At 39.4% G+C, this 264101-nt stretch overlaps 28 protein-coding genes and 1 long non-coding RNA gene across 46 annotated transcripts; 11 read left to right on the forward strand and 18 right to left on the reverse strand.

Annotated features, from left to right (window-relative positions):
* Nucleotides 1–5892: 5892 nt before the first annotated feature.
* LOC145898571 (fucose-1-phosphate guanylyltransferase-like) lies at nucleotides 5893–9257 on the reverse strand. The gene is made up of 6 exons (XM_082987076.1): nucleotides 9170–9257; nucleotides 8664–8828; nucleotides 8358–8494; nucleotides 8126–8297; nucleotides 7609–7910; nucleotides 5893–7402 (listed from the first exon to the last, which is right to left on the reverse strand). The coding sequence occupies exons 1-6, from the start codon at nucleotides 9228–9230 to the stop codon at nucleotides 6443–6445; spliced, it is 1797 nt and encodes a 598-aa protein (XP_082843202.1). The 5' UTR covers nucleotides 9231–9257; the 3' UTR covers nucleotides 5893–6442.
* A 408-nt stretch (nucleotides 9258–9665) lies between these two features.
* LOC145898171 (soluble guanylate cyclase 88E-like) lies at nucleotides 9666–13717 on the forward strand. Its single transcript, XM_082986603.1, has 15 exons — nucleotides 9666–9785; nucleotides 9860–9943; nucleotides 10099–10247; nucleotides 10411–10602; nucleotides 10675–10813; nucleotides 10875–10997; nucleotides 11078–11165; nucleotides 11236–11362; nucleotides 11463–11592; nucleotides 11849–11995; nucleotides 12143–12273; nucleotides 12558–12730; nucleotides 12815–13017; nucleotides 13263–13479; nucleotides 13638–13717. The coding sequence occupies exons 1-15, from the start codon at nucleotides 9666–9668 to the stop codon at nucleotides 13715–13717; spliced, it is 2103 nt and encodes a 700-aa protein (XP_082842729.1).
* Nucleotides 13718–14270: 553 nt separating this feature from the next.
* LOC145899207 (adipocyte plasma membrane-associated protein-like) lies at nucleotides 14271–17188 on the forward strand. Its single transcript, XM_082987942.1, has 6 exons — nucleotides 14271–14571; nucleotides 14738–14940; nucleotides 15239–15466; nucleotides 15584–15781; nucleotides 16274–16421; nucleotides 16673–17188. The coding sequence occupies exons 1-6, from the start codon at nucleotides 14303–14305 to the stop codon at nucleotides 16878–16880; spliced, it is 1254 nt and encodes a 417-aa protein (XP_082844068.1). The 5' UTR covers nucleotides 14271–14302; the 3' UTR covers nucleotides 16881–17188.
* Nucleotides 17189–19592: 2404 nt separating this feature from the next.
* Nucleotides 19593–34749, reverse strand: LOC145899790 (AMP deaminase 2-like). Of its 4 annotated transcripts, none has more exons than XM_082988699.1 (23): nucleotides 34612–34749; nucleotides 30296–30389; nucleotides 30118–30175; nucleotides 29915–30048; nucleotides 28956–29159; nucleotides 28780–28806; nucleotides 27817–27922; nucleotides 27146–27268; nucleotides 26873–26930; nucleotides 26017–26158; nucleotides 25611–25700; nucleotides 25279–25408; nucleotides 24680–24811; nucleotides 24246–24328; nucleotides 24060–24171; nucleotides 23572–23735; nucleotides 23059–23182; nucleotides 22472–22635; nucleotides 21960–22080; nucleotides 21638–21811; nucleotides 21150–21260; nucleotides 20779–20970; nucleotides 19593–20560 (listed from the first exon to the last, which is right to left on the reverse strand). In XM_082988699.1, exons 1-22 carry the CDS (start codon nucleotides 34637–34639, stop codon nucleotides 20782–20784), a joined length of 2568 nt encoding a protein of 855 aa, XP_082844825.1. In that variant the 5' UTR covers nucleotides 34640–34749; the 3' UTR covers nucleotides 19593–20560; nucleotides 20779–20781. The 4 variants fall into 4 exon arrangements, with proteins under 4 accessions (XP_082844825.1, XP_082844824.1, XP_082844826.1 ...); XM_082988698.1 differs by having other exon boundaries at nucleotides 28956–29180; XM_082988700.1 differs by lacking the exon at nucleotides 28780–28806 and having other exon boundaries at nucleotides 28956–29180.
* Nucleotides 34750–36441: 1692 nt separating this feature from the next.
* Nucleotides 36442–81645, reverse strand: LOC145898844 (otoferlin-like). Of its 5 annotated transcripts, XM_082987477.1 has the most exons (48): nucleotides 81475–81645; nucleotides 81289–81347; nucleotides 81112–81200; nucleotides 80943–81042; nucleotides 80523–80665; nucleotides 78353–78438; nucleotides 77887–77995; nucleotides 77548–77602; nucleotides 76503–76697; nucleotides 75574–75735; nucleotides 75139–75218; nucleotides 74766–74952; nucleotides 74308–74494; nucleotides 72736–72765; nucleotides 72159–72276; nucleotides 71758–71863; nucleotides 71569–71677; nucleotides 71261–71450; nucleotides 71063–71183; nucleotides 70393–70587; nucleotides 69832–69948; nucleotides 69471–69623; nucleotides 68806–68986; nucleotides 68068–68192; nucleotides 67447–67581; nucleotides 66752–66913; nucleotides 66220–66306; nucleotides 65137–65259; nucleotides 50422–50580; nucleotides 47864–48023; nucleotides 45790–45834; nucleotides 45027–45133; nucleotides 44753–44854; nucleotides 44557–44677; nucleotides 44155–44202; nucleotides 43199–43326; nucleotides 42676–42891; nucleotides 41258–41439; nucleotides 40625–40795; nucleotides 40068–40225; nucleotides 39774–39916; nucleotides 39568–39656; nucleotides 39331–39429; nucleotides 38633–38768; nucleotides 38461–38560; nucleotides 37979–38166; nucleotides 37587–37687; nucleotides 36442–37391 (listed from the first exon to the last, which is right to left on the reverse strand). In XM_082987477.1, the coding sequence occupies exons 1-48, from the start codon at nucleotides 81551–81553 to the stop codon at nucleotides 37211–37213; spliced, it is 6117 nt and encodes a 2038-aa protein (XP_082843603.1). In that variant the 5' UTR covers nucleotides 81554–81645; the 3' UTR covers nucleotides 36442–37210. The 5 variants fall into 5 exon arrangements, with proteins under 5 accessions (XP_082843603.1, XP_082843605.1, XP_082843606.1 ...); XM_082987479.1 differs by lacking the exon at nucleotides 72736–72765; XM_082987480.1 differs by lacking the exons at nucleotides 45790–45834; nucleotides 72736–72765 and adding an exon at nucleotides 46530–46562.
* Nucleotides 52905–55565, forward strand: LOC145899787 (uncharacterized). Its single transcript, XM_082988694.1, has 3 exons — nucleotides 52905–53009; nucleotides 55180–55263; nucleotides 55335–55565. The coding sequence occupies exons 1-3, from the start codon at nucleotides 52905–52907 to the stop codon at nucleotides 55563–55565; spliced, it is 420 nt and encodes a 139-aa protein (XP_082844820.1).
* Nucleotides 60661–63474, forward strand: LOC145898845 (uncharacterized). The gene is made up of 3 exons (XM_082987483.1): nucleotides 60661–61019; nucleotides 61680–61853; nucleotides 62310–63474. The coding sequence occupies exons 1-3, from the start codon at nucleotides 60678–60680 to the stop codon at nucleotides 62616–62618; spliced, it is 825 nt and encodes a 274-aa protein (XP_082843609.1). The 5' UTR covers nucleotides 60661–60677; the 3' UTR covers nucleotides 62619–63474.
* Nucleotides 81646–84546: 2901 nt separating the features above from the next.
* LOC145897338 (two pore channel protein 1-like) lies at nucleotides 84547–89456 on the forward strand. Its single transcript, XM_082985587.1, has 16 exons — nucleotides 84547–84578; nucleotides 84664–84867; nucleotides 85018–85146; nucleotides 85215–85331; nucleotides 85698–85918; nucleotides 85983–86109; nucleotides 86216–86374; nucleotides 86953–87179; nucleotides 87255–87425; nucleotides 87598–87662; nucleotides 87916–88070; nucleotides 88133–88349; nucleotides 88582–88672; nucleotides 88740–88853; nucleotides 89088–89218; nucleotides 89281–89456. Exons 2-16 carry the CDS (start codon nucleotides 84799–84801, stop codon nucleotides 89403–89405), a joined length of 2118 nt encoding a protein of 705 aa, XP_082841713.1. The 5' UTR covers nucleotides 84547–84578; nucleotides 84664–84798; the 3' UTR covers nucleotides 89406–89456.
* A 118-nt stretch (nucleotides 89457–89574) lies between these two features.
* Nucleotides 89575–91973, reverse strand: LOC145897339 (protein YIPF4-like). The gene is made up of 6 exons (XM_082985588.1): nucleotides 91758–91973; nucleotides 91263–91424; nucleotides 90564–90672; nucleotides 90220–90346; nucleotides 89966–90157; nucleotides 89575–89827 (listed from the first exon to the last, which is right to left on the reverse strand). The coding sequence occupies exons 1-6, from the start codon at nucleotides 91840–91842 to the stop codon at nucleotides 89690–89692; spliced, it is 813 nt and encodes a 270-aa protein (XP_082841714.1). The 5' UTR covers nucleotides 91843–91973; the 3' UTR covers nucleotides 89575–89689.
* A 190-nt stretch (nucleotides 91974–92163) lies between these two features.
* LOC145898864 (receptor-interacting serine/threonine-protein kinase 1-like) lies at nucleotides 92164–96200 on the reverse strand. The gene is made up of 13 exons (XM_082987507.1): nucleotides 96006–96200; nucleotides 95708–95933; nucleotides 95373–95477; nucleotides 95240–95315; nucleotides 95069–95177; nucleotides 94815–94864; nucleotides 94593–94748; nucleotides 94436–94509; nucleotides 93911–94247; nucleotides 93590–93781; nucleotides 93318–93427; nucleotides 92817–92987; nucleotides 92164–92568 (listed from the first exon to the last, which is right to left on the reverse strand). Exons 1-13 carry the CDS (start codon nucleotides 96167–96169, stop codon nucleotides 92341–92343), a joined length of 1998 nt encoding a protein of 665 aa, XP_082843633.1. The 5' UTR covers nucleotides 96170–96200; the 3' UTR covers nucleotides 92164–92340.
* Nucleotides 96201–103498: 7298 nt separating this feature from the next.
* Nucleotides 103499–106910, forward strand: LOC145899650 (uncharacterized). Of its 2 annotated transcripts, XM_082988538.1 has the most exons (8): nucleotides 103499–103746; nucleotides 104696–104921; nucleotides 105257–105361; nucleotides 105425–105503; nucleotides 105567–105943; nucleotides 106022–106177; nucleotides 106352–106434; nucleotides 106609–106910. In XM_082988538.1, the coding sequence occupies exons 1-5, from the start codon at nucleotides 103574–103576 to the stop codon at nucleotides 105770–105772; spliced, it is 789 nt and encodes a 262-aa protein (XP_082844664.1). In that variant the 5' UTR covers nucleotides 103499–103573; the 3' UTR covers nucleotides 105773–105943; nucleotides 106022–106177; nucleotides 106352–106434; nucleotides 106609–106910. The 2 variants fall into 2 exon arrangements, with proteins under 2 accessions (XP_082844664.1, XP_082844665.1); XM_082988539.1 differs by lacking the exon at nucleotides 106352–106434.
* LOC145898172 (uncharacterized) lies at nucleotides 105931–108656 on the forward strand. The gene is made up of 10 exons (XM_082986604.1): nucleotides 105931–105943; nucleotides 106022–106177; nucleotides 106352–106434; nucleotides 106609–106756; nucleotides 106869–106910; nucleotides 106984–107115; nucleotides 107201–107389; nucleotides 107457–107566; nucleotides 107709–107873; nucleotides 107933–108656. The coding sequence occupies exons 1-10, from the start codon at nucleotides 105931–105933 to the stop codon at nucleotides 108236–108238; spliced, it is 1344 nt and encodes a 447-aa protein (XP_082842730.1). The 3' UTR covers nucleotides 108239–108656.
* Nucleotides 108657–120219: 11563 nt separating this feature from the next.
* On the reverse strand, nucleotides 120220–120822 carry LOC145899651 (uncharacterized). Its single transcript, XR_014402498.1, has 3 exons — nucleotides 120722–120822; nucleotides 120504–120641; nucleotides 120220–120435 (listed from the first exon to the last, which is right to left on the reverse strand). It is a non-coding gene; the product is annotated as an uncharacterized LOC145899651 (long non-coding RNA).
* Nucleotides 120823–130210: 9388 nt separating this feature from the next.
* On the reverse strand, nucleotides 130211–135345 carry LOC145899646 (uncharacterized). Of its 2 annotated transcripts, XM_082988535.1 has the most exons (16): nucleotides 135091–135345; nucleotides 134357–134582; nucleotides 134063–134167; nucleotides 133876–133951; nucleotides 133568–133658; nucleotides 133428–133477; nucleotides 133212–133367; nucleotides 133061–133143; nucleotides 132450–132981; nucleotides 132249–132389; nucleotides 131989–132192; nucleotides 131713–131901; nucleotides 131463–131654; nucleotides 131292–131401; nucleotides 130827–130991; nucleotides 130211–130759 (listed from the first exon to the last, which is right to left on the reverse strand). In XM_082988535.1, exons 1-16 carry the CDS (start codon nucleotides 135258–135260, stop codon nucleotides 130529–130531), a joined length of 2721 nt encoding a protein of 906 aa, XP_082844661.1. In that variant the 5' UTR covers nucleotides 135261–135345; the 3' UTR covers nucleotides 130211–130528. The 2 variants fall into 2 exon arrangements, with proteins under 2 accessions (XP_082844661.1, XP_082844662.1); XM_082988536.1 differs by lacking the exon at nucleotides 131713–131901.
* Nucleotides 135346–149837: 14492 nt separating this feature from the next.
* Nucleotides 149838–152486, reverse strand: LOC145899649 (uncharacterized). Its single transcript, XM_082988537.1, has 9 exons — nucleotides 152422–152486; nucleotides 152206–152361; nucleotides 152059–152141; nucleotides 151454–151991; nucleotides 151246–151386; nucleotides 150755–150946; nucleotides 150590–150699; nucleotides 150321–150485; nucleotides 149838–150259 (listed from the first exon to the last, which is right to left on the reverse strand). Exons 2-9 carry the CDS (start codon nucleotides 152327–152329, stop codon nucleotides 150029–150031), a joined length of 1584 nt encoding a protein of 527 aa, XP_082844663.1. The 5' UTR covers nucleotides 152330–152361; nucleotides 152422–152486; the 3' UTR covers nucleotides 149838–150028.
* Nucleotides 152487–155258: 2772 nt separating this feature from the next.
* Nucleotides 155259–161089, reverse strand: LOC145899645 (uncharacterized). Its single transcript, XM_082988534.1, has 16 exons — nucleotides 160858–161089; nucleotides 160236–160461; nucleotides 159921–160025; nucleotides 159728–159803; nucleotides 159537–159627; nucleotides 159283–159332; nucleotides 159007–159162; nucleotides 158863–158945; nucleotides 158259–158805; nucleotides 158039–158176; nucleotides 157752–157970; nucleotides 157477–157668; nucleotides 156972–157163; nucleotides 156810–156919; nucleotides 156411–156575; nucleotides 155259–156135 (listed from the first exon to the last, which is right to left on the reverse strand). Exons 1-16 carry the CDS (start codon nucleotides 161025–161027, stop codon nucleotides 155905–155907), a joined length of 2751 nt encoding a protein of 916 aa, XP_082844660.1. The 5' UTR covers nucleotides 161028–161089; the 3' UTR covers nucleotides 155259–155904.
* Nucleotides 161090–161734: 645 nt separating this feature from the next.
* On the reverse strand, nucleotides 161735–167242 carry LOC145897029 (sorting nexin-6-like). The gene is made up of 12 exons (XM_082985186.1): nucleotides 167134–167242; nucleotides 166671–166826; nucleotides 166482–166592; nucleotides 166247–166368; nucleotides 166009–166132; nucleotides 165592–165690; nucleotides 165293–165398; nucleotides 164985–165081; nucleotides 164382–164421; nucleotides 163859–164041; nucleotides 162814–162963; nucleotides 161735–162508 (listed from the first exon to the last, which is right to left on the reverse strand). The coding sequence occupies exons 1-12, from the start codon at nucleotides 167137–167139 to the stop codon at nucleotides 162458–162460; spliced, it is 1245 nt and encodes a 414-aa protein (XP_082841312.1). The 5' UTR covers nucleotides 167140–167242; the 3' UTR covers nucleotides 161735–162457.
* A 1137-nt stretch (nucleotides 167243–168379) lies between these two features.
* Nucleotides 168380–182361, reverse strand: LOC145899607 (fatty acid synthase-like). The gene is made up of 36 exons (XM_082988466.1): nucleotides 182206–182361; nucleotides 181423–181575; nucleotides 181143–181316; nucleotides 180751–180958; nucleotides 180399–180532; nucleotides 180245–180342; nucleotides 179652–179859; nucleotides 179358–179564; nucleotides 179127–179291; nucleotides 178740–178927; nucleotides 178248–178437; nucleotides 177523–177752; nucleotides 177077–177280; nucleotides 176526–176808; nucleotides 176221–176406; nucleotides 175528–175767; nucleotides 175205–175385; nucleotides 174662–175014; nucleotides 174348–174521; nucleotides 174080–174274; nucleotides 173848–174020; nucleotides 173606–173773; nucleotides 173439–173551; nucleotides 173125–173269; nucleotides 172731–173062; nucleotides 172001–172299; nucleotides 171721–171843; nucleotides 171490–171646; nucleotides 171322–171429; nucleotides 170869–170990; nucleotides 170534–170774; nucleotides 170110–170371; nucleotides 169895–170035; nucleotides 169040–169633; nucleotides 168795–168982; nucleotides 168380–168666 (listed from the first exon to the last, which is right to left on the reverse strand). The coding sequence occupies exons 1-36, from the start codon at nucleotides 182330–182332 to the stop codon at nucleotides 168408–168410; spliced, it is 7323 nt and encodes a 2440-aa protein (XP_082844592.1). The 5' UTR covers nucleotides 182333–182361; the 3' UTR covers nucleotides 168380–168407.
* A 614-nt stretch (nucleotides 182362–182975) lies between these two features.
* Nucleotides 182976–186519, forward strand: LOC145898929 (tRNA methyltransferase 10 homolog A-like). Of its 2 annotated transcripts, none has more exons than XM_082987602.1 (6): nucleotides 182976–183121; nucleotides 183179–183290; nucleotides 183416–183644; nucleotides 183874–184083; nucleotides 185652–185757; nucleotides 186128–186519. In XM_082987602.1, exons 1-6 carry the CDS (start codon nucleotides 183028–183030, stop codon nucleotides 186277–186279), a joined length of 903 nt encoding a protein of 300 aa, XP_082843728.1. In that variant the 5' UTR covers nucleotides 182976–183027; the 3' UTR covers nucleotides 186280–186519. The 2 variants fall into 2 exon arrangements, with proteins under 2 accessions (XP_082843728.1, XP_082843729.1); XM_082987603.1 differs by having other exon boundaries at nucleotides 182985–183121; nucleotides 183179–183294.
* A 474-nt stretch (nucleotides 186520–186993) lies between these two features.
* On the reverse strand, nucleotides 186994–187944 carry LOC145898173 (testis-specific serine/threonine-protein kinase 3-like). Its single transcript, XM_082986605.1, has one exon. It carries the CDS (start codon nucleotides 187942–187944, stop codon nucleotides 186994–186996), a length of 951 nt encoding a protein of 316 aa, XP_082842731.1.
* A 2446-nt stretch (nucleotides 187945–190390) lies between these two features.
* Nucleotides 190391–202393, forward strand: LOC145898764 (serine/threonine-protein kinase D1-like). Its single transcript, XM_082987362.1, has 20 exons — nucleotides 190391–190670; nucleotides 190735–190876; nucleotides 190951–191082; nucleotides 191247–191383; nucleotides 191529–191621; nucleotides 191810–191894; nucleotides 191960–192034; nucleotides 192368–192470; nucleotides 193129–193249; nucleotides 193432–193509; nucleotides 194706–194827; nucleotides 195539–195636; nucleotides 196033–196097; nucleotides 197417–197584; nucleotides 197998–198159; nucleotides 198526–198624; nucleotides 199091–199198; nucleotides 201037–201196; nucleotides 201600–201685; nucleotides 201847–202393. The coding sequence occupies exons 1-20, from the start codon at nucleotides 190440–190442 to the stop codon at nucleotides 201982–201984; spliced, it is 2403 nt and encodes an 800-aa protein (XP_082843488.1). The 5' UTR covers nucleotides 190391–190439; the 3' UTR covers nucleotides 201985–202393.
* A 2189-nt stretch (nucleotides 202394–204582) lies between these two features.
* On the forward strand, nucleotides 204583–206681 carry LOC145897239 (DNA replication complex GINS protein PSF1-like). Its single transcript, XM_082985434.1, has 6 exons — nucleotides 204583–204738; nucleotides 204909–204973; nucleotides 205095–205196; nucleotides 205655–205745; nucleotides 205805–205885; nucleotides 206287–206681. Exons 1-6 carry the CDS (start codon nucleotides 204664–204666, stop codon nucleotides 206458–206460), a joined length of 588 nt encoding a protein of 195 aa, XP_082841560.1. The 5' UTR covers nucleotides 204583–204663; the 3' UTR covers nucleotides 206461–206681.
* Nucleotides 206682–206804: 123 nt separating this feature from the next.
* On the reverse strand, nucleotides 206805–213184 carry LOC145897238 (HHIP-like protein 2). 3 transcript variants are annotated; one of them, XM_082985431.1, is made up of 14 exons: nucleotides 213038–213184; nucleotides 212809–212965; nucleotides 212487–212724; nucleotides 212205–212292; nucleotides 211801–211908; nucleotides 211285–211411; nucleotides 210854–211026; nucleotides 210341–210519; nucleotides 209829–209972; nucleotides 209225–209354; nucleotides 208901–209040; nucleotides 208555–208728; nucleotides 208116–208175; nucleotides 206805–207344 (listed from the first exon to the last, which is right to left on the reverse strand). In XM_082985431.1, the coding sequence occupies exons 1-14, from the start codon at nucleotides 213121–213123 to the stop codon at nucleotides 207022–207024; spliced, it is 2127 nt and encodes a 708-aa protein (XP_082841557.1). In that variant the 5' UTR covers nucleotides 213124–213184; the 3' UTR covers nucleotides 206805–207021. The 3 variants fall into 3 exon arrangements, with proteins under 3 accessions (XP_082841557.1, XP_082841558.1, XP_082841559.1); XM_082985433.1 differs by having other exon boundaries at nucleotides 207205–207344; nucleotides 208033–208175; XM_082985432.1 differs by lacking the exon at nucleotides 208116–208175 and having other exon boundaries at nucleotides 206807–207344.
* A 159-nt stretch (nucleotides 213185–213343) lies between these two features.
* On the reverse strand, nucleotides 213344–215575 carry LOC145897237 (uncharacterized). Its single transcript, XM_082985430.1, has one exon. It carries the CDS (start codon nucleotides 215511–215513, stop codon nucleotides 213360–213362), a length of 2154 nt encoding a protein of 717 aa, XP_082841556.1. The 5' UTR covers nucleotides 215514–215575; the 3' UTR covers nucleotides 213344–213359.
* Nucleotides 215576–216076: 501 nt separating this feature from the next.
* Nucleotides 216077–223572, reverse strand: LOC145897839 (uncharacterized). Of its 2 annotated transcripts, XM_082986289.1 has the most exons (11): nucleotides 223439–223572; nucleotides 221888–221953; nucleotides 221419–221510; nucleotides 220658–220726; nucleotides 220394–220523; nucleotides 219950–220015; nucleotides 219477–219568; nucleotides 218717–218785; nucleotides 218451–218580; nucleotides 218284–218396; nucleotides 216077–218062 (listed from the first exon to the last, which is right to left on the reverse strand). In XM_082986289.1, exons 1-11 carry the CDS (start codon nucleotides 223545–223547, stop codon nucleotides 216785–216787), a joined length of 2214 nt encoding a protein of 737 aa, XP_082842415.1. In that variant the 5' UTR covers nucleotides 223548–223572; the 3' UTR covers nucleotides 216077–216784. The 2 variants fall into 2 exon arrangements, with proteins under 2 accessions (XP_082842415.1, XP_082842416.1); XM_082986290.1 differs by lacking the exons at nucleotides 218451–218580; nucleotides 218717–218785; nucleotides 219477–219568; nucleotides 219950–220015.
* A 1172-nt stretch (nucleotides 223573–224744) lies between these two features.
* On the reverse strand, nucleotides 224745–227040 carry LOC145898174 (uncharacterized). Its single transcript, XM_082986606.1, has 10 exons — nucleotides 226934–227040; nucleotides 226832–226875; nucleotides 226656–226767; nucleotides 226363–226485; nucleotides 226219–226292; nucleotides 225985–226150; nucleotides 225775–225856; nucleotides 225496–225670; nucleotides 225055–225220; nucleotides 224745–224865 (listed from the first exon to the last, which is right to left on the reverse strand). Exons 1-10 carry the CDS (start codon nucleotides 227038–227040, stop codon nucleotides 224745–224747), a joined length of 1170 nt encoding a protein of 389 aa, XP_082842732.1.
* Nucleotides 227041–229096: 2056 nt separating this feature from the next.
* On the reverse strand, nucleotides 229097–234701 carry LOC145897840 (uncharacterized). The gene is made up of 7 exons (XM_082986292.1): nucleotides 234509–234701; nucleotides 232954–233019; nucleotides 232521–232612; nucleotides 231741–231809; nucleotides 231477–231606; nucleotides 231310–231422; nucleotides 229097–231088 (listed from the first exon to the last, which is right to left on the reverse strand). Exons 1-7 carry the CDS (start codon nucleotides 234666–234668, stop codon nucleotides 229811–229813), a joined length of 1908 nt encoding a protein of 635 aa, XP_082842418.1. The 5' UTR covers nucleotides 234669–234701; the 3' UTR covers nucleotides 229097–229810.
* A 321-nt stretch (nucleotides 234702–235022) lies between these two features.
* Nucleotides 235023–255858, reverse strand: LOC145898763 (uncharacterized). 5 transcript variants are annotated; one of them, XM_082987359.1, is made up of 63 exons: nucleotides 255720–255858; nucleotides 254427–254509; nucleotides 253809–253860; nucleotides 252496–252593; nucleotides 251192–252326; nucleotides 251006–251095; nucleotides 250870–250928; nucleotides 250611–250768; nucleotides 250437–250549; nucleotides 250125–250265; nucleotides 249812–249947; nucleotides 249595–249728; nucleotides 249359–249527; nucleotides 249157–249265; nucleotides 248883–248980; nucleotides 248666–248778; nucleotides 248354–248494; nucleotides 247566–247701; nucleotides 247373–247506; nucleotides 247033–247201; nucleotides 246678–246799; nucleotides 246536–246606; nucleotides 246191–246288; nucleotides 246005–246117; nucleotides 245721–245861; nucleotides 245361–245496; nucleotides 245165–245298; nucleotides 244920–245088; nucleotides 244754–244835; nucleotides 244478–244673; nucleotides 244072–244234; nucleotides 243882–244010; nucleotides 243627–243818; nucleotides 243416–243554; nucleotides 243291–243345; nucleotides 242910–243113; nucleotides 241888–242023; nucleotides 241643–241762; nucleotides 241514–241573; nucleotides 241205–241349; nucleotides 240996–241155; nucleotides 240653–240805; nucleotides 239848–239929; nucleotides 239627–239746; nucleotides 239478–239554; nucleotides 239330–239354; nucleotides 238914–239033; nucleotides 238723–238818; nucleotides 238512–238649; nucleotides 238251–238361; nucleotides 238046–238165; nucleotides 237944–237987; nucleotides 237749–237860; nucleotides 237478–237600; nucleotides 237328–237407; nucleotides 237101–237266; nucleotides 236891–236972; nucleotides 236612–236786; nucleotides 236171–236336; nucleotides 235865–235981; nucleotides 235659–235782; nucleotides 235409–235469; nucleotides 235023–235340 (listed from the first exon to the last, which is right to left on the reverse strand). In XM_082987359.1, the coding sequence occupies exons 1-63, from the start codon at nucleotides 255817–255819 to the stop codon at nucleotides 235255–235257; spliced, it is 8511 nt and encodes a 2836-aa protein (XP_082843485.1). In that variant the 5' UTR covers nucleotides 255820–255858; the 3' UTR covers nucleotides 235023–235254. The 5 variants fall into 5 exon arrangements, with proteins under 5 accessions (XP_082843485.1, XP_082843487.1, XP_082843484.1 ...); XM_082987361.1 differs by having other exon boundaries at nucleotides 241262–241349; nucleotides 242910–243116; XM_082987358.1 differs by having other exon boundaries at nucleotides 239478–239551; nucleotides 242910–243116.
* A 5344-nt stretch (nucleotides 255859–261202) lies between these two features.
* On the forward strand, nucleotides 261203–263818 carry LOC145898778 (gap junction gamma-2 protein-like). The gene is made up of 6 exons (XM_082987386.1): nucleotides 261203–261516; nucleotides 261811–262012; nucleotides 262260–262303; nucleotides 262504–262623; nucleotides 262959–263133; nucleotides 263544–263818. Exons 1-6 carry the CDS (start codon nucleotides 261277–261279, stop codon nucleotides 263816–263818), a joined length of 1056 nt encoding a protein of 351 aa, XP_082843512.1. The 5' UTR covers nucleotides 261203–261276.
* Nucleotides 263819–264101: the final 283 nt, after the last annotated feature.

Genomic DNA, 264101 nt, shown 5'->3' on the forward strand with positions numbered 1-264101 from the left:
CAGACGGTTTCCCCTCGCCTGTGAGACGAAACCTCCTGTGCACTTGGCTGTATCGTCATATAATGAACGACACACTCCCTGTAATTGCGCAGCCAGTAGTTTGTACAAGAATATGCGCAGTAACCGCAGTCAGCTGTTGCGCTGACAGAGAGCGCCAAGTTGTGCTTGGCATTTCATTCGCAGTCGCATTGCTGCATGCAACGTTAATACCCTTGTCTATCATCGCCGCTACGCTTATTAATAATATAAATGAGTTTCGTAGAGCATTACTTGGTAATCACAAGGGGCACAAGTAGCGCACGTAGAAATCAGAAATAGATATTGCGAAACAGAATATGCCGCAGCGGAAATAAGCGATATCCGTAAGGAAACCGCTGAAACCTGTACAACAGAAATTCCTCGTAACATTTCAACCTAACCTGTCTTTTGAGCTAATTAATCCCGCGCCGTCTGGGACGGTAATCGCATTAGGTCGACTTACATTCTTTGTTTTAAGTAAACGACATTCCATCAAGTTGCGAGTAAAGCTTTGCGAACTACAGAACTAAAATTATGTTGCTTAGCAAAAAATTAATGCCACAAATAAGAATATCGTTTATACTGCGATATGGCAACAAAAACACATCGGGAATCTTACAACTTTTAGCAGATGCGCAGCAAAACAAAACCTCGTTCAAAGTCTCCATTCAAACAGCAATACGCACAAAAGACGCTGTGGATGAACCAAACTCTCTTTTCTGGTCACAAAATCAACAAAACCAAACCGTTTTGAATGCTTCAAGTATCACTGCATCAAAGGTAGGATACTGAGATTTAGCTTCTCGCCGTTTCAGATATACCTCCCGGGCTGTGGTTTTGCACTTGCCGAAAAAAGGTTTCCAGCGCGCAGATTTTTTCGGTTCCCGATCCGAGCAGGCGTTCTTCGCAAACAATTCCGGCAATTTTGGAAAATTGCGATACGTTTGTTCTGCGTACAATATAGAAATATCACTCTAAATACAGACAATATTATATTTTTTTCCTAAAACATTTTTCCTTTAAATAGAAGGATAATTTAGGCAAGTTACTGATTGACAAAACATTGCTAGGTCGAGGAGTTTACACACGCACAATAGACCAAGCAACGAAAATGCATATTTAAAAAAATGCCTACCGTGCCCTGGATACAAAAGTTATGCAACTTTGCACCTGGCTACTGCTGTAGCAAACAATCAAAACTTTTATTTCCCAGTATCGATCATAATTATCACGAAGTAAGTTGCGTGATTAGCTTTCTTGTCTGACAAAAAGCGGTTCTGATTTACGCATGAAAATTGTGCCTGCTTTAACCGAAATCTCCTACAATCTCCTCAGGTGATTTGATCTATATCTCATGGCCTCTACGAAGGTAGAAGCGCGGCCGCAGCAACAATCGCGGTTACGCTCGAGGGATGACGTGCGCAAACCGAGCCTGCGGAGAAACAGCGATCTCCTTCAGGCAAAAGCCAAAAATATCCCCTGATGCAATAGTTTGGGGTACTTTGTCCAACGTCACAAGGGCTTTATAATCCGCTGTTGCAAGATGACCTTTAGCTACGATATCAATTGTTGAAGATAATTGTGCTGTGAAAAAGCGGCATTTTTTGACAATACTTGATGTATAAAGGGCAAAATGTATTGGGTAATGCTTTAATGCTGAAAATAAAAGTGCATTACTTTGTTTTTCCACTCTCGTGAGAAGCATGGTCATGGCTTGGTTATCCATATCCTCATCACGATTGTCGTAGAAGCATCACGTGGAGTTTTTTGACCACCATGTTTTTGCTCTTCTGTATGAATAAATCCAATGTTGCATGTAAATATTATTAGGTCGACATTAAAACATCAACATTAAACTCAAGGGTCGACACTATCATGTCCCCAAAATACATAACGTCATATTTGTTTTGTGGACGTCTTTGCCGCAGGTTTTAAGCAGGCGCTTTATTGTTTAGAGAAAAACATCCGTTTTACGCAAACAAGCCCGCAGTAGACGTTGTCAATATTGTGTCACTGACATTTTCAGCTCGCGAAGGCTTTGAAGTGATAGATGAGCTTGTTTTGCTGTAACGAAGCAATGGTTATTGCTGTGGATACTGCAGTCAGTTTTATCAAACGCCCTTAAAGCCGTAAATAGTTAATGATGCGTCAAGAAGGATTCACATTTCTATATAACCTATACGTTGTGTAAGGATTGTTTATAACAACCAATGCTGCATTCAAAATACACATTGAACCCTTTGATATGTGAATATATATGAAGCCTGATACATTTAACATTTACAATACGCAACAAGGCGTTTTGACCTATTTCGTTGCTGCGTTGCAACCCTCTTCCACTTAGGCTCTGTCTTTCACTTCAATTAGCTTTGTACCCAATCAACTGCAAATCAACTGAGCCCAGTGGGGCGTAGAGGATCTGTTTAAGACAAATAGACCAAGATCGGTCATTTGCGCTATAATTAGTTTTTGTAGCAACAGACGTTTGTCATGGTGACGTTACTGTGGTAACTCTCCTCTGTTTAAACTATCAATTATTACTTTGTGCTTCGTGCACTTTCTTGAGAGTGATTCTCTCCAGTTCGGACAAAGTTTTGTCAAAGAATTGTCTTTTATATAGCATTACCTAAAATTGATTTTTTTTGCAAAGAGAAACACGTTATATAAACAATCGAAAGAGTTGAATTTAAAAATAAAAGCTGGCGTAATAATAAGAGGCTTTTCTCAATTTGGTGTTGGCAGTAATACTTTGTTTATCAAAAGCTGAAGTGCCCAACAATGCAGACTAGTGGCGGAATTCACAGATTACAAACCATTACAACATGTGGCATTTTGAGATGTAGTAATCTTTACATCACTTTGACCACGTGTTTAAAATAAGAAGAAACGCACGCAAATGTTACATGAAATCCTGTCAGTAGCAAACCAACTAATTCAATAAATTGTCTTGTCACAGGGCGGACTTCCAACAGACAGCCATGTCAGTTTGTGATCGCATGACAAAACACGCAATGGGTGTCGACCGCGTAAGTTTAGGCGCTAGAATTTCCCAAGAATACGCAATGTCCTAAAAACTGCGATGTCGACGCACTATCAGTGACCTGGATCTTCACGAAATTGCTCTTTCCGCTGCTGCGTCTAGAGCAGACCGCGGTAGGTAATTTAACAGACGCAGTTGTGCGCGCCGAACCGAGCACGACCACAAATACACGTGAAACTACTTTAACCGTGACCGGACAGATCATCCGGAGAGCCGACTTTGATTTTCGAACGTAAACATGTTCATTGTTTATTGTCGCTGTTGCACGAAGCTCGATCATCGGCAGTTCAATCTCAACAAGTGCTGAATCTAAAACGTTTCCGACAGCTCATATGGGTTCAAAGGCTCCGGTTGATAAGAAACTGATCTGATGACGTAGCGATAAACGGCGGAGGAGACAATTTCGAGTTTAACACTTTACCAAAAACGGTTTGCTTGCATTTAGGCCATGACTTTCACACAGATGGTATAGAATAACCGCGTATCGACTGGATTTTTCGGACCAAAAAGAAATGGTTGCTCCCACACACACAAAAAAAAACAATATTTCACTTACAGTTGATGTATATAAACACGCAACCACTTGCAGGATCTTAGCTCCGTGGTTCTTTTACACCCATGTAATGTGATGGAACCTATTACCTTATTATTTCCTTAGGTAATCTTTCTAATACATTATATCTATTAAAGTATTCCATGTTGTTATTGATCTTTAAAGTTGTTTATAATTAAACATGTGGTGTGTTAAATATCAAATAACCTGGTTAGATGTTTTTCATCTGTACTGTTCATTGAGGTATGTTCTCAAACCTGTTATAAATATCTGTCCCACGTTCTCCAACCTTGTACTTTTAATTTTTTGTGTGCAATACATCTCTAAACATTTTCGAAGCAAGCACGCCCTAACTTTGTATTTACATACTGTCCCAATGTATCTTTGCTGACGTCCAATCCACATAAGCCGGTTTGCGATACTCAGAAAACACGCCACTTGTACATTTTAATAATGAGTTTTACAGGAGCGTGTTTCATTCGAATTACATGTATATTGTGCAGACGTGATACAAAGCACGTCACGTTCGCATTTCAGTGGTTTCGCTTCATCAACAACACTTTCGCCAGTAAAAAATGATTTACCGATTTCTCTAATTTACCACAATTGCTGGCGCGGCACCGGGCGCTTCATCACTAAGGAATGCTAATCAGCATTTTTGAAGGTATGTTATCGCACAATCAGGGCACCCGACCGTAGGCGATGAGGATGTTTAACCCCTTATTGTATGAAGGTAATCTTTCCACGCGACGCCTCGGAATTAAACACGAACAAACGTACTGTTTACGAAGTTCAATTTATTTTTGGCGCCAATTAGCGAATTTGAAAGGACTAATTACCGAAATCCGTTAACAGTTTGAGGTATATCACGTTATTTCGGTTTTAAAGATGTGATGTATAAGAGTAGGCAAAGGATGAGAATTGAACGATAAAATACCTGTAATATATGTTGTTACTGTTGTGTTTTTATAACGGATTTCGTTAGACAAAGCAGGCTTGTTTGACATTTAAAGTTGTGTTGTTGTGGCTTGACGGCTGAGATACACGCGGTCACAGATACGAAATTGGGCGTTTTAACATCTTTTACGTTTCTGCATAAAACTGATCGCTTTTTCTAACTTGATCGATGCGTTCCAGAGCTCCCTGTCAGGAAACTTCCTTAACTTGGGTCAATAAAAATCACATTAACTTTTACATTAAACTTGGATCAATACTGCTATACCTTAAGTGCGCGTATGCGACTGCCATTTATAACCTCATATTATGAGTCAAGTTCGCAAATCCGTTAAAAGCCCTTCTCTCAGCAGTTTCGGGTGGTCTTGAGCGACACTGCGGAGCCAAATAACCAAGAAATCGCTTTCTGAAGCAATGGTTATTAGGATGGGCGTCAAACTAAACGATTTGGACGGACATCACTGGGTTTGCTAAGTAGCCACTCAGGCGGTTGGCGATAACAAGGTTCTTTAAAAGCAATTCATTCGGGTTTTGTGATAACACCGAATGACGTGTGGCAAACGGTCTGCGACGACATGTTGGTGTGACGCGACTGTCCCACGATTTCGGGTACTTGAGAAACCGCACTTTTCCGCTGCTTGTCGGTGGTTTTTCAGCATGAATAAGATTGAACGAGTGATAACCGCAGGGTTCACGCCTGGTGCGTAACCCCGTACATAAAGAAATTACAAAAGATTAGATATATTTTTGAAAATCGTTGATGTCCACCATCTGAGCGGTCTACAGAACGCTTTGCTAATTTTAACATGTAAGCATATCCGTGCGCGATCGACACCCTGCCAGGGGGCCTTTGGTTTAAATTGATCCATTTTTTTTCATTCTGCAATCACATTAGTTGATAGTCAAGGCGAAAAATGATAAAAAATCCACAAAGTGTCGTTCATAAGATTCGTCTCAAGGAGTCAAACTGCAATCACTTAATTTCCTAATTGGTCGTGTCTAAGAGCTGGTTATAGGTGGCTTTCAAACCAATATTCCATGGGGCGGCGAGCGGAGCCAGTTTTATACAAAAGTTACTTAACCCTCATCTGATATTAGTAAGTATTGGCTTTAGGGTTAAATCACTTGACTTCCCACCCATTAATTTAAAAATTCTTGAGCGAGTTTACTTTAAATGAAGTTTTCGTCAACACAATAACGGCAACAACGATATTAGGAAATGTCTGGAACCAATTTCTCCTATCCATTCATAACTGTTAAAACGTTTCGGCAACATGTTACCGTGCAGAAGCGAAAGGTATTGTTTGAGAAACGAGTCACTGGCATATTGGTTTTGTGGCGCGAGGTCAACCACCAGACCTCAAAGACATCGAACAAAAATGTCCTGATTGAACAAATATTTGAACGTCGAAGCAAAGCGAAGAAAAATGTGAAATTGATTTTCCCAGTTTCCGGGCATTGTCGCTTCGAGAAACGTTCCCGGTGTTATAGAAACCTTTTCAAGTTTTGAGCAAATAGCTTACATATGTGGGCTGCTTGCGAGCGCCCTCTCACGGAATAAAAATTACAGGACGTAAACATTTTATATTCCTTATGTTCGGAAAAAGTAACAAGAAAACTACGCTTTCACGATTTATCCCGTACATGGAATACACATTTAGGTGAACGAAAAATTCACTGCATATTAAGAAAAGATATAACAAGATTACCCTCACTCGAGCTTAGATTTGTTATTCCATTGAAGAACACGTGGCTTTGCATAGGCGTTCAACATAACAAAAGGGGAACATCTTGAAGAGCAAAATGTCTTGAAGAGTCCATCATTAAGAATGACGAAGTATATTGAAGGCGGCAGAAAAGAATTTCACAACAAAATGTCACTTAGTGTACAGGGTCGACAGAGCGCTTTGATGTCGCGTAGCCTCGATTTCCTTCCTCAGGTTGCTTCGGAAATTTAGCATTTCGTCGACGTTTTTTAATCGCAACAAGTCGGCCATTGAATACAACGATCTACCCTTTCTTTGAAGTTGGCATTTTTTGCCGGATTCGCGACCTTCCATGAGAAGATTCAACCGCTTGCAGGCGCACGAACACGATTCCTCCATCGTGGAAAAAGCGGAAAATAACTTGGCGTGCCAAAGAGTAACGTTGCTGTCCTCACCGTAACCTGGAAAGATAAGGTCAACGTCGCTGAAGCATTCTTGCAATGGCGCGCCGAAGTACTTGATTTTGGCCGGAGCATCGACGCGCGAAGCGCTGGCCTTCATGTTGTCGTCTTTTCCAAAAGCAATGGTGATAAACTGTAGTTTTCCACTGTCCGGACAGTTAATAGCGGCAGTGTGGAGGATTGTACCACTCGGGACGCAGGAGTTTGGCTTCAAGGAACAACTGCTTACAATGCAATCAGGACCAATCTTGGAGAATTCACGTACTCGGCAATACTCTAAAATGGTGCCTTCGCCCACACTCACACACGATAAGATAAGCGAAGACATAAGCCGTGGTGGGTTTGCCATTGGATCAGAATCGCTTCCACTGCGCGTGGTGTACTTGTACGGCAAGCCGGCGCAAAAAGACACCGTTTCGCAGCCAGTAATACAAGGAAGAACCTCTTCGGCGGTCATAGCGTGCAGATATTCTTGGGTTGTACCGAAATGGTAGAAGTGCGATGACACGTCACGATTTACCCCAGCCCGCGGCACCAGCGCCACCACGTGGAGATCGGTGCCGCGCAGAAGTTCGTACACCTTTCTACGCATTTGGACTAGTGAAGAGGTCTGGTTGACCACGTTTGCGGTGTTGGTAATGTAAGAGTGGTCAGAATCTGTGCCCAACGCCTATAAATAAAAAGTAACGGGTGAAAATAGACGAGGAAAAAATAAAATAATTTTTGTCATAAACAACACCTCATACCGTTAATCCACGCATCTTAACCGTATACTTGCTTGAACAGCCCAAAACAATAACATCGCATATTGTAATATTAGCACAAACTTTATATCCCAAATACAGCATATATGGGAAATAACAAATTTATTTTTACCTGTAGAAAGTCACCATATGCATCAATTTCACATGTTAAAGGTTTGTTTTTTTGGTAGAAACTCAGAAGTTTTTTGCACACATCAGGAGCCATGAAGTATGCACTGTCAGTGATTACCACCTCCTCTCTGTGTGCAGTCAACTGTACGCAACCTTGCATGTCCCGCATCAATTTTGCCGATGGTTTATGCAGAAACCGCTTGCATTTGGTAGTGATTGAGTTATCATTCATGTCGTTAAGCATGTAAACTCCATGAGTTGTGCCAATTTCAATGGAGGAAGGATGTCCCAAACCAGTCATACCTGATAAACAGTAAGATTTGAAACAAAAACTTTAATATAGTCACGCATAAAATACAAGAACCACACAATCGGTATTGTAATATCCAAATTGACAAATGGTAAATACTTGCAATAAAACATTGAAAAAGATGAATAAAAATTAATCAAACAAAACACACATTCATACCAAAAAGTTATACACTATGTACACAAGGGTCATATATAGACTGATTTACCATTTGGATGGAATTTCCAGGATTTTTCCATGTCATTGTAAACTTCTATAGTATCAGAGCAACACACAAAAATTCCACCACCTTTAATTTTTGCAGGAAAGTCAATATACGATGCCAGTTTCATTTCAAGCATTTGCAAAATTGGTTCTCTCGTTGGAAATGCAGTGAACACCTGTTGCAATATAATGTTTAGTGTGCATAGAGTTTATGTACTTTTTAGACACGTACACACCTTTCCCAAAACACTAGCAGTTGGTAGCCTTTGACTGTATCCACCTGCATGTATGATGATACATTTCTTTTCATAAACAGAGTCACCAAACTTTGCATGCAGTTCCTCCAAAACAACCATAGTAGCCCCACCATTGCCTAAAACAAAAAATGTGGATTATGGTTAAGATTAAGAACATTTTGAGGTGTCTTACTATATGTAACTAACTTCACCTCTTTATGTATTGTAATATGACCAAACAAATACCACAAAAATGGATAAACTTGACATTTGTAACATACGGAAAATACTATTTACATAGTTTACCTATTTTGTAGCCTGGTGGATCACAGATAACAAAATAAGATGGCGAATTTGGAAGTTCGTTGTTTGACAATTTTAACAGGATTTGTTTATCAAAAGCACTCTTCTGCTGCTCATCTGCTGCTGTGACGATAACTACATCCCAAAACTGAAAGTTCGGTGTGCCTCCTGCAAAACATATTGTACGTTAATGCACACAGAAAAACTATATTATTTGTTATGGTTCTTGGATATCAGTTTAAAGGGATCATACTTGACAAAAACAATTGCCATTAATAAACATTTCAAACCTGCAACTTTTCTTAAAACTTGCAAACCAATTAGGCCTAACATGCCTTTTGACAAATGCAACTTAACAATTATGGGGAAAAAATGAACAACAATGGGTGATGGGAATCATGCTTTTGCTTTACAAAAAGATTGATGTTTTGTACAACAGGAATCCCCTTGTCTTCATAATGATATTGCACATAATGATATTAATATAACCAAAACGAATACAAACGTGCCTCTTATGGTGTCAAACTTTTCCATTCGCCGTTCTGTTTCGCCATTAGTTTTAAAAGACATTATTTTTTCTGAAAACTTGAGCAAGCAAGCAAGTGTGGGGACTTTTTACGTAAATTTACGTCACTTGTGTCGCGTGTCGCGTGTCGCACTCGTATATTATGTAGATACTGTTTACATTGACGTTTTTGTTACATGTTTACTTTACAACATAGACTTTTAACTGACTTGAAGCTTTGCATTGTTTTATCACCCTTAAACATAACCCAAGTTATGTATGATACCTGCTCATTATCCAAAATCAATAAAGTAAAGACATTTTTAAAGCCGAACATGATGCGTCACCTAATCTGACAAGTGATGTCACTGACAGCGTAGCTTTTACGTGAATGCCAAAACCAGACGGAACAACAAACATCTGTAAATAAATACAGATTTTCTACATAACTAATAGAAGAATTGAGACAAACGTCAGTTTGATTATATACACGTTGAAAGATGTACGGCCTTCTGCTAGAAAGTATTGTCCATTGCATACATGAAGAATGGGGTGAATCGCTTTGGCTGCATGTGGCGAGAAAGATTGGAATCGATGGAGTTGGATTTTCCATTCACAAGGTAAACCTTGTCTTTGAACGAAAGTAATTTACGTTTGTTTTTAATATAATTTAAGTTTACCCTGGTTATTGTAGATGTATGATGAAATCATGATGCAAACTATTTCCGAAACCGTGTCAAGTGTTCTCAACATGCCGGAGAGCGAAGTGATGTTTAAGGTTGCCTGATTTTGTAGAATTTTACTTTTTTTTGTTTTTAAATACATTTGCAAATTAAATAAAACGACCTTGTTGTTCTATGTATTCTCAGCAACAATGCACTATTCCCACCAAGCAGAATACCAATGTACATTTGTCAAAGTGATTTTTTGCAGTTTGGAGCACACTTCATGACTTTCGTTACCAGCTACGGGTACGACCAAATCACAACAATTCTGGGAAGAAAGTTATGTGACTTTATAAACGGTCTCGATAACTTACACGATTACATCAGCAACCTGTACAAGGACATCAAACCACCCAGGTAAATTTTACATGTTCTAAATCTGGATGAGATACACTCATATCAAACAATCCTGCTAGTTCATTAAGCAAACAATACTTTATATATTTGTGACTTTTTTTAAATAAACCTCTGCCACATGGCATATAATTTTCATTTTGTTTGTGTTTGCGAAATCCAACAGTTTCTACGTGGAGAATGAGGACGAGGAGGGATTGACTTTTCATTACAACACACCGCGCAATTACGTTGGTTACATTCACTACGTTCGCGGCCTGGTTTACACCGCAGCTGTGCTTTACTACGATTTGCACGATGCCCATGTACAAGTGATCAGCCACGAAGTTGTGGGAGAAGTCATGCATGGAATAATGAAGTAAGTTGGAGAAACGAAAAGTAACAACTTCTGAGATACGCCTTTCCTAATGTGGCTTGACTTTTTGTGCAGAATCACGTACAAAAATTACTCGATAGGAAAACAGGATCCTTGGATTCCGGCGCTTTCCAAGCTTCGCTCTATCACGCCAGTTAGCGTTGATAGCGACATTGTGTTCAACTCCTTTCCGTTTTCAATCATTTTTAATGAGGTATCAGATTGCTTTATACACGTTTTCTCAAATAGAGGCAACAACAAATGCGCTTTTTTAGACGATGCAAGTGTTAACATGCGGTGCTGGAGTGGTAAAGACTTTTCCCACTTTGGTTGGCAAAATGATAACTGATTTCTTCGTGTTGACGAAACCAATTGGGATGTGTCTTTCTTGGAACTTTGTAAGTCAAAATTAAAATCAATTACAGTATTTTGTCCGATCACAAAATCGGATTTTCGCAACCTAAAACATAACTTACAGATGAAAAATCGCCCAGTCAACGTTCTGGTGGAGATGACGTCAACCGTTGCATTATGGGTAGAATATGAGGAATATCTTCGTTCACAAGGTGATTGTGAAGAGATCGTAGTCTAGGCCTTGCGCATCGCGCCTTCTTTACATAATTTTGTTTCACATAGAAATTCTCGACCCCGAGCACCCTCCTCTACCTCCGAAGCAACGTGATGATTCGGTTTCCCTCAAGCTACGCGGAACAACGGCATTCCTAGAGAGCTGGAACGCTATCATTTTCATGTGCACCCCGATGTAGGTGTATGGGTGTTTTCCGCCACAATGAATATTTTTGTTTTGGTTTCAAACACCAACACTATATCCAAATATATCGGTGTGCTTGACAACATTTTAGATTCGACAACATGGACGTCATGAAGGAGGTTGGCCTTTATATCAGCGACCTGAGTTTCCAGGACTCACTTCAGATGTTGTTGATGGCGGGACCTCAACAATCAGCCGAACTTAAGATAGCACTAGACATGGTGAACGCAATTTGTTATAAAAACATAAAGCGTGGATTGCCTTGCATGTTATAACATTAAAATACAACTGGTTAAAATGCTTCGATGTTTTTATCGGAAGTTTCAGTCATTTGTTGCACTACGAATGATTGGAGAATCAACTGAAGTGTCTGAATTGGACATTTATCAAAACTGCACAGATTGTTATATTTTATCAAAACAAATGCTGATTATTACCAGTAAAAATCTTATAATTATTGTTCGTGTAACTTTCCAGGAGCAAGCTAAAACATCGAAACTTGGGGATACTTTAGTGGATTTGGAAAAGGAAAACAACAAAGCAGATTCATTGCTTTTCTCGATGATCCCGCAGGAAATCGCAGTTAGACTTAAAAAAGGGGAAACTGCTGTTAATATCGCCGAGGTTTGACAACATGATCGCTGTGAATTTTTTCTTCCAAACACGGAACACACGGAATTAAAACCACTAATCCCTTCATGTGTCAAATGTCTTCGTCCTGTGTTATTGGCAGCAAAGACATAATATTAATACGGTTTATGTCGATTCCAGATGTTCTCTGAGGTCACGGTGCTATTCAGTGACGTGGTCGGTTTCACGAACATCTGTACAAGAATCACGCCGATGGAGGTCATCGCGATACTGAATACGATTTACACTGTGTACGACACCCTCTGCGAAAGGTGCCTCTATTCGCGTTAATCGTTGTTATTGCGCATAAATCTTAGCCGTTCGGAAAGACGAATCTTTATTCAAACATGAAGTGCAATAAAAGGGCTTTGATACCCTAATCGAAACACAAATTTGCCTCCATTGTTTTACAGTTTTACATACACGTTGCAGTAATTACCTTCATTATTTTGTACATGAATAATAATGCTAATCTCATGTGTAAGATCTGTGATATGTTTCTAATTGTTTATTGTTTTTATCACAACATAAATCAATTTTGCGACCGTTTTTGAAGGTATTCAGTCTTCAAAGTCGAGACCATTGGCGATGGTTACCTAGCTGTATCTGGCGCTCCCGTGCGGACGCACTTGCACGCTCAACGCATCTGCGACATGGCGTTGGAGATGCAAGTAGGAATTAGTCATGTAAAAAATCCAGTGGGAGGCGGTTGCATTCCAATCCGAATTGGTCAGCACATTTCTATCATTTTACTTAACTTTTATGTTCAGGAAACACACAACCAATTTTATTTTAACTTTACTGTCAATGTAGGTATTCATTCCGGTGGCGTTGTGGCCGGGGTAGTTGGCAGAAAGATGATCAGATATTGCTTGTTCGGGGATACGGTCAACACCGCTTCTCGCATGGAAAGCACTGGCAGGGCTCGTGAGATACATGTGAGCAAAACAGTTCACGACCTACTGGCGGAGAACGACAATTACGTGTTTGAAAGCAGAGGTGTCGTCTATGTGAAGGTAGATTTTGTTAGCCTGTAACCATTAAAAGCTGGAACGTTATTTTTTGGAGTTTTTTTAGCAATACTTATGCTACAAGTGATGCCCATACATTTTTTCGGTATAATAACTGCAATGGATAATCTAACATTTAAGTTGTATTGTTTGATATTGGTCTAATGGTGACTACGCTTTGGACATTGATTCATATCTATTTGAGATATTGTTAAATCCCGCATGTCTAAGTAACAAACTTCTGCATACAGGGCAAAGGACAAATGCGAACATACTGGTTGAAAGCAAAGAAAAGGGGAAAACATATGAGTATTTCCAACCAAAGGTCGGTGCAAAAACAAACTTTACTTTCAGCTTTACTGCGAGTTTCAATCATGTGTCATGTTTTACTCGATAGTAGCAAGCAACTCATCGACCTGGACGGGGAAAACAGAACCAAGCAGGAGGGGAAAGACCAACTGATTTTGGGTGAGTACATTTCCAGGGCCCAGCTTTACTCTCATAAGCAAGTGTTTATGTTATTAGATACCAAAACCAAAACACAAAACTTTCAGATGATTGTGATTATTTGAGCTATAGGCAAACGGAGTCTATTTATTTAACGGTCTGAATGCATTTAATTTTAGACAGAAAGAGTTCTCTCGGAGGAAATCTAACAACCATCCAAAAGGAAAGTGCTATTGTTGGCAACAGCGAACCGCAATAACAATCAGAGGACCGATTACATAGGTCGAATGGCTCCTCGCTAAACTGTTGTGTTGTGCGATGTTTGTGTGACACTTATGTGTTGTTCTGTGTTGGGATAGATGTCACTGTCTAATAAATGTTACGCGTGCTTGTGACTTGTGATTGTCACATTGATATGAAATAAATTTAATGCTCAGGGTTGAGCTGACTTGCAAAAACTATGATGAACTAATGAGTTAATAAATAAGTGTTTTCCGTATTCTTGCACTAGTCGGCCCTGTATTCGGATATATGATTGTATTTATGTTGGAAATCTTACAAGGAACCACAAAATGCAATAAAAAAGCTCAAGGTAACTTGATAAAGGCAGTAATGTAGCACTGAAGGTTTATATGCACACTGTATAATGACATTGTCCCACATTCGACCAATCTCAAATATTTACCGAGCACGCGCGACCGGCAACGGGACGTAGCACTGCAAAAAAACTTCGTTCCACTCCAGTGATCTACAATGTACAGTTCTAGGTATCCTACACTGATGTGCTTTTGAGTACGAAACTACAGGTTAACGATCAATTAGGCACCGTCACTACACAAAAGAAATGACAAAACCACGGCAGCGGGTTAAAAGACCTCAAGAAAGGCATCAGGCCAAGTCAGCAAAGCCGAAAAAGACGTTCAACAGTGAAAAAGAAGACAAGCCCCAGTATTCAACCAACATTTGTGGCGTGTTGTTCGTATTTCTGATAGCATTTCTTGTCGGGTTGTTGGCACTTGGTTACTTCCGTTCACCCATAACAGCAATGGAAATAGACGACATTTCGCCAGTAGCCGAGTATGAACGAAACAGCAAGCTAACCAAGGGGGAAATGTAAGTTTGTGTACATTTGAGGCTACATGATATTTGTCTTTTACTGATGTCCAGATTTTAAGCAAAATAACAACATTGCAAATATAATTAAGACCAAATTAGTGATTGCAAGTCAAACCACAGATCAGTACTCACTTACGCTTATTGGGTTTCCCATTTTTCGCAGAAACAAAGAAGTTCTAGCCGGGGAGTCAATTGAGGAAGACGCGGCCGGTAACCTGTACACAGGCCAACTCGACGGCAAAGTTATTCGCATTGAACCCTCAGCTGATGGTAAAGTGGGATTTGGCAAGATCACCACGATTGCCGAAATTAAAATTGAGGATGCAGAAGCGAAGGAAATGGAACGCAACAATGGGCGACCTTTAGGTATATCGTGTAATGCCAGTTTGGCTACAGTTTATAATTGCATTTTGGACCAGTGTTAACTGAAGGCGTAAATTCAACATTGTTTTTTTTACTATTTAATCTACAAACGACCTTCGGACCAATACCGGTCCGAGACCCGGTTAGGGCGCCCCTGTCCTAAGTATATGGGGTTCAAAATTTTGCACCACCACAATTGATGTAAAAAATGTATATGGCGACAACATATATAACTTATGTGCGTTGTTCTTTTCTTTTTTTCATATAATACGGTTCATCAACATTCCAAATCAATTGTTAGGTTTAAGATTGATGGGAAACACCCTGTATGGCGCAGATGCGCACTTTGGTATCTTTAAAATCAATGTCGAAACATCGCAACTCACCAAACTTGTTGCAATGGATGACCCTCATCCTCCAATAATGTTCCCCGACGACTTGAGTGTGACAGCGGATGAGCGAAAGGTTTATTTCACCGATGCTTCGACGACGTATCCAATAGAAAAATTAATATACATGAGCTTGCAGGGTAATAAAGTTTTTATCAGTTTTTATCAAAATGAATTAGGGAACATACAAGTTGAGACATTTAAATTAAAAAACGTTACTACTGTGAATAAAATGGCTGCCCCGTTTCTTATTTCAGGTCTTTGTGATGGGCGAGTTTTTGAATACGACACACAGACAAAAAAGTTAACTGCTGTACTGTCTGGGTTATGTTTTCCAAACGGTGTCCAATTCACCAAAGACGAGAAACACCTCATAGTGGCTGAAACATTCGGAAGTCGGCTTTCTGTGTACAACATAGAAACATGGGAAAGGACCAGAGTGATTCGATTACCAGGTTTGCATTGGATTCAAATCTACCCCAAGCAGTATTTGCTGTTCATTTATGTAACAATATAACCGCCGCGTTGTCCATATGGCTATAGTTGGTTTATTTTTAAATTAAGAAAAATGTCTGTTTGGTTGTGGCTACCCTATATTTGTGTTTGGCCGAATTCTTCTTTTCAAAACTTCGATTTATAAAAGTTAGTGGAGAAATGCTCATCGTCACAATGCAATTTACATAAACGACAACAAAAATCATCGTTGGTTTTATTTTAACTTCTCAGTTTTTTTAAAAATAATTCGTAAAAATATTATGTTGCTATAGCTGCCAGACGTTTTGTAATTTAATTAATCTCTCCTTCTTGGACAATTAAACTTGTCCTTTTATTACCGACGTTTTGCTTGCTAGGCTTGCTCAGGGTTCGTAAAAAGTGTGCTTACAAGTCAAACCGGTGGTGGTGCAAATTTCCATGCATACATACAGTAATACACTTAATATTTTCAGTTATGCCAGACAACATTCGTGCCTCCAGCAAAGGAACGTACTGGGTTGCAGGAACCAACCCCAGAACACAAATGAACGTTTGGTTTGACAAATATCCAGTTGTAAGGCAGATTATCGCTGGGTTGTTCAGCGTAAATCAATTAATGAAGTAAGTTGGACATTTCCCAAGCTTTTCGTTGAACTTATAGATAAAAGAATGTTTGACAATTATCACAAGAAAATTACAAGGTAGATAATTTTGAAACGGTTTCATCTAAAACGTACATATTTCCACGACATATAGTACATTTTGCGATAAACTTATGTTCGTAGACCCATGTGTAAATCAATCGTTACGTCCATTGGTAAGATAGTCGAATAATTAAGTGTTTTGAAATTGTGAAAATGCATTTGGTTTAGGTCTATTCCGAAATTCTGCATGGCGATAGAAGTAAGCGAAACTGGGGAAATACTGCAAACTCTGCAAGACCCCGCCGGAAAACTGGTATCAGGATTGGCCCAAGTCACAGAACTGAAAGATGGTCGTCTAGCACTTGGATCTTATTTTGCACCTTGGATGGCATTTCTCAATCCAACTGACAGCAAACCAGTTGGCGTAAACCTATAGTTTAAATATTACAACCCAAAAATCTGTATACATAATAATTAAGCAATATTGCGAGCTCCGACACGGTAATCCCCTTTAGCAGATGCATTTGAATTTTTGGGGGTGGTTTGCAATTTTCACTTTACAAACTTAAGGTTATTCATTGAGTTGTGAACAGCATTAAATGGCCATGTGTTTTCTTTTTAAAATTAATTAGCGAAACACGTTTTGTTTGTGTTTTCGCATTTTTGCGATACTTTATTTGAGCATTTGCTAAGTCGACAAGGTCCAGAGTTATTTAATTGTGTGAAATAAATCTATGCACAACAGTCGGTTTACGGCGTCGCGTCGCTTAAATGTTTCACAGTGTACTTGTATTAAGTCAGTAGTTAGGGTTATATGCCGGTTGAGGTTCGTATGATTGAGGCACATTTTGCTGATAAATTTGTGGTGTCTGATCGAACTTCGGGTACATATGTTGTGGTAGCGGCTGCACGGGCATACCTGCAATGTAATGTTTTTAGCCTGTGGTAAAGTACGTCATTTCGTAAAATTTATGTTTTAGAGCGAGATGTATTTTACGCCGAACCATATATTCAGCAAACGCTTACTCAATATAAACAGAACTATTTAGGTCAAGAAAGCTATATAACTTTTTAACCATACAACACATACATATTTTGCATTCGTATTGTGTCTATAGTAGAAACGTGTGCAGAAAATAGCAGTCAATGCATAGCCTTGCTTTACTTACCCTGCATTGGAAGGTGTTGCACTTGTACTGACTGTTGTTGAAGAAACAATCCCTGCAAAATCGACAAATTGCGGTCTATATCAACAACAAAACTAGAATGATTTCGAACAGGTTTTACTGATATTTAATACAGCCTTTTTACATAGTAGTAACTAAAGTAGTACGTTGTATCACAATGCAGTTTAAAAACAAAGCCGAGATGGTAAGATCATCACATATCAAACAATTTCAAACCGGAAGATAGTGGTTTTTGTTAACAACCTGGGGGTGCTGTACAGATCCGCCGCAACATCCATTGTTTTGGCACATCACGTGACCCGCGGCAATGGAGCTTATAGTGCAAAAAATGGATGAGCCAATGTTTAGGAAGACCAACGACAATTCCACCGCCATTCCAAAATCAAACTGTGAACAACCGAAAAAAGTCTTTTTTAGCACTTGACAAGAATATCTGCAATAACACTTACTGATTGCATCCCGTAGACGAAAAAATATATAAACGACACTGCGATGCCAATGCTTGAAAAGGCCGAACCCACAATTGAAAAAGCAAGATGAGTGCTGATCTGCAGAAAAATAAGATATGAAACCAAGGAACGCAAACCAACCTTACTTGCTACAACATACCACCGCTTTGGAGACGTTGTTTTTTGTTCCGTAAGCCACACCGAGGGCCCCGGCGACGACTACCTAAATTTTTTTACAGAAAATTACATGAGAATATAACTATTGTAAATAGTAAAATGTTTAATCATAAAACAATTTTTTCTTGGGTTTGTGAAAATTTATAAGACCTAAAAACGGGGATAAAGGAATGAAAGCAGAGTTTAACACGAAAACCTTCGTTAGCCTTACCCAAACATCGCACCATAATCCTTCACCAATACATGTTACGTAAAAATGACGGGCGTAGTCTGGGTAACTGTTGTAGTTGGGATAGTCGTCGTACAAAGGACAGCAAAACGTAGAGTTTTCTGAAGAACTTTGAACAGTGGCAGCACTCTGTACATTAGGTAGTTAGGAGTTTTTTTTAGATACAAGTTACAATTGACCTACCATTGGGCCTATGGTGGTTGTATCCGGGTTGTAGAGGCGCATGTTTTCACGATATGTATACTGTTGCATTTGTAGCCTCTGGTATTCGGCATTCGAAGCGGATACGTATATAAGCAAAGCCATAGACAAAACCATGCACACACCACCGAAAAAAATCTCCATTACCTAAAGAAATTAGAAATAGAAATCAAATCATGTATACTTTGCGCGTTAAACAACCATGCAAATGAACAATTCACAAAACAAATAAAATGGCATGAGCACCGATAAAACAAACTTGTTGCGTTAATAGTTCATTTTGGAAAAAAATGCAGGCCTATTTGAGGATAGAACTCTTTGAATAAGTAGGCCTATTTGCCCATTTGAAGAAAACAATATACCAACAATAAAAATAATGTTTTCCTATGCAGTAAACAGACAACTCTATCGAAAAAGGTTTACTTAAACTTTTATCACTGAAAAAGCATTGTTTTACCGAATTATTCTTGGTATTGTTGCACATTATTTATACGAAATATCGCTTTATACTTACCCCAATAACAAGCAGGGTAATTTTGCAGTGCTGTTGGTTGCCGGGATGTGCAAGAATAACATTTGCCTGTGCTGTCACCATCCTCAAGGTTCTTGGCTGTCAAAGTCAAAAAAAGGACACTTCTTAACATCACGTTGGGAAAAAATCAAATCCACACCGTGTTCCAAAAGGGAACAATTATTGTATGTGACGCAACAAAGTGCGGTGATTACCTGAACTTAACTACGTAAACTTCGACTAATTTTCTCGAAAACTAATAAGTGGATGTATTAAACCTTAAATTCACCACCACTTTTATCCAAAATTGTTGGGAACTATTCAATGTTTTTGGATTAGTTAGCTTTATTGTGAACTTTTCCAACAAACTACTGTGTTACACACCCTGCTTGGATTTGCTATAGACGGCTGGGTACAAATGTATTTAAATAACAGCACACAAAGCAAAAAGCAACCTCAGCATTGCACGAGTGAATTGTTGCACCCAAGTAAAAGAAGAAGGGCATTTGAACAAGGGTGAAATGTACAAGAAAAATATTGTAACCATTCCGCACTTAATGGTAGTTGATTTTGAGTTGTACAAATCATTTTTGAGTTATAACTTTACAAATTACGGCTACATTCGTTTTTTTTTATGAGCTTTGTTAAAAGTTAAAATCATACCAGCAAAGCGAAACGATATGGCGTAAGATGGGACGTATTTTGAAAGCACAAGGTTTTTTTTATCACTAACAACGGCGCATGTACCTTTATACGTGTTTATATGTACATGTACGCATATAAAACATAAATGCAACAACAAAAAATCGCCTTTAGCAGTGTTATGGTCGAACAAGCCGTGATGGTATGTAACCTGCAAGTTTGCACTGAAAGTCACAGTAGCGCAAATAACCACTTTGCAATCAAAACAAGTTCATTTAAAAGATTTGCTCACAAACAGTGGGAAGAGCTTTTTTCGCATAAGGCCTACAGCAACTTAAAAATTTGTCAGAACAGTTTCATTGAGATTTTAGAGAATGCATTCGAATGCAAAGCATTTGATTTGTGATTACAACTTAAACCTTCCTTAAACACGAGGGTTTCTTAAAATTTTATGATTAAAGGTAGCTTGGAAAATAAAAATCACGGAACCTTGTCATTAAGGTGGTAAAAAGTTTGTTTGCAATGAAAATCAATAAAAGCATTTAATTGGTGAGCAATTTGTACATGGGAACAAAACCAATGGTCTGCGAGGGTTACTGTGGTGGAGCAGCGCAGTGGAGCGTACACAGGTGTCAATACTGTCGAAATGAGCAGTGTGCTATGCGCGGGAAGGTAGAAAAGATCGTTGCGACGAATAGCTGAACACAAGGTGTAACGTACCTGGTAGACAAAGAAAAAATATATTGTGATGTACGTAAATAGAAGTATATTACAGGAAACGACATATTTGCTGTGTTCAACGTTAAATAAGTGGAATGTAAGGTACACCTTCTCATCCAAGACTGACGATGACCGTAGGGCGAAACATATATTCCTTTTTCGCAATCCAGACTGAATTATTTAAAGCCAGTACTTTTTGTGTTAATTTTCATATTTACCCTTTACAAGCTGCCAACTTCGCTGGACGACTTTGTGTTATTGATCATCAGCGAATCCATCAACATCCGGAGTTCGGCTTGAAGTGTTTCGTGGCGGTAAGAGACCCGGATGTCAGGTACGTTGGTTCGCCTGATGTCATTACCGTCTGAGCCTTCGTCTTGGTAGCGCGGACCAAGCCAGTATTGTTTGAACTAAGAGAAAAAGGATGGGCTTGATATATGTAAAGCAGAAAAATAGCATATATAGACTTAAACTTGCTACTGACTATGCAAAAAATCTTAAAAATCTGCCCAGTTGCATTCATTCAAAGTAGGGCATGATCATTGGTAAAATGAATCAATCAATGCATAAACACTTTCCTCAAGCCCACCTGATGAGGGAAGCCACTCATGGCAATACTGTTTCTTGCTAGTTCACACATATCGCACGAACTAAGCTTCCACACTTGAGCCGCAATGCTGTATTCCTCCATCAGCGGCTCCTATAAATGTTTGAAAAACAAAACACAGATATTGATAGTTGCAGACAGCTGAACACACTGTTTCGGCCTGTGAGGTCTCATCGGTACAGATGTTGACTGTGGTACTGAGGTAGCTTTTACACTAAGAGGCACACAGATTTCCACTTTGTGGTACCTTTCGGTGCACAAAACAAAAATAACTAACAAATAATACATTGTCCCAACAACCATGATGACATTACAAGCCAACAGGAAAAATAACCTAATAGATAGCGATCATCAAGCAGGTCACATATATTAAATTAAATTCCATTCACACGAGTCAAGGGAAGGATTTTGCTTTTATTTTTGAACTGTAGTTTAGTACAGTTCTAACATAATTTAAAGTTTGAGTTTACCTTGGTGAAGTGGAACTGGAGTGGGTCGTCAGTGGATAGAGATACGCAAAGTCCTCTGGCGAGGTAGTCGGGGAGTGGGTTTCTATGGTAACTGAGGAAAAGGCCGTTGTTGCTGAGTGGTGACATGGCAATACCGATTTGTGCGAGGTAATACAGGTACTGCATCACTGGAACCTGGGAAAAAAGTTTAGAGATATTAAAAACATCACAATCGTCATTTCAACAGCATTGCTGGACTATAACTCAGTTTAGTTGTTGTAAAACGTATAAGGCACTTTGGACAAAAAAATTTTGAAAAAAACAACAACAACGTAATCCATACCTTGCGCAGCAGCAATCCGTGGCTAATGTTGTCGGCAAGCAGAAAAGCGGTCACTAGATGGTGCGCTGGGCCCGCCTCGCCGCAGTGAGGCCTCAGATGGAACAGGGTCATACCTCTCTCTCTGAAACGTAAAGCAATTATATTGAAATTATTTTGTTGTTTTTAAAAGCATACATTCAACGGTATTAAGTGTATGACAGCAGTTAGTAAGGGGTTGCCCTCTATATGTGAATTACGTTGTTTTAGTCAGAGATATGTTTTGGATTGTAGTTGGGCAATTTTATCGGTCTTTTATTGATTCAGCATTATAATAAGCTTTCTTTTACGTCCACTTGCATTGTACCCTTGCTACTTTATTGTTTCTTGTATTTATTTGTCAAGTCCTACAAGCCCGTTTTCCGACCACTAAAAAACCGGTAATGCCCACAAAGTCGGCAACTATTTCTCCACACATTTGCCCTGGTGTTGAACCTGCTACGGAAAGTTAGGTAAACAAATAAAATCAGACTTACTTTCGCAGTTGGTTGAGTGTTACGATGTTGGCGTACATATAGTACACATAATATGAGTAGGGTGGATTATCGGGGGCCGTCCAGTTTTCAGGGAGTGGGGATTGCATTGTAAAGACGTGATGCTCGGATTTGGACTCGTCATCCACCGAATCAAAACCGGTTACCTGAAGTTCGATATAAGTTGTGAACATGGAAAACCACACATTGCATACATGGGAATTTTTGCTATCCTGAAATACAACCTATTTCAAGCTAATAATAAAGTTTGTGTGGACTTTGAGTGAGAAGAACAATATGTGTTCGAAACTTTCAGGGTCGGGTTCCTTTATTCTTGATGTATAGCGGAATGCCCCGGGGCCACAACTTCGTTGTATGCAAAGTATATGAAAACATAAAAGAGCTCGGCATTAAAACAAGTCTCCGTTCCTATAACAGTTCAAAACCTAGGACAAAGGCACTGTTTACAGGGAAGGAGAAATCTTTGTTTTATTGCAACCCACATACAAGGTATTCACAACCCCAACTTTTTCCACTAGTTGCTGTAATGAGAATACAGAGTCAAAATTTATTCGTTCGGTCAAACTTACATGTTGAAGAAACAGGTGAATGTCTGGGTGTTTCTGGGGGTAGAGAGTGGCTTCAAACAGGGGACCGAAGACGTTGTCGATGAAATCGGCGAAGCGGAGCGATTGCTTCGACGCGTAAATATCACTGCGACAGAAAGCAAACACTGACGCAAGCGTTGAGCCAAAGGTTAAAGAACAAAGTTTAACTGAGTTGAAAAGTCAATATTTTTTACATATAGGATAATGGAAAGGTAAAACGTAACGGTGTTAAATCTTATAGTAGTAAAGTCCACGAAGATTTCTTTTTATGATCGGAAACCAGATTGGGCGCTTTAGATTTCCAATACTATCTCCTTTGTACATGCGACTTGTCGCACAGATATCAAGCAATCCTGCAATGTTTATTCTTACACGCATCACGTTGTCCTAGCTGCGAAATTGGTATTTCGCCGGGAACCATTTACGAAATAGTCAAATCCTATGTAAAAGCGGCAAAAATTCGCTACAAATTAAGAAACGAAATTGGCTACTTACAAGAGCCTGGGTATTTGTATGAGCCATCTGACGTTGTCGCTGTACACCTCGTGGTTGACTGCCCACTGTGCCAGTTTCGTCCACTCGTCCCGCGAACGTCCATAGATTGAAAGTCTGAGTTCTGATTGTTGGTACTTGCTGTCTTCGAGATCGTCCATAACCTCCTATAGAAGAATTCGGGGAAAATGTTATGGACAGTGTTGTGCACATATAACTAAATGCTGTACTTGCGAGAATAAGTTCATGAGATTTCATCAAAAAGTATATGACAATTTCAATGAAGGAGAACTTTTATCCACAATACCAGTTATATTCTAGTTTTAATACAATAGTAAAGTGTAACCTGCATATTTCCAAAAAGAACTAATTTTAGCCGAATATATAAATATATATGAAATAATACAAGCACAAAATATATAAAGTTCAACACTTGGGCAGAATGTATCGCGGCATTAGACCAAACTTGCTGCGACGTGACAAGCCCTCACCTTGATCACGTGACCGAAGTACTTGCCGCCGATCTTGTTGTCAGTTTTAATGTAAATCTCCCGCAGGATGCTCTGTCCTATCGGGTTGTACTTGGTGTTGAACTTATCGAATCTGTCAACATCATACAGGATATGTCATTGTGATGTCATAAAAGACACCACAAAAAGTGCAGGGTGCGCACTAACCTGTGGAAAAGGTTGCGGTCGGAATGAACGTCCAAGCTGTCCACGTTCAAGTCGTATGCTGACAAGTTCAACGAATCGAAGACCTGAACATGACGAAAACATTGGGACTTCGAATGTTAACAAAACCAATTACTTCTACCCTGCCTCCATGTTTAACATGTGGAATTTAGTGAAACGAAGATCGGCAATAGGAAATTCCCAAAGTGATTCTAACGATTTGTTTTCTTGTTTTTGTTTTTGGCTTCAGCAAAACAGCCAACATAAATGGCCTGGTATCGCGCGATAACACGAGAAAAAATGCCCCCGGCAAACAGACGTGACAGCCACGACTATACAATGTATGCTGTGCATATACATTGTGAACTCTAAACGTGGATATTGAAATACAGGTGGGTGGAAACGTTAACACTGTGTGCCATGCAACACACTCAAACCTCCTGCAGAGTGTATTCCTTTCCATCCTTGCTGAACACTACGTCAGTCGCGTTCTTTTTCATGGTCTTCTTCATGAAGCGCAACAGATGCTTCTGATTCATACAGGACGAGGCGTGGATGTGTGTGTCGACCTGTCAAAACATGGGCGGGTTGGTGTCGTAAACAACTGTAAATGCTGAGGTGGATATGGAAAGTGATGACAGATATGAACTTGTCTGCAGGGTTCACGCTTGTTGACGGGGTCAACATCGAACTCTTATAACATTAGACCCATGTGACTGACTCTGTGGGCGCCTTTGTAAAACAAACCGCCTTCATTAAGGTGTGGGAACAGTTGCGTGATTCGGGGCTAAATCCGTCGGGGGTTCCATATACATATCTCGTGCTGCTAACTTGTTCGGCTTAGAATACTTATTATGTGTAGGAATGATGTAAAATCACAAAATATTCCGCAATATTTTGCGTTGTTTTGTGTGTGAACGCATGCAAGATGTTTACTTTTAATCGCTTATCACAAAAAAATAATACACACATATATGACTTTTGCAAAACAATCAAGTTGATTTGGGGAAATATTCTAACAAAAAATGCGTCTCACCTTTCTACAGTTGTAGAAATCACGATGTGGGACTTCCTTCTGTGAGGCGAGTTCCTTCGTTTCATTAAGCAGGACGTGAAGTTGAAATTTCGATGAAAGATAGGAAAGGCGGCGGTAACAGAACGACTTACTGCAGTAAAACACACGAAATTGGAGCAACAACATGTAAACTACATTGTAGTCTACAAACAGCGGAAAGTTTGCGACGTGGAAGCACTTTTTTCCCGCACCGGGATTCGAACCCAAGACTTCCTGGCCACGAATCCCGATTTGGTGTTCTGGTTGGTTTATAGGTCGAGTTGTTTAACCGACGTTGCTAATCGCCAACTTACAGTGGGCCGTCGACGGTCATCGCCATCACACGGTTCAAGTCGTGAATAAATGTCTGTAGGTCGGGGTAGGGAAGATCAAGCGGTTCCTCTCTAAAAAGCCAAACATTTTAATATTTTTGTTGATAAACCTTCTCGTAAAGAATACAAACAACATAATACCTATTATGAGTGGGTTTTTCTAAGAATCCCAGCCATTTTACGGTCGTGTGTTGTTCATAAATGACAAGCGTCATAACAACATTGAAATTTATGATCATGTGACAAACAATATGTCAACAGTGACGCAAAGCAAAACACGCGACAAAATTTACGCACATTATTTCGCCCTAAACATCAACCCGTTTGAAAGTTTCAGCTACAAGCAAATGTAGCTGGCCAGGGGTTGCCAGGTTTTAACGATTTGTACCTGGTCAGGTGTTCCTCGTCTTCGTAAACACGGAAGACGCCCTCTACCATTTTCACCTTCATATCGGAGTCTGGTGGCATTTTGCTCGGATCCACATCTCGGTATGGACATCCTGACTGAGCGGGAGGATGGTACGGAGCGTCTGCAAGCACGTAGTTGTGAAAAATGTGAGAACAATTACGTCACTGGCTTGATATACGAAATTATTCAGGCAAAAGCACGCTTCGGAAAGTTCGAAAATCAACAAAATAGATATTTCCATTTCTGTTGTTCTTTTGTTTTCCTTACTTAACTGTTTGATATATAGCTGATAAATGAGAAGGGTGATCAGGTGTTATGCTACGCAAAAAAATCAACACTTTTTCACATATTCTTTAGTCATCAAACAACCTAAACTCAGGGTCATGGCTCGCTCGGTTGATCAACAGGTGAATACAAGAGGTACAACCCGCGGCTCCTTAGCCAATTTGCTACATGGATCCATTGAGGCGGTAAGCTCAAACAGTAGTGTGATTAAATAATCAACATTTAACAATTTCGATGGGCTTCGCATCTGAACGTTTGAAAGTGTTTTAATAAGGTAATGAAAACGTACAGTGAGGCTCATTTTGCTTCGTGTTAATTATAGGGTCAAAATAATCCCAGTCAGCGATTCGATTGAACTGATAAGAATTTAAAGGTATGGATCGGAGTCTAGGTTACGACTCCCGTAACTACGCATACAAGAGGGTTGCACAACCATGGTGAAATTTTTCTCTCTTGGGATCTCACGAGTGGCGAGTGATTCATAGGCATGGTTGTTATCAGCAACATGCTTACAAACAGACGTGACACAGGAAGTGATAGTTGCTTTTACCTCGGCTAATCATATTCTCACTGAAGTTGGATTCCACTTCTTCCTCTTTGCCTTTGACCTGTCACAAAATAACCGTGTTAGTAATGCTGTTAATATATGTTCTAAAAATCCATGTGGAAAAATTTATATGGTTGATATGTTTTTCGAAACAAATGCAACGATTTTTGTTCGTTCAAGTGTGGCACAGATTTGTTATTCTTCATGTTAACGCCTGGGCTAAAACCCACTTGACCGCTGGTGGATGACGTCAAAATGGTCATTAACATTGCTTACCATTCTGAGATAGCGAGATGTCGTGGAGAATATACGTTGGTCGGCTAGTTCCATGTACTTCTCACGGATACACAGGGCGTCGGTTAAATGCTCCGAGGCCTCTTCAAGATCACGAATAGGAACCTTCAAAAGCGTGTGTTTGGTCAACAACAGGTGGTTTAGTCGAGTCAAGCTCACGAGGTTTCTTAAGGATGCGGTATAAGTGAATGGGCCACTAATATTTCGCCCCTTACAACAGCGCTAAGGTTTCGTAAGGTTTAATTTAAATTTGGGTGAAAAATATCTGGAGTTAATAACTTTGAAAAGGGAAGCCAAATCTAGGATGCTGTTAATCATATTCTAAGTAAACGTTTCGAACTCATATACCAAGTTCATCATCAGTACTACATTGAACTGACGCTTTTCTGCAACCAGTTCAATGTAGTACTGATGATGAACTTGGTATGAGTTCGAAACGTTTACTTAGAATATGATTAACAGCATCCTTGCTTTGGCTTTCCTTTTCAAAGTTAATTCAAATTGTTAATTAACTTTTAACCAGTTCACACATCACAGTTCAAAATTTCAAGTTCTCAAAACTTTCGGCTTAGAATGAGCGGTTCTTCTAAGTCAGTCCGCATTTTTTGACAGAAAGGCTTATCGCATCCACTGGTGTGCGTTCATACTCTTACCCCCGCGATCTCGTCTCCTGTGATTTGGATTCGATGAAAATCGAGCAACGAAAAGTCGCCCATTCCAACCAAGTCCGATTCCACGCTTTGCTCGCCCAGACGTTTCCTGCAAACGCAAACAAACGTTAGCACGACTCAATAACTGCCTATTGGGTTTTCGCTCGAACGGATAAAACAGGTACATGGGTGGGATGCGACCGCTGTGGGTTGAGGCGCCAAGACTGATGCTAATCTGCAGCAGGCTTGCTGGGTGCTGTGAAGCGATGTGACATACAACTGCAGTTGGTGACTTCTATGGGTTGTGGTGTTATATGATGGGAAAGTGATTACTGAAGTACTGCAGTAAACGATAATCACAAAACTATAAAGTAATGCGTTATTCTGGTATTCTTCGGTTGCTACAGTTTTAGCGGACGATTCAGACGGCCTGAAATGAGCTACTACCAATTGTGGGTGTACGTTACTAAACATCACGCCGGTGTGTTACTTGAGTTAATGTATGCAAGGGTTAACAAGGTCGAATTCACTCGGCACACAGCACTTGGAAACCAACACGGCAACCAATCAAAATTTGCAAAATCGGTCGCGCCTAGCTCTGCAACGCGATGTGAGCATGCCACGCATATAGATTTGACATCAGTTCGGGGACAACAGATTCAGCTATATGCGTTGCCGATCACATGACCGCGTTGCAGCACTTAGCGCGGTTTTAATTGGATATGGTCAATTGTATGTTTGTTGTCTACAAGCAGTATACAAGGCACTACATGCAGTAAAATATCCACGCGCTAATGCTAATTGTGATTTGTGTAGGATGGTAAAAGAATGGACCAAAATGAGATGTTGCCACGTGATTGGACCGGGATTCGCGGCAAAATGCAAAAAAGCGGAGCATTTTAAGCGAACCGGAGCAAAAGAGGCGTGATCTTATGATGGCCCATGCAATCATATCACTACAACTACCTCGCGTAACCGGGTAGCTGTATCAATCTGCAAAATAAAGACTGGTTAGCAACTTTTACCTACTACACACGGTACTTGCTTTCACATTTTTTAGATTTTTATTCCTTCAACTGACAACTATTTTTACATTTGCGTTGAAACTAAGAGTGTACAGAAGGCGAAAGCCGAGCACTTACTGTTTCAGGGCAGGTAGTGGCAGCATATGCTGGCTGGTTAGTGACGCTTTGTGGGGGTACAATCGGCACGTGTCGCCCACGATGTTGGTTGCAGTTTCGTCTTCACCATCCCCAACCCCGTTCTTATCGGTCTCGTCATCCTCACGAATCGCTCGCTTCATGAGGTTACTTGCGGCTATGGCGCCCTGAAGCGCCTTCCAGTGCCTTTGGTTATTATTAGTGCTTCTGTAAGTGCGATCGTGGCACATGACCGGGACAAACACAGTCGGCGGTTGGGCGATGAGGTGTTGAATTCACACACACGCGAGCACAGCAATTCCAGGCAACAGAGCAAGCAGAAAGCCGAAATTCCGTCACGCAGCAGTGATCAGGGTGTGTTAGGAATGAGTGACAAAGGCAGGGGAAACAAAAAACAAAAACAGCGGTATGTAAGTTTTTAATCACATTTTAGTCACACCGGCTAATCACACTTAAGGCTACTAGCAAAAATTAGGAAAAGGTCATTGGTAATTGGTTGCACTTTGTGGAAGTAGCTATGTGATTTATGAGAAAATCTTAAAACTTTGTTTGCAACTATGCTTTCGTCAAACCATGTTAAGCACAATGTATTAGTTTTAGTGTGCATGAACCACAAAAACACTCACATGAAACTACTTTAAACTACAAACAAAAATCAGAGTGAAATTCTACCAAACCACACAGATTAACTATAAAAGAAATAATTCACCCAAAAATTGATGGTTCTAAAATTGGGACAAATTCTACATGTTTGGCTACTGGATAGCAAACAAGGATGACAACAGTGAATCCCAACATCAAGTTTACCTCTCCAGGCACATATCACAGTGGTGACTATGCTTTCAATGGTATTAAAGATAACAGAGAGCAGAAAATATGATAAAACTATTAGGATTGCAAAAAAATTTTTGTTTCTTTTTACAGCATTACTGAGTACTTACGACACTAAATCTTGACTTAATTGACGGTCGACAAGCTGCCTTTTTTCCTCCTGGCGGACGATTGGTATCTCATCTGTCAGTTCACAAGTTGCAGTCAGATCACCACATCCTGTATTGTCTTCCGAGAACAGATGCTGCACAAAAGCATTAAACCATTTATAAAATGATAGAGTGAGATCAATTGTATTTTTATATATATTTACCTCAGCAATTTTGTCGTAATCTTCCATTTTTTGCAACTTCTTTTTGTATAGCGGAGCCCTGTAACATTCATTGGGCAAATTGCTAAAGGCATTTTAATTGAGATAATAAGATGGAAAGCACTGATATCAATCATTACACATGACCCAAGGTTGCTTTTTGTTGGTAAAAAATATTTACCTGAGATAGGAACTTGGTTGACCTTTAGCACCTTCACCAGGAATTGAATTTTCAACTTTAGCAATATCAGTATCTCTAGCAGCAGCACCTGGACCTTTAAAGTTTACAACATAAACACAAGTGTAATAAAAATAATGTGACATGTCTGATTAGAATTAAAATACTTGATATACAGTAGTAACAAAACTATTGCTACACCATAGGTGTAATGAAACCTAGCAATATGGTAATCATGAAATCATTTGTTGTTTATACATGTTGTATATATTCATAAGCGCAAAACAAACTAAAAATGACACGAGAAGGGCAGAAATTAAAGACAAAAATAGTTTTAATGACTACATTTTTTTGTGTACATGATCAGATTTTTATAATATAACAGCTAACATGTAGTTGTCATCAATAGTATAAAGTTTTAGTCAAGTCACAGAATTTGCCCACACTGTTCTAGTGTGCAGTGTATGAATCAATTAAACAACAGCTGTAACAATGCATTATTGATTGCCTACACACTATGTCATAAATTTTATAGTTATGAAACCAGCAAATATATAGGTTTAAAATGCAGGTTAAAATCGAAAAGGCATCTTAAACAACAGTGAGAGCTGCGCAGTCCATTGTTACATATTTCCCCTGAGCAGTGCTTTCCCCAGAGGTTGGGTATTGATTCAACTTGCATGTAAATTACAAATAATGACTGCTGGTTAAGTTCTGACGTGGAGCCATGATCAAGTAGTTACTTAGAATTTGTAATTTCAATTAAAAATCTACAACATGATTTGTTCCACTTCAAGGTTTTAGGAACTATAAAAGCCACATTGCAGATGTAAAAGTACATCATAACAATGAGGGTTATAATTTGTCTAACCTCAAACTTTTGTCTACATATCTCTGTGACAGTTTATCCTTAATGAACTTCAAAAACATAACCAGGCTATAACAAAGACAGTGCAGTTACTTTATTCAAAACAAGCTGTGTCCAATTGGAATCCAAATTAGTCCAACTGCGCACCTTCACAACACTGTGTGTGTCTGACGGATACACCCTCGCTGGTGAAATGATGCCTCACGCCCAGACACAGCGGACGTAGCGTCCTAGACAACACGCCACGCGCCTCTGGCGACCTTTCTAAGGTGGCCCTCAGTTTATAAGTGACACCGAACGCCCACGCAATCGTTATACCCTCGTCATATCCGACAAACAAGTGCTAGGCATAACTTAAACGTTTGACATTTCAATTTGCAAACACTCCTTGGCCTAAAGCAAAGAGTAAACAGCTATCTGGTTTGCACAGAGTTTTCGTAACGTCGCGATTTGTGTGCAAGGACGTTCCATTGCGTCAATAAAAGCAACGCTGCAAACTGGGCAGGATTTACTCAACCCATTCCGCAATAGCGCAATAAAAGTTGGCGGTTGACTCCGTCAAGGATTTACCGAACGTAACGTTGTGCAAACAAACGAAAAATAGCAATACGACGTAATTTAAGCATTTATGAACTAACTTGTCAAAGAAACATCATAAAGCGTACTAAAACAAAAGGTTGTCTTTGTTTTTCGGACAGTGCCGTCGGCGGAGTCGAATAAGCACCAGTCACTTCGCACAAACAGGCGCTTGAAACAAGGGTTCCAAAGCCTGCGAACAAAGGCGCGTTTCGTCATATGACGTCCAGAGACCTTGAGAGCGACGAATCACTGGGGAGTTCCCCTTTTCCAAAAAGGGAGAATGGCGCTTCAATAACAAGCTCTAGAGAAGGATCTTGCTGGAAAGCGATTTGTGCAAGGCGCGTAAGTATGTTTTAAATTATCGCATTGTCATGGCACAAATTTGGCTACGTCATTAATACCATCGGTAGAAAAAAATTGAACAACAGCTTTGCAATAATGACAAGGCAAGTAAGACTCTGCTGCAGTAGACAAATCTTAAATGTTTTCCACCTAAGGCAAAAACACGAATCACTAGCTCCTGTATACGCGACTGGTCATTTTATGGCAAAATGAATCGCGAGACTCAAAAAGAGGTAAAAGTTTCACAGGCTGCACTAACAACACGGGTATCTGCATACTGGCTAATGCTGTTTCCGTCCAGAATGCAACATGGTGCATTCCGGTCACTGTGCGTTTGAAGGGCGTTCGAACGACAGAAAATCGATTTCCTACCTCAGCTCGCCTCAGCGCGGAAACTAAATCCTCCAAGCTATCAATAAGTAACAAGGCGATTGCGCGGATTGGTCGAGCAAAATAGTTCGGGTTTTGCAAATTGCGCAAAGCAAGTGACACAAACAGCTGTGGTTATCGGCGATTGAATTGCAAATAATTGGCCACGACGCGGAGCATTTGTCAGATAACACTAGAATCCGATTAGTCTTAAATATACAGAGTGCAAATGACAACATCGTGAACAACCTGTTTGATGAGGCTCGCTAATGCAGAACATGCATGATTGCATCTGGAAAATTAAATTTTGCCAACGTGTCAACACAAGTATTGTACACTAATCGTTTGAGTGGCTTTGATTTCACAAAATTCACTGCATTAAGCAAGTTTGTGCTGGCACTAAGCGTCAACATAAATAAAATTGATCATCGCCACACTGACGTAGTTGATGCATTATATCACCAGAACCCACCATTTAAATTCAACTCAATGAAGCTGCAGTATGCTAAACAGAGTCGCAACGATGGTAAAATCTATTTAAAGGGCTGTTTTGATAGTGTTAAAATACGCTACACTGGGCAAAAACATGACTTCAGTTCGTCTATTAGACAACAAGCCTACACATTTCTCTTGACACACGGGAAATACTGATTGCGCAGCAACGGCCTGGCCGCCTGCGTTAATATCTCACTTAAACCATCCTGCATCAAGCAGGTTTACAAACAAAGAGATGGCCGGAGCTGAAGGGAAGTTACATGACGTCATGCGCCAAATAACGCGGACGCTTTTTGAGAGTGTACACTTAGCAGGGCAAAAGCAGATTAAACAAGTCATAGTCATTTAAACTGTGGGCAGCGTTACCCAAGAACGATTCGTTTATCCGAAATGTATTTGCGCCGACAGAAACCTAACCAACTGTTTCCTGCTGCAAAAGCGGTTTTTGTTGCATGTGACAGGTAAAGGCGAGCTTTTCCTAACTTAAAACGCTGCACTCTCCGATTGTGCTTTATAAAGTAAAGTTTCTTGAACGACTGAAATTGGCAAGCGCGGATTTCAGAAGCACAACACTGTGCCAGCGCCAGGCACACTTCGCCAACCACAATAACAGCCCCGAGGTAGAACAAGGAATGCGCGTCGGTGGATCACACCGATGCTCTCAGGCGATTTTGCAAAATCGTCCAGTTCAAAGGTCAGGTTTTGGTGCGTTTATCGTGTGTGTCTGTGTGATGGATAAAACTACCTTCTCAGCAGCCAGTAAGATCTATAAACGCAGTTGACAATGTTTTTGTTTATGTAGCATCTGCATTTTTATCCAAAAAAAGGTAGTTTGCCTGTCACAGCCAGATAAAGTGTTAGGTGCACAGAATCAAGACTTATGATATGGTACACAGTACACTACGCTTGTCATGATAGTGATGGAATTTAATTACTGACATTTTAATTTTTTTTTTGTTAAAACTTTTTACACCATTTAGGCCATGAGTTAAACACTGATATATAATATATTGCAAACAGCATACCAATCAAACTTATACACATGAATAAATATTTTATTTTTAATTTCTTGCGGGAATTTAATGTAACACAAAAAAAATTCTTGAGTGAGAATAATACAATGGAATAACTCAAAATCATGCTGCATTGCTTTAATTGGAATCTTGAAAGTTTAAAACTTTGACACTAAATGTTTCACCAATCAACAGTTAGTTTCTGACCTCAAGCCTTTATGTAGTACAATAAAACTCACCTTTGCTATGGTTTTATAATCTACTTCATACTAAAACAAGTGTTAGTTTTGCAATAGTTTGAAACACTTGACCAATTTAACTCTGCAGCTAATATATTGGTGTTTTGAATTGCCAGGCATGTAAGTGTAAACAATGAGCCTATGACTCAGCTTGAAGCATGATGAAAATTCTGATTCTAATAAACTGCTGTGGAAAGCTCCCGATACCACGAAGTTTATCATCTACAAACTGCTGGTTTAATTCAATCCAGCCGTTGTACTTTTGCAAATCAATAATACTTTGTGATAGAAAGTTTAAAGGAAATATGATAGAAAAGGTAATTATTGTTATAATATCAGACACAGTTTTGTTGAGTTTGTATGATTCTAATCTGGCATTCATCTTAAAATCGAATAAACAAAAAACCTGCTTACCTTGTTTACTAGAAATTTTGGTAGTCATCTTGTTCCTATGGTGTGTAGATAGCTCTAATCCAACGGCACAATCAGCCCAATGGTATTTTGCTATTAACTGTTTCTTTATGCTCTAAATGGAAGAGGATGTGGATGACTGAACACATAAAAAACAAACACACTCACTCAACCAACACTTCCTTTAAGTTTAAAGCAGATGCTGACGTTATGTGGAAGTGGCAGCTACCTGTGCTGTGTGGGAATAAAGTGCTCAGTTCCACTTAGCGCAATCTGTCGTTCAGCACATCAATAATTCTACACGCCATTATGTCTGTCGAATATACTACATAATTATACTACATATAGGGTTACGTGGTTACCACCAGAATGTAATGTTTGAGAAAAGCATATTGTTTGGACTAAAACTGATTTGAGTAAAAAAATACAAACCACCCGTTGTTCAGTTACTTAAAGAAATGAAACTAACAAACGTACAGAACTAAACCAACTTCTCAGTCAAAACAGAGACAAGTCAAAACATTCTCCAATTTCCGACTTCAGCTTATTGTTATCAATCTCAATCGTTTGGACGGTTTATGATATTACGTACAAAAGTCAAGGTCGCTTTTTCACCAAAGAGACGCTGGTCGACAAAACTTTTTTTCCAGTCGACAAAACTTCAAACGCACATAACTCTGCTGTTTCTCAATGGATTCCGATAATTTTTTTGGCAAGATCCATAGATTGACAATTTATGGAAATGTAAAAAGATATATCAATTTCGAACGAATTTTGTAACGCATATTAATATGCACTGTCATAAATCCACTATAACTTTTTTCATGGGTCGACAGGAAAGATAATTCTACCACTGTTGGAAAGCTCTTTAAAATCCCTTTACAGCAATACCTAACTTGTGCGCGATTTCTTGGGGTAAATATGTTTACCGACCGAATATTAATTATGACCGTCATAAAAAAATCAATCTTTCACTTGTAACTTTGGCTACAGTTTGACAGGAAAGACAATTCTACTATCATTACAAAGCTTACACAAATACCTTTCCAACGATACCAAACTTGTTCTTTCATTCGTGGGGGAAATATGTTTACCGGGCGAATATTGTTCATAACCTCGCCCCCCAAAAAACAGTTTTTCGCTCATAACTTTTTTCTAGGCACAGCAGGAAAAATAATTTCACCACCATTGCAAAGCTCATTGAAAAACCTTTCCAACGATACCAAACTTGTCTTTTCATTAGTGGGGGAAATATGTTTACCGACCGAATATTAATTATGACCGTCGTAAAAAAATCAGTTTTTCATTTGTAACTTTGGCTACAAGACAATTCTACCACCATTGCAAAGCTTGCACAATATTTTGTGTATCATCATATACCATTCCCAACGTAAAATGAGATATCCACATCTTTTACTCAACAGTCCGCAAGATTCTTCGTTTGTCAGAATGATAATTAAGGTTATTTTCAGAACATTTTCAAAGGTTAAAAAACTTCCTACGTGCTAAAACCTGGATAAATAAAACGAGATATTGTTATTTTTAAGCATGTGGAAATAGATCTGGTTAATTGAAAAATAAGGTAAGGTAAATTACGATCGAATCATATGACGTACAATTTTTTGCCATAGAAATCGAAATAGTTTTTTTTTGCAGGGCGTCAGCCATAGAATACTCCAGCGAATGCTGCCATTGGCAACAGCAATTTAGCAAAAATTGTACAAAATTTTAACAAAACATGAAAAAAAATTTTTGTTAATATGTAACCAAAAGGAAATATTCAAGTCTACCTATCATTTGCAAATATTAACTTGAAAACAGACCGTATACCATATACATTGTTTTATTGCAAATAAAATCTTGCAGGACAGTGAAAACTCGTTAAGACTAAAGTTTTGCCACATGCGCACCATTTCATATTTATCAATTGCACTTCTGTACCAGTGAACAACAAAATCGCATAACAGAAAGCACAAGTGTCAAAATCATGTTCCTGCAAATATTTACTTCAAGAGCAAATTTGCAGTGTTAAGCTTGACTTGGTCGGATTGGTTGTATGAGTTTATTGTCATTGCACTGTACACACAAACAAATCATCTGGCACAGTTTTCACATCAAAAGGTTTTTGGCAACTTGTCAGTTTTGTTTACCAGCATGAACTGTGCAAACGAATATCTCCAAGTGATGGCAAACAGGATATACAGTTAACAATTGCAAGGATTCGGACCTCACGGAGAACGACCGTATTTGCACAAAAAGAACTTCAATGAGCTTAAAATGAATGATTAATGTGTGGCTGAGGAGAGTTCGTCGCAATATTCGGGTTAAAGAAAATGTTAGTTTTTGCTGCGTGCGCCAAAAATGACATCCAAGATATATCATGGAAACATGTGAAAAATAAGTGCACACAGATAAATGTGAAACTCAAACGATAAAGGTAAGTGAAAGCGTGCAGTGCAGTTATAGCAAATGTACAAATAAACAAGAGAACGCCACAAATCTCGTGCAAAGCATAAAAACCAATTCGGACAACGTGTAACTAAGGAACTAACTAAAAAAAGAAACGCAATGAAACGGACAAATCCACAAAGATGCACAAGATTCAAGCACCCAAAATTTTTTTCATGAGCCAACTTGGCGACGAGTAAATGAAGAGAACAAGAAGGGCGATAAGCAACAGAACGATAAAGACCTTGATGATGAGCCATTTGAATCTTGCACATATCAGGTATCGTAGCGACTTTAGAGGGTTCATGAACCACACGAAGGATGTGTCTGGTCGACTGAAAGGAAAATACGCCCACATTATAAAATGACATTCAAATAGAACAGTTTCTTTATCAACAAAGCTTGTTTAACATGAAACAAAACATAATCTATAAAAGTGCGGATGGGGCTTTATCTAAAGCCCAGCACCTTCAAATTATTGGGGTCAGAAACTTTCGGAAAAAAATTTTAATGTCCAATTCTTATCTTACTTTGGCTTCTCAAGTGGATCTGGTTCCTCCCTTCCGAGTCCCGCTGGATTTTTTTCCGCTTCCTCAGCGGTCATAAGTGTGATCTCTGCCTCCAGTTTACCCTAAAGCATTTCGATGGTAATTGTAAGATTATTGCATATTTGAACCGTTCGACACGTGTGTATTGCATCAGATTATCTTCAGTCAATGAAAAGTAGTCACATTTTTTGAGTTGGTTCAGCGTATGTACAACACTGTACAGTCTTTTTAGAGTAACTATACCCTGAAAAAAATAAATTGGTGTATTTTTTTCCGATGTGTTTTGCACGCATTTCTCTAATGACCAATGATCAGTTTTTTTTTATAAATATATAAGGTCTTGTACGAGTCCAAAACCGCTAGTTGTATTTCACCGTGATTTCCAGTTCGTCTTGGTCGTTTTTCGCGGTGAAAGGCCACCAGCCCTTGATCCTACGTTGCTTAAACAGCGACACCATGGGGACATCACCGGTGTCTTCTTCTTCCGACGCAAGATTTAGACTGCATTTGTTGGCTGACTTTGCCCCGCGCGGCATACGCGTTAGATCAAGAGTAAGAGAACCTGAAGGAAACAACATGAAATCGAAATGTACATCTTTATGTCTTCAGAATTTTTTTACAAAAATAAAAAAATATGCTTCACAATTTAATACCACTTTTAATTCTAAAAAAGCATATAGATCCCCCTTTGCATATTCCAAAACTTTATTAACGAGTGTGCCCAGGTGAGCGCTTTGCATTTTTTCTATACCACGCACTTATATCTTGTACGTTGATAACAGCTTTGCTTGCTGCGTTAAAACTAAAATGAAGTTTATGCGTGCATTTTTACGGTGGTTAAGTTAAATGTATTTACCCAAGAAATCGTCGGCTGAAAAGTGATCCGCATCCCAAACCTGAAGGTTTAATCTCGGCGGCATCTTGAACTCTGTCTCGTCCCATGAGAAAACCGATTCCTGCAAGTTCACACACGACATTAGCATCGAATCCTTCCAGAAAACTAACATTTTGATTTCTGTAAGTGCAACCTTCTTTGTGACCACAATCTTTTCCTCGGCAATCAGGTAATCGAACGGGAAGACGAATCGCCAGTTGAAGTTTCCTTCACCAGTCAGGGACCGATAGTGAATGTCTGTTTCCTGTTTGTCGTCACCAAGCAACCAACTGCGTAAGGAAAAAATACATATAAATTCGATTAAAGGTATATTCTCAAAATTAAAAGAAAGGCAATTCACAAAACAAATATTTGTCACAAACAACCGCTTGTAGTATGCATTTTATTGCGAAATATATATGAACGGAGTCAGGAATCGAATAAACCCTTGTGAAGTTATTACTTTTACCATCGTGTTATAATAGCAAGGAAAAGGGTGTTTGTTTCCATGACAACGCTAATCACACACGCTCGCCCAGGGGGACATTATCATGACAAAAATCAAATTTACAGCACCCTTTCACGTAAATATCAGACATTTTCTCCCCCGTAAAAAAGTCGTCATCCTCGCAAACCACATCATCCGTATTCCATACAATCACACGAATCTCATACCTGATCCACGGCAGGCGTGCAAAAAGTCTTTTTTAACTAAACACTAGCTCAAACAATAAAGCAAAATGCGACCGGCCAGAGAGATGTCGCAAGTTCCAATTTAACGTTTTCTGAGTGGTCAACTCGTCGCTGTTTTTGATTGGCCGGTCGCATTTCGCACCACACAGGGTAAAGTACCCTTTGACGTAAATGTCAGACGCTTTCTCGCCAGTGAAGAAATCGTCGTCCTGTAGTTCTACCTCGTCGGTGTTCCACACGATTATGCGAAGTTGAAAGCTATGTGTATAAATATTGGATCTACTCATTTTTTTATATTTAAGCTACAGTTAACTTTGCGTAATGGGAAGATATAAAGTTAACACTTCCAATTTTTTTGTGGTCAAAAGTTTATGGATCAAATTTAGTGACACCAACCCTTTCGGTTTTCGAGGTGAAACATCAACGGGAAGACCAGGTAGTGGCATGTCCATGGGGAACATGTCGATCCATAATTCCAAGCGACCCTACAAACACAAAAAATCGGCTTAACAAACAGCTACAATTTGACCCAACATAAAGTTTAAAAAATATCAATAAAAAAAAGTTTTAACGATATATTGCGGTTGTAATTTTAACCCAACCTGTTCAATGCCGGGTTTTTCTGGGCTGAACAAGGACCTCGTCTCGACATGTTCAGGGATCAAATGACATCCAACCTTCGTTATTTCGTCCCAGTGACGTAACGCAACTAGCGCCACATGTTCATCCGACGGCTTTTTATGTCCTGCAAAATTATACAAACTTAATTTTTCTGAACACAATAACGTTACCGTTCAAGAAACCCATTTTAAATTTTGGCGTGATCAGGTGCATTTTAAAAAAGAGCAGTTTAAGAACATGAAGTCCGAAATAGTAAAATGCAGTTCCCAACACACCATTCTCGTCCTCCAGTTCAATCGGGCCGGAGAAGATTTTTTTTCCAACCCTCACTTTTCCAGGGGAGAAATGCGGACCGTCCACTTTAAGGTCTTTGCACAACTTCTTGAGAATTTCCGAAGGCTTCATCGGGTCTCTCCACTGATTATATCCAAAACTGAAACAAATTACGCATCTAGATGTTAGATTGTGTCACACGCAATTTGGAAATCCGTGATGAGAGACTGATTGACTATTAAAAGTTTGACAAGTTGCGGTTATTATGATGTCATATAACGTGACAATTCATTACTGACGCTGCCAGGCATATTACGTCACATGGAGGCTCTTATCTTCTTGTTGTGATATAACGTGACATCATGACTCGCAGTTCCACAAATAAAACAACAAGTATATTTTGTGCAACCCTAGATAGGTAAATTAGGTCCGAGGCACTAAATGAGTTTGAAATGAGTTTGAAACTAGGCGATGGCGTCACGCATAGTACACGTCACACCATTCCAAAACATGTTCAGGTCAATATTCGGTATCAACTTTTGTATCATAGAAATCATACATGGAGTATTTTTCGGCGATGCCACACAGTGCTCTGTGCTTGCTGTAAAACCGGTTCTCCAAATCGATCTTGGTTTCGCCGATAAGATCGTCTGCGCTCAACAAATCCCAGTCATAAACCTGAACAGCGAGAGTGCTTTCCATCGGAAAAGTGGCCTCAAAGTCAAAAGTCCTGAAAAAGGGATGCAATTAATAAAATTAGACAAAAAAACTGGAATGCTTTATGAAAACGCAATGCTTGTAACCAATTATTCTAATTGTGTAACCATAGAGATTCTTTACCTGACAGCGATCCAGAAAACAACGTTATTTGAAGATTCGCGATGCCTACTTTCACACAAATGTATAATATAGTTTTGCTAGATTAGGATTTCAAATCACGGTGTATTATTTTTCAACCTTTGGACAACAAGGTGCATTCGTTTCGTTGAATAATTTGGACAGCATGAGTTTCGTCGGTCAAAAATGCACAAATGAAGTATACATTGAGGGAAGCGGTAAAGGACGTTCGCGTGTCAGAGTAAAACTAAGTTGTCAAGCAGTAACCCTGACCGGATTGATGCGCAAAGTAAACAAATGAGTTTGTGCCAGCATGGAACGAAACGTAAGAGCAAAATAATTTAGAAATACTCACTTGCCGAAGATGGGGTTCAACTGCTTGGAAATGTAGTTTTCCTTGTCGTTGATCTTCTCGTTGCCAAGCGATATCACTACGTATGGATCGGCTTTACCATTGGGATCGGTTGGGTGAAGGTCGGTGGCACGGATGATGTAAACTCGCACAAGGACGTGGATCGGATCATTCGATGGTAACCCCTTAAATGGGATTATAAAATTAAAGCGATGTTGCAAAGAGGTCCAGTTTTTAGTAAATATACATCAATATCGCGTATCTGACTTCTATGCAAAAGTTTTATATAGGATACCGTATGAAAATTGTCGTATTTTAATAGTAGTTAACGGATTATAGTCATTACAAGTAACCGTGAATGGGTTGTATTGAGGTTACTAGGATTCGCGTAATCAACACATTTAATGCAGCTAAACAATTAAAAAAATCTAATTTCCGGGGGTAACGCACAGCAACATTACATACACACCCAAATATCGCATGTCTATACTGCACAGTGAAGACATGGATGGAATGTTGAAGGTTTGCATCATAGAGCATTGATCGCTTTCGTTACAGTTACACAAAAGTTTCTACTTCTCAGGCAGTTTTCGCCTTACGAAGTTTTTCATGGCATTTTCTGCAATTACATTTGCCACAAAACCGCGCGCACTTCACAAAAACTGATGAGCTTTCCTACAAACCGAACCACTTGTGTCGTTTCAAATTGGCTCGCAACTGATATCTGCCTGCTCGTATAATCTGCTACAAAATTCATGTCCGATAAATTTGGGCTCTTTAAACAAAGGACTTTTCAGCCGCAAAACTCGGCAACGAAATTTCCCCACAAAGCGCAACATCGTGCGGGTTTCTATGAAGTCTTGTTGCGATTCGGATGCCTTGGCGATTTGGTTTGTCTCTGCAATGCACTTACATGAAAGTGGGATTTTCCGCAGTAATTTACAGAGCCACAGGCCGACTGAATTGATTAAACAAAACATTGTTCAAGGTCGCTTTCCACCTATCTTTCATTTAATACTTTATCAGACTCTCCTGTCAGTTCAATGGCTAACAAAGACTACTTAACATATTTTTTACAGTTTTTCATATGGGTCGTGTGATACATATATATTTCGCCTACATAGGCAACTTCAGTATCATTTATTCAAAGTCTCGAATCTGAAACTTATACTGTACATGTATTTATGTGACCCTATACGTATTCGGAACAAAATACACCTGCAAACATTTTGTCGCGCCCAACCAGGTCACGTGGTATTTAGTATTACTTCAATGTAAATAATTCATACTCTTTACCTTGAAATACATCTTCCGGATGGCAGTAAATAAAACAAAGTATAAGTATTAAATTTGCCAACTTTCATGTACAAAATAACCTATATGTTTGTTTATAACCCCCCAAAACACAAGAAAGTTACTACCTTGAACATTCCGTACTGAGGGTCGGGCTGCTCTATGTAGTGAGGCAACGGATAGCGGTAGATCTTGAAGGCGCCTTTGAACGTTCCCACGATCCGTTTCTGGTCAGTGATGTCATCAGCATGATCCTCGCGTTTCCCGCGGTAGAGATCGAATGAGTTGAGGAGGTCGTTGAATCCAGAAAATTCGGGAACGTTTTCGAGTTCGGTGTCGTAGATCTGAGTGTATGGGGGTGCGGTATAAGCAGAAGTGCGACGGAACTACAACGGGTTGTGATTAAGTTTTTGTATTTTACCAAAGTTTGTTGAAAAGGTCGCCGGCAAAACTTAACAAATTATGCCGGTACTTAAAGGTAGATTTAAATAAAAACACATAAACACCAACACCATGACCTTTTAGGCATTGGATTTTGTTGCAAAAAAAATCAGGGGCCAAGGTAAAACACATTTTCGTCAAGGTTCAACAACTTATTTAATTGTATCTGAAAACAGATTGAGTTGTAAAAGTATTTAGCGAAAGATAAACCTTTAGTTCGTCTATTGGAAGCTTCTTTTGCTTGCGTTTTCGCACGGGGGCCGCCAAACTCTTCTTAGCTTGTCTTACCGCACCTACAGCTCCTTTCAACAACTTCTTCCCGACCTTCGTTTCTTTCTCTGAAGTTTTAAGAATAGTAAAATGTGGAAGCAAATGAGTCAATAATTATACATGAGCTGCTGACAGTGCACACTTTTGGTCTAATCAGTGCTCTGTCACACTAGTTAGACCAGCAGCTTTGATGACACCTGATAGGTCGAAACAGTGTGCACTGTCTGCAGTTGCATGTGATTAAAAACAGTGTTGGTCGTGAAACTACGCGTTGGCCAGTGGGAAAAAGGAGGAAATTACGTTTACAACTTTTTTAATTATCAAGAAAACGATTTAAAAACACAGGATTTCGGATGCATTACGACAGAGAAGTGTTAGTGTGGAATATCTCTATAGTTAGTCAATGGACGCAAGAAATAATGTCATATCACTGGCATACGTGCTACCGTCAATTAATGAGGAGATGCAATTCCGATTTAGCAACTCTGAAAGTGGATTTTATCTTATCAAGAAAAATAGTGTTTCATTTTTTCCCCGTGTTTTACAGCCATGTGTTAAATAAAGTTAAACCCGTTTTGCAGACTTTTGTCTTTTCTCTTTGGTCCACGCTGCAAGATCTTTCCCCAGCTTGTCATTATTTAAAAATATAAAGCTGTACATTCGATTGGACCAAATTGAATAACATAATTGGGTGCAGCATGAACTTCGCCTGTCACTAACACGAAAAATCCAATCGAAGTTTTATAACAAACGGCACATTCTGTGACCCGAAAGCGGTTGGCAGAATTACGCAAACATGCATGTGCTGAGGTCTGGTAGGCACAAATTGATAACACGCAATGATTGGTAGCGGCAAATAGAAGCTGTAAAGCAAGGACAAGCCGTATGAAGTATACCGTTTTTCTTGTTGTGGTCTAACACCTGGCCATACCAGGATTTAGCCGCTGCGAAAAATATATGGTGATGTGTTACAACCAATAATAACGGTTATGATATGACCCTGAATCTTGATTCATGCATAAATTATAACCTAGATGTATGGAATAATTTTTAGTGAGCCAGGTATAGAAAATACATCACAGCAAATCTGAGCAACATGGCGGAGCACAGCTGATAAATAAATTCGTGGAACGTTATAGTTGTTTGATAAATTATGATAATTTAAAGGAATGCCTTATTATTAATGAAAACGGTTTTAATTTCAGAAACGTATGTTTAATTTAGCAAAGATGTACAACTCCCAATCTTCAGTAACCGTTGGTAAATTTTAATTAATTTTCATTTTTTTGGATACCAACCTTGCTCCACAGTTTTACTCGCGTTCGGCACCTCCAGGGCTTTATTTGGATCCGGAGCACCTCCGTCCTCCTCATCATTGTACAAATCCTGGATGTTCTCCTCTTCCTGTTTCATTTTCTCCTGTCAAAATAACCGGATCGTGAGTCGAAAGTTTGTGCTGTTGGGGATGTTTGATTGGTTCCAAGATTTTCCTACTTCGTGCAGAGTGTCCAAGGAGGCAAAATACTTGGACCACCAGTCGAGAGCCGCCTCGTCCATCGGGTCCTCTTCGTCATCCTTTGCCTTGTCGTCTTTCTCCTTTTGGCAGAGTTTGGTGATTAATATTAGATGAATATCAAAAGCGTGAATGTATTGCGAGTATAACATATTTAAAATGCTGTAGTTTAACTTCTCTACCAAAAAAATTAAATATCGAAGTCATAAGTAAATCTTGGTGTTTCTTTAAACACCTTTACAAATGCCGGTTTACCTCCACATCAATTTCAGTCATGCCGCTAGGTGGCAGGCCCGAGTTGTTACCGTCGATGTTCACGATGACGTCAGTGGTGGTGGTGCCAACACCGTTCTGCTTCATCCCTGTCGAGACAGTGCAAATATAAACAACTCGTAATTAAGTTGCGGTAAAGTGGATTTTGGAGTCTGCGGTCACGGTCGAAGTGCAAAATTAAGTTTCGTCTCTGTCAGTTATAAATATCCTTGACACAAGTGGATCAAGCTTTCCACAATAATGATTTAATTGCAAAGAGTTTACTGTTGTGGTCTGAACGTATATCACATTGCGATAAACAAAATTGTTTTGGGTCGGTCATGCATTTTCGTCAGACGTGCACGGGAACAAACCAAGCATGCAGAAATAAATAAACATAGCATGAGTGTCTACACCACTTGTACGTTTACCAATGAAACAATTCGGTTCTAAATATCCATGAGATAACTGTGGTACGTCACAAAGCTACAAAGATTAGAAAATAGTTTAAACAACCACAAAATACTAAAGAGCTAAAGAGGACGTTGATGAAAGTACTAGGAAATAAACTTAAGTACAAGATATTACGTCAAACCTTTAAGCTACACGTTTCACATAAATATTGCAGAGAAAAAAGGATCTACACGCTCGTCAACGGAGACAGTAGGTAACCGAAAACCACGAACTAAGCTTGATCTAGGACGTTACAGGAGGGCGAAGTCGACAAGAAGTCTATTGGACTAATACCAGTTCTATTTTATAAAACCTTTGCGTTTCTTTCGTTTGTGACCTTTCTCGTCATCTTCGTCATCTGGCACGTAAAATCTCATATTAAAAGATATTCCATCTCCGCCAGTTTGGCAACTTTTGACGTGTTTAGAGTTTAATCGAGTTCAAATGGGAAAACTAAACTTTTCCACGCGCTGGAAAAAGCGCCGAAATTTGCGTCGTGTTTGATTTTCCAAGCCGACGACCGCGCAAAATGGCGATCGAAAGCTTGTACAGTGCTTTCTGAATTAACAATAATGTTGCAGTGGAACAAAGATGATTGCGAACTGACGTGCGAGTTACATCTCAAGTGGATTTCTGGGAGACCACACACATGTATCACCCAATCGTGTTGTAAGCTAAAGTGTATCCTACGCAAAACCACGGAAGGAAAATGTCACAAAGCCACCACCATCTTGATACTCTGCACCATGTGTCATTATCAAGGTATAATTAAATTACTGATGGGTTACTAACGTTATTCGCATGCAAGTCGTTTTGGACACAGCTTAAAAACACTGCGCTGCAATGAAAGCATAGTAATGTAGAATGATAGAAACGAACAACTTGTCAAAGCCCGAAAACTTTTTGAGGCACAAGTTGTATATTTCATTAAACACGTATGTTTCATATAAACGTGCATGGTGGTGTGAGTTAGACAACTGTGTTAATAGTTTTACACACCCACAAATATCGTGACACGTGATCACCCGATCATGCGTGACACACGGCACCTACCTTGAATGCCCTGAACGAAAAGCTTGCAAGCGGCTGCGAAATTTAAATTGGTTTGTTATAGAAATGATACATTTATTTTGTAAGTCTATATGTATATTAGTAATGTTTGTTAAGATTATGTGGCATAAAAAATACAAGAAGCTTATATGTCTTAAATTACCTTGTAAGTGTTATGTGATTTGCATAAAAAAAATCGGTGGTTAATATAAATAAACCAATCAAGTGAACTTGTATTAGTATTTGCTCACTGTACCCAATGAAACAATGTGCTAAACAGTATACTAGGGTTTGTACATAATAAATGATGGGACGTTTTCCGAATATGCCGTGAAACATTTTCATGCAGGGAATAGATGTAGAAATTCTTTGACGACTTTGATCAATATTTGACGTAATAACCAAGTATACACATGTTTTTTTGGTGAATATTCTCCTTACAGTTTTAAAAACTACAGTCTGCCGGACATACGTCAACAACTGCTACTCGGCTTTAACGCGCATCTGGAAATAGGCAAATGTTTCCAAAAATAGCTGGAACATCCTCGGTCCGGCACGAACTGGTCTTGACACCGCAAAATTAGCATAACGTTACTCCAGCGATCTTTCCGAGAATTTGGCATTGAAATTGATCTTCCCAGTTAAGATAAGCCTTCTTGCGCTTGTTTTTCCGTTTTTTTTTCGCCCATTATGCATTTTGCGATTCACTTTTGGACAAATCCACGCATAAAACAAATCCAAATCTCTCTTTGGTACTATTTTAGAAATAGTTTAGCAAAATATATTTGGTGTAATTAGGTTCCGTTTCGGTACAATTGCTTGTTGATATGTTACATTCTCCCTTTTTTACCTCCATTTTAATCTAATTTCGTTTTTTTTTGAGTAACTATATAGTGTCCCATAATAAAGATGGAAACGTTGTGTTTAATCGACGTTCGGCTACTAGTGCTTCCCAACCTTTTACTAGTGCTTCCCAACCTTTTTCAGTTCGCGACCCACTTTTAATGCAAGTTTTATCGTGCGACCCACAATGAGATATGACCAAACGAATGAAAAACAATTTAATGAGAAAAGAAACAATGTATACCCATTCAATTTTCGTGATCTAATAAAAAAAAACATTTAGAAATGCTTCGCGACCCACCAATGGGTCGCGACCCACTGGTTGGGAAGCATTGGGCTAGACGAAACTACTGGTGGTATAAGTTTTAACCGTAACGTATTGTTGATACACCACAAGCCAGTAAATTTATTAAGGAATAGGAAAATCCCGTTAATAGTCAAATTCTGTTGATAGTAAAAACTTAACTCGTTATAGCCAGTTTGACAAAACCCACCTGTGTAGATCTTGGACTTATCTGGAGGCCGGAAAACGAACTTTGAGATGTTGCTGATGATGTGCGTTCCAACCAACACCGATCGACCGAACGCCCGACAATCCATCACCGTTATGCTGATGGGAGGACACCAGTACTCCACCTCCGGAAGATCAACATCCTGGAACAAGCAAAAAGATGTGGTTTTACCTCAAGAAATCGTCTATGGAAAAATCTTATTTGGTCATTTTGATTTCAATGACGAAATACAAAGATAGGCAAAGAAACAAAAACACTCCATCATTCCATGTGATACTTCCTGACTCAATAATTCATATTTAACAAAGGTTATTTTGGCACGGCCTCTGAATGGTTGTTAATAACCTTCAAGAGTCACATCCATATTGCCTATAAATAACAGTCAAATGACAATTACCAAATAGGAAAAATGGGCAAATGCTCCATATAACGTATTCCTATTGCAATGAGTCAATAATAATCTACACAAATGGCGAACGATCACGACATTTATTACGTCATCGCGAAGACGTTGGGTCACATATCCCATGACGTGAGAAGGTTTTTTAAAGCAAGCCTGAAAGTCAAATTAGCGATTGCCCGCACTGAATTTTAGTGCATCTGTCATTGTTTGTGTAGCACGTCTTACGCAGCTACAATAAATCAATTTTGGGACAACGGGAAATAACCATACAGGCAATGACGCTGCAAAATGAAGTTGGTTGTGACGTTGGCTACACAGAACTCGGTGACGTTTTAAATTTAAAACAAGGGGCAGAAAAATGTCAGCGAATGATTCTTTGCAGGATTTTGTTCAAGAAGAAATGCTTAGATTTAATCGTTTGACCGTCAAGGAAATTGAGGGCAGCCGGGGCACCCTTGACGAACGCAACCGGAATCTCTTGGTGTTAATGCGCTGCAATTAAAGACCGATGATGCCCGATGCGTTGAGTTTCCTTGAAAATGCACAACCTCGAATTGAACCCGGTCTTTCGCGTTTAGCCAATCATTAAATGAGAATGTGCAGTTGATGCCTCCTCGAGTCACCACGGGGACAAAGCGATTTATTCGACATTTGCACAACGTGGGTTATTTTTCGGTCGGATTTTATGCACAAAACGGTAAACACTGCAAGAGACATGGGAAACAAACTATGCATGATATTCATTAAATACCAAGAGATAAAATTGTATGTTCCGAAATACGTGTGAAATGCAGGAATTCTGACCGGACAACCAACTAACCTCGTCATTGCACGAGGCAACATCCCGAGCGGCCGCGCACAGATACAGTTTTGAGCAAGAAGTGAAACGACAAATTTCCACGCACTGTTTGTTGTCGGGCAAAGAAGCCAAAATAAGCATTTAATGTACATCCGGATTTGGCTCGCTAACAGTTTAATTCACATTACGCGAGGAATTCAGGGAAGGGCATCAGGATGTTACGTAAGCGTCGATAACGAGTTCTTTTTTATCGTCATTCGACCCGAACAGTGGGATTTGGCAAAGAATCAAAACAAAATGTCAAAACCTGATGGGATTAAAATGGACAAAATGAGCTAAAAACGGGTTTGGGGTTCAAACAGGCACGCGATGGCCCGGATATTGGCGCAATCTTGTTGTGCGTATTTGCAACGCAATTCCAGGGGATGGACTTTATTATAACCGAGGTGTCAAAATAAATTGATAAATGTATTAAGGAGAAAAATGCATGTCTACGATGATTTCAACAATAAAATTATTTCCGCATTATATTTTCAGAAACAGGTAACATTTCAGAGCCGGCCCGACCAAATGTAGTTGCATGCCATGGTGAACTAACACGTATTACCACTGGTGCTGGACACCAGCCCGCGGCCACGCCCGTTCATCAAATTGTTTTGCCGTAATTCTGTGCACGTAGCAATGCAACAACATGAACCACGCCCAAATAACGACAAAATTTGAATGCATATTCGTTTGCTGTTGATATCGTGTGGTTGAATTCCCAGCGATAGGGCACGTTTATGAGGTTGGCAAAGCGCTGCGTTCGGTTTGGAAACAATCTTAATCATGTTTAGCGTGCGTGACAATAAAGTAACCTAACCACTCACGTACCAACCCGCTACGACGCAAATAATACCGTTTTGCTCGTTATCATCGCAAATTGGTTACATAAGCATATAACTGCAAGGACCTTCACCATCAATCGAATTTTTTCAATACTTCGCGTTATAATTCTAATTATACAAGACCCCGGTGAGTGTGCTGTTGTTTACTGAGGTTGATTATAAGGGGAAAGCGGATATGCTGCGCTGTTAAGTGCTGAGTATTCCAATTTCCTGTGTTGACTACTTCCTGAAACTTCGTCATTTTTCCCCTCAAGGGATGCGAGGTTAGCGACATTGCTGTATGTTGCTGCCGTGAGAGAGATTGGACGTGTGTTTGCTACATGCAGGCAAGCCATTTTGCACCAATAGCGTATTCTTATGTAACATGTTCTCCCTTATACACAAGTTTTGTAATACCATCATATAATGTTTAACACAACCGATGGACGCGTTTAAGGGTATTTCAGCTTACCTCGATGAACTTGACAGGTTCGTGAAAGTTTGGATTTTTCTTGTAGTTCTGGATGAGACAGGACGAAACCGCGCGACCGGCAATCTCCACGTCCACCCTTGGCTGGTCCACCGAAATTAGTTGGACTCGTTTAAGGTCGCGCAATCCCCAAAACAGCACCTGCACAAAATATATATAACGCCGGTTAAATTGTATATTGTGAACTCATGCGCCTAATTATTTTTTTATATTCGCGCTCGCTGTACTGTCCAAACATGTTTTGAAAGCCACGGTATGCTGCAACAACGGGAAGACCCAGTGAGTTAAAACTGCAACACGATGTATCTGCATTGCTAAAGTTAACCAACAGGGGAGCTAATAAAAAACATACAAGGTTTTGCAAAGTTATGTTTGAAAGTTGCTGATGTTGGCATAGAATTAGAAAGCTGTCACAGCCAAATCAGAAAGTAATAATCATATCTAATTAGCATTCCACCTTTCGGGGCTTTTGTAAATTCAGTCTTGCTGCTTAGAATTAAGGAAGGAACTTTGGCTCAACTTCCAAGACGTGATTAAAGTGGCGTGACTTGATCGTTTTCGAGAGCCGGTATCTTTTCATTGCTAATTGAAACAATAAGCAATCATTGCACGCTTGCACGTGACTCTGACGTATATCCAGTAAAGAACCAATTACTCGCAGAGCAGTCGAAAACTTTCTGGAGGATTCTGGATTCCAAGAATGGAGGAAAAATGCCGCGGAATCGTCGCCAAACGTGCAGCGAATAAACGGTCTTCAGCGCAAAGTTTTGGCAACTAAGTCTCTCCTTTCCAAGCAAAGAATCGCTCGCGGGAAGCCGAAACCACTGGTGGGGATTTATATTTACCACATAGGAAACATGCGCCCCGGCGGACGGTTTTCTGTATGGTCGCGATGTAGTTTAGCCGGAATGCAAGTCACAAATACCCGCCGGATCTTATAACAGGGCTCGGGATGTGAACCGATTCATTCGCGCAGACCCACGACCTCTCACATAATGCACTTACAATTGCACGTTCCAGCGAAAGTGCAAAGGGGTTTATTATTTGGGGGCGTCACGTATTACTGCCAGGTCAATTCGTGAAGAAATTAAATGTTAAGAATTAACTGACGTTTTTGGCAGTAGCAAAAGACATTGGTGAAGCGTTTGGGTTGTTTTTAAGCTTACGCAAAACAATTAATTTCAAATGAACGGGCAGCTTTTTTTGCAAAGAGCTACCGGAATAAAAGTTGTTTTATTCAAGCATTCATTGGAAAGGTATACGGCTGAGTAAACAAAAACACCAATTTAAAGAATTACCATACGGATATACACATAAAAAAACAAATCTTGGGAAAATTCAAAAACAATTTCGTAGAGGAAGGCGGGAATGTTTAGTCCCAAAACGTGTTTTGCAAACTCGAGTAAATCCGCTTCGGCGAAGAAAATCAAAAGCACGCAACCAACACAAATCCCGGCACACGACCGTTTGTCACACGAGTGTCACATTAAGCCTCTATTTTTAGGTGGGAAAATGCAAATACAGAATTGCGCGGCTCGGGAGCAATTACCGCGCCAAGGAATAAATATCAAACAATTTGCTCCTAAACGTACCAAATTTTTTTTAGGCCCAGGACGTGTTGCAAACACTTATCATACACACGGCACTATTGCGCAACTCACATCCTTTGAAAAAACCGAGATTGTGAAACTTGGAGACAATTTTGTTTTGGTTTTTGGGGCCGTCTAAGGACGTTATGAGATCGTATTTCCTGGAATCCGAGTTAATTTAGGTCCCCACAGACGTTCCAAGGTCGTTGAGTACATTGGGCCAGTGTTTGGGTGAAGTGAGTTCGTATAGTCGGCATCAGAACCTCGTGATCAATAGCAAAATTTCCAACTTCCACTTGCATTTACCACACGCCACAAAACAACAATGTCACGTGCCACACAACAAATAAATATACGTCAACTGATATAAAATATATTGATGATGGTGACGTGGGCACGCTAACATGACTTTTCCAAAACACCTTGCGTGCACTTTACGTTGGAGCTAACGCAGTTGTCCTTGCGCCGACGTGACATATATACAGGGAAATGTTGTCCAGGTCCCCAAATTCCCCATGGGGCAAACTGGATTATGGAGGCGTGGGTATCCTGCGTGATCGTGACGTGAATATTAGTGCGCGTTCGCTGATTGGTCGAGCTGGTGAGGTCATGATAAGGCACGGACAGTATTACGTGGATGTACACATACGCAAAAACAGACGCTGGTGCGTTGGTCGTTTGAAGCTTGTAACAGTCACGGGTAAAACACGGACACGCCGCAGTGCATGCAGCAGTTTCGACGCAAGACACACAGTAAGGGTATAAAGGGCAGTCGGAATTCGAGGAGAATCAAACAGCAGTGAACTCGACCGGACAAGTTTTACGTGAACAACTCTCTTTGGCTACATAATGCCTGTGAAATTATATTTGGGAATAATGTTCAACACTCTTTGTATTGCGACTGTAATATGGATGTTTGTTTGCGGAGCAGCGATGCCCCCCAGGAAAACTTGGAGGAATGCGTGTTTAACGCAGTATAAGGTAGGCGGTTCTTTAAGCGCATGTTTGTTCAAAACACATGTATTGAATAGGGAGGTAAGAAAGATATGTCCGTTGATTAATTCAGGAAACATGTTACAAAACTGGCTGTTTTTCTGCGATTGTCAACTACCCAAAGGGACTTGTTTACAGACAAAAGCAACATTGTTCATTTTTTGCTTATAAACCCAAAACCTGGATTCGAAAACCGTTTTTTTCTGCGCACAAATAGCGATCGGGTGATTCAATTGTTGGGTCGAACGCCTTTTAGACAACGCTGTCAATCGCCCGCTCATCCTAGTCTTATTTCTATCTGATGCGGATACAAGTTTCATTAAAACGCCTGGTGGAGGTGGTTGCATTTCTGTCAACAACCAACGCACACTTTCAACTCCAATGTCCGATCATTGATTTGTTGCAAACTTGTAAACTGATTAAAAAGTTCAACTAAAGTTAAAAGTAAAACCGAAATCATCTAAAAAGCAGGTCACGTTCGCTTGTAAACGGCAGACTACCAACAACATAGCTTCTAGGAATTCGGAACGCCCAAACATCAGCCAAGCCACAGGAACGGCATTACCGTTGAGCCTGACGCGTCAAAGCCGTCGCAAAACCAGATCAAACCGGATTTGGGCTTTAAAACCACACCTGACGCAACAAGCTCGTTTTACATTTTTCAAACAGTCGCAAATCGGTTCTAGTAATTAAACCAAAACAAGGCCGTTTGGACTCAAAACTGGGCTCGTCGTTAATGTCGCGTCGAAGCAGTGAAGAGGAATGTCGGAAACTCCTGCGGTCAGCTGATAGTATAAGCAAAAGTGCTTTTGAGAAGCGAGCGAAGACATGCTAATGCGTTTGACCCGGTAAAAACGGCCAACATTGAAGCTTTATCAGTTAGTTTGCCTTGCTGGTCATGTATTACACCAACATAATATTGATACGCCAACTTCCAATTATAATAAGAAAGATGCGGGGTTCTCTCACATTCCGTTGTTTAAACCGCTTTGTGACCGCCTCCATAAAGTGTTTTAGTTTCGTTAACTTGCTCGAGCTTGGCTCGCGAAACACTACCACACACGAAGACTAAAAGGTCAATTAATCACATGAGTGATGTATACTTTGCTTCGCACGCCACAAACATGACCCAGAACAGTAATATCGGGTGTAAGCAGATTACCTACCCGAGCCAAAGCTGAAATTGCGACTTGCGCACAAAACCCGAAGCAATACCTGGATAGCACGTGAGGATTCCGAAATGTGCCTGACGTTAGCAAGTTTTTGAGTATATATGTTGTACGTCGGTGACCTTGCGGAGCAAGTTCGGCTGTAACATTTTGAGTGGTCTGATTGCAAGGTTATGAGCATGCGGCGTCAAGTGGTGTTTGGATTATGGCCATGGTGAAAATTACACTTTAGTCATAATTAATTGTCGGCGTGAGGCAAGGTCGACTGCGGGTCGTCGCTTTTCCTTGGGAAACTTTGAATCGCATTGTTGGTAGAATTTGACTTTTGGGTCACGTGACATGAATTTGAGAAATATGCAAATATCTTAATGTCGCGTGCGACTTAGACACGATTATTATCATCTGCGGAAGAAGCATTTAAAAGTTATAAAAGTGACGTAACAGAGAAAACCTGTCAAAACACGTTCAAACTGAAAATAACAAAGATGACCAATGCAATAACAACGACTTCATAGACCAGCGTCATTTTTTATATTTAGCTGGACTCATGCGGCCAAATCGTAGTCGGATTTCGAAAAGTCTTTTCTTACGCAACGTTGTGCAAATCAGTCGCGTCATCACCAACCTTTGCTTGAAAAACGTGTCTCACGTGTGGAGTGACTCGTCATTTTTCTATCGTCCGGCGTTTTTTAATGGCGTACGGAGATATAAAAAACCGCGGCGGAACCGTCTGGGTTTTCGCACGAACGGTGGGTTCCCGGTAGCACTACGGGTGCCCTTTTGATCCGCCACCAACGGGGGTCGAAGGGGTGTCGAGGCCCATAGTGAGCCCGAACGTGATTAATCGACATAAACACGGCCGCCTTTATTAAACTTAATCAGTTTCGCCGAGAAATGACCTCTCACGCGAGGCGTTGATGACACCGCGGACAATGGCATTAATTCGATTCGGCTGTTCGACCCTTAATTAAGGCTGTGCTGTCTCGCAGATCGAAGGCCCCAGGAGAGCGTTCTTACATGGGACGGAGAAAGAAGTTGATCTGATCACTGCACCGGATCTGGATTACAGTCAGGTATTGGAAAAGTCACTTCACTTGTGTTAGACCTGCGACGCATGTTTTTAACCTTGTACATTTTTGTTCAGCTTTTTGCCATCGGCTACTGTATCGATTCGACCCCGTCGGTAACTTTCAATGCAGACGGATCAATTTGCAGGACCGTCACTCAGCGCCACCAAGCGCTGGTTTTTATGAGAAAGAACGAGGTTTCTTCCACGAGGTTCTGCAAAAACACGACGGACGTCGATTGGCTCGTGTGTTGGGAATGGGTGGATTTGCCCGGACCGTGCCAGATGATGGTTCTGGCCAAGAACTAAGGCAACAAACTTGTCGAAACTTTGAGCTACATACATGGACATGCACTTGTAAACGGTCAAGAAATGTAGTGGACATTTGTAGAGGATCGTTTGATCGGCCCATTATGTTGGAAGAAGGATGTTTTTTTTCAATCTGACAATAAATCAAAACACCGTTTGGCGAGATTGAAGTGTTAAATTTATCACAGAAATAAGAACATGTGTGATGTCTCCTTTTTGTCTACAAAGCCGATGTGTGCTAATCAAAATATTTTAATTATTTATCAGAATTTTTTTTTTTAATTAAATCGTTGCAACAGCCAAATTTTTCTTCAGTTTTTTATTTATTATTTTTTCTCGCAAGAGACCTACAGTTTTTCAAAAACAAATGCATTTTTTGGTGAACGGTAATAATGTTTTAATCGATAATTTGCTCGGTGTCGTTGTACTTTACATTCAGTGATTCCTGTTTGTTGGTCATGCATGTTTTCCGCCAAATACCACTGTAACATTTTATGCATATTCGCTAAATCAAGCGCGCCCGATTCATCCGACATGGCTTCACAACGATAAGAGATTTCAGTTTTCATCATCTTTCGAATCTTAGCCCTTGTCAGATTTGTCTTCTTTCTAGTCGCATAGTTTGACCTTTCAGTTCATCGGTGCCTCATTCTCCCCAACTTGTGATTTTTCGTCTGATAAGTGTACTTCCAATAAACACCTTAGCCAGCGATTGCGCGGGGATGACACACAGGAGTTTCCAGTAGGATAGAGGGCGTAGAAACCAGGGATTAACGGATTTTAAATTTTTCCGTGGCTATAAAATGTTTACTGCGAAGCACATCAAGGACGAACCGATATTTCTTGGTGATGTTGCGGAACAACCGGCTTCCTTCCCGCCTTCTTAACTCGGCTAATCCGACACATAAACATTGGGCGTGTCTACAACCGTCTTTTTTGACTTGGCCACCTGACTCTGTGGTCTTAAGCGTGCGTTCTCCTGCGATGTTGCGGGGGAGCGAACGGTCGAACCTTGAGCGCCAATGTGTTTACAGTGTAAATCGCGCTTAAGGCTGATCCTCGTAGACACGCGTTCTTGTGCGTTTTTTTACGTCTAAACATTAGAGTTCGCTCCGCCGAGTGGTTATAAATCGACATTCGCGTGCCGCGGATTTTAGGACTTGTTTTGTCCGTGCAATGACGATTATAGGGTTATCCCTAGTGAAACTGCGTAAGACTTGCGAAATGCGCGATTGTGCGATAACGCTGCGTAGTCGTCAGGGACAGGGTGCAGCTATTGCGGCTTCTGTAAACGCAAGTATTTCACCGACGGCGCTGGGAAACACAACACGAAGGAAGCAGTGATAGGCAGAGAGGTATGAGAAACAACTGCTGCAGGAACAAAAAGAGTTGGTGGCCAAACATGTAGAGGCTATAGTTCTAACGTTGCTGCCAGGCATTAAAAATTTAGCAGAACTGTATGCCAGGCCGGTGTGTACAATAGCAGTATGATGTATAGCAATGGAATTGTTGGTTGGTAGAACGAATGTCGGCTGATATGTTTCATGTAGGTCACTATAACTATGCCTTGTAACATTGCAGTAACTTTTTACGACTAAAACAACATTTCTCCTTTTCTCAATATCTTTAGCAGAAGACTAGGGTTGAGTAAAGGGAAAGCGACGTAAGATCATTAAAAGCAGTTGTATCAATACGTACGTTTTTTTCGCAAATGAAAAAAGCGTGACACATAGGTCGCGGCGTTTATATTTACGAATAGGAAACCGCGAAATGCCCTAGGAAGGTATGTGACGCCTGCAGGCGAGTCGTGTTTGTTGTACGAAATATACTTTATCGATTCAATCAGGTTTAGAGGCGAAATCGCTTTGCGAGGCATTGGCGGGAGAGATTAGTCTAACGACGCATGCATGAAACGATAGCTTTACGTTGCCAACGCGCAAAGCTTTATTATAGTCCTTTCTTGCAGGACATGAGATACAGTAATTCGGCTATGTGCAATTTTTCTATAAGTGTCACGTTCGAAATCCATTTAACTCCACAAATATGCTCATTTTACCACGAAACCGTTGCGTGTGAAATTTAGAGCGCGTAGGCTTGCCGCAAAATATGAACTGCACCTGAGAATAACCGCAAAGAACCGAGTTCGACATTTCGAGAGTCCACATTTCTAGATTAAAAAAAAGTTAAAACAATTTTGTAGCCAATAAGATGACGCCGCGTTCGGCGTTGGTGGACTTGTTCTCCCCACAGTCGCCTTTCGTGATGCGGAGGTTAACTTACGTTTTGATAAAGTTATCGTGAACAAGGATCCACCCTTCAGAGCGCCGAGATTGACGAGATTGTACTTGAAGTGGTAAAACGCAGTTGCTATCTGCTAAATGTTTTACGCCAATCCACTCGGCATCCTATGATTAAAGGCGTTTTGAGGAACAAATCGGGCAATTTTTTTTCTTTCTTGTGATTTCTGTGCCACATATCTTTCCTTGCATTCCTTTGACCCTAATTTCAGATATAAATATTATTTGTACAGTGTAGTAGGCAGGACAACTTACGCGCACGTTGTATTAAACTGTATTATTTTGTTTAACCACACCGGGATTTAGAACCAGAAAATCCTGGCCACGAATCCCGATCAGGTTTTGTTGGTATATGAGTCGGGCTCTCGACCAATGCTGCCAATCACCAGAAAGCAGTGAGCGCACTCAACTGGTGAGTTTTGTCGAAGGTACTACATAAGTTTTGTTTAATGTGGGACATTCAAACGCCATAAAAAAACCTCAACCACAAGGAAAACGCAGCAATACCCGCACACTACAAGTCAGTAAAACTACATTGCAAGTTGCCACAAAACTACATTTTTCAAATAATTTTTTGCCGATGATGCCAGGAACATTACTATAGGACGGTTCTAATTTTTTACGTTACACACAAAGAGCTGACTTTCTAAAAAGTAAAGACAACGCGATTTCCTTGCAAAAAAAACTCTAATCGAGGCCAAGAATAGTTTAAATGGTAATAAATGGGCATGCTAATTAAACAAAACTTAATGTTAAAACCTCGCTTTGTAATGCTGGAGTGTGAGCAAGAAACGTTTGTATTTGGCCAAATGACACAACCCAAATTACTTGTGCATAAAACCGGCTTTGCAACGTTCCAAAGTGATAAACTTCCAAACATGACCAACATTTGCAACAACTTTGCAAGTTGTTAAATTAATCCTGACAGGCGAGAGGTTAACTGTCTTTTTGTTAACTAGGATCCTCTTGGTTGTTTTTCGTGCCTGTTTATCATAGATGCCACAAGCAGGGCAAAGAATGCTAGAATCATGCAGCTCGTCATTCGTTGTGGTCAGAGTGCATACTTTTGTAAAAGACTTTTTAATGAGGGAACAGACAACTTCGCGCAATAAACAGCCTGCAGCGCCACGAAACCAATTAACGATTCGCAGGTTAAACAGATAAGCACACCGCGTATTTCCCTTTGGGCAATTTAGTAATATTTTTACGACCTTTCTTGGCTGAACTTGCTGGTTACGTAAAATGATTATGTTGCCCGTAAGAAAAAGTGACGGGGCCACCCAAATCCTGCCTTGCTAACAGCAAAAGAACAGACTAAACAACTGCAAAGACAAAATTGACACAAAAATTTAAGTCGAAATTCGGACGACAGGATTCTTTTGAAGGTTTCCGTTTCTAGAAATTTCCAAAAAGAAAAAAACTTTGCTAAGCATGAATATGTTAACAAGACAGAAATATCGTAGGATCTTTCAAGGTGGCCTGAAACAGGATTCTACGTGTAACACGTTGGTTTCGCCCGAATATGTTTAAGTTAAAAGTTCACGCTCTGTTGTCTTGTGTAACATGATCGGCCATTGCTGTCTCCCAAGCACAAAAAGTACCGCTCCAACTGTCACTGTTTATTACGTAAGCGATTTCAAAGGCCTAATATTTATGAACACAAGTCTTTGCAGTCAACAATAACGTTATTAGGTAATAGCATTACCACAGGCGTGCTCCTATTTGCACCAAACACGTCGGATTTGTCAGGTACGTCGCTGGTCGGTACATCGTCATTGGTTTAACTCAGCGAATGAATTGAGGCCGCGGCGACGAGCGATTAACCACGGAAGAATGCAGATCATTGTCGCCTGACGAAAAACGAAATTCGCCAAATCGCCTATTCCGCGTAGTCGGGAGTTTATATAAGCAACCTGTACAACTTCGACGTTATGCAGATGAGAATTGTGAACGACGTTGGTGCTGTGCCGCCATTGCGTATAACCTTGTTAGCATGCATTTGATCCATAAGGTGTATACATTTGACTAAGGAAAGATGAAAAGTTGTTGTTTTGGATAATATGTCGACATGTTTCGCCTGCAACGGTTCGTAGAATTACTTTGCAAATGATGTCGCACTGTGAATCATGCATGTCGGGAAAGAATTATACTTGTAAACACTTAATACTTATAAGTGGTGTCCAAACAGGTGATATTTTCAGAAGTTTGAACTACACAGGTGAGTAAGCGTCGTGCAATGCGATGCGGCCGGAACAAAAGAGAATTCACAGAAACTTGTTGTAAATGAGGAGCCCAAAAGTTGCGCAATGATCAGTTTTAAAAAAAACTTTCAAAATGCACAAATTTTTCATCCATGTCATGCAGCATCATTGTTTATTTACTCCCTTTTAAACGGTGCAAGTGCAGTGCTTCAGGAGGTTGCAAATTTTGACGTTACCAAAGCAACAAGCTTTTCATCGATTTCGAGGTGAAGTTTGGTTACAGTCTGCAACCACCACCAAGAACTTAATTGCCGCCTGTCTAACATAACGAGTGCTAAGTCTCGAGAGTTTAAGAGTGATCATTACTTGAACGGGTCTTAATTTTCGGTCGACTGGTTTGCAAAAGTGTATGATGTGAAAGTTGCGTGCGCCAAAAGCGTTTTAATTGGATCTGATCCTAGCCCGCCTCAAAAATATGCTGAACTACACAACGAAGAAGCAGTTCGTCGGTTATCAAAATGTGTTTGCGTTTCGTCGCACGCACAGGAACCAGTTTATTGAATTCCGGTACTTAAGTTATCCATTTTGACAGGGAAATTAGGTGTAGTAACCGCATGAAAAGTACAAGACGTCTGAAAGCTGACAATGATCCTTCGGCACGAACTGAAAAACCAAAAGCGACGATGATACAAATAAGGTCCCGAGTTCGATTGCGGGCACCGCAGATGACCGGCATATGTCAGGCCATTGTCTTGGCTGGGATCTTTGGTTGCATATTAGCGAACGGACAACGATCCCAGCAGTGCATGGCTTGTCTCAAGCATTGCGCGTTGGAGTGGGATAGCGTCGGAGGGCTGATAGGATGCCGCATCTGCCTAGGAAAAAATAACTGCAACGACGCTGATCTGAGCTTATTTTTTTTCGACTACCACTGCGTGGCTTCACCCGTACCCGAGGTGAGTGAGAGTGATGTCACGTTTTTTTGTATATTTTTCTTCATTTCATGACATCGTGGCGTGCTTACTAATTGCGTTTGAATAATGTCTATAGGTATACTTCGACTATAAAAGGAATAAGAGCGCATGTTTTAAAGTATTAATTCATAGCAATGTAAAACGACTGCAAGTAGTTTTGAAAACTATCGGCCCTACAGTTTTGGTAATACACATTCCAGCGCGCCTTGTGGGTTTCTGGTTTTAAAGAGAACTCACGTGTCGATATCGTGTGCGGAAGATAGCGGGCACAGTGGGTTACTGAGGATTAATTTGGGATTCCAGATGCACGTGGAATGTAGTTACGGATAAACAAATACGGAAGAGAAGCGTAACACCAATAAATGAGAGTTTCCAATTAAGCCAAATCCCTTATTGGGTCAAGAGGATAGTTCTGGATTTGCATCTGCTAAAACTTTGATACTCCGCATAAACCACACGTCGAAACAGTTTCAAAGCTGTAACGTACATTTGGGGAGTACCTGGTCACATTCTAGATCTTTTATAAGACTACATAATGCATACACGCTCTAAAGAACATTCTCACATCCCTTCAGAAATAAAGCTTTAGTTGAATCAAATCACTTGTGTTCGCATACTTAAAGCGGCATTTATTTATTAAAGAGAGTCCAGGTAACGTTGCAACAAATCCTCATGGGGGCCCAATCATCATCACAATCATCCACGGTTAACCAAACAGTGCGGAAACAAGGCAATCGGCAACCGGTCGTACGGAGCTATAGTGGAAGGACACAGCAGGATAATCCGATGAGGGAAGTCTGTCCCACAACAACAAAGGTAACACGCAAACCCATAACCAACCACTATTGAAATCGAACAAATGTTAATGGGACCCATAGCTCCCTAATTCGATGTGATCGATATTTTCGTGACAGTTGTTGGAGTTTTAAGAATATATATTACCTTTGCATTGTTAAAACACAAACTTCTATGAAAAACAATGTGTGAATAGAAACGTTTTAGTCAATATATTTAGACACACGGTTCACATTTTAAGCCTTCTTTCAGATTTCTTTTCCGACAATTCGGTCTTTACCACAGGCAGCAGAATCATACAGTAGCTTTTACAAGAAACTAATGCGATTCTTTGCTCTCGTTTTGTTTCTTTGAATTTTTAGCCATACGTAATCACTCTCCATAATAACTTTACTTTTTTAGTTTTTTCCTCCAACGCTAAATTCACGTTGCAATGCAATACAGGTGAAAAACCTATCAAGTGTTTGTTCGTTGCAGATTTACCGACCACGCACTGCAGAGCACACTTCGGGACTGATCGTTAGGCTGGTAAATATTCCCGGCATCACCCAATTCTTCTACATGGGGGAGTGCAGATACTCCCGTCCCCTAATCAGTATGAATCCTCCCGGAAGATGCGTAACAGTAAAGCAGCATCACAAGGCGCTGTTCACAGTCAGCCAACGCGATATGCTGCTGAATGGCCGCAACAAGTTCCACAACTGCCACTTGGTGGACCCTTTTAACAAGAACTACTTCTGCCAAGATTGGGTCAAGCTTAATGCGACGTGTTCGCTTTTTATCTGATAGAAGTGAACGAACGATGGTTTCGCTTGTCGCGAGTACGAGACGGTCAGTCGCAGTGCGAAGAGATGACGTCGCTAGATAAAAACATCTGCCCTTTGGGAAAGGAAGCTGCTAAACTGCTATTCGGCCTCGATGCTTACTTCTTTCTAAGCGGAAAGAACGTTTTTCTTTATCCCCAACAAAAGTTCTGCTTATCGTTCCAGCGCTGGACGTTTTTCATTTGCGCGAGTCAAGCATGAAAAACAACCTTGGGAGTGTGTTTGTAGAAATAAACACGCGTCAGCTCAAATGCAAGCGCTTATACAAGTCACACTGTGTATAAGGTAGATTTTAACTGGCCTTTCTATGGTCTGGTTGTTGATACGGGCTTTTGTCCCTTCACTGAAAAGAGTTGCATGAAAACTTTAATGTTCCGTCTATCACATATCATGAACTTCTGCTTTCTTTGCACATGCCTTTGAAGCAAAGGCTGTCGCAATCATTGATTTTATAAAAGGTTAAAAAAGCAATGCTTTTATCTACATTTTGTGTGTGTTGCGCTCCAAATAAGCAGTTGCCATACGTGCTAAAACCTGCCCCAATTTGAAAACGGTGGACATCTGACAAGAGTAACTTCAGTACATTACTTGACACATTTAAAACGTTAACCGCTTATCAATCCATTTTTTTTGCACATAGTATTTTTTATCTAAAACAACTTGTTTCATAAGTAAATTCCAAAGTACAGTTTCAAAACTGTATTTCGTTGGTATATGTAACTGTTCACTGCCGTAACGTTTTTATGTTTTTGTTTTTTGACCACAGTTGTCGGCATGAGATTACGTTGTTTCTGTGCTTTTTTGGGTGCTTTGTTCCCTTTCCATTTTGCTCTATTTATTCAAATGCAACTCCACCACTGTCAACCAATAAAAACGCATTTCTAGATCATGTGATGCTTTTGAACACGCCAGCGCATTAAGCACTCAACACTGTTATTTGATATATGACCCTTTCATCGGGTATAACCCAAAAAGTCAAGGTTTGCGCGGGAACCGCAAAACCGGTTTGGTGACTGAAAGTGTATCTTAGTTGCAGAAAACGAAGTCTTTGTTCCAAGTTGGCAAACTTGTAACATATTCTGACCACAGGCATTAATTACAAAAATTACCTCCTTGCCATGGTTTTAACTTCGTGATCAATCTGCACTTTTTACTATTTTAAATTTCGAATAAGACACGGTTGAAATAAGGTTACATAGCTGAATAATAAGGACCGGACAAACACAGCCAGATGAAAGGAGTTTCCGCAGACATTTGGGCAGGTGTCAAATTTATAATAAGTCAATCAAGGTCATTCCCGCATTTATGGACCCGACTTCTATAGGCATTACTCACACATAAGCGTTTAAAGCGATTCGACGACCGCTGGCTGACCTCGACCAAAATAAACTGCCCAGCTCAAGAGAAAATTCGGAAACGCGTCTGGATGGCATACTCCGGCCGCAGGGAGGTCCGCCCATAAAACAATATTTACACCATCAGCATGAGCTTGTTTGTGCTGGGGCAGAGGAGTGAAGTTCGGTAGTAATTCGAAAGCAAAAATCCTACAAACCCACAACTAACGACTGCACAAGGAAAGTAAACGACTGTTATGTTCATTTCCGTGGGGGCATGAGACAGTTACTGCAGATCTGTATTTAGGGTATACTTTCGGGCAACTGGAAATTTAAATACTAACCAACTGCCAAATAATTAAATGCACCAGCGGGGTATATCGTCAGAAACATGATGTCGTACGTATAGCATCCAAACTAAACAAAAAATTTAAAGAAAATAACGTCAAGGAGAGCTGATGTTACCTATAAAAGGTAATAAAAAATAAGCTTAGAAAATCGTTGCCCGTGGTCATGATAAGCGCTTGATTCGACTGATTAATAAGTTTTTGTCGGAAAATATGCAACCTTTAAGGAACGCACATCGCACGTTCGCCAATCACTTAAAAACCACATCTTCTAACGACCAAGTTGCAATGTTTCCATAAAAAACATCGCACAATCAAGGCGATCTTGAACCATTGTTTGTAATGCAATCAACAGAGTCGACGCTGCATGTGTATTATGCAAATTGTACGAAGGTGAAAAGTGTGCGCATATTCTTATATTTGGCAGCGAGAACACCCCGTCAGAACGGGAACCACATATTTTACGGGTGGATTGTACCCACTCCAAAGTTTGGTAAATAAACTCACACTAGCTATAAGTCGGTAATGAACCAATTTTTCTTTGCCACGTAGAGAAGGTAAACTAGTGATTAAAAAACCTTGCAGCATTGTTCGTTGTTCGTTATCAGATGCTTCGTCAACATTCTAACACGGCGCATCCACTTCCACGTATCGCATTTAAATATTGTGCATTACAGGCTTAATGGGTCGACAATGGCACAACCTGCTCCCATATATATTTCCAATTTAATGTTTCTTAGATTTTTAAAAGTAAAGCGCATAACTGTTACTTGGAAAATCGTTCATAGGATGTACTTACCTCTACGCGATGTTTGGCCAGCAGAGGGCGTATGCCCTTGGGGACGGTAAACTTGCGTCCTTGGTCCGTTTGAATCGACTCCGTGACCTTGGCTGACTCATCGAGGTCAACGCCGACTTTGGTCTGCGCAAATGAATCGACAATAAGCAATAGTTCAACGAGAAGAGCGAAACTCCCCTCTGCGACAGGCAACGCGCTATTAGAAAAGGATTAAGAGTCGGTGATCGCGTTCAACGAACGTCGACCGGCGACATCGCCGCCTAAGATAGGCGACTATTGGCAAACAGGCACGCCTCGGCAAATCCACAATCGACGATTGTGGCGTTGCAAAGCGGCGAGCACCGGTCCCGTCATGCGCTGGCACTGGAACACGGGAGCGGACGGCATGCCGTGCGAAAAACATGTCTGTTAGGGCCTGGTCGGAGTAAAGGAGGCTCGAGATAAAAGCAAGTATAACTGTAAACTTGTTGTCGTACTTGTTCGGGCGTTTGTAAGGAAGATTAGAGAAGATTAACTGACTTCACGTAATTCCGCCAAGAAACCACTTCGACAACAGGATGATGCTGGTTAGTTAATATTACCCGTCGAAGGTTATTGATGAGCACCGAACGAGAATCAACTTGTAGCAACATTTCGATTTTCGGGGAAAACACAGAGTTTTTCTCACACAGAAAAACCATTTAATTTACAACGGGTTAGGTGTTGATCTAAGATAGTATTTTTCCATGCAACGCATTCCGTCCTACCAAACTTGTATTCCTTGTGGTTTCTTGAACACTGGTTTGTTGCAAGGTGAAGGATTATATTCTTAGGTACTCGCTAAGTATTGTGAAAATGCGTACAATATTATGGGTTTAGTTAAGTTTGTCTACTTGGTGAATACCACTTTAGTACAGGACCAATGGTTTGTAACATCTCAGTGCATGACACACGAACATACATTTATGCTAAAGATTGTACTGCATGCAAGATTGCAAGGTTATGGCGTCGCATAGGTTTAGAAAATCCTTCGCGGCCAACGAGGTGGGCACGACATGCACGTGCAGCATGGCACACGATGTTGCATGTGGAGCTGCTACAAACCTCAAACATGCCGACACGAGAACGCCTCTTTGCTTCCCTCCAGCGTTCGATGAGAAGATCGTCCATTTCCTTTTGGTCGTAGGGAATCTGGGAAGCGGCCAGAGTAGCGCAATCGAAGGGAAAGTATGCGACACGGTGGTCGTTAAGAACATAGGTAAATTTTTTTAGGAAAGAGCGAACGCCTGCATGTCTGTAGCAACTGAATATAGCCTTGTTCGCTAAGCGTTTGGCATGCAAGGAAGTTGTAGTTGCTCTTTGCGTTTCTAGCAGATACTATATGCAAGATTGGCGAAACCGTATGCATATGGTATTTACAAGGGCCAAAGAAGTACACGCGCACAAATTCACAAAAGAAGAAAGCGATTGTCACAAATCTTCAATTCACAAATAAATAAAACTACACGAATTTTGGAAAGTTTCATCAGTAAAATTGTTTTCATATTTTGCCCAAAAAAACACAAAAATTTCATTTGTTAAAAAATGAAATTTTTGGAGCTTTAAACGAACTGACCCGACTGCAAAGCAAATTTACCTGTAGAAGTTCGAAGGAAGCCATTATTTCGCCTGCCTTGGTGACTCCGCGGTAAACCTGGTACCAGTCGAGTTTCGAAGGAAACCTTGGCGGCTCGTACCTTTCTCCCGACATTTTTACCAGCGGTTTCGCCATCGTCCTTCCAATGTACTCATCCTTACCCTGATGAAAAACAAATATTACCATTGTACAACATTTGCTTGGTTTACGAAAATAACATATTTGACAACCACCATTTATATACATGCTAGTCTCGTCACCATATTCACTAGGTTTTATTTATCAATTTTATTTTTCCAACAACGGGATTCAAACCCATGTTATCCTAGGCAAAAATTTCAATCAGGTTTTTTACTTGGTATATCGGTCGAGTGCCTTTTGTCCTATGTTTCCAATCGCCGGCCCCAGTTAAACAATGCAGTAAAACGCCAACCACAATGCGCCAGATAAAACTAAAAATCCGGATTTGGTCCCAAAAGTACGTTTAGAATAAATGAACACTATAAAGCACGCAAGTCGAGGCACGTTTCTTGGAAATAAGCACAATCCTACTGATGACTGCTTAAGTTTCTGTTGAAACGTCTTAAACGAATAAAAAAGCACATTCCTATTATCGAAGACACTGCTCTTGAAAATAAATACAAATCTTAGTCATTAGCAAGGTAAGCAGGCACCCGTGCTTATATCACACGTACCACAACATCTTTGTCGAATATTTCGATTATAATGAGCGGCGGGTCGTCTCTCAGCTCCTCAGCCCTTCCGAACAAAGTAACGTTTGGGACAATGAGTGTTTGATCCCACGTGGGGTTCAGAGTCTCTTCGATAATCTGCGTAGTTCACAACACATTTTAATGATCTCAATTTTATGAGAAATTAAACATGTTTTTTTTTAATTATGTCTTCTTGTACGAGTGAAATTCGCTTTTTTCGTGGTTAACTTTTCTCTTTATATTTTCTTAAACCCGCTCAAAATATGAATAAATAAACATCTTTCTGACAGTTCAAAAGTTTTCCAAGGACGGCATTATAGCAGTTGGCCTACTGGTTTCAAAACCAATATATATTGGTTTATACATGCGGAAAGAGCAAAACCTGAATATGCAGATCAATATAGATTGGATATGCATTTGCTTGCCCGCTTTTGTGGGCGCTTAGTCGCAACTCAGTCAGTTATTTCACAGCACTGCTGATAAGTACAGTAGTGTTGAAACGCTTGCTTACAATGATCAGCATATTAGCTTTGGTTTTTCAATGTCGAAAATAGATTGAATTTTTAAGGTTGTTTGTACCTACTGCCTAATACACATATATACCTGCGTGTTATCGGAGTGAGTCGAGAAGATGATCTTCGCAAATGGATCGGAAAGGCCCGTGTCGTCAGCCGCAAGAAGTCCTCTGGCTTGATACATGTGCGCGCGCAATTCGAACTGATTTCTATCTGCGGTTTGATTCATTAGCATGTAACGTTTCGGTGAAACTCAGGCGTGAACTTTACACTGGACTGATATTTTTGAGGATGTTTATTGTCGGTGGCTTTGCAACAGCTTGCCTCGGGGGACAGGTGACCTTCTTTAAGTTGATTACGGTAGTACACAAAACTTTAAGGTTTCCGTTAAAATAGGCCTACATTTGTAACTAAATGGTGATAAACCAAGTTGATGCAAGTTACACAATAAGATAGAGTGTATTTACATTGTCCAATAATGTTCATATTGCTGTAACCAATATTTAAAGCCATAATCCACCCACCGCAAATAACAAGTTTATATTGGTATATTAACATCTTACAAACATAGTAGACTATAGTATTAAAAATGCGAAATTCCTTTTTGAACAAAATTCCTCCCTTGCAAATAAAATTCCCCCCTCTGGTTGAGAACCCCGTCGTTAAATCACAAATAACTTTCCAAATTTATAGTACAGTCGAGTCTCTTAACCCCCCAAAAAAACTACATTTCATATTCTTCAACACAATATTTGGAAAAAAGAAATTACCGACAACCGACACACCATAATGCCCGGTATGTGTTACAAGGCATAGTTGCACTTACCAGCGTATTTCAAATACATGGGAGGTGACGTGAGAGCGCTCGTCGCGCGGATAACCTGGTAACCATCCGGAAGTCCACTGAGAAAGTTGCGCTTGTTCTTCGTCAGTCCGAACCAGAAATATACGTCAAGCTTAGATTGGATGCTCCAACCTTTCGGACCCAAGCTCTTCTTGCCTGGCAGCTGTATGAAAAGACAATGTGATCAAGGGTCCAACAAGGTGTTTCAAGACATAACATAATTTGATGTTCAAGGTGTGCGGTCGTTATTGACAGTCACATTGTCATAGCCAAAGATGACTACGCAATAGATAATAGATTACGGAAACTACATTATTTTGTAGTTCAAATTAGTAATACAAAAGCGATGCTTTGTTTGAAAGGTTTGAATCAGAAACTCTTAAAATACTTTTAGGAAGCTTAGACCTTTAATGGAACATAGCATCAGGCCAATTACTTTAGTTCCTCATAAAGATCTAATTAAAAAAAACAGCTAAATGTTTCCAAAATGCCATGATATTCGGCCTGACAATATTGCCTTTACAATAGAAATTGGTTTTAAACAATATAAGCTATATAGTTTCTATGAAGCAAACAAGCTTAAACATTGTCGGTCGGTTTATACTCCAAATTATCAAAAAAAAATGAAAACATTTGTGAATCCTCACCCTCAGAAAGAGAGTTTGTATCTTTCCACAATGCTGCCCTGATTCCTCCTGGCAGACGGAGTGAAGAATTTGTCGACTGGGAATACGGGAATATGCAACTCGTTTCTGACCGCTCAGCATCCAGATGAAGACATCTGGGATCGAATGTTGGGGCTGCAGTAAATTATAAAAGCTGTAGGAGGAAGGCAACGTCATGTTCGTACAGCGGGAAGCTTGGTACAAGAAGTGTGTGGCTTGTTATATCGAAATTCACGTTTTTTTGCAAAATCAGATCTTTTTATCAACAGTTTTACCGACCTATAACCGCAAATTAGTAATAATTAACAATTTCTAAGCAAGCTATAAAGTTTTATTGACGTACGTCATCGGCCAGTAACTTCAGCTTGGTAAGCAAGTTCCTCATCTTTGGAAGCTTTTCTTTTAACGTGCTCAGTTTCAGCTGTTTCTGCATTTTCTTTACTTCGTTTCCGATCCATTCCTGTTGGAAAATTTGCACTTTGGAATGAAAATCTTGCATGCGTGAAACTGGCCAATAAAACGCTATTATCAACAATGCGGGTTGTTTAGTGAATATTTCCCAATCGGACTTAAATAATAAACCGTTGCTTTGGAATATCGTTTGCCACTAAACTACCACTAGCACACGTCACGGCAAGACTAGTTATCGTAGAGTATTTAAAAGAACTACAGCCGCACGACTGCAGTTTACAGAGCGGTTGTAACTATCGTTCCACTGATTGATCGCGACTACAAAGCAAGAGCCAATAATACGATTTATATGAGCTGCAGATAGATGATCACATCAAGCTGCACTGATGAGACCTTACAGGTCGAACAGTGGCCATCTGTCTGCACAGAAAACTTTACATCACATTCAGCACCACAACACAAAACTTCCTTTCCAGTTCTTAAATAAACTTACAATCTCGCGGAGGCAGAGTTTGTGTCTTTCTCGGTCGAGTCGGGTCCTTCCCGCAGCTGCCCCTCCAGTTCCCTTCACAAGTCGTGTGTAAGTACCAGTGCCAGTGATGAGGTCGGCTACAACACCACGCAGTCGACGGTCCGGACGTTCCTGGTTGGTCTTGATCATCTCCTGTACGTCTTGCAACCCTTCGTCCTGCGGAAAAACACTTTTGTAAAATAAGGAATGCAATTTATGGTCTCGAAGTCTGCTGTTGTTTGCACGTGTTGCACGCTGTTGCTATACATGCCTCATATAAAGGAAAGAGCAGTATTCCGAATTATTTGTTAATTTGTAAGTTTTATGGCATATGTTCCTGTAACGGTGCATCGTTTTAATATCGAACATATGCCATAAAACTTCTCACGACGTTATATTGGAGATAAGTATTGAAGTATTTTGAGTGTGTCGCCGGTTTAGGAACATTAGGAACCACTGGCCAAAGCCTGCCTACTTTATTCTCAAGACGCTAAACTTGGGGTGTTAGAGCATAATCAAAACACAATGTATTTTTGAGTATATACAGCTTCATGCAGTGCATAATTGGGGTACGAAATAAGCATTTAGGTCGACGAAGACTGTGCAGACATTAAGTATGCTGTCGCTAATTAACTACCACGTTCCGTCTTACCAGCTTGTCGGTGATTCTGTGGATAATGTTGGACGTGTAGAGGCGTCTTTTCTGGTCGTGCCAATAACTCGTCAGGTAAACGCAAGGCTTCTGCTCGAAGTACGGCATATGATAATAAAAACTGAAAAAAAAACGAATCCTCTTTTACTATCTTGCTTCTAAACACACCGAATATCAGCAGGCATCTTGCATGCTTACCTGTCAGATGTCAGTGGTCGAGTCGCCGGTGTCAAAGGTCGCATTGTGGGGTCGTTGGTCATTTGTGCGTTCCTGAGTAACGATTGGCTCTCGTCGTCTGAGTCGGCAAGCGAGTCGTCCGAGTCGTTTCCATCGCTTACTCTTCTCTTGTTGCTCATATTTGCGCCGTCAATGTCGTTGCCATAGTTACCTGCACATTACGCGTCATCATTTACCCTCACAGTCAATGAGAAACCACATTTCGCACAACCATACTGCATCTTTTTTACTAGGTTTAAAAATGGTGGTAATTTGTTTGATCAACTGACCTACAGTAACCTCGAAGGTCACGGGTTTGTCGGCCACGGCCTTGTCGATCATATTTGCTTCCAGGATGGAACCGAAGAGAAAGAACTCTTCGACCTTTCCAGCGCCAAGCTAATAAAATAATATTTGATATCAGCTGTCAATTATAATGGGGAAAATTTTCGGGGAAAAAAAGTAACAAAAACACGTACTTCAGATAGAGCGGGTATTATTTCAAGTTCAACGTCGGATGATCCTTGCCCTTCGGTTGCGTTCACGTTGACGAGCTCCACGCTGAGTGCCATCAGAAGGCGAGCTCTGTGATAGAAACGAAGCATGGCTACGATATCGTGTGACGCAATATGGTCAGGAATTAGACAAACAATTATATCGTAAAGAGAGACTAAGAGCAGTGTTCGGAAATTTAAAACATTTTTCTTTTTCTTTTGTAATTCTATCTCCTTTTATTTGTTGCAAATGCGTTGTATAAATAGAACCAAAGTTCGGACTGGTGCGCAGCCGGTAAACCATTAATTTGGGCTCGAAACCAAAATACTAAACGTGAAAGCCAACGTTGAAATTCGAACTGTGACGTTACGACATAGGCTTTTACCTGAAAGCCACCCCTTCTCCGAGTCCACAGTTGAGATCGGAGTGCTCGTTTACCATTGTGTAGTTGCGTGGTGATCCGTACATGTTCACGAAGGTTGGCCCGAACGTGGGGAGGAACCCTGGTGCATTGAAATCGGTTTTAAATATTGTCGCAAGCCGTAAATTTTGAAAGCTGCTGTGTCTAATTCGCCGTGTTTGCTTGAAATTCAAATATTATTTTTTTTTGGTTTTAGGTTAACGGGCTATTCCATTCCAAATTTTCCCGGATTTTGTGGATGATGTTGAAAAATTACCGGAGCCACAAAATATGGCTTGCCGCGTTATCACATGATACTATGGTGTAAACTAAATGGCTAAATAAAAAGTGATGGTTCAACTGCATATCATGGTAATTATTGGTGACTAACCACATTTTGTTCCCAAACACTTACACAACCCTACAAATACAATAAAAAAGTCTCAAAACAATTTTCTTCATGGTGCAAAAATCAAACAACGTAAAATAACTACTGCACAGTCAAATTAAGAGTGCAGTCTGTTCGGCAAAGCAAAGCATGCAAATTGTGCGGTGGTCAAACCTCGATTGACAGGCTTGTTAGGGATGTTCACTGCAAGATAAAACACAAACCAGCTATACATGTTTCCCTGCAAAGCATTCTTGGTGCAAGGGAAAAAAGCCTATCTTCCGGGTATTATTACAGCACACGCCCCTTGTAATGGCGGTGTTTTGACACTTTTTGTCGCCATGCAAAGAGTCTTTAATATCCTATGTCATTGATCTATTAAATATGGTAATTCAAAAGTCATTAATATTGTAACTAATGATGTCGCACATTTAAGAATAATATAATTCTGTGTTCGGTCAAATTTAGACGTACGGTTACCCTACGACGGTTGATATAAATTAACAATATGTTTCAAATTAATGCAAACACGGAGGGATAATGGTGAAGTGAGCAACTTTACAATTTAACTTTTGAAAAGAATATGAAATTAATATCCCATGTGTGGATAATATTGACCTAAAAGCGAGTACAATATATTATGTATATACATTGTAAATAAAACACACGTATATACATTGTGTGTGGATTCGTACCACAACATTCCGTCGCCACCATCACTCATTCCTATATCGGTCATAACAGAAAACTACTGCATCGTTGAAAAGTATACATCATATTTCCAAACCATGCAAAACACAGGCAGTTACTCTGCCAATCATGCATGTGCACACGCGCGGGGTGAGTCACACAACAATGCAACAGTGGTTAGAGGCATCAGTTGCACGCAACCATGCGGCGCATGATGCAAACATTAATCTCTTCGCTAATTTACCGAAATGCACTGTTTCCGTTGGTGCCGGTCGGGGTGAAGTGTGTCGGAAGCAAGAAATATCAAAACCAAGTGGTTAGTGTTGCATTCGCACACAATAATACAGTCACAGTGTATTATAGGGTGTGCTCGACCGCAGTTAAGGTTAATTAGTTAAAGAACATCTCTGCACATTGTGCAATTCAAACGTGTCTTACTGCAGAGTACACATTGTTTCTGGCATACCTGTTTGTAAACGTGGAGTTAACGGCGTTAAGTATAACGCATATATACAGTATTTTACGACGCCATACAGCACTGCATATATTTACGATGGCGTTTTATTTAAAAAAACATTTTTGACTTGTGGTGTTAGTAAACAAATAGTTTTTGCATTGCTGAAGTCAAGCTCCAATACTTGTGTAATATGAAAACACAAAACATTGATACTAAGGGCATATAAAAAAGCATGGATCCTGAAAAAAAATTTTGTTAGCTGCATAGAGATGGCCGCTAATGTCACACCAAGGTACACTGGTGAGATCTTATATGACGAAACAGTGGCCACCTGTATGCATCCCACAGAACTATAGATCATATGTTGGGCTACGTGATATCCGCGCAAACATGAGGTTCTAAAATGCTGCCAAGACTATATCGTAATGGCGTTCTTTGAATTACGCAGTACTTCGTAAAGTGTTATCTCTTGCACAGTACTCATGTATACTTAATGGCGACAAAAACCACCATTTCATTATTTAAAACGGTGATACATTTTCTCATTCGGCGCAGCCATTTGCAGAAAACCCTCTAAACCAAAATTAAAAAACGTTTACCTCTGTCTCCGGAATTCGAAATTCGATCGAGCTCGATGAAGGTGGTGCCGATAACCGTGTTATTAATGTTGTCTTTATCGCGTATTTGTACTTTGATGCGTTTGCACAGTGGAGGAAACAGCTCGGTGAAAATGATTTGTTCGTTCCAGCATGGCTCGTAGGCGTTTTTCTTCACGCTGGTCCGGCCCTGATTAAAAAAGCATATAGCTAACTTTCCAGGAAAATGGAAATTATATTTTTGCTGATGGGATTCACGATGAGATTTGGTATAGGAGTTAAATTAATCTCACCGCCGAAAACATTCGTCTTAGATGTGTGTGTTTTCAGGGTAAACTGCAACATGTCTCAAAAAAAAAATCACAACAGTTTGGAAAACACGTAAATAACAACAAGTGTTTCCGAAACTTACAGGAAAATTGAGTCATTGTGCAATTGAAGAAAAATAAGCTGTTGCAAACCTTTTGGTCGCAGAAGGATATTTCTACGTAAGGGTCGACAAGGTCTTTGGCCTCTCCTTGCAGCACTGTCTTTAGTTTTTCTGTTATACTCGTGTTCATCTTTGGCAATCCCTCGGCTCGGTAAATCTTAAAGATGAAGCGCGCCCTCTGGCGTTCGGGCGGCACTCCCTCAGGCAACAGAAGGTGGCTGGAAGTGAAAATGAACTGTCTTGCTATTGTGTTTAATGGCAGAAAACGTTATGTATGCAATGGTGTCTCTATGTATAATTTGGGCTGCAGAACGTATGTGATCACTTTTTATAATGATATGTGGATAACGGAGATTTAACTCTCCTACTGGCGAAGTGATTTTATATTCCAACTTTTAACCTACTTCTCTATGTCGTCGTCTTCGTCGTCAGTGCTTTTTGCGATTTTAATATTGTCGCCTTTGCCAACCACAGAAACGTCGACCTATAAAGCATAAAATGTCAACTGTTAAAAATAATTATTAAACATAAAATATAAAAAAAAAAAAATATAAGGTATTAAAAAACACGAATGTGCAGAATTTCGAATTCTGTGTTTGGTTTTTTAAAAGTTTGGTTTGTTTGTAATACAAGGCGACACCAAAAGACAAAAAAATAATAAATGCATTGCCCACCAGCGAAATAAGAGGTATTTTACAAGCATAACGAACTACCAATCACACTTACTCCTAGATGACGCTATAGAGCACAAACCAAGCAAATTCCGTGACAACGTTCCTAAGCAACACGCTGAAGCCAGCCTTATTAATTATGTATAAAACGTTATTTCGCTGCTGTACCTTCAGGTATCCCTTTGGTCCCGTGTTTAGGTCGTCGGGGTCGGTCAAGACTGCCCACTTGTGGCCGAAGTTGTGGTCCGGGTTGGCGTAGATTGTGCCAAGATCCAATTTAAACTTGCCCACCAAGGTACCGCTGCGCAGGATATTTCTTGAATGAATGACCTGATACAAAAATTGCTTGAAACTTGTTCAGTGTATTTTCTCAAGAACCATAATAAATACGTTTGTTATAGAAGTTTTTGTCTTTGTTGTACATTTGGCCTTAAAAAATTATTGGACATAACTATTGTAGTCAAAATTCACAGTGCTGCGTGAATAGTGATATGTCGCTGTATGTATCATTTAAAAAATATGTTACTCCGATAAATTGCGCGATCCACAACTAGTCTACAATACGGTGCATAAAAAAGCGAAAAATACCAAGAATGTTCCGTTAGTGCAGAAAACATGCTTAAACATGTCAAATCAATTGTGTAACTTTTAATATCTTAGGTGTATCCATGCATCTGTTATATAACCGCCACATGAAACAAGTTGAATACGTAGTAGCTGCTAGATCGTGTTGTTGCAAACAGTTTACTTGCTCAAATAAAATGCCATTGACATAATATGAATAAATATACGCCCGTGCTGCTCCCAGAGAAATGTTAAACGTCACAGTCCGTCACACTGGTTTAAATTACGGTATTCGGTCGGGCCATTATGTGTGCCACTGAACGAAAAACAACGCCGTATTAAACGAGTAACATGAATACAAATTTTCACATATAATAGAAGTAGCTGAACATACTAGTAGGCCAAAAGTTATGTCAACTACGCACATAAAATGGCATTTGTTTCGATTTTAGGCAAACATGACATTGGCAACTTCAAACCGTATTACACAACCTCACCGTTTACCCCCAAGAGCAACAAATACCAACGCTCACCGCAAGGGTCATTATTTTGTCGAAGACGACTTGCCGCGGCTGGTGAAAGTCAAACACGAAGACTTCGTTGTAGTAAGGGCAGTTGGTCGATTCCTTCTGCGTCGTGAACTTCTTGTCGTCGCCGACTTGCACCATCACCACTGGGTCGATGTTGGTTCCGCTCAGCTGTCTCGCCTCGATTACAGTCACAGAGACCTTGACGATAAAAAAGGTGACGTTGCAAAAATTAAAACGAGGTGAATTTAACCCCGTTTGAAATGTGAGGAAGTGGCACTTGATATGAATGTATTGGTTGCTGCTAATAGTGTTTTCGCTTTACCTATATTCCGTTTAAAACCTTGGGCCATACGTTATCTTCAATTTTCACGAAAAATTATGCATGTTTCATATTAATACAGGTATTTCATTAAAATCTGGGAAGGAGGCGTTTGCTGCAGACGCTTCACGGAGAAAGAATTTAGCCCGAACGGCATGAACAACTGTTACTTAGCGACGCAGTGTAAATACGTTTTATAATTGGAAGCAATAGTGGAGACAGAATGCGTCACTGTAAACGTAACGTTCTTACCAAGACCAAAATCGAGGTTGTGGTAATGATTAAAATAATTTGACAGGGTTTGCCCGAGAGCCAAAATCGCATCGATCGCCTGTCAGTGCGAGTATCCCACGTTTGTACGAAGCCCGGCAACTTTTCGCTGTAATTAATGTTAACGCCCTGTCGCGGTCAACTTGATTTCGGGGTCGAGTAGATGCTGCCGTTGTGACCTTTCTGATGGTCAAAGGGTTACACAGCGATATTGTCAACAGGTGGTATTTGTTTTGCACTTAAAACGGACACTGCGTAAGTTGCTGAAACACCCCTGTTCTATGAGCTTTTAGCGTCAGCATTTGAGTGCATCAGATTTATAAACTAATATAGCGTGTTGCTGTTGCGCAACGCCTATTCATCCTACAACATACTATTTATTTGGTTAAAAAAGCCGTTCAAGCGTGACCACAGCGCCTATTGTGACGTCAGTGTACAAATGTGACGAACTTTGCTTACCTGAAAATCTTGCGGTTTCAAGGCGACTGATTCGAATCGAATTTCGGGCTTTGACCTGTGAGATGTAATAAATTATACCGTGAAATACACATTATATCCAACACCTAATTTTGAGGATTTTTTGTGTTATTAACCAGTTGGAAAAAGCTTGCAACCACATACGTACTTATTATATAAGAGAACGACGATACGAGTTTTACACTTTTTCCCAGTGATATAATATAACGCTATAGCAAAACTGACACCGTCAGTTATAGTGTTATATGTCCTTCACATTACACGTACTAATTCTTGACAACCAACGTAGTGTTCCCTTCAAAGTTTAAACAAATATATAACCTTTTGTTCGTCACATGCGTGTCCACGATAGTCATAGAGGCAACCGATATGTTGTCGGGAACATCGATAAGCAACCTCGGTTCGCGATTTCCCGTTGCGATGGGTCCATCTGCATCAACACAATGAGTTATATTCGATTAGCTGAGTGAATTTGTATTCTGCATCCATATACACCTCTGTTAATTAGAAATTGTTAGTTACATTCGAGTTGGTGGGATTATGTTTGAACTTTATATATTGACATAGTGTTTCATGGTTTCGCATGATAAGGCAGGACCGCACGACTGCGGGCCCTACTTGGCGATCTAAGTTATCGTATCTTGGACATTATTTATGATGAACTTTATATAGAACAAACGAAACATTACGTAGATGTTAATCATGTTTAAATATCGAATGTGGAGTCATACTGGACGTAACGTACAGCGGTAAAGCAATTGTAACAAAGTTTAGTGAGCAAACTTACCGACAGCATTTTCATTCGCTATAATTAAATCGTCTTCATCAGTTGGTCGTTGTTTGCTTTTTAATCCAAACAATCCTTTCTTGCCACTGAAACAAAAACATAAACAGGGGATTACAACTCAAGTGTAAAACTTGCACGGTCGGGCGCAGTCTATAACCATAGTTTCACCACTATGTCACCGATCAAGGGTTTATATTATTAGTTTGATAAACAAGAACGTACAAAGAGTTGCAAGTGTGCCAACTTTTGACTGTCATGCAATACAAACGACACACATTACAATTTCCTCTGGGGTTATAGTGCATGTTACTTGTGGCAATTACCAACGGTATCCACGCGTAAAAAAGTTGTACCGCACCGTTTAGGCACCGCCACGAAAGTTTAGAACACTCATTGTTATCCATCGGTAGGCTTCAAGCAAATATTTGACGTTTCGATGCCTCCGCCCGATTCGTTGTTTGTATTTCAACAACAAAGTCCTGATTTTTCACAGTCGTACATTCACATCAACATCTCACACAAAATGTGTATAATTTAACTTGTTGAAGATGTTGCTTAGTGCCGTCGCATGCTGTCAGAACACACAACTATCACTCACAACACCTTTGAACCTACGTGCATGGACAATCAACACACTGTGAAAGTGAACACGGTTTCACAAGCAGGGACGGTAGATGTGTTCAATAATATTTGTAATCTGCCAGAGGAGCTTTTAATTACAAATAGTATGCCTGGCAGCGTTAGCAACAAAGTGTTCAATAATAGCATGCAGAAACCGTTATATTTCCAAATCCTTTCGGTAGGTTTTTAAACAGATCTCGCGACATATGTTTGGATGTACTGCAATATACCCAGTGAGTCTGCGGCTTTCTTCTGTAGTTTGTGGTTTCGATCCCGTGACATCCAGTGTTCCTGAAATCGCGCGCATTCGCTGCGTTTTGATAGCGATGTTTCGAAACTTTTGAAGTGCTTGGCCAGGCTTGGGTTGCGGGGCAAAGATGGCCGAGCCGTCAGACCTTCGACATTCGACCGAATCGTGTCGATATGGTTAAGTCTCGTTTTAAAATGTTGACAAATTTTGCACAAGTAAAATTGATAATATTTTCTCGTCATGTCGTTTCAAAAGGTGCAAGACAAAGACATGAAAATATCTGTAGTCCATACAGCACAGATATTCTCGCCCTGTGCAGGTTTTATAACTCGTGACATGAAATTATTCAGCAGGCGAAGTAATCGCTCGAACTGGCACCAATAGAACATTAGCGACTACTTTCTCAACAAAACCCCGCCGCTAACAAAACGTAACGTTGTTTCCTTGGTAAACTATTCGCCGTTAATTTAATCAATCGCAAAATTACGGTGGCTGTTGCAACGGGTTGCTACAATGGTTTCCCAATTAACTGGCAATAAATGTAGAATGGTACCTGGATAAGTTCGTGTCCTTAAGCAGAGGCTGCGTAGCTTGACTGGAACAAAACGCGATAAAAAAGTTAACGGGGTCTGGCATACGTCTTTCTATGGGCGACAACGGTATGTAACAAGTTTGTGGGTTATTTGCGTAATATTGCTCCATCTTATCTCCAACGCACCTTGTACGTATTTATTAAACCAAAAAGTTATTTTTAACCCAGTTTGGCCTTTCGTTTTGGCTATAACTTGTTTCGTTATACATTAAAATTCTTTAATCACACAACACATTATCGCGTATAGTTGGTGCAATCAAGAATAGCAGAACATCCAGATAAGCCAAGTATTGGTCAGGTACTATCAAGTTTTATCCAACTAAGTGGGCCCAGTGGACCTACAGCGGATCTAGCGGACCTGGCGAACCCAGGGGACGTGTAGTATTAGAATTACAAGGTTCTGTCCCAGCGGCGATACAGCCAGGTTCACATTTTGATGACACGCGTGCAGTAATAATTGCTGCCAAGAATCCCATAGAGAGAAATCTTAATCATGGTTGTCAATGAGTCACCTACCTGCTAGACCCCTTTCGACTAAACATACTTGAAGTTGACTTTTGCCGACTGACGTCCAACAAGGAAGCAGCAAAACAAGCAAAAGGACAATAGTAACAAACAGAAAATGAGCAGGTAAAGCATGAATGATGTAAAACCACGAATGACTGGCTGATATCTACGTGTAAAATTAGATATCCACTCGAACAAACCTTTTTTTGGTTCCTACAGATGTTTTTGAATTAATGCTGAGCAAATCTTCAGCCGCCGTTCTTTGTGGTGAAAAATCCTCTATGGCAAAATTTCCTACAGTTCCGTCCGGCGCCAAGTACTTAATTTCAAGCGTTATTGTCGTCTAAAAATGAACCACATAAATTTTTAACGCTTTTACGATTTTATCTTTATAGCTCAGCAGCGAGCAATGTTCTAAGCAGACAAACGCCTAAATGGTGTCGGAACCACACGGTTTTGTACGCAATTTTACAAATTTATGGTGATGTAAAGTATGGGTAAATCGATTGAGTAAAAAGAAACAGTTTTTAAGTCATGATTTAAAAGTCTTGTCGAATACGCTTTCAAAAAATCGTTATTACTACAACTGCGGAACTCAGGTTGATTATCTTGGATCAAACCTTTAGTGCAGTGTTGTTCGAATCCAGTAGGGATTCTGTCAAAGATAGTTCTCCATGTTTCACGACCTGCTGCAGCACCATCTGAAACCTTCCTATCAGTCTGAAAACAAAGATGAATTGTAATGACGAAGTGAAAAGTGGACAGCAGTTTTCACAGCCTGTAACTAACCTATTTGAAAATACTTTGTTGAAGTTATAAACATCAACGTTGATCATTTCGCTGTCCTCGACCTTGCTGGCAACGGGCCATTCAAAAATCTACAACACAGAAAGGCAGAACAAATCGACACATACATATCACGATCGCCTGTATGAAGTGTTACGAAGTTGATTGTTGCCTAATTACCTCTTGAAAGTTCGCTTCATCGTCACAATCTTCGATTGTTCTGGTTTGGAATGGGTGCTCTGATAAAAAAACAAATGTAAAAAAGGAAAAAAAATGTTGCAACCGCATGTAAAAATGTTGATTTTACATGAGAGAATGTAATTGCACTACTGTGTTTTACATGATTTTTTTGAGGATTTGTCTCACCTCGAAACGTTATCCTGCAGTTTCGTGCGCCTTTGCCCTTCAACCCGTTTACGCTAATTATTCGCACCTCCAGAGACATCGTCGCAGGACAAAGTACTTTTCGACTAAGCCACAACGATTGGCATTATTGAATCAGCCTTTTGAAATCATACCTAGTGTAAATAGCCAATCACTACTGTATAAAAGACCAACAGGCTGTCACAAAGTAATGGTACAAAGCACAAAGTTTCAACTGCCGAACATAGGAAACTCGTTCTCGAGCAGACAGCGTACTTATTATTCCTTCTGTTGTCATCCCCGCGGCTATTTCTTAATGGCAGTTTACGGCGCTTTTCACGCATAGTAGGAGTTCCAGTCGAACACGCTGTTATTTACTGACTTGGATCGGTTCGGAGAATTAAAATCTCTGTGTGAGAAAAGCTGTCTGATATGCTAACATGCAGTCAAAACTTAGTAATTTCACTTCACTAGACCAGAATCTACAACAGCGTGTTGATTTTTACATTACACTAAGCATACTTTTGGGTTCGCCCGAGAGTACGACTGATATACTTCAAAATCCACAAAACTCCTAATCCTTTTCATGTTTTAAGTGACATCTGCCTGTGACTACAACACCAATGGAATGTCTGACTACACGAGCTTAGTTTTGGTCCCTCTCTCCTACGACATTGTTTGCGAACAACCGTAAAATTATAAAGCAAGGAGGGAACGCATCGCGACGACTCCTTTTTTCTGCGTGGTGACGTTCCCCGTTCGAAAATATTTGCGATCCGGGCGGGCGTTAACTTGGTTGTACACGCTTCAGCGATTTACCTCGCGATTACGTTGATTTCTTTTAACTTTTCAACACTACAGCGCGGAGCCAATATTTTCATAAATGCTCACATATTATTCCATAAACATAATTACCAGAGCTGCGTTTATGTACTCGCTCCCGAGGGCCCAATTTTTGTGCTATACCGATACACAAACTTTCCCCGAAGCGCAATGTTTGCAGAGTTGTAAAAATCAACCCCCCAACAGTAAAGGTTTGCGGATATAAATGTACAAATACTTTGACATTTCGCAACGACATGGAATATAAGAGAACAAAGAAAAAAATGAGTGAAATATTTTTGGGGTTGATGAACACGCCCCGACGAAAATTCCCGACCGATGAACTGCCTAGGACAGGGAAAACCATCCAATTCTCACTTCCCTGTCTGAATAATTTATGTTCAAGGAGCCAATGCCCAAACCCCAACCTAAAACGTAGTGTTATATGTAGCAGCCTGGTATTGCGCGGTTTAACGGCGTCCGCTCACATCTATTTTGCGGTGTAATGGTAAATGGATATGTGGCATACCCCGTCTGGAGTTTGTATATAGGTTTGGGAGATGAGAAATTTTCAAATCTTCCTCTTATTCCCTACTGTCTCGTTTATCTTTTATCTGCATCAACCGTAAATGTTAACATTTGGCAAAATTTCTGCATTGTTTTAATATGCTGCAAGTAAAGAACGCAACAGTATGTTGGTAGATAAACGTGGATTCAACTTATTTACGAAAATCAATGACATTCCTAGGTGTTTTTCAATTGCAAACTATTTGTCAATGCCAAATAAACTGCAACAGCATGACTTGTTAAAGAGATGTCCAAAAATAAATGCTACAAGAGGGAACAGTTTTCGTTACTTGCAAAAACATTACTGTGGGGACTGGCTATGTAGTATTATGACATTACAGAAAAACCGCTCGCTGATAAATGAACGGCAAATCTTTGCAGGCTTATCCTAATCGGTGAAAATTTGTCAGTTCCTTAAAAAAGGTAGCTAAATTTTAATCAAACCAATATGAAAAGCGATCCAAGCTGAACATAGGTTTTGCATACTTTTGATCGAAATAATTTGAAAATTTCAAACAGAGAGATGCAACAGAAGCAAAATAAATCAGATAAATTGTTTCTTTCCGACTAAAGTCGTTTTGCCATCCAATCGGGTTTCGGGACACAGAAGAGAACGGCAGTGCGCGATAGTCTTTTTTGCCACCAAACGGTAAATAAAAAAATGGTGTCATGCAAAATAACCTAATGGCTACGGGGTGTTGTTTAAAATAAACTATGTTCAATGCCTAACTGCAATTCGTCAGTGTAGTACTGTATTTCCCAATTATAAAAAACATCAAAAGTAAAATACAGAAAAATTAGTAAAATCGACCGGCAATAAAAGTTATTTGAAAGAATAACGTTTGTTTCATTCATTTTTCGTCTAACAGTACATCGTGGGTAAGTAAAACACCAAATCATTATAAGCCACAACCAAAGCAATTACCAAACGTAAGCAGGTTGGTGCTCATGCATGCGGTGTTGCAACAAGTTTGTAAACAAACGCCGATCCGTTTAATTCGTAAATGATTCAACTGGCAACTTATTTGCCAAAGATTTACGTGTCGCATTCGCGACATCCCCAATACAGTTGGCTAAGTCATGCATTTGGCCGATACGGGACAAACTGTTACCGTGTTTTGTTGATGCGGTCTTAGAAGAGCCAGCAATGGCAGACGGTAAAGAGCTTCCGCTGTCGTTTAATTGTCTATCTGCCAAAGACCATGAACTGTCGGAACTAAAGGAAAACGCCCGTTCCTCGTCTGAAAAACCTGACGAAGTTTATGCATCAGTGGACTTTTTTACAGCAGACAACATCATTTCCAGTGATCATGTTCACAACGGATCTGCTTTTTCGGAAAGAATTCCCGGCGACGGAAGCGAGATTGTTACGGAGGTAGAAGGTCATGGCAACACTTTCGCTAAAACTCGGACGATTAAAGACAATTCAAAGGTACACGAAGCATCTAGAGCAGCTTTTTTCTATTTGTTTTATTAGCTACTCCTTCAGCGTAAAATATATGTTTTCTAGGTCTAAGCTCTATAAATTAAAATCTTCGTGGATATTTATTGTATTTTAAGTAAATAAATATATTAAATCACAAGGATAAAGATATATTTTCCATAATTAATCCAGAATATTACATCAATATCAATATTTTGTAAAAACTTTTGTTTATCCAAGCGTAACATGTAAATAAATCAACACATGTGCTGAAACAACACAGCAGCTGATTACAGTGAGTGTATGCACACTTTTATGATTTTGCAACCCTTACCCTTAACGAAACTTGCATTTGTAAATTAACTTCAATTTTTGTACAGAATATACTTCTGGCTGCGACCTGCATTGAAGACGCGATTCTAGGACGGACCCTTGATTACAATACAGACGATGAATCCCTGCGTCATTACAGGAATTACAGCCGACCAATATTTCAAATTGGAACTATCCTTTTCATGTGGCTGATTTTATTACTTGCAATATTTGAAGATCCTGCAGTTCCTGGTGTTAAGATTGTTTATTGGGTAATTCCCGACACCCTAAAATGTCATACTGGTGTTAAATTAAACATACTTGATCAAAATTTAAAATTAGGTCCTTATTTGATAAAAGTGTTGATCTGTATTTTTAGCAAACTTTCTTTTGTTTACATAATTGCAATGCATTTCTTTTAGGGGACCATGATCATTGAAATAGTGTGCTTGGGAGTAATTATGTTCAGAATGTATCAGTTGTCCACCTTTGTTCCCAGGAGAACTCTTCTTACTGATCCCAAAAACATAGTCATAGCTTTAACCATCATTGTAAGTGAATTTATAACTATGTGCATTAAATTTATCATGCATATATATCATTTAACTGCTTCTTCAAGGTGACTATAATTGATATGATGGTCTACATTATTATGATGAGTACAAGCAATACAGGAATAAGGGTATCCAGGTGCTTAAGGCCATTATTTATGATCAATATGAATGAAAGCAGGCAGGTATAATATTTGGTTTTTTAGTTGTGTATAATACTGCTAAATTTAAATACTGCATTGTACCATTGCTATTTGGGGTATGGAATTCATTGATGGACTTGTTTAGGTGGTGGGGATGCAATAGAAATGGTTTTGTAAACTTTTTTTTAGATAACAGGGCTTCCCAAATATTTGCCTTGCTGTGGAATAGTTGTATTTGATTAATAAACTTGTTTCAATGACTGTGTATGGTTTTTATTTGAATACTTCAGCATCTCTCCTTGGAAATAAAAACAAGTGGACAATACTATTGCTTTACTGTCTGTGTGTTAGCATGTCAATATGAAGTATCAAATATGCAAACAATGTTTTAAAACAGTTTGTTTGCAGGTCAGAAGAGCATTCCGGAATATCCGCATGACTGTCCCAGAAATCCTCAATGTTTTGATCTTATTTATGTCAAGCATTGCATTGTTCACACTTTTGGCTTTCAAACTTTTCCAGTACAGAGGTTTGTACTACAGAGATGGAGAAGAGTATTTCACAGATTACTGGGATTCATTTTTTGACCTTTATGTATTGGTGACAACAGCAAACAGTCCAGATGTTATGTATGTCACAGAATGTGTTGTGTTGAAGAGATACCTTGCTCTAATTGCTTCTGTTATTTTCCAGGATGCCTGCTTATGATAGTAGTGGATGGTTTTCTCTGTTTTTTATCACTTACATCGTAATCAACACATACATTTTCATGAACTTATTTTTAGCTGTAATCTACAACAGCTACAGAACTCATTTAAAAGTAAGTTACATCACTTAATTGGTGAATCAATTTTGCAAAAAGATCTTTATTCTCATGTGATGAAGCAAGTTATGTACATGTTAATGATTTGTGTTTGTTATTCAAGACTGAAATAAGAGGTGCAGTCTTGTGGAAAAGAAACAAGCTGGAACGTGCTTTTGAACTACTGAAGGATCTTGGGGAAGACACCACAAAACCAGCAGTTTCGTACAAGACTTGGTGTGCAGTGATGAACAATTTGACAGCACCACCATCAAACATAAAAGTAGGCAATTAGATATAAAATTTGATATATTGTTGTTTGTCCTATTGTGTTTGCTGGTTTTGAATAAATTCCTTTTTAAGTTACCGAAACACTGATCAGTGTATTGAGGTGCGATGTGTACTGCACAGTACATCTATGCTAGTTTATAATGGCAAAACTTTTTAGGCATGTTTTAATTATGAACTGCAGTTATTTCTATACTGTAATTACATCTGTTTGTTTCTGTTTTTCACCAGGCGCAGTTGTCATAACTTACGTTGCCTTTAGGTAAAATATAGTTTTCTGATTAAAACATCAACTAAGCTGCCTGCATAATCATTGTCTCGAACTTACATGGAAATGCATCTGTTTCATTAGAATATCTCAGTTAAAATGATTTTCATGAAATTACCAACTATATAATTATCACAAAACTGAACATGAAGTTTTGTAGAAATGGTTTACAGACATAAAGTAAATGTTTCTGAAATTTCATGATTTAATGTAACATCGTCCATGAGCATAATTGTGTTAGCCACATGTATTTAACTGACTTGGCTGTTAAAAATTGTCTTTACATTCGATTGGTGTCATTTTAGGTCAACCTTTACTGGGAAGTCCTAAGCAGTGACAGTGATAATGATGATGGAGCTTCAGGTAACTCAAGACAAGGTGGAATAGAAAAGAAACAGTTTTTACAAGTTGCCAATCTGCTCAATGTTTATGTGGTTGAAGATGCATCCGCAGTGAATTGGTTCCTGAAAACTGTACCTGAACTATTTTTGTCCAAACCAAGCAGGTTTATTCAATTTTGTGTCAAACACAGGTATGTGTTTTTAGAAAGGTTATTTTGCTTCATGGTGTGTTGTATACTACATATTCAATGCTGCCCATGTTGCAGGATGTTCATATGGTTTTTTGATCTCTTAATCATTGCCAATGCTGTCTGCATTGGTGTTGGAGCTGAAGATACTGAATGGTTCTTTTTGTCCATGTTTATTCTGGAAATCTTGGTGAAGATATATGTTTATGGTCCACGGGAATACTTCAGTTTTCACAGACTGTGGAATTGGTAAGTCGTTGCAAAGTACTAAATTAAGTAGGACTTTTATGATTGAGAAATAGGTTTTTCAACTACATATCACTTATTATTAATAGACACAAGGTAGCATGTTCTCTTCAAGAGAAATGTTAAATTGCTTTGATTTCATTTTTTGTTTACCTTGAATATATTTTATTATTAGGTTTGATTTTATCATCATAATGGCTGCTTTTATTGCAACTGTTGCTGAGGCAAGTTTGAATGAATGTAAGTACAATAACATTACAAAGTTTCAAAGAAAAATAAATTGCAAAAGAAAATATTTTTACATCACTTGCATTGTGATTTTAAATTTGAAGATGTTTTGCCACCATAAAAAGGCAGGTAATACCAGCATATGTTTTGTTATAATTGACCTACTGAATGCTGGCAGCTTCACTTTTTGGTGGAAACGTAAAAGTAAACGTAACAAAATAATTAAAATCTATGTTGGATTTTCAAATTGAAAGTTTTTTTGCAGTGAACTCATTCCCACGGGAGGTTTTGGACTTCATCATGGTGCTCAGATGTTTAAGGCTAGTGAGAATTGCAGGGAATGTGCAAGGATTCAGGACTGTTATCATGACTATTGTGAACATTTTGCCATCTCTTTTAACATATGGAGTTGTGCTGCTGGTAAAATAAATGCCAATTTACAGGAAAACCTTGAAAGATGACATCATTTTTTTTGCTTTTAGATGCTTTATTATGCCTTCGCCATAGTTGGAATGGAAGCATTTCAGGGAAAAATCAAATTTGTCAACGATGGAACAACACCTGCAGAAAACTATTGTGGCAATCCTAAACTAGACGAGTCAGAATTCTTAAGAATGGGTTATTGCAACAATAACTTCAATGATCTTCTACATTCATTGGTTACCCTTGTGATTTTGACGGTGGTCAACCAATGGCACAATATCCTTTCATTTTCCGCTATCGAAGGCGTTATTAGTGATGTGTATTTGCAGTAACATTTATTATGCTATTAGTTTTAATCCAATAATGCAGGCCAACAAAATGGGTAATTTCTAAATTTATTGTGAACCCTAGATATATAAGGCTCATTTCAATAGGCTGTATTAAATGAATGGGGTTTTGGAAAACAATTAGTTGTGAAAGTGTGTCATTCTTCCTTAAAAGTAGTTACTTATTACCCTTGGTTATACTCTAGTTACCAGCAAGGCTGCAAGACTGTACTTTGTCATGTTTCACCTTATTGTGGTTATTTTGATCATGAAGTGAGTGTGGTGACCGAAATTCCACTCTATAAAGCTCCAGTAAACAGCATGTACTTTATTTATATAGTATTATTGTTGCATTTGTGCTTGAGGCTTTCATATTGGAATACAGCTTGTCCAAAACAACAATTGAAAGCAAAGTGGAAAAAACAATTCATGAGCTTGGTCTCAATGCTGATGAGTAAGTGAAATTACTTAAGGCTTATATGCAACAGTGTATTTCCAAGTTAAAATTTTTGTCGGGGTTTTGTGTTGTAAAATATTGTCAGGTAGTTAATTCTAATGATTTAAAAATATGCTCTTTTGACTCGATGGCTGACGGCCATGGTTTTAGACACATGCCATTTTATGCATTACATTTATTGTTCATTATAACTTTGCGCGTAAAATAAGCAAAAGTTTATATTTTTTATAGAAATGTGACGAGCACTAATACTGACAGAACTGGTATAATTGATACAGCTGATCCTACTGAGGATGTTCCCTACTCCGGAAGACGGGACCCGAGAGGGGAACAGTCAAAAATTAAATTTAGAATTAAAGAAGGTTGATAACCTGACCCCTAACACTTCTATAGAAGTTTCTACAAGTCATAAATTTATTTTCAGGTCATAAAAACATTGAAGTCATTCTTCAAAAAATGTTCGAAGGAGAGATTGGGGATGATGGGTTGGTGCCACCCTCTCAAGAGCTTACACTTGACGGTGTTACAGGAACCACCGTATCTGTTTAACTGCTTCTATTCCAAGAAATACCCTGCTGTTCCATATTGGTGGCAATTAATGAGTGTGCAATACTTCTACCTTTGTAACAAAAGTTGTGCAATGTCCGTTGCCACTAATGTGGAGTTTACTGCTTGCTAAATATATTAAAGCTGTTCTTATTGTCAACATTAGAAAACACTATTTGTTTTGTTTTTATTTCTGCACTTTATGTCCATATAACGCTTAAATGCATTTATAAAAAGATAACGCTTGTTGAAAAAAATAAAATCAGTGGAGATCTATTGCAAACATTCTACACGCCAGAGTATAAAGAAAAGAAATACACATATAGTAAAAATATTGGGTAAATTAAAAGTGGTTTCTTTTCCTTGTACGAGTCGTTAACAAGCAGAGAAGCTGCGCTGTATGATGCCCAGAATATTCCAAATGTCTAAAAAGTTATTTTATTGTTTAAGATTTTAAAACATTTTGCTAAGTGAAATTGTTTCAATAGTTTTATCTTCAAAAAGCAAATGGCTACAAAGAATTTAAAAAAGGCATAAACAGCAGGTGTACACTGGATACTTACTCGCACAATGAAAGCTAGGAATTCAATGTTTTTAACAAGCACCAACACTCCTCCAGTTATGATTAGTGGTAAAAGAGAATAACCGATCACTCCAAGACACTGTGAGTATCCTACTTCCCCACCAAGAACTCTGGCAAGCAAGAAAATCAGCAAAGAACCAAAAACCCACATGGTCAGAATCCACGAGACCACCTGTGCAAGAAAAATAGGTTTGGGATTTTATGGAGAATGAACAGGATATCTACTGTATATACCTGAAACTGGCCATACAAGGAAACCATGGAGAAAAGTATAACAACAGCAAGAGGTCCCCAAAAATCAGGATTGTCTCTCAACACTTTTCTATTATATCCAAGTCTCGGTAGTGGCAGCAGAACACATCTGTACCAAAATAGAAATGGCTTTAGTCTCATATTATAAGACAAACAAATAGTGATCAATTACTGATACTGCATAAATATTTCAAAAAGGTATTTGAAGAAAGGTTAATATGTTGTATGTTACCAGTGGTAATGTTAGCAAGCCAAAAATTACCACTCAAACAAAAGTATCAGGTTTCCCAAATGGTCAGTTTTACAGCAATTGATAGAAACCTAACCTAATTTTGTAATATATGTCTGTAATGTCAATGTCCAATTCTTCAAGTAGAGGTTTTTCACTGTCTACATCATCTTCAGTGTCGTCAGTTTCTAAAATCCATCCATAACCTGCAAGAATGCAAACAAGTCATTCACCCACAGAATTATATACTTACACTTCTACATGCAATGTCTGCAACTAAAATGCACTCCGTAATAATAACAGTGGCATAGTCACAAAAATAAAAATGCCAAACAAAAAATTACCACACACTGTTGGAAATATAGGTGAAATTAAAAGCAAAATGAACAAATATTTTAGCCTTCGCAATGCTTAGTGACAAAGTAACAAAAAATTTAAATACTTGTCCCAGAAAATCCATTCACCCAAAACTACTTCTTTGGACAGAACCAATTAACCAAAGTAACAATTACATCATAATTCTACAACCACATATATATATATATATACACCGCCACTCAACATGCTAAAACCTGCAGAAAGAATCCAATCTTCTCCTTCATAATAAAACAAAATGCAAATAAAGGCAACACGCTAGGGCGAACCAAATCGCATTAAGTTTACATAATATTAACCTACATTACAGTAAACGACAAAGTTGCTACCAAGATCAGCATGATGAAAACCTCACCAATAGTATTTATTATTATCAAATAAAGCATTGTGACCTAATTTAATAAATTATGATATAGACTACCTCTTTTTCTCAGGGCAGAACCAAATGGTCCATCTGAGGTGGAAGTGGAGGTAACTTCTGTTGGAGCTGTCAAGTTTCCAGAAAAAGACTGATCCATTAGATTCAAAGCAACTTCACCAGTTGACATGGACATTTGTGTATAGGCAACATTTTGTGAAGTTGCTGTAAAACAGTATTTGCGTTAAATGTAAGTTTTTGACAAGAACACAAAATGCATAGTCTACTGTTAGGCCAGATTGAAAAAACGTCATGCGTAGGGTATTAACACTATTGTGAAAATATACTGATAATCCACACAATTAACAATATATTCTATAGTCGAAATAAAATCCTCCCTGCAAATAACAACCTTTCGAATCTGGCAAGAAATATACATGAACTGTAAAAAAACAGCAATTTTATGCTTTTCATTGCTGAAATTCAGTCAATTAGTTGATAATTCCATTGTGGGCATTTTAAATCAATTTTATTTGGTAAATTTAATATATAGCTCACATGAAGAGGTTTGGGATGGAACGAATGTAAATTCTGACGTTGACGATCCCGGACTTGCAAGGAATTGCTCCTGTGACGTTGTCATGCTGCTGTGAACTTACCATTCACTGATATCAAATTCTGGTTTGCTGCGACAGGCCGAGAGCGTCTCGTTTAAAACAATTTCCGAAAAGAGTGCAAAATGCTGCAGCTTACTGTATTGTATTTGATTAAACGTCATCTATTAGCGGTCGATCTATAAACAGGTATAAATCCTGGATAATATCAAACACAAGAGCGCTAGAGAGCGAAAACTTTTGCAAGCTTCTCAGACAACTTTGTTCATTTAATATGTGTCCACTTCGTCAAATTGTATATTGCATCCTGGACGTAATCTTCCGTGAGGTCATCTAAGATGTTAGTGCAGTTTTGTTTATTTTTGTATTTTTCATGCAATTCAAAAATATTAAAACATAGCTTCAGTATGCATTATTAGGAAACAACGCACACAATAGAACCCAAAGACAGGATAATTATGCCCTCTTCAAAAACGCAATTTAAATCTTTGCAATTTTATTTGGAGAGTAATATTCGCCAATGAATGTCAGCATATTATCGGCATCCTTTCTCTGTCACAGGGGTATTCGTATAGTCCACTAGAGGCGTGATGCCGAAGAAGTTGCGATGCAGCATTGCGGCAGGATTTCCGCGGGGTGAAGTAGTGAAGGCACTTGGCTTTCCAGTTGCTTCGTGAGTCGTGACAAGCGCAGTTGAAATACCATGGAAGGACAAACTCGGCTTCGCAGGTGATAATGCGATCGCCGTAAGTCAACTAAAAAAAATTAAAAAAACTTGGCGTTTCAAGAGTTGCATCCAATGATTATATAAGTCTACAATCTTACGTAATAAGTATCTAATTTTCAGCATATGGCTTTTGAAACATAATAATACACAGTAATATAAACACAAAATAACAACTTGGCATATTGCAACAAATATGTCAATAGGTATTAGATTTAAGTGGCTGGGCCCTGGCTAACTAGATGCATTTACACTGATCTGTTCATTTTTCAAAATTACCTGCATTGGCTTTTTAAATTTCGAAATTTTCAGTTTCTCCAGTTGTTTACGTAAGTTTTTAAATGTCAACTCGTTTTCGCAACTTTCACCAAAATGGCACTCGGGGCATTTGCAAGCTGGATACGGACTGCTCCATTCTCCATTTACCAAGCAAGTTCGCTCAGTCAGCCCCTTGAAAAAAGTAATAAGATAAATGGAGTTGTAAAAATATGGCAGTTTACTTCAACATCACAAGCACATACAGTTTTTCCGAATTTTTTTCATGCGAAACAAATTATAAAACGTTGTGGTGTATTTGTACTTCTGAAGTTCAATTTTACGCTTGAATGAGCACACATTAATAATGGACACTTTCTGTGGCGAATACAAACATGTATTTGCAGAAAAAAATCGCCAACATTCAGTTGCTGTATATGGTTGCTTTAACTACAATCTGGGGTGTTTGCAAATCAGCAATTTTCAGAGAAATGGTAAATGAATATGTCTAACACGATGTGTTACCTGTGCCTTCTTGCCACCAGTGCAGCGATAAGTGCAAATCGACCCTTGAAGGTGGTGATTGGTACATAATATCTCATCAATGCCCGATGGAATTGGTTGTTTTTGACACACTACATAATAAACCCTGGGTAATTTTTTCTACAAATACAACCAAACTAAATATCGCCGCGCGTCGAAAAGGCGCACAATTCATTTACTTGTGTACTTCAAAGAGTTGCAGAATTTGTCATTACAATCATTGCAATGCTTAAAACCCTTTTAAAAAAGCTTACTCGGTGAAAATGTTGAGTCTCCGTTGTGAGAAGAATGATTAAATAAAAGGGTTTTTTCAGTTTCTTCGTTCACATTTGTCGTGCCCGAGTGGATCGCCATTACACACAGAACGCAAGTGGAGGCAAACAATAGCAATGCCACGGAAAAGGCAATCCAACACTTCCTCGAGTAACCATTTGACCACCAAATCCCTGCAAGTAAAACAGAATAATGACCCCACACAGCTCTTCTTATACCAACCTTGTATAGCATATTAACATGATAGACACATTACATAATTATGGATTAATGCAGCACATCGGAAAACGCACAATAAGCACCTTTTTGGTTTCCAATTTCAAACTTATCTGTCGCGTGATCAACTGATTCGTGTCTGATTGTACGTTTTTTGTAACCACCAAAGGCTTTTGTCCTGGGTCTTTTATAGCCCAAAGCCTTCGAATTTCCGACAATCTCCGAACCCGTAGGAGATACTTTCAATTCAGCGCAGACAGTTTCTTTAGAAGCGTGTTTGGTTTCGGGGTTGCGCACACATTGATTTACGTATCGCGCGCTATGGGGTGATTTATCAGCCAAACATGTAGGCGAAACTGACTGGTGGTTGCCGACCACATCGCTGTTGACAGTAGTTGGGGTGTCCGATAAGGAGTGCGCATGCTGTGAAACAACAAAAACGCCTGATATGACCATAGCAGGTATCATTTCACCGCTTGATCAATCCAGTTTTATTCATACCAAGTAATAAGCGTATTTTAAAACTAAATATTGCATTGTGATAGTTACTCGTATAAAAAGTAGAATACTTGTGATAAGTTTCGGTAAATAACAGTTTACTTTCATATTACCTGCAGACAAACAACGGCTGCCTTCACCTTGTGTGAATGTTTTTCAAAGTTTGGCTCCAAGGTTTCCTGAAGTTCTATTTGCAACACAACAAACTACTATGCAAATTAAACCCTTATAGTATGCAAATTTCAAATTTATTGGATGTCATTTTATTACCGACGAAGGACGGTCTTTGCTCAGGAACCTGTTTCCAGCTTTTCTGCATAGCTTCCTGTAAAAATTTTGGAGCATCTTCTGGTATTTCATTCAGTTCGGGTCGATTGTATTTGGTTGGTTCCCTCAGAGCTCTTAGTACGTTTAAACTTAAAGCGTCTGCATATGACAAATTCGCAAGTTTATGGGCTATAAGTAAGTATACAAAATGTTTAATACACTTACTGTGGTAAGGTATTCCGTTGGACAACAATTCCCAGAGAAAAATCCCGAAACTAATAAAGAAAAGGCTTTAGCAAAAACGTTTATAGTAGGCTACTAATTGGTAACGTAGGCCTAATTTCCAAACAAACTCCAAATTGGACCAAGCAAACTTTACCAACTCGGTCATCTGCCTCATGCACAAGCTGAATTGAATACCAACCATACATAAGTCCAAACACTATGTATATATATATATTCAGAATCAGACAAAACACCTATATGTGTCCGACTTTTCTGTTGCACTTCTGTTGGGATCCAACAAATGCTCGGGTGCGATATGACTTATTGTTTCTTCCACTTGACGCTTGGTCTCGCTGACGTTTTCTATCACGTAACATAAATATTACGCAATAGTGTTGTGCAAAATAGTCAATAAAAATACCAACCGTATTTAACATGGTTTGACATGACACGGGTAAGCTTGGCAAGCGTGTGCATTTGGAATAAACCGAAGTCACATATCTAAGGATATATTTGCTTTTAATACATTCATTTATGTTCAGTTATTTACTTGAATACCTTCACGCAAAGATCTCGATCAAGTAACACATTGGTCGATTTCAGATTAAGATGCAAAACATTTTTTGGCTTTTGTCCATTAAGAAACACCATGCCCTCCACCACCTAAACGAAATAACATGACCTAAACTAAAAATAACAATAAAATAAATGGTAGTCCCAAAATTTTGTGTTGTTGGGACTATCTTCTTAAAATTAGCACAATCTAGCCCTCGATAAGTATACCAGCGACATCAAATTCAAAAGATAGATGTTATAGATATATAAAAGGCAACGTCAACTATTTTACTTTATTTCGTAAAATCGGTTTCGCCTATTTCGTGTATTTAAAATACCTGCATTGCGATGCGACATTTCAAGGCCCAAGTTTTCAGCCTGTTTTCCTTCGTTGTAAGGAAGGCTTTCAGTTTTTGGAAGAAACAAAAACACGACCCGTACTTGACATACTCGGTCACAATACACAGTTCATTGTCGGAACAAATCATCCCAAACACATTCACGATGCGGTCGAACTTCAAATCCCACAAAAGCGTCGCTTCACGTTTCAAATGACGTAGATCGCTGAAAACAAGATTTTGTTGTCAATGGCAACCTTAATATGGGGCATGACCAAACGACGCGCTGGTAACTTACTCATTTGTCATATGACATTTCAGGAGCTGCTTCACCACCACATATCTATCCGAAGCAACGACAGTTCGAAATTTGTACAGATCAACTTTCCCAAACGTCCCAACGCCAAGCGCGCTTACGTATGTTAGGTCTTGTTTTTTGATCAAGGGTATTGTCTTTGTCATGTTTTACTCAGTAAAAGCTACTTTCATTGAACTACACTGTCAACCAAAGTTAGAAATCAGACAAATATATCAAGAAAATCATTTAAGCACATTTGATTCTTTAAATTATACTTTTTTCACTGCTAAAACAACGTATTTTGGGAAAAAACGCAAGCTAAAAACTTGCCACCGGTAAAGCTGCTGTTCAATACGTGACATGAAATAAACTGCACAGCACGATTTACGAACTAGGTATCAGCAATATCTTGAAACACATCACTGCGACGAAATATTATTGTCTCCGTTCACTTCATGTGCAACTGGGCCTACTTTGTGTGAACTGTGTGGCGACAACCCATATTATATGAGGGAGAAGAAAAGGCTCGCTCGTCCGCAGTAGACAAGTTTCCTATTACACTTGGCCACACAAAAGAGTGAGACACGTTTACAACCTTATCGCAGTGCGGCGAAACTCGTCGTAACAATTCATTTTGATGACAGGGGATGTACCTGAAGCGCAAACGGCGAAATCCCCATTGTATTTTGGCGCAGACAAAGAATGTTTAAAATCATTTATAAGTGTGACCTGCTGGGTAAACTAACACGCGAACCTGAGGTTACACATAGGTGCGTTGACCTATGTTTACCAATCGTGTTAAAATCAGGAAATTTGTCATACATTACTGACGTAAAGTTTATTAGAGACAGACCACCTATACTATAAACAAAAACATCCAATGAGAAAAACGCTGTTAACTGCTTCAAGTGTAATATACGTTCCTATTATTAAGTGTAATATACGTTCCCCAGCAACAGCCTCGTAACGGCCACCAACTATAAAACTTTTGTATCGTCTGTGGTTCGGCGGTATTTACTCTCCTGTAAGCCTGGTTTGATGATTAATTTAACTCAAGGTGAACTTTTTTTCATGATCTTATCATTCCACGGTACGAAAGTTGGTAAATAAGCAATAACCTTACATTTAGCTGGTATATTGACAAACAGTTACGTTTCGAATCAATCAGCCAAATATTTTGCCAAAACAATCTTTTGTGAAGTGTTTGCGACAGTAAATCTAAGCAAATCAAATACATAGATCATTATCTTATATTTTGTAGTATAATTGTCATCTGAAGCACTGCCAGTGGCGCGTGTTGCTGCATGCAATGGTCGTGTCCCAAAATTGCTGTCTATTTTAGCAAACACAAAAGCAAAATTGATTATACGTTTCAAAACTTTTTAGCATGAGCAATCAAGGAAATGCAAACACTGCATTTATCAAGAAAACTACCGTATGTGTTGTTTTAGATTTGAAACATTCCAGACAAATGGATTCACTAACCCGATGTATTACATCTCAGTTCATCACTTGAAGCAAAGGCTGACATGTTTATTTACAGTAAATCTGTTAAAATGAAGGTGTTTTAACCAGTTATTTACATTCGTGCACCCCGATTCAGTGCAAGCATTCAAGATCCAACATTATAGTACAGTAAATAAAAAACAGTGCACAAAACACTTAACACGGAGCCTCATTTTGTGCTTTAGACTCTGCCATAAATGTTGAAATGATTTGATATTGGAGATGTGTAATTCGACAAGGTGCGAATCTTAAGCGTCATCATATCTATTCGAAACAACGGTTTAATAATATTTATAGTAGGCAGTCAGGTACAGTAAGACAGTTCATGGAAGCGCATATTTACGATAATACTACCACTAAAACATTTACACAAACCTAAACTAATAAAGTTACAGAACATAGTTAGATCTTTGTGCAATACTGATGTGCAAAAGTGTAACCCCCAACAAAGCACATCAACATTCAGATGGAACACTGCCAATATCGCAAGGGGCTTCGTACAATCCGTTAGCCACGTGGTGTCGTAAGAGATTAGCAACAGCATGACGACATGCTTCACGTCGATTCAGATAATCGTTACAAGTTCCGTCCCAGTTATCTATCGAATCACTACACGTGCAGTCGTAGTTGATAAACCAAATATCGACGTCACTTTCACACGTGATTGTACGATCTCCATACGTCAGCTGTTCGGTACAAAGTTTTGAGCTCAAATGTAAATAAAACATAGGAAATTGGATTATAAACTGTGGCAATACGTTGGCACCTCAATTGGAGTTTTGTCGTCATCCAACCGAGAAAGCTGCGAACTCAAATACGAATACCGGAGGGATTGTCCGCATGTTGGTCCGTATCTACACGGAGCACACTCGCATGTTGGTAAAAGAACATTCCAATTACCGTTTGCTTGGCACGACCTTTCGCTGAAACCCTGACATAAAGAATTCCATACGGGTTGAGAAGCGTAACCATTTTTATGGTGGACAAGCCTGGTTAATTGCGTATTGTGCAAAATGGTGTGAAGCGTAAAATGACATGCAAACAACCACATATAGGCCATCAAGCGGCGAACATAAGGTGTAAACTTACTATAATTGTATGGCCAGTGTAGCAACGATACGAACAAATCGACCCTGCAAAATATTCGCTGGTGCAATTTAGTTCATTTAAATTTTCAGGAAGTGCTTCCACGGGACACACTACGAAACAAAATTGGGTTTGACGTAGACTTTCTTACGGTCCTCCCATCATCTTACCTCTTATACATTCGGAGTTGGAAGCTGACCAGTCGCCATTAGATAAACACGTTTTGTCAGGTACCCCGTTGAGTTCGTAGCCGACATCGCACCTCACTGTGCAAACAGTGCCGTTTTTCACCTCCGATAAATCGAATCCGTTACAAACCAACCTTCCGTTCACGATTGACGGGACCAGGCATGTTGCTGCGCCTTACCAAAGAAACGATACATCAGGCAAAGGCATATTATTAATCACAAAATGCCCTTTATGAGACAGATACATTTTACTAAAACTGGAAACATCAATATTTCTCTGTTCGCATAAATGATGAAATGCAGTAAACAAAAATTAAATATGACACAAAATTGCGGTGTTTTAGCCAAAGTATGTTTGACAGTTACTTTGGGGAAAGTCACGTACACAGACCTATGGTGCAGGTAGGTGTGTCGCCAGTCCAAGTGCCTTCGATGCTACACGTAAGAGTGGACGAACCAGTCAAAACGTAACCATGGCGACAGTCAAACTCGCAAACGTCGCCAGCAATAAATTGATCTTCCGAGGAGAAACACGTTTTAATTCCGTTTGTGATGTTATTCAATCGTGGGCATCGTGAATCTGGAAACATTGCGCAAATGGTTCAGTCAACATTGCTTTACGACGCGAACAACTGTATAGCAACGTGGGTGGTTGTCATACACAAAGGTTCATTAACTTGTAAAAACTTTTAAACTTCTGGAATATAACCTGTGTTTCCGCACTCCCCAGAAATGAAGCAGAAGCTCCGATTGTTGGCGAGAAACAATATTAGGAATATCAAACCCAGGAGGGCAAGAGCGACAAACAAGATACAGCAACCCCTTTTCGTGCAGAAGCACTGCATACAATTCGTACCCCTGTTTCGTAACTTGCTGCCAGCGGAGGCGATGCTGAAATAAAATCGCGATGACGTTGTGCCTTGGGCTGATCTGCTTGCAGCACATGTGGCCGGGTTGGTGTAACTGTGTGGAAGACCCGAAGTATTTGTGTTATGCGATACGCAGGCAAGTGCATTGGGGCGGGATGTATTTCTGGCAACAACATAAGGTTGACTTATCCGTGTGGTACTTGACCGGGTCGGCATTGAATTGTAAGCGCTGTCGTCGTGTTGATGACGTTGAGGGCTATGAAAAGGTAGATCGTGTATGCGGGAGGCAGGGGATATCTCCACGTTGATATCATTTAGCATACTGCTGGTTGTCACTAATGGATCCTGAAAATAATTGTTTGGCAAACGTATAGGCCCATGACATTGCTATCAACCTGTAATAAACCGATGAAGACAAACCTCTTCGCCGAGCACGATTCTTGCCGACCTTTCTGATTGGGGCAGTATCGTGTTAAAGTCTTCTTGAAATCCTGCGCGAAGCTCTAAAACACGGGAATTATAATTACATGCGTTTATGTTTTTTGATGAAAAAACTTCGAGACAAAGCAAATAAACCCAAACTATCCGTATTCTCACGTTTCTTTGCGCCGCCATTACAGCGTTCCCATACTTTGTTCATTATAACTAACGTGAAAAGCTTGGTCGCTGTTCTGGAATTCCCGCCCATGATTGTCGCATCATTTTGACAAGAAAGTTTGGTGTGTCCCGGGGTACATCGCTCATTTTTGGTCGCAAGTCATCATAAATTATTTTGTCAATAACGAAACGATTCAGAGTACCTTTTACAGCAATTAAAGCATCTGAGAGCAATGTTTGAAATTATTTTGGTAATTTACTTTAGAATGATCATTGTATCACCTTTGTATGGAAAGTCGTTGGCCACGAGTTCCCAAATAAATATGCCAAAGCTGCAAAGTAAATCAGCAGTTTCCTTAAAACAATCCTCAAATAATTTGGCTGCCTCAATGACAAGCATATTAAAAAAAAGTTAACAAAAGGCTTAAAAAACAGGTATTTGTGTCATCCAGTAAAACAAATCTGCAGAGACTGCCTTCTTGAAAATTTCGCAAAATAAAATACAAACATGGTAACAAACAATACCTGTATGTGTCCAGTTTTACTGAAGGTTTTTGATCGGGATGTTTTAACCGCTCTGGTGCACAATGGGTGGGTGTGCCTCCTACTTTTTCTGCAATTAAACATCGTCATGAAAAAGTCACAGTTTGTTAAAATAAATAGTAAAAACAATTGCCAGCTCTGATTTAAAGACAACAGACATACCGACTCTCTGATATATCGATGTAGCGTTCGATAAGCCTGTGAGGACCTGCATTTGGGATAAACCAAAATCGCATATCTGAAAAAATTGTGTTTACGCTCTTGTTTGAGTATATATGTATTACATGTTTCTTGTTTGTGTTTTGGTGCGAAGATGCAGAGTCGCTTACTTACTTTAGCGTGAAGCTTGTCATCAAGCAAAACGTTCTGTGCCTTCAGGTCAAGGTGTAAAATTCTTTGCGGACTTTTTCCGTGAAGGTATTTCATGCCTTCTATTACCTGTAATTATATAAACGAGAACAAACCTACGATGCTATAACACCTACCTTTAAAAATCATCGTACCTCATATACGATGCGACATTTTAACGGCCACACGTTACGACGTCCCTGGGGTGTTTTCGAAAAATCACGCAAGTGACGAAAAAAGTTGGAGCAAGATCCATGAATTGCGTATTCCATCACAACGCAAAACCCCCCATCGCTACAGAGAAGTCCCACCATGTTGATAATATGCTCACACTTGAGATTCCACAGTAACTTGGCTTCATTCTTTAGTAACTCCCGATCACTTCAAGGTGAAAATAAAGCCCAATTTAAGAATGATAACAGACAAAAAACAAAGAGATATTCTGATATTAAGTCATTAATGGCAAAAATCTCATTACGTTTTAATGACATTGAACATATAAATTTAGCTCGTCCAGCAAATAAAATAATATATTGTCAATATTTTGTACACAGTAATAACACTACGTCTGACACAGAAATTCGTTTACATAGGTTTTGCATTGTTAATGTACTCGTTTGCACCTTTCATACGTGTTTACAATTTTACAGTCCATACTTACTTTTCCTCAACAAAACCGTCGATGAGTTTTTTAACTGCCACCTGTTTGGTAATCTGCTTGCCATCCTGAAATGTAAGATAATCGTGCAAAGTAACAACCCCAAATCCACCTCTTCCGATTTGTTTGACCAATTTCAACTTTGTCTGGTCAACTTCAGGAGGACGTTCCATTTAGAAAGTTTTAGGCCGCACAAATGTAACTCAGCTGTTTAAAGTGCTTATAATTTGCGAAGCGCGCAACTGATTTCCTTTAAACCGTTTGCGTTCCCACACGCGAACAAAATGTTACCGGAATTGTCATCGAAAAGCTCTAGAAAAAGCGAAAAAGTTTTGTTGTCGTCACTGACGCCATTTTGTCGGGAAAAGGATTTTCATATTGGGTTTGGCGAGTAGTAAAATTTACGATAGTTTGTCTAATCGCGAAATTTAGCAAATGTGTTGTTCCACGATCAAAGTCCAATACGACGAAAGTCAAACAAGATCGCAAGCAAGCCAACTGACTATATTTCCTGGGCGCCTCTTTCATGTGTGATGGTAACGTCCAGGTTGACGATGAACAAACATTCAGCATAAACTTGCGCAAAATTACAAGTTTCGACGGCAAAAAAACAGATATAAAAATCGATAAAGTATTAAAGACCGATGGGCCTTTATTTTTTCACCACACCTGAATTTAAACCCAGGATATCCTGGCCAAGAATAAAGATCAGTTTTTTTGCTACGTATACGGGTCGGGCGCTTGATCGATGCTGTCAATCGCCCGCCCGATAGGCTTTCAGTCTTTACGAAACAATCACACAAGGATTTTAGCGCCCACCAACAGAAAATCGTTTTGAGGTCGTGGAAGAACAACCGATGATCAACAAGGTTAATGTTCATAATGGCTGAATCTTTCCTTCGCATCCATGAATACTCAAAGACCATCTTAACAGGAATGTGGCGATCAAATTTGCTGGTATATCTTCCTGGTGTATTTGTTGCTTGTTGGTGTAGTTTACTATTGATCGCACTTCTCTGTGGCCATCGGTGCACATTTGCACTGCCGCAGATGGTTTGAGTTTAGAGTGAACGTGATTTTTCACGTTCATTCCTGGACCTTGTGGCGCTGTACGTTGGTCCTCAAACGCAAACCTGGTGACAGCATATTTTTTTACAAAATAAAACGTCTAATATGGCAATGATGAACAGGCCAATGTATGATTTAATGCAAATCATACCATGCATCTAAGAGTGTAGTAAACCGGTCTTTATGCATACACTGATTTTATAAGGTTACCCTATGAAAATGATGGAAAACGGCGTGCGCCCGTTTAACTATAATCTCTGTTTTATACTTTGGCAAACAAGATACACAACGTACTATAAGCATGTTCCTTCATTTTCCCTTTGTAGATTTACCATTGCAAGATAAGTTTTTTTTTATCCTGGCCACGAATTCCGTTTAGGTTTTCTTCTTGGTATGTGGGTCGGGCGCTTGACCAATGTGACGATTCCATTGAGGGAATTAAGTTTGACTTATTGCGCCAGACAGCGAAACGAACCAGGTAAAAGAGTATCCGATGCTACCTAATGTCACGTATTGCGTCGCAACAGTTCCTTTTATATTCACGTCAATAGGAGGTGTTGATTTTCGGTTCAGAAATACAAGATATTTTACAGAATCTACAGGGGTAAATTTGTTGTGTTGTTGAAGGATCCTGGTAGTAACGAGGTATTAAAGATCATGTAAGTTTACATAAGGTGATATATGAATCTGATGCACTGTATATAAATGATGGATGTACCTTGTCAACTGGATGCTAACAAATTTACACTGGTACAACACATTGGTAGAGGTGGATTTGGTTGTGTTTCTTTATACAAGTTTCTTACATCCGAAGATAGAGCTGAGGTGGAAAAACTCGTAGCTGTTAAAAAATTGTTGGATGGACACATAAATGAAAGGTAAGACGATATCATGTCTGCATTGCAATTACAAATAAAGTAACTATCACTGTGTCTGCTGTATGATAGTGGTTTAAGCAGTATTTTCCTATTCCACGTAAGGGTGGATACACCTTTTGGACGTCTAAAGGTGGCAATGTCAATTTTTGAAATTTTCTCCACACTGGCTTTTGTTCGTTTTCATTGTGTGGACAAACCGTACGCGTAGGAAAGGGAACCAATGCGGGGTATTGTATATCTGTTGACAAAAGTTTTGAATATGTTTGTCGTTGCTACATAATAGAATACCGACACAGCAGCATGAACTTTATGACTGGCCTGCTCTGTTGCATGGAAACTTTAGCTTACTTGGTGCTTTTCGAACATTTACCTGGATGAATTATTGTTGTAGCACAATCGTGTTATTTAAATCAGCACAAATCGCATCTAAATCGGGAAGAAATAAAGCTACGTTAGCATGTGTCACTAGGTTTTCATTCGTATTGTGCGCTCATTTTTACGCCAAGCAATCATTTTGATTGCATAGAATATTTCCCATGTGCTTTCTGTCGCATGGCGATACAAAAGTATATTAGAATACGAAAGTGCTTATAAAAAGCATAGATCCCCCACTGACAACTTGGGTTGGTTTCGGGATAAAGCACTAAAATTCTTGCAAAAAGTGGTTCCTAGGACTGTGCTAGATTGCTTGTAAATTATCCAACCAAGATAGAATAAGAACAAACACCCAACAGGGATTTTGAGCAGTTTTTATGCCTTCAATGCAAAACATCGGTATATTGTGAGGTCTACGTTTGGGTTTTTGTTAGTTTGTTATTTACGCGTTTGTTAAGCTTGTCGTCTCCCCCATAAACCATACACAACTTTAAAAAAAATAGCCCAAACAAGAAATAAGGCGTGCGCAAATCATTTTTTGTCTGAAAAACAACAATTGCTATTTTCTTTGCAGAGAGATCAAACGTCTACAACAAGAGGCCCAACTATTGTGGAATCTCAAGTGTGAGCACATCATCAACATGATGGGACTTCTCTGTAGCGAGAACGAGTTTTGTTTAGTGATGGAATACGCCAGCAATGGTTCCTGTTACGAGTTTTTTCGTCACCTACGAAGTTTTTCTGACACATTGCAGAAACGTCACAACATTTGGCCACTGAAGTGTCGCATCGCCAAACAGGTCTAAAAGTTTCTGGTAACTATTTAGTAGAAATTTCCGAAATATGGCTCAAATTTGAGGGTGTCTATGTCGTGTTAATTTTATACCTTGACCTTTTGGTACGGTGTAAATGATGTGTTATTGTAAGCTACCTAGGACCCCTATTTCATGGGCTTTTGGAATAACTTGCGAAAAACTGAATATGCAAAGCATAAAGTTATTTTTGGACACAAAAAGTTCACCTAAAAATTTTTTCTTCAACGATATACTCACTAACACTAACAAAGCAAATATTGGAAAGCAGGTTGAAACATATTCACTGGGACTGAATTTTAAATAAATGTGCTCCGGAGCAGGTTATCGAAGGAATAAAGTTCCTCCACGGAAGAAGACCGAAGCAAGTCCTACATCTTGACTTAAAAGCAGCAAATGTTCTGCTCGACGAAAGCCTTTCTGCAAAAGTACATTCCTTACAGAAGCAACAGGAAGTAGCCTACATTGATGTGACATTTTAATTTCTGCAGATATGCGATTTTGGACTTTCTCAAATGCACACTCTTTCCGAATTGTCAATCAAGAATTCGAAAAGTACCAATAAGACAGGTGGGTGATGGGTGGTAAAAATGAATACGTCCTGTGTTAAAAAAGGTCAAACGACGTTTGCAGAAAAACTCAATAAACTGAGGGGGACAATCAGTCACATTGCTCCAGAACACTTCAAAGATCCAAACAGAGAACCAACTGCTAAGTCTGATATTTACATTTTTTTATTTTTTGAAACCAAAAATCGAACAGGAAATGTCATACCTGTAGGTCGTAATTATACATCAAAAACACCACATCGCTACCGTCGATTTGCCTTGGTGTGCTAATAATTGATTATATTTACTTTAAAATCTATTTTAGTAGTCGTAGCTGAGTAGAGTCATTACAGTTCACATTTTAAAGTCGTATAAGAACCAGCAATGCCTTTAATCAATAACTTATTCAAAGCTTTGGTGTTTTCGTCTGGGAGTTGCAGACTGACGACATGCCTTACAAAAGTAAGAGACAAAAATAAAAACAAAATTAAGAAAAATAAAAGAAATTTTGCTTTATAACTGCTTCTTCTTAAACTTCAGATGTTATAAATCAAAAAGTTCTGTTAGAAGCGATGAAAAGTACCAGTATCGTAAGACCAAGCCAAGAAAGCATACCAAATGATACACCTAAATTTCTGACAAGCATGATGTTGTGTTGTTGGCTGGAAGATCCAGATCAACGCCCAACGTTTACAGGTAATGCATTACTTCATAAACTTGTTGAGTACCTTCTTTGGTAATTTTCGTATATCCCCATGACCCAACCTAGTTCCGAAAACACAAATTTCACATGTAAGACATTGGGTTAATTCAAAGTATGTGTACAGTATACGCTACATGCACGGAATAACCCCATAAACTTTGTGGCAGAGCTAAAAAGATCTTTTCGAGAAAGTTTTGAAACTATTGTACCACGAGCAGCCAAATCGGTGCGAAGTCTTTTGGGTCAAAAGGTTTGGATCTTAGAGAAATGTTATCTAAGGCAAAACGGCATTAAATTTGGGAAAAAGCCCAAAGATTAGGCCTTACGTAATATAAGTATACTTGTGCATGTTCCAGATAGCCTGCGCCTGTTGTAATTTGAGGTTTTGAATCATTGATACTAAGATAATAAAATACTTTTGAAGCATCTGTTCTGCACAAGCGAAGAAAGCACTCTCAACACCTACAATATCGAGATATCCAGCGTATCCATGAGGCATCACGCTGAACCCGCAAACACGTTAGAGGAATGTGATCAATCGGCAACGGCTGGCGGTGACACTTCCGACTGTGGTTGTATATTTACCCTCCGAAAGTTTGCAAATGACTGTTCCTTAAAAAACCAACACAACGTCTGTGTGTCACGCGGATAATAACATTGACGTGGTTAATTTCCAAACTTCAGAAACTTGCAATGTTACCCCTGCAAGAAATTCGAATCTATGCAGTTGAGTACAAACCACTTCGCACTTTTGAAGTTTCTGCAATAAGCCTATGAGTTAACAAACATCTTTGCTTAGACAAAAAAAGATGTTGCTGTGGAATAGCGATTGCTTTTATTACACTTCTTGTTGTAGCATCAACTTTCCTCTCCTTGTACTTTACGAATAACCAGACATTTTGCTTTATTTTGGGGAATTGTGCTAATACAGGTAGATTATGTGGAAAAGTCTTACTATTAACACTAAACTACTCATTCACATAGGAATATCACTTGCACCTTTTTGAGCATTACAGCTTCCCAATGTCAACATTTACAAAGCATTTCGAACGGAATAACGACGTGTTCAAACAATGACAATGAATTCGGTGTTGGCGACGTTTGTCAATTTGATTGTCATGAAACGTATACTTTGTCTGGCGCGTCGTCTCTCACATGCACAAATCAGAACACTTGGTCCGACAAAACTCCTGTTTGCACAATAGGTAACTTTGCTTCGTACGTTTTTATGTCGGTTGCCATAAGTCAAAGGTAAAGGAATACTGTGTTTAGTTTGCAAAGGAGAAAGTGTTCCACAAGACCTGGAGACAGTCACTTGTACCAACGGAAACTTAGAAGGATCCCGGTGTTCATATCGTTGTGCTGGAAGTAGGTTTTCCACAGTAAGTTAGTCGAACGTTTTATAGCTGGTTGTGCATGCAAACTCGATGTGCTCCACTTACACTGAACTGCAGTGTAAGTTTTGAAAGAGTTGATCGAAATCTTTAGTTGCCCACTATTTGTGATTTTATTACACACATTTAGAACCCAACGGAAAGAATATGTCAAGCAAGCGGAGAATGGAGCAACCCTTTTCCAACGTGCAAATGCCCCGGATGTAAATATGGCCTCATGTGCGACAAATCCCTTTCCTACCAAAACCTGTTGTTGCAACTCTCCAATTGGCCCAACGATACATTTCCTATTCAGGTGTTGTTTAAACATGTTACACAAGTTGACATTAGACTTTTAACTGCGTTACAATACAGTTGTCGTATGGAGAAAATACAATTGCGTGTGTTAATGAGAATCGATGTTCAAGTTCTTCATTTACGGACTTTCCGTGCACATGTCGTGATTCGGAAGACACTTGGAGAGGAATATGTGTTGACAGATACTCAAATCAACTCGCGTCCTGCCGCCAAGCAGTTAAGGAGCTTTTGCTGCATCATGTGAATTTCAAACTGTACGATGCTCCTTGTGATATGGATAACATTCCAACACAACGTTCTCCGTCCTTGAAACCGTTGCTTATTTACTGGAGTTTGTTCATAACTTTACTTCATTTGTACTGAGATCAATATATAAATTCAAAACACGATAAAGTTGTTGATTTTTGTGGTTGAAAATTAGTTTATTGGGGAATTTTAGTTTGTTCTCGCGTGTTAAATCCAACTACGTGTCACCATTCTTCGCACAAAAATATTAAAAAGGCTGCTTGAACGAATCTTCATTACAATGTAAAGCCATGGAGCGGCAACTTTGTCATTGGAACAAGTAATTCCCAAGTAGAGTTTTCAGTGAATTTTGCCATAAACAAGCAATCTATCAAAAACGTTAGATTTGCAGTAGTTTCAGTTCATTTGCTATAACAAATCGTTCGATGAATTTTGAAATATCCATTTTTGCTCGATTTTTTTACCTTTATGCATTGTAATTTTATTTAACAAGCAAGCACGCATGTATTTACAGATATCTCGAAATATATTATTTACACACATCATTTTTGTTACGTTTGGTAAGTAAGAAACGATAGGCTGCAAATTCGATTTAAAACACAGAAAAAACGACAAAACGCTTTTATCCTATGGTATTGTAAATAACTCTAATTGTCTGAGAGATATTTAACAGTGTCTCAATGATGCCATCGCGTGATGAGTCTCTTGGGCTGTAATGATTTCTTTTACCTCGTCTTGCAAAGTAATCAGACCTTGGATAATTCTCTGGATATATATTGTATTGAAAACTGTCATCGGCTTGATTAAAACGGTACATTACAACTCTTCAGTAGAATGTTCATAGAACCGAAGCGAATAGAATAGAATCGAACCCAATGCAAAGAGCCCAAAGCAAAGAAATGAATGCACAAAGCCCAATTAACAGGCGCACATGACTATTTACTTGGATTATCAGAGCTTATTGGTTGGTTTAGTCACGTGCCTTTATACATCACATATTATACATCCGTTATACATCACATCACTTGGGTTAATATAGTACAAGAACAAAGGTGTGGTGTGACATAAGCATAGGAGAACATTTTATGTGGTAAACAAGATGTTGAATGAATCACTTTACTCGAGAACATTCGATGGCTAAATCATTTGAGTCACATTATGGGATTATGCAATACTTGTGCAATACTGCACACAAAACATTACGCAATACAAGCACTGGTTTCTGTGACGTATGTTACAGTATACTCTAGAGCTGGTTTACATTCCTGACATATGTGTATCACTTCACCTTGTACCATTTAGTTGAAGCAAATAAGACTACAGAAAACAGTGCCACATCAATCTAACACCAGGATCTAACATCTTTTATGTCACAAGGTTTTTCGTACACGCCCATGCTTATGAGGGATCGCATCAGAACAGCAGCAGCGAGTTTGCAAGACTTTATTCGGCTTGCACGTTCGCAACGTTTTTCCAAAAGGGTCTGCGAATCTGTACATTTGCATTTGAACTTGTTAATGATCTTATCGAAGAAGGAGTCAACACTTGATTCGCAGGTGATCGTGTTTCTGCCGTACTTCAACTGGATAAGAAATAAAGGCAACAAACTGATCATTTTCATTGAATATTCTATGAAAAGAATTGAATAGACAGAAGTGTCAACCTGAATAGGTTGGTTGTCTTTCTTAAGATATTCCAACTGATTCGAAATTTTTGAATAGTGTAACGTAGTGTTGCACCAGGGGCCATATCTACATACGGGACACTTGCAGGTAGGTAAGGGGCTGCTCCACTGACCGTTTGATTGACACGTCGTCACGGTTGGTCCCTGTGGAGAGCAACAAAGAAAGAAGCTAGAAAATGACACTCTACATTTTGTGGAATTGGTTGTGTACGTTTTACATGCAGCAACCGGTTTGTAAATGAAACATTATAACACATCACGTTATAAAACAAAATATTTAAACACTCGGTTTATTTGCCAGAAATTTTAGCAATCAATTACGAATAACCCGTACATGGGAGTTTCGATGACCTTTACAACTGTAAGAACACCTGGATCCCTCGAAGTTTTTGTTGGTGCAATTTATTTCATCTAAATCGTCTGGAACAGGTTTCGTTTTGCAAACTGTGAATAAACATAGTCATATGAACAACGCAGATCATTAAAAACACACCCCGACCTTTCCAACATCTTGTGTTCGAAGCCGACCATCTACCGTTAGACAAACACTTGCGCTCTGGTGCTCCAACAATTTCGCGGTCTGGATCGCACTGCGTGGTACAAATTGTCCCGTTTTGCACTTTGGCTTTTTCAAACCCGCTGCACAACAACTTGCCACCCACCAAAGGCTTAACCTCACACAGATTAAAACCTATAAATTAATATTGTTCTGGGAACTTGTTGGTTAAAATAGAGATCAAGCAAAATATGACATATACAGTAATATTCTAAAAAAGGAAATAGAGTTGTGCTTGTTCGATGATGTAGCTGAGGTACTCACCAGGCCTAAGCATGCTGAATGTAATCACTGCTGTTACTATAACGACGAACACCAAGAGACCGACGTAACAAACTAACTTGAGTGGACTACGCTTGCATTCGTTCCAACCTAGATAGATGTATATTATTTTTTCCACTGGGCGCAATCTTTTAAAACAGTAAAGTAAATTTATGAAAATAATTTCGTGGTGTATCAATTCATTCCTAAAGAAACCAGGCCTAATTTTATTTTCTCGCATGTGAATGCCCATACATGCAAACATAATATTATATAAAGAATTAAACCTGACATTCCTCGCTTTGTCTCAACATAAGCCTCATCGTCCAAAACTTGTCGGTTGCCTGAAGCGACGCTACAGCAGAGATGTGAAGGTCCATGGGATATTCCCAGTAATCGCCCGGGTGTATACCTGACTTCTGTTGCAACCTCTTCGACTGAACGTTGTAGATTTTTAGAATCGTTCGCACCTTCTGCGAAACCTTCGGCCGTGGTATGTAATAGTCCCCCGTCTTCATTTGTCTGGGATCGCATTGGGTTTTGGATACCGTAGATTGCCTCATGTGTGGACGAAGATGAGCGAGTGATAGTTCCAGCATGGGAGCTGTAGTCGTTGTCTGTGTTTCCATTAACTGATGGAGGTTCAACGGTATGAACGGGAATCGAACCTTCCTGTTGGTCGTTGGTGCGGGAACGCATTAGCCTGGAGACTTTTTCCTGGTTTTGAGAAATCTCCAGATGGTCAGGGGTGAGCGTGTCAGAAACAACCTGAGTATATCGAAATGGTTTAGACATCTACTTTTGTTCCAAAAATTGGGTTAATATTTTCGTCAACATTGAACAACAAACCTCCTTTCCAAGGACAATCAGGACTGAAGTTTGCACATTTGGCAAAATATCATCAAAATGTTCGCGGAAATCCTCTTTCAGCTCTAAATCGACATTTGTTTACATTTTACCACTTAAGTACTACCAGGACGAGCTTTGAAAGTGGTACTTGAAAAAGTTGGTCGTTTCTGTGGTTCTTCTTCCGAACATATCAACATCATTTCTTTGAGAAAGTCCGGTGCATCCTTTGGTATTAGTTCCGTGCTTGGTTTCACATGATTTATTCTCCTGGCCTCCAAAATGGCTTCTTTATTTACCGCATCTGAAATGACATCAAGAACAAATGCAAAATGCCGACGTTATCATGCTTCTCAAATTCTTACTTTGGTAGGGCACATCGTCGGTATGCAGCTCCCAAACAAATATACCAAAACTGTAAAACAAACTGTAAATTAAATCTTGGGATAGAAAACCCAGAGCTAATATGCTCATAGCATTGGTGATGTGCACAGCAGTGTTCGAAACGATTGCTTACAATGATAAGCATATTAGCTTTGGCCTTAAAAAACCGTGTGATGAACACCTAGTTTTTCACACCAAAGAAGGGTTGGTACAAAAAATAATTATATCTTTGCAGTTTCTAAATAGTAACCGAAGAAGATCTGATGGACTATCTGGTAAACGAAATCCCAAATTGTATGATTAACACTTGCTCCAGGATTACCAAAGTTCGATTATTCCTGTGATGTGCTTTAAATTGTTAGGTTTCAAAAACACTAAATTCATTTAACCTGTAGGAGTCGGATTTCACGGTGGGTTTTCGATTCAGGTCTTTCAAATGTTCTGGGGCAATGTGACTGCGTGTTCCTACAAGTTTGTCACCTTAAAACACAAATTTCGGTTTGTTTTCTTGCATTATTGTGTCTGATTAGCAATTACGACTGCTTATATATGGATAATAATATTTGCACACATTAAAATATTACACTATCTTACCGAGTGTCTGGCACACCGACATGGATCGTGACGGTGCAGAAAGCGTGTGCATTTGGGAAAGTCCAAAGTCGCATAGCTAAGAAATACGTTTAAACGCCATTTGTTGCTGATGGTTGTTATACGCTCCATTTTTGAACACCCAAAGAATTACACTGCAAGTGGCTTAGTGGTCATATATTGTGTTTTACTTACTTTAACGTGGAGGTCTTTGTCAAGCAAAATATTCGCTGCCTTTAGGTCAAGATGAAGGATTCGTTTTGGACTTCTGCTATGAAGAAACTCCATACCTTCAATTACCTGCGAGAATAAATCCTAAAGGTCTATTGTACTTTTCATACATTTGTAAATATTTAACCATGCCCAAACACACTTTGCAGCGTGACGTTTATTTAATTTGAGTGACGAAGTCAGATAAGGATATTAATCAAACCTCATAAGCGATTCTACATTTCAGCCGCCAAATATGTCGACGGATCTGCCATGCGTTTTCGGTTCTTCTCAGGCGACGGAAAAAGTCGAAACAGGAACCGTTGCTGGCGTATTCCATCACAACACAAAACTCGTTCTTGCTACAGAGAAGTCCCACCATCTTGATGATGTGTTTACACTTGAGATTCCACAGTAGGTGGGCCTCTTTTCGCAGACGTTTGTGGTCCCTTAATTGAAACATTTGTTTTACATCAATTGGCTTAATTGTGCTCTTCACAGTCAGTGGTTCGACGTTTACGCAGGGGTGCATATATGAAGCGGTTATGCACGCCATTTTTCGTTGCACACTGTCCATCGTGTGCTAAGCTTCTGGAAAAAAGCCTAGTTCTAGGTTGGTGGAACTAAAATAGCACCCAATGGCTTGCAAAATTTGGCAAGCGTATAACCTGTGATGTACACCCCCATTTTAGGTGAATGCTGTTGCAATCTGATAAGGCTGACGTGTAAACTGAATTACTTCTACATGAGTAAACCATACATAAGATTTTTACGATTACTGGGAAAAAATTAAATCTTGTTTCATTTCTAAGTAAAGTAAATGTCATATTCATGTGAAGACGCCTACGTGTCTTACGATTAAAGAAAACTAATTTTTCTTATTTTTTTATAGCCAATTGCATTAATTTAATATTGTAATTCCATTGTCTCGTGTGCGCTAATCCAAATGAAATCAATGGATTCAACACATTTAAAAAAAGTGATCTTATTCGTATACAGTAACCTAAGGACAGTCGTAACATTACATACTTACTCTTCATTGATATGACCGTCTAGAAGTTTTTTAACAGCAACCTCTTTTGTCAATTCCAACCCATCCTCGGTTGTATGGTACAATGATACGATGCCAAAACCACCTCTACCAAGTTGTTTCACGAATGTTAGGTTCCTTTTGTCCAGTTGGCGTGGAACATCCATGCCTTTACGTCGTTTTTAGCGGATACTTTTGGGCTTTAAACCTTGTAAAGTACATCAGAAAACAACATCAGCTCAATACAAAACAATTTCTCTACTGATGAAAATATTATGATGGTGGCTTGAAAATATTAATAAAAATCCCTTTGACAAAGGAAAAAGGCAAAACAGAACAAATTTTCCAACGTTGATCTCGAGTGCGCTCTCGAAAGAGTTCCCCCAAACAAACACCCCCCAAGCCCGAACTATTTTCCTGGCACGTCTTTACATTTGGTTCGTTTTAAACGTGACAATATTAAACAGCTGGCTACTTCAAGTTTTTTTGGGTAAAATCGAAGACAAGCCCAATTCTGACCAGACCACTTGTTTGAAAAACTTCGATACTTACAACGCGGGATTACATTGTTCTGCGTTTAGGTAAATCCCTTTCGTTTCATTAAAGCGTATTTACCTATTCGGCCGTATGGAGAGATAAGGTTATTTGCTCATGTTTTCGAAGTGTGGCCAAATCTACGCTGGTCCGGTAACTTACCGCACAGCAAACAGTTTTTGTTTGTGCTTCGTGACTTGCGCCATCGGTTCAATCTTAAATGTTATATCGACGTTCAGTGAGTTGGTTTTTTGCTGTTTGGTGCCAATGTTCTGTTTGTAGAAAAGCAGGTTTCGGGTCGGAACCCACTTTGAACCATCATTCACTGGGCAACTGAAACTATATTTTGTTAATAACTTACAACTTAACTACGACTGCACGTGTAGGAACGACAAGTCTCCGATTCAGGCAGGTATTCCCAAGAATTGTGGTTTGTATTTTAGGAAAAGCACCATAATGTCTTATTGACACATAACAGCTGACGTATGGAGAGCATACAATCACGTGTGAAAGTGACGTCGATATTTGGTTTATCAACTACGACTGCACGTGTAGTGATTCGATTGAAATGACTGGGACGGAACTTGTAACGATTATCTGACTGGACTTGAGCATTTCATCATGCTGTTGCTAATCTCCAGCGCTACCACGTGGTTAATGGGTTGTATGAAGTGACATAGCCCAAGTTCCATCGGAATGTTAATGATCACTGCTGCGATCACAATTTTTTTTTGACAGTTGGTGAATTTCTGTTTTGTTTGGTTGTGATTCATTTGACAATAACGCCTTGTGTTTCATCGTTTTAAAGAAATAGTTTAGATCAACAGATCTACACAAGTTATACCAAGTCACCAGCACCTTAATATTTCAAATAAAATGTGACAGTCATTCGGGTGCATTGAGGTGCAGATTTTTGCACATTGACTTGAAACGACAGGAAAAAAAATCACAAAATGTTTTGCGAACAACTGCTTTGTTATACAATTTCTTCAATGCACCGTGTCAGTCTCTGGTTGCGCCGCGTCAGTGCTTTGATAAAGACGACCAAAAAATGATCAATGCAATATATGTTAAATTGCGACCAACACTGTTGTATTTAGTTACTATCAGTCAACATATATACCTGATGCCTTATTTAAAAAGTGGTGTAATGAACCAATGGGCGCTACTACGCAGCAGCTGTCAGTTGTGTTTGTAGGTACAACATCAAAGATAGCAAAAACACGACGAGATAGAAACATAAGAGACAATCGGTGAGACAATTTGAGCGACATCCAAGAAGTTGAAAACTGTAAGAAAATCGAACGTATTGTTGTAGTACAAAGGTTAAATTATTTATGGTAAGATTTATCACAAAAAATTGTTTGGAGCAACTGAATCAAAACGTGTCGCCGCTTTTTTTCCAATAAATGCATCATAGAGCTGATTTGGATTTGGTTACACGAGCGCTGTCAATCTCGTCTCCGTCAAACGGAACAGTCACAAGCAAAGACATATCGAAAACGTTAATGTAATGTTTCTTTATTTTAACACGACTTTCTTGTTTCTTCTAGGTCGCAAGGTTCCTCATACACGCCCTCCATTACGAGCGCTCGCAGAAGAACGCCAACAGCAAGACCGCATACTTTTTGGCGAGTGGAACGATTTTTGCAAACCTTGCGACGATTATTTGCACCATGAGGCCAACATGTGCAATCATATTTGTTTGTCCACTTGTCTGTGAAAAAGTCGATGTCTGTTTCGCAGAAGATTTTGTGTTCGCCGTAGGTCAACTGCAAAACAAAAATATTACAATAATGCTTATTATGTTTATCGCATTTACTCCGCTGATCACAATTACGATGAATGAAATGGTTTACCTGAACAGACTGGCCTTCAGTTTGCAACCGTGCAAGTTGAAAAAATAAGTCTGAATACAGAAGCGATTTGTCGCACATGTCACCATATTTGCATACAGGGCACTTGCAGGTGGGAAAGGGGTTGCTCCATTGACCGTTTGGTTGACATGTTCTCACAGTTGATCCCTGAAGCACACATACAGCAGCAAAGTAAAATATTAGAGTATTTAATTCATTTTGCAAGCAGAAGAAAACAAAACATACTCATACCACAGATGTTTGCGGCCCGTTACAAGTGTAATGACAGCTGGATCCTGCAAACTTTCCGCCGGTGCAGTTTATTTCAACAAGATTTTCAGGAACATGGTCTATACTGCACACTGAAATCGAAAGTGTTCAACGGAATATTGGGATTTTTCAACGTTTATGTTTATGATAACACCATAGTACCTTTCGAGCACAGAGGAGGGCTGTGAGACCATGTACCCTTGTCCGTACAAACAAGAGATGATGAGCCGATCAAGTCATGACCATTGATACAACTATACAAGCAAACATCTTTGGGTCGAAATTCTCCTCTTTCTTGACTTACACACGTTGCATTACCATTTTTGATTTTATCTAACACGGGACAAAGGACAGCTGAAGACAAAATGGCGTGAAATAAATATCTTTTGGCCACTGGATGTTGCTGAAAAGGACATTTCGAACCAAATTACACAATTGATGCGCCCCGTTGGTTTATTGTGAAGTACGGGCATTGCTTGCAAGGCAATGTTCTTCCATTCGACACTGTGTTTGCAAGGAACAGAAGTTTCTATGATATAATGCCACACCTGGATTTTCGCAGTTTCCCCAAGATGTGCATGAATTCTGTTTCAGAAAAGCATATACAACCACTATCGCCAGTACGACGACCGACACTGGTACAATAACGAAACAAGCCGGCTTCAATGAACGAACTTTGGTGCTACAGCAACCTGGATACAAAGCAAGAGTTTAAAATATAATTAACGAGAGCGTAGGAAACAACACAACTGTCAGATGTTTCGACATCACTTTGGTTTCCATCGGGAATCAGCAGACGTTGAGCGGATTCAGATTCAACGCTGGGCGTAGGTTGGGGTGTCATCGCAATGCTGGATCTTTCAGTGAGAACTGCGTGCTCAGAGTTGAGGTTGGAGTTTCGATTGCTACTTATTTCGGAAACGGGTCCACTTTGCACGATTTCGTCCTTTGATTCGGAAATCTTTTGTTCTTGTGTCTGTTTAGAGATCCTCGATTCAGTGGAAATTTCCAAATGACATGATTTTTCGCTTGACATTGCTGAAAACTGAGAACAGTTTCTTGCTTTTTGTTTTGGCAGACTATATTGTATCGGAAACACTTGCTTAATTTGCTAAATTTACGGCGTTTTAACGGGTATTACATGTTTTGGGAAGTAAACAGAATGATACTTCAGCAGCCTATATACGAAAGTCGACCATTAAAAAAAATCAAAAAAGAAACATGCGGAGACCACAGGTTGCAAATTGACCTTCATATCAAGAACTATCCTGGCCGATTTGTCCGCTTGCTGTAGAAACTCTTCAAAGTCTCCATTGTATGTTTTGCTCAGCCCTAGAAAAGTAACTGACTTTTGATACGCAGAACAAACATGCAATAAAAGTTTTAGTATGCTGAAATGCGATCTTAAAGATTACATGTACGGATAAACCATCTGACATGAAAATGTCGGACGTTCCTTCGGATCTTGGGACAAGCATCGAGGCATCATTTCCATGAGGAACTTTGGTGCATCTTTGGGTATTTCTTCCATGTTCGGTAACACGTTATTTATAATTCTTGCCATTTGGAGAGCTTGTTTGTTGCGTGCATCTGCAGTAAAGGGAGTATTGATAATGTTAACGCATTTCAATCAGTTGCCCAGTTTTCCATGTAAAAAATTTAACATAAACTGTATTGGATCTCTTAGTTTTACTCACACTTACAAGGAGTTTCGCCAGTTGCCAGTTCCCAAAGAAAAACCCCAAAACTATGAAAAATAAAATGGCACAATTTCTTAAATTTCAATGCAGTGCACAACAATAAAATGAATAAATTTCAATTCAGCATTAAATGAACCTGTACATATCGGACTTAACCGTTGCTGGCATGTTCGCATCTCTAATGTGTTCTGGTGCAATGTGAGTAATTGTCCCCAACACGGTTTCACCTACAACATGCCATGATAACAATGTATAGAAGGTGTACATTAAAACAATTTTGTTCAAAAGATTTTCTTTATAGCGTATATAATTTTGTGGATTACCAGGTTTTTGTACACGGGTCATGGAACGAGATAAAGCGGTGAATGTGTGCATCTGAGAGAGGCCAAAATCGCATATCTACATGGTGTCAACAAATAAGTTTTACTGCTTAGTGGAGCATATAACGACGTCCCGGAAAGCTAATATAGCAGGCCGTCTTACTTTAGCATGGAGGTTTTCGTCAAGTAATACATTTGCAGATTTTAAATCGAGATGCAAGATTTTTTTTGGCTGTCTCCTGTGAAGAAACTTCATGCCCTCAATCACCTAAACGACAATCGAAAGATGGCTGGTTACTAACGACTGAGAGCTTGGGTGCGATAATAAGTTGCTAATGTAGCAAAAGTTTACCTAGTGGCAGCAACATATCTTCGATTCGACTATTACCTTATGAATATCGATCGTTATGGCAGCTAAGATTGAATGTCTTTCCGAAGGATCTCTTTTGGTAAAATCAAGATAGAGAGGAGAAACAAAATAATGCACACCCACCTCATACGATATTCGACATTTTAACGGCCAAAAGTTGCGTCTTTTTTCAGCAGTGTTTGAAAATTTATGCAAATCGCGAAAGAAGTCGAAACAGGAACCGTTGCTGGCGTATTCCATCACAACACAAAACTCGTTCTCGCTACAGAGAAGTCCCACCATGTTGATGATGTGCTCACACTTGAGATTCCACAGTAGTTGGGCCTCTTGTTGCAGACGTTTGAGGTCTCTTGGTATAAAAAAACGAACTTCAAATACAATTATCTATTTTGACATCTCCGTTTAGCTTTTTTACATATTAAGTACTTAGTGTTTAATATATTAGAAATTATTTGAAATTAAAACTTAACAGCATATTAGTTTATGTAGCTCTTACTTTTCGCGGATGTGACCATCCAACAATTTTTTGACGGCCACAAGCTTTTCCACCTCCTTCTCGTTTTCGATCGTAAGATACTTGTGCAAACTAACACATCCGAACCCACCTTTACCAACTTGCTTCACAAAAAATAGCCTGTCTTTATTCAGTTGACAGGGTATATCCATACTTGCGTATCGACGCTTCGTTGATTAATTCCGCTGCGCTCTCGTCACCTTCGCACCGTTGCGGTTGTAAAGTTTGCATGCCTATAATTGAGTCTTGAGTTTGTGTGTGCTCGTTTGACGTAGAACGCAAATATGTAACAAAAGCTCTTCAAACAAATTCTTTCTTCCCTTTATATTTGCTTTCGTACATTAACAGAATGTTTGTCGGTCATTCATCACAGACTACTATGCCAAAACCAAAACCACGCAATGTATAGGTATTTTACAATTTTCAATCAAACGAGGTAAACTTATTGGAAAGAAACACTCGCGCTGTTAACTCTGACCAAATGAAGTCACCAAGTTAAAATTAACTGAAATATAGCTACAAAAATAAGACGGTCGCCTGTTGTACTAGTTTTCTAGTCGCTCGTTATGCTCCATTAAGTGATAAAACGTATTTGTAGACACACTGCAGATATGCGATTTTGGCCTCTCTTAGATGCTCACATTCACCGCTTTATCTCGTTCGATGACCCGCGTACAAAAACCTTGTATGTCAGAAAATTATATACGCTTCAAAGAAAAGCTTTTGTAAGAAAATTGTTTTTGTGTAGAGTTTTTCACATATATGTGTTCTGAAGGAACTATCACTCTCTGTGTTCTGGGAACTGGCGACTGGTGAACTCCGAAAACGATTAAATCTAAGCAACTTATAAATAATGCGTTACCACTAACAATAATCACTTCACTGCAGGTGCGCGAAACAAACTAGCTCTTTTCATAGCAAAAATTATAATTTAACGACAAGAAAATATCAAACGAACAGCAAACTCACTTTTCTCGCAGGTGGCAGAGGTTGACGAAAGATTTCCATTCAAACAAGTCACATGATTACTACCGACAAGCTCAAAACCGTTGGTGCATGAAAGTTGACAAAGGTTGACAATTCCCAGAGAAGACGATTTGCAATCAACTCTCATCGCCGGTTTGTTGTGAAGAAATTTGTGCTGATTGCAGGTTGGTTGAGTAGTGGATGAAACTAAGGTTGTCGTTGCTGATATCAAATATTTTAGGATTACATTGCTGAATCATAGAACGGCCAAACTGGCTTTTACAGTTTACCATTGTGTGCGCAGTTGCCCATCACGAAGCATAAGCTTTCGTCGTTAGCAAAGTAAAGAATCATAAAAGTGATTGCCACAAAAAAAAGTGCCACAAAAACCACTCCCAGGCCCCAGCAAACCTTGCTTCTGCAGAAACCTACAAGTAGTTTCGGGAATACAAAACAATTACATATGGACACTGCGATTACATTAACATGATCAAAACGTTTAATCCACCTTTCTTGAATCGTTTCTCAATCCGCAAGCCAGCACCACTGTTTAAAAGCGGTTGGTTACCTGAACTAACGCTACAATAGTGATGCAAGGGTCCGCTAAAAAGATTCTGATGACTGCGAAAATGAAGACCCGTTTCCAGTTCCGTCGACACGGTTTGACCGTTGCAAAGATTCCTGTCCATTTGCATTTTCTGGAGCGCACTGCAATTGTTTCGGTTGTGTTTCCATCTCCTGAAAACCTTCGTCCAATGTATGCAATGACATCCAATCCCTCTTGTCTTCATTTGTCTGGGATCGCATCAGGTTTTGGATACCGTGGGTTGCCTCATGTGTGGACGAAGAGGAGCGAGTGATAGTTCCAGCAGGGGAGCTGTAGTCGTTGTCTGTGTTTCCATCAATTGATTGAGGTTCAACGGAATAAAGAAAAAATCGAACCTTCCTGTTGGTCGTTGGTGCGGGAACGCATTGGCCTGGAGACTTTTTCCTGGTTTCGGGAAAAGCTTGAAATCTCCAGATGAAAAGAGGTAAGCGTGGTGCTCATTGTTTCAGAAACAACCAGAGTATATCGAAATGGTTTAGACATATACTTTTATTCCAAAAATTTGGGTAATATTTTCGTCAACATTGAACAACAAACCTTCTTTCCAAGGACAATCTGGGCTGAAGTTTGCGCAATTGGCAAAATATCATCAAAATCTTCGCGGAAATCCTCTTTCAGCTCTAAATCGACATTTGTTGACATTTTACCACTTAAGTACTACCAGGACGAGCTTTGAAAGTGGTAACTGGAAAAGTTGGTCGTTTCTGTGGTTCTTCTTCCCAACATCAACATCATTTGTTTGAGAAAGTCCGGTGCATCCTTTGGTATTAGTTCCGTGCTTGGTTTCACATGATTTGTTCCCCTGGCCCCCAAAATGGCTTCTTTATTTACCGCATCTGAAATGACATCAAGAACAAATGCAAAATGCCGACGTTATCATGTTTCTCAAATTCTTACTTTTGTAGGGCACATCGTCGGTTTGCAGCTCCCAAACAAATATACCAAAACTGTAAAATAAATCTTGGGATAGAAAACCTAGAGCTAATATGCTCATAGCATTGGTGATGTGCACAACAGTGTTCGAAACGATTGCTTACAATGATAAGCATATTAGCTTTGGCCTTAAAAAACCGTGTGATGAACACTTAGTTTTTCACACCAAAGAAGGGTTGGTATCAAAAAATAATTATATCTTTGCAGTTTCTAAATAGTAACCGAAGAAGATCTGATGGACTATCTGGTAAACAAAATCCCAAATTGTGTGATTAACGCTTGCTCCAGGATTACCAAAGTTCGATTAATCCTGTGATGTGCTTTAAATTGTAAGGTTTTTGAAAACACTAAATTCATTTAACCTGTAGGAGTCGGATTTCACGGTGGGTTTTCGATTCAGGTCTTTCAAATGTTCTGGGGCAATGTGACTGGTTGTTCCTACAAGTTTGTCACCTTAAAACACAAACTTCGGTTTGTTTTCTTGCATTATTGTGTCTGATTAGCAATTACGACTGCTTTTATATGGATTATAATATTTGCACACATTAAAATATTACACCATCTTACCGAGTTTCTGGTACACCGACTTGGATCGCGCTATTGCAGAAAGCGTGTGCATTTGGGAAAGTCCAAAGTCGCATAGCTAAGAAATACGTTTAAACGCCATTTGTTGCTGATGATTGTTACGCTCCATTTTTGAACACCCAAAGAATTACACTGCAAGTGCTTTTCTGGCTTAGTGGTCATATATTGTGTTTTACTTACTTTAACGTGGAGGTCTTCGTCAAGCAAAATATTCGCTGCCTTTAGGTCAAGATGAAGGATTCGTCTTGGACTTCTGCTATGAAGAAACTCCATACCTTCAATTACCTGCGAGAATAAATCCTAAAGGTTTATTGTACTCTCCATACATTTGTAAATATTTAACCATGCCCAAACGCACTTTGCAGCGTGACGTTTATTTAATTTGAGTGACGAAGTCAGATAAGGATATTAATCAAACCTCATAAACGATTCTACATTTCAGTGGCCAAACATGTCAACGGTTCTTCCGTCCGTTTTCGGTTCTTCTCAGGTGACGAAAAAAGTCAGTCAGTGGTTCTACGTTTACGTCAGGGGTGTATATATGAAGCGGTTATGCATGCCATTTTTCGTTGCACACTGTCCATCGCGTGCTAAGCTTCCGGAAAAAAGCTTGGTTCTAGGTTGGTGGAACTAAAATAGCACCCAATGGCTTGCAAAATTTGGCAAGCGTAACCTGTGATGTACACCCCCATTTTAGGTGAATGCTATTGCAATCTGATAAGGCTGACGTGTAAACTGAATTACTTCTACATGAGTAAACCATACATAAGATTTTTACGATTACTGGGAAAAAATTAAATCTTGTTTCATTTCTAAGTAAAGTAAATGTCATATTCATGTGAAGACGCCTACGTGTTTTACGATTAAAGAAAAATAATTATTCTTATTTTTTTATAGCCAATTGCATTAATTTAATATTGTAATTTCATTGTCTCCTGTGCGCTAATCCAATTGAAATCAATGGATTCAACACACCTAAAAAAAGTGATCTTATTCGTATACATTAACCTAAGGACAGTCGTAATATTATATACTTACTTCTCATTGATATGACCGTCTAGAAGTTTTTTAACAGCGACCTGTTTTGTCAATTCCAACCCATCTTTGGTTATATGATAATTGTACAATGATACGCTGCCAAAACCATCTCTACCAACATGTTTCACCAATGTTAGGTTCCTTTTGTCCAGTTGGCGTGGAACATCCATGCTTTTACGTCGTTTTTAGCGGATACTTTTGGGGTTTAAACCTTGTAAAGTACATCAGAAAACAACATCAGCTCAATACAAAACAATTTCTCTACTGATGAAAATATTAAGATGGTGGCTTGAAAATATTAATAAAAATCCCTTTGACAAAGGAAAAAGGCAAAACAGAACAAATTTTCCAACGTTGATCTCGAGTGCGCTCTCGAAAGAGTTCCCCCAAACAAACACCCCCCAAGCCCCAACTATTTTCCTGGCACGTCTTTACATTTGGTTCGTTTTAAACGTGACAATATTAAACAGCTGGCTACTTCAAGTTTTTTTGGGTAAAATCGAAGACAAGCCCAATTCTGACCAGACCACTTGTTCGCAAAACTTCGATACTTACAGCGCGGGATTACATGGTTCTGCGTTTAGGTAAATCCCTTCCGTTTCATTAAGCGTATTCACCAATTCGGCCGTGTTGAGAGATAAGGTTATTTGCTCATGTTTTCGATGTGTGGCCAAATCTACTCTGGTCCGGTAACTTACCGCACAGCAAACAGTTTTTGTTTGTGCTTCGTGACTTGCGCCATCGGTTCAATCTTAAATGTTATATCGACGTTCAGTGAGTTTGTTTTTCGCTGTTTGGTGCCAATGTTCTGTTTGTAGAAAAGCAGGTTTCGGGTCGGAACCCACTTTGAACCATCATTCACTGGGCAACTGAAACTATATTTTGTTGACAACTTACAACTTAACTACGACTGCACGTGTAGAAACGACAAGTCTCCGATTCAGGCAGGTATTCCCAAGAATTGTGGTTTGTATTTTAGGGAAAGCACCATAACCTCTTATTGACACATAACAGCTGACGTACGGAGAGCATACGATCATGAGTGAAACGGACGTCGATATTTGTTTTTTCAACTACGACAGCACGTGTAGAGATTCGGCTGATAACTTGGATGGAACTTGTAACGATTATCTGACTCGACGTGAAGCATGTCGACATGCTGTTGCTAATCTTCTGCGCCACCACGTGGCTAATGGGTTGTATGAAGTTCCATGTGACATGGGCCAAAACATTCCATCGGAATGTTAATGATCACTGCTGCAATCTTTTTGTTGACAGTTAGTGAATTTCTGTTTTGTCTGATTGTGATTTATTTGGCAATAACGCATTGTGTTTCCTCGTTTTAATGAAATACTTTAGATCAACAGATCTACACAAGTTATACCAATTCACCAGCACCTTAATATTTCAAATAAAATGTGACAGTCATTCGGGTGCATTAAGGTGCGGATTTTTGCACATTGACTTGCAACGACAGGAAAAAAAATTACAAAATGTTTTGCGAACAACTGCTTTGTTATACAATTTCTTTAATGCACCGCGTCAGTGCTTTGATAAAAACGACCAAAAAATAATCAATGCAATTTTTTGTTAAATTGCGACCAACACTGTTGTATTTAGTTACCATCAGTCAACATATATACCTGATGCCTTATTTAAATGCAACCTTATTTGAATAATGCAGAAAGTGGTGTAATGAACCAATGGGCGCTACTACACAGCAGCTGTCAGTTGCGTTCGTAGGTATAACATCGAAGATAGCAAAAACACAACGAGATAGAAACACAAGAAACAATCGGTGTGACATCCAAGAAGTTGTAAGCTGTAAGAAAATCGAACGTATTGTTGTAGTACAAAGGTTAAATTATTTATGGTAAGATTTATTACAAAAAATTGTTTGGAGCAACTGAATCAAAACGTGTCGCCGCTTTTTTTTCCCAATAAATGCATCATAGAGCTGATTTGGATTTGGTTACACGAGCGCTGTCAATCTCGTCTCCGTCAAACAAAAAAGTCAAAGACATATCGAAAAACGTTAATGTAATGTTTCTTTATTTTAACACGACTTTCTTGTTTCTTCTAGGTCGCAAGGTTCCTCATACACGCCTTCCATTACGAGCGCTCGCAAAAGAACGCCAACAGCAAGACCGCATACTTTTTGGCGAGTGGAACGATTTTTGCAAACCTTGCGACGATTATTTGCACCATGAGGCCAACATGTGCAATCATATTTGTTTGTCCACTTATCGGTGAAAAAGTCGATGTCTGTTTCGCAGAAGATTTTGTGTTCGCCGTAGGTCAACTGCACAACAAAAATATTACAATAATGCTTATTATGTTTATCGCATTTACTCCACTGATGAAAATTACGATCAATGAAATGGTTTACCTGAACAGACTGGCCTTCAGTTTGCAACCGTGCAAGTTGAAAAAATAAGTCTGAATACAGAAGCGATTTGTCGCACATGTCACCATATTTGCATACAGGGCACTTGCAGGTGGGAAAGGGGTTGCTCCATTGACCGTTTGGTTGACATGTTCTCACAGTTGGTCCCTGAAGCACACATACAGCAGCAAAGTAAAATATTAGAGTATTTATTTCATTTTGCAAGCAGAAGAAAACAAAACATACTCTTACCACAGATGTGTGCGGCCCGTTACAAGTGTAATAACAGCTGGATCCTGCAAACTTTCCGCCGGTGCAGTTTATTTCAACAAGATTTTCAGGAACATGGTCTATACTGCACACTGAAATCGAAAGTGTTTAACGAAATATTGGGATTTTTCAACGTTTATGTTTATGATAACACCATAGTACCTTTCGAGCACAGAGGAGGGCTGTGAGACCATGTACCCTTGTCCGTACAAACAAGAGATGATGAGCCGATCAAGTCATGACCATTGATACAACTGTACAAGCAAACATCTTTGGGTCGAAATTCTCCTCTTTCTTGACTTACACACGTTGCATTACCATTTTTGATTTTATCTAACACGGGACAAAGGACAGCTGAAGACAAAATGGCGTGAAATAAATATCTTTTGGCCACTGGATGTTGCTGAAAAGGACATTTCGAACCAAATTACACAATTGATGCGCCCCGTTGGTTTATTGTGAAGTACGGGCATTGCTTGCAAGGCAATGTTCTTCCATTCGACACTGTGTTTGCAAGGAACATAAGTTTCTATGATATAATGCCACACCTGGATTTTCGCAGTTTCCCCAAGTTGTGCATGAATTCTGTTTCAGAAAAGCATATACAACCACTATCGCCAGTACGACGACCGACACTGGTACAATAACGAAACAAGCCAGCTTCAATGAACGACCTTTGGTGCTACAGCAACCTGGATACAAAGCAAGGGTTTAAAAAATAATTAACGAGAGTGTAGGAAACAACACAACTTTCAGATGTTTCGACATCACTTTGGTTTCCATCGGGAATCAGCAGACGTTGAGCGTATTCAGATTCAACGCTGGGCCTAGGTTGGCTCAAATGGAACACTACTTCATTTCCACTGACGTCAGAACTGCAGGTGTTGGGTGTCATCGCAATGCTGGATATTTCAGAGAGAACTGCGTGCTCAGAGTTGTGGTTGGAGTTTCGATTGCTACTTATTTCGGAAACGGTTCCACTTTGCACGATTTCGTCCTTTGATTCGGAAATCTTTTGTTTTTGTATCTGTTTAGAGATCCTCGATTCAGTGGAAATTTCCAAATGACATGATTTTTCGCTTGACATTGCTGAAAACTGAGAACAGTTTCTTGCTTTTTGTTTTGGCAGACTATATTGTATCAGAAACACTTGCTTAATTTGCTAAATTTACGGCGTTTTAACGGGTATTAAATGTTTTGGGAAGTAAACAGAATGATACTTCAGCAGCCTATATACGAAAGTCGACCATTAAAAAAAATCAAAAAAGGAACATGCGGCGACCACATTTTGCAAATTGACCTTCATTTCAAGAACTATCCTGGCCGATTTGTCCGCTTGCTGTAGAAACTCTTCAAAGTCTCCATTGTATGTTTTGCTCAGCCCTAGAAAAGAAACTGACTTTTGATACGCAGAACAAACATGCAATAAAAGTTTTAGTATGCTGAAATGCGATCTTAAAGATTACATGTACGGACAAACCATCTGACATGAAAATGTCGGACGTTCCTTCGGATCTTGGGACAAGCATCGAGGCATCATTTCCATGAGGAACTTTGGTGCATCTTTGGGTATTTCTTCCATGTTCGGTAACACGTTATTTATAATTCTGGCCATTTGGAGAGCTTGTTTGTTGCGTGCATCTGCAGTAAAGGGAGTATTGATAATGTTAACGCATTTCAATCAGTTGCCCAGTTTTCCATGTGAAAAATGTAATATAAACTGTATTGGATCAGTGAATTCTCTTAGTTTTACTCACACTTATAAGGAGTTTCACCAGTTGCCAGTTCCCAAAGAAAAACCCCAAAACTATGAAAAATAAAATGGCACAATTTCTTAAATTTCAATGCAGTGCACAACAATAAAATGAATAAATTTCAATTCAGTATTAAATGAACCTGTACATATCGGACTTAACCGTTGCTGGCATGTTCGCATCTCTAATGTGTTCTGGTGCAATGTGAGTAATTGTCCCCAACACGGTTTCACCTACAACATGCCATGATATCAATACATAGAAGGTGTACATTAAAACAATTTTGTTCAAAAAGCTTTTCTTTATAGCGTAAATAATTTTGTGCCTTACCAGGTTTTTGAACACGGGTCATCGAGCGAGATAAAGCGGTAAATGTGTGCATCTGAGAGAGGCCAAAATCGCATATCTACATGGTGTCAACAAATAAGTTTTACTGCTTAGTGGAGCATAACGAGCTCCTGGAAAGCTAATATAGCAGGCCGTCTTACTTTGGCATGGAGGTTTTCGTCAAGTAATACATTTGCAGATTTTAAATCGAGATGCAAGATTTTTTTAGGCTGTTTCCTGTGAAGAAACTTCATGCCCTCAATCACCTAAAAGATAATCGAAAGATGGCTGGTTACTAACGAATGAGAGCTTGGGTGCGATAATAAGTTCAGTTATGTAGTAAAAGTTTACCTAGTGGCTGCGACATGACTTTGATTCGACTATTATCTTATGAATAATGATCGTTATGACAGCTAAGGTCTGCAATTGAATGTCTTTCCAAAGGATCTCTTTTGGTAAAATCAAGATAGAGAGGACAAACAATATAATCCACACCCACCTCATACGATATTCGACATTTTAACGGCCAAAAGTTGCGTCTTTTTTCAGCAGTGTTTGAAAATTTGTGCAAATCGCGAAAGAAGTCGAAACAGGAACCGTTGCTGGCGTATTCCATCACAACACAAAACTCGTTCTCGCTACAGAGAAGTCCCACCATGTTGATGATGTGCTCACACTTGAGATTCCACAGTAGTTGGGCCTCGTGTTGTAGCCGTTTGAGGTCTCTTGGTATAAAAAAACGAACTTCAAATACAATTATCTATTTTGACATCTCCGTTTTGCTTTTTTTACACATTAAGTACTTAGTGTTCAATATATTAGAAATTATTGAAAATTAAAACTTATCAGCATATCAGTTTATGTAGCTCTTACTTTTCGCGGATGTGACCATCCAACAATTTTTTGACGGCCACAAGCTTTTCCACCTCCTTTTCGTTTTCGATCGTAAGATACTTGTGCAAACTAACGCATCCGAACCCACCTCTACCAACTTGTTTCATAAAAAATAGCTCGTCTTTATTCAGTTGACAGGGTATATCCATACTTGCGTATCGACGCTTTGTTGATTAATTCCGCTGCGCTCTCGTCACCTTCGCACCGTTGCGGTTCTAAAGTTTACTTGCCTGTATTTGAGTCTTCCCTTTGTATGTGCTCGTTTGACGTAGAACGCAAATATGTAACAAAAGCTCTTCAAACAAAACCCATATTCCCATCATATTTGCTGTCGAGCATCAACTGAAAGTTTGTCAGGTCGTTCATCACAGATTATAATGTGACAAAACCACGCAATGTATGGATTGAAGAGACATCAGAGGGGTATTTTACATTTTTCGCTCAAACAAGCTAAACTTATTGGAAAGAAACACTCACGCTGTTAACTCTGACCAAATAAAGTCACAAAGTTAAAAATAAACTTTGATATAGCTACAAAAATAAGAAGGTCGCCTGTTGTATTAGTTTTCCAGTCCCTCGTTATGCTCCATTAAGTGATAAAACGTATTTGTAGACACACATGCAGATATGCGATTTTGGCCTCTCTTAGATGCCCACATTCACCGCTTTATCTCGTTCGATGATCCGCGTTCAAAAACCTTGTATGTCAGAAAATTATATACGCTTTAAAGAAAAGCTTTTGTAAGAAAATTGTTTTAGTGTAGACTTTTATACATATATATGTTCTGAAGGAACTATCACTCTCTGTGTTCTGGGAACTGGCGACTGGCGAAACTCCAAAAACGATTAAAACTAAGCAACTTAATAATAATGCGCTACCATTAACAATAATCACTTCACTGCAGGTGCGCGAAACAAACTAGCTCTTTTCAATGGCAAAAATTATAATTATAATGCGTTGCCTAACATGGAAGAACAAAACACCCAAAGTTGCTGCAAAGTTCCTGATGGAAATGATGCCTCGATGCTGATCTCAACATCCAAAGGAAGGGCCCATATTTTCATGTCAAATTGTTTGTCCGTACATGTAATCTTCACGATCGTGTTTAAGCATACTAAAACTTTTATTGCATGTTTGAAATGCGTATCAAAAGTCAGTTTCATTTCTAAGGCTGAGCAAAACATACAACGGAGACCTTGAATTGTTTCTCTATTTTGAACATGTGTACATCTTTATTCCACAACTTTACAACTTTATTGGCTAATATATCTTGACTAAATACAATAGTGTTAGACGCCAATTAACGCACATTACAGTAATACATTTTTGGTCGTTATTTTGAAAACGATTGTTCGTAAAACATTTTGTCAAGTGCGTTACTTTTTGTGATTTCAAATTCGACTAAGCATTGCACTTTTTTGAACTTGTAAGGTGTGCTTTGTGGCGACAAGCAAAAGCGCATTACAAGAATACTTACATTGACAAAACAACTGTCAACAAAAAGATTGCAGTAGTGATTATTAACATTCCGACGGAACTTGGCCTATGTCACATGGAGCTTCATACAACCCATTAGTCACGTGGTGGCGCAAGAGATTAGCAACAGCGTGACGACATGCTTCAAGTCGAGTCAGATAATCGTTACAAGTTCCGTACCAGTTATCTGCCGAATCTCTACACGTGCAGTCGTAGTTGATAAACCAAATATCGACGTCACTTTCACACGTGATTGTATGCTCTCCATACGTCAGCTGTTATGTGTCAATAAGATATTATGGTTTCCCTAAAAAACAAACCACAATTCTTGGAAATACTTGCCTGAATCGGAGACTGGTCGTTTCGTAATGATTGAATTTGGTCGCGAAGAATTTGATAAGATAGGGAATTGTCACACATGAGGCCGTATTTGCATTGGGGACATTTGCATACAGGAAATGGATTGCTCCATTGACCGCTAGCTGTACACATTCTTTCTGTTTGATCCTTTTGAAAGAAAAAAATAATGTAAGTCAGTGGTTTCCAACTTTCATTACAAGGTGTTATAACGCTGCACACAGAAATTGTTGAAACGAATGACCTTTTCTTGGGTGAGCGCTCAAATATCTTATATCACAATCATATCATATACGCACGTTATGATAAAAATCAAACACTTCAAATAAAAAATCACTTTTCTAAGACACTGCTCCCGAAGTACTAATCCTAGAAATATACACGGCATGGAGCAGATTTGTCGAAAACAAGAGAAAATTAAATATTTTTCTAAATCTGGTGCGAACTAACCGATGACGTACGCATTCCTGAACAACGATACGAGCACCTGGATCCTTCTAGATTGCCATTGGTACAATTGATTGTCTCCAATTCTTGTGGAACAATTTCGCCCATACAAGCTTAACGTAAGATGCCACATAGTATTGAGAGACCAGAGATACACAAAGCAAAATTTCTTACTTCTTGAACACTTTGAATTTGACACAGACCAGTCACCAGTTTCCAAACATGTTCGTTCCGGTGATCCGATGAGTTTGTAACCATCGTCACACTTCATGTTACAAACAGATTCCGCTTTCACTTTCGCTACCTCAAACCCGTTGCAAATCAACTTTCCTCCAGTAAGACGACTGACGTCACACATGGGGACAACTTAATGAGAGAATTGAAAAAACTTTACAGTACTGGCGTTACAATATTGTTTATTCACCTTTTGTACAGTGAGGTGTACTGGCAGACCAAACGCCCCTGTTTGTACAAGTTAGTGTGGGTGAACCCACCAACGCGTATCCGTTGTGACAACTGAATACACAAACATCACCCACTCGAAATTCGTTGCCTTGACTCGTACATGTTCTTTCCACGTGATGCACTTCATTTATTTTTGAACATCGCTCAACTATAAGTACAAACAACATTTATTGTTAACCACACTACTGGTATGTTGTGATATAAGTTTTTACAAAATAACAAGCAGTGCACTTACCTCTTTCACAAGTAGCAGGAGTCGATGAAAGACTTCCATTCAAACAAGTCACATGATTACCACCGATAAGCTCAAAACCATTGGTGCATGAAAGTTGACAAAGGTTGACAATTCCCAGAGAAGACGATTTGCAATCAACTCTCATCGCCGGTTTGTTATGAAGAAATTTGTGTTGATTGCAGGTTGTGTGAGTAGTGGGTGAAACTGAAGTTTTCCGTTATTTATTGTGTTGTAAAACTATAAAACCATTGATTATTTACCATTATTCGAACAGTTTCTGAGCAGAAAACAAAAGCTTTTGTTGTGAACAAAGTATAGGACTACAAATGCCGATATCACCAATAACAGCAGTGACAAGAGAATAATTCCCAAACTGCGGCAAGTTGTGCTTTTATAAAACCCTGTTTTAAAATAACTTAATTTGAATATATATTTGACAGCAACAATATATCTCATTTAACCTTTCTTTTGGCGTCTTTTCTCGATTGGTACTCCTGTGTCTGCTGAAGCAACGCTGCAATACAGATGTGAAGATCCGCCGAATGGATATGATGGTCTTCGTGCTAAAGACCTGACTCTACTTACCTTTCCAATACTGTTTGAGTCTTGAAAAGATTTAGGATCATTTCTATTTTCCAAACCACACTGCATTTTTTTCGGTTGCGTTTCCAATTCGTCAAAACCCTCGTCATTGGGAGTATTGCTTGACGATCCCCCGTCTTTCTTGTCTTCACTTATCTGGGATCGCATTAGGTTTTGGATGCCATAAGTCGTATAAGTTTCCGAAAATGTTTGGTCGTTTTTGATTTTTACAGGGGATGAACCGTAGTCGCTGTCTGTACGTCCAGAGACAGGAGTTGCAACGGTATGGCAAGGTGCTCGTCGGTCAGTTGTGTAGACACTCATTTTATCGAATTGTTGCTGGTTTTTGGAAAAGCTGGATATCTCCAGATGGCAGGTGTTTAGGGTGGTGCCTGCACTCAACGAAACATTCTAAAAACATGTGGAAAATGTTTAATAAAGAATCTGTCACAAAATGAAACACTACAAAAATTCCATGGACTTTACTAACTTTTTGTCCTAGAACAATCAGAGTTGAAGTTTCCGCTAGTGGCAAAATATCCTTGAAGTCCTCGCAGAACATTTCGAAAAGCTCTGATCAAAAACACACATTTTTTTAATATTTAACACACTTGATGACATTGCACTGATAATAATTTTACGTTGAAAATTTGGTCGTTTCTCTGCTTCTTCTTCCCAACATTCTGACATCATTTCTGTGAGAAAGTCCGGTGCATCCTTTGGTATTAGGTCTGTGCTTGGTCTCACATTGTTTGCTATTCTCATTGCCCCCAAAAGAGCATGTTCATTAATGGCATCTGAAAATTTTGAAGGGGCAATAATGCACAGCAAATATTATTTTGTAATTTGCTGCTTACTTCTGTACGGCACTTCGTCGGTTTGAAGCTCCCAAGCGAAAATGCCGAAACTGAAAATCGTGATAAGTTTATAAATGTGCTTATTATTGAGGTACAGTGTTTGCATATCAAAAAAAGGCAAGAAAACAAAAGGCACACACCTGTAAGAGTCGGACTTAACAGTTGGTTTTCTGTTCGGATCCCTTAAGTGTTCTGGGGCAATGTGACTGATAGTACCTCCAACTTTTTCACCTACAAGCAACCAGACGAAAGTGATCACCAAATGATCGCGATATGTTAGCTGTGATAGCCAAGCAAGGACCTGCGCAGTGGGGCGATCCTGCTAAATATGACTTTGCATGAAATATTACTGCCACACAAAAGTGTTTTCAATCTTAAGATCAATTTTATTCAGATTATTTATTAGGATAAAACTTCTTACATTAACTCAAGACCAGCTTTAGCTTACCGAGTTTCTGGTACACCGACATTGATCGTGACAGTGCAGAAAGTGTGTGCATTTGAGAAAGACCAAAGTCGCATATCTAAAACAATACGTATCGTCTCAACATTGGCTGCTCTGTTGTTTCCGATGTAAACTTGTACAACGCGCCACCAAAATTTCAATTTAATTTACGCTTTTTTGTTCAACTAACTTTAGCATGAAGGTTTTCGTCAAGCAAAATATTTGCGGCTTTTAGGTCAAGATGGAGGATCTTCTTTGGACTTCTGCTGTGGAGAAACTTCATACCTTCGATTACCTACGGGATATCGTGTGAATGAAACGTTTTTCTTGTTTATTTGTAGAAGGTTACAATGTTGGATTTCTGTGTTTAACTTTTTGGCACGATTACGTTACGAACCTCATAAGCGATATTTCAGATTTACTTCTTTAACCTGTACCGATTATTTGGTTTCAAAAGACAACTGGTTTTATTCACATCGCTAACCTCATAAGCGATTCGACATTTCAGTGGCCAAATATGTCGACGGTTTCTCCGTGCGTTTTCGGTTCTTCTCAGGTGACGGAAAAAGTCGAAACAGGATCCGTTGCTGGCGTATTCCATCACAACACAAAACTCGTTCTCGCTACAGAGAAGTCCCACCATGTTGATGATGTGCTCACACTTGAGATTCCACAGTAGTTGGGCCTCTTGTTGTAGACGTTTGATGTCCCTTACAAGATAAAAGTGGGTGTTTAAACATGTTCCTTCGCCGAGCATAAAGGTTCCCACAATTATTTACAAATTTTAAAAAATCTTCAAATGCAAAAAAGTATGTTTGGTTTGAAGCTGTAAAACCGTTAGCTCAGGAATTTGCACGAGGTACAGAAAAATACGATCTAAGAACTTACTTAGACGTTTCTGGTGGTTCGCTGTCTTCTTAGTGTTTTGTAACGTATTTTCGTATTGTCCTCAATTAAGTTGCATTGAAACGTCGCCATATATTACATTCAGTAGACGCGAAGTAGGGTTAACTTAAATCGTGACATTTTCTTTGATCGTGGCATTTGCATTAGCCCATTTGCATTACGCTAAGTTAGATTGTGGCATTTGAATTACTCTGCTCAAATTCCAATGTAGTTCGTTATAACCTAAATCGATTAAAACTTTGTTCTGCTATTGCCAAACGAAATGAAGTTATCAAATTCAATCAAAACATTTGTGATATTATGTGTACTTACTTCTCATGAATATGGCCATCCAGAAGCTTCTTAACGGCTACCAGTTTCGCCGATTTCAAGTCACCTTCCGTTGTATGGTAATCGTGTAGAGTGACGCAACCAAATCCACCTCTGCCGATTTGTTTTATTAACTTTAATTTCTCTTTGTCCAGTTGGCAAGGAACATCCATGTGTTTTTTGCACGCTTTAGACGTTGTAATCAAGTTTATATCCAGTCTCTGTCTTGAGTACAGATATACTGCGCATTTACCCAACTGGTGCTATTGCTTCTTAGGAGAACGGCTCGTGTTTTTTTAGCCCTTTGTAAATTCCCCATCTCATTGTAACAATAGATCGAGGAAGGGAGGGAGAGAGAGAGGGAGAGGGGGAGAGAGGGAGAGAGGGGAAACAATTCGCTTTGTCAAACATTCCATTTTTTTATGAGGGTTACAAACGGATGGCTACTGCTTCCATTTTTTGTTTCGAAAAATAGGAAGCACGGCAATTTAAAGCCGTACAAAACCTTGGAACGGAAAGCACCTGATGGAAGGATGACGTATGTACTGTGGGCAGGTAAAATATTAACAGTAGAAATGTCACACAGGTTACTACAGGTCATTTATAACCGTCACTGCCTTGGGCATTGTGAAGTTATAAATAGTTTACAAATTTAAATTCTCTGCAATCGATTTAAATGATAATGCCGAATATAAAGAGCAGTTGTATTTGTGTGATGGTCAGGTGATAGTTATTCATAACTAAAACTCATTTCCTATGTAATGGTGGGAAACAAAATTGGAATTTTGTAAACGAATTTTGTAAACGAATTTTGTGAACAAAATTTGTTGGTCGACTTCCAGCCACATGATGGGGTAGAGGGCCATATTTGAAATTCGAAGCGTTACGCAAACGTGCTGTAACATATTAGGGAATAAAAATGCCATTTTTTCAGGGTCTACAGAGCTATTTGAATCAACACTATCGGATAAATTGGACAATGTGGGTTCAAACGTGAAATAGTGGGGCCGGGGATATAAAGGACTGTTCCAAAATCTTTAACAATTAATTTATCAAACTAAATCCGTTGGGACATGTCACAGGAATTAATCCAAAACACACTAGATTTTCTTCCACTATCATACGAAACAAACACTGTGTGAAATACGAGTAAATAAGTACGGCATATATTGAAGCAAAATGTTTTTTGACTTACGTCAAGTTCAAACGCCTCAGTAATTGTAGGTTACGGCTATATACGTCTATATACCTATATTCTGTGAAAACTCAAAGATCTGTTCAAAGATGCAAAAAGTTGCATAAAAGCAATATAGCATGAATCAAAATTTGTTTTCGAAACAAAATTCGTTCACAAATGCCTTCGGTACGTCACTCACTGTGTTGTACATAGTATGAAACAAAATTTGTTTTCGAAACAAAATTCGTTTACAAATACTTTTCGCAAGTCACTCACTATGTTGTACATAGTATAAAACAAAATTTGTTTTCAAAACAAAATCCGTTTACAGAGGCCTTTGGTAAGTTACTCACTATGTTGTACATGGTGGGAAACAAAATTTGTTTTCGAAACAAAATTCGTTTACAAATGCCTTTGGTAAGTTACTCACTATGTTGTACATGGTGGGAAACAAAATTTGTTTTCGAAACAAAATTCGTTTACAAAGGCCTTTGGTAAGTTACTCACTATGTTGTACATAGTGAGAAACAAAATTTGTTTTCGAAACAAAATTCGTTTGCGAATGCCTTTGAACCGTCACTCACTGTAGTGACCATAGCGGGAAAAACAATTTGTGTTTAAATCTTCATGTCTCAATTGATTTCAAAAAATATAGCAAAGTTGGCCAACCATTACAATTTCACAGTGGACATCATACCTTAGCAACCACCGTTTCAAATATGCGTTTTCGCCCAGAAATAAAAAAATACAGGACATAAGCTAATTTGGTTTTCACTGCCCGTTTTGTAGTGGCATCTAGTATTTTGGTGCAAAATATCAATTGGCATGAATTGAAAATGTCAAAATAGCAGGCGGACAAGTGGCAAAATTAGTTAAATCCGCCCAACTATGGCGCCATAGTTTAAAACATGCGTTTTCGCCCAGGAATTAAAAACTAAAAGATATACGCGAATTGGGTTTTCACAGATCGTTTCGGACTAGGCTCTAATATATGTGTGCAAAATATCAAGTCGCTCAATTTAAAAATGTTCAAATAGCAGGCGGACAAGTGGCAAATTCAGTTAAATCCGCCGAACCCTAGCCCGATATAGTTTGAAACATGCGTTTTCGCCCAGGAATTAAAAACTAAAAGACATACGCGAATTGGGTTTTTACAGCTCGTTTCGAACTAGGCTCTAATATATGTGTGTAAAATATCAAGTCGCTCAATAAAAAATGTTCAAATAGCAGGCGGACAAGTGGCAAATTCAGTTAAATCCGCCGAACCCTAGCCCGATCTAGTTTAAAACGTGCGTTTTCGCCCAGGAATTAAAAATTAAAAGACATACGCGAATTCGGTTTTTACAGCTCTTTTCGGACTAGGCTGTAATATATGTGTGCAAAATATCAAGTCGCTTGATTTAAAAATGTTTAAATAGCAGGCGGACAACTGGCAAAATTAGTTAAATCCGCCGAACCCTAGCCCGATAGAGTTTGAAACATGCCTTTTCGCCCAGGAATTAAAAACTAAAAGACATACGCGAATTCGGTTTTTACAGATCGTTTCGGATTAGGCTGTAATATTTGTGTGTAAAATATCAAGTCGCTAAACTTAAAAATGTTTAAATAGCAGGCGGACAAGTGGCAAATTTAGTTAAATCCGCCCAAACCGAGCGTCGTAGTTTAAAACGTGCGTTTTCGACCGGGAATTAAAAACTAAAAGACATAGGCGAATTCGGTTTTTACAGCTCGTTTCGGACTAGGCTGTAATATATGTGTGTAAAATATCAAGTCACTTGATTTAAAAATGTTTAAATAGCAGGCGGGCAAGTGGCAAATTTAGTTAAATCCGCCGAACCCTAGCCCGATAGAGTTTGAAACATGCCTTTTCGCCCAGGAATTAAAAACTAAAAGACATACGCGAATTCGGTTTTTACAGCTCGTTTCGGACAAGGCTCTAATATATCTGTAAAAAATATCAAGTCGCTTGATTTAAAAATGTTTAAATAGCAGGCGGACAACTGGCAAAATTAGTTAAATCCGCCGAACCCTAGCCCGATAGAGTTTGAAACATGCCTTTTCGCCCAGGAATTAAAAACTAAAAGACATACGCGAATTTGGTTTTCACAGCGCCTTTCCGACTAGGCTCTAATATATGTGTGTAAAACATCAAGTCGCTTCATTTAAAAATGTTCAAATAGCAGGCGGACAAGTGGCAAATTTAGTTAAATCCACCGAACCCTAGCCCGATATAGTTTGAAACATGCGTTTTCGCCCAGGAATTAAAAACTAAAAGACATACGCGAATTGGGTTTTCACAGATCGTTTCGGACTAGGCTCTAATATATGTGTGCAAAATATCAAGTCGCTCAATTTAAAAATGTTCAAATAGCAGGCGGACAAGTGGCAAATTCAGTTAAATCCGCCGAACCCTAGCCCGATAGAGTTTGAAACATGCGTTTTCGCCCAGGAATCAAAAACTAAAAGACATACGCGAATTCGGTTTTTACAGCTCTTTTCGGACTAGGCTGTAATATATGTGTGCAAAATATCAAGTCGCTTGATTTAAAAATGTTTAAATAGCAGGCGGACAACTGGCAAAATTAGTTAAATCCGCCGAACCCTAGCCCGATAGAGTTTGAAACATGCCTTTTCGCCCAGGAATTAAAAACTAAAAGACATACGCGAATTCGGTTTTTACAGATCGTTTCAGATTAGGCTGTAATATTTGTGTGTAAAATATCAAGTCGCTAAACTTAAAAATGTTTAATTAGCAGGCGGACAAGTGGCAAATTTAGTTAAATCCGCCCAAACCGAGCGTCGTAGTTTAAAACGTGCGTTTTCGACCGGGAATTAAAAACTAAAAGACATACGCGAATTCGGTTTTTACAGCTCGTTTCGGACTAGGCTGTAATATATGTGTGTAAAATATCAAGTCACTTGATTTAAAAATGTTTAAATAGCAGGCGGGCAAGTGGCAAATTTAGTTAAATCCGCCGAACCCTAGCCCGATAGAGTTTGAAACATGCCTTTTCGCCCAGGAATTAAAAACTAAAAGACATACGCGAATTCGGTTTTTACAGCTCGTTTCGGACTAGGCTCTAATATATCTGTAAAAAATATCAAGTCTCTTGATTTAAAAATGTTTAAATAGCAGGCGGACAACTGGCAAAATTAGTTAAATCCGCCGAACCCTAGCCCGATAGAGTTTGAAACATGCCTTTTCGCCCAGGAATTAAAAACTAAAAGACATACGCGAATTCGGTTTTTACAGCTCGTTTTGGACTAGGCTGCAATATATATGTGTAAAAAATATCAAGTCGCTTGATTCAAAAATGTTTAAATAGCAGGTGGACAACTGGCAAAATTAGTTAAATCCGCCGAACCCTAGCCCGATAGAGTTTGAAACATGCCTTTTCGCCCAGGAATTAAAAACTAAAAGACATACGCGAATTCGGTTTTTACAGCTCGTTTCGGACTAGGCTGTAATATATGTTTAAAAAATATCAAGTCGCTTGATTTAAAAATGTTTAAATAGCAGGCGGACAACTGGCAAAATTAGTTAAATCCGCCGAACCCTAGCCCGATAGAGTTTGAAACATGCGTTTTCGCCCAGGAATTAAAAACTAAAAGCCAAACGCGAATTTGGTTTTTACAGATCGTTTCGGACTAGGCTCTAATATATGTGTGTAAAATATCAAGTCGCTTGATTTAAAAATGTTTAAATAGCAGGCGGACAACTGGCAAAATTAGTTAAATCCGCCGAACCCTAGCCCGATAGAGTTTGAAACATGCCTTTTCGCCCAGGAATTAAAAACTAAAAGCCAAACGCGAATTTGGTTTTTACAGATCGTTTCGGACTAGGCTCTAATATATGTTTAAAAAATATCAAGTCGCTTGATTTAAAAATGTTTAAATAGCAGGCGGACAACTGGCAAAATTAGTTAAATCCGCCGAACCCTAGCCCGATAGAGTTTGAAACATGCCTTTTCGCCCAGGAATTAAAAACTAAAAGCCAAACGCGAATTTGGTTTTTACAGATCGTTTCGGACTAGGCTCTAATATATGTGTGTAAAATATCAAGTCGCTTGATTTAAAAATGTTTAAATAGCAGGCGGACAAGTAGCAAATTTAGTTAAATCCGCCGAACCCTAGCCCGATAGAGTTTGAAACATGCGTTTTCGCTCAGGAATTAAAAACTAAACGACATACGCGAATTCGGTTTTTACAGCTCGTTTCGGACTAGGCTGTAATATTTGTGTGTAAAATATCAAGTCGCTAAACTTAAAAATGTTTAATTAGCAGGCGGACAAGTGGCAAATTTAGTTAAATCCGCCCAAACCGAGCGTCGTAGTTTAAAACGTGCGTTTTCGACCGGGAATTAAAAACTAAAAGACATACGCGAATTCGGTTTTTACAGCTCGTTTCGGACTAGGCTGTAATATATGTGTGTAAAATATCAAGTCACTTGATTTAAAAATGTTTAAATAGCAGGCGGGCAAGTGGCAAATTTAGTTAAATCCGCCGAACCCTAGCCCGATAGAGTTTGAAACATGCCTTTTCGCCCAGGAATTAAAAACTAAAAGACATACGCGAATTCGGTTTCTACAGCTCGTTTCGGACTAGGCTCTAATATATGTGTTAAAAATATCAAGTCGCTTGATTTAAAAATGTTTAAATAGCAGGCGGACAACTGGCAAAATTAGTTAAATCCGCCGAACTCTAGCCCGATAGAGTTTGAAACATGCCTTTTCGCCCAGGAATTAAAAACTAAAAGACATACGCGAATTCGGTTTTTACAGCTCGTTTTGGACTAGGCTGCAATATATATGTGTAAAAAATATCAAGTCGCTTGATTCAAAAATGTTTAAATAGCAGGTGGACAACTGGCAAAATTAGTTAAATCCGCCGAACCCTAGCCCGATAGAGTTTGAAACATGCCTTTTCGCCCAGGAATTAAAAACTAAAAGACATACGCGAATTCGGTTTTTACAGCTCGTTTCGGACTAGGCTGTAATATATGTTTAAAAAATATCAAGTCGCTTGATTTAAAAATGTTTAAATAGCAGGCGGACAACTGGCAAAATTAGTTAAATCCGCCGAACCCTAGCCCGATAGAGTTTGAAACATGCCTTTTCGCCCAGGAATTAAAAACTAAAAGCCAAACGCGAATTTGGTTTTTACAGATCGTTTCGGACTAGGCTCTAATATATGTGTGTAAAATATCAAGTCGCTTGATTTAAAAATGTTTAAATAGCAGGCGGACAAGTGGCAAATTTAGTTAAATCCGCCGAACCCTAGCCCGATAGAGTTTGAAACATGCCTTTTCGCCCAGGAATTAAAAACTAAACGACATACGCGAATTCGGTTTTTACAGCTCGTTTCGGACTAGGCTGTAATATTTGTGTGTAAAATATCAAGTCGCTAAACTTAAAAATGTTTAATTAGCAGGCGGACAAGTGGCAAATTTAGTTAAATCCGCCCAAACCGAGCGTCGTAGTTTAAAACGTGCGTTTTCGACCGGGAATTAAAAACTAAAAGACATACGCGAATTCGGTTTTTACAGCTCGTTTCGGACTAGGCTGTAATATATGTGTGTAAAATATCAAGTCACTTGATTTAAAAATGTTTAAATAGCAGGCGGGCAAGTGGCAAATTTAGTTAAATCCGCCGAACCCTAGCCCGATAGAGTTTGAAACATGCCTTTTCGCCCAGGAATTAAAAACTAAAAGACATACGCGAATTCGGTTTTTACAGCTCGTTTCGGACTAGGCTGTAATATATGTGTAAAAAATATCAAGTCGCTTGATTTAAAAATGTTTAAATAGCAGGCGGACAACTGGCAAAATTAGTTAAATCCGCCGAACCCTAGCCCGATAGAGTTTGAAACCTGCCTTTTCGCCCAGGAATTAAAAACTAAAAGACAAGCGCGAATTTGGTTTTTACAGATCGTTTCGGACTAGGCTCTAATATATGTGTGTAAAATATCAAGTCGCTTGATTTAAAAATGTTTAAATAGCAGGCGGACAAGTGGCAAATTTAGTTAAATCCGCCGAACCCTAGCCCGATAGAGTTTGAAACATGCGTTTTCGCTCAGGAATTAAAAACTAAAAGACATACTCGAATTCGGTTTTTACAGCTCGTTTCGGACTAGGTTGTAATATTTGTGTGTAAAATATCAAGTCGCTAAACTTAAAAATGTTTAATTAGCAGGCGGACAAGTGGCAAATTTAGTTAAATCCGCCCAAACCGAGCGTCGTAGTTTAAAACGTGCGTTTTCGCCCAGGAATTAAAAACTAAAAGACATACGCGAATTCAGTTTTTACAGCTCGTTTCGGACTAGGCTGTAATATATGTGTGTAAAATATCAAGTCGCTTGATACAAAAATGTTCAAATTGCAAGCGGGCAACTGTCAATTTGAGTAAAAATCGACGAACCTTAGCCACCATAGCGTCAAACATGCGTTTTCGGTCGCGAATATAAAACTAAAGGACATAGGCCAATTTGGTTTTCACTGCTCGTTTTGTACTGGCATGTAGTATTTGTGTGCAAAATTTCAAGTCGCTTGATATAAAAATGTTCAAATTGCAAGCGGGCAACTGTCAATTTGAGTAAATTTCGCCGAACCTTAGCCACCATAGCGTCAAACATGCGTTTTCGGTCGCGAATATAAAACAAAAAAACATAGGCCAATTTGGTTTTCACTGCACGTTTTGTACTGGCATCTAGTATTTGTGTGCAAAATTTCAAGTCGCTGGATATAAAAATGTTCAAATTACAAGCGGGCAACTGTCAATTTGTGTTAATTTCGACGAACCTTAGCCACCATAGTGTCAAACATGCGTTTTCGGTCGCGAATATAAAACTAAAAGACATAGGCCAATTTGGTTTTTCTTGTTGGTTTTGCACTGGCATCTAGTATTTGTGTTCAAAATTTCAAGTCGCTTGATATAAAAATGTTCAAATTGCAGGCGGGCAACTGTCAATTTGAGTTAAATTCGACGAACCTTAGCCACCATACAGTCAAACATGCGTTTTCGGTCGCGTACAAAAAGCTAAAGGACATAGGCCAATTTGGTTTTCACTGCTCGTTTTGCACTGGCATCTAGTATTTGTGTGCAAAATTTCAAGTCGCTTGATATAAAAATGTTCAAATTGCAGGCGGGCAACTCTCAATTTGAGTTAATTTCGCCGATCCTTGGCAACCATAGTGCCAAACATGCGTTTTCGGTCGCGAATAAAAAACTAAAGGACATAGGCCAATTTGGTTTGCTCTGCTCGTTTTGTACTGGCATCTAGTATTTGTGTGCAAAATTTCAAGTCGCTTGATATAAAAATGTTCAAATTGCAAGCGGGCAACTGTCAATTTGAGTTAATTTCGCTGAAACTTAGCCACCATACAGTCAAACATGCGTTTTCGGTCGCGTATAAAAAGCTAAAGGACATAGGCCAATTTGGTTTTTATTGTTCGTTTTGCACTGGCATCTAGTATTTGTGTGCAAAATTTCAAGTCGCTTGATATAAAAATGTTCAAATTACAAGCGGGCAACTGTCAATTTGAGTTAATTTCGCTGAAACTTAGCCACCATACAGTCAAACATGCGTTTTCGGTCGCGTATAAAAAGCTAGAGGACATAGGCCAATTTGGTTTTTATTGTTCGTTTTGCACTGGCATCTAGTATTTGTGTGCAAAATTTCAAGTCGCTTGATATAAAAATGTTCAAATTACAAGCGGGCAACTGTCAATTTGAGTTAATTTCGACGAACCTTAGCCACCATAGCGTCAAACATGCGTTTTCGGTCGCGTACAAAAAGCTAAAGGACATAGGCCAATTTGGTTTTCACTGCTCGTTTTGCACTGGCATCTAGTATTTGTGTGCAAAATTTCAAGTCGCTTGATATAAAAATGTTCAAATTGCAGGCGGGCAACTCTCAATTTGAGTTAATTTCGCCGATCCTTGGCAACCATAGTGCCAAACATGCGTTTTCGGTCGCGAATAAAAAACTAAAGGACATAGGCCAATTTGGTTTGCTCTGCTCGTTTTGTACTGGCATCTAGTATTTGTGTGCAAAATTTCAAGTCGCTTGATATAAAAATGTTCAAATTGCAAGCGGGCAACTGTCAATTTGAGTTAATTTCGCTGAAACTTAGCCACCATACAGTCAAACATGCGTTTTCGGTCGCGTATAAAAAGCTAAAGGACATAGGCCAATTTGGTTTTTATTGTTCGTTTTGCACTGGCATCTAGTATTTGTGTGCAAAATTTCAAGTCGCTTGATATAAAAATGTTCAAATTACAAGCGGGCAACTGTCAATTTGAGTTAATTTCGCTGAAACTTAGCCACCATACAGTCAAACATGCGTTTTCGGTCGCGTATAAAAAGCTAGAGGACATAGGCCAATTTGGTTTTTATTGTTCGTTTTGCACTGGCATCTAGTATTTGTGTGCAAAATTTCAAGTCGCTTGATATAAAAATGTTCAAATTACAAGCGGGCAACTGTCAATTTGAGTTAATTTCGACGAACCTTAGCCACCATAGCGTCAAACATGCGTTTTCGGTCGCGAAAAAAAAACTAAAAGACATAGGCCAATTTGGTCTTGATTGTTCGTTTTGCACTGGCATCTAGTATTTGTGTGCAAAATTTCAAGTCGCTTGATATAAAAATGTTCAAATTACAAGCGGGCAACTGTCAATTTGAGTTAATTTCGACGAACCTTAGCCACCATGGCGTCAAACATGCGTTTTCGGTCGCGAAAAAAAAACTAAAAGACATAGGCCAATTTGGTCTTGATTGTTCGTTTTGCACTGGCATCTAGTATTTGTGTGCAAAATTTCAAGTCGCTTGATATAAAAATGTTCAAATTGCAGGCGGGCAACTCTCAATTTGAGTTAATTTCGCCGATCCTTGGCAACCATAGTGCCAAACATGCGTTTTCGGTCGCGAATAAAAAACTAAAGGATATAGGCCAATTTGGTTTGCTCTGCTCGTTTTGTACTGGCATCTAGTATTTGTGTGCAAAATTTCAAGTCGCTTGATATAAAAATGTTCAAATTGCAAGCGGGCAACTGTCAATTTGAGTTAATTTCGACGAACCTTAGCCACCATAGCGTCAAACATGCGTTTTCGGACGCGAATAAAAAACTAAAAGACATAGGCCAATTTGGTTTTTATTGTTCGTTTTGCACTGGCATCTAGTATTTGTGTGCAAAATTTCAAGTCGCTTGATATAAAAATGTTCAAATTACAAGCGGGCAACTGTCAATTTGAGTTAATTTCGCTGAAACTTAGCCACCATACAGTCAAACATGCGTTTTCGGTCGCGTATAAAAAGCTAGAGGACATAGGCCAATTTGGTTTTTATTGTTCGTTTTGCACTGGCATCTAGTATTTGTGTGCAAAATTTCAAGTCGCTTGATATAAAAATGTTCAAATTACAAGCGGGCAACTGTCAATTTGAGTTAATTTCGACGAACCTTAGCCACCATAGCGTCAAACATGCGTTTTCGGTCGCGAAAAAAAAACTAAAAGACATAGGCCAATTTGGTCTTGATTGTTCGTTTTGCACTGGCATCTAGTATTTGTGTGCAAAATTTCAAGTCGCTTGATATAAAAATGTTCAAATTACAAGCGGGCAACTGTCAATTTGAGTTAATTTCGACGAACCTTAGCCACCATGGCGTCAAACATGCGTTTTCGGTCGCGAAAAAAAAACTAAAAGACATAGGCCAATTTGGTCTTGATTGTTCGTTTTGCACTGGCATCTAGTATTTGTGTGCAAAATTTCAAGTCGCTTGATATAAAAATGTTCAAATTGCAGGCGGGCAACTCTCAATTTGAGTTAATTTCGCCGATCCTTGGCAACCATAGTGCCAAACATGCGTTTTCGGTCGCGAATAAAAAACTAAAGGATATAGGCCAATTTGGTTTGCTCTGCTCGTTTTGTACTGGCATCTAGTATTTGTGTGCAAAATTTCAAGTCGCTTGATATAAAAATGTTCAAATTGCAAGCGGGCAACTGTCAATTTGAGTTAATTTCGACGAACCTTAGCCACCATAGCGTCAAACATGCGTTTTCGGACGCGAATAAAAAACTAAAAGACATAGGCCAATTTGGTTTTTATTGTTCGTTTTGCACTGGCATCTAGTATTTGTGTGCAAAATTTCAAGTCGCTTGATATAAAAATGTTCAAATTACAAGCGGTCAACTGTCAATTTGAGTTAAATTCGACGAACCTTAGCCACCATACAGTCAAACATGCGTTTTCGGTCGCGTATAAAAAGCTAAAGGACATAGGCCAATTTGGTTTTCACTGCTCGTTTTGCACTGGCATCTAGTATTTATGTGCAAAATTTCAAGTCGCTTGATATAAAAATGTTCAAATTGCAGGCGGGCAACTCTCAATTTGAGTTAATTTCGCCGATCCTTGGCAACCATAGTGCCAAACATGCGTTTTCGGTCGCGAATAAAAAACTAAAGGATATAGGCCAATTTGGTTTGCTCTGCTCGTTTTGTACTGGCATCTAGTATTTATGTGCAAAATTTCAAGTCGCTTGATATAAAAATGTTCAAATTGCAGGCGGGCAACTCTCAATTTGAGTTAATTTCGCCGATCCTTGGCAACCATAGTGCCAAACATGCGTTTTCGGTCGCGAATAAAATACTAAAAGACATAGGCCAATTTGGTTTTCACTGCTTGTTTTGTGCTGGCATTTAGTATTTGTGTGCAAAATTTCAAGTCGCTTGATATAAAAATGTTCAATTATGTTTCCCACTATGTACAACATGGTGAGTAACGGATCAAAGTCATTTGAAAACGAATTTTGTTTCGAAAACGAATTTTGTTTCCGCTATGGGCAACATAGATAGTAACGATCCAAAGGCATTTGTAAACGAATTTTGTTTCGAAAACGAATTTTGTTTCCCGCTATGGGCAACATAGATAGTAACGATCCAAAGGCATTTGTAAACGAATTTTGTTTCGAAAACGAATTTTGTTTCCCGCTATGGGCAACATAGATCGCAACGATCCAAAGGCATTTGTAAACGAATTTTGTTTCGAAAACGAATTTTGTTTCCCGCTATGGGCAACATAGATAGTAACGATCCAAAGGCATTTGTAAACGAATTTTGTTTCGAAAACGAATTTTGTTTCCCGCTATGGGCAACATAGATAGTAACGATCCAAAGGCGTTTGTAAACGAATTTTGTTTCGAAAGCGAATTTTTGTTTCCCGGTGTAGACATCATGGTGAGTAACGAACCAAAGGCATTTGTAAACGAATTTTGTTCCGAAAACGAATTTTGTTTCCCGCTATGGGCAACATAGATAGCAACGATCCAAAGGCATTTGTAAACGAATTTTGTTTCGAAAACCAATTTTGTTTCCTGCTATGGGCAACATAGATAGTAACTATCCAAAGGCATTTGTAAACGAATTTTGTTTCGAAAATAAATTTTGTTTCCGCTATGGGCAACATAGATAGTAACGATCCAAAGGCATTTATAAACGCATTTTGTTTCGGAAACGAATTTTGTTTTCCGCTATGGGCAACATAGATACTAACGATCCAAAGGCATTTGTAAACGAATTTTGTTTCGAAAACATAATTTGTTTCCCACTGTTTACAACATAGTGAGTAACGTACTAAAGGCATTTGTAAACGAATTTTGTTTCGAAAACAAATTTTGTTTTCACAGTTTCATTTTTGATACTTCAAAATTTGGGCATTTCAAAACGGTCTTTGATTTGTTAACAAAATTTGTTTACAAAAATATGTTTTTGAATACTGACGTCATTATATTAAATATCAGCTCTTTGTTTCCATCAAGCGATATTCACTTTTAAAAAAAAGTTTTTACAAAAAATTTGTTTCGAATTTCGTTTTTGACCATAACCACCTTTTCTGAAATTCGTTTTGAACTCTGTTTCGAATTTTGCTTTTGGAAACAAAATTGATTATTTCAAAACAAAATTTGTTTCGGGAAAACGAAATTCGAAACGAATTTTTTTTTCTGATGGAAAAATGTATAGGCCACCATATCCATGGTTGCGCGCAATGAAAAGGTACATAGCTTAATAGGGAGAATGGCAAAGAAACCTAATTTGATCATAAGCTTCACAGGCTTCGCAGCCAAGCTGAACCAGCCTTATTATCAGAATACGAGTGCTGAGATCGCCAAATATAACGGAGCGATCCTGCCTTGCTATACGAAATCATGGTAATACTTTTGGGTTGTCTGATGATGGAGATTCTCTACGCATGTGAAGGTCGCCTGACAAGTTGTGCGCTTGCGTACCAGTGTACCTTGGCCACAATATACCCCGTGAAACCACTGAGCTCCTGTAGCTCAGTTGGTAGAGCGTTGGGACTGGTTAGCCCAGAGTCGTGATTTCAAACCTCACCGGGAGCTTAATTTATGACCAAACTTAGTTAATTTCAAAAATTGCGGTACAAATAGTTTTTTAAAGGCACTGATGTATATCAACCTCTAAACCGCTAAAGATATCTACATTTGAAGTTCCAATCCGAAGTAAAAAACAGCATTCATCAACAACAGTAAGGTAGGAAGCGAGCACATTTCGGTACTGCGTTACGCCACAAAAAAGCAACACACTTGAGGAAGCGATTCCAATTTTGTGTATGTAGCACGTCACAATCGACTCATTTTTACGCCGGAAATGTGAATTTGCAAGATGTGAAATAAAGTTTCAATATATTCTCGTTTCTCTAAACGTGGTTTGCATTGAGTGAAGTGCAAAAAAATGCATAAAGCAAAATTAATTTAATTTGGCCAGCTGCAAAAGATATGATAGCGACAGACTTGTATATGCACATTTGTATCCCAGGAGATGACATACCTCATAACGACAAGCCGTCGATACTGGTAACCATTGCAAAATCTATCCCAGCAATCTTTTGAATCACAAGTGTCGTAAAAATTATAAACCATAAAACGTCACCACTTGTACGTGGGATCCCGAAAACATTCAAATATTTAGCGTCACTGGGTATAAGCATGCTGTGAAAAAACACCTTCTCTCCAAGTAACTTCACGTGTTTTTCTGTGTACATTCCTCAGGTCTGTTTATGCCCAATTATCACACTAAATTCAGCCAATGACATGCGTTAATGGAAAACATATTCTTTTCACAGCCATTCGGTTATCTGCATGAGTGCTTTTTGTTCTGTGTGTGTTTTGTAGTGTTTTCGTTGCCTTCCACATCAACAAATAAGATTTCTTCTTTCTCAACGTGTGTCTTGTGTGACTTTACATGTCGGAAAAAAACTTTTTGCCCACAAGAAAACGTATTGAAATTCCGCTACAGTATTTATGTTATTAATCACCTTTTGTACAGTGTTGGTGTGCTTCCAGACCAGACACTTGTTTGTGCAAGTTAGTGTCAAGGGAAACACCAATGCGTAACCGCTGTAAGAGCTGCAAAATATCCTCGATTCGAAATTTGCTTCGAAAAAAAGTCTTGACCCGTGCGCGTCATTAAACAACTTAAAAATCATGCCTTCGCATGACAAGGCAGGATTCCCCCACTCCGAAGGACCTTTATATTTGGCATCTCAGCTCTTGTATTTCGCAAACGTACTATATACACTGTAATAAACTGTATTCGCTACAAGCAAAACCATCAAAGGATGCGTGTTTGGGGCAATGCAATTAAATGAACAACCTACTAAGCTGTTCGAAACATGGAACATCCCAGTCGAAATAAACTCTATAAAATGTGTTATACCGGTTCATTAACGAATCAGTTAAAGCACGGATTTTAGCAATCCGCAGGAACTTGACCCATGTCGCATGGGGCCTCGTACAATCCGTTGGTCACATGGTAGCGTAAGAGATGAGCAACTGCATGACGACATGCATCACGTCGAGTAACATAGTTGCTGCAAATACCCTCCCAATTATCTTTCGAGTCACTACAAGTGCAGTCGTAGTCGAGGAACCAAATATCGGCGTCACTTTCACACGTGATTATGTGATCTCCATATGTCAGCTGCAACAAAATAAATAGATGCCATTTCTGCAAAAGAAATGTAAATCCGTGTAAAACTTACCTGCAACGGGTATTTGTCGCTTGTCAATGGCTGAATTTGAGACCTCAGGTCTTTGTAAAATAAGGATTTGTCGCACGTGAGGCCGTATTTACACTTCGGACATTTGCACGTGGGAAAAGGGTTGCTCCATTCACCGTTTGCTTGACACATTCTTTCCGTTGGATCCTAAAAAAAAAGAAAAGGTAAATTATGCGAACTGTTCCTAAAGCAATCAACTTAACCCTATAGCGGGTTTCATGGATATGATGAGGTAAAAAAATTCAAACTACCAGTGAGCTACGTTTTCCGTAACAACGATACGAACACATGGATCCTTCTAAGTTGCCATTGGTACAATTGATTCTCTCCAAATCCACTGGAACACTCTCTGTCCTACAAACTTTGACGGAATTTATGAAACAAATTTTAGAACGATTTATAAATAACTTTCTTACTTTTGAAACATTTTGAATTTGACACAGACCAGTCACCAGTTTCCAAACATGTTCGTTCCGGTGATCCGATGAGTTGGTAACCATCGTCACACTTCATGTTACAAACAGATCCCGCTTTTACTTTTGCTACCTCAAACCCGTTGCAAATCAACTTTCCACCGACAAGTGGATTGACGTCACACGTCGAACCAACTAGACAAATAACAAATATGCTTTATTTCGTTATTGAAAATACAATTTTGTTTTTGTATTTTGTCAAGATTCAATAAACTTTTGTGCAGTGTGGTGTACTATCTGACCGCCAATGCACTGAATGGCAAAAATTACTTACAATTAGTGGCAAACGATTAGCGTCAGTGCGACATTTTAATATCAAAATCAACACCCAAACGGCATCGTCAGTTTCCGTACTTATGCACCCAGATTACTTCCTTATGACATTTTCTCTTGTACAGAATGTTGAAGTTTTTAACATTGGGTTTATGATTTGCCTTTTAATGTAGATTTGGCCTTCAGAAAACTGATGCTTTTGTCGTGTACGAAGTACAGAGCCACAAATGTAAGTGTCGCCGCCAAAACCAACAACACAAGACCGATTACCAAACCGAGCCAGAGTCTGCTTCTGCAGAAACCTGCAAATGTTGACAGATAACAATAAAAAGTCGCATTGGCAATCTTAACCAAACTAGTTTACACAACCTTCGTGGCGATGTCCTTCCCCAATCTGGGTACCGGTGTCACCATTCAGAAGTGGTTGGTTGCCCGAATATTCGTTGGAATACTTGCGTAATGGTCCACTGAGTGGATGCAAAGACCTTCCAAAAGAAGAACTGTATCTGGTTGCGTCTTCAATTGCCACTGGTGTAAGAATATGCTCCAGGTCACAATGCAATCTTTTCGGTTGCGTTTCTACCTCCTCAAAACCTTCGTCTGTGGCAATATTGCATGACGATATCCCCTCTGTTCTCTCTTCTTGCTTGTGCGATCGCATCAGGTTTTTGATGCCGTAGGTCGTATCGGTTGCAACTGAAGCTGAGACATTCATGGTTCCAAAAGGGGAGCTGTAATCGCTGTCTGTGTTTCTAGAGACTATAGAAGTAGCAACGGTTTTGCTACATTCCTCTTGGATTTTACTGTGGGGAGTCATAACTTTATGAACTTGCTGCTGCTTGTTCGAAAAGCTTGAAATCTCCAGATGGAAAGTGTTGAGGGTAGTGTCCGTTGTCAATGAAATATCCTAAAATAGCGTGGAAAATGTTTGTACTGCGATAAGCAATATTTTAGGTAAGAATCTCTTTACACACCTTCTTTCCCAAAACAATATCTGCTGAATTTTTGGCAAGAGGCAAAATTTCTTCAAAATCTTCACCGAACATATCACTGAGCTCTAAAAAATATTTGTTATGGACATTCTTTAAATGCACCTTGCAATTACACATCAGAAGCTATACGAGAAAAGGTTGGTCGATTCTCTGCTTCTTCTTCCCAACATTCTGACATCATTTCTGTGAGAAAGTCCGGTGCATCCTGTGGTATTAGTTCTGTGCTTGGTCTCACATTGTTTGCTATTCTCATTGCTCCCAAAATGGCTTGTTCATTAATGGCATCTAAAATAAATAAAAATTTAATATATGCTTTCAGTTATTGCTCTACAATTTCTTGCTTACTTCTGTAGGGCACATCGTCGGTTTGCAGCTCCCAGACAAAAATGCCAAAACTGTAAAACGAAAAATGTGTCACAAAAAAATAATTTTGTTAAATAATCGGTGGAAATCGACTCATATTAAAACAATAAATCATTCCTTGTAATGATGTGGTGAAATAATAACCCGTAAACCCCGGATTGTTGCACCATTAGTTTATTGATCTCCAAACTACTATTTGCCTATGTTGTAAAGGAGCCATAAAGAAATAAAACTGATTACACCTGTAGGTGTCGGATTTAACGGTTGGTTTTCGATTCGGGTCCTTTAGGTGTTCCGGAGCAATGTGACTAATCGTTCCACCAACCTTTTCACCTGAAGATTAAAGTCTTGAATTCCATTTTGACTTAAATTTCCTCAATGTTTTTTAATGAGGGTTTTAACATTTTCGTGTGTTCATCGCAACAAAAATAACTTACCGGGTTTCTGATACACCGACATAGAACGTGACAGGATAGAGAGGGTGTGCATTTGGGAAAGTCCAAAGTCGCATATCTAAAATATATGTTTTATGCAAGCACGTGATCGTCTTCTCTGTTGTTTGCCTTGTTGACCCAAAGAGCAATTTTTTTAATTGCACTAAATCGTTTTTAATTTTTGTACTAACTTTGGCGTGAAGATTCTCGTCAAGCAAAACATTTGCGGCTTTTAGGTCAAGATGAAGGATTTTCTTTGGAATTTCAGGTGACGAAAAAAGTCGAAACAGGAACCGTTGCTGGCGTATTCCATCACAACACAAAACTCGTTCTCGCTACAGAGAAGTCCCACCATGTTGATGATGTGTTCACACTTGAGATTCCACAATAGTTGGGCCTCTTGTTGCAGACGTTTTAGATCCCTGAAGTAAAGGTGGTTGTAGCTTGAAGTAGGTACTTGCACAGACAGTAGCTTGAAGTATGTACTTAAACGAGTAAACATTACTTGCGGTACTTATGGAATTTCGCATCGAAATTGGTCCCTTTAAAGCACAAAGCTTTTGTCTTGTTTTTAGTTTTAACTCATTTCCTTATTCAGTTCCGGGTAAACATAATATATGTTTAGTTTAAAGCTGTAGAATTAATAGAAAAGACATTTTTTATTGTTTTACCCATTGGTAGTGAAAATTAATTAACCAATCCCTTAAAATCTTGGAATATGTGAGGATGTAAGACACAGATAAACTGCTGTCTGAACATCGTCAACAGGAACCAAACGAACATCACGCCCACTCGTTTCGATCACATTCGGTTTGTTTACAAACTGTGAACGGGTCGTAACCAGACTTTGTGTTACTTTCCTCATTCAGCTAATACAAACACATACTACTTTTCCAACAGTTAAAAAGTATGTAGGTTGAATTGACTCGCGCCAACTCTAGGCAAGCACAGCAAATATCATAGGTAACTTTACATTCTTGGAATGACCTAATTGTCTCCATTTATTCAATAAGATTATGCAACCAGAGGGATGTTAGTTGACAAAAAAAAATCGCCAGTTAACAAAAGTTTGAACGCGCGTGACTCGGCCGCCTTACGAGGTAGCGACTTACTTTTTTCACACAAAGATAGATCACAGGCTGAACTTTCCAACAAAACAAAAATCAAAAAAAAATTTGCATTAATATTCGAATATGAATATGATATGTTTGCTATGTCATAACCATAAGTAAACATCGATTCCCGCTGGAATCCTTAAGGGTAGATATTCTTTGGTGTCTGTACTATCTAAAAATAGTAAACTTTTTCGCGAGAAAAAACGCGCGCCCTCTCAAATTTGAAGAATATTAACCATAACCCCCACATTTTTCAACGCTCTGCGCTCGCCGCGAAAGGTAACAAAAAAAATCGCCAGTTAACAAAAGTTTGAACGTGTGTAACTCTGCCATCTTAAAAGCCAGCGACTTACTTTTTTCACACAAAGATAGATCACAGGCTGAACTTTCCAACAAAACAAAAATCAAAAAAAAATTTGCATTAATTTTTGAATATGAATATGATATGTTTGCTATGTCATAACCATAAGTAAACATCGATTCCCGATAGAATCCTTAAGGGTAAATATTCTTTATCTGCGAAATCATGTTTTATTTTTTTACCGAAATAGAACTCTTCAAAGATTTGATTTTTAATCACCACGTCGTTAATGCTTGTTAGAGGAGGGAGACAAACTCTGACTACTCATGTAATTTTAGGTAGGTACTTACTTCTCATGAATATGGCCATCCAGAAGCTTCTTAACGGCTACCAGTTTCGCCGATTCCAAGTCACCTTCCGTTGTAAGATAATTGTGTAGAGTAACACAACCAAATCCACCTCTACCGATTTGTTTGATCAAGGTTAATTTATCTTTGTCCAGTTGGTAAGGAGCCTCCATGACTTTCATCCAGGGTTTAGAGGTTTGAATACAAGACACCACATTGCATTGTAATTAAATTTAAATTTAGTCCAACAGTAAGCTTGTAGTTACCTATTACAATACATTTGCTTTATTGTCGTGACTTGCGAGAGACGCGCTGATTTTTTTTCACCTATCGTAAAATTCTCATGAGGTCGTACAACAGATCGGCGTGGGTGGAAACACACCGTTTCCCTGAAAGTCGAGGTTTATTGAACAATTGAGTAATTAAAAGCTAAAACAAGCTCGAAACCTCACTAAATACAAACATTGCAATTTTACAATGTCATTTAGCACATTCACAACCCTCTAGCTTCTATTCAGGATCTATTCAGGATTATACACGCAGTTGCAAATAAGGCTACTCAACAGAAAAAATCATCAAAGCCTTTTTCCTGGTATATATATTTGAATAAGTGATCATGACGATGCCTTGATGTCACAAACGAGTAAGAGTGCAAGACAAAACATTTGACATCAACTCACAATCACAAGGTTTGATTGTAAACTACACCTCATCTTTGTCACTATAATGCAACATAATGATACACAGAGTATGTTTCGATTTTGTGTAACCTACTTTTTATAGAAAAAAAACAAACAACCATATGATAAAAAATGCCGTCAACGGTTATAGTAACGGAGGTAGTGGTACCATTTTCGCAAGGATCACGTGTTCACGACGTCGCGCCCATTGGCAATACTGTCTAGTTCAACTAATTAATATCCAATGCGTTACAGTTTGCACTTTGTAACACGTGTGACTTTGTTCAATTTTACGCTGGATTCATTTCCACACAAAAACTCCAATATTGTACAAGGAGCATTTTATTAAATTGCGAGTGAAATTGAAAAACTTATCGTAGAAGCAGTGTATATCGATTCAAAACCAAGCTAATATGGCAGCAGTAAACCCTTTCATCAAATGAATCCGCTACGCGCAATTATTATGTACAGATGTTTAATCTGGATAATGCAACCAAATTAAAAAAAAATTCCAATCGATATGGTTTACATGTAAGTTGTACAAGTAAATGTCAAATGACCTCAAACGGAAGCTTGCAGCAGCGATCATTAACATTCCGACGGAACTTGGCCTATATCACAAGGAGCTTCATAAAATCCTTTAGCCACGTGGTGGCGCAAGAGATTAGCAACAGCATGACGACATGCTTCACGTCGAGTCAGATAATCGTTACAAGTTCCGTCCCAGTTATCTGCCGAATCTCTACACGTGCAGTCGTAGTTGATAAACCAAATATCGACGTCACTTTCACACGTGATCGTATGCTCTCCGTACGTCAGCTGTTATATGTCAATAAGAGATTATCATTCAATATTTTTATTCCGAAATCGACCTTTTTCTAGCACCGCTTGTGTGCGTGACATAGAATTTAAAATAACCTCAGACGCATTTATTGTAAAGAATACATGTTTCGCTGTAAGAAGATGCTTATTTATAGCGAAACATGTAATCTTTACAATAAATGCGTTTGAGGTTATTTTATATTGTAATTTTGCAATAAGATATCATGGTGCTTTTCCTAAAAACCGAAACCACAATTCTGGTGAAGACTTGCCTGAATCGGAGACTTGTCGTTTCGTAATGGCTGAATTTGGTCTCGAAGACTTTGATAAGATAGGGAATTGTCACACATGAGGCCGTATTTGCATTGGGGACATTTGCACGTGGGAAAAGGGTTGCTCCATTCACCGTTTGCTTGACACGTTCTTTCTGTTGGATCCTAAAGAAAAAAATTATTTACCGGGCATCATAATAAATTTATCAACTAAACTTCATTTAACATATCTACCAATAAAGCAGCATAAGCGTAACTATATGGCAGATGCGTAATAAGCAAAAAAAAACACATACGTAAGTTGATAGCTAAGCTAAAGGTCCACGAAAAGTTCACCCATGTGTCAGGTCAAAATCGTTAAGTGTTTCTCTGATGGACATTTACAAAATGTCAACTTACCATTGAACTTCGCCTTCCAGCACAACGATACGAACACAAGGACCCTTCCAAGTTACCATTCGAACAATTGATCGTCTTTAAATCATCTGGGACACTTTCGGCCTTGCACACTTAAACCGAAATTATGTTAGGCCACAAAGCATTGAAGAAATAAAATTGTACCTCTGGAACAGTACGAGTTTGACACAGACCAGTCACCAGTTTCCAAACATGTTCGTTCCGGTGATCCGATGAGGTGGAAGTCAACGTTGCATTTCATATGACAGACAGATCCAACTTTAACATTGGCTTCCTCAAAACCGTTACAAATCAACTTTCCTCCGACAAGTGGACTGACGTCACACATCGGAACAACTTGAAACAAGGAAGCAAAATGGTAGTTTCGCTGTTGCATTTATGTCAAGATATAACTATCTTTGTATAGGGTGGTTTACTATCAAACCCTGTTCGCACAAGTTAATCTGTATCAGACCAAACTCCCCTGTTCGCACAAGTTGTACATGAACCCACCAAGGCGTAACCGCTGTGACAACTAAAATCACAAGCACTGCACACACAATGTGGTGTACTATCAGGCAAAACTCCCCTATTCGTAGAAGTTAGTGTAGGTGAACGTAAGATGGCACACAGTATTGAGAGATCAATTACACAAAGCAACATTTCTTACTTTTGGAACACTTTGAATTTGACACAGACCAGTCACCAGTTTCCAAACATGTTCGTTCCGGTGATCCGATGAGTTGGTAACCATCGTCACATTTCATGTTACAAACAGATCCCGCTTTCACTTTTGCTTCCTCAAACCCGTTGCAAATCAAGTTATCTCCGATAAGAGGACTGACGTCACACATGGGGACAACTTAATTAACACATTAAACAAAAACTTTACAATACTGGCTTTACAATATAGTGTGTTTAACGACAAGAAAATATCAAACTCACTTTTCTCGCAAGTGGCAGAGGTTGACGAAAGATTTCCATTCAAACAAGTCACATGATTACTACCCATAAGCTCAAAACCACTGGTGCATGAAAGTTGACAAAGGTTGACAATTCTCAGAGAAGACGATTTGCAATCAACTCTCATCGCCGGTTTGTTGTGAAGAAATTTGTGCTGATTGCAGGTTGGTTGAGTAGTGGATAAAACTGAAGTTGTCGTTGCTGATATCAAATATTTCAGGATTACATTGCTGAATCATAGAACGGCCAAACTGGCTTTTACAGTTTACCATTGTGTGCGCAGTTGCCCATCACGAAGCATAAGCTTTCGTCGTGAACAAAGTAAAGAATCATAAATGTGATTGCCACAAGAAAAAGTGCCACAAAAACCACTCCCAGGCCGCAGCAAACCTTGCTTCTGCAGAAACCTACACGTATAGTTGCAGGAATACAAAATAATTACATTTGGACACAGGGATTACTTTAACATGATCAAAACGTATACTCCACCTTTCTTGAATCTTTTCTCAATCCGCGAGCCAGCGCCACTGTTTAAAAACGGTTGGTTACCTGAACTAACGCTACAATAGTGATGCAGGGGCCCACTAAAAGATCCTGATGATTGCGAAAATGAAGACCCGTTTCCAGTTTCGTCGACACGGTTTGACCGTTGCAAAGATTCCTGTCCATTTGCATCTTCTAGAGCGCACTGCAATTGTTTCGGTTGTGTTTCCATCTCCTGAAAACCTTCGTCCATTGTATGCAATGACATCCAATCCCTCTTGTCTTCATTTGTCTGGGATCGCATCAGGTTTTGGATACCGTAGGTTACCTCATGTGTGGACGAAGAGGAGTGAGTGATAGTTCCAGCAGGGGAGCTGTAGTCGCTGTCTGTTTTCCCATCAATTGATGGAGATTCAACGGTATGAAGGGAAAGCCAACCTTCCTGCTGTTCGTTGGTGCGGGAACGCATAAGTTTGGGGACATCTCGTTGGTTTCGGGAAAAGCTCGAAATCTCCACATGGAAAGTGTTGAGTGTGGTCCCCAGCGATACATCCTAAAAATGTAGAAAATAAATATTTCTAATAATCTTGTTTTACCAAAAGTTGTTAACCTTCTTTCCTAAAACAATCAGTGATGAAGTTTCTGCTTGTGGCAAAATATCATCAAAGTCTTCCCGATACATCTCGGCGAGCTCTTAAGACAAAAATAGAATATGTTACCTTTCAAAGTTCCCTTTCTGATAAAACATTGTTACCTTGAAAAGTTGGTCGTTGCTCTGATTCTTCTTCCCAGCATTCTGACATCATTTCTGTGAGAAAGTCCGGTGCATCCTGTGGTATTTGTTCTGTGCTTGGTCTCACATTGTTTGCTATTCTCATTGCTCCCAAAAGAGCATGTTCATTTACCGCATCTATAATAGTGGAGTGGACAATATTACTACGCTAGTTTCAAGCTAAATGAATTCCACATCTGAAATGACAATTAGAACAAATACAAAATGTCGACGTTGTCATGCTTCTCAAATACCTACTTCTGTACGGCACATCGTCGGTTTGAAGCTCCCAAACAAAAATGGCAAAACTGAAAAAAAGGTATGGTAATGATCTTTTAAATGTGTTTCGTTTTGTGATTGTTATATGAACATTTCTATTGATACTGTAAAATAATTCTTCATCATTTTCACTCTGAACATGTCATATAGAGGAATTGGCTTACGTTAAGGAAATTTATTTATCAGTGATGCAGTGAACTTGTTTTAAAGACAGAAATAAACTCTGTTTAAACCTGTAGGTGTCGGATTTCACAGTGGGTTTTCGGTTCGGGTCTTTCAAATGTTCCGGTGCAATGTGACTGATGGTTCCTCCAACTTTTTCACCTGTAAACACGGCTTTTATTTATGTTGTTTCAATATTTGCACAATCTGGAGTATCGTCCCGTTTTATTGTTCTGCTGCGTTTGCTCAGGTGCGTGCTTACCGAGTTTTTGATACACCGACATGGATCGTGTCAAGGCCGAGAGTGTGTGCATTTGAGAAAGACCAAAGTCACATATCTAAAAACATGTTTACCCAAACGTCATTGGATGCCTTTGGTGCGATTTGTAGATGCCAAATGAAATGAATTACAAATGTTTTATGTTATTTAACTCGTATTTTTCCATTTAACTCACTTTAACGTGCAGGTTTTCATTAAGCAAAACATTCGCCGCCTTTAGGTCAAGATGCAGAATTTTCTTTGGACTTCTGCTGTGGAGAAACTTCATACCTTCGATTACCTACGAGATGCTGTGTGTGATGCATTTGTACGAGGAGTGGTCGTCCCACACATTAACGTTATTTACAAAAGTGGTAAAACTCTTGCTTGCTTAACATGTTTGTTTAGGCCATTGGATTTCAGTTTAACTTAACTTTGTCCATGCTGTGTTTACCATGCGTTTTACTATCAATGGGGTTACGACTTAATGGCCTGTACCAAAATCGCCAACCTCATAAACGATTCTACATTTCAGCAGCCAAATATGTCGACGGTTCTCCCGTGCGTTTTCGGTTCTTCTCAGGTGACGAAAAAAGTCGAAACAGGAACCGTTGCTGGCGTATTCCATCACAACACAAAACTCGTTCTCGCTACAGAGAAGTCCCACCATGTTGATGATGTGTTCACACTTGAGATTCCACAGTAGTTGGGCCTCTTGTTGTAGACGTTTTATATCCCTAAAGTAGAAGCGTTTTTTTACTCAAACAGTAGCTTCAAGTAGGCCTATGTACTTGACTGAGTAAAATTAACTTGCGCTATTTAGACTTGAGAATTTCGCATCGAAACTGGTTTTCTTAAACGCAAGTTTTATTTTGTTTATATTTTGTACCCATTTTCATATTCAGCTTTGGGTTGACAAAAATTAACAACAGCAGGAAAAGTTAATGGAAATACAATTAACCTCTATTGCACATATGCAAATTTTTTGTAAGGTAAAATGAAGTAAGCAAAGGTAGGCTCGTTTTTACCTTCCAACATTTAAAAAACAAAGGCATCTCAGGATACCACCACACTCCACTTCTACGAATTTGTGTTTTTAAAGACAGTATGGTAATAAGTTCTTAGATACCTACTTCTCATGAATATGGCCGTCCAGAAGCTTTTTAACAGCTACCAGTTTCGCCGATTCCAAGTCACCTTTCGTTGCATGATATTTGTGTAGAGTAACACAACCAAATCCACCTCTACCGATTTGTTTTATCAACGTTAATTTCTCTTTGTCCAGTTGGTGTGGAGCCTCCATGACTTGTATGCAGTACTCATAGAATTAAATGTAAAAGACCTAATATGATTTTATTTATGTGACAACCTAACAAAAGAATGCGGTTTTGCCATCAGCACAACGTCGTAACCTAGCTTTGTAGACGGCACACACAATAGTCCGGCTGTTTTTGTACTGACTGGAAATCCCCAATATCTTCAAGTGGGGTAAAAATGTTCAAGTGGAAAAGAGAAAAATAACTTTCCTGTACTCGAGTCTAATGTGCGATAGTTGAGCTTAGACTGGCTGTTATAAAAGCAGAATAACTATGTAAGTACAAGTCAAAACATAGATATAAATACTCTAGGCCGAAACTCATTCATTATCTTAAGTCAAAACATGTCGTGTATCCTTGCACTATATATCAAAATAAACCCAACGTTACTGCTTGGACAACATGTCCACAGATTAGGTTCCGCAAATACTTGTCGATGTGAACACAAGCTTATCTGCAGTTCCTGTTTTAAACCCCTTGGCGTCATACATATCAAATTACAGCGCATTCAGTCATGCGATCATTTCAGTCAATGATCGTTACCAAGGAAACAGCGACATCGTGTGTTCAGCTGGTCGATCAATTGTGCGGTAACCGGCAAGACGCTAAGGTGCCAAGACAATTACTATATTGTTAATGACAAAAAATCCATTAATGAAAAACCTCTCAGTCTCTAACGAAGAATGACGACATGGATGGTGCGGTGATGTATATTTAATCAGCATATTTCTCAGGGCAACGAAACCGCCTTGCAAGTGATAAAAGTAATAACGTTATCAACAACAAAAACAGATAGGACTCAAAGCGGCAAAATTACAGTGCAAGCGGCGCCCTTGCTCGGGTCACGCTCGCAACAACGCATATGGAACAGAATCAGGCTTTCGCCAAATTGAATGGCGCCACAAAGCACACATACAATGGGTGGGTTATTGCACTCATGAAGATATAATACGTCACAATTGGCTCCTCACTGACGTAGGATATGTGGCATAGGAAAGTGTGTGGGATAAATGGGTAAAGTAGGTTGTAAAATGATCTGGGGATTATACAAAAGGAAGTGTTCGAAACACTGCTTATAAGATATGTATTAGCAGAGAAGATGGGCATACAGAGGATTGCGAAAGGAATCAACTTTAACTGAATCAAGTACACAGAGCGGCGCCTCATGATAGCACCGGCCTTGCTCCAATCGGTCAAATACATATGTCATAAAACTTTTAGGCACAAGAAAAAGTTGATCGCACTGGAACCAAATTTAGATGCGCGTCGGTTCGACTCATTGAAATAGTTTTTGAATTACAGATATGTATTCGCTGTGTTTTGGCTTTGGTCGATGCGGGTACAAAGAGAGAGGGGGCCACATTCGCTCTTCAATCACAAGAAAATCAAGAGTTAGTTGAAAGAAGGTTTGGCGAGTTTACATTTGCTCTATTGTTGAAATACAGCCCTTGAGTACTTGCACCATCGCCTGTAAACAAACAGACAAGCTTGGAATTGTTATCAAAGCATTACAAAACTATATTTACTTACATTTTTGTGTACCGTTTTCTGTTATCAGACAGGTACAAAAAAGGTGTTTACATTAAAAGGGAACAAATATGATCATGTATGACTTTCTGTATTTCTGTCAAAGCGTTGGGCAGCGTCATGGATACTTATTTGAGCTGATGTCGACTTATTTATTTTCACAAGATATTACATGAACACAAAATGATCACAATAGAAAAATGTGGTATATATATAGAGAGAGATAGATATATAAATATAGATAACCTTTGAATGCTTCAGTTGCAACTCGCCGAGTTCGATGAGGTTTTTGCGGAATGCGGTAACCCGACGTCCTTTAAATTCAGTCAATTCCTGCTTGCCGATCTCCGATAAAGACTCGAACTTGTCTCTGGTTATCTTTTGTTGCTCTTCCGCCTGATAGGGATATTGTGTTAAACGCGTAATCCTACTCACACGCTCAATGTTTGTCAAAACAATTTTAACACCACTACGTCTGCGCAAAACTGTGAGAAATTTTAGAAAGAAATTAGATTTTTAATGACGTAACAAACAATAACAAAATACGCCACCACTTTTAAACGAATACTATTTTAAATCTACTCAATCGAAAACGCTTCGTGTATGTCAATAAACATATAGTAAACCTATTTACCATATTATACACAAACTCCGAACAAGGAAGTAGTATTAATGACAACCAGCAGTGCGCGATACAGTAATATATCACAAGCACGTTACGAAGAAACACCCGATACACTGAGTTTCCGACAATTATAGCAAAACAACGAGTCATTAACATCACTGTACTTGTATTATATACAACCTTCAACGATGCGTTATTGGCGGAAACCTTTTATGTCTACTTACACAGTATACTGTATATATATACATTGGTTTGTAGTACGTTGTCGCCTTGTTAAAACATTTTACAGAACTAGTGTTCAAATCTTTAACATTGATTATTGGGAAGGTCCATGGCCCAGTTTTTGTGACTTCATGTGTAGTTTAGTTTGCGATATTTGAAGTTGAGTTTTTCGTGGCAAAAAACAACAAGATTAATATGACCTTTGGTAAGGAGAACCTTTAGTGTAGAAAATAAACGTAGACAATGTGGGTACTGAGGCCACCACATTTGTTCTTATGTAGGTACTGAGGCCACAACATATTGAAACAGTTTGGTAGGAGAAGAAATTCTTGTTTTTAGGTGGCTATAATGACTGCAGATACGAATCGGACGCTGGACAGTCGTGATCTCAGAACGTGACAAATTCGGGCAAACAATCAACAACGACTCGCGCCACATCCCCACCTGGTGGACGTTCTTGCCTCTGGCCCTCGCCTTATCCAAATCTTTGTTGGCGTTTTCGTAGTTCGCCAGACTTCGAGCCCGCCGGTAGAGCAGATCCTTGCATGCTTGCGTGTCGCGGTGGTAATAACGCAACAGATCCGCCAACTTAAGGTCCATGTCTGCAGCAGAGCGCGACTCTAGTTTCTGTAACGTTATGGTTCAGTTGAATATATACACTAGCTAAATTGGTTTTAAGCAGTGCTGTGGGAAGTTATGGTTAAATAGGAATCCCACCTTAAAGGCAAGCGTGAAACACTCCACATCAGATTACCAAGTTTAAATTTGCACATTATAACATAAAGTAAAGGGAAACAGTCTACTTAAATAATTCACTACGACTGGTAAAATGAACCCAAATTATTTGCATATTTTACATTGGAAGTAATATAGCTTTTTAATATTAATATAGGGCAGGGGGTGCAAATGATTTTTGTTATGGCCTTTTTGAATCAATTTATTTGCAGCAAAGCTGGTTGATACTTACCCTGACTTTTTCCAAAGACTCATGAACTTTCAGCAACGTCCTGCAATACAAACCATAACTCCGCTCTATTAGTTGTCAACAATCTTAAGTATGTTTGTTTCAGAGCAGTGCAGTATCACTTACCAGGCAAAATTAAATCGCTTCTGTCTAATTCAGTAAGCATGTAAGTATAGAAGTTGCAACATTTTAAATAAACAAACACAATTTTTACATCCATAAAACGTATTACAAATAAAGTTAGTGCAAACATCTATGTGTTTTTACAAAGGCACGTCAAAATTTTTCTTCATTACCGACTCCTTTCAATCGAATAAATATTCTACGACCTTTGTGTCGTATGCAATGTTACAATACATATTGAACACCAACTTCAATAAAAACACTTAAAACCAGATCTGCATAGTGACAATATGAATGAAAGCGTATTTTGTGAAATATTACATGCATATGTGGTATTTTGTGTGACATTGGTCAACTCCACAAAGTCAGTCATGCCACCCTCCAACAGGGTCCTGAACCACAGTTCGGGATGCCGCACTTTATATGACAGATTGTAGGACAATGGAAAAGACAATGAGATGAACCAAAATACAATAAATGCACCTGTCAAGTCCAGCCTTATGGCTTGAAGCAATGGAGTTTTCAACAGTAGCCAGAGATTGGAGGGCGTGAGCAATACTAAAGCAGTCACCTGCACATTCTACAACGAAAAATAAACATTACATATAAACAAATAAACCACTTACAATTTTAGAACAGGTTTACAAAGCCCAAGATAAAAGTTATAGTATTATTTAATTGGTTTTAAAACTTGATATACCAAGTCACATAAATGGCATAAGGTATTACTTTGTAGTTAATTATTAAAGGATAGCTGTGAGAAACAATTCTATCCAAATTAGGTTACTTACGCTTCTGCAGTTTTGTGACTTTATCTATTTTTGCAGTGGCATCCTTAACACGGATATGATATTCAGCCGTAAAAGATTTTTCATGTTCAAAAAATTCATCACTGTCCTGGTAAGCAAACATAACATAAAAATTTTCAGTAAATGTGTGTGTAAGAAGCATAAACAAGCTTATTCAGTCACTTGAGTCTAATTAAACTTAATATATATATACATATATATACATTTTCTAGTAAGAGATATTACTGTTAGTCTGACAGTCAATAAGGCACTGTAGGTGTTTCGTTTTTGTATGTACTAACCTTTTGTCCCGACAAGAGAATCGACTCATCAGCAGTTTTTGTCAGACTTTTGAAGAATCCTGTTATTTTTTCTTTCTTGTTTTTTCCCCGAACATTAAGCTAGAAATTTTCAAAATACAACATCACTTATTTTGTTTTGTAATAAATCCGTCATAATTTCTAAAAAATACTAAATAACTGTAACCAACTTGTATGATTTTACACAACAGTTTCTTTGGAAAAAGTTGTACCAGTTTTTGGTTAAAATAAATGCCAATGTGGACATGTCCTTCCAACTGTTTCCCACAATCGTTTCGCCAGGTTTAAACATAACAGAACTTGTTCATTTTTATGAGCTAAATTTTGCATACTTCACAATGAAAAGGTTTGGTGGCAATCCAATTACGTTGAAACCTGGCAAGCCGTAAGTCAACCTACCTCATTGTCATATTCCAGAAAAACTCTGAAGTTATGATTGTTTCGTAACAAGGGATGAGCAGCCAATCGACACAGAAATATTTCATGCATTGCAACAGTTTTTTTGAAAATTGCGAGGTACTCCCTAAATACAAAAATGTTATCATTTTGCAACAATTAGCACTTTTGGCAATTTTTTAAACACACTAAAATTCAGTTACATACTAATAGCCTTATCAGGAAAATGGTAACAACGTACGCTTCAAGTTCTTGCTTCATTCTGGTGAATTCCTCCTTGGTCATTGACCCTTCACCCTCACTTAACCGAGCTAACTTATCACGGGATGCTTCGAAGTCTGGGCGAGGAGGAGAAGGTGGTATCTGCAAAATATTTCCAAGATAAAAACCCATGCTTGTAACAAAAACAATTATTTTCATTTCTGATGCACACATTTTTAAAATGTATTGTCACAAGTGGCACATAAACTTCTTACCAATATTCCAGCATATTTTTCGTCATCAACATATGAATCATGCAACCACACAAATTCCTCATGCTGTCTCACGACAGAGAAATCATTGCCGCGGAATTCTTTTAAAGTGGTCTGAGCACAAAACATGTATATTTGCTTTATAGTAGGATACATTTAAAAAAAAACAGAATCATAAGGCAGTGTCAATACCTTCGTGTGAACAGTGAATTTGACTTTATCTTTCTCACTTAGTGCATCAGAAATATCAACTACCAAGGAATTGTCAGTTAGATCAACGCTTACAGAGCGCTGACCTCTACTGTCAGGGTCTTCAGCAAGAAGATCGGGGCTGTCATCCAATCCGTCCTGCATATAAATGTTATATATAGCCTATATATATAGATGGAAAAAGTATGGTAAGTACTGCTGAGGGATGATATTGTTCAATTCACAAATTGCAGTTTTGCTCTCCAGGCCAATGTTACATAGTTTTAAATACCCGGATATTTTTACAAAATATACCCAGATGTATAAACGTTAGTAGAACAAAAAGTAAAGAGAATTGCGCAGATATTTTGAAGGTAAAAAACTAGTTTTGTAATACGTATAAACAACTACCGCAATTTTCATAAGCGCCAATATTCTGGAAATTGAGTAAATATGTATTACTAACCATCATCTTGTCTGTCGAATTAAAAAATGCTCAAAAAACAAGCAATTTGGCCAAAAAATTTCACGAACGTTTCCGGCGTTTCCAACCGATTGCACTTGGTCACGTGATATTCTTGGTTGTGCGGTGTATTTGTACAACGATTCAAGTAGAATTGGGCAAAACCACTGATAAGTGGGTAAAACGCACAACGAAGCAGTGATTTCAACAAAACAATTTTACTAGAAAAAAAGTCCTTTTTGCGTCATGAAATGCGAATGTTTAAAAAATTAGTGTAAACAACAAGAAAAACTAGTATTTTACTAGAAACAATATGCTTGTGACGTGTGTAAAATCCCATCACCGTGGAGCCCCGTAAAACAGCGTTACACCACATCTATGGTTGGCCATCGGTGTCATAATTCGTCATATTCTACGAGTACCTTAGATAACGTGCGTGTACCTTATGAACGAACGTGCACGTTATTTAAAGCCTGTCCAACATGGTCAAAATCCGAATAAGAGCGACATCATGTGGAAAATAAGGTACGCGCTCGTTATTGAGCAGCACGTTCGCTATTAGTGTACATACACCTTAATAGGATACATTTCATGGCCAACCGTGTCATAAGCCAAACTCATGTACGCGTACGTAATTAACAAACATGTAGCTTATTATCGTGCTCGTAACTTGCGCATGTTAAGTTGGCCGATAGTGTCATAGTCTTAGGTAAAATTACTTGTACTGTCACCAGCTTATGGGCGTCGACATGCTCTTGTTTTCTGCTTTCACTTTTGCAAATATCACTCATGTATCCATCTAGTGGACATCTGTAGTTCGTGTCGTTTATATGTTTTCTGTTTTTTGTGGCACCACTACCGGTAAAAAAGAGGTTTTACCAGGGTTAAAGGTAAAACAAATAAATCATGGTGTTTTCGTACACACTGGCCGTTGAATTCTTACCGGAATAGAGTACAGACAAGAATTGTTTTATTTTTAGCGACTTCTTTTTGCACTTTTTTTGCTAAAACAGGATCTGTTTTTTGAGACTTTGGAGCGTTTCTTTACATCGAGGTTGGTGATCGGGTCAGGAAATGCGTAATGACAAAAAAAATATAAGCGAATTTTTTTCAAAGGACTATTCGCTCTTCCTTTACATATAAGCAAGACCTTCTTACAAATTCTCACTAACATATTTATTTTCTTGTGCATGTATTTAACACGTCACAATGTACAAACAATTCAAGATATAACGATAAAATTCGTGGTTGTGACTAAGTCAAGCTTAATAACATAACTATGACTGTGCCATTGTCGAAACGAGATTAGCGATGCGTTGTGCGTGTTGACCGTACAAGATGCTTCTGTGATCTGAATCCAGTTCTTCGACACGCACCCGACCGTCACACACGTCACTGAGACCATAGTCAGGTGATGCCGCTTGCTTCTGCTTGACAAGAATGACGTCGCCCGGGTAACGGCCCTTCATCACGTGACTGTGGGCTATTCTAATACGCTTTTCAAATCGACGTACTGTATCAGTGAATTCAGTATTGCTAGAAACACAAAGTATGTAACATGTGAGCTTGGTTACATAGAATAATCGAAAATCCAGTTCAATGCCTTAGGATTGCAGTAACGGTAGTTTTTATTCACTGGGTTCATTTTCTGTGAAAATATTTACCTTTCGATTTGTGGGTAAGTGCCCTTTAACACTTTTGCCACTACGTCAACTTTGCTGTCATATGAATCAGCAGTCGCAAGCCCAAGGACAACACCTTGGTAATCGACATTAGGAGAGATGTCGTGTACGAAAGAAGCCATTATCGCAGTCTCCTGATTCGATTCGTCTTCGATCACGTTTTCGTATGCCTAAAAAATGGTTATTACAAAACCTTGCAGATAATGCGTGATATTTTTTTATGTTACCTTCGTTCTTTCTGACACAAAAGAATGAGAACCATCGACAAGCATCAGCTTGACGTCAGCGCCATTCTTTACGATCTCCAGCGCCATCTCGAGGGCAACACAAGCGCCAAACGAATATCCAACTAATCTGTAGCTCCTTTGGGTTGGCATGGAAGCCACGTAGAAATGGGCCATGTCGCTTACTGACGTCAACGGTACGTCAAAGGAACAGTTAATACCGATTGCCGGCACACGTAACCGAGACGTGACGTCACGAAAAACAGACGACGATCCAGTGATAGGATGGACAAATACAACAGAAGTAGCTTCGTCGTAGGCAACATCGTTGAGATGCAAAATAGTCGGGGTGGTTTTGTTAATCATGAAATCCTCAATGGCATACGAGATTGAATTTGCTTGAGGTGCAAGGGGCGGTTTTTCGCTGGACTCTTGGCTTGCGAGGGCCTCGAGCTTTGCAAACGTCAGCTGCTGCACGTCATCCGTTCCCATAGCAATGCAGAAATCACGCTCCATTTTTTGAGCAATTTCGATTGCCATGAGGGAATCGAGGCCAAGGCTTGAAAAAGTGCTCGTCTTGTCGATCTTGCTGGTGTCCTGCGTTTGCAAAACACACAGCATGCATTTGTGACATTCGAGACAAGATATATCACACTTTAAACTACACAACAGGGGTCTAATTAGCTGAAGTAAAGCAATATAAAATTGTGAATTTGGATATAATAAATTTTATTTTCCAAAGGTTTGCTCTAACAATCCAGCCTGCCAACAAAACGTAGAACACAGGTCTATGAGGTGAATAACTGTTTAAATGTGTTTATTTGATGGTTCTGAAGTTTTCAGCTTGCAAGTCGTTACCTGAATTCCAATAATATTTGCCACAGCACTCACAAGCGATGTACAGCCCCCTTCATCTTTCTCTGATTTGTTCTGCTTTGGTGCAGGCACAAGACTTGATACCACAACGTCATCGTTTTGACACAAAAACTGATCCATAGTCTTAATTTGTAAAAATATGTGACGGCGTTGTTACAAAGTCTCTTAAACCACTACAAAATTTAAACCACCCTTACGTTTAAGCACGAGGCCATAGATTGTAAAACGGTTCCGCCAATCACATCGCTTCCTATGGTTTCTACGGCAACGCCAACGTCACCTATGGCTCCCCACTGAATGGCCAGTGCTGGAAAACCATCGTGTTGCCGTTGTTCGCAAACCCGCTCCATATAAGAGTTTGCAAGGCCGTAGTTGGTTTGTCCGGCATTTCCTCTTCCACTCACCACGGAGGAAAAGACGACGAACCATCGCAGGTTTTTGCATTTGGTTCTTGATTGCCTGCAAAAAAGGCGTGTTGTATTTGGAATAGTGGAACTATAAACAAGAAAACACATTTTACAAGCCAAGAAAACACAAATACTTGATGGGCAGGTTGCACATAAAAATAGCGTGTATTTTGTTATTCTAATCCAATTTCAAAGCAAAAAGATTTTAACCAACCTGTCCAAATTCACCACACCATCGCATTTCGGTCTGCATACAGATTCAAAGGAATCTTTGGTTTGGTTCTGTAGCAGAGCGTCACTGAGAACCATTGCCAGATGAAATATTCCACCAACATTCGAATCCAACAACTGTGCCGTGCCCTCAACAGTGGCGACGTCACAACGACTGACTGTGACGTCAACACCTTGTGCGCGCCACCTTGCGACGTACTGTTGTTGGTAGGCAGTTTTGATTCCTACAAATAGGAACGGAACCAAATTAGTTTATAGTCAGAACAAAATACATAGACGTATACACAAAAAAGGCATATTTTGAAATTTAATTGCTACCAGATCTGGAGGTGACGGTGACGCGTCTTGCTCCTCGCTCGATCAACCAGTTGCACAACTCTAACCCGAAACCTCCAAGACCACCAGACACAATGTACGTGAGTTCGGGATCGCAGGACGTTCTGTGAACGATGGATATTATAAAAAAAACGTGAAGGCCGTTATGTAGTTTGTGTGTTAGTAGTTGCAAAAAACAACCACTTTTTATTAAACTTAGCTCAGTAATGATGAACCAAGTTAAGTTAAGTCAATAGTCTATACATAACGTCAAAAATAGTTTTTTTCCATTATTTGTATTTTCTTGTATGCAATATAATTTATATTTGCGCAATAATACTCAATACAAAAATTCCCCGAGAATTTAGGTATAGTGCTATATTGGATATGCCCCTGGATAAAGCAACATAACACTGGGGGGTTATTACAACAACGAACCGAAGTTATATGACTTACCTGGTAATGCATGGCAGGGGGGAAGTTGTTTGACTTTCAACTTGAATCAGAACTTTTCCGATGTGTTTCCCCTGCGCCATAAAACGAAACGCCGACTCTACCTCCGTTCTGTGTGCATAAAATTGGTTATTCCACCATTTTCGCAAATAGTAACGAGAATCGTTGTACCTTTGAAACACGGTCGTTTCCAGCGGTCGAACCACGCCGCTTTGAATCCCCTCAGTCACGTGACGAGCGGTTTCCATCCAATCAGGCGAGTCGCCGTCAAATAGAGAATCGAGGAGGATGCCGTGGAAGGATATGTTTCTCAAAAATACGGACATTCCTATGTAAGTGAAAGGTACGTTAAATGTTAAATACATGTGTTAATCTACTGGTGGGTTTGTCTGTTGCGCTTACCCAGTTTCGAATTCTGCGCAAGGTCGAACTTTCCGATTTCCAGGAAAGATCCGTGTTTGGCGACGCACCTTAAACTTGCCTCGAGTTTCTCTTCAGAAAGGCTGTTGAGAACCAGGTCGACTCCTTCGTTTTAAAAAATACTCAAAACATATAACATCTGTTTGCACGTGGCACTTTTGACACCATATGATTTGCACTATTTTTCATTTTTATGTTGCTTTTGCAGATACAAGGATCCGCAAATTAGATTCCTTTTTTTTCTTTTTTAATCATTTTTTACCTCTCCCATTGGTCTGCTTCATCACGTGATCTTCAAATGTGGTGTCGCGCGAGTTAGCGAAGCTCGTTTCGTCGAGGTCGGAAAAACGTGCCATCAAATAGTCCCGCTTGTGTTGCGTGGAAACGGTGGTAAAAACCCGACACGCATGACTGAGCGCGATGGCAATGGCCGCTTGACCAACCCCTCCTGCACCACTGTGGATGAGCACAGCGTTTCCTCTTCGAAGTCGGCCGCGCACCACCAGCGCATAATAGGCAGTGGCGTAAACTACAGGTACAGTCGCGGCTTCACTCAACGACCTGAATGTAAGAAGTGAAGTATAACTTGTTTGTCGATTTGTTCCTGCATTGGTGGTGTGTGGTGGAAGACCCGAAAGAACATTGAGTAAACAAAATTTATAACTTAATTTGCCCCCTTCCAATAAATAGTTTCTGTGATCTGGTTTGCAGTCTATTGAGAAGGCTGCCATATACGAGGGCAAGCATGGAAATAAAACGACACTGACGACAGAATGAGCAAGGGTAAAATTACAACATATAAAATCCAACTTATTTTAATCACATTTACTTTAGGCAGTCAATTTCTATAAGGAGTTGAATTCTTGGTTGCTTTTTTATATTAAACAAGGCAATCCTCTTGGTTGGTAGGATTCCTTTCATTGCATGTATTTTCTTAAAACTAACCAATAATGTTCAGTAATATAAAGCACAGGAAGTTCAAACTAAATTACCAGTTTTCGGGCACTTTCCAAATAAACTTTCGATCAACATGAACGTGCGTTGCAAGCCCCTCGGCCGGAACCATTCCCATAATTCTTTCTCCCAACTCACTGTAACCACTGAACTCAAGTCCGAGTAGTGTCGATAGATGACGGTGGTTCCCCGGTATAGCGTCCGCTTGCAGTTTTCCCGAGGCCAGCATGACGTCACGAAAGTTCAACGCCGAATACGCGACGCGACATTCGTCACCGGCACGTAACCCTGATTCACTCCGGGCCACCCACTGCAGACTGGCGAGGTCACCCTTGGTTAATGCCCTCACGTAACCCCGCGACGTTTTCACCTACAGATATTGGAATTGAGAAACGACCCTTTGGGACAGAATAGAAGTATCTTCCGGTTTACCTTTTGGGTTTTTGTCAAGGCGACGTGTCGAAAAGTGCCCCATTGTCCATCGCGATACACATTGACTGATAAGTCTCGTCGAATAACTTCATCAATATCGGTAGGCAACGGTGTATCGGTGTCGAGACTGGCGTTAACGATGCACCTTACAATAAAATTCAATTGTGGATCATACATAACGATCTATTTGGATTGGTTTAGTTAGGAATTCCAAGCACCAGTAAGCATTCAAAAATTAATTTCAAAGGGGTGCCCCTGGAACTAGTTTTATTGATCCATCGCGTATACCGAAGTATGGTGCCTTATATTATTACCTGACATTTCGACCCTGTGGTTCCTTGCGCAAACAATGAATCAATCCAGTCACGCCACTTTCGTTCGTTTCACTTTTTATCCACACAGACCCAGTCCCAGTCGCGACGAATTTCTGAACACAATAGTTTGGAACATTTGCGTAAGACGTCAGACGCTGAAATATTACCTTTAAACGTTCCACCCATTCAAAATTCCCCACAGAAGATTCAATCAACTCATTTGGCAACAACTCCGCCTTGCGTCTATGACGACATAACACCAAATCACTCCCAAATGCGTGATCTGTTTTTCTCGCAACCGTCTCCAAGTTGGCGGACAACAAAACAGAATCAACCTGTGGAGAAAAAGTACTTGAATAATATCCTCCAACAGTTGGTGGAGTGATGTAAGGTTTCGATTGTACGTTACCTGTCCTTTGCTTGGGTAAAACATTGTGTGTGAAGGATCGGTCATTTTTATGATCTCGTCCAGTACCGAATGAAACGGATTTCCGCTGATATTTTGGTGAAATAAAACAAAACCATTGTTTGAATTGACGCAAGCAGCCAAGTTCGTGAAAACCTTTTCCGCCTGTTCCAATCCTATTTCAAAAACTTGTATTACAAACATATAAAAGTACCCCCAAACCATGTAGCTTTACCATCAGAAAATGGATTGTTTAGGGTGAATAGGTTCTGTTGGCTCATCTGAGTCGGAGGGGGCGTGTTTGAGGCAAGGTTCCAGGCAACGACCTCATTATTTCCGTCGTCATGACTACCGTGGGGAGTGACATGAGTAACATCCACCTCCAGGTTTGGAACAGCATCGAAATGCATCTTAATTTGACGCAAGAAGTCTGAGGCCAGAAAATGTCGTTGAAAAATAAATCACACAATTGACAAATTAGTTCTTATATGAATGTTACAAACCTTGCTTGACTCCGGATAATACTTTGGTAAACGCGGCGATTTTCAAAGTATCACCGACATTTTCATGCACGAGGTCAACAAGTGACGTGAAAATATCCGGGACAGCTAGGCAGTAGTTGAGCAACAGATCAGATGTGAAGAGTGGGATGTATGTAGGCAGAAGCTCGCCTTTTTCTAAGCACATTGCATAAAATAATGCACCTTGTAATTTGTTCCAAAAATAAGCAAGACAGAGACAACGATTGGTTTTCCAAATCACGTCATTTTTTGCGTAAATACAAAGGTCATTTACAAAGATAAAGCAGATTTTTTACCTTTTTTATCATCAGACAAGTCTTTAAGCAAACGAAGAAAATACGAAGTTGGATTTTTCTCCAAAAAAGCATCTAGGTCGACGTCACGGTGACCCCGGTTTGTTCCATTGTCAAAGATCATATTGGAAAGCTTCTGATCAAACAATTTGGAGCTGTTGTGAGTCAAGAAGCTCCACGTGACTGACTTGTAAAGCATGACATCCTCGTCACCGTTGGATATGTCGCTTTGGAAGTTGGGAACAAACACCTGCTTCTGAAGAAGGGGTTGGACCAACTGACCACGCCGTGGAGCGCTGGTCACATGGAGTCCTGCTATCTCAACATGGCCGCTGACCACAGTTTTCGCCAGGAACCTAAAACAGGAATGTAAGGATAAAGAAAAATTGTATGTGGTTTTGATTGAATGCGACTCCTTTCGATAATCGACTGAAACGACTAAGTGGGTAAATACTTGATAATGGAGATGATTGCGGTATGTATATACCACTTTAACGCTCGAATGTTGATGTTTACGAAAACAAGTCAAGAACCTTTACTGCTTACGTGTTTACTTCTGTGGGCAAATCCACACGCACTTCATCGTTCGCAATTGGTCGGATTTTGAGGTCTCGAATACGAGTTGGTAACTTCAGTGTATTTTCATCTGACTGCAGAATGCTCAATTGGAGAGCGGCGTCGAGAAAAGTGACGTAGTTGCCATCGAATCGGATCGAGCCACGTAAACCTGCAAAATTTACACAATTATATATTCGTAGAGCCTTCTATAGAAACTTTTCGATGGGACATGATTTTTTAGTGAAGGTAACTTGTTCCAAGCCTAACGAAAATGGTAGGCCTGAAAAAGGCATTTCACAATGATGTGACACCTGAATGTTCGGCCTCCTGTAGCGCCTGGAAATCCCCTTTGTATTGGTACCCGGATAATCTTAATTTGCGGTAAATCTCATTTTTCCTCAGCAGTTTCTTCCCGTTCTCAACCACATCTGGACACGATTTGATTTCATCCTGGCACATCGCGATCTTCCCGGAAGCGGCCAGTTTCCCAGCTTCAGAGATGCGGAACTCGTTGGATGCGGGCACAAGTTGCACGAGCAACTCCAGTTTTCCTACATGAACACCAAACATATTCGGTAAAAACATTGTGTTAAGTTCATCTAAAACGTAGAGTATAAAATACATGGGTAACTTCGTTTTATTTCATGGCTTGACCGAATAAAACTCATCATGCTTTCTCTATTGTTGGTCGTAAACAACACAATGTCAAACTTATTTGGAAAAGATGTACATGGATATGCAGCCAGGAAATTTGGGACCAAAGAAAGCCAAACCGAAACTTATACCATATTTGACATAAACACTAAGAGCCGAAAATTGCTATTCAAACTTTTATATCCAAATTGCTTTGTATAATTTCAGTGCGTATTTGGGGTTTGTTTTTTCTCTTCAAGGTTTGTTTTCGATATCCTGTGCGTTTTTTATGCGACTTCTTGAAAACGTGAGATTTCGCATTCGGCTTTTACACCAAAAAAATGTTGAGTATCATAAATGTTGTTGCGAACCTGATTCAGGTAATATGGTGGCTCGATGAATTGATACGTCGGTAAATCGGACAGGTAAACTTTTCAAAGAGAGTTGGAGGTTTTTGGCCAACGTCTGCCATGCAAACACCAGGTGAGCCGTTGCAGGCAGAAGAGCTCGTCCATCAATGACGTGACCGCAGAGATACGAATCTTTCGCGTCTGTGTCTGAACAATAGGATTATGATGTCTCATTAATCGAGGATTTGGTGTTTGTAAACCTAATTAAATATTATATTCGTTAAGCGTCGTGATGGACATTAAATCACAAACAAAATCCAACATACCTATTTTTATGACGTCATTTAGCATTTGTCCGCCCGAGTGTGACGTCAGATAATTTTCTAAGGTGGGAACAAACCACGACTGTTCGTGATTCCAGTCCACGTGACCCCCAGCAAACACGTCACGTGATTGGGATAAATTAGGTAACGTATGTGTGTCCAAGTCAACGCCGCAGCAGTGAAGTTTTCCAAGCGCCTTGTACAACGTCACGACGCCGTTCGATTCCTTTCGATCGGCGAGACAGACGTGAGCACACGTTGGCGGTAAAGAGCGCTTAAGTATCGCCTGTAAAACAACGGAATAAATAAAGAGGGGCCATTGACAAGCTGTGAGTCAAGAAGATAAAAACATAAATAATCACGATATTCACAATTTTCTTGGATTGGTTATTCGGCATTATTAGGTAAAATTTCACGAAATAACGTCAATTTGGTAAAGTTGTTTGTTCAGTGTCTTTGCAAAGCCAAAAGGAGGGTGTACGTCTGAAAGTACCTCACACAGAGTTATCCAGAAAGTTTCTGCATAATTCGATAATAGAGTTAAGAAATATTACCTGCATGAGACCATGAGGAGCCACTTCAACAGCAATGACGTCATCTGGAACCCGGCTGATGGCGTCATGAAACATGACCGGGTTACAGAGGTTGTTGGCGTGGTATTCCGCCGAACAATCTTGTGACATGGGATCGTCCGATGAATTTTGCGTGACTGATGTTGAAATCCATTTCCTTGATCGCGGTTTAGGTTCTGGTATAATCTATGGGACAAACGGCATGGCTTTAATATTATCTTATTTACAATCGTTATGAAGTTGGTATGTTCACTGAAGGTTATGAAGGGTTATACAAAGAAATACCGCAAAAAACAACATAATTTAAATCATTTTCAGTCATAATTGGTTAAAACTTATATTAAACTTTAGAAGCCATGTGTATATATTTACTGGCATGATTATGAAACCATATGTCTGTTGGTTCCACTGCGCTTTCCATAACCCACCTTTTTCAGTTCCGATATAAACTTGGGATAAACTTCGCACATGCAAGACGAATGGAAAGCAACTCCTCCCGTCTTCACCATCTTAGCAAACACTTTCTTTTCCTGCAGAGACTTGACGAAGTCAGCAACAGCGTCCTTGTCACCACTGATTGTTACAGAATCGTGCGAGTTGTGGCACGCTGGAGCCACTCCTGGTGGACACTGAGCGAGGCATTCATCCCACGTAAGTCCTTTCAAAAAAGTTTTTTTTTGTGTAAGATGTGGTAAGAAATTATTGATGCATTGTCCTTTTTATGTCGTATACTGTATATGAGAGTTTGATTTCTATGAATCGCCTGTGTAGTCCTTATGGTTGACAGAGACTCAGTAACGGATCAATGCAGAAAATGATAAATAATCCTAAGCCGTCTGTCTGTTTCAAGTTTTTACGACATATGTATTTCGCCTGTCTGTGCAGGCATTATCAGTATCGCTAAAAAACAACACAACAACGGGGTTAACCAACAGTAATGCAAATGTAAAAATACCTTACAAAAGTTTTTTAGCGATACTGATGATGCCTGTACAGACAAGCGAAATATATATGTCGTAAAAACTTGAAACAAACAGACGAAAAAAATAAAAGTGTATAAACCTATTTCTGCGTTATTCTACTTTTGCGACTGAAATGAATGCACGGCTGGGCTTTAAAACAATTGTAAAAGCACAAAAAGATGAGTTTTTACCAATGGCAGCCATTGCTCCTGGAGGAAGATGCGCTTCCTTGATGCATCTTCCTCTCAGATAGGCAGCTTGCACGGTTTGTTCCAGGCTGAGGCAGCCGTCCGCGTAACTACACGCAAGTTCCCCCACAGAGTGACCGATTATCCCAGATGGGAAGATACCCACAGACTTCAAAACATCAATTAGTGCAACCTGAAGAATATTACGTTTTTATTGTGCCAGAAGAGCAGACTATGAATTACAATATGCCTGGCAGCAACAGAACATTATATTTGAAGAATATTATTTTAGGCATATTCATTGTGAATATAAATGTGTCGTCATTCAACTTATCCTAGAAAAGCTTTAAAGCTAGAAAAGATCAGGTATAATTTCATTTCCAAAACAAGCTCTTCGCCTTTCATAACATTGATCATTGATTTTTACGGGGTAATATGTAGAATTGTGTTGAGTGGTATTTCCTTGTTGTAACTAATCTAAAACGTAAGATTCACCTGCGTTGCAGCGATGCCAACAAAAGTAAGAACAGGGTCATCGTAAGTCGTTTCGTCAGCGGTCAGAAGAAGGTGGCGCACGTCCAGCTTATAAGCTTCAAGAGCTTCGCTGCATAGTTCGATCGATTTGGAGAAAACTGGAAAGTTCAGTAGATCTTTTCCCATCCCCTTCCATTGGCTTCCCATTCCTGTGAAATGTGGAGAAAAGGCAAGAACATAAAAGACCTATATTTGTGGATATTTGCTTTTTAAATGCAAGATCTTTCATGCTTTTAAATGATACTACATTCTTTGGTGCTGAGGTAAAATTTTGAAAATTTTTCTGCGTATTACGATTTCAATAGGTTTCAGAATTTATCGTCTGTTTCCACAACACATATACGTTACCTGAGCAAATGAACCAAACGTCCTTGCTACCCGAGACTTGTTCGTGTGACGTCGCCGACCCCGCCGCGGCATTGATGACGTAACCGCGATAAGGATGAAATGTCGGGGAAATGTCAGTCGGCACTCGGCACGATGACGTCATGTTACTAAGGACACCCATCTTGTCTACCATCAAATACAGAGATGGGTAAACCATAACCGCTTTTTAACATGGAAATTTGGCTCGTTTACCTTGTATTCCCTGTTCTGTTCGAGCTGTTGCCAAATGCAGAATAGGTAGATTTACCAGTTGAGTTTCATAGGTGGGACACGGTTGAACAGCAGAGCGCAAAATCACGTGGACGTTGCTTCCACCAAAGCCGAACGAGTTGATTCCAATGACAGCTTTATCCGGAAGAGGTGTGGCTTCGGTCACCACTTTCAAACTCTTTTGTAGGCCTGTTGTAAAAGAAAAACTGTACAAAACACTACGAACAACCTTAAAATTAAATGCATCCTTCTTGTACTTTAATTGGAAACACTAACCTTTAATAGAAGGGTTTGGCTCTTCGAAGTGAAGGTTTGGGGGAAGCACCTTCATGCGCATCGCAACGGCGCACTTGACAACAGCACATAACCCACTGGCCGGTTCACTGTGACCCATGTTTGACTTCACCGAACCTATCAACAATGGCGATTGCCTTCCCTGGGTCATGACCTCGTCGATAGCGTTTAGCTCTTGGGGATCCCCCGCCTGACGTATGGGCAAAGTTTGAATATTGCGCATGCTTGCCAATTATCCAAATCTATTTTGTTTTTATAAAAACGAAAGTCATAGCTAAAAACTGCTGATAAGCAAGGAGACGATAGAAGCAAACGTTTTTAACGCTTTTCTGCGTTTATCGTTAGTACTAACCAACCTTACTCCGTCTGCATGCTTACCAGCAGACTTTCAGCATTGGCTTTACTTTTCAGAAAAATAATTTGCTGCTATTAATTTTGTTTACAGGAAATATACAGGCATTCGATAGTGTAGTTTACATCATTAAATCCATTTCTTGCAACCTAATTTATACTGTATTGCAATAATTGTAAACCAAAATAAATCTATTACATTATAACAGAGAGGCAATATACACCTTAGTTCCGGTCCCATGAGCTTCAACATAATCTACATCCGCAGGGTTAATACCACATTCCAAGTACGTGTCTCGCAATAAGACACTTTGTTGATGTCCTGAAATGCACTGTTGTCAATTTTTAGCACAATGAGAAACACAAGCATAAGCGTACCTGACGGAAAGGTAACTCCTTCCTTTTTTCGACCATCCGTATTGGTTTTGGCATTGATGACGTCACAATACGTCCAAGGAGCTGCTCCCTTTTTGCTAATGTACACCATTGCTATTGCTTCCGACCGCACATAGCTAGGCATAAAAATGTACGTAATATTGCTTTGAAGTGGCTCATTCAGAAACTGATGTTGCATAATTGATCTAATTTGTTTAAGTCATAATTTGGACACCATGTGACTGTGAGTCAAGCATTAGCCCAATACATTTGCCACGCCTGGCTTTAAAACGTGATCGCTAATATTTCCATGAACTTTAATCAGATGTATCAATGAAATATGTCCACTAAGTACCCGTTTCCTTTGGAATCAAACGACTTGCAAGCGCCATCGATTGAGAGCATATTGAGACGTTGAAACTGAAGCGAGGTCTGCGGCTTCAAAATCAAATTGGCGCCGCCCACAAGTGCTGCGTCACAATGCCCGTCATCGATTGATTGACAGGCCATTTGCAAGGCAAGAAGGCTGGACGAACACGCGGTGTCAACCGACATGCTTGGGCCTGTTTTAAATCAACGGTTATAAGAAATTTGCAAATATAGCTTGTGTACACTGAGCAGAATATTTAGCACAATGTACGTAATCTCGAGATAACTGCTGTGTATAAATGTTTCCAGACGTTTGACGTATACGATAAAAAGTGACGTATATCGTCTAGTGAAAAAAACATCTTAAATTTGCCACACCTTTTAGATCATAGAAGAAACTGATCCGGTTTGCAAACATGGAGCTCTGGCAACCGGTCATGGCGTAACCTTCTGTTGTGTCTGGGTCGGCCGACAAAACCTCCCTGGTCTCGGATCCGCTGACGCCTATCCACACACCGGTTCGAGTTCCGGCAAGTTTATTTGGGTTTAAACCTGAAAACGTGCGTCATTGTGGGTTTGTTTAGGCCCTGAGTTCAATCGAACAGATATGTAAAAACCCGAGATACACATGCAAGTTTGGCATTTTTTTATGTAATACCTGCGTCCACTATAGCTTCGAAGGAAACCTCAAGAAGCATTCGGAGCTGTGGATCCATGTTATTTGCTTGCTTAGGGTGAACCTCGAAAAAGGCAGCATCGAATTTATCCAGCTCCTTCAACTTGCCATTGCGCGTGGGTAACCCCCATAAACCTGAGCATTATTTGCAGGGTTACGATCTGTATGTCTACAACAGGGAGTTTATACTTTATACAGCATCAAACAGCAGTTATTCAACAAAGTTTTGTCTTGATATTCTATCTTATTAAAGCTATTTGCTGCGTTTTTGGTCATTTTTTGGTTTATATTTACCTTAAACCCTAAGCTTATGCAGTTTATAAAATTGTGCATTGCAGGAAATTACGTGATTTCCAGGTCACTATAATGTAGGCAAACTCTTGGGTTCTACAAATTGCAACTACCGCTGTTTTTTTAAACGATATACAACTAAAAACTGCATTGTTAAATGGTCTATGAATAAACAAACGCAATTGTTGAATCGAAATGAACAGTTTTTTCCCCGTGTTCACATGAATAAATAGCATTTTCACATTGAAACACAGAAATGTGAGCTTTGTTCCAACCACAAAGTTTCTTGAATGCGACTCTCAGTTTATTACAATCACAATTAGTCCTTGGAACAAATTAAGACAAGTATAGAATTATATAGGTATGTAATTTCCTTACTGGCGAATGCTAAGACTATGTTCAAATATGTAGTAAATACAAAATGGTAATCGAAATGTTTCTTTCTTTAAAACGGATTGCCGAATACTTTTATACCTGGTTTCCATCTTCGATCATCCTCAGTGACCATGTCGTTGCCCGCCAGCAAGTTTTTCCAGAACTCCTCTGCATTCGCTGATTCAGAAAACCGGCCGGCGACGCCGCATATTGATAAGTCTTTCATGTTCAAATCGCCTATATCTATGAACTGTTACCACCTAGACGCATAAAACGATGTGAGCAAATCGACAAAAACGGTAAAATGTTCTGTAGTGACCAAATCCCTCGGTTATATACAACGACATGACACCATTATCAGGCAGAGACCGGCCATAACTACTGGGGTTACTATCGGACAATTTCCCAGATGCCGGCGGGTTTACTCTAGGTCAACTAAAGCTTTTTTCACGTGCGTTTTCGAGAACATGGGCTGAGTGTGGCTTGACGTGGTATCATGGCTGGATCGAGGCACGGTATTACGAAAGGGTTGTTTCTCACTTTTCCATACCAACCGGTTTTCAGAAAAAATCACCACTTTGTAACATTACATGTGTGTGAAGAATGAACAAGTGCCATTGCGTTTTCATCAGGAAGAACCGATAAATTTTGCTTCCCACAGCAAGGTCCCAAGATAATGAATAGCGGAAATGGTTTCAGGGGCATGTTTTATTTTAAATCGTACCATCTGTTTGTTGGTAAATGTTTGTTAAAACAAACAGTGCTACGTGATTCGGGCCATGTTTAAATTGTAAAATGGGATAGTCTACCAAATATACATTGACTGAGAACACCTATTATAACACAATTTTATTATTTTAAAGCATAGCCAATAATTGGTCAAAAGGTCCTTGATATTTTTTGTTTGTGCACAAGTTCGCAATGGCTGAATCAACAGCTGTAATAAAACTTGAAGACAATGGAAATGATCTTGCCTCAAATGATGTAATCAGTGCTGATCAGCACAGTTATCGAAGTGAGCACAAAAATGCATGCATATTTTCATGAAATTATTATTGTATTTTCATTGCAGGCATGGGAATTACTGAGTTACAACAACTTCTAAATGATGAAAATGTTTCAAAAAACCAGAAGAAGAAAATCAAAAAGCAAATTAAATGGCTCGAAACTTCTGATTCCAGAAAGTATGTAAGTTCAGTAATTTTAGTTGTAACTGTGGTCATATAATCCCAAAAATTATACACTCTCTGATGTAACTATTAACTAATCAACATCCAATTCCAGTGGAATAACCACTGTCATTCATTAGGGAAGAGCGAAAAAAGAGAAAAATCAAATACAAGGAGAGAAATGCTGCTGAAGGAAGAAAGCGACCAAAATTTGAAACAATCACCACAACTGAAAATTTCGATGAGCACTGTCATATTGCCATTGATCTAAGTTTCAACAAACTAATGCACAACAAAGATATCAAGAAACTGGCTAAACAAATAGCATGGTGTTATAAGGAAAATAGAAGGTCAAGCAAATCAGTCCAGGTAACATATGATTGCCAATGACCTTTAACCTAAGCTTACTATTTTGAAATATTAACAATAACAGCTGCAACTTGCGTTTTATTGTATAAGTTAGGCAACATCATTGCAAGTGTATAAATAAATACTGTGATTAACTGCCAAACATCAGGTTACAACACAATTCAGTGCCACAAAACATCACTAATATGTAACCAGGGTTGAAAGATGCATGATTGCATTTGTTGTTTAGTATCATATTTGTGGCTTGGATGAAAGGTTGAATGCGAGTCTTGATCCATCCTACAAAAACTGGGATGTTCATTTTGATAAAAGCCTGCTGGAAGTCTTTTCAAAAGAGAAAATCACATACCTAACAGCAGAATCGGACAATGTGCTTGATGAGGTTAAACCAGGTGTGGTGTATGCCATTGGAGGTCTGGTGGACCACAATCATGAAAAGGTAAACATACACATTTTCCCTTGCAATATGAGAAGGTACTGTAGTTACTATCCAATTAGGCAATTTAAATCTTTTTTTCTTTTTTTTTTGTTTTGTCAGGAGTATTGTGTGTGCAATGTAAAGTTATACAAATTGTATTTAACCCTCTTGGGGTGGTCAGCCTTTTTACATTGACACTTTTATCGCATATACCTGTGTTTCCCAAGCTTTATGTGGTCACCTATAACGAAACGTTGTCGGGTACTACCAAGTTCCATTGAAAGTACTTCGATCATATGATTGATTTTGACCAAATCGAATAATATAATTGCAACAGCACAGTTTAATTTAATGCCCGATGTGCATTTTTTTGCTTTACACCAGCCGATTTACATTTTTTATGATAAAAACCTCTGCTAACGTTGTGGGGAATGTTTGTTGCAGGGGTATTAGCAAAATACAGGTCGTCTGGATCGGCCAAGCACGATGGGTAATGTAGGAAATGCACCGCAAAGTAATTTCTGCTTTTAGTGACAGAATATTTCTTTATCACATTGGCCATAATAACCGCTTTAATTATAATTATCTAATTGTCAAACATATGTCCGAAACCTTGAAGTAATCTGCGCCATTGTGCCGTCGGTTATTTCAAATAAGAGGTTCAGGTGGTGTCGGTGACCCCTGCGATACCTTGCCGTCGTTTCTTTGAATTCGGGTTGCTTTGTTACGAAACAAGTGCTACTTTTCGTTAAATCCAAGGACGCAATGCCTTTTTTCAGTAATCACATTGTTGCAATGGCGCAAAGCCAATTAGTTACGAAACAATTGCTACTTTTCGTTAAATCCAAGGACGCAATGCCTTTTTTCAGTAATCACATTGTTGCAATGACGTAAAGCCAATTAGTTTAGTTGTTAAAGGCATTGCAAGTACGTATTACAAATGTGCAAAGAGGCCACTGCATGCAAAATAGTTTTTATTTGTGTTTAAAATAATAGATTATCTTTCCTTGGACAAAAATAAACTCACATTTCATCGTTTTTTGATTACTAATATATTCTAGACCATAAGTACTGTAGATTACCAAAACAGAAACTCCTGCTACAAGATATTTCGACGATATAGCGCTTAACAAATTTGTTGGGAGACGTATGCCTGAAACATTTTAGCCGCTGGTATGCAAGCGACACGTAAACCTTGCGAATGAAATAACCTATATGTTATGAGCACTGTAAATTATGAAACACGGACTTAACCTGTAACCACGAGATGTTTGCGTACCATCCGGCATGCTGTCCGGTACCATGCACCGGTTGGGAAACATTGGCATAAACCGTACAGTGCGAAATAGTTATTATCTCTACATTTTTTCACGAATCCCGGTTTTCTTCTTGGTACATGGGTCGGGCACTTGACCAATGCTGCAAATCACCCGCCATCTATAGTCATAACTTGTTTTCTTATGTTGTAATATGCTGCTTGTTGGCGCCCTAGTGGCGGTAATAACTACTGTTAGACGGCGTTGCGAGGGCGGTAGAGCACTTTTTTAATTCCATACATCCCATATTTTTAACCAGCAGGTCTGTTTCAGGGCCTCTGTCACAGACTTGCGGAAAAAAATGAAATAGCCACGGCTCGGTTGCCTCTCGAAGAAAACGTCGACATCAAGACAAGAAAAGTGCTCACAGTTAACCACGGTATGCTGCCGACTGCTCAATATTCTACTATATTAAGCAGCAATACATAGAAGTTCATTAAAGACATATTTAGCAGGTCAATATCAGGGGCAGGCATCCTTTCAAACGCCGTCAGAAGTTAAATGAACCTTTTTTTACTGACCACAGCGCTTCAAATGCCTTGTTAAATGAAAATCGGTATTGTAATGTGTAAATATATACAATTCCCGAACATTCAGACACTTTTCAACCTTACCTTACACAATCCCGGACACAATAGCAACTTATTGTAGAAGTATTAACTCGTAAATCATGTTGCGTATCATGAATAAGTACCAAAATTTGGTTATTATTTTTGCTGCTTTAATTTTTTTGTTGGTTTCCGTCACAGTGTTCGAGATACTTCTCGCCTTTCTGGAAACGGGAAATTGGAAAGACGCCATTTTAAAGATAATGCCAGCAAAAAAATTTAACCCAGCAGGACAAACCACGAGTGGATTTAAAGCGGAAGAGACTAACACGTCGGTGAACACTGATATATGATGGATCTTTGTCATAATGGCTCTACTATAGCAAGGCTGGTAAACACCACTTGTGCGAACGCATGTTTCTAATGCGTCGAAGAGATAAACCGATGTAAAGCGGAAACAGTTCATATCTTGACAATTGATGATCTACAGGAAAACATAAGTGCTTGCTTCTTCGCCAGATGCGGTTTGGGGGTTTTGGTGGCTTTATAGGCTAAAGTTGGCGGGAGAAGTGTATTTTTAAACGCCAGGTTTTTTAAGTGGTTATAGTTACGGCAATTGGACTTCAATAAACTCTGTTTATCAATGCAGTTCGGAATAATTTGATTGTGTAATACAGGTGTGATACAATTATATGATGGTCATGTAGGTACGAGTATTCCACATGAAAATTAGAATGAGCGGAAATATTGCTGCAAGGCGACGAAGACAGCAATTTGATGCACTGCGAAACTGGCGTTTCCATTTTCAAAATATGCGTTGCCTTTAAATGAATTTACAAAATATCCATTGTCAGTATTCATCTCTGCATTCTGAACAAAATATCCTGCTCCCCCCCCCCCCCCTTCAGTTTTTGTCTGAAGACTCACCTTTGCGGTAAACGAGGTACTGATTGCGGGTAATTCCTCTCTTTGTGGTGTTCTCTTAAGTTGCAAAAAAAATATTCAAAATCTAGTCGACCATATAACAAGCAACTAACATTTCAACTTTGTATTGCAACGAAATGTAATCAACTTGACGTTTCGCTTCCAATAGTTTGGGAACCCGACGAACTCGATCTGTCGCTTCCGATCCCGGAGTCTGTGGCGCTGACCGAAGTCGATAGTTGAGACTTTTGCGAAGAGGTCATCCACTTATCGTTGATTATGTCGTTTAGGTTGTAACGTTTATTGAGGTCGTAGCAGAGAATTCTCGAAACCAGGCGTCTGTACAGCGGTGTTAGACCATCAGGCTTGGGAAATGTTATAGTGGATTTTTGATCTCGTACGAGTCTGCGAATGCTGGTATCGCGGAAAGGCATGACGCAGCATGACATGATAAACAGAATTACACCCATGCTCCACACGTCCGCCACTGGTCCAAGGTAGGGAACACCACGAAGAATTTCCGGAGCCGCGTAGGCCGCACTGCCGCAAAAAGTTTGACTACGATCTTGGGAGTTCAGGTGGCGTGCAAAACCGAAGTCGGCTATTTTTGCAACGTTGTCACTTGACAAAAGAATGTTTTCGCATTTCAAGTCGCGGTGAATGATCGACTGGTCATGGAGGTATTTTACGCCTACGCAGATTTCCTTAAAAATCTTATGTGATTCGAATTCGCTGAGGGGACCTTTCAACTTAACATACTCAAGGAGATCACCGTGCGCGGCTTTTTCCAAAGTCATGTATATTTTGTTTCCTTCGCAAAAAGCTTCATGCATTTTGATAATGTTTTCATGATTTACAGTTTTCATCAACTCAAGTTCACGAGGCCAAAACTTCTCTAAAAAGTCGGTTGGGGCGGTGGTTTTGTTAATTATTTTTATGGCCACTGACAACGAACCGTGTGTCCCCGGCTTGGTCCATGTTGCACACTTTACTTTTGAATAACTTCCTTCGCCGAGGGTTCCTGCAACTTTATATCCCTTCTCTAGTAAAATTTCATCGTTTACTTTGACAAGGGAGTTATTTAATCTTCCCATTTAACGCATATCGCCGCAGGGGCATTCTGAAAGTAATTTCAAATGCAGGATCAAAATTAAGTAAAGTAAACCCCTGACGTAACATAGTCCACTGTTTTGACACAATCGTATTTATATTGCGGATACCATTTTTCTTTTAGTGGCGACGAGGTGGCTACGTCATTGTTGACAAAACTTGAATCGCAGGGCAGTATCAGATTGTCGTGTGTGGGCTTAGGCCACATATGTACAGTACAAATACAGTTGTTTTGTAGGTGCACGACAAAAAGTATTCGCTTAGATTAGGCTAAATACTGTTGATTCTTTGGCTTCCGTGTACTTGATTGATTTGCTCTGTTACTGCTTTCGTTTTCGCCGTATTACCGCTGAAACGCCGCGGTCTGTCGAAAAACGACCAGACAGATTTCCTTTTTTGCCTCTTTCTCCGCCTGACAAGAATGTGGGTTAAATGAAGTAGCCTTATTTAAATTTTGTTATGACATAGTCAAAAAAATAATATATGTACACAATTTATTAGTGCTGACAGCCGAGAAACTTTTTTACTCAAGATTTAAAGGCAATATTAAAAAAACTGAACTAGGAGTATGTGTCACTGAAGTTTATAAAAACAGAAGCCTTCGTGGAAAAATGTACGTTAAAGTCCAAAAGTCAGTATGGGCCTAGTCAAACTGTAGCAAATTATAGTCATGTTGCTTTATTTTTGTCAATATCTCAACTGTTATGAACATAAAAATCGACTTGTTGTTGCTGCTGAAAGAGTGTTAAGACTGGCAACTAACTTGGGTTGCAATCAACATGTTCATATAAATACCTAATATCTGTCATGTATCAAACCTATTTCGTGATAGTTTTTAATACACATGAATGTGACTGTTACATTTGAATTGAAAGTGAATAAGGTTGTGATATTAGTTTGTATGTGAAATGTAAAATAGGTAACTAAGATTTTGCCCTGTTTCTTCTTATATTTCCGTGGAATAATAGACATACGAGGGTAATCAAATATTTCAGTTCTTATTTGTTTGTGTGGCCTATTCGATTTATAAATATGAAAATAGATGTATGGTATGCAGCAAACAATAATAAAATAAAAAGTGGACTGTGATGACATTGATGCATATCACTGTTTTTCTGTGTTTTTTAGTAATGTACAAGTGCAAGGTTAAATAAAATTGGAATTATTTTGTTCCATTTTAGCACTTCAGTTATTATATACACGTGCAATGTTACATTTATGTGATACAAATGGTGTTATGCAACAATTTAATGGCAAATAATAGGTAATAAGGCATGTATATATGCATGATGTAAAGTTTGTAATAAATACAGATTAGAGAAATCGTCTTCTGTAGTCTCCAGGTAATAGTTTTATTTACGTATCCATGTTTTTAAGGGCATGATTTGTGAAATGTTGTGACAGAAGTTATTTATTAGGACCTCAGGTCAAGTAGGTTAATATCCGAAAACTGATTAGCTTAAAGATACGACTTAAACAAGTATATAACATTCACAAAACAATGTCATTATTTTGCATAAAATGCACTGCAAATAGTGCTATATTAATCTTACATAACATCAATTGGTGAAAATTGTCATATCTATTATATGTATGTAAGTGTGGGCTTGTTTGAAACTCACATAAAGTTAATTATGTTTTGCATGTTGCCACAACCATGTCTGCGGTGTGTGATGTATTATGCACTTTTTAAGTTTTCTTAAAGTGATAATAGTGATAATTTCTTATCTTTGGTTGATATATGTGGTCAAAAAGCCGAGCTGTGTATTTTACAACTCTTCATCATCTGTTGTTCAGTCATTATGCAATAAAAGCAACTTTTAAAACATAGCATGGTAGTGTACTTGCCTTTTTCCCTTACTAGAGCACTTATTCACAGTTGGCTTCAGCCATTGTTTACATTATGGGGTTAAGTCACTCTATAATTCAGCTTCCTTTGTATGTCATGACAGAGCTGGTACAACACAGCTCTAGCAGAATCGTCTTGCGGTTTGATTTCTGATGCAGCAAAACAAGAGTTTATTTTTTTTGGCAGTCAGTGATTTCTGATTTCATGTAGCTGTTACATATATGCTGATTATGCATGTTTTGTGACGAATTGTTTGTATTGTAGGGTTAACTTATTTTGTGTTGTATTTAAATTTTGTCACAGATAGTTTTGCATGCCGTACTAAGCATGTTACTTAATGGAATTTTGCAGACTGCTTGTTGAAGGCATGTATTAGTATCTTTCATGCGGGCACTAGAATTTGCCTCGGGCATTTTAAGGCATTAAAAGGTGTGTTGTATGAGCTTGAAGTGTAGCACAATCTATGTGATCACTGTGTGCTTTTTGTCATTATATCGCAAGAGTTATTCAGTATAGTTTGTGTACATGTCATACTAGATTGAGTGATGCTTTGTTTAAAACAATATTCTCCCATCAGGTTATTAGAAACTGAAGGCATAAGAAAATAGTAGTGCTGTTGCATCACTAACCATGAAAGGCCGCTATGGCTCACTAGGGTCCAGTCATGGTGGATCATCCTCACCTCTTATGCAAGCCGATCAAAGAAGCCTGAACAGCGAAAATGATACTGTCCCAGACCCAATCCTTGACCTACAGTTTCATTTTCAAATCGGTTTTCACAGGGAACAAGTGGTAGTCAGTCGTTCCGAAGTTTCAATGACAATGGTGAAAGAACTGGCTTGCCAATGTCTTCTTAATCAGGTATTTTATTATCAGTAGTAACCTCTCCGATGATGTATATGTTATATTTATGGTCATTTTGCAGTTTCCCCAAGCACAAATATGCATGGCTCTCTCGGACAAACTTCACCTTTTCATCCATGACAAAACGTCCATGAACATTCTTACTCTGGTTAAAAATGTTGAGGAAATCAAAAACCGCTCTATCGTGGAGGTTGTTCTATCTTGTAAGTATTAAGTATGGTAACAAAGTGCACAGATGAATTTGAAATAAAACAGCCCACTTTTTTCCTATTCCCAGCTGATTACGGTGAGGAAAACCTTAAGATTCGGCCCCATGCACTTTTTGTGCACTCCTACCATTCACCTGCATTTTGTGATCATTGTGGTGAAATGCTGTGGGGCATTGTAAGGCAGGGACTACGGTGTGAAGGTAAATGTGAAACTCCTGCTGTTGTGGGTTCTGTCAGGGGTTGTAATATTTGCTTAAATTGATTTTATTATCAGTAAATTTAAACACCTGCAACCTTCCACAGGTACAAGCAGCACATACTGTAGGTGCTTACCAGATATTTAATTTTCATCTTTTTCATGTAGGTTGTGGGCAAAACTACCACAAAAGATGTGCATACAGAATACCAAACGACTGTACTTTGGCAAGAAAACGGAAGGTGTCTTCTACCACCTCTTTGCAGACCAGCAATGGTCCAGTTTCCAGTCAAAATTCCATTGGGGTTGGTACTCTACCTCACTTTAAACCCAGTATTGTTTTAAATATTGTTTGGACCACTAACACCACATATATTTTGTATATTTTCCATGTGTATTGTCAAATCCTTTTGATTGTGCGTCAACAGTGTCCACATATATTTTCTTTAGTCTGTAAACCTCAACCCTGTGAACAAGATGTGGTCTTGCCGTCCAATATGGAAAGAAACAATGCAGAAAATCAAAGTCCCTCATAGTTTTCAGGTGTGTATTCTTGTAAAAATTCAATAAAATACAACAAGATTGTTCGCTTGGTTTATGTATTTTTGGTATTTATATGTGCATTTGTAGTCAGCTTAATGTCGTTTTAAATTCATATGCCACTGTTCACATATACAAAGCTCAGTGTGGTGTTATTGATCTGTTGTGTACTGGTCATGTATTTCTCGTAGGTACACACATACACACGACCAACACAATGCATGCAATGCAAGCGCTTGCTACGTGGTATCTTTAAACAAGGCCTTCAGTGCAAAGGTAGTCATTTTTCTTGTGTGCCTATTTGCTGTCTGTATTAGCTGTTTTAAATTATTATTGCACAGATTGCAAGTATAACTGTCACAAGCGCTGCAAGGACAGTGTGCCCTTGACTTGCCCTGGCGAAGAAGATGGAAAAAGTAAATGTTCCTACTTTTTTTTATTCAAATTGCTATTGTTGTGTTTCTGTATAATTTCTCAATTCATGTAGTCATCATCATGTTCTAGTCCCTGTGCTATGTTGTGATTGTTATGTTTCATGTAGCATCATGCCTCGAAGTCGAGGGACTGCAAAAACTATCCCTGACGACACAGTCACCCATGATTCATAGCGCTTCTGTGACCTTTTAACATGTTTTTAGTAGATCTTGTTCCTTTTAAATGCCACACAACATGATCCTCAGCAGGCAGATGCCATGTGATACAACATATACTAACCATTACATCTATTTATCAGAGTTATTGATTTGCAGAAGATTTAGAGGAGTCCCCAAGCATGGAAATAATACCTGACGACGACCCTTTCACACCAAATGAACCTGAAGAGTCCGGGCAAGTTGACATGGAGGTTGATAAGTAAGTATACTTTTATTAAAATGCCTTTAGACTAATGAATTCAAATTTTTCTTTTTTTCTTTATTTATAAGAAAATTTTATTTTATTTAATGAAATCAAATATCACACTTGAACATCAGGTCACATTGTCCCATTGCTTGTTATACAATCTGCCAAAGACCTGTACAATGTTAGCTATGCAATTTAAAGTCATACCACATGCCGCCACAATCCTTGAGGTTGCCACGCTACATGTTCTGCCAACTCAATTCATTAGCCCTGGTTTATGAAATTCCTGGAACGAAGGTTGCCACTATCACGATTAACTAATTAAGAAGTCGCCCAGTTGGCACTTGATTACATTTATTTGCCTTGTTGTCACTAAAAGCATACTATACTGTGTATTTAGTGTCAAAAGTATTGTTTTTAAACAAAACCTGAAGTAAAAAATTAAAATATGAACATATTGATCGAATATGTTTTGTTGCCAGTAAATTAAAAAAAAATGCTTGAAAAGGTATTGTCCTGATTTGGTTAAACAATAAAAACCACCCACTAGACTAGAAAATAATGGTCGTTTGTTCAATTTTATTAACACAACATCTAAACTTTCTTGCTGTCTACTTCTAACATGCAGCAAATATTTCTCATCTCACCTGTGTTAATTTTCACTGTTTAGTCCTGATGTACCAAACATTCCACTTATGAGGGTGGTTCAATCAGTTAAACATACCAAAAAGCGATCTACCACAGTGATGAAAGATGGCTGGCTTTGGCACTTCACCAACAAAGATTCCATGGTGAGTGCATGTAAATCATCCTGACTTAAGAGCAAATGTAAACATCATAATGTACAATCCTCCCTTGTCTTGATATTAAAGTTGTTTTCTGGGAAATACACACATTTTTGTAGGGATTGTCAAATGTATTAAACTTCTAAAACTGAGGTTCTTGAATGATTTTGTTTGTCTGAAATTTTTAGAAAAAGCGCCACTTTTGGAGGCTTGATACTAAAGCAATTACTATGTACAGAGCTGAAACAGGAGCAAACTACTTCAAGGTAAGTTATTGTTGCATTTTGGTTTTGGGTTTAAACGTGTTACAAGTAATTTTTATTAGGCAGTAGTTCTAAGCACTACATAAGACCTTCCCTGTCCCATATTTGCATCCACTGAAAGCTTAAAGGCTGGAACAGGATATGCTAGGCTCATATCAAATCCCTATGTGCTGCATGCATCATACCAGACACTGCTTATACTTACTACATCTGGTCATGCTGCAACATTAGCCATGCATATTTTATGTGTACCACTTTTCAAACACCAAATGCTGGTGTTTTTCCTGATGTCTGATTGTCAAGCACTGTAAGTACATCAGCTTATGAAGCTAGTGGCTGGTTAAAACATATGTTTATTTTGTGATACATGTCACGTATTATAAAGTGTAAAGACCATGTAAACTCTTGTAAAAAGTTTCTGAAAACTAACTTTGAGTGGTCCCACATTATATAGAATGTTGAACTCATGGAAAAAGATAAGGTATGTTTGGCGCTTTTCTTTTAATTCTGTGCTCAGCACATGATAATAATCAGCCTTGAGATTATATCAGCCAATTGGTAGATGTGTCACTCGCTTGCTATAAAGCGTGATTAGTGACCCTGGCTTCCTTTCAGTATTGTGTTTCCAACCGACGTTACAACCCCGGTGATATTGCACTGAAGGATCTTATACTAACTGCAAAAACGTTGAATTTTACTTACACTCAATCTTTTTTGTTTGTATATGTTTCAAAATGCCAAATTCAGTTTTTTGTTGTTGGTGATGCAACCAAAACATTATCTTGCTTTAATGCAATTTAAAACAGACTTCTACTTTTGACAGTGTCAAGCCAAAAAAGTTGTTTTAAGACTAAATTGTGCAACACAATGGTATAATAAATGACTGAGACACAGTTTACTGTTAATTTCTACTTGTGTGCGTTTTTATCAGGTGACAATCTATTATGATAGATCAACAAATGTAGACCTGAAATAGTTTAAATGCCTAATTTTACCAGTGATTTGACCAAGAATTACATTTGCTTGTAGACTTTTTGTATTAGAAAAGTAGTATTTTAATTTGTCAACACTGTAAAAATTAGGTGCCCAAATAATTTTCAAATCGAGCTTCTTGTTGTGCCTGGGTGACCAACTTGGCTGTGGAAAATGCTGTAATTGGTTCTGATTGTAAGTATTTTTCTCATGTCTGGTTTGTTTAGGAAATTCCTCTGAGTGAAATCCTGAGCATTGTCTTGGTGAATCCTGATGCAGTAATGCCAACACATTTCAAAATCTTGACATCAGGGCTGGAGTTTTTTGTCTGCGATGAACCAGATACAGGGTAGGTCTCAATCTGCTGCTGTGTTTCTGGATATTGTTACATCCGGCATAAAATATAAACTCATTAGTGACAAAGACTATGTTTTTTAATGTTATAAATATGCATAAAAAATTTGGGGTTTTTCTTTTGTGAATTTTTAGTTTTGCAATTTCTTGAAATGGTGTAGTAGACCTAATATCTCCATATTCACTGTCAGAAGATATGCTAGCAACTTGTTTTGTGATTGTATTCACAAAAAGTTTGTGTGCATAAGGTTTGTAGAAATATCAGTTAATATCCCATAGAATGAGTGTGTAAAAAACTATAGCTGTAAACGTACTGAGAGCAAGTAGGTCCTGACTGAATATGAATGGAATTCAATAAGTTACGACCAATCCTTCCCACCGATATTAAATTTCTGTAGTCCAGATTCATGTTGATCTGGAGAACAGTTTGCATAGCTGTTGTGATGGCACTGATCAAATTATAAGGCAGGGCTTGAATAGACTTGTAGCTGATATGGGAGAATGGTTGCTTCTTAAGAGCTAATATAAATGTGGGCAAGTTTCTGCTGGAATAAACATTTTAAAACAGCTATTTGACCTGTGTGGCTGTTCTGCTATGTATGTAAATCTATGTCGTTTTGTACACTCTTGTTGTTACATATACCTTTGGGGGATTTCCCAGAGTCAACTTTCATTTTATTAAGTGGCAACAAATTTTTCTTTGCAGAGCAAACAACATCAAAGAATGGCATGACATGATCTTTCACGCTCTCACCCCTGTTGAACTGCAGATACAGCCTGATATCAACACAGGCATCAAACGAAGTGAGTTTAAACAAAATACATTGACAGATAGTTTAACCAACACATATGTTGTTGCATTATGAATTTGGTAATTTTTGTTTTATGTTAATCAGGACTTTTTAAACTGTTTGAAAAATTTAAAGTTGAAACTTTTCGGGACTTATAAGGCGCTCAGACAATTATTGAGGAAACTATAATGTCTGCTCTTAGACCGTCTGTTTTTGTTTTGAAAAGTAAATCAACATCAAATAAATATAATTCAACATATCAAATTAGTAACTTTGTAACGTCACATCCACCAAAAGAATATGCGTCGAACCGAACAATATCTTAACCCAATCCCATATGAAAACCTTTCTCTCGTTGCCGCAGCCGCAGCCGCCCCTGAAAAACCACCGGTTTTGTTTTGCTTTGCAGAAGTCTCAGTAATGATATCGCTCACGCGTGACGCTGAGGACGAGCACGCCACAGACATCAGCCAGGTGAGGATTGCGCGTGCCCCGCTTTGGGCTTCAGCTCGGTATCGACCACACCCGATTGCTGGAGCTGTTTGCCTCGTAAAACTCCCTCTTGCGTTCGGTTGTGAAATGTTCGGTGATGCTGTGCGGGGCTGATTCGAATTACAAGTTCACCAGATTTGATGTTTTTTTACATCTTTCAAGAGTTGTTTTTGCATCTATCGGGAGTTTGTACAAACCCTAGTGTTTCGTTGATGTCTTTTAAACGGAATAACGCAATGAATATCTCTTGGTAGACGGACCGTCGTCATTTGATCTTACTAATTATTGATTATATTCACTTTAAACATGAAATTGTCTCTAACACGCTGGAAATGGTAAAAAATCATTTTATTGAAGCAAAAACAACTGTGAAAATGAAAACCTTAAGACTGGCTCCTGTTGTCTGAAGTCCACCAAACTCCTCTCCACACCCAGTGCCACGACGCTTGAGGTCATTTAACAATCCCGCATTTCCCCTAATTCTCAGAAACGTGACTCTGGCGTTTATGTGTGCAGGCGATAAACCGGCTACCCTGACGACCGTTGCTAAGTTGACCCAAAACAAGACAAAAACCATTCCTATCGTCGCCCACATACCAGACTGGGCGCCAGACAGTAGTAAATTACATTAGGCATAAGCAACGACCACGCAATTAACCCGCCAAAAAACAGGCTGTCGAAAAAAACTCACGACAGGGGCCTACAGACAGGGGTGCATCCGAGGGTATTCGTATGCAATGCAAGCGTGTTCATTCATCGACAAAGTGCGTGGACATAAAACCGTTGTTAAACCGTTCATTGCTTCAATTTAAAACACGATTGGTTGCGCGTAGAGTGCACACACGTATCGAGTGATAACCTCATGTTGACACTGGGGCTCTCAACCTCAACGTTAATCGTAAACTGCAGTTTCGTGTCGCTGGTTTCTTTGTGTACTGGAGTGGAGCGAATTTGCTTCCTGTTCATTTTTTTCCTTTTCGTGTATCTTTTCTGCGCAGTCACAAACCCCCAAGACACCAAAAGAACCCTTTACGGTAGTGAAAGTGTTAATTGGCAAAATACAAACCGTATATAGAAACACACCTCGGCAACCTTGAGTGGGATGACGTAATCTCGCTGGAAACTTTGGCCAGACTAATTCTTTCACGCAGACCACGGTATTTCCTCATTGAGAACCCCGGCTGTTGTACAAACATAAGCTCTTCTTTAGTCTTAACCGACAAAGCTCAAGAAAGATAAGGGACGAGTTTTTTCACACTTGACCAAAGACCAAAAATCATGCTGTTATGCTCACCATTTAGATCTACCAAGTTTTTCCGGACGAGGTGCTTGGCTCGGGACAGTTCGGTATCGTGTATGGAGGCAAGCACAGAAAGAAGGGATTCGACGTCGCCATCAAAGTTGTCGAGAAGATGCGATTTCAGCACAAGGAGGAAAGCCAACTACGACACGAAGTGCAGATACTGGAGGTTTGGCTTTAGGCACTTATTTCTAGTTGGGAAAATATGTGAGGTTCAACAGAAAACTACTCAATACACAAGTTTGGACTTGAAAATATTATTATGGGATTCCTGTTTGATTTTGGTATTTCTAATTGAAAAGAGCAAGCCAAAAATAAATAATTTTTGTGTTCGGATAAATGTATCGTACGGATGGTTGAACGTATTTAAGTAATGCAAATGTGCTCAGTCGACAGTAGTTGCAGTGTGTTAAAACCCTTTTGGTCCAACTTGCCAACTTTTATGGAGCACCATTGGGGTTTTTTCGGTCACAAACAAACCCTGTTTTGGCTAAAAATCCTGACGACTTTCGTTGATTAAAGAATTTCAAGTGTGGTTCGCGCATGTTTCACCATGTCCAACGTTACCACATATTTACACAGTGTCTCGATCAACCCGGCATCGTGAAGCTCTACAACATGTTCGAGACGCCAGAGCAGGTATTCGTTGTCATGGAGAAGTTACGTGGTGACATGCTTGAGATGATTCTCTCCAGCGAGAAGGGAAGATTGCCCGAGCGTATCACAAAATTCCTCATAACCCAGGTAATTATTCGTTGCAAGTTCGTGGTAACCGTTTACCAATGCTTTTTTACATGCTTTGTCTGTATATGATAAATATGTGTTGTTGTGATTGACCAATGTGGCGCTTTAGAAGAAGGATGAATGTGATAGTGAAATGTACAGCCAGCAGACCTGCGAAAAACTATAGTATTGAATCCACGAAAAGTAATAGCCGCGTGAAACCTTCCCTCGGTAAAAGAAAAACCTGAAGACATGCAAAAAAATTTCTATTTTGCTTATATTACCACTACCTTTTTACATACGATAGGGCGTTTCTCAGTGTCGTGTTACCATTGTATTTACCCTGTGCCGTTAGGAATGCGGCTGACGAGTGCGTTTTTTTTTAAGATTCTGGTTGCGTTGAGATACCTGCACCGCCAGAACATCGTGCACTGCGATTTGAAGCCGGAAAACGTCTTGCTTTCAAGCGACGACCCATTCCCACAGGTTGGTTTACAAGTCATGGTCGACTGCAAGCCGCTTTGTTGTAATTTGGGGGTAATGCTGCATGGCTAATTTTCAGCATGTTGCTGAATTTTCTAGATTTTTGTATTCAATTACGTAACGTTGCGAGGTGTGGAGTGCAATACTAAAATGTATTACCCCCAAATTAGTGCAATAACCTAACAAACTTGTATTAGAAGATTCAACGGGTTTCTACGAATTGTTATATCCGCGATATTCCGCCAATTAAAAACGCACCATTTCCAATTCTCTTGGGTGGGTTGTAATTATCTCTTTTCGAAAACTTCCGCGTCCAAGCGTAACATTCACCAGGAGACAATCCTTTAATATATTTTACCCACGGTTGCTCTCTTAAACGCCGCGCTCTTTCATAAGCCGGCATTCGGTCGGACGCCGATTAAACAATGAACAATCCGCTTTGCTTGAACATTTCAATATATTTTTCCAGTTGAAGCTCTGCGACTTCGGCTTTGCAAGGATTATCGGACAGAAATCCTTCCGTCGATCAGTGGTGGGAACTCCCGCCTACCTCGCTCCCGAAGTCCTCAAAAAAGAGGTTGGTGATTTAAGCGATCGAGTTCGACCGATTCAATTCCGAACGCACGGCCCTTGTCAATCCGTTAAATCCATTGGCGATTCAGTCTGTCGCTTATCCTTTTGTACGTTATATTTTTAATCAGTTCACTTTGTGGCTTCTGCCTGTAATTATAAGGGGGCTTGTGTCAGATGTCTATGTACTGTTCGGATTACATTGATCTGACAAAACCTGGACGGTTGGATTTGTGGAAAATATGAGCGAAAATCAATGAAAGTCGACAGACGTGATAGTCGTCTGTTGGCAAATGTGCGTTCGTAGCCAGTGTGTTAATGTTCTGTTTTATCAGTACGTTAGGCAGAAGTATATACAAAGGGGGGCCTGGTAGGCAGGACCAACACTGTCGTTTCGTGCAAATATCTTTTAGGTGACGGAAAATATCACAAAATTGGTTGAATCAATATGTTACTTATAAGGCATAATGTTCTGCGAGAACGAAAACTTAATGGGTGGCCATTTGCGCACGGCACTTAAAGTGTTTTACCAGCAATTAGAACCCCCATTTGCTTTCGACCTTAAGCCCGCGCGTTCACGGACTCGTGCATTGTCACGGTGGAATTGTTTTAGTATACAACAAATGCAGTTACTATATCCATTGAACTTATGTTCGATAAATCCATCATTTACCTGATGCATTTGTTCTAACAGTAGAGGAAGTATATATCAAATATAGCGCTGTCCCTCCGGCCATAACCGGGTCACTTTAAATAAAGGTCGACAGTAGGAAACAACGTAACTGATTTAAACAATGCTTATACGATGTATTTATACGTTGAGCGGAAGGACGTGATCGCTCTATCTTGCTTCGTGGAGGTTTATACCAGGGTTACAAAAGTCTACGTTGTTTTTGGCGGTGATTAAGCCCCATTTTTAGTAAAATCAAAGTCCAAAGAAGGATTAGGTCACTTCTAACCTATATTGGCAATGGTCTTGGTGTGACCCATCACGCAGCAACTTCAAAATGGAAAAAAATAATGATCCAACCATGACATATGCACATTCGCTCAGGCTAAGCCCGAATGTAATGTTTAACGTCACTGCCTTTCACTGCATTTTTTTTCCAATTATTCCATCAGAATTTCAAAAAGGAAGGGTCCGAATATTTGAAATTTTTCAAATTACTGTTAATGGTCAAGTTTCACAAAATGCGACCGCTGAGTCTGCCCAAACGTCACATTCAAGCGACCGCTTGGACCCCCAAGGACACTCCTTATAAGAAACACGAACCTTTTTATAGATAACAGTACTATCATGGCACATATAACAGTGGCAAGGAGTGTTCAAAAGTTTTTTTTGGTGTATTGGCTTTTGTTTACACTGTAGCGTCCAAAAATTGCTTTTGCACTTTCGACAAAGTAATTTGCAATGATCAGTTTTGTGGTTGTAATTAGGGAGTCGCAACAAATTACTTTACAAAATTTTCGTGTTAAATAAAATTTTCATGTGAAAAGCACGACATAAGCCTCGTCGTTCGACCTCTGCTATACACCGCCATTTACTTTCCTCGAATTGTGCTGGATACATAATTTGTTGCTATCGGTTTATCGCATATTTTCTCGAAAAGGGCTTTGTGGTTTTTGGTCATTGCAAGGCTTTGCGGTGCGTGCAGCAATTCTGCACGTACCAGCGCCTATGATGTGTTTTCTTTATATTTTTATTTTACAATTTACTTTGATATAAATAACCAGTTAGTCCGTATTTTGATGGAAACGTTCTGCGGACAATGGAGTTAGGAAACCCGACGAGATCTTAGAGCGCTGTTGTTGTGTGTTTTTATGTGAGCTTTCTTCTCTTTTCAGTGCTATAACCGGTCGTTGGACATGTGGTCGGTGGGCGTGATTATCTACGTCAGCCTGTCAGGGACTTTCCCCTTCAACGAGGACGAGGATATCAACCAGCAGATACAGAACGCGGCATTCATGTACCCACCCACCCCCTGGAAAGAGATGGGCCGCGATTGTGAGTTAATTATTTACGTTGAAAGTGCTAGCATACAAAGGAAAAACAAGGGTTCTTTTGGTTTTGTGTGCTAAACAAAACGAGTTTATGTACAACAGCGGTTGTTAACCAAGGTTTTGAGATCTGTTTCTATGGGGGTGCGTGAATGCTCAATGGTTAGGGTTGTATGTATAAATGCTTCATAACATTTACATAGTATATCAAAACGGGGTGGGGAATTGGTTGGTGATGTCATCGCAATACCGAAAAGGAAAACGGTTAACTAGTTTAGTAATTGAAAGCTCTTCTGGCAAAAAAGAAACACTTGTTTGTTCGACGTTTCGGTCGTTATCCAACAGACCTTCATCAGGAACTAGTTTAATATGTATTGGATCCCATTTCTGACATGTTTGTTTTTATTCAGCGATTGATTTGATCAGCATTCTGTTGCAAGTCAAGATGAAGAACCGGCCGAGCGTCGATAAAACACTTTTCCATCCCTGGTTGCAGGTACGTAGTAAGGGAACTTAATCCAAGCTCCACCCATCTGTATTTGTCACGTGTACAAACACCTCAAAACCTAGTATGAGAAAAAAATACCAATTTCTCTCAGTCCGCACCAATCTCTCATTTACTTTCTTCACATTTTACACGGATTGTTTGCATTGCAGGACTACCAGACTTGGCTCGACCTCCGCCAGCTGGAGAACTCGGTTGGAAAGCGTTACTTGACCCACGAGAGCGACGACCCACATTGGGAAAACTATCGCAAAGAGCATGAAGCCGCAACAAGTACATCGCCACATTAACCTGCCGTCAAGCTGCTCACAACTATGACAGTCTCACTGCTGCTGTTGCTGCGTCCGCTGCTACGCGAGTTACGACCAAAACTGAGAATTCATTTTGGGGTGTCAACATGTGCTCTTTGACGGTTTCACTGTTCTGTATTTTTTCGTGTATGTTTTTTTTCGGGGGACGCGAAGGACGGGATGTCGTCCTTGGCGCGCTACACTCTTTTACGCCGTTACTGTCTCAGCGGCCGCACATCCGTCATATTCGCTGCAATGCAGCTTTCCTTTCTGTCTTTTGAATCTTTTATCAACGTCCCTTCTTTCTCTATTCTAACGGCCCTTGTGCAATGTACTAAAATCGTGAACTAACCAAACAATTACGTGCCTGTTTCGTTCGGGTGGCGAATAAACCATGTAAAAAAGCTGCTTTAACTGCCGTAAATGTAGTATGACTTACATAAAATATGTAAATGCAAAAGTCAAGTTGAGGAAACAGTTGAATGTCAATGGGGAATTGGGATGTTCCTCGAATCGCAAAAAAACACATTAGGCAGTTTGGAAAAGACATGTGGAATTAAAAACTACTGTTTTTTAGACGCATCTCTTGCGTAGGTGGACATGCCCTCGTTGAACTCCTGCGTAACAGTGAAAATTTTTGCGTAACAATGTGACAATGTATAGATTAAAGGAGCATGGATGCACGGGTTGCTTCTGAGACGATTTTAAGCATGCTTTGTGTAGTTTTAGTGTGGTTTTCAGGGTTTTTACTTGTCCATTGGTGCCGAGTGTTGACAACTCTGGTTAAGATAGTACCAAAATATTGCGACAAATTTTGTGGAAAAATGAATGACAAAGTTATCATCCCGGTTGAGTTTTTCTGTTGGTCCCACCTTTTGACTACGTATTAAGGTCAATTTCATTTGTTGTAGTTGATTTAGCTTACACCCTGAGGAACGTTTGTGCCTTCGTTTGGACACTATTGCGTCCAAAAAAAAGCAGCAAAAAATGTAGGTTTGTCTTTTGACAAAATGAATCACAAAATTTCACTCAATTTGCAACTCCTCACACCTTCTGTTCACAATGACAACAAAATTCATTGGTGGATAGCTGCTTTGGCAGTCCCCCAAGGCTGTTTATTCTCCAATAAGACATACAGTTTTCTGGGAATCATTCACAAAACCTAGCTGTACACTTTTTTTAATTGAGCTGCTGCAATCATTTGTATTTTTATTGAGGAACATTAGTTCATCTTCATAAGTCACAAGCCCCAGAGTAATTGTTTTTGACAAACAAAGGAAACCGCCACCGGATGCCAAAAAGCAGATCACCTCCAAAACTTAATTTTTAGGATTTAGTTTAGATATACGACCTTTACTGATCCGTGGGAGGTCAATCAATGTGGCTGGTATGCTACTGGCTGCGTGCTGAGAAGTTGTACACCCTGTTAAGCAGTCATGGGGTTGCAGGTAGGTTAGCTAAAATTAAAAAATCTGCAAAATGAAAAGGTAATTGCTGTGATGGAAAATGTTTTAAGCTTTGAAAAAGTGGCCTGCAACCCTAAAAAGATTGGGCAGGTCTGCTCTAGCTCCACCGCGCGGATATTATTAAAAATAGTCCTCTAGCTCCACCGCACGGACGTTATTAAAAATAGTCCTCTAGCTCCACCACACGGATGTTGCTAAAAAAAGTCCTCTAGCTCCACTGCACGGATGTTTTTTAAAATATTCCTCTAGCTCCACCGCACGGATGTAATTAAAAATAGTCCTATAGCTCCACCGCACGGATGTAATTTAAAATAGTCCTCTAGCTCTACCGCACGGATATAATTAAAAAAAGTCCTATAGCTCCACCGCACGGATATAATTTAAAATAGACCTGTAGCTCCACCGGACGGATGTAATTTAAAATAGTCCTACAGCTCCACCGCACGGATGTAATTTAAAATAGTCCTCTAGCTCCACCGCACGGATGTTAATAAAAATAGTCCTTTAGCTCCACCACACGGATGTTGTTTAAAATATTCCTCTAGCTCTACCGCTCGGATGTTATTTAAAATAGTCTTCTAGCTCCACCGCACAGATGTCATTTAAAATAGTCCTCTAGCTCTACCGCACGGATGTAATTTAAAACAGTACTAGCCTATAGCTCCACCGCACGGATGTTGATAAAAAATAGTCCTCTAGACTATTTTAAATAACATCCGTGTGGTAGAGCTAAATGACCATTTTAAATAACATCCGTGTGGTAGAGCTAGAGGACTATTTTAAATAACATCCGTGCGGTGGAGCTAGAGGACTATTTTAAACAACATCCGTGTGGTGGAGCTAGAGGACTATTTTAAACAAACATCCGTGTGGTCTCGATTTATTTGTAGGTTAATTAAATATATATATCTGTGTGAACGCTGACGGTATAATTTAGCATAGTATTTTGATTAGAATGTAATTAATTTTAACAGTTCACATGGGGAACATGGTCCGCTTAACGCACACAAGCATTTCACATATTGCACAACTCAGCGGTTAAATAAATTCGTTGCATGACTGCGAAGACCCGGAAATATTAATGCTTTCCCGCGGGTTTTTGTTTGTGGTAAAACCATAGTGTACTCTTAAAACTAAAGTTCGAACAATCGTTTCGTTCGTTTGTAAATTACGTTTTTTTGCAAGACTACGTTGTGTTCGCTTTGTAGGCAGTATGTTTGGCGAAAAAGCACTTGAATTAATTAGGGAGTTTCACAGAAACAAAGACGGAAACTTGGGACCCTATAATGTAAGTGCATTTGTTTGTTGCAAAACATTTCTGAGTTGAGTCAATTAACTTGAGTGTACTGAATACAAAGAACATAAAGTAGTACACTGCTGTGCATTTTCCTTTTACATTAAAATTTGTTAAATTTCACAACAATTATAAAGTGTTGCCAAACCACTGCTCATTTAAAGGAAGATGGTGTCCGTCAAGTACTGGAAGAAATGCAAGTGCTGTATGAAGCAAATCAAAATGATGTGTAAGGTCTTGCAACCCCATAGTATTGTAAATGTACTTCACATGTAAAACCACAAAAGTAGCTTTTTGCCAAACAAACTAATACTGTTGGTGATAAACGAATGACTGATGTTTTTATGAAGTGCTCAATTGGTCCAGGATACATCAGACCAAACTTCCTTGACAGCTGTGCAGATAAGACATGACAGCCTGCAAAGAAACAAAAGATGCCTTATTGCATACTTGTAAGTTAAGTTTGTACCAGATTTGAAAGTTTGTTTTTTTGCGCAGAGGATTTTGTTTCGGCGATCGATAATTGCGCGGACGACCGCAATGTTTTCTGTATGTTGATGCATTAGCTCATTAATATTGCGAGGATTATTGGTACATTTTCGCAAAAGTTTTTACCTAAAAGAGACATTTTTTTCCAATCTGGAGTTTGTACCTAAAAGAGAATAGCCTAAAAAAACAAAAATAAATTCACTATTTTTTTTCTGTTCCAGCCTAGACTATGTTATGTGCAAAGTGAGTCAATGGTGATAAATCACAGGTTTATGTACATTTAATCAGTTATGATTGCAAACAAAATTTTTGATGGAAATGCTCGCACATCTAAATATTTTTTTTGAATTTTACAACAACACTGATGCCTCAATGGCAAGCCCCCAAACAATATATTTTGAAATATTTTTGTTCACATTAGGTATAACAGGTTAGCAAAAATTCGATCCCTGAGATGGGAGTTTGGCAGCGTTCTTCCACCTGACATAAAGAATAATATGTCGGAAAAGGAGGTATTTTGTGACATAATGTATATGTTTAGGTGTATATACAGTATTTGTGCTGTGTGTAGATGCAATGGTTTACAAGATACAATCGTTCTCTTGCAAACTATATGAGGTCACTCGGCCCTGGTGGTTTGGATCTTACTCAGGTTTGAACAGTGTTAATGTTAGGCAATTTTTTTCTTTTACTAGGCCAAGTGGTTAACTTCCATGTTGGCGTTCATATGAAAAGGTTATTTAAGTTGAGAAATGTCTGCACTCACAAAAATTTGTTATATCAAACATGTATTTTGTATCCTGTATGTATAGCAGTGATTTCCAAAATGGGTTGTAAGAAACCCTGAAGTTCCACAACAAAATATAAAGGGTTCCATGAACTATTCTCCAGTTTGTAGCAAAACTGCTGAACATGATCATTAAGTCTTACTACAAGAAATGCATGATAGCGAAGCCCAAAAGAAAAAAAAATAGGGCATGCGGACAAGAAAAGTTTGGGAAAAACTCCATAAAGATTTTACTGCTTATAAGTTGCAACTTTTGCATTACTCAGGACCTGCAGCCACCACAGAATGTGTACATTGAAGTGCGTTGTGTGGAGGACAAGGGAGAACTAGAACTGAATGACGGATCTCGAATTCTGTTGAAGAAGAACTCCTTGCACTATCTTCCTCGGTCACAGTGCGAACACCTCATTAGACAAGGTGTACTCAAACACATTACCTGATGAACTAAGTTGTCGTTGTTTTTGCCTGAGCCCGAAAACCAACACTGTGATATTTTTTACTTGGTTGTTGATAAACAGATGTGACCAGTACTACTTTACATACAAATGTTTTCTTGGCAAACTTTGTGGTGAAATATTTGAAAGTTGTTCCAAATCAACACAGTTACGTCCTCTAACTTTTTTCGAAATATATAGTCATTGAAAAAGTAGGCTTTATAAAATAACCGTATAAGCCCTATTTTGTGCGTTTTTTTTTAATCATCAGCCTGTCTATTTTGGTACAGAAAACTCGAAACATTTGGTTTGCCAATGTGATTTGCAGAACTGACTAATTGCATGAAATGTATTTGTTCAACAGAAAGTGCGACCACATGAAAAGAAAAAAATTCTAGACGTCATAGCAATACTGCGTGACAAAAGTTCGGTATAAAGTGGAGTAAAAACGGATCTTGGTAGTTTAAAAACAAGTGCACAGATATTAAAACTTTGTACTGGTAGTAAGGTGGCAGTAGGAAACGGTAAATTGAATACATTTGATAGAAATGGAAACGGTGGCTCATGCTACAAACACTGAACTGACGCGTCCTCGGCATGCGAACAATCGTGCTTTCCCCATCCACGATTGGGGCAATCCAAGAGACTGCTCTCCTTTCCCGTACAGCGTAGATTATCCAAATGGATTGGGCCCCGCCCACGACCGTATGCAGCCTGACTCAATGCTCGAATGGCAAGACGAAAGCCCAACGAACGACACACTACCTGCGCTTCCCTATTACCCCAGTAGTCGTCGCAGATTGTTCCCCAAGGTCCGTTGCCTCTCCGAATCTCCACACGACCGCGATCCCGCTGGGTTGCGCCAACGAGTCGATATGAAAGTGTGTTTTCTGTAGAAATGCGGTAAAGTTTAAACGACGAGCTGCTTGAAAGTTAAGGATCTGTGGTCGTGCATTTGAAATATGACAATCGCCACATTCTGATTTTACTTATTGGCTACTTATTAATGCAACAGCCGAATACGATCAAAGCATGCAAAGTTAACGATTTTCTGTAAATAACCTATTCTAAGTGCACAAAAGAAAAAAGAATGGTATGCGACCAATCAGTTTGTAAAATGTCGGAATATCTTCATAAAATGGAATTATGAACTTCATCACACACGCAAAACGTCACTGGGGCCCATGCACCCCAGTTAAGAAACCCTGCAATAATTAATCAGAACGAAACCCGCAACATAGTGTATCCACTCACAATGCTTTCACATATAGCTCCGCAAGTCATAGGTAGTAATCGTGCGGGACTATGTAATGGCAGAATTCACAAGTGCACGAATACAATATTGTATGACAGAAAATAAAACGAAGGTGTTGCTTGACAAATTAACTGTGCTTAGGTTACAACCAAAAGCGAGTTTTAACACAAAACATAATTACCTTGTTGGAACCATGACTGCTTTTTGCATATGGCACAAACTCAGCAAACGTGTTTTACGTGTAGAACGAACAAAAGTACATGCCACATGCAACAGCCCGCAAGCAAGCAAACACACAAATGACACAAATGGGGGATGCTCACCGGGAAGAAAGGAGGTATGTTATGCACGAGAGACAGTGGGCGACATTAGTAGTGATGTGACCAAAACAGGAGGAAAAACGAACCGAGATACACCGACAGATACCACGGTGCTACATTCGGGGAACTCCCGGGCATTGTCGAGCCTGACGGAAAAGATGTTGTCGTGATTTTTGGCGGTCAAAGAAAATAAAAAATGACGCCAGGACGCGATTGCTTAGTTTCAAAATAATACGAAATGCGCGGTGATGTACCACAAAAACATATATTACTCTGTCAAAGAAATAAATCCAAATACAAAACGTATGGGTAATATTGGTAATGCGTTTACGAGGTGAATATTTATTTGTTCTGAATGCTTTTAACCTGAACGCCCTGCAAGAACCGTCCCTAACCACATTCGTGCCCGGAAACTCCAAAACGGACAACGTGACCACTTCGGACTCACTAAGTGACCTAAAGTAACCTATCGGTACGCGGGAACTCCTCCCAGTGTGATGAGTCACGCGCGTTTGTCACACGAACCTGTAATCGGGGTGTACGGACTCGTTTGAGTTCCGGCTCCAACAACCACTGGTCGTGCCACGTTCGTTTCGCACTTCAGGGGATTTCCACGGCGCGACGGGTCCAGCAGCTTGTAAACCCTCCCGCCGAAGTTACCTTGCTCGGCGAAGTTCGTCCCCAAGATGTAGATCTCACCTATGGAATTGACTGATCACTGATACTATATTAAACTGTGTTATAAAGATTATGTACAAATTATAGCAGTGTTTCCCAAATTTTTCATCTGTCGAATCGGCACAAATGAACCACGTTCATGTCACGTGTGGCTTGAATTGGATTGTTAAACGTTGCATAGCCGACAACCTACCGCTCTCATCCTCTGCAAACGAAGTGATGTATTTCACGTGGCGGTTTGTTACGCCACCGTTGACACACACGTCATCACCACCCATGCATATCCTCCCCCTGTTCCACAAACCATTAGCTTCTTTCAGATAGAAGAGTTGCCTGCGAGAAACAAGAAGTCACAAATCAAGTAAATACACATCCAAAAACATTCGATTTGTTGCCGCAGGGTTGACAGGAAATTGCTACGTGAAAAAAATGTTAGGTTGATTAAAATACACAGCAACCAATTATTGTCAAGTACAATTTCCTGCAAATACAGTGAAATCAAGAACAATTATCCCACCCGTTGGACCAGTCGGCAAACAGGTATAATCCAGCCAGGTTGGGCGATTCGCAACCGCGGTAAACGTATCCTCCAGTAATGGATTTTCCCTCGGCGTGAGCGTATTCGCTGATTGGTGGTTCATGATCGCCTACGTCACAACAACCGCATGTTGGACAAGTTCCAAAATAGCTACAAACGCTTTTGGAAGTGTGCCTTGAGCGTTTAAAGGAATGCGCTTATTTGCCAAAAATTGCTGCCACGTATCGAATTTCTACATGAAGTCGCCACTTCTGATGAAATACTTGTTGCAGTCACCGTCATCATTGAACAAATGAAAGGGAAGTAATCTAATAATCCACTTGTATTGAAACTGGGCATTTAGCAATTTACTGCCTCTGCGGGGTGTTGTGACTATATTCAATATTGTAGTTATGACCGTGCCATCATCATCTTTATGGTCGGTTTTAATACGTCTCATGTTTGCTTAATTACTATCTGTAGCAAATTAGAAAAACACAATGCAATTACGACAAGTTCATTTGGAACCTATCTGACGCTACTGGAAACCCACTGCCTACATGTAAAAACCAATAGCGTTGATTACTGCTACTAAAATTCTTACGGATGTTTTTACAGAGTCCAGGCTTAAAGCAGGATTTTCCCTCAAATCCGTTCCAACCATAATTCTTTCCCTTCTTGATGATGTCGACCTCCTCGAACTTGTCCTGGCCCACGTCGGCGCAAAATATACGCCCGGCACCCTGTCCTGGAACCAATGTACAGTTTGTCAAGGTAAAGTTTGTTACCGGAATGCTTCCTGTTTTCTTTAGTCATCAGGTTTGTTTATATCGTGATGCACTATTGTCAGTCCAGTGTATTGCAATCCTATACGATAACCTGGGAAAGTGGATAATTCTTATCGCTTGGCACGTTTCCCCGAGGCACAACGAGGCCGGACAAGGTTTTTATAGAACAAGGGGCCCACACTGCATAGAAATTACTATGAACTTTCAAACACTATTCGCCCGCAAAGCGTATCATGACACAAAATCGTATAATTTCCTTTGGAATACCATTGGTATAACAACCCACAAGTCAAATTATAGAACAAACGCTCAAAAGCATTTTTCTCACCAGTGTCTTGATCGCCTTTATCCACTGAACATCGCCATGGGTTCCGAAGACCATACGCGAAAATTTCCGCTTTGGCGCCCGGTGTGAAAATAAACGGGTTGTCAGGGGGGATTCCGTATGCCTGACCTGCAGGTCTGTTGTCAACGTCGATTCGCAACGCTTTGCCCAACAGCGAACCTCTGTATATATTCAAGACGCTCGGTCGCAAAATGAAAGACGTAAAAACAATCACACATTGGCAAATTCCCTTTTCATTAGTTTACACAAGTATACATCCGGGACAACAACTCTCATATGTAACTACTCGATTATTCTCATCGGAATTAAAGCAACATCTGATTCGAGATACGTTGATTACACTTCCCAGGGTGAATCTACCAATAAATTTAATCAAACAGTTTTGTTTGGTGTTTTTTGAACCTAACAAAAAACGCACAAAGTTGCTTTTGCCGAAATACCAATTGAGAAAAAGTAATTTAAATCACATGTCCCGTACAACAACTGTTTATATACTTGTTTTGTGCATTGCCGAAGGGGTCGCCAGCTCTGCCACCGTCCCCGGTGAACACGTACAGGAGGCCGTCCACAAACAATAGCTTTCCGCCGTTGTGATTTGTAGCCGGCTGACTAAGATCAATAACCACCCGTTCCGTAGAACGAAGTGCTTTGTTCATGTCGCTGGAAACCTAAAAAAAGTTTTTTTTGCATTTTGTGACCTTATTTGTAACCAAAGCGCAAAACTACCTATGAGTCAATGTGTGTATATTGGGCAAGAACGTGCATGCGCTATATGTAATTTGTCTTTATACGAGATGGAAGGGGAGGCCCGCCCTGTTAACGGCGTTGGCAGTTGATCACAAATTTACATCGCGAACCACACTTTTTGCCAGAAATTTACATGTGGCATTTAAGGCATAAGGCATTGATCAAAAGTGGTTTCGAACCTTAAATTCGCTAACTCGTGACACATGTCTGCGGTTGAACCTCGTCGAGTAAAGGACGTAGAAAAACCCGTTGGTTCTGTAGTTTGGGTGAAAAACCAGGTCGAGTAATCCTCGTTCGTCGAACGCCCTGTAGACACAACAGAAGTCAACAACACGTATCTCAGGGATGTGCGATTCGGTGAAGAATGACTTGACAAATTGTTCGGAGCGACCGCCATTCGAACAGAAATTCATTGTTCACCTCCATGTAATCAAATGACACACTTTGTTGTCATGCAATTAATGCAACAAAAAACAACCAATAAGCCGGCAGTTTACAGACATGATCTGTGACACCATTGAGGTTGGCGGTATATAGATAGAACGTAGTCTATTTTTTTAAATTACAAACTCAAACAGATCGAGTAAAAACGATTCGATTCTTTCGATAGTCCACTAAACTTTTATCAATTTTTTCTACGAACCATTAACCGCAGTAAGACACCAATTGTACCTAAAAGTTTGATAGTAAATCACCTGCCGCTTGAATAGACTGACGCCTGGATGTCTAGAAAGGGTGGAGATAGACGTGTGAAGTCACTCAGGAACACCCAGATCACTCCACGTTGTTCAGCTACGAACAATCTGCAAAGCGATGACAATTACTGGCCAGCATCTTTTGAATTTCATGTCGGGTAAGCTGCGTAGGTGGTGTTTACTTATTATTAGCCTCTGGAAAATCGTGTAGGAATTGTGTATTTACATCAAAAGCGTGCAAGCGTTTGCTAAAATCGACATCTGACATTTACAGACGATGTGATGACAGTCACGTAGCGCACTTCACTTATTGCCACCTTGCTGAAAACACTTCAATTTAAAATATTCATTAGGCGCCCGGTTTATGGATGAACGGCCATAATTGATCGGAATGCCAGTCTAACCTATGCGTTCCATCGTGGGCTGCCGCAGCCGCGGTAGGTGTAAAAATATCGTTGACCACTTCTTTCACACACAACTGCACACAGTTTCCTACACAAAGCACAAAATACTCCCAATGAGAAAACCTTACAAGAACAATTTATCAACAAAATTGGTCAAAAAAGTGTTTTTACCCTAACCGTCTCAATAATGTAACAAGACATATACTAATGACACCATGAAAACACATTTGCTCTGCGTCGCAGCTGGCTTAATCCCCTTAGCATTAAATCATAACACGCTACCTTCTTCCGAAATCTGTACAGATCCAAGTCCTTGGGTGAGTTGGCTGTTGTTGAGAATGCTCGGGTAACAGTAGTCGGGGTCAGGCGAGGGCACAGGAAGGGAAACACTGAGGTTAAGTACAAAAGTACTGCACTCGGTAAACAAGTTTATCAGGTAGTCACCACATAGCGATGGGAAATCGTTCGGAACTAAGCTCGTCTCCGCATTGTATAAGTGGGCCGCGAAAGGTGAACAAACCTGAAAAACGTCTGCCAGTTAGCACCACAGTTCCATATGTATTTTTACATGCACACGGCAATGTGTTTGGATTGATATACATACCTGACACAGCACGTTTTTGACGTATGCGCCACACCTACTACGATCCGAATGGGAAAGTTTTGCGATCTCCGTGTTGTATTGCTCCCGTATTTGGCGGTCGTCGCCGCAGCACCCAAAGTTTTGGTAGTCCGTGCATAGCTGGATATCTCCACTAGGTCTACGCCAATACGTAGGTCCTACGTTTATGAAGGCAAAGCAACCCTTTTTTGACCAAATATTTTTAACTTACGTGAATGGAGGTTGGAAGTTCAGGCATTGTGGATGAGCAGATACGAGACCAGTAAACAGCAGAGTAAAAACAGTTGTATGCAGCATGATTGTGGTGCTGCATGGAATCTAACACCCTACTTGCACCTGTAAACGCATATATTTGTTTTGCACCATTACTTTCACAGTGACAAACAATACTATTTATCTAGTTGCACGGATACATATATGAAGCAGACAGTAATGTATAAAGATGTAACAAAAACAATATGTAAAGAATGAAATTACCGCTTTAACAATAGCATTAACACACACATACAAAATATATAAATGATAGGACAAAATTATTTTGGAGGGCTTGCATTATATCTCTGCGTTGCCAATCTGGTTGAAAGCTCGTCGGAACTCCTAAATTCACTGATGTCTGATGTCTTAATATCCACCAGGTCAGAAGTTCGAACATCACTGATATCAGAAATGTGAAACGAGTCTGAACTTCTCTTGAACTTCCTCCTGATTCGTTCATATGAAGAAGAATGGGACATGCTTGGTGGATGAGGGTTCCTAGACCTGGAAGTTGGTTCAGAGGCAAGGGATCGGATCACAGGGGAGTCTGATGGTTGAGGAATCGGCAACATGGGAGTCATCATCGCTGTAGCAACCGAAGATGATGTATCTGTATGTTTTGATTCACTTTCCTCAGTTATCGCACTTCTAGGCAAAGAGTACTTCCAGGAATTGGGGCTTTCCAAGTTTCCGCTACTTTTAGGTGAAACCTCAATAGATTCTTCCTCAAACTTTTCATCATCTGACACTTTTTTCAAGTAAGTAGCCCCCAAAGTCGGACTAAGTGACACATCTGATGTTGTAGGTTGAGGTGAAACTTCAAGTGACAAACGATGCGGTGAATCATGAGCTGCAAAATCAGTGGATAAGTCGACCCCAGTGTTTTGTGGGGATGATTCAAGATTGGTCAGGGCTGAAGTGGATCTCTCGAAGGACATTTGATCATCATCAAAGTCATCTGAATACTTGTATTTTTCGCTGGTTTCAATTGGCTGATCATCATCATTGTATGAAGAAGTGGCTGTTGGAAGTCTAATTTCTATGCTTTGTCGACTGAGGGCTCTTGGGGAAGGTGGATCCAGTACAGTGATGACATCTTCAGTGGTGGTATGCTTAAAGTCATCGATTGACAACTGTTCACTCACAAACTCTTCTGAAACTGAGTTTTCTGGTGTAATTGACTGGCTATCAAGTGGTGCCTCCACATGTTTCTTAACTGTGGCCTGTTTTTTACTTATGGGTACTTTCTTAGAAGTGATTTTCTTTTTTCTTCTTTGTTTTGGGGACAATTTTGCTTCTTTTTCTTGCTTTTGATTTAATTCCATTCGTAAGCGCATAGACTTTGTCATACCATATTGAAGGGGATATTGTAAAGGTTTTTTCTCAGTCATTCTTGTAGTGCTTCCTTTTTTTCTTGCACTTAAAGCAACTGGTTTTGGTCTGCCTTTGGAATAACCTATTGAAATTGGTCTGTTTTGGGCACCTTCCACGTTTTTAAGCTGTTGAGAAAGTTGTTGTGGTGGATAAACCTCAGGTGCTGATGTGGGCTGATCAAAGCCTAACTCCAAAACTTCTTTTACCAATGCCTGAAGAACTGGATACTGTTCAAGATTTTTAGCATCAGTTTGTGTTGCTTCACACTTCTGGTCACCTGTTATGTTAACAGAAAGAAACCGTCTTTCCTCAACCTCTGCAGTTTTTAGCTTTTTATTAGGATTTTTGGTTTTCTTGTCACTGTCCCTGGTGGGATTTAATGACTTTTGGTTGGTCTGGTCAACTTTCAAAATATTTTCTCTTTCTGGTTTGTTAGGACTTTCCTTGCCCTCTTCTCTTTCTGCTGCATAAAATAATGCAGGCGGACAAAACACATTGTCCTCTGGCATTGTGTCCGGTTTTTCACAGTTTTCAATTCTAACCAGTGGGGGCTCCTTTTCAGATAATGCCACAGCAGAGAGGTGTGGTATTATGGAATGACCAAGGCTTGTCAATTTGTATGTTATATCCACATGGCCAACAGTAGCATGCATAAAGTTAGTGAGGGTGATTTTTCCAGTTGCTCCATGACAGGTTGTTCTGTGGATTCCGTTGGTTTGCAAATCACCAATAATTTCTTTGACTGTTTGTTTCAAGCTAAATGAACTTGATCCAATGCATTTCTTTTCAGAGGACTTATCCAAGACAATGAGGTATATCTCAGTTGAACGTAGCTGCTCATAAAGTCGAGTGGGACTGATTTTGAATAGACAAGACTTTCCCTTCTGGAACTGATAGACGTTTTCCTGTGATTGTAGCTTTCGGCTGTTGTCCGAATGAATTACGATTGTGGGATAGTCAAGAAATGCAACTGCGATGTACGGAATTTCGCATTGTACTCTTTTCTTTAAAGTCAACACGTCAACAGCGATTTCAAAACAAAAAACTGACTCCATCATCGAAAATGTTCAGACAGCTTTCCGCAAACAAATCTCAAAACAATTGCTGTTGCTGCACTCATTTGCACTTTGCAAGTTTGACAATTCTTAAATCCAGCTGTTATGACATATATTTCAGAAAAGCTTCACAATCTTTAAAAATATTCTGATCAACTTGCTGTCATCTTTTGTGATTCAAGTTTAAAAAAATATTGCAGTAAACAACTGCGATATAAAGGTGCCCCAATGAGAAAGGGTTAACATGGTTTCAATCACACTTTAAAATTCTTGTCTATCGACCCTGAATCTTCTGTTTCATAGTTCTGCTTCAAGTTGCGGACATCTCTATGCTGAGAAGGCCCAGGGCGAGTTCAGTTTAAAAAGAAAATTTTCAGTCTGTGTTGCCGGAGGGGATAATTTTGCAAGTTATAACGTTGTTTTAGGCTGATGGCCAAAGCAGCGGTTCATCGCACGGCAAAACTTATGTACCAGTTATGGTCTGCCACACAAAACAGAAACCATAACAAAAGTACCCACGGCATTTAGAAGCTTGTTGAAATAAATCAGAAGCTTTTGATGTTCTCCAAAATAATATTTTAAACGCTGCACGCTATTTACATACTTCACAATAATGAAAGTTTTGTGACTTGCCAATAAGCAATAACACACATTATCGAAGCAATACATATAGCCTATAGGTACAGCCTTAAAACTTACATAGCATTGATTTCCCCTTTACATAAAATCGAAACCAGTCATTCGTAATCGTTATTTCCATTTAAATACATACAATTTTTAAAATATAAGGTGTTAAAAACAGTTGCAAAGATATGAATAATGAATCCGCAACCACCGCTCTGTTTAAACATTTACATGGATGATTTTACTTGGTGCGCTCATGGCTACTAAAATACAATGCAAATATGCGCCTGAAGCATCAACACAGCAAAATTGAAACGGGATCCGATAAACACGTGAAGCAGGTCACATTATGCTATGGCTTTTACACACTGCATATTTCGTCAAAAAGTTACCGTATCAACATATATGGTTGTTATTTAAGTTACCCTTATACATAACTCCATCTTAGCGTAGAAAGGATTTCATCTGTTATGCCGTTTTTATCGAAGCTAATCGAATATCGTTACGACCAGCAACAAGACCAGCGAGATGAGGGAAGCATAAAAGGTGGCTTACTGACTTGGAGTTTAACCCGCCTTACAGCCGAACTCAAAAAATACTGACATTCACGCATTAAAAAATACATCGTGCAAAAAATTAAGTGCTCAGTGCTACGTCTTCGGGCTGGTGTTCTTGTGGAAAGGCAAAAGTCGCAAGTCAGTGTCTTTGTCGATAACGCAGCGTTGCATCAATTCCAGGTAGGTGAGATTCTCGTTTGTATTCGGATCGAAGAAACCTTTCGTGTCGTCTGATGGATCCTCGAGGATCCCGTGCAGTCGTCTGTCAAACAGACCTCGGTCAAAAGCCGCGTCTACTGGGAGTCGATGGTTGGCATGAGGGTCAATAATCCCCCCGGTAGCTATCTGGGCCTCCAAGAGCCGAATGCCGTGACTCTCCACAACCAGTTTGCGCTGCATCGCATCAAACAGTGAAAGCGGCACCGGGCTTAGTTTGGTTTGGTAACCGAGAACTGCCCTCTCGGCTCTTATGAGGAGGGCTTCGAACTGACGGTCGATCAACCCCTGCTTTGTTGCTTCAACTACAGTCATCTTTTTTCCATTTTGCGGATTTATGATGCTTCCAGTAGCAGCCTGGGCTTCTAGTAGGCTGACAGCTGTTCCGCGACGAATGATTCCTTGTTTGGTTGCGTCATACAAGGACATGACGTCACCGTTATCAAAGAGGAGACCGGCTATCGGCTCCTCGCCATGAAGGTACTGCTGTAGATCTTGCGCAACCTGTTTTTCTTCCACTTCGCCAAACTCCAACTTCTTGATCGTGTCCTCCGTTACGAGGCCGGTTTTGAATAGATCCAGCAGCTTGACGACCCGCCTCCAACCAGAGGTAAACACAATTTCTTCCCGTTTTTTAGCTGGCGTTGGTATGGGCTCCTCAGTACCTTGGTATGTAGATTCGTCAGGCGATTGTAGAGCGGTGACTTCTTCTACCACTTGTTCTTTTATGTCGTCCTCCTCAGCTGTGCGTAGCTCCTCTTTTGGTTTGTTTTCCTCTTCCGCCACAGGGTTATTCTCTTCTTTTTTATCCTCATTACTTGGTTCCTCATCTTTTGTATATTCTTCTCTTGGATCCTCTTTTCTTGGATCCTCTTGCTTTTCTGGGGAACCAATGGTTTCCAAATAGCTGCCGGATTCGGAAGATGTATCTTTACTTTTAGGTGCTTTGGTTTCAACAGAAGCAACTCCCTGAGCCACTTGAAGATCTGTGACTGCATCATCCGATAGCGAAGAGTTGGAAGAGAGCGACGAAGAAGACGAAGAGATGGCGTCGTCTTCCCTTTGTTGATTTTTCTCTTTCACTTTTTTTTCTTTTTCTAAATCTTTGTGCCATTTCTCTATGGCTTGCTCTGAGGCGTTTCTTTCATCTTTAGGCTGAAAACCAAAATCTTAAATTACTACAACACCTGTGCACTGGGCACAATTTTGTGCCTGATACCACGATACTATTTCCAAAATCTTTTAACGCAAACTTGTTTAAACACAAAAAATCTTTTAACGTATGTTTAAACAAATGCACAGCTCATACAATAAAAAGTTTCAAAAATATAACATTTTTTCTGCAAATCTTAATATACTTAGCAAGGATACAGCACCTTTCTTGATGCAGTTACTGCCACTTTGTAGGGTGCGGCGTTGCTCAGAATACTCAATGCGTCTTCGTATTTCATAGAATCAAAAAATACTGTGACGCTGTCGATGACATCACCTTAAGTAATATATACGTTTTAAAACAATTACATGGAAGTCATCACTTTTTTACCTTGTTTTAACATATTGTTTGCCGGACCGGAATGGCGTACGTCAGAAACAACCACGTCACCGTCGTCGCCGGGCATGACGTCAAAACCGTTGGTAGGAGGGCTTTTTTGGTCGAGTAAGACCGTGAAAATCTTGGCATAATGAAATGTATATTTGTAAAAAATTGAAAGCTGTATTAGCTTGTAACTATTAAATTGTATCTCTTGGCCGTATGAGTGTCGAGAAACGGCCTTAAAAACAACGAGGTCAACATGAAAGCTATATTACCTCGTCGTCGCCATCTTGTGGTGGTTGTGCATGCGTATCATCAACCTCCGGTAACGGAGATATTCCGTTCTGAAAATGAGATACGAAAAACAGTTACATGAGCTTTACGCGTTTTATACGGCCAAACCTTTGAAAAACACCATGGTATACCAATAGGCCCACAAAGCACGTAACTATTTACAAGTAAAGTGGGAATTCACACAGGGTCAAAGAAAAAGATTAGGAACGTCTGCTTATAATCAACTTTTCCTGCTGGTTACAGTCTGTTTTTGAAAGTCTACCGCAAATAGCTGGCTTTGCAGCAAAGCATGCGTGACCTGAATGTCAACTGCAGTGTTTTGAAGTTATTTTTACTGTATCGCAGTATCGTCTCTGCTGCGTATCAACCAAAAGATAATTCCGGCGATTGTGTTGTTATTGACTCAACGGATTTTTGATTTTTGAAGTTAGCTAAATGTTAACAAGCTTATTCCAGTTCAGGACGCAAAAACAATTTGATGCCATAAGGTAACAGTCCCTTCCTGCCCCATAACCATACACTTATTTTCATGACGGAAACAACAGTTAACCTGTAACCAGATTATTTGGAATGGACTTTTGTCATATTTTAAGTAATGTTAATTATCACACTGATCTGTTTTGAGTCTGCCGAGACTTTTTAACAACCTTGTAACAAATATCTTTTCGCAGTAAACAAAGTAGTGGGAGTTGGAAATATAAACAAAAAATAACTGCGTGTTTAATAACAACGTTAGCTTACGGTTGTTGGATGTTGTGTGAGTCCATCCGTGACCACTTCCTTCAAAGAGCTTGCGTCGGAATCAGGTTCGGGCTGAGGAACTGCCCCATGACCTTAATATAAAGCGAAGAAATGTCAAGCTTGACGTCGTGCTGTTGTGGTTGGATATATCGGGGTGTGTCTAGTTGGTCTGCCCTTTAAATCGTTGGGAGTTGACTGTATTTTTTCTTTTGTTCATTTCATGCGAATAACTGGTAACAAAACTTTTGTAACATTTTCGCTAATCCAACCTTTTTAGGGTACTAAACAAATAAATAAGGCAGTATTACTGCATACAAGCGATATCAACTTCATTCAGGGTTTATCGCCTCCCTGTGGAAACTCTTTCCGTCTAATAAATCCCATTTTATACGTTAAAAATCGCTGTGAAGTCATCATAACTGATTATGGTATAGCTGTCATAACTATTTAAAGCAACTAGATTTGGGAAATACCAATAGAATTTCGACTCGCCACCAAAGGGTTGTCGATTCCGCCAAGTTCCGACGATGGCTTCTTTTCTACAAAATAAACAACACTCATTAGCGGTTTGCAGCACTGGCTGGTGTGAATCCCAAAGGGAAGGCAACAGCTGACATGAGGGGATGTGTGGAATTACTACGACCGCAGGTTGCCGTATTTTATGACGTCGATCAATGACAGAATTTAGGCACTGAATATTACGAGTGTAAATTACACTTTCATTCTTTTTTTTAATTCCACCGGGATTAGAACCCTGTTCTGGGTACATTGGTCGGGCGCATGACCAATGCTGCCAATCACCCGACAGATGAAAATTACACTTCGAGAATCAAAAAATACCGTGACGCTGTCGATGACATCACCTTGAGTAATATATACGTTTTAAAACAATTACATGGAAGTCATGACCTTCTTACCTTGTTTTAACTTATTGTTTGCCGGACCGGAATGGCGTACGTCAGAAACAACCACGTCACCGTCGTCGCCGGGCATGACGTCAAAACCGTTGGTAGGAGGGCTTTTTTGGTCGAGTAAAACCGTGAAAATCTTGGCATAATGAAATGTATATTTGTCAAAAATTGAAGGCTGTATTAGCTTGTAACTATTAAATTTTATCTCTTGGCCGTATGAGTGTCGAGAAACGGCCTTAAAAACAACAAGGTCAACATGAAAGCGAGTACCTCGTCGTCGCCATCTTGTGGTTGTTGTGCATGCGTATCATCAACCTCCGGTAACGGAGATATTCCATTCTGTAAATGAGATACGAAAAACAGTTACATGAGCTTTAAGTGTTTTATACGGCTAAACCATTGCAAAACACTATAGTATACCAATAGGCCCACAAAGCACGTAAATATTTACAAGTAAAGTGGGAATTCACACAGGGTCTAATAAAAAGATTAGGAACGTCTGCTTATAATCAACTTTTCCTGCTGGTTACAGTCTGTTTTTGAAAGTCTACCGCAAATAGCTGGCTTTGCAGCAAAGCATGCGTGACCGGAATGTCAACTGCAGTGTTTTTGAAGTCATTTTTACTGTATCGCAGTATCGTCTCTGCTGCGTATCAACCAAAAGATAATTCCGGCGATTGTGTTGTTATTGACTCAACGGAATTTTGATATTTGAAATTAGCTAAATGTTAACAAGCTTATTCCAGTTCAGGACGCAAAAACAATTTGATGCCATAAGGTAACAGTTCCTTCCTGCCCCATAACCATACAATTATTTTCATGACGGAAACAACAGCTAACCTGTAACTAGATTATTTGGAATGGACTTTTGTCATATTTAAAGTAATGTTAATTATCACACTGGTTTGTTTTGAGTCTGCCGTGACTTTTCAACAACCTTGTAACAAATATCTTTCCGCAGTAAACAAAGTAGTGGGAGTTGGAAATATAAACAAAAAATAACTGCGTGTTTAATAACAACGTTAGCTTACGGTTGTTGGATGTTGTGTGAGTCCATCCGTGACCACTTCCTTCAAAGAGCTTGCGTCGGAATCAGGTTCGGGCTGAGGAACTGCCCCATGACCTTAATATAAAGCGAAGAAATGTCAAGCTTGACGTCGTGCTGTTGTGGTTGGATATATCGGGGTGTGTCTTATTGGTCTGCCCTGTAAATCGTTGGGAGTTGACTGTATTTTTTCTTTTGTTCATTTCATGCGAATAACTGGTAACAAAACTTTTGTAACATTTTCGCTAATCCAACCTTTTTAGGGTACCAAATAAATAAGGTAGTATTACTGCGTACAAGCGATATCAACTTCATTCAGGGTTTATCGCCTCCCTGTGGAAACTCTTTCCGTCTAATAAATCCCATTTTATACGTTCAAAATCTCTGTGAAGTCATCATAACTGATTATGGTATAGCTGTCATAACTATTTAAAGCAACTAGATTTGGGAAATACCAATAGAATTTCGACTCGCCACCAAAGGGTTGTCGATTCCGCCAAGTTCCGACGATGGCTTCTTTTCTACAAAATAAACAACACTCATTAGCGGTTTGCAGCACTGGCTGGTGTGAATCCCAAAGGGAAGGCAACAGCTGACATGAGGGGATGTGTGGAATTACTACGACCGCAGGTTGCCGTATTTTATGACGTCGATCAATGACAGAATTTAGGCACTGAATATTACGAGTGTAAATTACACTTTCATTCTTTTTTTTAATTCCACCGGGATTAGAACCCTGTTCTGGGTACATTGGTCGGGCGCATGACCAATGCTGCCAATCACCCGACAGATGGAAATTACACTTCGATTCTAGAAAAATGTCATTAGATTGGCGCCTTAACTTCCAATGCCGTATGTCATAGGTGCAAAATAAACAACATGTCAGTAATGAAACAAGTAATGAAACAGAAAAAGCCTTGTTGAAGCACACGGTGATATAGAAAACGCCAACATACAAATTGAAGGGCGTTAACGTCACGCACAGACGAAGACATTTAACAGCGCGTCGATTTCTATATGGTACGTCTATCACCAATGGCCGAACGCAATATGAGCCCATTAAGACACAATGACTGTTCGTAGTGTGAATAATCTATTCATGGAATATGCCGTGTTACATAGCATTACAAGTGACAAGAGCAGTCATGACGCGAAGTTTATTACAAAAGCTAAAGTAGGTGTGACGTTTTATGAAAGGCCGGCATATGGGATGTTACAAAGTAGGTGGCAAATTTGAAAAAAAACGTTGACATTTATATCTGGTTTTATTGCAAGTTTTGCACCGAACTGACGTTTGCAATGTCCGCTGGCAAAAAGGGGATAAAACTAATAACATCCCTTTATTTATAACTGATATCAAGAAAAGCTCTGTGCTATCGAAACTGCGGTGTAAATATTTGATCTTTCACAAACACTAAATGTTCGATCTACACATTTTTACAGTGTGAAGGTTCGAACACAATGGATAAGCAAAGCAAAATATATACGGCCTCGTTGTCATGACGTGCATCGTGGCATAAAAACCTACAGCAAAGACAACAACATGCGTATGGTTTAAGTGACTTCTATATGCATGTGGTTACCCACCATCGTCTGCAGGATTCGGACCTGAATAGAATGCACAACGAATATCGTAAAACGCGATTGTCTTTATCTTACAAATCGCTATTTTCGAAACGTCTATATATGGAAGTTACCCACTGCAGGTCACGTTGTTTTCACATACGAAATAAAAATGGAAATCTTCGGCAGTTAGCAATGTAGCGCCACAATTTAACCATTAAGACAGTGCAACAATTGGAAAGAATTATCTACTTAGCTGCGACCTCGTAAACATATTTATTCGGATTATGCCCATGTACGGAGTTGACCGAATAAGCCTGTATTTCTATTTGCAAATAAATTCGTCACATTGTAAACAGGGTTTAATATATATCTCTGCTTCCAAATATACTTGCAACGAATACAACATTATCAATAAAAAAATATACAAGCGTTGGACTTACCTTTGCAGCAGCATTTCTTAATCAAATATACCACAGCGGTAACAGCGATAATAGAGCCAAGGATACAGAGAAAGACCACTATTACCGTTGGAACTAGCTGGGCTGTCATATCCGTACTTCAAGTGCGATGAGCTAGCCCGCAGTGTGGTTATGCGAGTGAACCCAGCTCGATGAGCCCGACGAAGAAAGAAATCGCGCATTCCTTGTACGCACGACGTCACAATGAGGCCTCGTCCTGCCCGAATGAGCACGGGTAGAGGCTCACAAAATGACCCTATCTTTCTCGAAAATCCTCTGTCGCATGTCCGTCCCATTGGCACACAATCGTGTTGCACAAACTGTAGGCAATGTTAGTGGAACCCTATATTTTATACCATAGTGACTAAACCAACCCTTCTTTCTCTTTTGTGATTCTTGTAGTTTGGGTTGTTGTGCTAACACAAACTTGCTGCGGAAGGGTCGGCGCGTGTGAGATTCGTGTTTACGGAAGACAGAAACAGTGCATTTGGTATGATATAATATTCATAGAACTAAGCATACAAACGAAACCGAACGCATGTAAATTTCAAAGCAAAATGCCATTCGCATGAATTGACTCCCTCCTTAACCGCATCCGCGTCGTGTGAAAGAAAACAACAACAATACTACAGAAGCGATAAAAGTTTTCGAAGCGGTTCACGTTTTTCTCTCAATTGTTAGGAAGCCTAAATGTCAACATCCTCCACCACATCAATGCTGGGAACGGAATTTGAATCAGCGACATATGCGGGATGATCCAACGTTGTTGAAACTATGATCGTTGAACTGATGTTAAAATTTCAGTTTTTAGCAAACCAGTGTGGTTTCGGTATTTAATACCTTCAGTAACTTCGTGTCGGGTTCGTTTTTCAGTCTTCACGTGTCGTGTGGTATGTACAAGCTGTAAAATTTACATATTTATAAATATATTTTCACTATTTTAATAAAGTTAAATGCATCTTAAACGGCTCCGTCAACTTGAAGGTGCATCAACATCGGCGACCTTTGTAAATCTAGCACCCCATGTGATATTAAAACGAGCCGAGACTATGCTATTGTCCCCCAAACCTATAATGGATGGATGACCTTTACCTCGGTGGTGATTTGCCTGTTGTATTTAGCTTCACGTGTTTTGTCAATTTCAGTGTAGGTTTCGTTTTGCGTACTTCCTGACTTCATTACGTGATGTGAGCTCGATTCCGCGACAGAAATAAAACAACACAAACAACAGGGAAACTTAAAATAAGCGAGTCGGTACTAATGGAAGCGTCTGTATGACGTAAGGTTATTACCTGTACCCAAACATTTCTTCTTTTCTATGTACAACGCCGGGTGTAGAACTATGTGTGATAAGCTGAAGTCGTCCAATAGACTCCATCGGGGCGAGCGATGTTTCTTCCGTTACAGATCTGCGTAGTGATATCAATTTTGGCAAGAGCCTAATTTACAACTAAACGTAAAGCAAAAGGGCCAGGCATACAAAATACAAATAAAACATGCCTATCTAGCGATCCCCGTAAGCGCAAAATTACCATAACCTTTCGGTTTTAGTTTATGGCTTGATAATGTCTGGTCCGTGAAAGGTGGTTAGAGCGCACCTGTCGACCACTTCAATGCTCGTGTCTGTTGCCACGGGCGGCGATGTGCTCGGCTGCTCTTCCAACGCCCCGTCCGAGTCGTCAGAATTAACATCGACCTCGTATGTGTAGCTTTCCTTTGTGATTACACCATGTCGTTTCATAATGACGCTTGTTGTCGCTTCACCTGAACAAAATCAAAACCGTGATGAATTGCAGGCAAAATTGATGCGCTACTTAATTCCGTGCGGGCTGTTCCCCTGATAAAAGTAACCTGTTTTACAAGTTAACGAACTGATTGGTTGTAATATATTCATTGCGCTGTCCATGTTTACCGATTTTCTTCAAAAAAAACGCAAATATTAGTTTGTAACGATAAGTGATATATAAAGAGAAACAGTCGAAAAATCACAGTGTTTGTTGTATTTGCGTCTCAAACAAAATCCGTAAATTTCCTCTTACTCTCTTCCTGTACGTCTTGATATTGAATGGCCAGCTGTTTGGAATCCTTTCCCACAATTTTGCGAAGATTCATATCCTTCATAGCAGTAACACCATTTTCTGAATTTGGATTGACTAAGATCACGTCTTGGTGTGCGGTCGAAGAATTGGCGCTCATGTCAAAACCCAAGTCATCCTGCAACACAGTGTCAAAAATGTCGTGAAAAATGGCCTCTTCAAACAAATTGAAGTGTGTTACTATCCTATGCAGCAACCCAACGTAAGCAAACTGAAACCCACCTTCGTTGATTCCACGCTGATATTTGAACCGGGACCTCGCGTGAAAGAAACGTTCGAAATTTCGAATATATTATCGCTATTTCTGTCAAAACAGTTTGGGTTACGTGAAGTAAACACAGCCATAGCAATAATAAGTAATGGCGCAATAACAAGTAAAATATCTTTTTCGGTAAAACCCTCACATGCGGGTAATTTGTTTTTCAACTCTACCTTTCAGGTGAGCCAAAGTCACCATCTGTGTCGACGTACGGTGTATCGCCAAACATCTCGCCAGTGGTTCCTGTAGTGGTTTTTGTGACTCCGTAAACTTCCTCTATGCTATCTTCGTTAGTTGCGAAACTCCAGTGTTGTGAAACATGATGTTTTGCCCCTTTGCCTTGGAACGGTTTATTGAAGAATAGCCATGAAAGTATTAATCGACTAATTTTTTTATTTACCCCCCACCTTGCACGTTTTCTTCACAAAACCGTAATGTGTATCTTTCAATATTTCCAAAATCCAATTGTTCTGTTTTGTTTCTGATCAATTATGTATAGGAAATAAACACATGGGAATCTGTGGCATTACTTCAAAATCATATGTCCATACCCAAATGTCTCTGTGTCTTTCTTGTTTTTTTGTGTTGCAAGATCTTCAGCCAAAAACTCGGACAGTATATTTTGTATATCGAAGTTGTTGTTTTCTAACAGCATAGCCTCTTCTTCAACTAATCTGAAACAAAGAACGGAAACTTCAGTTAATAAATAAACTTTGCAAAACTTTAATGCGTTGCGGTTGTGTTTAAATTTCCTACATTTGTAAAATATCGTAACATTTGTAACCGCAGATAGCATTAATCTCAGTTTGGACGACAATATATTCTTTTTCTGTTGTGTGCTTACTTTTCGCCATTTTCGTTGTTTGCATTCGTCTCAACCAAAGGCAAATTCGTCAAATACTGGTTTGGCATCTTGCTAAAAGTGGTCGAATCAATGACCTCTACCACATAGTCATCTATTCAAAACACAGAACATTATTTACAACAACTTAAGTAATCTAAAATGCAATTTTCACTTACTCTTCTGCTTCGCATGAGATGGCAAAGGTCCCGCTTTCTCAGACCTGTAAAAATTCCAACTTTTGCAAAAATGACTGAGGATTTAATAATTGTTACACATACCCTAACTTCAAGTTGTTTTTCCACTTTTGTAGTTCAAGGTCACCAGCCAGAAACGTTGAGAGCGTCAATTCACTGTTTATTTTGGACGTTTTCGCATGCGACTGCATTACGTTTGTTAAACTAATTTTAAAGAATTTCGTAAAAAAGTAATAGTTAGATTGAACAAACTCAGGCATTGCTCCCATAAAGGTGCCTATATAGAGTACCTTGTATTGTTTGCGTGCTCCTTAATCGGTCTTACAAGATCTTCAGCCAGAAAATATGCGAGTGTATTTTGTGTATTTCCATCGCTGCTTTGTGGTAATGCACGTGGATTTCTGAGTGTAATTAATAAGAGCATGACTGGATATAGATGCTGTGGTGGTAGTTATATGGTATATGGTAGATTTTCATACATATTTATGAAGGGCATTTTTAAAACCTGCGATTTTGATTTTGTGTTTCCATAGCAGACATAGCTGGCCCAATAATGTCGCATGAACTGTCTGCCATTTTTCGTACAGCATGCTGTCTCCGCATTTTGCTTGTATTTTGCTCTTTGTTATTCTCTGTACTTTCCCTGGTTGACAAAACACAAAAGAATATATGTTAAACGTGCGGAGGTATGTTCTATTCAAACTTCTTGCACATACCCTGTCGTAGAGTTTTTAGTTACATTTTGTGTTCCAAAATCTCCAGCGAGATAATCTGAAAGCGTGTTAGGGATCGACTTAACTTCTTCAGCTTGACTATATTGAAATAAACAAACCGGATAAACTTTAACCTGTTTTGTTAAAGTTGTTGTGGTGGATAAACCTCAGGTGCTGATGTGGGACTATTAAAGCATAGCTCCAAAACTTCTTTTACCAACGCCTGAAGAACTGGATACTGTTCAAAATTTTTAGCATCAGTTTGTGTTGCTTCACACTTCTGGTCACCTGTTATGTTAACAGAAAGAAACCGTTTTTCGTCAACCTCTGCAGTTTTTAGCTTTTTATCAAGATTTTTGGTTTTCTTGTCACTGTCCTTGGTGGGATTTAATGACTTTTGGTTGGTCTGGTCAACTTTCAAAATATTTTCTTTGTCTGGTTTGTTAGAACTTTCCTTGCTCTTCTCACTTTCTGCTGCATAAAATAATGCAGGCGGACAAAACACATTGTCCTCTGGCATTGTGTCCGGCTTTTCACAGTTTTCAATTCTAACCAGTGGGGGCTCCTTTTCAGATAATGACACAGCAGAGAGGTGTGGTATTATGGAATGACCAAGGCTTGTCAATTTGTATGTTATATCCACATGGCCAACAGTAGCATGCATAAAGTTAGTAAGGGTGATTTTTCCAGTTGCTCCATGACAGGTTGTTCTGTGGATTCCGTTGGTTTGCAAATCACCAATAATTTCTTTAACTGTATGTTTCAAGCTAAATGAACTTGATCCAATGCATTTTTTTTCAGAGGACTTATCCAAGACAATGAAGTATATCTCAGTTGAACGTAGCTGCTCAGAAAGTCGAGTGGGACTGATTTTGAATAGACAAGACTTTCCCTTTTGGAACTGATCCTTGTGATTGTAGCTTTCGGCTGTTGTCCGAATGAATTACGATTGTGGGATAGTCAAGAAATGCAACTGCGATGTACGGAATTTCGCATTGTACTCTTTTCTTTAAAGTCAACACGTCAACAGCGATTTCAAAACAAAAAACTGACTCCATCATCGAAAATGTTCAGACAGCTTTCCGCAAACAAATCTCAAAACAATTGCTGTTGCTGCACTCATTTGCACTTCGCAAGTTTGGCAATTCTTAAATCCAGCTGTTATGACATATATTTCAGAAAAGCTTCACAATCTTTAAAAATATTCTGATCTAATTGCTGTCATCTTTTGTGATTCAAGTTTTAAAAAATATTACAGTTAACAACTGCGATATAAAGGTGTCCCAATGAGAAAGGGTTAACATGGTTTCAATCACACTATAAAATTCTTGTCTATCGACCCTGAATCTTCTGTTTCATAGTTTTGCTTCAAGTTGCGGACATCTCTATGCTGAGAAGGCCCAGGGCGAGTTCACTTAAAAAGTTGTACCAGTTAAACTTATGTACCAGTTATGGCCTGCCACACAAAGCAGAAACCATAACAAAAGTACCCACCGCATTTAGAAGCTTGTTGAAATAAATCAGAAGCTTTTGATGTTCTCCAAAATAATATGCACGCTATTTACATACTTCACAATAATGAAAGATTTGTGACTTTGCCAATAAGCAATAACACACATTATCGAAGCAATACATATAGCCTATAGGTACAGCCTTAAAACTTACATAGCATTGATTTCCCCTTTACATAAAATCGAAACCACACATTCGTAATCGTTATTTCCATTTAAATACATACAATTTTTAAAATATAAGGTGTTTAAAACAGTTGCAAAGATATGAATAATGAATCCGCAACCACCGCTCTGTTTAACCATATACATGGATGATTTTACTTGGTGCGCTCATGGCTACTAAAATACAATGCAAATATGCGCCTGAAGCATCAACACAGCAAAATTGAAACGGGATCCGATAAACACGTGAAGCAGGTCACATTATGCTACACACTGCATATTTCGTCAAAAAGTTACCGTATCAACATATATGGTTGTTATTTAAGTTACCCTTATACATAACTCCATCTTAGCGTAGAAAGGATTTCATCTGTTATGCCGTTTTTATCGAAACTAATCGAATATCGTTACGACCAGCAACAAGACCAGCGAGATGAGGGAAGCATAAAAGGTGGCTTACTGACTTGGAGTTTAACCCGCCTTACAGCCGAACTTAATATACAGCATGTACAAAAAAATACTGACATTCACGCATTAAAAAATACATCGTGCAAAAAAATAAGTGCTCAGTGCTACTTCTTCGGGCTAGTGTTCTTGTGGAAAGGCAAAAGTCGCAAGTCAGTGTCTTTGTCGATAACGCAGCGTTGCATCAATTCCAGGTAGGTGAGATTCTCGTTTGTATTCGGATCGAAGAAACCTTTCGTGTCGTCTGATGGATCCTCGAGGATCCCATGCAGTCGTCTGTCAAACAGACCTCGGTCGAAAGCCGCGTCTACTGGGAGTCGGTGGTTGGCATGAGGGTCAATAATCCCCCCGGTAGCTATCTGGGCCTCCAAGAGCCGAATGCCGTGACTCTCCACAACCAGTTTCCGCTGCATCGCATCAAACAGTGAAAGCGGCACCGGGCTTAGTTTGGTTTGGTAACCGAGAACTGCCCTCTCGGCTCTTATGAGGAGGGCTTCGAACTGACGGTCGATCAACCCCTGCTTTGTTGCTTCAACTACAGTCATCTTTTTTCCATTTTGCGGATTTATGATGCTTCCAGTAGCAGCCTGGGCTTCTAGTAGGCTGACAGCTGTTCCGCGACGAATAATTCCTTGTTTGGTTGCGTCATACAAGGACATGACGTCACCGTTATCAAAGAGGAGACCGGCTATCGGCTCCTCGCCATGAAGGTACTGCTGTAGATCTTCCGCAACCTGTTTTTCTTCCACTTCGCCAAACTCCAACTTCTTGATCGTGTCCTCCGTTACGAGGCCGGTTTTGAATAGATCCAGCAGCTTGACGACCCGCCTCCAACCAGAGGTAAACACAATTTCTTCCCTTTTTTTAGCTGGCGTTGGTATGGGCTCCTCAGTACCTTGGTATGTAGATTCGTCAGGCGATTGTAGAGCGGTGACTTCTTCTACCACTTGTTCTTTTATGTCGTCCTCCTCAGCTGTGCGTAGCTCCTCTTGTGGTTTGTTTTCCTCTTCCGCCACAGGGTTATTCTCTTCTTTTTTATCCTCATTACTTGGTTCCTCATCTTTTGTATATTCTTCTCTTGGATCCTCTTTTCTTGGATCCTCTTGCTTTTCTGGGGAACCAATGGTTTCCAAATAGCTGCCGGATTCGGAAGATGTATCTTTACTTTTAGGTGCTTTGGTTTCAACAGAAGCAACTCCCTGAGCCACTTGAAGATCTGTGACTGCATCATCCGATAGCGAAGAGTTGGAAGAGAGCGACGAAGAAGACGAAGAGATGGCGTCGTCTTCCCTTTGTTGATTTTTCTCTTTCACTTTTTTTTCTTTTTCTAAATCTTTGTGCCATTTCTCTATGGCTTGCTCTGAGGCGTTTCTTTCATCTTTAGGCTGAAAACCAAAATCTTAAATTACTACAATACCTGTGCACTGGGCACAATTTTGTGCCTGATACCACGATACTATTTCCAAAATATTTTAACGCAAACTTGGTTAAACAAAAAAAATCTTTTAACGTATGTTTAAACAAATGCACAGCTCATACAATACAAAAGTTTCAAAATATACAATTTTTTCTGCAAATCTTTATATACTTAGCAAGGATACAGCACCTTTCTTGATGCAGTTACTGCCACTTTGTAGGGTGCGGCGTTGCTCAGAATACTTAACGCGTCTTCGTATTTCATAGAATCAAAAAATACCGTGACGCTGTCGATGACATCACCTTAAGTAATATATACGTTTTATCTCAATTACGTGGAAGTCATCACCTTCTTACCTTGTTTTAACTTATTGTTTGCCGGACCGGAATGGCGTACGTCAGAAACAACCACGTCACCGTCGTCGCCGGGCATGACGTCAAAACCGTTGGTAGGAGGGCTTTTTTGGTCGAGTAAAACCGTGAAAATCTTGGCATAATGAAATGTATATTTGTAAAAAATTGAAAGCTGTATTAGCTTGTAACTATTAAATTATATCTCTTGGCCGTTTGAGTGCCGAGAAACGACTTTAAAAACAACGAGGTCAACATGAAAGCTAGTACCTCGTCGTCGCCATCTTGTGGTGGTTGTGCATGCGTATCATCAACCTCCGGTAACGGAGATATTCCGTTCTGAAAATGAGATACGAAAAACAGTTACATGAGCTTTAAGTGTTTTATACGGCTAAACCCTTGCAAAACACTATAGTATACCAATAGGCCCACAAAGCACGTAAATATTTACAAGCAAAGTGGGAATTCACACAGGGTCTAATAAAAAGATTAGGAACGTCTGCTTATAATCAACTTTTCCTGCTGGTTACAGTCTGTTTTTGAAAGTCTACCGCAAATAGCTGGCTTTGCAGCAAAGCATGCGTGACCGGAATGTCAACTGCAGTGTTTTGAAGTTATTTTTACTGTATCGCAGTATCGTCTTTGCTGCGTATCAACCGAAAGATAATTCCGGCGATAGTGTTGCTTATTCAAGACCAGTGCACAAAAAAAATTGATGCCATAAAATAACAGTCTCTGCCCCATAACCATACACTTATTTTTGTAACTGTTATGTCAAAAAATTGCACTTGCTTGATAAAACATCGCTATACAATCACTAAGGAAACAACAAAACCTTTAATGTAAGATAACCGGTAACCAGATTATTTGGAATGGACTTTTGTCATATTTAAAGTAAATGTTAATTATCACTGATCAGTTGAGGGCTATTTAGTCTGTCGGGACTTTTTAACAACCTTGTAATAAATGTCTTTCCGCAGTGAATAAATTGGCAGGAGTTGGAAATATAAACAAAAAATAACTGCGTGTGTAATAACAACATTAGCTTACGGTTGTTGGATGTTGTGTGAGTCCATCCGTGACCACTTCCTTCAAAGAGCTTGCGTCGGAATCAGGTTCGGGCTGAGGAACTGCCCCATAACCTTAACATAAAGCGAAGAAATGTCAAGCCTGACGTCGTGCTGTTGTGGTTGGATATATCGGGGTGTGTCTTATTGGTCTGCCCTTTAAATCGTTGGGAGTTGACTGTATTTTTTCTTTTGTTCATGTCATGCGAATAACTGGTAACAAAACTTTTGTAACATTTTCGCTAATCCAACCTTTTTAGGGTACTAAATAAATAAGGTAGTATTACTGCATACAAGCGATATCAACTTCATTCAGGGTTTATCGCCTCCCTGTGGAAACTCTTTCTGTGAAGTCATCATAACTGATTATGGTATAGCTGTCATAACTATTTAAATAAACTAGATTTGGGAAATACCAATAGAATTTCGACTCGCCACCAAAGGGTTGTCGATTCCGCCAAGTTCCGACGATGGCTTCTTTTCTACAAAATAAACAACACTCATTAGCGGTTTGCAGCACTGGCTGGTGTGAATCCCAAAGGGAAGGCAACAGCTGACATGAGGGGATGTGTGGAATTACTACGACCGCAGGTTGCCGTATTTTATGACGTCGATCAATGACAGAATTTAGGCACTGAATATTACGAGTGTAAATGACACTTTCATTCTTTTTTTTTCCACCGGGATTAGAACCCTGTTCTGGGTACATTGGTCGGGCGCATGACCAATGCTGCCAATCACCCAACAGATGGAAATTACACTTCGATGCTAGAAAAATGTCATTAGATTGGCGCCTTAACTTCCAACGCCGTATGTCATAGGTGCAACATAGACTACATGTCAGTAATGAAACAAGTAATGAAACAGAAAAAGCCTTGTTGAAGCACACGGTGATACAAAAAAAACGCCAACATACAAATTGAAGGGCGTTAACGTCACGCACAAGCGAAGACATTTAACAGCGCGTCGATTTCTATAAGGTACGTCTATCACCAATGGCCGAACACAATACGCGCCCATTAAGATACAATGACTGTTCGTAGTGTGAATAATCTATTCATAAAATATGCCGTGTTACATAGCATTAAAAGTGACAAGAGCAGTCATGACGCTAAATTTATTACAAAAGTTAAAGTAGGTGTGACATTTTATGAAAGACCGCCATATGGGATGTTACAAAGTAGGTGGCAACTTTGAAAAAAAAACGTTGACATTTATGTCTGGTTTTATTGCAAGTTTTGCACCGAACTGACGTTTGCAGTGTCCGCTTGCAAAGAGGGGATAAAACTAATAACATCCCTTTATTTATAACTGATATGAAGAAAAGCTCTGTGCTATCGAAACTGCGGTGTAAATATTTGATCTTTCACAAACACTAAATGTTCGATGTACACATTTTTACAGTGTGAAGGTTCGAACACAATGGATAAGCAAAGCAAAATATATACGGCCTCGTTGTCATGACGTGCAGTGTGGCAGAAAAACCTACAGCAAAGACAACAACATGCGTATGGTTTAAGTGACTTCTCTGTGCATGTGGTTACCCACCATCGTCTGCACGATTCGGACCTGAATAAAATGCACAACGAATATCGTAAAACGCGATTGTCTTTATCTTACAAATCGCTATTTTCGAAACGTCTATATATGGATGTCACCCACTGCAGGTCACGTTGTTTTCACATACGAAATAAAAATGGAAATCCTCGGCAGTTAGCAATGTAGCGCCATAATTTAACCATTAAGACAGTGCAACAATTGGAAAGAATTATCTACTTAGCTGCGACCTCGTAAACATATTTATTCGGATTATGCGCATGCACGGAGTTGACCGAATAAGCCTGTATTTCTATTTGTAAAGAAATTTGTCACATTGTAAACAGGGCTTAATATATATCTATCTCTGCTTCCAAATATACTTGCAACGAATACAACATTATCAAAAAAGAAATATACAAGCGTTGGACTTACCTTTGCAGCAGTATTTGTAAATCAAATATGACACAATGGCAACAGCGATCACAAAGCCAAGGGTACTGAACACGCTTGTTACGATCACCGTTGCCGTTGGAGGTTGCTGGGCGTTACCAACGCCTGCAAGAAGCAGTACCAAGCACGTAGATGCTATCATATCCGTACTTCAAGTGCGATGAGCTAGCCCGCAGTGTGGTTATGCGAGTGAACCCAGCTCGATGAGCCCGACGAAGAAAGAAATCGCGCATTCCTTGTACGCACGACGTCACAATGAGGCCTCGTCCTGCCCGAATGAGCACGGGTAGAGGCTCACAAAATGACCCTATCTTTCTCGTTAATCCTCCGTCGCATGTCCGTCCCATTGGCACTCAATCGTGTTGCACAAACTGTAGTCGATATTAGTGGAACCCTATATTTTCTACTATAATGGCTGAACCAACTCTTCTTTCTCCTTTGTGATTCTTGTAGTTTAGGTTGTTGTGCTAACACAAACTTGCTGCGGAAGTGTCGGCGCGTGTGAGATATGTGTTTACGGAAAACAGAAACAGAGCATTGGGTATAATATAATATACATAGAACTAAGCATACAAACGAAAATAAACGCATCAAAACAAAACGCTATTCTCATGAATTGGCTCCCTCAACCGCATCCGCGTCGTGTGAAAGAAAACAACAACAATACTACAGAAGCGTTAAAAAAGTTTTCGAGGCGGTTCGCGTTCGTCTGTCAATTGTTTGAAAACCTAAAGGTCAACATCCTCCACCACATCAATGCTGGGAACGGAATTTGAATCAGCAGCATATGCGGGATGATCTAACGTTGTTGAAACTAGAATCGTTCAACTCATGTTAAAATTTAAGTTTTTAGCTTACAAGTGTGGTTTCGGTATTTAATACCTTTAGTAACTTCATGTCTCGTTCGTTTTTTAGTCTTTACGTGTCTTGTGGTTTGTACAAGCTGTAAAATTGACATATTTATAAATATATTTTCACTATTTTTATAAAGTTAAATGCATCTTAAACGGCCTCGTCAACTTGAAGGTGCATCAACATCGGCGACCTCTGTAAATCCAGCGCCCCACGTGATATTAAAACGAACCGAGACTATGCTATTGTCCCCCAAACCTAATGGATGGATGACCTATACCTCGGTGGTGATTTGCCTGTTGTATTTAGCTTCACGTGTTTTGTCAATTTCAGTGTAGGTTTCGTTTTGCGTACTTCCTGACTTCATTACGTGATGTGAGCTCGATTCCGCGTTCACCACAGAACTGAAACAACACAAACAAGAGGGAAACTTAAGATAAGCGAGTCGGTACTAATGGAAGCGTCTGTATGACGCAAGGTTATTACCTGTACCCAAACATTTCTTCTTTTCTATGTACAACGCCGGGTGTAGAACTCTGTGTGATAAGCTGAAGTCGTCCAATGGACTCCATCGGGGCAAGCGATGTTTCCTCCGTTACAGATCTGCGTAGTGATATCAATTTTGGCAAGAGCCTAATTTACAACTAAACGTAAAGCAAAAGGGCCAGGCATACAAAATACAAATAAAACATGCCTATGTAGCGATCCCCGTAAGCGCAAAATTACTATAACCTTTCGGTTTTAGTTTATGGCTTGATAATGTCAGGTCCGTGAAAGGTGGTTAGAGCGCACCTGTCGACCACTTCAATGCTCAGGTCTGTTGCCACGGGCGGCGATGTGCTCGGCTGCTCTTCCAACGCCCCGTCCGAGTCGTCAGAATTAACATCGACCTCGTATGTGTAGCTTTCCTTTGTGATTACACCATGTCGTTTCATAATGACGCTTGTTGTCGCTTCACCTGAACAACATCGAAACCGTGAAGAAAGGCAGGCAAAATTGATTCGCTACTTAATTCCGTGCGGGCTGTTTCCCTGATAAAAGTAACCTGTTTTACAAGTTAACGAACTGATTGGTTGTAATATATTCATTGCGCTGTCCATGTTTACCGATTTTCTTTTAAAAAAACGCAAATATTAGTTTGTAACGATAAGTGATATATAAAGAGAAACAGTCGAAAAGTCACAGTGTTTGTTGTATTTGCGTCTCATACAAAATCCGTAAATTTCCTCTTACTCTCTTCCTGTACGTCTTGGTATTGAATGGCCAGCTGTTTGGAATCCTTTCCCACAATTTTGCAAAGATTCATATCCTTCATAACAGTAACACCATTTTCTGAATTTGGATTGACTAAGATCACGTCTTGGTGTGCGGTCGAAGAATTGGCGCTCATGTCAAAACCCAAGTCATCCTGCAAAACAGTGTCAAAAATGTCGTCAAAAATGGCCTCTTCAAACAATTTGAAGTGTGTTACTATCCTATGCAGCAACCCAACGTAAGCAATCTGAAACCCACCTTCGTTGATTCCACGCTGATATTTGAACCCGGACCTCGCGTGAAAGAAACGTTCGAAATTTCGAATATATTATCGCTATTTCTGTCAAAACAGTTTGGGTTACGTGAAGTAAACACAGCCATAGCAACAATAAGTAATGGCGCAATAACAAGTAAAATATCTTTTTCGGTAAAACCCTCACATGCGGGTAATTTGTTTTTCAACTCTACCTTTCAGGTGAGCCAAAGTCACCATCTGTGTCGACGTACGGTGTATCGCCAAACATCTCGCGAGTGGTTCCTGTAGTGTTTTTTGTGACTCCGTAAACTTCCTCTATGCTATCTTTGTTATTTGCGAAACTCCAGTGTTGTGAAACGTGATGTTTTGCCCCTTTGCCTTGTAACGGTTTATTGAAGAATAGCCATGAAAGTATTAATCGACTAATTTTTTTATTTACCCCCACCTTGCACGTTTTCTTCACAAAACCGTAATGTGTATCTTTCAATATTTCCAAAATCCAATTGTTCTGCTTTGTTTCTGATCAATTATGTATAGGAAATAAACACATGGGAATCTGTGGCATTACTTCAAAATGATATGTCCATACCCCAATGTCTCTGTGTCTTTCTTGTTTTTTTGTGTTGCAAGATCTTCAGCCAAAAACTCGGACAGTATGTTTTGTATATCGAAGTTGTTGTTTTCTAACAGCATAGCCTCTTCTTCAACTAATCTGTTAATAAATAAACTTTGCAAAACTTTAATGCGTTGCGGTTGTGTTTAAATTTCCTACATTTGTAAAATATCGTAACATTTGTAACCGCAGATAGCATTAATCTCAGTTTGGACGACAATATATTCTTTTTCTGTTGTGTGCTTACTTTTCGCCATTTCCATTGTTTGCATTCGTTTCAACCAAAGGCGAGTTCGTCAAATGCCGATTTGGCATCTTGATAAAAGTGGTCGAATCAATGACCTCTACCACAGAGTCATCTATTCAAAACACAGAACATTATTTACAACAACCTAAGTAAAGGACATTGTTTACACTAATCTAAAATATATTTTTCACTTACTCTCCTGCATCGCATGAGACGGCACTGGTCTCGCTTCCTCAGACCTGTAAAAATTCCAACTTTCGCAAAAATGACCAAGGATTTAATAAATGTTACACATACCCTAACTTCAAGTTGTTTTTCCTCTTTTGTAGTTCAAGGTCACCAGCCAGAAACGCTGAGAGCGTCAATTCACTGTTTACTTTGGAAGTTTTCGCATGCGACTGCATTTCGTTTGTTAAACTAATTTTAAAGAATTTTGTAAAAAATAATTGTTAGATTGAACAAACTCAGGCATTGCTCCCACAAAGGTGCCTATATAGAGTACCTTGTATTGTTTGCGTGCTCCTTAACCGGTCTTACAAGATCTTCAGCCAGAAAATATGCGAGTGTATTTTGTGTATTTCCATCGCCGCCTTGTGGTAACGCACGTGGGTTTCTGGTTTAATTAATAAAGGCATTACTGTATATGGATGTTGTGATTTAAGTTGTATATGGTAAAACTTTATACATATTTTAAGTTGCAGAGACGACAATTTAAAAAAAAGTTTCTTAATAACAGTATATTTTGAAAGACATTTTGCACAACCTGCGAATTTGCTCTTTTGTTTCCATAGCGAACATAGCTGGCTCACTAATGTCGCATGAACTGTCTGACTTTTTTCGTACAGCATGTTGTCTCCGCATTTTGCTTGTATTTTGTTCTTTGTTATTCTCTGCCTTTTCCCTGGTTGACAAAACACAAAAGGCTATGATAATTTGTGGAACGTGCTATGATAATTCAAACTTCTTGCACATACCCTGCCGTAGAGTTGTTAATTTTATTTTCTGTTTCAAGGTCTCCAGCGAGATAATCTGAGAGAGTGTTAGGGCCCGACTTAACTTCCTCAGCTAGACTATATTGAAATAAACAAACCGGATAAACTTTAATAACCTGTTTTGTTAAAATCTTAATTAAAATCACATAACACATGAAAGTGAAAAAAACTACCTGGCTTGCAAGCTCTGCGTGTTGTGTGTAGAAATAAGGCCTTCCGCAAGAAAATCAAAGAGTTTGTTGTCTGAACGAAAGTTGCGGGTTTGGGGTTGATTGTTCACTTCTATCCTTAGACTTGAAAAAGAAAGCCTATATTTAATTTTTTGTGGTCATGTCTAGAAATAAAATTAGCTTCAACACGATGTCTATCTCCTTCCTTTTTTGTTCTAATTAACTGTGGGTTACGTGGTGACCTACAACCCTCTCGTGTTTACAAAGCTAAGTTTTTGTTAGAATGTACATCGTTTTTTAGGTATTTTGTTTATAATGGAAATGAAAAGCGGTCTGGACTGGTGTAAAACAGCTTGATGGAAAATCAATTACAAAAATTTCAGGCAAAATGATAGGAGATATAATGTACAACAACATACCTTTTTCGACCGTTTAAGTCGGCACCTGGTTGAAGAAAAATGAACGCAAAATCATACAATAGTAACCATTTTACGTTCATTCACAATACATAAACAAAATAACGTTTGGGAACTGTCACTGCGCAAACGCAATGTTTTTTTCACTTACTCTTTTGTAGGACGTCTTCGTGTCTTTTTGGTTTTTCTGTTGTTTCATGGCTTTTAGCCAGAAGTTTCATTGTTCTACTTTGAAAAAAAAGTGAAAAATACGTTTGAATAAATAGTTGTCCATATATAAGTCAAAATGTAAATACCTACCCATTAACCAAGTTGTCTTTTGCATTTTGCGTTAGGATATCTGCAGCCAGAAAATCTGAAAGAGTTCCGTGTGTGTCGGTGTTGCTTGTCTCAGAAAGTGACTTTAACTTTGTAGTCGGGCTACATAACAGAATGTGTAGCAATAAGGTTCAATCGTGAAGTAAAATTGCAAAATAAGTTCAAACAGATTTCATCTTTCGCAAGATCATTTTTCCGCTTACCTTCCGTAAATATTTCTTGAAAGGTTGCTTGCAGCTGCTGTGGTGACATCGACCGGAGACTCGTAAACTTCATACGCATCGTCTAAAAATCGATAACTGTGTGAAGCGATTTCATCACTGCGCTTGTCAAAGTTTTATTAAAAATTAGTGATGCTTCGAAACAGGTATTTTTATGATAAGCAATGTGGAGCCAATAATATGAATTGTGTATAAGCTGCAGACAGATGGCTACTGTTTCGACCTAAAAGGTCTCATCAGTACAGCCGGTGTGACTATCAGACGACTTTGCTGACCAAACGGCCAAGCAAAGACTTCCACTTTGTGGTGACTATACAGGTATTTTTATGTTCGGCCGAATAAACCGAAACTAATTTTGGTATTTATCTCTTTAAACGCAATAAATTTAAACTACTGTACTGGATAGGATCTAGTCCTATCATACATCCTTTTTTAGCCCTTAAAGAATAACCTTGTTTTCTGTACCAACAGCTTAAAGTTGATTTTCAATGAAACGAACACATTCGTACAGTTTGAACAATGATTCTCAGCTTTTTTAAACTTTGCGTATCAGCGTTGCATGCAGTAAAAAAGTTTCGGTTTCAAATTTTGCCGAAACCGAATAATTGCGAAAACCTTTGTTTCGGCCGAATAAATTCGGCAAACCGAACTTTCGGTGCATCCCTATTAAAAATCCACATTGCCAAACTTGGAGTTAGGCGTCAAAAACGGCGCAATTATTGACGGTCTAGTTGTGCTAATATGTGTCACAGTGCAGATATTTAAATCACAATTACAGTTTACTCACCATTCGGTATTCCGGCATCATGTTGTAATTTCGCTCGATTACCCACAAATGACAAAGAGCGAGGTGCCGGAATGGGTTTTGCTTTTATGGTTGGGACTAACGCGTTCCCATTTTTGCTCTCACTGTTCAATCCATAATCTCGATATAACGCATCTGCTCAAAAAGACAAAACAAAGATAAATTCAGAATAATAATTTCCTTGCTGATAAGTTACTTGTTAGCGACAAATGTTATGTTGCTGTTTAGTATAAATCGGGAATGAGTATTGATTTCGCGTTTTTGTCAAAACAATGCCAAAGAGAAGGTTCAGGAATTTATTAAATATATCATTCGCATCGCTTACCATCTTCTTGGGCCATGAGCTGTTCTGAAGGCTCCTCGATTGGCTTAAAGTACATTGCACCTTCTTCTATATTATTTTGGACGTTCGGTTCAATCCATTCAACGCTTTTGGTTGGCGAGGCGCGATTTACTGTAAGCTCCGGTAGGCACTGCAACAGCAACTAAAATAAAACAGTAACTAAAGTTTAATTGGGGTTCACGTGGGAATACCTGAGTTATATTAGTTTGCAAATTAGCGATTAAGGGAAGATCATCAAATTCTGTTACGTTTGTGATATCCACATCTGGACTCGTGTCCGTTGTGGATCTTATCTGAGGTTCCAATTTGCGAACACCAGATGCTTTGTAGACACTTCTGTGGAGTAAATTTAATACAATAGATTTTATGCGTCAAAGGGTGTCAATTTAATGAAGTGTTGCACAAAAAATAAGTCACATAAAATATGAACCGTAAAACGTCATACTACACATTTTCAAAAGCTCATTTGAATGTTATATACGTCATCGTTACGGGTTTACCTTTCCGAGGAAAACAATTCCGGCGTTGAGATGTTTGATCGATTCCTTTCTGTCTGACACCTTATAAAATAATTTAGTTAAACAGGAAGAAGAACGAAGAGCAAAAGAATGTTGGCAGAGTATATTTACGCTATTTCCAAATTTCCTTTGGGATCTTGTGTTCCCTCGCCCAAAACCTCAACATATTCGCATTGTTTACTTTTGGTCACATGTTTGGTTTTACGCTTTCGGGCATTCTTTTTGCGGGGCCTATGGATTAAAAAGGGTATTGCCGTTTTATGGTGGTGTAACTTCAAAGTAAAACATAGCATTCGTGTTTTATTCTGTTTAATCGTAAATCCTTTTTATCGATTCGTCACAGAGTTTAACGTTACCTTTTAGATGTTTGAATGGCCTTGTCTGTTTCCACAACTTCGCCAACAACTGCTGGCTCCTCGTGAATTTCATATATCCAGCCTTGCATGGTCAAAGGTCCTCTTCTCTTTAATATGACTTTAATGATTTTTGCACCTAATTTACATTTGTTCAAAATGACTTCATACCGCCCGGCTATGGATAGTTGTGTAATTTGATTTGTGAAAGCAGTTTCATAGTTCAGAGTACATGTTTTATGTATGCTTCGTGCTGCTGTGAAAGTGGAGTGGAAATTTGGTGACGGTGCTAATTAACAGTGCCTTTGAGTGCAATGTGTGATTTATATCAAGCTTCAATGCTAAAGTTTTTCTAATTTTTTATAGTACGATACAGGTTCAAGCTTTTGGTTAAGTGCTGTCCTCCTGATGTTGTATTATTCCAATAAGCATTTATCATACTCTTGCAATCTCGTAGAACGCCTTCTTGTACAATACCACACATGACCTAACATACTGTTGTTTTTAGTATCTCTACGGCACGGGGAACATTACAACGCAAACGTATGCAAGAAAGTGCAGTTGTGTGAGTGTGTGTTAAGAATACTGGGCATGCAAACTAATACACGCGGGAACTCTGCGGTTGACGAAGCAAAATATAACAAACAAAGCTATTAAAGGCAAGTGTGAAGCATGCAACGAGTTACATAGCAGTGTTGGCGTCTTTACAAATATGGTATACAGATAGTGCACAAGCGCAAAGTGAAACTACAAGTAGCTGCAAGACTCAAAAAAACATTTCATAAGTGGCGTAACAGAAATACTCTGGGTGTTACAATGTCACTTCATAAATAAATACTTATTGATACATTTTCTTAACATCTTAGTTCGTAAATTAAAGAGCATAACACTTAGCGCAATTGATAATTTCTGTTTGGTTTACTGCAACGTAAAACATTGTGTATTTTTTGTCCTTTCTATCTATACTATTGCTTTCAAAATTAATACAACTGTTACGCCACTGCCAACTTCCCCCAGCTACTAACTCTCTTCCTCGAAATCTCCCTCCTGAGCAATGAGCTGCTTAGCCGTGTCCTCGTCGATGAGCTTGTACTGTAGAGCCTCCTTCACGGTCATTTCGTTGCCCGTGTTGGGATCAACGATCACCACGCGCCGACTCAGGATTGCAGGAGGACTGCTCGGGATCGCTGGAGGCGGAGACGAAGATTGGGTGGAAGATGTTGCTTCAACTTCTATCAAAGTTTAAAATCTATTAATGTCCTCATGGTAAAAAAAACTGCACAGCATTCCACCCAAAAACTCAATCCTATCATACACGCATATTCACGCACAAGCATTTTGTGGAAGTGAAGACAGAAACCTTCAGTAAAGTAATGTAGTTTGCGGAAAATAATTATCAAACTTACCTGATGCTTCCCCTTTCTTTGATCTGCGCTTTCTTCGTTTCTTTGTTTCCACAACCTTGAAAATGCAGAACATTATGAGAGAAAACCTGTCATAAGACATAAGTATTCAAAGAACGTTGTCGTACCTCGGTCGTAAGTTTAGCTTGAGCCTTTTCACGAATCTTCATCGTGTCGGGCTCAGGTTCAAACGGACGCACGTTCTGCGTAACTGTTCCCCCTTCCACCATCAAAAAGAGAAGGTTGCTGTCCTTGTCCAATACGCACCTGCCACCAACCACAAAACACATTTAGTAACTATAATCACACTGATCGTATTCGTATGTTTTGACTTAGCACCTTCCCATAAGTTCCGAGTAGTTGAGATTCTCCCCTGTCATCGGGTCAAAGTAACTTGATGTCTCACGTTTTTCCAGCTTCTTCGCCAGACCTGCTTCGATTAAGCCCCTCTTTTGCGCCACCTGTACGCTGATTCGCACTGGACTTTTAATGTCGACCATGCCCCCGGTTGCAATTTGCGCCTCCAGAAGTCTTGAATGTAAAGGTAGTGAAATTGCGATTACAAATGTTTATCTTTTATCTAATTGTAATTACCTAATAGCATGACGTTCTACCACGAGATGGCGAGCCATGGCGTCGCAGAGGGACAGAACATCGCGTTTGAAAGGCTCTCGATAGCCAGTAACAGCCCGATGCGCTCTCGTCACTACCTCTTCGAACTCACTAGAGCGAAACAAAGGCAACACGTTTAATTTTTCAAACAAAAAAAAAACTTCATGGTTACCTGTCGATAACCCCGATGCGCGTGGCTGTTTCCACAGAAACTGATTTGCCAGACTGCACGTCCATAATCTTACCGCAAGCTGCCTGAGCTTCCAACAGTTCAAATGCTGTTCCTTTGCGAATTAGTCCGCCTCGACTTGCTTCAACAATGCTCATTTTTTCACCTAGAAACCAGTTGTGCCTTAATTTACACAATCGTTTACTTGTGTTTCAGTATTGTTTTTAAAAAACGAAACTCAGACTTCATCAATAATATGCTTGTAGAATCCATTCAAACGCCAACTTGCACGAAAGTCTGTTTTTCAAAGATTAGTTTGAATTTTAAACTCATGTGTAATAGCGGTGTAATTGCATGTTTATTTCGTTAATTAAAATTAAGCTTTTATTCACACTAAAAAATACAATACCTGTGGTGGAGCTGATGATGCCAGCGATCGGCATCGTTCCATCCACGTACACCTTAAGATGGGCAACCATATCTTTAACCTCGGCTGTTGTCATCAGTCCTTCATCATACTTCTGTGCAGTGCTTGTGTCCAGAAGGTCGGCCGCCAGAAGATCGGCCAGTAGAACCTGTCTCTTGGTAGCAGACTCAAACACAACCTTGGTATGAAATGTATAGGTTATGAATATTGAGAAACAACATAGAATCTTTATTATAATGATGTTGGTGTGATTCGCACCTTCGAGTGTTTTAATGCAGGTCTTGAACGCTTAACGCGGAAAGGCAGCAGTCTTAGGCCTGTGTCCGTGTCGACCACACACCTGCAACGGAAGTTTGTCAATTATACAAAAGAAAAGTGTTTACCATGAAAAGTTTCTGAAATGTGTTTCAATCTTAAATCTTACCTTTCCATTAGTTCCAGGTAGGTTAAATTTTCCTCCGTGTTGGGATCAAAAAATCCTCTCGTATCGTCCGAGGGATCTTCCAGCACTTGATGCAGCCTTTCATCGAACAAACCACGCTCGAAGGCGATCTCAACGGGCAAACGGTGGTTGGCATTAGGGTCGATAATTCCTTGATTAGAAACAGGATTAAGTAGTAAGTGATAAAATTAGTGTGTCAAAATGTATTGTGATAAGGGTTTTTATACCTCCTGTTGCAATCTGTGCCTCAAGCAATCGTACTCCGTGATTTTCAACCACCAGTCCCCGTTTCATTGCTTCAAATAGTGACAATGTCTCGTTGCTGAGCCTTGTCTGATAACCGTAAACAGCTCGTTCAGCCCTAAAAGGAATTCGTGATTCTTTGCTGAAATAAAGTCATCGATATAAGAAGGGCGGTCTTACCTGGTCAAAACAGCCTCAAACTGGCGGTCGATGACGCGCTTTTCGGAGGCCTCGTGGACTGACATACGCTCTGCTGTTTGTGGATCAATGATGCGACCCGTCGCGGCTTGTGCTTCCAGCAAGCTGATGGATGTTCCTGTTTGAATCAGGCATTACATTTGTATGTTTATCCCGATATGTGCAATTTAGCTCACATTACACCGACACGACCAAACCTAACAAAATTGTGTCAACTCAATATAGGTGATACGCTTCTGTAAAAGTGGGAATACTTGTTTTTCAGCGTTGAAATGCATGCGCTGCAGGGATAATATGAAAACCAGCAGGGCACAATACGGCACTCACTGCTACTATGATTACCTCTTCTGATAAGTCCCGACTTCCAGGCGTCGTAGATTGACATCTTTTCTCCTGTATCGGACATCAGAAGACCAGCGATCGGCTCAGCACCCACCAAATACTGCTCAAGAGACTTCTCCACTGCCGAGTGCTCAATCTCACCTGGAGTAAACAGATTTTGCATTAAAAAACATAAAAGTCATATGAGGTTTTTGAAAGTAAGGCAAAAATATCTTTGACAACTCGTAGTTGCTTTCCTATAAATAATAAGATATTTCCGAAAAAGTTTCGATATACACCCATACCTTGTTCCAGTTTTTCAATTGTAGACTCGGTAACAACGCCAGCCTTAAAAAGGTCGTCCAGAGTTACTTGCCTCTTCCATCCAGACAAAAAGTGAATATCCTTCCTGGATTTTCTGCAAAAAAAAAACGTTGTATAATACTCAAACAACAAAAAACAGAACATTTTACAACCAAAATAAATTTCACCTTCGTTTGTCGTGCGTTGTGGTGGTCGTTATTACCTCTTCAGTAGTCACTGTTGTAGTTGTGGAGGAATCTTCCTTTTGTTGAGTTTCCTCTGACACCTTGTATACAATTTAATAAACGACTGATCATGCATTAAATCGTTCGTAACGTTTTCGGAAAGATTTTGTACCATACTTTCCTTACAATAATGCTGAAGATAAGTTGTGTAAAACGGACCGTGGATTTGCAAAAGGCAAACTTGCCCAAATTATATTAGGCTGAAGGTTATGTAAAGAAAAAAAAAAAACTAAATACTCATTCGTTGCAATTAGATAGAAAAGGCATGATAGCTCTTTATATTCTCACCTTCGACACAACCACTGCCTTGGAATCATCATCAGAAGAGGACGATGAAGACGAGGACCTGGCTCTTCCATCTGTTAAATTATAATAATTCAATACCCTTTTGTCTCAACGGTACCTAAACAATAAACGTAAATGCGAATACCCTGCTGAACAATTTGAGCCTCACTGGTTGTCACCACTTCCTCTGTAGTTGTTATGACTTTCTCAGCTTTCTTCTGGCGGAAGGGAAGCAGACGAAGTCCAGTCTCTTCATCAACCACACATCTGGGAAATATCGACACTTCACAATCAGGAAGGTTTCACATTATACAATTAGAATACCAAAATGATAGGTTAAGGCCTCCAACTTAAGTATAAAAACGATCAGAACAATGAGGCTAAGTTTGCTCAATGTTTGCCACGAAATTCTTTATTCGAACCTTTCACATTGAACATTCCTGCACATATATAATACGCACAGGAGTTCAGCACATGAAATATGTAAAACTTTTCAGCACCTGTCCATTAGCTCCAAATAAGTAAGATTTTCCTCCGTGTTGGGATCAAAAAATCCTCTCGTATCGTCCGAGGGATCTTCCAGCACTTGATGCAGCCTTTCGTCGAACAAACCTCGCTCGAAGGCGACCTCAACCGGCAAACGGTGGTTGGCGTTAGGGTCGATTATTCCTTGATTTGATTGGAAACATGAAATAAAGGTTAGTGACGACGTGATAGCAACAAACACTTTGTTAAAAGTTGCTTTTTATATGATCACGGTTTGAAAAATTATCATCAATGTGTAATGAGAATTTTAGTTTATCAAAATATATTGTAATAAAATAAAATATAGATTCTCACCTCCTGTTGCAATCTGTGCCTCAAGCAATCGTACTCCGTGGTTTTCTACCACTAGTCCATGTTTCATGGCTTCAAATAATGACAATGTCTCGTTGCTAAGCCTTGTCTGATAACCGTAAACAGCTCTCTCAGCTCTAAAAAGTAAATGATTTTTAGTGGACATAACTTTTCCGATATATAAGGGCAAGCTTACCTGGTCAAAACAGCCTCAAACTGGCGGTCGATGACGCGTTTTTCAGAGGCTTCGTGGACCGACATACGCTCTGCTGTATTTGGGTCGATGATGCGGCCGGTTGCAGCTTGTGCTTCCAACAAGCTGACAGAGGTACCTGTACATTTCAGGGGTTGTATTTCTTTGTTTATGCTGGGTATATTCCACCTTCTTTAGTTTCTATTGACTTTTTTGCAACTCTACTAAAACTTCATTGGGTTTGCAGGCTCGGCAGCCCAGGCATTGCAGCCTAACTGGATCAGCCACTTTTTCCTGACAAGTCGGAGCAAGATTTGAAAAATCAAGCTCCCGGTGAGGTTTGAACTCACGACCCTGGGCTAACCAGGCCCAACGCTCTACCAACTGAGCTACAGGAGTTCAGTGGTTTCACGGGGTATATTGTGGCCAAGGTACACTGGTGCGCAAGCGCACAACTTGCCAGGCAACCTTCACATATACGTAGGGGGTCTCTACCACCGTATCAGATAACGCAGTAATATTTCATGCAAGGGCATGATTGGCAGGATCACCCCACTGCGCAGGTCCTTGGTTGGCGATCACAGCTATCGTATCGCGATCATTAGGTTTGCAGGCTTGGCAGCCCAGTCATTGCTGCCTAGCTGGATCACCCACTTTTTCCATGAAATATTACTGCGTCTACTAAAACTTCAGGTAGTGTGAAAACTCACCAAGGATATTGTTTTTTGCATTATAACATAAATATTATATCAAGACCAGAATAAATACAAGACTGCTGAAGAGGTGTTTACCCCTTCTTATATGTCCCAACTTCCAGGCGTCGTAAATGGAAATCTTTTCCCCAGTGTCGGTCATTAGAAGACCAGCGATCGGCTCAGCACCCACCAAATACTGCTCAAGAGACTTCTCCACAACAGAGTGCTCAAGCTCACCTGGAGTAAACTTGTTTAGAATATAAATATCACAACATTAAAGCTATGGTGATTGTAACAGTATAGGTATTTTGCCAAGAAAAGCTTTGTCCAACTTCAAAAATATTGGTTCGCTTTATTACCAGTTCTGTACATAATACGATATTTTCTAATGAATGCCTCTATATATACCTTCTTCCAGTTTTTCAATTGTAGACTCAGTAATGACGCCAGCCTTGAAAAGGTCCTCCAGGGTGACTTGCCTCTTCCATCCAGACGTAAAGTGAATATCCTTCCTTGATTTTCTGTAAAATATTGTAAAATGCCTGTTGGTCTCAGTACAAGAATCAAAAATGTGTGAGCCACTGACGACCAGGAATATTGTTAACGCAATATTGTTACGCGTTACCTTTGCTTCTCGTGTGTGGTTGTGGTCGTTATCACTTCTTCAGTAGTCACTACCCTAGTGGCTGTGGAATCTTCCGTTGCTTTAGCATCCTGGGAGACCTATATAGGACAATTTATTTAACAGCTGATGGTAATTCATTGAAAGTATTTTCTATGTTACTTTGTCTAACGCCTTGGCTTACAGGGAACAGAGTCAAAACATTATGAAAAAACGAAACCAAACATATAAATTTGCATTTAAATACAAAACATAGATTCATTATATTTATGTATACCTCTGACACAACTACTGCCTTTGAATCATCATCTGCAGCTGGGACTTTCTCAGCTTTCTTCTGTCGGAAGGGAAGTAAACGAAGTCCGGTCTCTTCATCAATCACACATCTGGGGAATACCGAAACTTTACAATTAGGAAAGTTCTTTACTACAATGCCACAACGACACGTTGCACATAAATTAAGCGAAACTTTACAGCACCTGTCCATTAACTCCAAATAAGTAAGATTTTCCTCTGTGTTGGGATCGAAAAATCCTCTTGTGTCATCAGATGGGTCTTCGAGTATCTCATGAAGCCTTTCGTCAAACAATCCACGCTCAAATGCGATCTCCACCGGCAAACGATGGTTCGCGTTGGGGTCGACAATGCCTTTAATTTGGAAACAAGTCTTGCCTGAAAAATCCCCATTTTATAACAAAGCCGCACTCGATCTTACCTCCAGTGGCAATCTGTGCCTCAAGCAAACGGATTCCATGGTTTTCAACCACGAGGCCACGGTTCATCGCCGCAAATAAGGACAAGGTCTCGTCGCTCTGCCTTGTCTTGTACCCGATCACCGCTCTTTCAGCTCTAAATGCATTCATTCTTTATCATGAAAAATTCTGCTCCTGATAAAACTTTATATTTTCTCGTTAGAAAAGTGTTAATGTTACCTTGTAAGTACCGCCTCGAACTGACGGTCAATGATCTGCTTCTGTGATGCCTCCTTCACGGACATACGCTCTGCATTTCTTGGGTCGATTATACGACCCGTGGCCGCTTGTGCTTCTAGCAGACTGATGGATGTTCCTGAAACACACTGATGTTATATACAGTATTGGAACATTAGCTGATGCCCAAATTAGATAAAGAGGAATGCCTTATACTGAAACAAAAACAGACCAAAGCAAAATTATCGCCTAAGTGATTTCTTTTTTAATTGCAATGTTCTAATAATAAGATGGAAACAAAGTTTCCGATATTTACCCCTCCTGATAAGCCCCCTCTTAAAAGCGTCAAAAATTGCAACTTTTTCTCCTGTGTCTTCCATCAGAAGACCGGCGATCGGTTCGTTTCCAACCAAATAAAGTTGAAGTGATTTTTCCACATCTTCCTTTGAAACTTGGCCTGTTACAAAATAAAAATAAGTTTTTATGTCTGAGTCAACTTGACATAGTTGCCAGCATTAAGTCAGTTAAATAAAACGATTTAAACCAGCATTGCTTTTAACTTTTGGCCACTTTTAAACCAGCATTGCTTTTAACTTTGGGCCACTTTTAAACCAGGAACAGTCCGAACCTTGTTCCAACTCTTCCACTGTCGTCTCGGTCACAATGCCCGCTTGGTACAAGTCATCCAGTGTAACCTGGCGTTTCCATCCAGAAGTGAAATGAATGTCCTTTCGTGATTGTCTACGTTTTTTTTAAATGCGAAATCAGTTATGTTTAACTATATTTTTTTGGTGCTGATTACCGTCTTTCTGTAAGGTCTGCTTCGTTCACAATTTCTTCCGTAGTGATGGTTGTGGTAACCGTTGACGTTTTCTTGCCCTTGTCCATTTCCAATGGAGCCATCTTGTCAAAATCTTTAGTCAGCGTTGACACTGACGTAGTTTGTGTTTGGCTGTCCACCTGGAAGAAAAACATGACAGCGCTGATCTCACAAAGCACTCTCAAAATTCAGAGTAATGCACAGAAAAGTACATCCAAAAATTAGTGAAAACAAGCCGAACCTTCGTTTCTTCAATCTCATCTTCAGATGAAGAAGAGGAACTCGACGAGGATAGTTTGTCTGTAATTACATACGGTACACAAATATGTAGTTTAACTGCGTGCAAGTGCAACCTTGGGCCAATCAACCGCCTGTACCTGTTTGTATTCCAATTGCCACATTTTGATGTCTGACTTCTTCTTCCTCTACTTCGGACGTGGACGAGAAAGTGGAAGTCGATTTTGACACTGAAATCATAGCGAGGTGTTAGATCAACGCAGCTGTATATACAACGTAAAGCGGAAAAGATTCCAACTTTGCATGAAAGAGTTAGGAAACCATACCTCTTGGGACCTCGTCTTTAACAACTTCTCTGAAGACGTGGTGCTTTGTAATGTCACGGTTCGGTGACGTGGTTCGCTCAATAAAAGTAGTAGTAATGTGACGTTCTTGTTCCTTGTTCGTGACGTCATAGTAGTATTCAGAAGAGAAAGTCGTACCATCTTCCACTGTCTCCGGTTGGACTTCGGTGCTGGTCGCAATTTCCCTTGTTCCAACGTCAGGCAAAGATACCGAAGACGCAGAGCTGGATCTTATGGAAGAAGTGGCCTGTACCTGCTTGTTCTTGGTAAAAACCTGTGTCTCTTCATCGGAGCTTTCGCTGGACGAAGAACTTGACGAAGATGGCGCGGCTTGGATTCTCTTTGATTTGGTTTTCTTCTTTTTCTTCTTCACTACCTTTTCCTCCTCGGAAGATGATGATGATGATGAGCTTGATTCCTCGCGGGTTACATTTAAAACCTTCTTATGTTTCTTAATTACGATGTTCTCTTCCTCGATGTACTCAATAATCTCCTTGTTCCTGATAACCTTACGACGAACACGCTTGCGTTGTTTATCGACAACGTTATCGCCATCACCAGATGATATGGAAGCTGTCCCTTCCTCTAACACCACCACGTCTTCGTCATAAGAGCTATGATCTGATATCCTTTTCGTCACGAACATTTCTTCTGAGGTTGTGGATTCAGCTACGGAACGTTTGACCATTCTTACTTTAGCCACTGGTGGCGTGTGATCAACGGCGATTTCTTCTTTTTCACTATCGGACGAGGACGAGGACGATGATGATGACTCCTTTTCCACTACTTCTGGTACCGCGATTTCTTCTTTTTCACTATCGGACGAGGACGACGAAGATGATGAAGACTCCTTTTCTACTACTTCTGGTACCGGGGTTAAGATCGGTTTTTCTTCATCGTCATTTTCTTCATCAGACGACGAAGAAGAAGATGACGACGACGACGACGATGATGATGACTCTGGAGCTTTCATTGAGTCTTCAACTGGATGTGGAAGAACGGTAGGAGTGATATTATCTTCCTCAACTTCCTTAGGATAGGATTCGACAGGAGGTTGTTCATCTTCTGGGATTACTTCTACTGCAGTAAATGGTTCCTCATTTGCTTTTTTGTCCATCTGTTTCATCAGTTAAAACGTAGAACATAAAAATAGTGTAACTTATGGTGCTTTTAAAATATTGATATGGCAGTGAATGCTTGGGAGGCATTTAAGTTTGTATGGCCAATAATGTTAAACATTAGAACAAATCATTTTGAAAACTGTGTTTTTTTTAGAAAACTGTTACCGGTATCACGATAATTTCTGGATAGTAAGGAGGAGCATGTTCCTCTTCTGGAGCGGTGGGTTCAATTTTCTCCTCATCGATCAGTTTCTTTTCGGGGTCTGCAACAGAAAAAGTCAAATAGTTTCGCCTGGTGCAAAACCGCTTTGCAGACCGCGTAAAAGCCCCGGGCGATAAAGGCAAATGCCGCAGTCTTCCTATTCAAGCGACACGATTATCGCCACAAATTCAAGCACTTGATTTTCTTGGGCATCTGAGTACTTCTGTGCTGTCGAACAAAAGTAAAAAAGGCGAAATTTCGCAAATCGTTCTGCCAGGTTCATTGTCAAGAGCCTAAGTGGGTTTAAAGTCACACAGTCATATGGCTTCATTACATTACCAACAAGGTCATTTTCTAAACAAAAAATGCACAGTGCGAAACTTTGCAAAACGATCCGTCAAAACTCTTCATTTATTTGTGTGACTAAAGTAGGCCCACTTTAAGAAAATGTCAACATGCATTAAAACAACATTGTATGTTGCTTGAACGAAACAAATGAGACATTTGGATATTTTGACAGGAAACATATTCAACTGCGATAAATAGCTTAAGGGCCCGAGTTAATCTCAGCGAACCTCCCACGTAATCTTAAACCCAATATATCCTCTGCGCTATTCGCGGGTTGCTTTTGTCTATCACAGCTGAAGGTATTTAAAACGTGTGATAAACTAAAGGTTGGTGAAATCGGCAAACAACCGTGCATTCAAAAGCTAAGTAACCTTTTCCAGATGTTACAGCAACGAAAATTAACTTCCTTTTGATCAAAGAAATGATGAGGAGTTTTCTGACAAAAAATGTTCAACAAGGTTTCGTTGAAGCGAAATTTCGTTCAAACACTTCCAAAATAAGCTTAATTTCCAACTATTTTGAAAATGTCATTTCAAAATAGCAATAATTTCGTTGGACATAGCGACTGCATACCAGGACCAGAAGCAGGTTTTGATTAAGGAAATTCTCACGGCAAAAATGACCTTCAGCTGTTCGCCAATCAAGGCGCAGTGAGCGAACTGGGCATCAGTCCTCATTACCGCACAATAACACAGACCCGCTAATTGGGTAATGAATGGTTTGCGCGATATTTGGACAAAGCTAGACGCCGTAATGACCTGGGCAGACATGTCATTAACCCCCAAACGCATACACCAGCCCTCGTCGGTGATTATGAGGCGAAATAACGCTAATATAATTTTCTTGGTATTACAATTCCTCGACGACCGCCCCCGGATTTACGCACGTCAAAAATTGTACATTGCTTTTTAGGTATGATGACGCCCACCTGGTGACGACGACGTAGATGAGGGAGGCGGTTGGTCCTCGGGCGACTTTTCCTGGTGACAAGAAATGCTTGTTTACTACGGGGGATAAATCAAGCAAGCTTGTGCGCGCTTTTTTTACTAGAAATGGCACCATTCAGTTGAATGTTGAGTATTTTCTGTTGATTTTTCCAGCACCTTGGAACTATGCGTTTTTCGGTACATGCTGATTGCACCGAGCAAGGCGACACAAAATACAAAGCAATAACAACGACAAAAATAACAATAGGTGTTTACATAATTTTCATAATTGTGCGGGAAAATATTACAACGTACATTATTTTACGATACTTTTAATCCAAGAATGCCGCTTAAATAAAAAAATGTCATGTTTTTCGGCGAATTATGTTACTGGTTGAATTAAGAATGTCGCCATCAAATATAATCGCAAACTACCATGATTCATACAATGTAATTTAAAAGGAGATTTATCATGAAGCGCAAAACATCTCTGGTTGTCCTGGAAAGTCTCAATTTAACCTCAAGCGTAAACTGTAAACAAAACTCTCCAGGTACGGAACAATATGATCTTGACAAAAACGCCGCCTTTTGACCTTGAAAAATAAATAGCGGTCACTCACGATATCGATAAGAACGTGTCCATTGCTGTCGTTGTCGCCGTATGTTGTGGCCACGGTTTTGTCAGGTTTCAACTTGTTTTGTTCTGGACAAAAGAATAAACATAAGTGTCACCACCTCAAAGTATATGTTGGCTTTTAGGTAAAGTTTTAAAATAATGCCTAATATAAACAGATTCGACGTTTAATTTTTCGTTTGCAGAATTTTCAGAAGTTTATCATAATTAGGTAGTTTGCTTTTGCGCGACAGATTTTGCACAAGCAATCCTGGGTTTTGCACATTTAATGTTTTGACGGTTGTAGCATTACAGCCTGCATGGTCTGTGTATATAAATCCGAATCGACATTTACGACTCGGTCGCCCCGGGCGCATTGTTGTCAGTTGATGTCATACTGATGTTGTTCTTGAAGCACTCTGAGGCCGCGCCAAGTTCGGAAAACAAATTTGCGCATTACCAATGCAAGATTGTTGGGTTGTCTCAATCAATTTATTGGACAGTCTGGCAGTGAAGTGGCGCTCGTCTTCATTATATTACTATTCACTCCCAAATACCCTTATTCGGATGCAATCACGGTAAAGTATTAACTCAGGATGCGTGAAATCTATTTATGTCGGATAAAGAATGGCACAGAATCTAATATATGCTGTATACTTGTCCTGACCAAGCTTTTTACTGCAATTGTTCAAATTTCCTCTATCAAACCAAAACTATGAACTTGTTTTCAAAATAAACAATTTATGAGAATTTCTGTTACGTTTATCTTGTACAAAACTTGGAACCAAGCCTAGTAGCACATGGTCATTCAAAAGCATTGTAATGATTAGTTTTTCTACATGCATATTACATAACAGTCAACTCTGTAAATGTTCATTTTGTTACAGAAAAATTTCTCCCCAAAAGACATAATGTGTTTGTCATGTATTTCGCCAATGCTCATAGTAATACTGCTTGCGATATGGCATCTTCACGGTAAAATTGTGCGCAGATATTCCACACATATATATTCCACACAGCTATGTCTTTCTTAATAATTCGTTTACGTTTACAGTTTTACACAAAACATAGCGTTTAGTCGAAAATGGCTAATTTTTAACATTTACAAATTTTGGAAACTTTATAAATGGTCTCGACTTGTTCGGACAGTATGATACAGAATGTTCAATGCGCAATGCCAGTGTAACTTATATTCCCTATTTGTTCATTGTTTTTTTTGCTAAAGAGGTCAGTATTCCTAAAAAACGGTCAAACGATTTGTTAATTCAACAAAACCGATAGTATACAAAAATTGACTTACTTTTAGGTTGGCGTCTGTACAGAAGGTACGTGACCATAGCGGCCACAATGGCAAACTGCACGCCAAGGATGGCGAAGAGCGCTATCAGTCCTCCATCCATCGCTGCAAACCAAAAATGTCCCGGGCCCGATATACCTCCGTCTCTCATAAAGGTTTTCGCAGGAACCCCCAGGCCATTGTCATAATGTGGGCACAGATAATGTTCGTCGACGACCTTCCGCGCAGCGCGTCACGTTTCCACTTCGGAAGACTCACTCTTTTGAAGGTTTTGTAATGGCGACTTGATAATGCCGCGCGAACAATATTAATTTGTTGGAAATGCCCCAAGCCTGTGGCGTACGTAGTACCTTTTACTGTGGCCAATACTGTGTGCGTGTTTGTAGTTTCGGGACTGTGCGTATGTTATTGCTTGAACAGTTAGATAAAGAACAACTTTACTGCCTTTATCATTGGTCATATAAAACTACAAATTGATGCACAATAACATAATGACCATCGTGCGCTGATGCAGTTGGTAGTATTTTACAAGGGGATGATTGGTATTAAAATCCAATCGCATCAAGGTGTACGTCGTAATATTTGGCTTTCGCCAAGCAGTTTAACGCCGACATGATTGCATATTTAAGCTGTCTAAATATTTAGTCATATTATGATTGTGTTTGTTGCAACGGCAGTGAAAATAGTTTAAATAAACCACAATTGCAACTCATTTGCTACTGTTGCAAACTTAAATAAAGCTTCGGACGGAATCGATTGTAATTTGCTAATCCAATGAGCACTAATCCTCTACGGTCTGTGGCTCCCTTTTTTTAGAAATTAACTAATGCAACGTTTCCGCGCTATATCGACGGAAAGTTTTAAAATCGGATTACGGGATAGCAAGTACATTAAAGTGCCGACTCATGCTCGCTACCTAGCGGAAATAAACTTATTTTATAAAATATTAATAGGTGACAACACACAGTGGCACAAGAATACACCGATGTAAAAAAATATATCTTTTAAAAAATCATACACAGTGTTCGGTAAGTTATCTGCAAATATGTATTCTTTTAACTCCGCCTTTGTCTGTACTCAGTAAAAATGAAAGATCGCACAAAAATCTTGCCTGCAAACGGGTAAACACAACGAAAATGAATTCAAAGGTTTACCACGCCTTTGAATGTCGTATTGTGTTTTTGTTTGCACATATGTCAACCAACCATTTGCCAATAACAGTAATTAAACCGATCCCGCGAGAGACGTGTTTAAGGTACGCACAGGGGCAGCACGCGCCGCTCAATAAGCATTATATTGTCGATCGGATTTGTCGCGCACGTTCCCTATGATCAGAAACGAAGCAGGTGTCGCCAATTTGCTAACTGCGCGACCACAGACCCTTGCGTATGCTAATCTTCACCACTTGGGGTTTGAATAAGCGGCTAGGCTCCATGAGTTGCAACATTTCGGTTGAAAGGTCCAACTGGTTACTTGTGTTTACACAAGGTGCGGATTTCTATATTTCGTTTCTGTTCGGAAGGAAACTTAGTTCGATAGGCTTTTATCATTGTGAAGGAGGCGTTTTACTGGTTTTAGTAGTTAGAGAAGCAACGTGCTGGCAGAGATCGTGTTTGTGTGTTAGGAATATAATTCAAAACATGTTTTAGTGCTTGTTTCAAGAAAATGCAAATTAGTTTCTTTATAATATCCTCCATGTAAACTACCACCTGGCAACACGGGTTGTTAGACAGAAGTCCGTCAAAAAGATTTATTTGCTGTAACATGTGAAGTCAAGTTGGTATCAAGAACTTTACCTGTAACAAATTGTTTACGTGAAACATGTTAAACATATGTCGTACAATATTATAAATTCAATGAACAAGCGTTGGTGTGAAGTATTGCGAAATGCCAATATTAAATTAGAAACAAAATTGGGTTTACTTGACTTGTTGCTGAGTAAAACACAATATGACGCCATTTTATCAGACTATTGACCATCCACACGAATGCGCTAAATTAGTTAAGCACACGAACAAATAGTGAAACAGAACTCTGAACTTTGTCGGATAGGGCTATGGAATTGTGAGTTGTTGCGACGCTGTGCAATCGGGCCCACTCAGGCAAACACACGTCAGAGCTCTCATCTTTGGGCGGTGGCGCAAACGAATAAACAAGGACGAGGAGGTTGTTCAACTTATTCCAATACGGCGGGTAAATGTATCGAGCACCGCAGGGCACTTGTCACTATAGAAGAACGAATAGAAAACACGACACAGCCACGAGTGCACTTGACAACGCCAATTCAAACGCAAATGAAATCATAACGCCTATATGTTGCATGCTTATGGAATTCTGAATAGCACGCATTGTTGGCAAGAATATGTGGCGTTCCATTTGCATGTTTGCCAGACAAACCTGCACTTGGCGGGAGGTTTTATATTGGTTGTATTTTTAAATTGGTTTTGGCAATGTCTTTGCTACAAATTTTGAGATGTTGGTTTTTTGTTTAGAAATCTATGAGTTTTAACTGATGCTGTAACTTTATTTTGAAGTTTAGTTCAAAGAGATGCGGCACTTAAAGTTTTGCGACATTTGCTATAGCTTAAATAAAATCGTTGGTATAGTTTTTAAAAAACTACTAAGCAGATGTTCAATAATTATCACGAAAAATAAAATGACATAGGAACCGATTAAGTCAGACACATATTAACCTTTGCCGTGTTTGCGTCTACCTCTTGTCCGAATCATTTATGTGCAGCAAGTACAAATAATTACCAAGGAAACGTAGCGACTGTTACAATATCGTTACAAAAGGAGAAATAGTGGAGGGATGTAAAAAGTAAAGTAAACAACAACAAAAATCCTTTTAGTTTGAGATGGTGATAAACTTTGGTAACTGAACGATGACTTGAACTAACTTGCGTCACGACGTCACGTGACATAGCCGGTCATTTCGACGATAAAACGCAGAAGAAAAGAACTACGGTCGGTTTGAGCTCAACAAGTTGAGTATCGTTGTTTGCTCACTTTCAATCAACGTGTTTGCGCAAGGCGGGTGATCTGGAGAGGTTGAATGTTCGAATTCTACCTGCGCTGTAAAGTACGTCACGATTAATCTTGTATGTTTAGCGGTCATGGGATATTTATATTAAATCTACGCTTGTGATAAACTACGTTTTCTTGTATTGTCAGCATGGAAACTAAAAGCTTTGTAAGTGTCGTAATCGAAATTTGGCGTTTTTAGGTTTACTAAGACTCCCTGTCTCGTTTGAAAATCGGAATACTATTTGCCTGCAACATCCGTTTTTCATCAACTTTTTGTGTCCAAAAATTGATTGGAAACGAAAAACGCATTATATTATGTCTTGCCTACGTGTGAGGTATCGCCCTGAGTAAGCGTTATATGTGATTTAAGCACACAAGTTATCTCAAACAGCGGCATCCACGTCGCTTGGCAAGGTGCTCAAAAAGTTAAATATTAATACGGGGACCGGCGTCATTTAAATTCGTAAAAAGCCGGTATACAACATTCCGATACTCGTCCTTCGGTGCAGTAAGTTTTAAATAGTGTTCACAATTTCCGTGTAATGATTGGTTCATAATGAGTTACTCATACTTCACATAGGCGATAGAGTGCGTATTTTGAGATGCGTATTTCCCATTTTGTTGCAAGAATCCCTGACGATTTCAACCTTATAGAATCTATTTGAATAAGACACTGATAATGCTTTTGAAGCGAAAAGAGTGACAGAAGTTTCTTAGATAGTGGCCAAAAACAAAGTGGTGACTTTAAACTCCAGCACATCAGTGCATAGCTTTTAGTTGCAATGCCACCACCTCAGTACATCCTGTTTTGACTGCTTTAAGCACTAACACAGTGTATCCTGTTTTGACTATTATCCACCAAAATATGTTACGTTTTGGGTGTGTTTTTTTTTATTAGCACTGTGTTCAAGTTTTGCTTTCCTGTCTAAAATGCATTTGATCCCAGGTAAATTAATCCAGAGGCAGAATAGGAAGATAGAGTCTTCTTGGTATTAGTTCGCACAGTGTCTTTGTTAACGGAGCAACATCGCCTATTCGCTTCTGTTAACCATTTGGTTATCATTTCGAATGTCAATTTGTGGTAGTTTCAAAAAATTCTCTGAAGGTCTGACACATTGTAAATAAATAGAGAATAAATATTGCAAAACATTTTGTAAATTCATCATCGATCTGTGAAAGGCAACGTGTTATTCTCCGGGAGAATCCAAAAATGAATGTGAAATAAATGAATTCACATTGATGAGTATTAAAAATATGTACAAACTATAAAATAAGGAATAAACTTGCAGTTATGTTTCAACCCACTGGTAACATTGTTAATATTACGCCCACCTACATCGAGTGCCACAAACAACAAATTTTCCGACAAAAGCAGTCATCATTGCGTTACATTTTCTCGGTTGCCACAAATCCCACCAAGGATATAAGCAAACATAGAGGTGAATCAACTCCCTTTCCAAAACACATTGGAATACTTCGGCCAGCATGTTCGTGTCAATGTACCCGTGACGCATACGTGGTTGTTCAAGAGAAAAGTACTCTTGCGTCAGAAAGTCAACAAAATTCAAATAATGTGGATAGGTTGTAATGTACTTTCAGTAATGTTCAAAACGATTATATCCCGGGTGATATTATAAAATATGGCAACTTTAAACTTACATGTGGTTTATGTATGAACGGAAATTTTTTTTGTACAATACCTCTCAGCTCCTATACACAAAAAAACATGTTATTCTCACCAGATGGGAAAATATCGAGGTGCCATATACTAAAAATATGCTTATCAAACTTTGCAATGACATCTATCATCCGATCCAATCAAGACCGTACCGACCAAAGGGCAAGCAAGCGTCAACATTGCGCAAGAGGAGCATCTTTCAAAGAGGAAAACCCAAAGAGAGGAGAGCGTGTCATAAGCGTTGGCTCGACATTAAATCCATGGTGCACGAAATAAGTTGAAGCCGTTGCCATCATGTTTGCTTTCCGACGCTCAGACACAGAGCCAACATTGATGAAGGCTTGTGTAATCAGTAACCCAGGTCGGTCGTTTTTTGTGGTATGTTGCTCGTCATACAGGTCGGTCGTTCTCACAATGCGCGACCTTGCAGAGAGCGAGTTTTAGTCGATTGGCAAGACTTTGTTTCAGGTTTTTAGCCAGCACTTTTAGTGAGATTGTCCAGTGATATTAATGAAGAAATGAAAGAGGATTTAAGCATCCAAGCTGCACGAAAGATATCTCGTGTTATTCGTGTTCTAACTATGAAAAAATATGTCTCGGAAGATGGTTTTTCATTTTATTTCGCTAACTGGTTACCAAACGCAGAAAATTATAGCCTATATGCGGATATCACACAAATATTAAAATAAAAAATAAAAAATTTTTTGATGAGAAAGTTAGGTTTACATTTGATAGCCTTTGCAACGTTTTTCCCTCGTTGTTTTACAGAACAAAATTTAAATTTATTTTAGCTTCAAAATAGCCATATACTGCCAAATATAGCCAAATAGATCAAAGACAACAAGGAACAAAGCAATGGCGTGGCACATTATCGAGAAACTTCTGGAACAGGTGGCGGAACACTCGACCCTTGTGGGTAAATTCTGGGTCACTTTCTTCTTTGTTCTCCGATTCCTGCTCGTTGTCTCAATTGCCGACACAGTTTTCGGGGACGAACAAGGGGCGTTCGTGTGCAACACACTGACGCCAGGTTGCTCCAATATATGTTTCAACGACTTCAGTCCAATCTCGCTTATTCGACTATGGGCGCTTCAGGTATGTCGATATGTTTGCGTTGCTCTGTCCGCTATAGGTACAAGGAATATGTGATGGGAAATACATGCCAGATAGAATTCCGAACGTACATGCGTTTTTTTAGTTTTCGTGCATATAGTACCATATTGTGCCTTTTTGGTGATACATTGCACAATTGAAAGTTCGAATGTGAAAGTCACGCATTTGAAAGTTAAACTGGGGTGCCAATCCCTGTTAAACGTTTCCGACGATTGTGTGTTGCCAACTATACAATAGTTGTTAAACCTAACAGCCGCATTTAAACTTCCACCATAGATTCTCTGTGTCTCTCTCCCGACCGTGGTGTTTATGGTCTACACCGCCCACAAGATGGCCAAGATCAGCCAGGCCAAGAAACTCCGCGAGGAGGAGCAAGAGAAAAAGAAGAAACAAAAGGAGAAGTTGATGAAGCAGCGCGAGGCGTCAAGGAAGAAGGCTGTGGAAGATCGCAGGAGAGCTCAGGGTAGCGGGCCACCAGGTTAGAGAAATGTAAACTTACAAGTGATGTCTGCGCAGGAGAGAACACCGATAAACATTGGCCTATGTAAATATTAAAATCATAAATTGAATCGCGCTGCTATGACAACAGATATAATACATGTATTTAACTGTAGTCGCGTGGAGTGACGTTTTGTTACCCCATGTTTTAGATAGTGGAAACCATTTTTTTCAATTTTCTAAAAACTTAAATTAACTTTTCCAATAATAAGGAAAACTTTTTTCAGAGTACAACGCATTGGAGGATGAAACTTTCCATGACAATGAAAAGGTAAAAGTTATCTTTGCAATCTAGTGCTCCGTATCCTACTATATTTGCACTAAGCTATTTATACGTCTATAAACAAACATTAATGTTTTTCCCGCAAAACGCCTGTTGCTTTTTTAGGTGATATTTCTCCTTTACTTTTTGGGCATTTGCCATGGTATTAAAATATTCCGCCCTTTGTTAATTTGTATTTTTCCGTTCAGACTGAAGAAAAGAAGGAAAAAAAGAAAGAAGAGAAGAAAGATAAGGACGATGACAAAGTTGTTGCGACTAAATTAGACTCCGACACTCCGTCAAGACTTATGCTTGCTTACGTAGCTCAGGTAAACATTGTAGTAATCAACTACTTCCCCCAGTAAATTTCCATGACTTAAGGTGCTCTAATTAATATCGCTCCACTATCAGTCTGCTGTTAAACCGAATTTGCGGTAGTGTTGGTAATACAGTTGTTTTATTGTCATTTTAAATTAATTGGACGATTATATTATTTAAAACGTGCAAAAACTAAAGAAGCTGCGTTACTTACATTGAAAACCAAATATTTGCTGTTTAAAAGATAACTATTAACATGATCCACAAATGTCATCTCTGGCAAAAAAACTGCATATTTACCAACATTTTGGTCGTTATTCGACAACAATACAAAATCTTTTAACAGGTCGTCCTGCGTTTGGCCGTCGAAATAGGATTTATGGTCCTGCAGTTCAACATCTACGTGTTCAAGTTCTGGGTGCCCGAGCTGTTCAAATGCGCCAGGTGGCCGTGTCCCAACGTGGTTGACTGTTTCGTGTCCAGGCCCAAAGAAAAGACCATCATGCTGTGGGTGATGTTCGGTAAGTTTGCGCAGCGAAGTGGACACCAGCTACCGGGGATGGCATAACAATGGTGCTTGTAAACCTGCTTTTGCAAAGCCTTTCGCAGCCACGTTGCCACGATCAAGTCACTATATACCGTGCTTCATCAATTGCGCAATATATACGCTCTGGTTGCGTCATTCCGAGTTAAGCCCATTTAAAGAATTAAGCACAAGGAAACACTTTTACGGGAATAGCGGGTTAACACAAGATCGAATTAAACCTGACTTGATATGGTTTAGAATTTTGCGATGTTACTTTTCAAACATTTAAAACGTTTGTTTGCATCAAAGTCGTAAATAAATTTTAAGTTACGTCTGTACAACAATCACCTTGTGTTTACAAACTTTTAAAGCTTCGAAAACAAATTTAACCGATTACATTTAAAGGTACCGGCCTCGTGATGATCATCCTCAATCTGATTGAACTTTACCATTTGGGACTTCGCAAGATCATTGAGGCTTGGAAGCAACGAGGGCAGGACATCACCAAAGAGTACAAAGCCGTGAATAACATGCCGCACTTTGGCACCCATGGAAGAAACTATGACGGCTCCAGGTACCCCAGAGGTTACCCCCAGGCTGTTGGGATAAGAGTTGGTTACGCTAGGAGCAGTTTGTCCGGCGAAGGAGGCAACGATTACGACGGAGACAGATTTATTTGAGAAATGTCGGCTGCGAGGACAAACGGAACAAGGGGAGTTATGCAAAATAACTGACCTAATTGTTATAATCTCAAAATAATTGAATCTTCCTGGTTGCAAGGCCGATCAATTTTCTGCACTGCAGATGACGAATATTTTGATGCCTTTGAGGCTTCAAGCGGCAGTCAAGTTGTAGCTTTGTATATATGACCAGAATACTCGCTAATACTCAATTAGAAACTTGGCTGCTTCAAAAATCGAAATTTAATTCTTGGAAAGCTTTTTGTACACCCGTTAGGATAAA

Source organism: Ascidia mentula, chromosome 4, assembly GCF_947561715.1.
Source record: "Ascidia mentula chromosome 4, kaAscMent1.1, whole genome shotgun sequence".
Taxonomy (NCBI): Eukaryota; Metazoa; Chordata; class Ascidiacea; order Phlebobranchia; family Ascidiidae; genus Ascidia; species Ascidia mentula.

Coding starts and splice junctions, on each gene's coding strand:
- LOC145898571 (XM_082987076.1), bottom strand. CDS start 9,230: ATGTCTTTTAAAACTAATGGCGAAACAGAACGGCGAATGGAAAAGTTT. Junction 7,911..8,125: donor CTGGAAATTCCATCCAAATG/GTAAATCAGTCT, acceptor ACTGTTTATCAG/GTATGACTGGTTTGGGACAT. Junction 7,403..7,608: donor CATATGGTGACTTTCTACAG/GTAAAAATAAAT, acceptor TTTTATTTATAG/GCGTTGGGCACAGATTCTGA.
- LOC145898171 (XM_082986603.1), top strand. CDS start 9,666: ATGTACGGCCTTCTGCTAGAAAGTATTGTCCATTGCATACATGAAGAA. Junction 9,944..10,098: donor AGAGCGAAGTGATGTTTAAG/GTTGCCTGATTT, acceptor GATTTTTTGCAG/TTTGGAGCACACTTCATGAC. Junction 11,996..12,142: donor CTGCTGTTAATATCGCCGAG/GTTTGACAACAT, acceptor TGTCGATTCCAG/ATGTTCTCTGAGGTCACGGT.
- LOC145899207 (XM_082987942.1), top strand. CDS start 14,303: ATGACAAAACCACGGCAGCGGGTTAAAAGACCTCAAGAAAGGCATCAG. Junction 15,467..15,583: donor AATATACATGAGCTTGCAGG/GTAATAAAGTTT, acceptor TTCTTATTTCAG/GTCTTTGTGATGGGCGAGTT. Junction 15,782..16,273: donor CAGAGTGATTCGATTACCAG/GTTTGCATTGGA, acceptor TAATATTTTCAG/TTATGCCAGACAACATTCGT.
- LOC145899790 (XM_082988698.1), bottom strand. CDS start 34,639: ATGACTACCAAAATTTCTAGTAAACAAG. Junction 29,181..29,914: donor TTAAGTCAAGATTTAGTGTC/GTAAGTACTCAG, acceptor TCGCACTTACAG/AAGCACTAATAATAACCAAA. Junction 25,701..26,016: donor GACGAGGAACACCTGACCAG/GTACAAATCGTT, acceptor TTGGCTTTTTAG/AGAGGAACCGCTTGATCTTC.
- LOC145899787 (XM_082988694.1), top strand. CDS start 52,905: ATGTTCAACACTCTTTGTATTGCGACTGTAATATGGATGTTTGTTTGC. Junction 53,010..55,179: donor CGTGTTTAACGCAGTATAAG/GTAGGCGGTTCT, acceptor GCTGTCTCGCAG/ATCGAAGGCCCCAGGAGAGC. Junction 55,264..55,334: donor CGGATCTGGATTACAGTCAG/GTATTGGAAAAG, acceptor ATTTTTGTTCAG/CTTTTTGCCATCGGCTACTG.
- LOC145898845 (XM_082987483.1), top strand. CDS start 60,678: ATGAAAAGTACAAGACGTCTGAAAGCTGACAATGATCCTTCGGCACGA. Junction 61,020..61,679: donor TGGCTTCACCCGTACCCGAG/GTGAGTGAGAGT, acceptor TATTTATTAAAG/AGAGTCCAGGTAACGTTGCA. Junction 61,854..62,309: donor TCTGTCCCACAACAACAAAG/GTAACACGCAAA, acceptor TGTTCGTTGCAG/ATTTACCGACCACGCACTGC.
- LOC145898844 (XM_082987477.1), bottom strand. CDS start 81,553: ATGTCTCTGGAGGTGCGAATAATTAGCGTAAACGGGTTGAAGGGCAAA. Junction 44,678..44,752: donor CCTTGGACACTCTGCACGAA/GTAGGAAAATCT, acceptor TTATTTTGACAG/GAGAAAATGAAACAGGAAGA. Junction 39,917..40,067: donor TGAACTGGAGGACGAGAATG/GTGTGTTGGGAA, acceptor ATAATTTTGCAG/GACATAAAAAGCCGTCGGAT.
- LOC145897338 (XM_082985587.1), top strand. CDS start 84,799: ATGTGGCTGATTTTATTACTTGCAATATTTGAAGATCCTGCAGTTCCT. Junction 87,180..87,254: donor CAATTTTGTGTCAAACACAG/GTATGTGTTTTT, acceptor CCCATGTTGCAG/GATGTTCATATGGTTTTTTG. Junction 89,219..89,280: donor TAAATTTAGAATTAAAGAAG/GTTGATAACCTG, acceptor ATTTATTTTCAG/GTCATAAAAACATTGAAGTC.
- LOC145897339 (XM_082985588.1), bottom strand. CDS start 91,842: ATGACAACGTCACAGGAGCAATTCCTTGCAAGTCCGGGATCGTCAACG. Junction 90,347..90,563: donor GACATATATTACAAAATTAG/GTTAGGTTTCTA, acceptor ATTTTGGTACAG/ATGTGTTCTGCTGCCACTAC. Junction 90,158..90,219: donor CCTTGTATGGCCAGTTTCAG/GTATATACAGTA, acceptor TTTCTTGCACAG/GTGGTCTCGTGGATTCTGAC.
- LOC145898864 (XM_082987507.1), bottom strand. CDS start 96,169: ATGACAAAGACAATACCCTTGATCAAAAAACAAGACCTAACATACGTA. Junction 95,934..96,005: donor AAATGTCATATGACAAATGA/GTAAGTTACCAG, acceptor TCTTGTTTTCAG/CGATCTACGTCATTTGAAAC. Junction 95,178..95,239: donor GTCAAACCATGTTAAATACG/GTTGGTATTTTT, acceptor GTTACGTGATAG/AAAACGTCAGCGAGACCAAG.
- LOC145899650 (XM_082988538.1), top strand. CDS start 103,574: ATGATGGATGTACCTTGTCAACTGGATGCTAACAAATTTACACTGGTA. Junction 104,922..105,256: donor AGTGTCGCATCGCCAAACAG/GTCTAAAAGTTT, acceptor GCTCCGGAGCAG/GTTATCGAAGGAATAAAGTT. Junction 105,362..105,424: donor ACGAAAGCCTTTCTGCAAAA/GTACATTCCTTA, acceptor TAATTTCTGCAG/ATATGCGATTTTGGACTTTC.
- LOC145898172 (XM_082986604.1), top strand. Junction 107,116..107,200: donor GGGGAATTGTGCTAATACAG/GTAGATTATGTG, acceptor TGAGCATTACAG/CTTCCCAATGTCAACATTTA. Junction 107,567..107,708: donor CTGGAAGTAGGTTTTCCACA/GTAAGTTAGTCG, acceptor ACACACATTTAG/AACCCAACGGAAAGAATATG.
- LOC145899646 (XM_082988535.1), bottom strand. CDS start 135,260: ATGGATGTTCCTTGCCAACTGGACAAAGAGAAATTAAAGTTAATAAAA. Junction 133,368..133,427: donor CGACGAAGTGCCGTACAGAA/GTAAGCAGCAAA, acceptor CAAAATTTTCAG/ATGCCATTAATGAACATGCT. Junction 131,402..131,462: donor AAATTCAAAGTGTTCAAGAA/GTAAGAAATTTT, acceptor TCTTACGTTAAG/CTTGTATGGGCGAAATTGTT.
- LOC145899649 (XM_082988537.1), bottom strand. CDS start 152,329: ATGAGAATAGCAAACAATGTGAGACCAAGCACAGAACTAATACCACAG. Junction 151,992..152,058: donor ATATTGTTTTGGGAAAGAAG/GTGTGTAAAGAG, acceptor ACGCTATTTTAG/GATATTTCATTGACAACGGA. Junction 151,387..151,453: donor GGAAGGACATCGCCACGAAG/GTTGTGTAAACT, acceptor CAACATTTGCAG/GTTTCTGCAGAAGCAGACTC.
- LOC145899645 (XM_082988534.1), bottom strand. CDS start 161,027: ATGGAGGCTCCACACCAACTGGACAAAGAGAAATTAACGTTGATAAAA. Junction 159,628..159,727: donor GTCGGTGTATCAAAAACTCG/GTAAGCACGCAC, acceptor CCGTGTTTACAG/GTGAAAAAGTTGGAGGAACC. Junction 159,333..159,536: donor GTGAAATCCGACACCTACAG/GTTTAAACAGAG, acceptor CCTTTTTTTCAG/TTTTGCCATTTTTGTTTGGG.
- LOC145897029 (XM_082985186.1), bottom strand. Junction 166,133..166,246: donor ATGAAGCAAGAACTTGAAGC/GTACGTTGTTAC, acceptor TTTTGTATTTAG/GGAGTACCTCGCAATTTTCA. Junction 162,964..163,858: donor GAGGCAAGAACGTCCACCAG/GTGGGGATGTGG, acceptor TATCCCTATCAG/GCGGAAGAGCAACAAAAGAT.
- LOC145899607 (XM_082988466.1), bottom strand. CDS start 182,332: ATGAAAGACTTATCAATATGCGGCGTCGCCGGCCGGTTTTCTGAATCA. Junction 181,576..182,205: donor TGATCGAAGATGGAAACCAG/GTATAAAAGTAT, acceptor AATAATGCTCAG/GTTTATGGGGGTTACCCACG. Junction 169,634..169,894: donor CAAATATTATTGGAATTCAG/GTAACGACTTGC, acceptor TTGCAAACGCAG/GACACCAGCAAGATCGACAA.
- LOC145898929 (XM_082987602.1), top strand. CDS start 183,028: ATGGCTGAATCAACAGCTGTAATAAAACTTGAAGACAATGGAAATGAT. Junction 183,645..183,873: donor GGTCAAGCAAATCAGTCCAG/GTAACATATGAT, acceptor TTTGTTGTTTAG/TATCATATTTGTGGCTTGGA. Junction 184,084..185,651: donor TGGACCACAATCATGAAAAG/GTAAACATACAC, acceptor GGTCTGTTTCAG/GGCCTCTGTCACAGACTTGC.
- LOC145898173 (XM_082986605.1), bottom strand. CDS start 187,944: ATGGGAAGATTAAATAACTCCCTTGTCAAAGTAAACGATGAAATTTTA.
- LOC145898764 (XM_082987362.1), top strand. CDS start 190,440: ATGAAAGGCCGCTATGGCTCACTAGGGTCCAGTCATGGTGGATCATCC. Junction 193,510..194,705: donor CAGGAGCAAACTACTTCAAG/GTAAGTTATTGT, acceptor TGGTTTGTTTAG/GAAATTCCTCTGAGTGAAAT. Junction 201,197..201,599: donor GAAAGAGATGGGCCGCGATT/GTGAGTTAATTA, acceptor GTTTTTATTCAG/CGATTGATTTGATCAGCATT.
- LOC145897239 (XM_082985434.1), top strand. CDS start 204,664: ATGTTTGGCGAAAAAGCACTTGAATTAATTAGGGAGTTTCACAGAAAC. Junction 204,974..205,094: donor GAAGCAAATCAAAATGATGT/GTAAGGTCTTGC, acceptor GTTTTTATGAAG/TGCTCAATTGGTCCAGGATA. Junction 205,886..206,286: donor GTGGTTTGGATCTTACTCAG/GTTTGAACAGTG, acceptor TGCATTACTCAG/GACCTGCAGCCACCACAGAA.
- LOC145897238 (XM_082985431.1), bottom strand. CDS start 213,123: ATGCTGCATACAACTGTTTTTACTCTGCTGTTTACTGGTCTCGTATCT. Junction 212,293..212,486: donor TGTACAGATTTCGGAAGAAG/GTAGCGTGTTAT, acceptor TGCTTTGTGTAG/GAAACTGTGTGCAGTTGTGT. Junction 209,973..210,340: donor TAAAGGCGATCAAGACACTG/GTGAGAAAAATG, acceptor CATTGGTTCCAG/GACAGGGTGCCGGGCGTATA.
- LOC145897237 (XM_082985430.1), bottom strand. CDS start 215,513: ATGATGGAGTCAGTTTTTTGTTTTGAAATCGCTGTTGACGTGTTGACT.
- LOC145897839 (XM_082986289.1), bottom strand. CDS start 223,547: ATGACAGCCCAGCTAGTTCCAACGGTAATAGTGGTCTTTCTCTGTATC. Junction 218,581..218,716: donor CACAAGATGGCGACGACGAG/GTAATATAGCTT, acceptor CATTATGCCAAG/ATTTTCACGGTCTTACTCGA. Junction 218,397..218,450: donor AAACAATATGTTAAAACAAG/GTAAAAAAGTGA, acceptor ATATTACTTAAG/GTGATGTCATCGACAGCGTC.
- LOC145898174 (XM_082986606.1), bottom strand. CDS start 227,040: ATGCAGTCGCATGCGAAAACGTCCAAAATAAACAGTGAATTGACGCTC. Junction 226,293..226,362: donor AAAGACACAGAGACATTTGG/GTATGGACATAT, acceptor ATAATTGATCAG/AAACAAAACAGAACAATTGG. Junction 225,857..225,984: donor GACTTTGGCTCACCTGAAAG/GTAGAGTTGAAA, acceptor CTGTTTTGACAG/AAATAGCGATAATATATTCG.
- LOC145897840 (XM_082986292.1), bottom strand. CDS start 234,668: ATGATAGCATCTACGTGCTTGGTACTGCTTCTTGCAGGCGTTGGTAAC. Junction 233,020..234,508: donor TTACAAATACTGCTGCAAAG/GTAAGTCCAACG, acceptor TTTATTTTGTAG/AAAAGAAGCCATCGTCGGAA. Junction 231,810..232,520: donor TCACACAACATCCAACAACC/GTAAGCTAATGT, acceptor TCTCATTTTCAG/AACGGAATATCTCCGTTACC.
- LOC145898763 (XM_082987357.1), bottom strand. CDS start 255,819: ATGGATGGAGGACTGATAGCGCTCTTCGCCATCCTTGGCGTGCAGTTT. Junction 254,510..255,719: donor GTACAGACGCCAACCTAAAA/GTAAGTCAATTT, acceptor TCTTTTGTCCAG/AACAAAACAAGTTGAAACCT. Junction 236,973..237,100: donor GACTTTGGCTCACCTGAAAG/GTAGAGTTGAAA, acceptor CTGTTTTGACAG/AAATAGCGATAATATATTCG.
- LOC145898778 (XM_082987386.1), top strand. CDS start 261,277: ATGGCGTGGCACATTATCGAGAAACTTCTGGAACAGGTGGCGGAACAC. Junction 262,013..262,259: donor TCAGGGTAGCGGGCCACCAG/GTTAGAGAAATG, acceptor AACTTTTTTCAG/AGTACAACGCATTGGAGGAT. Junction 263,134..263,543: donor CATGCTGTGGGTGATGTTCG/GTAAGTTTGCGC, acceptor TTACATTTAAAG/GTACCGGCCTCGTGATGATC.